Raw genomic sequence first — 257,774 nt, forward strand, 5'->3', positions numbered from 1 at the left:
CTACTTATCTCCAGGATGCTGGCGCCGGGATTCTGATAGGTGTCGGGATTCCAGCATAAACATTCTAAGCGTCAGCATCCCATGTGCCGGGATATTGACCATTTCCCTTTGGAGGAAATAAAGTGCAACTTGAAGCACATAGGCGCTGATTCAAACCTCACCCATATCCATTTTGCAGAGGAGTCCTGATACTTCTTCGCTCTGTGCTCGCTTTGTTGCATACGAACTTTGAGCAACTACAGATAGTTCAGTATCATGCACCTCTCAGCCACATCTCAGTGGGTGTAACTGGGCGGTAATGGGGCTTTTGCATGTTCTATTAGTGTTCCATGAGCGTGACGTGGGTGTGTAGATGGAACTGCGGGCAATTCACAGCATACGCCCAGGTCTGGGTGATTTCAGATGGATCTCTTCCACCAAATGCGCACTGAGAGTAATGACATCTACTTCCACAGGCAGATGGATGGAGGAAGAGCAGCTGCATAGATGCGGCCAACTCTGACTACAGACAGGGAACCACATTTAATTTTAAAGACGCAATGCGGACGAATCTGCGTCTGACTTGCATTGGACTGAATAAGTACCATACTGCAGTATGGACAAAGTTGATTTCAGGTGGTGCCATTGCAGTATTGAACTTGTAAATGACCTTCAGTGAATGAGGGTTATTACCAATGTTGGTGAGCCACAGTGCACCAGACTTAAACATGACTATGTGACTATGTGACTATGTGACTATGTGTGTGACATTAGTTGGTGTTTGAGGGTTATGGCCTCTACTAGTGCAACAAGATGGCTGCTCATATGAGTAAATATTATGCCTGTTGATGGCTGTGGATAGATTGGCATTTCTACTAATTCAGCCAGGTGTACCATATGCCTTAACAAAAGGGATTTGTGTCAAAAAGTTTTGTTTTTTTGTTTTTTGGGGGGGGGAGGGGGCTGGGGTGTTTTGTTACAGGTGAACAATCTGGGGCAAATATAATAGGGTGAGTTAAAATGTGACAGTTTAGCAGTAAATTCTCATACTTTTTAAACTCGGCCAATGTAATTGAGCCCGAGAACATGCAAACTCGCATGTTTTTTAGACTCAAAAACCTCTCACGATTTAAACTCTCATCCAGGTGTTTTCCCATTTTGAATTATAACTCGACCAATGTAATAATGTGAGAGTTACTGCTAAACTCTCACCCTATTACATTTGGACCTCTGTGTCTTTGGAAATGTGTAAAATCCTAAAAGGTCTGCCTCATATAGTCATGTAGGACAATGTAAGAGAAACAAGAAAATCCAAATTTGCAATTAAGGAGCAAATAAGCGGAAATTACCACAGAGATGATATTACACCAATAACGTAAAATAGATGCTGCACATATATTTTTACCCTCACTTTCGCACGTTATATTATTACAAATAGTGGGTGAAATGCAATAAGAAAAAAAAATCTTTAAGCAAAACAGAATACGTTGGGAGTACTATATAAAACTACATTGCGGTCTGTCCTATATGATGATGTTTCCACTTATCCGGGACATAGAAAACTGCATTGCAGTGTGCAGTACCTTCATAATATGGCAAGGGTGAGTACCAGTGCTTGCCTATCTGTGCCCAATCACCAAAATATGACGTGCTGCATAACTTATACTGTTAATGTTCCCCAGTGAATGTTACATCAAAGTATTAAAAAAAAACATGAAATAGTACAATGTGTCCCTGGCTAATTCCTCCATGCTCCCCCTTACCTAGATATTGGGGATGCCTTTCCTGGAAACCTTATCTGCTTATCTGCAGTGTTGAGGTTCCTGTTAATCAGTGCTTAAAGTGGTCTGAGAGAAGTGGTGTAACTCACCGCCCCCCCTCAGAGCAAAGTCAATAAAGGGACAGTGCGTGCCGCGGGCTAGCATGGAAAAAAGGGTCATGGTCTCAAAAGAAAGAGGTGTGGTCATATAATATTATTCCCAATACAAATTACGCCACACAGTAGCACATTCTCACATTACACCACATAGTAGTGTCTCTTATTCATGTATGACACACAGCAGTGCCCCTTTTACACAATGCCCACATTTGTGCCCCTTAAACACAATGCCCACAGTAGTAGTACCCCTTATACAATGCCCACAGTAGTAGTGCTCCTTATACAATGTCCACAGCAGTAGTGCCCCTTATATATAATGCCCACTGTAGTGGTGCTCCTTACACATAATGCCCACAGTAGTGGTACTCCTTATGCAGTGCCCTCAGTAATGGTGCCCCTTATGCAGTGTCCCCAGTAGTGGTAGTGCCCCTTATACAGTGCCCACAGTGGTAGTACCCCTTATGCAAATCCCACAGTAGTTGTAGTGCCCCTTATGAAGTGCCTACAGTAATGGTAGTGCCCCTTATGCAGTGCCCCCAGTAGTGGTAGTGCCCCTTATGCAGTGCCCCCAATGGTAGTGCCCCTTATGCAGAGACCACAGTAGTGGTAGTGCAGTGCCCTCTGTAGTGGTGCCCCTTATGCAGTGCCATCAGTAGTGGTAGTGCCCCTTATGCAGAGTCCACAGTAGTTGTATTACCCCTTATGCAGTGCCCCCAGAAGTGGTAGTGCCCCTTATGCAGTGACCACAGTGGTAGTGCCCCTTATGTAGAGCCCCCAGGAGTCGTGCCCCTTATGCAGTGCCCCCTATTCAATGGCCCATTAGTAATCCCCCGTAATAGTGCCCCCAATAGTTGTGCCCCTAGTAGTAATGCCCCCTGTTATAATGCCCCCAGTAATAGTGCCCCCAGTAGTAGTGCCACCCAAGCAATTCTCCCAATAGTAATGCCCCTAGTAGTAGTGCCCCTAGTAATGCACCCAATAGTAAAGTCCCCTGAGTAATGTCCCCAGTAGTAGTGCCCCCTGAGTAATGCCCCCAGTAGTAGTGCCTCCTGTAGTAGTGTCTCCTATTGTGAAACAACTTACACAAAAAAAAAACAACAACTAATACTTACCTTAAGCCATACTTGCCTACTCTCCCGATTTGGTCGGGAGCCTCCCGAAAATCGGGTGCTGCTCCCAGCCCCTCGGAAAAGTAGGCATGCCTAACGGCCCCTCCAGCCTCCCCCCACAATACCTACCCAAACACCCGCATCGGGGGGGCTGATGACACAATTCTCGCTGATTCACGTCATCATGACCCCGTCCCCTGTTCCACAATGCTGTAAATCTCGACATTGTGTAGCGGGGGCGGGGCCAAAATGGTACGAGTATGTGGTCCCACCCCTAGAACCACTCCTAATGTACCAACCACGCCCTCTTTTGCCGCCCCCGCCCCCCTGCTGAGCCGACCTGGCTGCTCCGTCCCAGAAGGGGAAGGGGCAGCCAGGATATCGGCAAGTATGCCTTAAGCTCCGCTCCCGCATCCGCTGCTGTCTGGTCCGCCTGGCTGCTCCTCAGTCTGAACTATGGGAGAGACGTCATATATATATATATATATATATATATATATTGGTATAGCTGGCACTCTGGTGCTATAAAGGTAAGTACTGTTTATTAGTCTTTATATCCTGTCAAAATAACCCAAAGAAAGAGTTCTGATACGTTGATTCTAGGGATGAGCGGGTTCGGATTTCTGAAATCCGAAAACACCCCCCCGAGCCCCCCTGAGTCGGGAACTGAGTCTGGCTCGGGTTTTCCCGCCTGACTCGGAACTGAAATCGAGGCAAAATGTCATCATCCCGCCTTCCGGATCTCGCGGGTTTTGGATTCTATAAAAGGTCCCCGCGTCGGCGCCATTTCTCACTCCGGCTGTGGACAGTGAAGAGGGAGGGCAGGAGCTAGGGCTGGCTGGGCTGTGTTGTGCTGCTGTCATAGGGGCTGGCTGGGCTGTGTTGTGCAGTCAGTTGTCCATAGGGGCTGTGTCCACTCCAGAGTCTATAGGGGCTGGCTGGACTTTGTTGTGCAGTGTCCCATAAAGGCTGTAGTCCTAAAGGGGTGCTCTAGTGTTGTCCAGGGGGTGATCCAACAAGGGTGCTCCCCCAAAGTGCACTCCAAAAAAAAAAATTTTGTGTTTGTGAATTGTGTGCGCAGTAGCCGCATGTACATCAACAAAGTAGCGCCAAGCGTGCGCCTGTGTCATAAATCAAGGGCCAGCTGGCTTGTCTGTTAAAGGGTGCTGTAACTCCCAAAGTGCACTCCAAAAAATATATATATTTTTTTGTGTGATTGTGAATTGTGTGCGCAGTAGCCGCACGTGCATCAACAAAGTAGCGCCAAGTGTGTGCCTGTGTCATAAGTAAAGGGATGGGTGGCTTGACCATTAAAGGGTGCTGTAACCCCCAAAGTGCACTCCAACAAAAATAAAAAATTATTTTCCGTGTTTGTGAATTGTGTGCACTGTGGCTGCACGTACATTAACAAAGGAGCAGCGCCAAGCGTGCGCCTGTGTCATAAATCAAGGGCCAGCTGGCTTGTCTGTTAAAGGGTGCTGTAACCCCCAAAGAGCACTCCAAAAAAATGATTTATTTTTTTTTGTGTTTGTGAATTGTGTGCGCAGGAGCCACACGTGCATCAACAAAGTAGCGGCAAGCGTGCGCCTGTGTCATAAGTAAAGGGCCGGTTGGCTTGTCCATTAAAGGGTGCTGTAACCCCCAAACTGCACTCCAAAAAAAATACAAAAACATTTTTTTGTGTGTTTGTGAATTGTGTGCGCAGTGGCCGCACCTGCATCAACAAAGTAGCTGGAAGCGTGCCCCTGTGTCATAAGTAAAGGGCTGGCTGGCTTGTCCATTAAAGGGTGCTGTAACCCCCAAAGTGCACTCCAAAAAAAATACAATTTTTTTTTTCTGTGTTTATGAATTGTGTGCACTGTGGCTGCACGTGCATCAACAAAGGAGCAGCGCCAAACATGCGCCTGTGTCCCATAAGTAAAGGGCCGGCTGGCTCATCTCTTAAAGGGTGGTGTAACCCCCAAAGTGCACTCCAACAAAAATAAAAAAATATTTTCTGTGTTTGTGAATTGTGTGCACTGTGGCTGCACATGCATCAACAAAGGAGCAGCGCCAAACGTGCGCCTGTGTCCCATAAGTAAAGGGCTGGCTGGCTCATCTCTTAAAGGGTGGTGTAACCCCCAAAGTGCACTCCAACAAAAATAAAAAAATATTTTCTGTGTTTGTGAATTGTGTGCACTGTGGCTGCACATGCATCAACAAAGGAGCAGCGCCAAACGTGCGCCTGTGTCCCATAAGTAAAGGGCCAGCTGGCTCATCTCTTAAAGGGTGGTGTAACCCCCAAAGTGCACTCCAACAAAAATAAAAAAATATTTTCTGTGTTTGTGAATTGTGTGCACTGTGGCTGCACATGCATCAACAAAGGAGCAGCGCCAAACGTGCGCCTGTGTCCCATAAGTAAAGGGACGGCTAGCTCATCTCTTAAAGGGTGGTGTAACCCCCAAAGTGCACTCCAACAAAAATAAAAAAATATTTTCTGTGTTTGTGAATTGTGTGCACTGTGGCTGCACATGCATCAACAAAGGAGCAGCGCCAAACGTGTGCCTGTGTCCCATAAGTAAAGGGCCGGCTGGCTCATCTCTTAAAGGGTGGTGTAACCCCCAAAAATAAAAAATAAAAATTTTCTGTGTTTGTGTGCGAAATGTATGCGCAGTAGCTGCACGTGCATCAACAAAGGAGCAGCACCAAGTGTGCGCCTGTGTCCCATAAATCTGTTAAATGGTAGTGTAACCCCCAAAGTGCGCTGCACAAAAAATAAACGATTCTTTTTTTTCTGTGTTTGTGTGCGAAATGTATGCGCAGTAGCCGCACATGCATCAACAAAGGAGCAGCGCCAAGCATGCGCCTGTGTCCCATAAATCTGTTGAAGGGTGGTGTAACCCCAAAGTGCTCCAAAAAATAAAAAACAATTTTCTTTCTGTGTTTGTGACTTGTGTGCGCAGTAGCCGCACGTGCATCAACACAGCAGCGCCAAGCGTGCGCCTGTGTCATAAGTCAAGGGCCGGTTTGGACATCTGGTCCGGACTGAAGGATGTGCCAACAATTTCTGACATGTCTACTGTCACTGTATATGATACTGTCACCACTGACAGAATGGTGGAGGATTACATTGGTGACAGCATCAAGGTGGGAATGTCAGACAGTCCGTACCTGTACTGGCAGGAAAAAGAGGCAATTTGGAGGCTCCTGTACAAACTGGCTCTATTTTTACGTGAGTTGCCCCCCCTCCAGTGTGTACTCCGAAAGAGTGTTTAGTGCAGCCGGGAACCTTGTCAGCGAAAGGCGTAGGAGGTTGTTTCCACAAAATGTGGAGAAGATGATGTTCATAAAAATTAATTATCAACTATTCCAGGGAGACCAGCCTCCAGAACGTACAGAGGGACCTGTGGTGGTGGATTCCAGCGGGGACGTATTAATACTCTGTGAGGATGAGGATGTACACAACACTGAAGAGGGTGAGGAATCGGTGGATGAGGACGACATCTTGCCTCCGTAGAGCCAGTTTGTGCAGGGACAGATTACTTGCCAGCTTGTTTTGTGGGGGCCCAAACGAACCAATCATTTCAGCCACAGTCGTGTGGCAGACCCTGGCGCTGCAATGATTGGTTTGTTAAAGTGTGCATGTCCTGCTTATACAACATATGGGTGGGTGGGAGGGCCCAAGGACAATTCCATCTTGCACCTCTTTTTTTTCTTTGCATTATGTACTGTTTGGGGCCTAGTTTTTCAAACTGCCATCCTGTCTGCCACTGCAGTGTCACTCCTAAATGGGCCACGTGTTTGTGTCGCTTAGCACAGTCATCCAGCTACCTCGGTGCAACCTTTTGGACTAAAAACAATATTGTGAGGTGTTCAGACTAGGCTGGAAATGAGTGGAAATTAATGTTATTGAGGTTAATAATAGCATAGGAGCAGAAATATCCACAAATTCTGTGATTTTAGCTGTTTTTATGCTTTTAAAAAAAAATAAAAAATACAGATCTAAAACACAAAACCCAGAACCCAAAACACGGAAGGGTGGTTTTGGCAAAACCAATCCAGATCCAAAGCACGAAGAAGGATCCAGATCCAAAACACGAAAATTGGCCGGTGCACACCCCTAGTTGATTCATGAATGGGTCCTGTGTGATCTCTGAAACTGGCATCTGGAGTGCCGCCTATTTGTCTTTTTTTGTATATATATATATATATATATATATATATTATATATATATATATATATATATATATATATATTCATAGGGAATAAAGAGGGCAGAGGGCGATGCTCCCTAGAGTTTACAATCTAGTGCAATCTAGCAATATAATGCAGTCAGCATAAAGTTAAACTTGTTTGACAAAAAATTCTTTGATGATAAATGTTCCTTAGTGAACACTAAACTATTTCTTTAAAACTATTCCTTACAACCAAACCTAGAATGAGATAAATAGCAGCCAAGTCATATGGATAATGGTCCCCTCTCTACTGCATAGGAAAATAGTACAAAAGAACCCAAGAATGTCCAGTATTTTCTGTTTAGTAATTGGAGGATATGAGAGGACTTTAGGAAAAAGCAGGACTCTCCCTGCATTCTTTCTGCTTCTTTCCCACACTGAACTCATGAGCCCAAAAAGAGAGAGAAGAATTTGCTGTGAATTATGTGGTTTTTCTGGGTCTCTGCAAGATATTCTTACAGTTCCAGAAATTAATTTGTGGCTAATCAGAAGAATCTGCATGCCAAGTAGAGAGAAACCTCAAATATGCTCTAATTGGGATGGGGAAGGTAGCGATAGAGAGAGAGAGAGAGAGGGGGGGATAGGCTATAATATGAATAACACTGTGTTCTACGAATAGAGGAGGTCATTCAGACCCGCTCGCTAGATGCGTTCGCTCACAGCCTGCGTATGCAAATCCACCGCACGCCCAGCAAGGCAGGCGTTCGCACGGCAAGGCATTAGCACTCCCACTATGTCTTGGCATGCGATCACTTTGTGTATGCAGACGCCCACCAGCCATTCTTAAGACGCCCACTTGTGCATGTCATCTCCTGGAAGTGTATTGGTACATCAAGCACCATCGGATGCGATCGCAGCGCTTAAGGTTGGCAATACCCTGCCCAAGCACTGTGATCACTTCAGAGTGAAATCCCACCAAGTGACGCACTCTGATCTTTCGCAGTGGTTTGCGCACGCGCATTGCGATGCATATGCATGTGCAGATTGCAACTATCGGTCAGCTATGAGCGATCGCATCCTAGCGAGCAGGTCTGAATCAGCTCCAGAGTTTGGTAAGTCATTACTGTTTAACTAATTTTGTTATGTTTGACTTTTACTGCTAATCTTGTTCCATGTTGATATAAAATGACCAGTTCCTGCTGCATCATCCAGTTTTGTTGCTGCTGCAGTCACCTATTCAGGGTCATTTGGAAACTGTCAATCAATGTGGACCCACGCTGCCTGCCGACACATCAACCATGAGGGACAAAAATTGGACTTTGCGCTTGGTGCCTATTAGTAATCTTTAATGGCAGAATTAAATGGACACAACTCGATCACATATGTGTAAATATACAATTTTAATCATAAAATACTTAAAGTGTCTATTATATACCTATAAAACTAATATCAATTAACTTGCATATATATTAATGTTAATACATCCAGTTAGCATATTACAAAGATAAAAAACCTTGTAATATATATAGCTACAATAATATAGACAGCATCACACATGCAAATTATACTAAACGGCCACTTAAAAATCAGAATATGTCCATGCGGAAATTCTTTCTGAAATTAATTCCTGTATTGAGACGGGTTTTGTGTGTCTGGAAAAATAAATAAACAGTCACATACAGGTAATTTGTTCCTTATCCAAGATGAATAGTATTGTATCACCTTAAATAAACAGATATGCCAGACTTAAAATCCAAATCCACACTATGGGGGTCATTCAGACACGCTCGCGAGCGCAGGACGCTCGCAAGCGGGTCGATGGTGCCCTACTGCGCATGCGCACGACGGAGGGAGCTCCGTCGTGTGCATGCGCGAGACCCGGCTAGCGACGGGATAGCCGTCGCTCCGGGTCTCGCACCAAAGGGGGCATGCTGTCGATGTTGATTGACAGCACGCCCCTTGGTGGGCGTGCCGGGGTCGTGGCTGCCAGACGGAGGCGGTCCCATGAAGCCTCTGAAGCCGGCCCCACTGACATCAGTAGTGATGTCAGTGGGAGTGATTTTGGCTCTGATAGAGCCAAAATCACTCCAGGGCTTGCGGCAGCGAGACCCTACCGCAGGGTCTCCGTCGCAAGCCCGATGGTCGCGATGGTCTTGACCATCGCGACCATCATCATGGACGCTCGCTATAGCTGTGGGTGGTCACCCACAGCTATGCAAGCGTCCAAGAGGCCGCTCCATTTTCATGGAGGAGGGCCCTGATTCAGAGCGAGCGCTCTGGTCAGAGCGTCCGGCTCTGAATCAGGCCCAGTGAGCACTGAATAATATCAGATAATTGTATCACACAACTGTATCAATCATTCCTTGATTAGAGGGATACTTGTCTGGTTTAGAATGTAAGAAGCGTGATTTATGTATTTAAAAAACCACGGCTGCAATAGTTCTGTGCACTGCTCGGGATACTAACGGCACAGCTCATGTGTGACAATCTCTCTCTTTAGAGAGTACAACTGGACAGCCGAAAGGTTGACTTACATCGAAGTTGCGTCACTTGTCCAGGTAAAGGGTAAAGCCGTAGTGATCTCTCGTCACCAGGCACGGGTGCACAAGGTTTGCCGGAAAGTTGTGTACAAGGATGCCGGTGCTTCGTAGCTGATTTGGTTGGTGCGAGCTGAAGGCTGGTGTTAGGCTAGATATCATGGTCAAAAACTGGGGATCCTCTGATGCGCTTCGCCCCTCTTTCCGCTATAGGAGCTTTATCAAACGCACTAATAGCACTATAGCCATTTTTTTAGTTTTTAAACGCATTAATAGCGCTATAGCCATTTTTTTAGTTTTTGTTGACACAACAACCATGTCAACATTCTCATATCCATCAAATGCATATCGACATGATAACTGTCGACCTAACACATCACATCCCTAATTCTAAACTGGCCATCTAGTACATGTCTCATCAGAATCCCTCCCACTCTGCCTCTCAGCTCTCTCTCATGATACTCTGGACGACTATGCCACAAGGTCAAGGCTTTCCTTATTGGACTCAGGATAGCTAATCGGCTCCCTGGGTAGATGGTTCATCTTAGATCTTTTTATATCTCTTACTCCATTAGTTAGGATAAATTAGCACACCTATAGCTCTTGGGCTGATCACTAACTACTTTATTGTTTTTATGTCACTTAAATGCATATGCAATGAAATTTATATCGCATTTTTGATCATAAATAGGTGCATTCACAGTCTGCAAGATACGACCTCAATCCGCACAGCTGGTCAGAATGTCAACACCAGAATGTTGACAGATTCTCAATGTCAACAGTCAGAAGGTTGACATGGTTAAAATTAGGGGTGAGCGGGTTCGGATTTCTGAAATCCGAACCCCCCCGAGCCCCCCCGATCCGAGGCCGATCCGAGTCAGACTCGACTTTTCCCGCCTGACTCGGATCTGAAATCGAGGCAAAACGTCATCATATCGCGGGTTTTGGATGTTATATAAGGTACCCGCGTTGGCGCCATTTTCTCACTCGGCTGTGGACAGTGAAGAGGAAGGGTGGGAGTTAGGGCTGGCTGGGCTGTGTAGTGTAGTGCAGTGTAGTGTTGTGCTGTGCTGCGCTGTGCTGCTGTTGTCCATAGGGGCTGTGTCCACTCCTCCAAAGTCCATAGGGGCTGGCTGTGTTGTGCTGTGCTGCTGTTGTCCATAGGGTCTGTGTCCACTCCTCCAAAGTCCATAGGGGCTGGCTGTGTTGTGCTGTGCTGCTGTTGTCCATAAGGGCTGTGTCCACTCCTCCAAAGTCCATAGGGGCTGGCTGTGTTGTGCTGTGCTGCTGTTGTCCATAGGGGCTGTGTCCACTCCTCCAAAGTCCATAGGGGCTGGCTGTGTTGTGCTGTGCTGCTGTTGTCCATAGGGGCTGTGTCCACTCCTCCAAAGTCCATAGGGGCTGGCTGTGTTGTGCTGTGCTGCTGTTGTCCATAGGGGCTGTGTCCACTCCTCCAAAGTCCATAGGGGCTGGCTGTGTTGTGCTGTGCTGCTGTTATCCATAGGGTCTGTGTCCACTCCTCCAAAGTCCATAGGGGCTGGCTGTGTTGTGCTGTGCTGCTGTTGTCCATAGGGGCTGTGTCCACTCCTCCAAAGTCCATAGGGGCTGGTTGTGCTGTGCTGCTGTTGTCCATAGGGGCTGTGTCCACTCCTCCAAAGTCCATAGGGGTTGGCTGTGTTGTGCTGTGCTGCTGTTGTCCATAGGGACTGTGTCCACTCCTCCAAAGTCCATAGGGGCTGGCTGTGTTGTGCTATGCTGCTGTTGTCCATGGGGCTGTGTCCACTCCTCCAAAGTCCTTAGTGGCTGGCTGGACTGTGTTGTGCAGTCAGTTGTCCTTAGGGGCTGTGTCCACTCCAAAGTCCTGTGCAGTGTCCCAGTCCTAAAGGGGTGCTGTAGTGTTGTCCAGGGGGTGCTCTGTCCATTAGGGGTGCTCCCCCCAAGTGCAAAAAAAATAAATATTTTTTCTGTGTTTGTGAATTGTGTGCACAGTAGCCGCACGTGCATCCACAATGTAGCGCCAAGCGTGCACCTGTGTCATAAGTAAAGGGCCGGCGGGCTCGTCCGTTAAAGGGTGCTGTAACCCCCAAAGTGCACTCCAAATAATTATAATTTTTTTTTTTTCTGTGTTTGTGAAATGTGTACGCAGTAGCCGCACGTGCATCAACAAAGTAGCGCCAAGCGTGCGCCTGTGTCATAAGTAAAGGGCCGGCTGGCTTGACCGTTAAAAGGTGCTGTAACCCCCAAAGTGCGCTCCAAACAAAATAAAAAAATATTTTCTGTGTTTGTGAATTGTGTGCACTGTGGCTGCACATGCATCAACAAAGGAGCAGTGCCAAGCGTGCGCCTGTGTCCCATAAGTAAAGGGCCGGCTAGCTTGTCCGTTAAAGAGTGCTGTAACCCCCAAAGTGCACTCAGAAAAAAATAAAAAAAAATATTTGTTTGTGTTTGTGAATTGTGTGCGCAGTAGCCGCACGTGCATCAACAAAGTAGCGCCAAGCATGCGCCTGTGTCATAAGTAAAGGGCCAGCTGGCTCGTCTGTTAAAGGGAGGTTTAACTCCCAAAGTGCACTCCAACAAAAATAAAATATTTTCTTCTGTGTTTGTGAATTGTGTGCACTGTATGTGCATCCTCAAAGCAGCAGCGCCAAGCGTGCATCTGTGTGTTAAAGGGTGGTGTAACTCCACAAAAAATAAAAAAATATTTTTCTTCTGTCTTTGTGAATTGTGTGCACTGTAGCTGCAAGTGCATCAACAAAGGAGCAGCGCCAAGCGTGCGCCTGTGTCCCATAAGTAAAGAGCCGGCTGGCTCATTTCTTAAAGGGTGGTGTAACCCAAAAAGTGCACTAGTCTCCAACAAAAATAAAAAATAATTTTCTGTGTTTGTGTGCGCCTTAGCCACACGTATATATCAATATAACATAAATGGAAGACCAAACTTTCTCCGATAAAAATAAAATAGGGAAAGATCAAGAACCACCTCCTCCTAGTGTTGAAGCTGCTGCCACTAGTCATGACATAGACGTCGTCTGCCAAGGCTGATGCCCAATGTCATAGTAGAGGGCACATACAATCCCAAATGACAAAGTTCAGGAAAATGACCTAAAAAAAAAACATTTAAATCATCTGAGGAGAAATGTAAACTTGCCAATATGCCATTTACGACACGGAGTGGCAAGGAACGGCTAAGGTCTTCCCCTATGTTCATGACTAGTGGTTCAGCTTCACATGATGATGGAAGCCCTCCTCCCGCTAAAGCACAGCGAAGAACTGTGCGTTCTAAGAAAATATCACAAATCCCCAAGGAGAGTCCAAGTGAGGTGGCGGTTGCGATGCCTGACCTTCCCAGCACTGGATGGGAAGAGGTGGCTCTTTCCACCATTTGCATGCCCCCTGCAAGTGCTGAAAGGAGCACCCACAGTCCACTTGCTGATATACAAATTGAAGATGTCACTGTTGAAGTACAACAGGATGAGGATACTGGTGTAGCTGGCGCTGAGGAGGAAGTTGGCGAGGAGGTTTCTGATGGTGATGTGGTTTGTTTAAATCAGGCTCCGGGGGAGACAGTTGTTGTTCGTGGGATGAAAAAGCCCATCACGGTCATGCCTGGGCAGAAGACCAAACATTCCACCTCTTTGGTCTGGCAATATTTCTATCCAAATCCGGACAACAACTGTCTTGCCATATGTACCATATGTAAAGGTGAAATAAGTAGGGGTAGGGACGTTAACCACCTAGGAACATCCTCCCTTATACGGCACCTGCAGCGCGTTCATAAAAAGTTACTGTCAAGTTCAGAAACTTTGGCTAAGACTGTAAGCAGTCCAGGGACACCTAAAATCCCGTTGTCCTGTTGTATCCAAGCGCCTGCAAACCACACCGTCAACTCCCTCCTCGCCAATTTCCTCCTTAGTCAGGATCGGAAGTAGTCCTGCAGGCCATGTCACTGGCATGACTGACTCTCCAATCCGGGATTCCTCCGGAGGATCCTGCATTGCTACGCCTACTGCTGCCGCTGCTGCTGTTGCTGCTGCTGGGAGTCGTTCATCATCCCAGAGAGGAAGTAGGAACACCACTACTTTTACTAAACAAATGACCCTCCAACAGTCCTTAGCAAGGAGGATGAAGTACGACAGCAGTCATCCTGAAGCAAAACGTATAACTGAGGCCTTGACTGCTATATTGGTGTTAGATGTGCGTCCGGTATCCGCCATTAGTGCAGTGGGATTTAGACAATTGATGGAGGTAGTGTGTCCCCGGTTCCAAATCCCGTCTAGATTCCACTTCACTAGCAGGCGATACCGAGACTGTACAGAAACGTCAGAAAAAGTGTCCTCAGTGTCCTGAAAAATGCGGTTGTACCCAATGTCCACTTAACCACGGACATGTGGACAAGTGGAACAGGGCAGACTAAGGACTATATGACTGTGACAGCCCACTGGGTAGATGTATCACCTTACGCAGCAACAACAGCAGCGTCACCAGTAGCAGCATCTCAGAAATGCCAGCTCGTTCCAAGGCAGGCTACGCTGTGTATCACCGGTTTCAGTAAGGGGCACACCGCCGACAACCTCTTAGAGAAACTGAGGGAAATCATCGCCCAGTGGCTTACCCCACTTAGACTCTCCTGGGGATTTGTGATATCTGACAACGTCACCAATATTGTGCGGGCATTACATCTGGGCAAATTCCAGCATGTCCCATGTTTTGCTCACACAATAAACTTGGTGGTGCAGAATTTTCTGAAAAGCGACAGGGGCGTGCAGGAGACGCTTTGGGTGGCCCGAAAAATTTCTGGCCACTTTCGCCATTCAGCGACTGCGTGCCGAAGACTGGAGCGACAGCAAACACTCTTGAACCTTCCCCGCCATCACCTGAAGCAAGAGGTTGTGACGCGGTGGGACTCAACCCTCTATATGCTTCAGAGGATGGAGGAGCAGCAAAAGGCCATTCAAGCCTATATATCCACCTATGACATAGGCAAAGGAGGGGGTATGCACCTGACTCAAGCGCAGTGGAGAATGATTTCCGTGTTGTGCAAGGTTCTCCAGCCCTTCGAACTTGCCACACATGAAGTCAGTTCAGACACTGCCAGCTTGAGTCAGGTCATTCCCCTCATTAGGCTTTTGCAGAAGCAGCTGGAGAAAGTGAAGGAGGAGCTAAGACGGAGCGATTCCGCTCAGTATGTGGGACTTGTGGATGAAGCCCTTCATTCGCTTTGCCAGGATTCCAGGGTGGTCAAGCTGTTGAAATCAGACCACTACATTTTGGCCACCATGCTCGATCCTAGGTTTAAAGCCTATGTGGTGTCTCTCGTTCCGGCCGACACAAGCCTGCAGAGGTGCAAAGACCTGCTGGTGAAAACACTGTCAGTTGAAGTGGAACGTGACATGTCAACAGCTCCTTCTTCATTTTCTCCTGCAACTGGGGCTGCTAGGAAAAAACTTAGATACCCTAAGCAACCCGCTGGTGGTGATGCAGGGCAGGCAGGGCCAAGTTTGGACATCTGGTCCAGATTTCTGACATGTCTACTGTCACTGCATATGATACTGTCACCATTGACAGAATGGTGGAGTATTACATCGGTGACAGCATCCAAGTAGGCATGTCAGACAGTCCGTACCTGTACTGGCAGGAAAAAGAGGCAATTTGGAGGCCCCTGTACAAGCTGGCTCTATTTTACCTGAGTTGCCCCCCCTTCCAGTGTGTACTCCGAAAGAGTGTTTAGTGCAGCCGGGAACCTTGTCAGCGAAAGGCATAGGAGGTAGCTTCCACAAAATGTGGAGAAGATGATGTTCATAAAAATGAATTATCAACTCTTCCAGGGAGACCAGCCTCCAGAACGTACAGAGGGACCTGTGGTGGTGGATTCCAGCGGGGACAAATTAATACTCTGTGAGGATGAGGATGTACACAACACTGAAGAGGGTCAGGAATCGGTGGATGAGGAGGATGAGGACGACATCTTGCCTCCGTAGTCAGTTTGTGCAGGTACAGATTAATTGCCAGCTTGTTTTGGGGGCCCAAACGAACCAATCATTTCAGCCACAGTCGTATGGCAGACCCTGGCGTTGAAATGATTGGTTTGTTAAAGTGTGCATGTCCTGTTTATACAACATAAGGGTGGGTGGGAGGGCCCAAGGACAATTCCATCTTGCACCTCTTTTTTTTCTTTGCATTATGTACTGTTTAGGGCCTAGTTTTTCAAACTTCCATCCTGTCTGCCACTGCAGTGTCACTCCAAGTTGGGCCACGTGTTTGTGCCGCCCACTCGTATCTCTTAGCATAGTCATCCAGCTACCTCGGTGCAACCTCTTGGACATAAAAACACTATTGTGAGGTGAGAGGTGTTCAGAATAGACTGGAAATTAGTGGAAATTAAGGTTATTGAGGTTAATAATAGCATAGGAGCAGAAAAACCCACAAATTCTGTGATTTTAGCTGTTTTTATGCTTTTTTTTTAAAAAATACAGATCCAAAACACAAAACCCAGAACCCAAAACACGGAAGGGTGGTTTTGGCAAAACCAATCCAGATCCAAAACACGAAGAAATATCCAGATCCAAAACCAAAACACAAAACACGAAAAGTGGCCGGTGCACAACCCTAGTTAAAATGTAGACACACTCAGAATGTCGACATTTGACATGTTGACACCAGAATGTTGATATATTGATTTTTGTTTATTTTAGCCTAACACTAACAAAAAAACTAACCATAACTCTAAAACTCAACAAAAAAACATATTTCGACACTCTGGTGTCAACATGTTAAATTTTGACATTCTGTAAGGGGGGGGCAATTCATTTGTTTTTTGGGGCACATTAATTAATGGTGCTTGACAGAGCAATTCAGTTGCTGCTCCGTTTGGACATGAAAGCCATATGCGCCGACATTTCTGCTCGCAGTCTCCTGAGGTGGTGAACAGAAATTTGTGAAAATAAAAAATAAGTTGTGTTCTTTGCGCCCACACTGTGCAGCTCATTTCTTTATGTGGAAACCCAATCTTTTGTTGCCACTCTGAGTATGAATATGTACACATTCAGAATCTTCGTCCAACCATCAGCTGACCTCTAAAAAGAAGACATTTTTCATGTGTAGATAAATGGGAGCTATAGAATACATTTTCTACACCTACTCACATCAAAGCTATTTGTAGGTCAGCAGCATGTCAGCTCCAGGTCCCGTTATGTCCAATATACTGAGACACGTAACCTCCAGGGAAGATTAAAAACAGAAACCTCCCATAGTGTAAAACAGTAACATTTAAGTCACCCATTGTTTGAATCTTCGACTATGCTAATTCACTCATTTAACTACTAACTACAAATAACCACACGGACACCTATATGGAATTAAAAGAGGACACCACATAATTTATTGATCAATTTGTAATTAGAAAGATGGTGGAAGTAAAAAAGCAGTGCTCCAAGGCCACAGCCCAGAAAATATATTTGACTAGATAATAAGAGGCGGATCCCCGCCCGGCGCAAACTGGCCTGAGGCAGACCCATTCTCCCTTAATTGGCACAGCATTTACCCCCCCTAAGGTGAATGACCAACTGGGCGCTATCAAAAGGCAAATGCTACCCAGGCACTCTTAGACTATAATAGGCCGCCTAGGAGCACTGCTTCCCGCCAAAAGCTCGGCTCACAGAGCCAAGCCCCGTCACCCATCAGGAAATAATTGCACTCCAAAAACTGTAATGTTTCGAATAGAAAATTCTAGACCTGTGCCCGTGAGGTGTACCCCACCGGGCCTATAAAAACTCCTTTCCCTGTAAGGCAATTGTAGGTGCCAATATAACACATCCGTCCATTAGTGACCGGACTAGACATTACCGCCAGATTACCCTACTGCTGGCCATCTCTAGTAGGCTATTTGCAGGTCCCACCTAATAGCAAGTATAAGGTCAATGCATTCGCAAGCACCCAGACCATAGCCCCCCCGATGCACGACCAATCGGGGTCCCAAATCTGCCTTCCGCTGTCCATAAACATCTAATAAAGGCCACCCCAGGGCATGTCCCTAAAACCGAACCACTGATTCTTATTATTACCTAATAAATGCGGGGCCTGAAATGCTAAAGGATGCTCATTAGCCCAATAGATACATGAATGTGCCTCAAACCAAACCCTACAGCATTCCTATAAACCTGCAAAATGGGGTTAATCACGTCCGGATAGGCTGATACAATTTATAGAAAAACAGCCTAGCCAAGAGAAGGAAAACAATAGTTGGGTGACCCATCTGAAGGTGAAAAACAGCAAACTTGTTTGAGGATACATCTGAAAAGCCCCTCAAATTCCATAGTGGGAGTAGGCATAAGGCCCCTGGGTTTCCCAAAAAACTTGCAAGAAGCGCTGCTAACTATGCAACTTATCGCCACGCAACTAATTCTCGTAGGCTGATGACTACCATCGACCTAAATGTTTTAAGGCGTCAACGAAAGCAGGTGCCATGCAGGTTGCCGCCCTAATCCAGAAAAATGTGTGCCAAACTGATCTAGCAGCAAATCTAAAGCAATTAAACAGTTGTGAAAGACCCTTGTAAAGCAAACCTTGATAATGTTATCTGAGTGGCGTGGAGAAGCCAGCGTGCGCTACCCGCGGCCATTACCTATTAAACGGATGGCCAAACCTACTGGATTGTAGAAAGGGTGTGCTTGAGCCGGGATAGAGGTTCATTGCCCTTTAGCAAGCTGGTCAGTTTATTAATCTATGTATACGACACAATTATAGGTTATACTGAAAAATTTCATTCTCAAACAACAACCTGTTGATGTCTAACTGATCTTATTTGACAACAAGCCGCCAAATATAAAGGTTCTTAAATAATCTAACTAAAATGCTAAATTAAAAGAGTTTTGCCTTTTAAATAACCGACGCGATCCCCGACACTGTAACATCTCCTGTAAAATTGATAGCTCAATAGATCTTCACGAAATCATCTAGCGTGAGGCGCTCCGCCCCTGACCTCTCCCTACCCTAGCTAATAAAAAAACATCCGGTCACGACCGACATACCAGGAAACTTTGGGAAATAAGAAAACGATAGACCAAGCCGCCGACATGGACGCTCCGGAACGACTTAGCTCATGCCCTTTCCAAAATAACATAATCCTACTACTGCCTAGTCTGGTAGCCCAGATCTCGGCTACAACCATTATTGGAAAAAACTCTAAAAACAGCATACTGGCAGTTAGATCTTACCGCATCCATGAATCCGGCCAAATTCTCGCACACAGTCGCCCTCTGATAACTCCCAGAAAACTACGGAACTAGACGCATCCTTAGACAACTGAAGCAGGTAATTGTCCACCTGAGCAGGTAGTCAATTCTAACTCAGTTGAACTCCCGAAACATTACCAACTAAACGTGCAGATCCGCCCACAAGTCCTGAGACAAGCGAATATGGTGTGCTTTTGACTCCTGGCTATGGAGCGGTCCAAACGACACCAATTTCCTGCCCATGGTTATTATTCTACAATCAAAATTCACAGCCTAGAAGCGATTGCAATTGCTTTAGTGACGCTTCCCCAATAATTCCTCAATTCACCAACTTTAACCAAAGGCAATCAGCAAAGATCTAGCAAAGTGTCCATATCTATCCCCAGAGAGGACAAACGTGTAAACAGAGACCTCAGTTTCGTTGTGAGAAACCGGTATGTAAAGAAAAAGTAAATCCTTGCGAACTAGAAACCACCGAGTGGCCCTACTACCAATAAAGCAATCAAAGAATTGGTCTGCCCCCCGTGACGTGTACATGCTTGCACGGACCATTGCAAATGTGAGCTGCAACACTCGACAAAGGAAAGTAAACCGAACAACCTGTTGGGAAGAACTTATCCACGGAATAATTTCCAGCGACTCAAAATTCCCGAACACAGAAAAGATACGGAGAGAAAGCGGCATTAAACGGAAAGTGCACTCGATATCCCCTTTTGCCAGGTGAGCTCGTTCACCAAAACTTTGCACCCTCTCCAGTGCCTGCTCGATGGATTGATACACCTCACGGCAAACTGCAGAATATAACACGTCGTTGACAGATCACCGGTCTATATAGGAAAATGCAGAATAAATCTAAATTTGTCCGTTACCCTCCTAGGTACAAACTCCAAAGACAAAGCACAAAATTCTTTCCCAGGTAAAGACAAGAAAGGGCCACACATGTGCCCAAATCTAACCTCCGCTACCAAATTACGCCTAACGAATTCCGGGTTATTGCGTATGGACTGAAGGTTCCGTTTGGAATATAACGTATATATTGTGCGTTAAGAGCAAACGAAAACCAAATTGAAACCCTCTAACACTTTGTAATGCCCCCTTGCTGCTCGTTTCGTTATCCCCTCGACCCGCTCCTGCACCGCCAACACGGCTATATTACTGGCCGATGGCCTTCACCACATAGCATGCAGTTATTCAATGCACCTACGCCCGACTCCTTGTTGCATTATAATAATGCCCGACTCCCTGGGCATTATTCAACGCATAGCCTTCACCGCGCCCGGCAGTTGAGGTACTTGGACAGGCTGGACAGTGCTGCTTCCAGGCTATCACCGAACCCATAGGTAAGCAGAACTGCCGAGTAACCTTCAACCAAAAAACTCCACATCCTTGAATCACGAACTAAAACACTGCCTAACCTTCCTGCTTCTTCCTGAAAACTGCATGTACTGCAGCATATCCATGTACAGGCCCGCCAAGAGCCGCGGCGGGCCTGGGTAACAAGGGGCATGGCCTAATCGCGGGAGGCGTGGCCACGCCCCTTCCCAGGAAAAAAAAGTTTTGCAGCACCACTGCGCACTAGGGGGGAATCTCTGAGCCCGGCTCAAAGCCAGGGGGCGTGATCTGGGTGATCGCTCCCCCCCCCCACAGACATAGGAGACTGCTGTGGCTGCTGCTCAGCAGCTGCAAGCAGTCTCCCACTGCAACTCAGCACATGCTGTGTGCTGGGCTGCTGTGAGGGAGGGGCCTGGCTAATCTGTACCCGCTTCCCTCCCCTCTCGGCGCCCCTGTCCATGCATTCCCCGCCGGGTGTTCCAGTAAAACTCACCGCGAATACGAACAAGCCAATTAACCAAATCAGGTATGAACGACGGTAACCGACCGCAAAAAGCCAACGAGGCCTTCGCCTTGGGTGGCTGACTGGATTTGAGGAGATGGGGGGTTGATACCCTGGCGGCGGGTAAAGCATCCTAGGGATGAAGAAGCCATGTAAAGAGCGTCAGGGCTTGGTGCCCTCGGGCTGAATAGTAATGGGGTATTAAAGGCACTGGGGAGGGTTCCCCCCCATGCATAATGCGGTGGGGAGGGTGGGTGGACAGCAGGGGCCCTCATGGCTATATCCTGCTGCTGGCTGGGGGCTTAAAATGGGCGCCGGGATGGCGGGGCCAGCTGGTGTAGTGGAGCGTGGGGAGGACTGGGATGGGGGGGACCCGCGGCCTGTCGGGGGGTGGCCAGGTGACTTGCGAAACCCCCGAGGCCCGGCGTCAGTGAAGGGGGTGCCCGAGCACCAGCGCCGGAGTTCCCGGCGCGCATACAGGGGGAGGAGGCAGGCACGGCATAGCGTCCTGTTGCTTGCCGCGTGACGTGCATGGAGGAAGTGGCGGCTGCTTGGTAAGGGGTCCGAACTACTGCATAGCGGGGGGGAGGGGGGGTGGCGGGGGGGGACATAGAAAGGTCGGGAACGCCGTGGTAGGAAGAAGGGGGGGTTGGGCATGCTAAAATAAAGCAACTGGTGTAAGGAAATAGGTGGGAGAAGTTAGCTGCTAATGGAAGGAGGACAGTGAAGCAGATGTTGTAAAATACAGTGGGGCAATGACAATGCGCTATAAAACTGATACTCAGCCAGCCTGGTTCCAGAACTGGAAAAGAGGAAGATGGCTCCACTTCCAGACTATTTATAATGAATAGTAGGGTCCCTGCCCTTTATTGCTGCCATAGGCTATTATTTTGATGGACACAGTCCTGGCTACGCCCCCTCTCCTTTAACCCCTGGTGAACTAGCAATATTAGATCCTAAACAGGGTGCTTATCTTTCCTCAAACTTATTCAAGTATTCAGATCTATTAATCATAAATACCACAAACACATAAAAAGGCTTAAAAACTGCATACCGACTAAGGCCTTAAAGAAGTGAAGAGTCCCAGGCACAAACACCTTCCTCCAGTGCAGATGATAAAACTTCTCCAAGTCCCAGGTAGGCAGCAGTAGTAGAAACATACCAACATGATTCGAACCAAGGGACTGATTCACTACAGATTGCTGTTGCGATCGCAGCTGCGATTACGTACATAGGTCTTCTGCAAAAAAGCTAATGAATGCCATCGCAAAGCCAGCATAGAGACGCCCACTACCGCTATCTCAGAACCGTAATACCTTGCAGTCCTGCATATACATTGCAACAGACAAAAAATAGAGACTCTTCCTACACAGATGGCGCTATGTTGGCAGATAATACAATATAAACATACAATACGTCCCTTTTTAAAGCAAGAAGTGTCTTCAAATCATTCTTCTTTTCCTATTGCTCGGGGAATCTCTCCATTCCAAGTGTAGTTCACATAAAGAGATAATATGAACAAAAAAAGGAAATCCAATGTGTAGTAAATTCTTAATGCATTAACAGTAGGTCAAGCAAGGTGTGATTTGATGGACTGGTACTCAATATGTGCGTACCCCACTCACAATAACACACCAGTGATATATGAATATAACGGTATCTTTAACAGGTAATATGATGAATCCCGTGCTTTATGCCATCACCTGGTCTTTACAGATGAATTTTGTGTAGTGTAGGTTTAGAATAAGTGTATAAAGGTTTCTTTAAAGATATGAAATACACTCCAAGTTTCAACTGATATGGCACAGTTAATCAGGGGTATTCTTTCATATCAAGGTATCTTTCACCATCGTAGTATGACATTCACCAATATTTCCTCAATATTCAGAATATAATATTCTCCCCCCAAAAATATTGAAAGTATGTTCCAATATGTACCTATGATAGTCAATAGTCAGTATCCACAGCTTCCAACGGAAAAATGTCAACGCGTTTCAGCCCAATCCTGGGCCTTTATCAAGACATATGGTAGCTGTGTTAAGTTGTGGTATTTAACTGGGAGACCACCAATCAAGGTGTACCTCACAGTGACATCATATACTCAAAAAGACATCTTAGGTAGCTCAAAATATATATACAGAAAAGATCCTATATATAAGGTGATGTTTCCGAGTATCCAGTATTCACCTGGAATTAATATAATCCTATAACAACGGAAGGATATTTAGAGTCCTGGATAAGTGGATCTCCCATGCTAAATAAAAGGGTGTCCACAAAGAATTGGAAGAAATCACATTTTAGACCTCAACTAAGATCTTATTCAAGAAAATACCCCGACAATAGAGTAAGGAAAAATGATAAGGAGAGAAATTTTAATTATGAGAGAAGTCCCAAAAGAATGAATCCAGCAGAAAACTGGAGAGAACACCGATAGAGTAAAGATAAACAATACGAGTGGAAAAATATACACAAAAGATCGCAGATTAATTATGAGGATCAGGCATTTGAGGAAGATAACCTCCGGATAGATAATAGATTTTCATCATTAAGCGATGTAGAGAGTGGGTCTCATTTTTTGGAAGGGAGGAGACATCAAGTCAAATACAGATAATACATAAAAAAAACAGTAAGAGGTACTAGAGGAGGAAAAATTAAACCCAAATTGAAACATAAAAAAATGAAATACATTAATAGTAAACTGAAACAGAAAAATATTAGAAAATTGAAAAAAGTGAATAATTTGGTTAAGGGGGATAATAAGACGGAATTATCAATGGTGAAAATATTCAACTTGAGTACCCATGTATTGTCAAAAGACCAATCATCTCTTTTACAGAAAGGCCTGAAGTATGCGCCCACCAACTATATTAGGCCTTTCGATCTTTTTATTAACGTTCAAAAATTCATTAGGAAATTGACATTGAGAATTTGTTTTGCTAAAGATGGAATTATTGATGAACAGGAAAATGAAAATGTTACTCCTTTCCGTCCAAAATCAATGTTCTTCCCCCAACATGTAAAAGGACCGTATATAGAAACATTTAATACACTAGTAATGGAAGATTTAGAAAAATTATAGAGTAAACCCTCCAAAAAACTTAATCCCAACTTGACATTTGGTGAGAGAAAAGCATTGAAAGAATTAAGAGCTATGGATAACCTAATAGTTAAACCTGCCGATATGGGAGGAGGTATTGTGGTTATGGACGGTAGTAAATATGAAAATGAGGTATACAGACAATTAAATGATTCTAAAACATATAAAAAATTACGAGGAAATCCTTTTCTATTGTCAGATAAATTAAAAGGGATCGTGACAGAGTATGTACAAAATAATACCATAACTAATATGGAGGCAGATTTTATAATTGGAGAAGATCCAGTAGTGCCAGTTATTTATTTTTTACCAAAGATACATAAGTGCTTGATTGACGCCCCAGGAAGACCAATTATTTCTGGGGTAGGGTCAATTACAGCAAATTTATTGCAATTCATTGATTTTTACCTACAACCACTTGTTAATATGAATAAATCACATCTCAAAGACACAAAAGATTTTATTTTCTCTCTAGAAGAAGTAAAATGGGAAGAAGGCTTAACTATGGTGACTGCTGATGTTAAATCATTGTACACTATTATCGATCACCAGCTCGGTGTGCGAGCTACGAAACACTTTTTACATAATTCAAATATTGCAAAAAATATGCAAAGTTTTTTATTAGAGGACATTGAATTTATTTTAAAGAACAATGTTTTCCTTTTTAAGGAGGATTTTTATATTCAACTAATGGGTACCGCAATGGGCACTAGTAGGTTCGCTCCAAGTTATGCTAATTTGTTTATGGGTTACTGAGAATTAGAAGCAGTATGGGCCCAGAACCCATTTGGAGCGAACCTAGTGTCCTACGTGAGATATATAGATGATATATTTTTTATTTGGAAAGGGGACAAAGAACTTTTAGCAACATTTTTTAACCATCTGAATTCCAATTGTTATAATATACAATTAATTTACGAGTCTAGTGAAGTCAATATTAATTTTTTGGACATCACAGTTTATATTGAAAATAATAAGATCTTTACTAAAAATTATACAAAACCAACGGATTCCGGAACATTATTCAGACTACCAGCTGCCATCATGATAGCTGGATTAATACCATTCCAAACGGTCAGATCATGAGACTTAAACGAAATTGCACAGACACTAAAGTATTTGATACACAGGTTCCGGACATGAAGAAGAGGTTTGCAGCCTGTAGTTATCAAGATACGTTACTTGAGAATACTATTAAAAAAGTAGAAATAATAGAAAGAAAGGAACTATTGAAACCCAAAATAAAAAGAATCCGGAATGAAAAATACCAGTGGGCCTTTATCACATAATTTACAAGTCAATATAAAAATATTGACAAAATAATAAAAAACATTGGTCACTTTTAAAAAAGGACCCAGTGATTGGTCCTAAGATTCCGGTAAAACCAATACATATCTATCGGAGGGCTCCGAGCCTAAGAGCTAAACTTGTGTCTAGTGCCCTACAAATTGTACCTGTTACTACTAGAACCACATCAAAAGGGTTTTTTAGATGTGGGAGTTGTACAGGATGTAAAAGTATAAATTATAATGGCATTAGAAAGTTTGAGAAGATTAATATTAATAACAACGAAGTGTGTATAATGGACTTTATTACATGTAACACAAAAAATTATATTTATGGGATACAATGTTCTTGTAATAAATTCTATAAAGGTAGAACCTCAAGACAATTACGGATACATATCGATGAGCACGTTAGAAATATAAAAAAAGGTGTAGAAACACATGCACTATCAATGCACTTTAAGGAAACCCACAACTGTTCTGTTGTACATATTAAGAATTTTGTGGGTTTAAAGGCTATAAGAGGTAACAAAATGATGTCCTAATACAGCAAAAAGATTAGTAAAGGCGGAGATGAATTGTATTTATGATTTTAAGACTCTCATTCCAAATGGCCTTAACAAGGATTTTGAATTAAAATGGTTCCTCTAACTACAGTAACTTAGGGGGTCATTCAGACCCGCTCGCGAGCCCAGGACGCTCGCAAGCGAGTCGATGTTCCCCCACTGCGCATGCGCACGACGGAGGGAGCTCCGTCGTGTGAATGCGCGAGACCCGGCGAGCGACGGGCTCTCCATCGCTCCGGGTCTCGCACCAAAGGGGGCGTGCTGTCGATGTTGATTGACAGCACGCCCCCTTTGGTGTGCGTGCCGGGGGCGTGCCTGCCAGACAGAGGCGTTCCCATGGGAACGCCTACCGTCTGAAGCCGGCCCCACTGACATCACTAGTGATATCAGTGGGAGTGATTTTGGCTCTGATAGAGCCAAAATCACTCCAGGGCTTGCGGCAGCGAGACCCTACCGCAGGGTCTCCATCGCAAGCCCGATGGTCGCGATGGTCTTGACCATCGCGATCATCATCATGGACGCTCGCATATGCTGTGGATGGTCACCCACAGCTATGCGAGCGGCCAGGAGGTCGCTCCATTTTCATGGAGGAGGGCCCTGATTCAGAGCGAGCGCTCTGGTCAGAGCGTTCGGCTCTGAATCAGGCCCTTAGTCCTTAGGTTTGACCTTGTTCTATACATTTCTCATTTTTTATTATATGTCCAGTAATTCGCTACTATTTAGTCTCTTGTAGTTTGTCACCATCCTGTTCTTTTAAGAAGACTGTATGTGGATTCCAGAACCAAAGGAACTACAACTACAATCTGGATAAACAGATTGGAAGATTTTGTATTTGATCCATGATATTTTGAATAGATTATTTATTTGAAGAAAGTGTATTTTTAACATGTATTTTTCTTATACGTTTTATGTTTGCTGTTTTTTATGATATGCCCTAATATTGTGTTATTATATTTATGATTGACCTTGTAAAATATAAGATATGTTTTCAGGATATACAGTTTTGTAGAATGGCAACATCATGAATATCTTCGTTGCCATTGTCATCTTCCTAGACACCTATAGTGTCCTTATAGTGTTTTCTCACCGGAATTTATATCTCCTGTTTATCTGGTGATCCTGGGGTAATTGAGCGGTCCCGCTCGTTACCCAAGTACCCCAGTATTTATCTCCATTATTAGCTTTGTAACCTGCGTTACCATAGTAATATGGGCGGTGCAAACCGGAGGTTAATTCTTCCGACAACACCCAGACAACATGGAGTCAGTCTCCATGGACATGGTGGAACGTACGTTGGACGCTACAAATAGTAACGTCATTTCCGTATGGGCCCGCGTTGCTGCTATGCGTTGAGGGCGGTCTGGAAGTTATTTCTTTCTGATGACGTCCGAACCGCTTCCCGTGTTGGGGACCATGTGAAGGACGGGTTCCTTGAGAGATGGTGGAACGCACGCGCGCATGTCACTTCTCAGTAAACAGGAAGTGTGGCTCCACCGCGATCATATTCGGGATTTTATTCCATTTAAAAGGATTATATTAATTCCATATGTATACTGGATACTCGGAAACATCACCTTATATATTGGATCTTTTCTGTATATATATTTTGAGCTACCTAAGATGTCTTTTTGAGTATATGACTCACAATTATGATGTCACTGTGAGGTGCACCTTGATTGGTGGTCTCCAAGTTAAATACCACAACTTAACACAGCTACCATATGTCTTGATAAAGGCCCAGGATTGGGCTGAAACGCGTTGACATTTTTTCCTTTGGAGGCTGTGGATACTGACTATTGACTATCATAGGTAAACTAGGCTGGATTTCTTGCATTTTTTATATGATTATTGTATATTTGTATGTCCACATCCTATATGTTGGATGTTATGTATGTGAATAAATGTATCTTTTTTATACACATATTGGAACATACTTTCAATTTTTTTTTTTGGGGGGGGGGAATATTATATTCTGAATATTGAGGAAATATTGCTGAATGTCATACTACGATGGTGAAAGATACCTTGATGTGAAAGAATACGCCTGATTAACTGTGAGTGGGGTACGCCATATCAGTTGAAATTTGGAGTGTTTTTCATATCTTTAAAGAAACCTTTATACACTTATTCTAAACCTCCTTACATGTGAGTAAGGGACACAAAATTCATCTGCAAAGACCAGGTAACGGCATAAAGCACGGGATTCATCATATTACCTGTTAAAGATACCGTTATATGCATATATCGCTGCTGTCTTATTGTGAGTGGGGTACGCACATATAGAGTACCAGTCCATCAAATCACACCTTGCTTGACCTACTGTTAATGCATTAAGAATTTACTACACATTGGATTTCCTTTTTTTGTTCAGATTATATCGTTATGTGAACTACACTTGGAATGGAGAGATTCCCCGAGCAATAGGAAAAGAAGAATGATTTGAAGGCACTTCTTGCTTTAAAAAGGGACGTATTGTATGTTTATATTGTATTATCTGCCAACATAGCGTCATCTGTGTAGGAAGGGTCTCTATTTTTTGTCTGTTGTGAGTTATTGTTGTAGGCAAAGTGAAGCCGTATTGAGACCTAATTTTCCCAAATTGGCAGCTTATGCGCACAGATCAGCACCCTCCACCACTTCCTTCTGCATATACATTGGTAACATCGGCCCCTCACGCAGAATTACAGCAGGTCTGACTGTACTCAGAAATTGCTAAACTCATCGCATGCAGTAATGACATCACGCCCATACAATGCCGTTCAATCGGACAAGCACGCCTGCATTTCTCCCCGACCACTCCCTCGTCACCACCCCTGCGATGGCTTTCTTTCTGCTTGAGTGATCACACTGTTAACTCACGCACGTGCACTGCAATGTATATATATGCGCACTCGCACCATCGACTGATCTGCATACGCTGTTGCAGTTGCGATCCGTGATGAAACACAATTCTTTAATAGGCTCTACTCCCCTCTGACTTCATAGTCAGGTTAGGTTTAAAAAAAAAAAATCAATGTGTGGTATCTTTTTCATGTCCAAAAAATAACATATATAGTATCCCATTAAACAGAGGAAACATCATATCTATATAGATTTGCATACAATACCTTTAAGAAACCTTTGAAAATGATGCCAAACACACACGCACGTTCCAGACTGGAGCGCACTTCACTTCCGCCGGAAGTGAGGTAGCGTTTATTGATCACTTTCAGCCGCTCGCCATGCTGATCCCCGAAAAGCACACTTCTTCGTAAATTCACACTTCTTTGTAAACAGAAAGCGGGGAACTGCGCATGTTTTTCCCGGCTCTACTTGATACAACGTGCTGCGCTTTCTTACAGTCTTAGAGAGGGATAACTATGTGCAGAAATGTTTGAAAAGTCTGTGCTTGGGCACTCTAACCAGGACTTTAGCTGGGTTTAGCTGCAACGTTTTTGGCCGCGTCAAGTTAATAGGTGCCCTAAATAATTGAATTGCTCCGTTGAGTGTCAACATTTTAACTATCTCAACCTATTTAGATGTTGATATATTGGCTGTCGGACTAACGTCCATGTCAACATTCTGACTGTCGACATACAGAACCTGCATACATTATGGTGTCGACTAGCTGACCAGATACCCGCTCAGCACCTATCTTATGCTGCAACCTTTTGCACTCACCTTGACCTGCACATTTCCTAAACAAACTGGTGCATTGACACAAAATTAGATGCTTAGGTCACAAAATATAATTTGTGTTCCTATTAGAGCCATTATGTGGTGCATTTGTTAGCACAGAAACTAGAACATTTCATAATTCCAGGAGGCAATTTATTTTTTACTTATTCCTTATAACATTCATCAATGACACAATAAGGACAAAGAGTCACCAGGGAGAGCCGCCGGGTAAATCGAGGATGCGTCACTCAGGCCGTGCTCTAAGGCGTTTCGTCAGAGGGCCCTCTGATTAAGTCATCTGACGAAAAGTGTTAGCAAGTGGCCTGAGAGATGCATCCTCAATCTGCCCAGGGTGTCCCCCCGCCACTTTGGCTCCCCGTGGATCCGGCACGCTGTAGTTTCCCGCGCCAGCTTTCAACGTGAGACGTGTGTCCCGGAGGTACCCCTGGAGGACAGTTGGTGATTGCCTTGGGTACATATGTTTATGTCATGTGGTAACCAGCCAGGGGCAGAACTATGGGAGACAATGGAGGCGTCTGCTGCCGGGCTCCAGCTCTGAAGGGGCACCTACTCCATTGTCCACAACATATTCACCCCACTTAGGGCTGTAACTATGTACCCGGAGTGTACTGTCACGGCCGACCAGTACATGGCACCCCTTCCCGACACCTGAGAAGCCATCATACACTAGTGGAGAGCTCCATGTCACACCATCAGCTGCCGTCTCCATCTGTCTATAGCCTGTCTGAATGAGAATTGCTACATTACAGTGTCTGTGACGGGGGGGCACCAAATTATAACTTGCCACCAGGCGTCTGGGATGAACTTACGCCGCTGTAACCAGCCCGCAGAGTTTTTATGCTGGGTACGAGAATACATGTCGAGCAGCGTTCACTACTTTTAATTGAGAGTGTTTGATAAACTTTTAATGCACTATGGAGCGCCCTTTTCTGCTTTGTTTCCAATAGATGTTTTGACCCAAGGGATCCGGGATTTCTGATTGCAGAAGGGAGCAGCGATCTGCTATAGATATATAAACATTGGTGCTTTCACACCTTTGCACAAGTTGTAAGGTGCTGGTGAGCAGAACTGTGCACTGTGTGTAACAGCTATAAATGTTGCTCCTGCCAATATATTCCCTGGCTGAACTACATTGTTATTACCACCAACCGTGTTTTGATCAAAAGGAATTTTGTTTCATATGCATTGCCTATTATAGCTTACTATACCGCCATCAGGGGGGGACTGCCGGGCCTGGAGTTCCGGGCCCGCACACTCAGACAAATAGGGAGGGCCCTGCTGCTTCTACAACTTACTCTCTGGGCTGGCAGCAGAGCGCCGTTCAGGCAGTGTTTAGCCTCTTCGCAGGGCTGTAGCTAGGGTAGTGCGGCCGGTGCCATCGCTCAGTGCACCACAGGTCAGGGGGTGCTGTTTGGGCCTGTCAAATTTCTGTTTATTATCATTCTTACTTGTAGCTTCCTCTTATTTCATCCCCAGCATCTCCTGGCCTCTCCTATCTCTTCCCTTCCCCTTCCACATGAAGCCATGGTCCTTTTTTGGGTGCATTATGTCCCTTTAAAAATGAGGGGGACGCCAATGCTCTTTCTGGCACAGGGCACCAAAAAGTCTAGTTACTGCTCTGCCTCTTCGGAGCGTCTGTGATCGCTGTCCCGATCACAATGGCTAGTTTGCGTGCTGTGATACATAAGCATGTGCAGTACGCGACAATCGACGGATTGCATGCATATTGGCAACTGCGTTCCTTACTGAATCAGACCCTTACGGCTGCCCGTTATTCCTGCTTCCAACATATCAACTTCAAGAACTGACTGTTCACTTACTGCCTAATATATCCCACCCCTTGACAGGTGCCATTATAACAATAAAATCAATGTTATTCACATCACTTGACAGTGGTTTTAATGTTATAGCTGATGGGTGTATATATAATAGATAAAAAGCCTGGATCTATAGTTAATTATACAATAATGCCTTAATAGGCCAAGGATAATACCTTAGGTATAAACTATTCCAGACTAGGAGCGCTTATTCAAAAAGTATAACAATTTATTACATATAGTAGTTTAAAGATAAAAACAATAAAATAAATAAAATTACAATTGAAAAACACATACTTATAAATATATAATGCAAACTGAATCCTGGTATTGATGAAAATTCTCTTATAAGAACCTTAGGGGTCCACCTCTGCGGAAGGTGTCTCCTATTATAATAAATGGCATAAAACCATTTGATTCTTGGTATCAAAAAGCAGTCTCTAGTATCCGGGTAGGAAATGAAGTTAGATCAACAATATTGCTACAGCTAGCAATCATGCATCTCAAGATGTGGATGTAATGCTTTAAATTTACTACTTAATATCCATTGATTGACTTGTATCAATCCTTTATTTATAACAAGTGATTAGTTCAGTGTGTCCTAGTGGATCATGACACTGATTCAGAAATGTGAAATTAACCTCCGATGTATTATGTTAGAGTTCATGCAGCAAAGATTTATAACTGGCTCTCACTTAGTGATTTAGAGGTAATTGCTTACCGCCGGCCGGCTAGTATGAAGAATGTATCAACCTGCCTGACTGCAGCAGACGGAGCTCCGCACTTGTCACTGACGAGCCTTGGTGTAACTTTCTCCATGTTTGTTGTGATCACACACATGGACCCCGGTATTCTGCATGAGCGCTCTTTTCTGCCAGGATTTTAAGGATCAGCTTGTAGCATATACAGGAAGCCCTTACACGTTTCTCTGCTGATAGTGATGGTGGTTTCGTCATGCGCCATCACTATCAGTTATCAAATATATTGTACACATCGTATAGTATGCAGTGTGAACAGTCAAAATGCGCCTCCCTCAAGCAAGCAGAAAATAGTATGTTTGCACGCACCAGAAAGGGGGCGTGGTCTCGAAGTAAGGGGGTGGCCTCACAATAAGGCCTGTGGCCTCAAATGACAAGACTACCTTATGAATAAATTAAATTAACTTAACCATAGGTTTATGGACAGCAAAAACAACTACTGTTTTCCTGTTAAAATTTCCATCAGCTCCCCCACACCCCCCACAGGAAAAAAAAAACACATTGCTCCCTATATAAGAAATAACATTGCTTCCAAAAGATGAAATAACTTTGCTCCCCACAGAGGAAATAACATTGCTCCCCACATAGATAAATAACATTGCTCCCCACAGAGATAAATATCATTGCTCCCCACAGAGATAAATAAAATTGCTCCCCACAGAGATAAATAACATTGCTCCCCACAGAGGAAATAACATTGCTCCCCACAGAGATAAATAACATTGCTCCCCACAGAGGAAATAACATTGCTCCCCACAGAGATAAATAACATTGCTCCCCACAGAGATAAATATCATTGCTCCCCACAGAGATAAATAACATTGCTCCCCACAGTGATAAATAACATTGCTCCCCACAGAGATAAATAACATTGCCCCCCACATAGATAAATTACAATCCTCACAGATACAAATAGCATTGCTCCCCACAGAGATAAATAACATTGCTCCCCACAGAGATAAATAACATTGCTCCCCACAGATATAAATAGCATTGCTCCCCACAGAGATAAATAACATTGCTCACCACAGAGGAAATAACTTTGCTCCGCTCATAAAAAAATAAAACTACACTTACCTGCTGTCGATAGCTGTTGAGCTGTACCTCATCGGCTGGGCAGTCAGCACACTCAGGACCAGTGCAGAGCTGCAGTGTGTGGGCAGACGGGAGGCAGGGCATGCAGGTGCGGCGTGACATCATAGGTCATGTATGTCATGTCTCCATAGGTCACAGTGCTACTGAGCTTCCAAGAAGAGCCCAGCACTGCCCAGCCCCTGGTCTACTGGCCGCAGCACCACCTAACATCTCTGGTATATGATTGGGTGAAAGGGAGTTTTAATTCTGTGAGTTTTGTATGGAGGGTTTAAATATCGCGATGATAGATGAGTGTGCTGCTGTCTGTTCAGAATAAAATGGGATAAGGCAGGTGTGAGGAATGGATAGGATAAATATCTCCCTCAGGGGTATATCTAGGGATTCGAGCACTGCTGGCAAAGTAAGGCACTGACCCCCCTGTGTCACTCCAGGCCCGCCATGTGTCACTCTGAGCTCCCCCTTAGTTACTCCAGGCCTCATCTGTGTATTTCCATACTCCCACTTTGTCACTCCAGGCCCCCCGTTATCTCTCCAGGTCCCCGTGCATCTCTAGTCTCCTCCTGTGTAACCACTGTGTCTCTCCAGGCTTCCCCTGTAGTGACTCAGGCTCTCCCTGAGTCACTCAGGCCTTCTCTGTGTCTATCCAGACTCTCCTTGTGTCATTTCTGACCCACACTGTGTCACTGCAGGCCCAACTTGTGTCACTCCTGGCCTCCTCTGTTTCTCAAGGCCACCCCTCCGTGTCTTTCAAGGCTCCTCTGTGTCTCTGCAGGCTCCCCTTTGTCACTTTATGTTCCTGCTGTGTCACTCCAGGCCACATCTGTGTCTTTCCAGACTCCCCCTGTATCACTCCACACCCACCATGTGTCACGCCTAGCTCACCCTGTCATTCCAGCTCACACTGTGCTACCCCAGGCCTCCTCTGTGTCTCTCTAGGCTCCCTCTGTGTCTCTATGCTCCCCTGTGTCACTCCAGGCTGTCCATAGATTTATTGAACTGAGCTGCTATTTTTTTGTGCTTACAGTATAAGATATTAGCAATAAAAACATTTGCTTTTTATTTCTAATTGGACTTCACTATGTCAGATCCGTTATGTATACCATGTATTTATGTGTTGATTATATATTGCTATTAGCATAGGCATGCACACATGGTGTACGTCCACACATCCCTTAGGCAGCCTCAACCCTTACCTAAAGCATCCCCGCCCCACTGTGGTTTGCTTTCATGGAAGAGACAACGTTTCTTTGAACTCAGGATGGCCGACATGAAACTTCTGCATCCTACAGAGCAGTTTCACATCAGCCATCTTGGTTTGTTAATTAAGCTGCCTCTTCTCTAGGAGCCAGCAACAGTGGGTAGGTGACAACAGCAGTGACAGTTGAGTTGTGTATGTCCATTGAAAGGTGGGGTTGGTATGGTGTGTAGTGTATTTTTGAGGAGGTAGTGCAAGTGTATGTCCCAGAGTGGGGTGGTGGAGGGGTGTTAGGCAGGTGCTGTATGTCCTGGGTGGGGGTGTAGGGGTGGTTAGGACAGGTAATGTTTGTTGGGGGGTGGCAGGTTGCAGAACCTTTCTTTTAGTTTAAATATACTAAATAGGATGAGCCAGGTGTAGCCTGATAGATTTCTATTTTTGATTGGACAATCATCCTATAAAGATTGTGAAAAGCTGACACAACACAATCCTCTTGAGCAAAGTACATACTAGTACATAAATGCATTAATGACTATTTGTCTGCTCAAACTTCAGCCAATTGCTTCTCCGTTCCTCAAATGAGGACATTAAGATAAATAATGAGGGAGTTTCAATCAGTGAGGTAACAAGACCTCTGACATATGTAATGTTCTTTATTTCATTCTAATTTCCCACCAGGCCAGAGCAGGTACCACTGCTTCCTCTCACGGCCATTAGACTGCGCCTCATATCAGTCATATTGTCCCAACATCAGTTGTAAGATAGCAGGCCTGGCGGAAACTTGGTCAAACATTGAGGTGCGTAGTGTAATCAGATTTCTTCGTCTAAAGAGCACATCAGCAGCTGAAAGTCATCGCCAACTTGTTGAGGTGTATGGTGATAACATCATGTCACAGAAATAGGTTTGGGTTTGGTGCATTACCTTTGATAACAGCAGGACAGACGTTCAAGATGATCAACGATTTGGCTTCCAAGCACGTCCACCACAGAGAATAATTTGTGCCGCATTAGTGATATTGCTGACGAATTGATTATTTCATTGGGTACTGTGCACAACATTGTTCATGAGCAACTGGGGTTCAGGAAAAAGTGTTCACGCTGGGTACCAAAGTAATTAATAGAAGTTCACAAAACCAATAGGGATTGTCTCTCGTGCACCTAACGCAGTACCATGTGGAGGGAGTGCAGTTCCTGCACTGTATTGTTATACAGACGATGAAACATGCGTACATCATGTGACAGCGGAGACAAAGCAAGCATCCATGACATGGAAACAGGCATTGTCTCCAAAACAACCCCGTCAGCAAATAAGGTCATGGCGACCATGGTTTGGGACCACAAGGATGTTTATTGACTTTCTCACCAAGGGAGAGTGAGAGTTTTTAGAAGTGGAGATGTTGCCCATAGCAACCAAGCAGATTCTAGCTATTATCTTCTAGAAGGTGCTAAATAAGTGTGAAGTAGAATCTGATTGGTTGCTATGGGCAACATATCCACTACTAAAAACTCAGACTTTAGTAAATATACCCCTTAGACAAGTATGGGGAATATGTGGAAAAATAATCTGTACCAAGGCCATACTATTGATTATACATATACAGTATGTACGAGTTGAATACATTTGCGCAATGTGAGGTTTTGTTACCTTATTTATTGAACCACCCTTGTATGTTATCTCCGCTGACTTCTTATGATCACATATGGTGCAGCTCAATGATTACAGCAAGTGCAAGCAAGATTACAGACTGCCAGAGCCACCTTCATGCAGATTACTCATACCCCTTTCAGACAGAAAAACAAATTACCGGGTCAAACATTTCAACCCGGTAATCTGATGATCAACACAGGCCCTTTTTCTGTCTGAAAGGGTCAACCTGGGTCGAAAATCCCAGGACTTCGACCAGGGCCGAAACTAGGATTTTTGTCACCCGAGTCAAGACAGTAATTTGGCGCCCCCCCATAGTAATGCTCCCTGCAGCAGTGTCCCTATAGTAATGCCCCCCTGAGGTAATGCCCCTGTAGTAGTGCCATATGGTAATTCCCCTGTAGTAGTGCCCATATAGTAATGCCCCTGTAGTAGTGCCCATATAGTAATGCCTCATTGTAATGCCCCTGTAGTAGTGCCCATATAGTAATGCCACTGTAGTAGAGCCCATATAGTAATGCCCCTATAGTAGTGCCAATATGGTATGCCCCAGAGTAATGCCCCTGTAGTAGTGCCCCCATAGTAATACCCCTGTAGTGCTAATTACACACAAAAAACCCCATTACTTACCTTAAATTCTGCTCCTATGTCCGCCTCCATCCGGTCCGCCCGGCCGCTCCTCGAAACTATGGGAGAGACGTCATGCATCTCTCCCATAGTGCCCGTAGGGAAAGCCGGAAGCTGAAGTTCAGGAGAGAACTCCATCCTCCGGCTACCACGGTGCTGCAGTGAAGGAGCCGGGCACCCGCTGGTAACAAAATCTCAGCGGGCGTCCGGCTTGGAGCCCACCTGCGGCGCCAGGCTAGAGGACACTGGTGGCCTCCAGCCCCCCCCAGTTGCGGCCCTGCTTCGACCCAGGAATTTACCAGGGTTGGGGACCCAGGAATTTCGACCCGGGTTGACTCTTTCAGAAACAAGAAATACAGTGTTAATAAGCAAATTACCGGGTTGAAATGTTTGACCCGGTAATTTGCTCTTCTGTCTGAAGGGGGTTACAGGCAGGGACCGGCAAAACAACCCAGTATGCAAATGCCGGGTAAAAGCCGGGATTTCAACTTTTTCCTGTCTGAAAGTGGTATCAGAGAGAGGAGCGATTGTGCAGAGCCAAGCTGGTGACATACTGAAACTTGGTTCCACATTTATATAACATAGACTGTGCCTGCCATCCCCTGAATATAAAATAACTTTTCTATACTAACTTTGGTTTACGACAACTAATTGCGGAGCTTTCATTAAACTTTTTTGGGGGAATATGATTACATTCTCTGTTGCTGTTATTGGCCAACACGATACAAATGCTTTTGATGTAGTATATGATATTGTCTATTTTACTGTATAAATACTATTGTTAAAAGGTTCATTTATTTATAAAACATACTTTTTATGATTCTTTTTGTAAGCATTGCTGTCAATTCTCTTACGTTACGACCCATCTGACATAATACTGTACGTATAGATGTATTCTTTCCATGTGGACATTGTGACATCTCATCTTTGTATCACATAAATCTTTTCCCTTCTATGGATGATGGATCCCTGCTCTAAAGAGCACTTATGTCTTTTATGTGACCTCCCCAGTTTGCTGCCATTGTGGAACTGTTCATTGCCCCACAATAAAAACTTTTTTAGAATAGATCTCTAAAACTATTAGGGTCTGGCATATGGGTCCCAAATTCCCTCCTACACCAATATCTCCAAAACATATTTGCTGACTTACTGGCCAGGATGGCTCAGGAGGGGGTGTTGCGGCAAAGTGGGTGGGTCAGTCAGTGTGATGACACGGTTGTGTAACCATGGCTCCGCCCCTGATATACCATGGCTCGATTACTGGCATTGTGAAGCGGGGGAAAGGGCCACAATGATGGCTGCACAGATTGCCCACTTCAGTAGGTAATTAGGCTGGGCAGTTGACACTTGACCGCCCTTCTGGGCACATGAGCACCACCCGATTTACAGGACTCTCCCAGGCATTCTCAGAGAGTAAGAAAGTGAATGCACCAAAGTGATCAATTTTCAGGCTGTCCTCCATTATCATTAAAATAATCATGATGATTACAGTCCCCAACCAAAGCTTGTCTCCGTTCATTGGTTTGTGGAATATAAGAGGAACTAGTGTTCTATGCGAGACCTCTGCTTCTATATTGAAGTATTGTCTGAATCATTTTAAAGCCTTGCCGTTATTTTCTATAGGCAATGTATCTTCCATCTGGGCCATTCGCTTCGATTTTGGGTCAGTTTACATGCTAGTTTATTTTATTTGAGACATGTATCCTCGCGGCCCCTGCCTTTCTCCCTCCCCCGCCACTTCCCCTCATTTCTGTCCTAAACCTCCATATCCTAGCCTCACTTTGTAGCCTCTTTACCAATTGCTAAATAATGTGACATCATGCTGTTTGTGTTAACTGTCATATAATACTTCTGGCAATGTATGTTGTGTTATGTAATGACATGTGGCTTTAATAAAAAAAAGATTTATGAAAGAAAATATTATCATCATCATCATTTACTTATAAGGCGCCACAAAACTGCAATGTCGGATAGTTGGTATAATAAATCGTACTGAAAAAAAAATTATGCATAGAAACAGAACAAGGACATACAAGGCTGATGGCGAAGACACAGAACTGAGACACAGGGTAGAGGTCACTTGAGCAACCATTACAGGTGTTTCTTCTCCTGGACTCACTTGTATTGCTGGCCTGGCCACATGCTGACCCCTACTGGCTGTGTGTGTTCAATATACCATGCTAGGTCTGCCTTTTTTTTCGGAGAGCCATATTATAAAAAAATGACTTAGGATGAAGGGGCCACAACATTTTTCTTATTGGCGGCTCTGCCATACTCTAACACGCACCATAAAGGTACTGCACCTCCTTACTATGGCCATGCCCCTTATAGGCTTTCTGTCTGGCTACTCTTGTCCTTCATGTCACAATAGGGCATAGGTTCACTCAATTGCTCCGGAGGTTGCATCACATATAAGGATACTGTATAATAGAATCTCGCTTTTCATTAAAACATGATATCTGATTGATACTGCTGTCTCAGAAGGGGGCTAGTTCAAGCAGGATTAACAGTTGCTATTAAATAACAAATAGAGTAAGGACAAGGGAGGGCAGGAAAATGCCGGGACAGGTAGAGAATGTAATTATCATGTCTGCTAGGCTGTCCTGAAGACAGTGTGGGCAGCAGCTTCATTTTATCCGCTCTGGTATTCAGTGCAGAGAGAAGAGTCCACAGTGCTTCTCTCTGCAGTAGAAACAGGAAGGAGGTGATTTTGGGCCACCAAGGGTCTTTTTGGGCTGCTGGTCAGTGGGACAGAGTACAGCAGGTGGTGGGCTGCATTTGTTTGGCCTGCAGGCTGTTATTTGGACTCCCTTGGTCTACAGGATAGTTCCACCTACTAAATGCATTTATTACTTATCAGCCCTTTCCCCCCCATAGCAGAGCTGGGGAAGGCCCATGCCACGAACATTTGCAGAAGATTCGACAACCAAATGATACTGTGTTTTTGAACAGTGCCACCCACATCACTGTGCGTAGTCAGTGCCTCTATTAGTTACCCATAAACACAGAGCTATGTGCACCTCTTTTTCCTACGGTACAAACACAGCAAGAAGACCAATGCACTATATTCCCAGATATCCTAGCTATCGGACACACACAGTTCTGTTAGTTGGGGTAAGAGGGTTGATAACTAAAATAAAAATACTTCGTGGGTAGAAATATCTTTTAAGACAACAATACTTATCAGAGGTGCTCATCTGTCCCCCAAAATCCTGGCACACTGAATCTTGGATCCCAGCTAAAAATATGTTGAGCACACATTAGATGGCAATCTATATTTACTGTAGTAATATTGTAGCTCAGTGATATCAGTCACATTGGCTCCTTGTGTCACATTTGGTGGACTTGTCCGTTAATTTTGTACCATTTTGGGTGGTGGTTCAATCGCTTATTGTCCCAGTCTGCCAGACGACTAAGCATGTCAATAAATAAATTGTATACATTTCCTGTGCAGCAACTTCACTTGCTCAAGCTTGGAAACAACCTGAACCTCTGCCTTGTCAGGAGATTGTAAACAGGATCTGGATTTGTGTCCAAAATGGAATATATAACCAGTCTCCAAAACAACCCAGTAGATAAGTTTAACGCAGTCTGGTCTCCATGGTACATATTCCACAATGTGACCCTTCCTGGACTTGTATGATTGTATGCTCTCCTTTTTTCTCCTACCTCCCTTTATTTATTTATTTATATTGTCCCTCCCCTTCCTGTTCCCCTCCTCTCTTTTAACTTTCTCTCTTCTACTTTCTTTCTCCACTGGCTCGTTACCCTCTCATTATATGTCTATTCCCTTCAATGTCTGCTTCTATTCTTTCTACCACACTCCCTTCCTCCCAACCCCACTGCCCCCCTTGTATCCACCAAGTTTCTGCCTACCTTGTACATTCTCACTCTGCGCCTCCTGACATTTGTTTAGACTAATCGGCAGCTAATTTATTTCTGTTTAGGATCCCCTTTGCTATCCTTTATTACCTTTGCCAGCTTCCACCGATTTGTGGGCTCTCTCAGCACACAACCTGGTCTTCTTTTGTAATTTTTTTTTCTTCCTTTTCATCGGCGGGTTCCGTTTGTCTTTCTAGTGCCTTTGTTGACTTTTATGATATTAACAAATGTTATCTTATGCGTTTCTTATTGTTCTATTTTGTAATGTAGTATTTATATTGCTATATTATTGAAATCCTAATAAAACCATACGATTCTGAAAAAAATAAAAAACATATATATTAACAAAATACTCACTATAATAAATTGTTTCAGTTTTTTTCATTTTTACTTTGTGATTGAATACATACATAATTGTTGGAATCAAAATGTTATTTCATGAACACACACATAAAAGTATAGAATTCTCCGAGTGGTTTTGGCAAGGAATAGTTTTGATGAAATTGTGGTACAGCTCTTTTCAAGTATTATAAATAGATTTTGGTTTATAGGGCGGATTACTACAATTATACTTCCCTGCTAGTCATGGGTCGTCAAATTCCATTCACATCAGTGACATCAGAATCTGACTTGTTTATCTTTAATTTACTGCTGATTGTACTGATGGCCTGGTCCAGCCAGTGGGATTAAATGGAACATTAACACCAATTTTTCAGGGATTTTTTTCATTTTTTTTTTATAAATCTTCTCCCTTGTCCTTGAAAATATATACATTACTGAACCTTCTGCATCCATTTTGAGCTTTTAAACAAAGACCTAAGAAGGTATAAGGGACTAGAAACAAAGATAGTGGACATTTGTAAGGGGCAGAAAAGGGAATACAGGAGGGGAGGGTCAACTTGGAGACTCAGGGGTGTGGTACCGGAGATTGCATCACCATCGTCCTGAGATCGGGGCCTTGTTGATGATATTTGCAGCAAATTGCCTTATAGAGAAGTAGATGTATCAAACCTTGAAGAGAGATAAAGTACCAACCAACCAATCAGCTTCTGTCATTTCACTGGCTGTATTGAAAAAATGTCTGTTAGTAGCTGATTGGTTGGTATGTTATCTCTCTCCACTTTATCTCTCTCCAAGGTTTGATACATCTCCCCTAAAAAACACTGTCCCTCTCATTTCACAGAAGCTACCAGAAATGTAAGCAACTAGAATCATATATCAACTGCAAAAGTGCAGATGCACAGCAGAAATGTTATTGTTTCCTCTTTAGTGATGCCATGTGTGCATGTTTACAGTTCTGTTTTCAAAAATAGGTGCAAGTGCAGATTTGTGGAAAGGGCACAGTAGAAGTACAGTAGAAGTACAGCAATGGAAAAAGTACAGGACAGCAGGAGTATAGGGATGGCAGAAGAACATGCATGGATGGAATATGAGATGGCAGGAGTATAGGGATGGCAGGAAAACATGGATGTCATGACTATAGGGATGGCAAGAGAATATGGATAGCAGGAGTTTAGGGATGGCAGAAGAACAAGGATGGCAGGAGAACATGGATGACAGGAGAACATGGATAGCAGGAGTATAGAGATGACAGGAGTATGGGGATGGCAAGAGAACATGGATGGCACGAATATAGGGTAACAGGTGAACATGGATGGCAGAAGTATAGAAATGGCAGGAGTATAGGGATGGCAGGAGAACATGGATGGCAGGAGTATAGGGATGGCAAGAGTATAGAGATGGAAGGAGTATAGAGATGGAAGGAGTATAGGGATGTAAGGAGTATATGGATGAAAGGAGTATAGGGATGGCAGGAGTATAGGGATGGCAGGAGTATAGAGATGGCAGGAGTATAGGGATGGCAGGATAACATGGATGGCTAGAGTATGGGATGGTAGGAGAACATGTATAGTATAGAGATGTCAGGAGTATAGAGATGGCAGAAGGTTGGGATGGCAGGAGAACATGGATGGCATGAGTATATAGATGGCAGGCGTATAGGGGAGGCAGGAGTATAGAGATGGCAGGAGAACATGGTTGGCAGGAGTATAGAGATGGCAGAAGAACATGGATGACAGGAGTATAGGGATATCAGGAGAACATGGATGGCAGGGGTATAGAGATGGTAGGAGTATAGGGATAGCATAAGAACATGAAAGGCAATAATATAGAGATTGCAGGAAAACATGGATGGCAGGAGTATAGAGTTGGCAGGAGTATAGAGAAGGCGGAGTATAGAGATGGCAGGAGAGCATGGATGGCAGGAGTATAGAGTTGGCAGGAGTATAGGGAAGGCAGGAGTACAGAGATGGCAGGACAACATGGATGGCAGGAGTATAGAGATGGCAGGAGTATAGGGATGCAGGAGAACATGGATGGCTAGAGTATGGGATGGCAGGAGAACATGGATGGCAGGAGTATTGAGATGGCAGAAGAACATGAATGGCAGGAGAACATGGATGGCAGGAGTATAGAGATGGTAGGAGTATAGGGCTAGCATAAGAACATGAAAGGCAATAATATAGAGATGGCAGGAGAAAATGGATAGCAGGAGTATAGAGATGGCAGTAGTATAGGGATGGCAGGATAGCAAGGATGGCAAGAGTATGGGATGGCAGGAGAACATGTATAGTATATGTCATGACCAGGGTCTCTCGGCATGGTAGTCGATGATTAATACCTGTGAGGACGCTATGGCGAGGGGTGTCTGGCGGTGGCGGTGGTGCCTGGCGAAGAGCATTGGCTGTGCGTGGTTCTGTGGGGGCATACTGTCACTCTGGTCTGGTTAGGCCTGGGGGTGCTTCCGTTCCGTTCTGGCATGGGCGCCGCCATCTTGTCTCCGGTCAGGTGACCTAGGTGCCCTATCCTGTTGTGTCACATGCTCCTCTCTGACCATTCACGGCTGAGCACTGGGGATTTAAGGGAGTTCAGAGCTCCCTTGCATTGCCAGTGCAACGTGTATCTCAGCCTAGCTGAGAGGGAGTTCTCTGTGCTTATCCTATTCCTGTGAATTCGCTGTCTGCCAGTCTGCCTGTCAGCTCCTAGCTTCCGCTGGACTACCCCGCTTCCTCCATCATCCTTGCCCATACCTGAGTGCCTGAGCCTGCTGACATCCTGCTCATTTGCCTTAGTTCACTACCTGCAAACCTGGCTTATTATTTCCTGCATCACTACCTGCATACCTGCTTGATCATTTTCAGTCTCACTACCTGTACACCTGGACAGCTCTAATTGTTTCTACTTGGTCATTAACCCATTACTCCCACCACAGAACTTTAGTGCACGTTTATATATATCTGGACTTTTATTTACTGCCATAGTTTATGTCAGTTTCTTCATTATACCCAAGCACATATTAAAAAACCTAGGGCCTGATTCAGACCCACTCGCGAGCGGCTGTCCGCTCGCAAGTGGGTCGATGTTATGGACTGAGCATGCGCACGACGGAGGGAGCTCCGTCGTGCGCATGCGCCAGACGCGACGAGCGAAGGAAAGTCCTTCGCTCGTTGTGTCCGATCAAAGGGGGCGTGCTGTCAATGTTGATTGACAGCACGCCCCCTTTGGTGGGCGTGCCGGGGGCGTGCCTCCCTGACGGGGGCGTTCCCATGGGAACGCCTCCCGTCAGAAGCCGGCCCACTGACATCACTAGTGATGTCAGTGGGAGTGATTTTGGCTCTGATAGAGCCAAAATCACTCCGGAGCTTGCGGTTGAAAACCTCAACCGCAGGCTCCGGCTCGCAAATTCGATGGTCGCGATGGTCACGACCATCGCGGCCATCACAATGCACGCTCGTATAGCCTGTGGGTGGTGACCCACAGCTATACGAGCGTCCAGGAGGACGCTCCATGAAAATGGAGCCCGGCCCTCATTCAGAGTGTGCGCTCTGCTCAGAGCGTACGGCTCTGAATGAGGGCCCTAGTTTTTTATTCAAACCCGCTTCTGTGATCGCTCCTGCTACCACCCCGGGTCCACAAACAACCCAGAACATAACAGTTTGCACTGGCCAGATGGATCCGGCCACGGAACAGGAGTCTGGAGCGGATTTTATCCGAAGTATTGCTGGCCGTTTGGAAGGCCTGGAGGCTATGCAGCACCAAGTGGCTCGGTTCCTGCAAGAGATTACTAAACAACAGGATTTAATTCAGAGCATAGCAACTCGCTTGGAGAGTGTGGAGACTATACAGCGACAGATGGCACAGTTTGTGCAAGACATTGCACGCCGCCTGGATACTGTACAAGCTACTTCAACGGCTCCTAGTGTGCTTGCAGCTACTCCTGCCCCCACTCCTGTGATTTCTTCATCAGTATCTACTCCTCTTTTGCATCTTCCCAGACCTGATAAGTTTGATGGTACTCCAAAACTGTGTCGTGGATTTCTCAATCAGTGCGATGTGCACTTTACTTTGCAACCCTCTAATTTTCCTGCTCCTAGAACCAAAGTGGCTTACATTGTGTCCTTGTTATCCGGCTCCGCCCTAGAATGGGTTTTTCTGCTCTGGGAGCGTTCAGATCCGCTTCTGGACAATTACCCAGAGTTCCTAGCAACATTCAGGAGGATTTTCGACGAGCCTGGAAGAACTTCCTCTGCTTCCTCCAGTATTATGAAGTTAAAACAAGGGACCCGTCCTGTCAGCCAGTACGTCATTCAGTTTCAGACTTTGGCATCTGAACTCAAGTGGAACGAAGAAGCCTTGACATTGGCCTTTTGGCAAGGTCTATCAGATCGTTTAAAGGATGATCTAGTGACTCGTGAATTACCCTCTAGTCTTAGTGATCTCATTTCCCTTTGTAATAAAGTTGATATACGCTTTAGAAAGCGCCAAGATGAAAAACATAGAGCTAAGCGTTTCCCTTCCCCTACCCGTCCCACTCCCTCCCTTTCTGAGGAAGAGCCCATGCAGGTAAATCATACCCGTCTCTCTAATGAAGAATGACAGAGACGCTTTAAAGAGAACCTTTGTCTATACTGTGGAGACTCGGGTCACCTGGTGGCTTCCTGTACCCGCAAGCCGGGGAGCGTCCCGTTTCTAGCTAGTTCTGGGTGCACTCAGCTAGGAGCAATTCTTCCGTCCTCTAAACATATTGACTCTGTGTTGTCCATAGCCTTAGACATTAATTCTAGCCCTGTGCTTGTGTCTGCCCTTTTGGACTCCGGGGCAGCGGGGAATTTCATGTCGTCTCGGTTGGCAGATAAATTACAAATACCCTGCAGCACCTTGGATCATTCTGTCTCCTGGACCTACATTGATGGTAAATCTCTTTGTAATGGAACTGTGTCTAAGAAAACTCAACCTGTTTTAGTTCGTGTTGGAGACCTCCATGTTGAACATATCAGTTTCTTCATTATACCCAAGACTTCCCATGAAGTTATACTCGGATACCCGTGGCTGTGTAAGCACAACCCCAGAATTTATTGGAACACTATGCAGGTTCAGTCATGGAGTGTGGAATGTCAAGTGTCTTGCCTTCCGAAGACCGATGCCTTGTCACGGTCATTATCCCCTGATAGTGGTCTAGAAACACTACGGAATACAGCCATGCTTGGGGCAAAAGTTTTGACAGCTATACATCTACAACCGCCTGTTGGGAAGCCCTTTGTTGCCCCAGGAGGGGTGACTCCAAAGCCTCAACCCCAGAGAATGTCTCTAAGGTCTCAACATCAAAGGAGGTCTCCAGAGCCTCAGCCCCTTAAGGGATTTCTGAGTGTCCAGCCCCAGGATGGGGTTTTCAGCCCCATACCTCGAGAGGATGTTTCAAGTTTTGTTCCCCAGGAGGGGATTTCAAATCTAGCACCCCAGGAAGGGGCCTCAAGTCTCGTACCCCAGGAGGGGTTTTCAGTTTCCAGTTCCTGTTGGGCCCAAGCTGAGGATATCCACGTTTCCAGTCCTGTCAACAAAATCCACTTGGCTCATCCCGAAAAGCCTAGAAGGTGTCCTGAGGCCACCCATAAAGGGGGGGATACTGTCACAACCAGGGTCTCTCGGCATGGTAGTCGACAGTTAATACCTGTGAGGACGCTATGGCGAGGGGCGTCTGGCGGTGGCGGTGGTGCCTGGTGAAGAGCATTGGCTGTGCGTGGTTCTGTGGGGGCATACTGTCATTCTGGTCTGGTTAGGCCTGGGGGTGCTTCCGTTCCGTTCTGGCATGGGTGCCGCCATCTTGTCTCCGGTCAGGTGACCTAGGTGCCCTATCCTGTTGCGTCACATGCTCCTCTCTGATCATTCACGGCTGAGCACTGGGGATTTAAGGGAGTTCAGAGCTCCCTTGCATTGCCAGTGCAACGTGTATCTCAGCCTAGCTGAGAGGGAGTTCTCTGTGCTTATCCTATTCCTGTGAATTCGCTGTCTGCCAGTCTGCCTGTCAGCTCCTAGCTTCCGCTGGACTACCCCGCTTCCTCCATCACCCTTGCCCATACCTGAGTGCCTGGGCCTGCTGACATCCTGCTCATTTGCCTTAGTTCACTACCTGCAAACCTGGCTTATTATTTCCTGCATCACTACCTGCATACCTGCTTGATCATTTTCAGTCTCACTACCTGTACACCTGGACAGCTCTAATTGTTTCTACTTGGACATTAACCCATTACTCCCACCACAGAACTTTAGTGCACGTTTATATATATCTAGACTTTTATTTACTGCCATAGTTTATGTCTTCTCAAGCACATATTAAAAAACCTAGTTTTTTATTCAAACCCGCTTCTGTGATCGCTCCTGCTACCACCCCGGGTCCACAAACAACCCAGAACATAACAGTATAGAGATGTCAGGAGTATAGAAATGGCAGAAGGTTGGGGATGGCAGAAGAACATGGATGGCATGAGTATAGAGAGGGCAGGAATATAGGGAAGGCAGGAATATAGAGATGACAGGAGAACATGGATGGCAGGAGTATAGAGATGGCAGAAGAATATGGATGACAGGAGTATAGGGATGTCAGGAGAACATGGATGGCAGGAGTATAGAGATGGCAGAAGAATATGGATGACAGGAGTATAGGGATGTCAGGAGAACATGGATGGCAGGGGTATAGAGATGGTTGGAGTATAGGGATAGAATAAGAACATGAAAGGCAATAATATAGAGATTGCAGGAAAACATGGATGGCTGGAGTATAGAGTTGGCAGGAGTATAGGGAAGGCAGGAGTATAGAGATGGCAGGAGAGCATGGATGGCAGGAGTATAGGGAAGGCAGGAGTATAGAGATGGAAGGAGAACATTGATGGCAGGAGTATAGAGATGGGAGGAGTATAGGGATGCAGGAGAACATGGATGGCTAGAGTATGGGATGGCAGAAGAACATGGATGGCAGGAGTATAGAGATGACAGAAGGTTGGGGATGGCAGGAAAACATGGATGGCAGGAGTATAGAATTGGCAGGAGTATAGGGAAGGCAGGAGTATAGAGACGGCAGGAGAACATGGATGGCAGTGGTATAGAGATGGCAGAAGAACATGGATGACAGGAGTATAGGGATGGCAGGAGAACATGGATGGCAGGAGTATAGAAATGGCAGATTTCCCCATGGTTCAGAATTTGACGACATTTATTTTTTTCATGAGTACCAGTATAAAAAAACAATAACATACATTTATTTATTGTATACAGGCATATAATTGTACAGACTGGTGTCATGAAGCTTTACACTGACAGGATGGGAGATGTGGGCCAGTAATACATTGAAAAACACTCAGGGGCATATTCAAATAGGTGCGAAAATTCAAAAACTTTTCGCCTGGCGAGGTTTTCGCCATCATTTCTGGTTTTCCATGCCGAAAAGTATCGCGCGCATCCCCACTTATCCCCGTATTCAAATAGAAATCGTCGAAAACGTTACCCGGCGAATTCGGAGCTAGCGAAAAGTACTGTCAAAAATGGGGAAAACATCCTGTACCCCCCGAAAAGCTGCACTAACATAGGGGATCACTATAGTGATGTACTAGTACCCCTAATAAAGCTAATCTGGGTACTTACTGTAAGTTTTCTCAATTGCTTGCTATTAGGGTTTTTGCATAAGTAGTGAAGAATACTTTAAGCAATATTTTTTCATCAAAATAACTAGACCCAGCAAATTTAGGGTACATGAAAATGGGTGCTAGCATATTTTAAAGTTGTTAAAGTAAAGTTTTAAAAAACATAAAAAATCCACCTTCCGCAAGCACCTGCAATCTTAAAAACACCTGGCAGATACTTGGGGACCCCCTTGGAGTCTATTTCGCTAGTTTTTATGTTTGTCTCCCAACTTTGGTCTTTTTCGACCCCAATTTGAAAGTTCTTTTTTGTGGTGTTCTTAAGTATTTTTTTTTTACACAGTTTAGCTTTGGGGGACTGTCCCAAGGGTGCAGGGTGGTTCCCGCAAATTTGCACCCCTAAACCCCAATTCTGCACTTTTATCCACCTGCTTTCATAGGCGAATCTTTTTTGCCGAATCCAATGCATTGACTTTCCGCTCCGGCGAAAAGTCTTTGCAATTGAATACGGGGATAAGTTATTGCCTGCCAAAATGACATCACCAGCGATACTTCTTCACCGAAAATGGCTTTTCGCACCTAATTGAAATTGCCCCTCAGTCTTGGCTTATTAGGTGCTTAACTTAGGGCCTGATTCAGACCCGCTCGCAAGCGCAAATCGCTCACAAGCGGGTCGATGGTCCCCCACTGCGCATGCGCCGGCTACTTGTATAACTGGTCCAGATGGTATAAAGAAATAGTCCAGGATGTGGCTCAATAGGTGGGCTCTGTAGATGGATAAGTCCAATAAGCAACTTGGTATGTAGCTCCACCCTAACACCCTCCTTCTAACAGCTGCTAATTGACGAGCGCCACTACTGTTTTTTAGTTGGTTTTTATACCTATTATGCTGGGACTGGAGAATGGAAGTACCGCTGAACCCCAGCATTCAATACCCCTAGCCATGAGGGCATGGTATACAGAAGGGAAAACCCCCTATGCCAACAAGGGGATCCCTGACAGTAAGCTCTTGTGGCACAGACAGGAGAGGGAGTTGCCCCCATGATGATAAATAGAGGGTCAGCCTCACTAAGGAGCTATGTTGTATAACTCCTCACATAGAAAAGAATGGGAAACCTGTATGTTAAAGGGCCCCTGTGAAAAAGTCTGGCAAGAGTATATGGGGAGGGTAGAAAGAATACTACCCAGTGCAGCAGATAAGTGGTCTGCAGTGAGAGAGAGAAAACCGCCCCTGCAGAAGACAAGAGGTGGAGTGCTATTTGGTGTGCCTGCAGTGAGGATGGAGCGTGCAGTGGAATGAGCTCCTGTACAGTGTGACCCTGGCAGCAGACCAGTGGAGGAACCCTGGTACCATAGTAAAAGACCAATGAGGGATCACCTGTGGAAACACACCTGTGTGTGGGAGGGTGAGTGTCTCTGTGTGATGAATAATGCTAGATCCCTATTCAATTGCCCTGGGAAGTGCCCCATAGTCAGGAAGGGGGAGGAAGGTGGGAGGTCTTTGCAAGATGGCAGTTTGGCTAGAAGGGAATCCTGAGTAACCATATGCTAAAGTAGAAGGGTCCAGCGGTGGAAGAGTTAAAGGTCTGCATAAAGTTGCTAGCACGTCAGCTGAAAGGTCCCTGGATAGTGGAATGTGTAATAGCGACCCTGGTGTTAGAGGATGTTAGTATGCCTGAAAAAGGTGTAAGCAGGTTGATGGAAGGAGAGAGGGTCCCTCTTTGAGGGTATGTGCCAAACCTTAGGAGTCTCTCATCAGGGTTGAAACAAAGTGCAATGACCTTCGAACCTGGAGTCCCCTGTATGATGTATGGTGTATTTTATGGACTCACATGCTGTAGAACCACTGTTCCCAGTAAGAACGGGTATGTCCTGCCATACACTGCTGTGTCATATGCTTAAGACTGTTCTGGAGGTGTTTGTGTAGAGTAGAAAGTGTAACTAATCTTTTGCAACCATCAAGCATAAAATATACAGCATTTACCATCTGCTACAAGTATTGTGCTGGAGGAAGTTGGCGAAGTAGAGCTTGTAACTATTACGCTTACTGTGCCGGAGGATATAAAGGAGTGTGAGTAAAGTTTTCTTGTTCTTTCATCACGAGAAGGTCTTGCGCCCAACATCTGTTTATTACACTGCACCTGTTGTCCATGTACCTCCGCCATCAGGTATTTTGTGCTATGGAAACGTGTATTCAGGGGCCCTGGTGGTTATGAATGCCATACCCATGCTATAGCTGGAGCACAGGAGAGCCACCATGAGGGAGAGTCACATTACATTTGGATACTCCAAGTAAGTGTACCACAGCAACAGTAGGATTTCACAATGACATTAATGAGACTCCAATAAGCAGTATACTTGGAGAAATATTATACACATTGTAATTAATGCAGGGGGTTGTCCACAAGTGGTTAGTAGACAGGACTATGAAGTTGTGTTTTTGCTTTGGCATGTGTGCACAGTCTTAATGGGCTGCAATCTGCATATTTTCATACTATGGGGCCTATTCATCATCATTTAATTTATACAAAAGCAGGTGAAAAATAAAATTTTCCCCTAATTTTGTATAATTTAAAGTGTTAGCCCTATTCATTATTCATGTAACACAGGATATATCACAGATACAATTGTGCCTCGATCATTTCCACAATCCCCATACTATAGTATGGGGATGTGGAAATTGTGTCATTCTTCAAGTTGCGAGTCCGACAAAGCATTTTTTTTGGAACTTGTGAATGATACTGTAAAACAATGTGAGATGGCGTACAGTATCCGATACCATGCATAAGCAGCCGTTTACACAGCAGGATGTGAAATAAAATCATTAGAAACCTGTTTCGCTCCTGACATATATCTTATATAACCTGGCATATTGGTTACGTGAAAAGAGGTGAATAAGGAGAACAGGTGAAAGAAGAGGGATTACGGGAATTACCAAAAAGATACCTTGATGCGTCTTCAACAGCACGTCTCACTGTGAGTTGGGGTACGCCCATCATCTTATTATTTCTATATACTATTGCACAGGTTCTCAAACTCAGTCCTCAGGACCCCAAACAGTGTATGTTTTCCATGCACTTATTGTCCTTCTTCTGTCCTATTATGTATTAGGATACAATCTATATACAGTGGTGGCCAAAATTGCGGACACTTTTTGAAATTTGTATGTTTTTCAACTTCGAATGCTTATAAAAACTGTTACACTTCATGCAGTGCAATGATTCATATATCAAATGGAAGGAAATTTAATGCTGAATTCAACACAATAACAGAGGTCAAATATTTGCATTACAAGGGAAGTTATGCTACTTTCAGTCAGAAAAATATTAGGTAGGAGCTGATTGGTTACTATGGGCAACTTCTCCGTTTTTCACTGCTTGATTCATAAACCCTAAAGTATTTATATTGTGGCATAAAGTGGATGGCACCTGTGTGCAGAGGGCAAAAATCCCCAGGTAAATGTGTCAATCTGGGAGATCTGGTTCTTTCGTAATCAGACCGGATCCAAAAGTAAGAAAGCCATTTTCTTGTAAAATTATGACCCCACTACTATTATTATTATTATTATTACTACTATTATTATTATTATTATTACTATTATTATTATTATTATTATTATTATTATTTTCATTCATAAGATAAAGCTGCATCATAGAGGATAGAGGTAAAATGGGAGAATCGCAAGAGAGGATAACCAGAGAGTAGAAGGTTACAATACTCCAAGTACAGTGATGCACCCAACGTAGGTAGAAAAATGCACAATGCAAGCTTGCATTGCAGAGATATCATTAATATGGGTTGTGATGGAGAGTAAGGAGTCAGGATGATCCCTAGGTAGCACACTTGTATAGCTGCCATTTTGTGACATATGGGTTCATCTTTCCCAATTTAGAACATTTGCTCACTCTATCCTGGGTAATCAGTTTAAAGCAGTGGTTCTCAAACTTGGTCCTCAGGACCCCACACAGGTCACGTTTTCCAGTCACCCACTACAGGTGGAGCTAATTATTTCACTTGTGATTCTGTGAGGAGACCTGGAAAACATGCACTGTTTGGGGTCCTGAGAACTGAGGAGCTCATTCAGATCCGCTCACTAAGAAGTATACTCTCGCTGCTGCCGATGGTATGCATTGTGTATGCATTGTGCGTATGCGCATACCTTAGTGAAAGTTCACAATGCATTCGCTTGCTGCACATAGACCGCCCAGCAGAGTGAGTGACAGGAGAAGCCGTTTGTGGGTGGTAACAGGGGCTGGCCATTAAAAACAGGGGAGTGGAGGTGCAAACACAGGCGTGCCTGAGCATCTCAACCGCGTTTTAGAGGTGTGCATAATTATAAGACAGCATCATAGTACACATCACCTGCCTTGTTTTTACACTGAAGTGTTCGCAGTGCTTGCGGCAGGGTATGGTCAACCTCAAGCGCTGCGATAGCATCCGATGTTACCCGATGTGCCGATGGTTGCATACACTTCCTGGACATGATGTGCACAAGTGGGCAGCTTAAAACAGGCTGGTGGGTGTCTGCATACACTATGTGATCGCTCTCTAAAGCTGCATACACACACAACGATTGAGTTAATGAACGATTTTAGTAAACGATTTTCTACCTTGAAAAAATGAACTAAAATCGTTTACTAAAGTTGTTCATTTACTATGTTCATTTAAATGTAATGAACGATTTTTATGAACTACAAACGATTTTTGCATATTAACTTAATGAAAATCGTTGAGTTGACAAGTCTGACTAAACTACAAACTACAAATGTGAACGCGCATGAACAATAATCGTTCATCGTTTGACTCAGAAAGTGAACGATTTTTTCAAACGATTATCGTTAAACGATAATTGTTAAAAAAATCGTTGTGTGTGTATGCACTTTAAGAAATACCTGGCGTGCTAATACATTGCTGTGTGTTAGCACTGCCTACGCAATTTGCATACACATCGTGCGAACGAGCGGCTCTGAATCAGGCCCCGAGTTTGAGAATCTGTGGTTTGAAGGAATTAAAAAAAAATGTTTTATAGTGGAGTATAAAGAGTTAAAATAAAACACAAACTTTTACTTAGGTGAAACCCATTTAGGGGGCAACAGGTCAGAACGTTTGTGAAAGTTTTGTTTTATTTTATCTCCTTAGGCAGAATTATACTTTAATTGACATGATTGCCAAATCATTTACCACAATGGATCAGATAGAAAGAAATGTTTTGCTTATATTCGTAGAGAAAGTGGTAAATTACTGAAGAATGCAAGGAAATTGCCAAAATCTTCAGGGACTTTTTGATGTAATAGATTTGGAGGTAGTTTGGAAATGCTTTGCAAATTACTTGAAGTTTAAGATGTCTTCAAGGAGAGGGATTTAAATGAATAACAAACAAGTTACTTTGTGGTAGAGATTAATTAGAGACTAGGGGGTATATTTACTAAAGCAAGAGTTTTTAGAAATGGAGATATTGCCCATAGCAAGTTGCAACCAATCAGATTCTACTTAACACCTTCTAGAAGATAATCGCTAGAGTCTGATTGGTTATTATGGACAACATCTCCATTTCTAAAACCTCTCACTTTAGTAAATATACCCCTTTTAATGCAAAACATCGCTGAGGGTCATATCTCATAGATATTACGCATTTTAATTATTTAAACAGTTTCGGACACCAACGTTTTCTTTTTGAACCTTGTCTGACAAACTACTGTAGTCCAATTAGTGCAGTTCAATTGAAAATAATTGTGTAAAAAATATTAATATTGTTTCTCCACATTTTTTGATCAAACGAAATGTTGGTACAGTACAGCATAAAAATGTAACACTCACAGTGGCCATTTTGTGGGATGAGACAATTGTGGTATATTTACTAAAGTTTGATTTTATATTCCATTTTATGTTCGATTTAACCTGAAATCAAATCGAATTAAGATTTTACTGTCAAAATCCCATATTTACTAAAATTCAATTTTGAGTTCGAATTTGATGTTGCTCGATTTTGACTAGTGATTGCTTGTTCGGTTTTGGATTTCCGTTTTAAAATCGAACATAAAATCACCTACAAGATCCAATATAAAATCTAACACAAAATCCCCAAAATAATATACCTGCGTCCTGCTGGTGGTTTTAGCAGGCTTCTTGTGTGTTATGTTATGAAAGGCAACCTGGTGTTACCTTTGTTAGGGGGTCCCTACTTCCCCAGAACTTGCGGGTCTGGGCTGACTAGTGTGGGGTAATTAATACTATGGCCAGGGGACCCTGTCAAGCGTGTTCCCCGGCTGTTGCATTCCACCCGCCTATTAGGAGCCCGGTGCTGGTTGTTGAAAATACGTGGGACCCCTACGTCTTTTTCCCATATTTTCATATCCAGGACTGGCTCACACAGCATGAAGCAGGTCTATTATTTTGGGATTGTTGTATTCGATTTTCAATTTGAGTATTAGGGGAATCCTATGTTGGTCTATGTAAGAGCACAGATGTTTTGACAATAATCGATTTGTAGGGGATTCAGTTTTATATTCAATTTCACATTCGATTTTGACTTTAGTAAATCTCTGATGATCAAAATCGAATGCAAATTGAATGCAAAATCACCCAAAATATAAAATCTAATAATATCAAACTTTTGTAAATGTGTTTGAGAATCCAGCCTATCAATCCACTATGAATCTGTGACATAACTGAGGTATGAGAAACACAAAAAAGAATCACAATGTACTGAATTGTTAATTGCCTAATAAAATAAAAAATTAAAAGAATGCCAATAGGAGTCTTTACTTAATGGACTAATTGAAAAGGTGGACATTTTTCAAAGCCTAGAATTTTCTGAATATTGATGTTATGTAATAAACTGCAATATACTTGTCTTTTACTGATTTACCAAGTATAATTCTGTTGCTATATGTGAATGCTGCATCCAATAATGACAAAAGAGATGCTTAATTTTTTTTTATTGAACCAAAATGGAAACTGGTAAAATGTCTGGAAACAAACTATTAATATTACAGTTTTGAGGCAAAATGTACTAACTGGCGGTTCTCCTGCATTTTGAAACAACTGGACATCGGCAGTGCTTTGGAGCTCCAAACCACTGTATTTAAAAATTGTATCAAATCAACGATAATTGTCCCAGCCCCTAACAATGGGATTGGTATGATTTACCGCCTGTGCCTAACCCTAACCTCCCCCCGGGGGTGCCTAACCCTAACCTCTCCCTTCCCCTAGCCTAACCCTAACCGTCCCGGGGGGCTGCCTAACCCTAAGACCCCCCCAGGAGCTCCTAACTTAACCTACCTTAACCGCACGCCCTTACCTTCGATCGGGATGCCGGGCGTCGGGCTCCCAGCGTAGGTAAAATGACAGGCGTCGGGATTTCAAAGCCTGTCATTAGACCCTTGCCGGGATTAGACTGTCGGGATGCCGACGGTCGGGATTTAGACCATCGGCATCCCGAATGCATACCCTAACAATAGCACAGCCTACGAGCCTTATGACTATAGCCCAATTGCACTGACGTCTCTTATAACTAAGTGTTTTGAGCTACTGGTGTTAAGTCATAATAAATTTAGTGCATCTGCTGCTTTTGACCCTTTACAGTTTGCGTACAGAGCAAACAGATCCACAGATGCGGCTTCTCTTACCGTATTACATCAGGTATTGACTCATTTGGAGACAAAAGATTATTTTGTAAGGATTCTTTTTGTGGATGACAGTTCAGTTTTTTAAACACTGTTATCCTGATTACAATAGTATCCGAATTGTTAGATTTGGGTATAAACAGTTTTATATATGAATGGATTTTAGACTTTTTGACAAATAGGTCATAGTCTGACAAAATAGGTAAATTCTGTCCGGGTGAAGTGTGATTGGCTTAAAGTTGTGAAGTAATCAAGAGATCTATGAAAAGAGAATTTTAAGGAAAGCACGGGATTAATTGCTGATACATCATATCCAAGCTATATTTAGGGGTCTTTGGGGCCAAACAAACACACAAATAAACAAACAAGCAAACATACCAATTAATTTTATATCTAAGATTGAATTGGACTGTTTACAATGTGGGACAGTGATCTTTAGCAGACAGGGGATGGGATGTACTTAAGCATCAATGCGGTACATCCCGCCTATGTACCTAGAATATCGCAAAGGTCAGCTCTTTCGTTAAGAGCTGTCCTTTGCGATGGCTTCGGTCAGAGGGACTTCGGGGATTAAGTCCCTCTGCATTCTGATGCTTCATCACAGAGGGTAACGTACGCCACCTTACCCAATAGAAGCCTATGGGCTTCTTTCCGAGACGATCAACCTGAGAGGGATCTGATCGGATCCCTCCCATCATTTCCCCCATGGGCTGGCGGCCTTCTGAGCATGTGCAGAAGGACACCAGAGGTACTTCTGGGTGTTAAACCTGGAAGTCCCTCTGTCTGGAGGCATCGCAAAGGACAGATCTTAACGGGAGAGCTGTCCTTTGCAATATTCTAGGTACATACCGCGGTAATGAATCGCGGTATGTACCCGAAGAGAAGCGGGATGTACTGCATCGCGTATGCGATACTTAGTACATCCCATCCTTGTTCTCTATCAGTGTTTCTCAAATCTGAACTGCAGGGAACACCCACCAAGCATGTTTTCTAGGTATGGGGAAACTAGATATTTCCTGAGGTAAGGTAAAAGTACATATTAGAATTGCATAGTGGGGGGCAGTAAAGGAAAAGTTTTTCTTTACTTTACAGAATCTGCTACTGGAACCCTACGTCGTGGCTTGTAGCGCAGTATAAATGTGACTTGTACATAGAGAACCTGATCTGGCTGGCGAAGCTGTGAGGTTTTTCTTACCACTGCCAACCACCTTTTTGGTAGATTGTCCTGAAAGAGATTTTCAATCACTGCATAAGCGACAATAGAAACACTTTATTTTGAGGCTATATTGATGAATAGGTTTCTGGAGTCCTAGCATAGAAAGAAGGTGGAGCTTCACTGGCCAATTTTTTGCGCTGAACCAGTATTCATAAGGCTCCACTAGAAACTAGTGACATCACTGAAAAATGAGGCCATAAGTGTCTTTGTTCAGGCCGCAAAATGGCTGCCTCCGCCATGCCACAGCCTATAGGCAACAGATAAATCCTTCACTCCTCTCTGATTAACCTACCATGTGAGTTGTACAAACTATGAAGAGCTTACATAACAGACGCTATGTCTTTGCTCGGTAATAAACACAGAAAATGCTTAGTGCTACATCAGGGGGTTTCTACATCTTGACATGGTTATTAATGAGGCAAAGTTGCACCAAGTTTTGACGATAGATTTTCCGCTCTGGGAAATAATGACCCTGAAACTGACACATTCTACACCGAAGCCAACAAAAACATCTTTAAATAAAGAATCCCCCCCCCAACCCCCAGAATGTGAGCTCAGCCCTCCTCCCTCCTCCCACACACACACTAAATAGAAGGGTATAGAAAACAATTCTGATTCAATGAGGAACTGTTCTCCCTAATCCATAGCACATTCTATCATCTTAACCCCCTGGCCACTACAGTGTGGAGCAGAACCCATCATTATGCTAAAGACCCCAGGATTCCATGGTGCTGACACACGTAGCTTGGATCATAAGGGTTAAGTGTCATAAAACAGAACAGAAATAACTACAGCGCTAATGGCGATGTAATGAAAAACAAATGCTGAAACATAGAAATATTTTAGTAAAACATTGGATGACAGAAAGCAGAGAGCTCAGTGAGAAAGAGCGCTGAGGTACATGGGAGAGTGCAGAGAATAATACTCTTATTGGGATGTGTGAGGGCGGATAACAAGAAAAGAGAAATCATTTATTGGATATATAAGTATATTGATATGTGTGAAATTCTAAATATGCTTTATATTTAAGATGCATAAAACCTTTCCAATGCAGTGTTCTTTGGGGGGGAATTTAGTTCAACACGATGGCTACATAGTGACTCGGGTCAGTCAGCTGAAAGGACTACGCACCCAGCAGCTTTGCTAGTTTACCACCAAATCCCATAGAGGTGCACAGGAGAATGAGCAAAGTTTTTCTACTGTACGCTATGCCGATTTTTTCGCAATTGAGCAATTATCGGTGAACTACGCATCTGTTGGCATCGCTTTGTGCATGTGCCAAACCCGATTAGTGATCCCGCATGCTATGCTCACCTTCTTGCAGGATGATTGACAGGCAGTTATTGTTTGGTGTAGGTAACAGGAAAGTGGTGGTCAAAATGCAGGCGTGTCGTGGCCGTTTTCTGGGCGTATTGCTGGGTGCATCTGCAATACCATACACATACAATGTGGCTCTGCCACCTCTATTCAGGCGGGCAAGCCTCTTGGCTTTAGACTAACTTGAGTGGTTGATTATCGAAGGATCTGAGTGTGCGCTGCGAATGTGTTCGCAGTTGCGGTGCTCTTGCATTGTTCGGGTAAGTGTCTCTGTACTTTTAGGGGAGGTTGCGTCTCTTCTATACTTTCTCAAATCGGCAGCTTGCAAAATGGCAGCTGTGATGGAAATAGTATACAAGTGAATCAGGCCCTAAGACAGTGCACATTGCCCTGATCTGATCTTTCCTTTGAGTCTTAGGGGGAGATGTATCAAACCTAAACAGGACAAGTTGAGAAGTTGCTCTTTGCTTCTAGCTATTACTTACATTTTATAAAATGATCGCTATAATTTGATTGGTTGCTGTGGGCCACTTCCCCACCTGCTCTAATTAGAAGGTTGATTTTGTACCCCTTGGTGAAGTCTGTACTAGGTCTAAGGACCTCATTCAGAGTCTCTTGCTAGGGCACGCTCGCTCGCTGGGAGCGATATTCGCACATCTGCGCATGTGTATAAGTCACAGTGCGCGTACGCAAGTCATTTGTTGCAATCTGATTTTGGTAGCTCGCAAGCCACTTTTAGGTCGCTGCTTTGAGTGACAGATAGTGCCGTTTGGGGGTGATAACAGGGGAAGGTGCTTGTGAACGGGGGTGTGGATGTGCTATCGCAGGCGTGTCAGGCCACCAAAACGCCGTTTAAAGGGCGTGCATAATTTACAAAGTAGTTTCATGGTACACGTCACCTGAATGTATTTCAACCAGCACTGATCGCAGTGCTTGCGGAAGGCTAAGGCAACCCCAAGGGCTGCGAGCAGCTCCGATGGCTCTCGATGATCCCGATTAATCCATCATTTCCCGGAGATGACGTCTGTTGCGAGTAGCAAAGGGGGCGTCTTTATACACTTGCGAGCGCACTTTGCCGTAGCTCACTAAAACATAGTGGGCGTCCTTACGAGACGCAGTGCGAGCACTTCATTACAATATCCGGCCCCTTTTTGCGAGTGATCACATCTTGCGAGAGACTCTGAATGAGGTTCTAAATCCATACAATGGGCTGCCCCAAAATCCTCACCATGCCAGAAAGACCCCTATCAATGCTACGTGCCCCAACAAAAGGCAGAGACATCTGAGCCCATCTCCCAACTGTCCTGATCAGCGTGATGGCAGTGCTGTCCCCTCAGATTGGGAGTGTCCTGCCTAAATGGGGACAGTTCGGGGCAATGTGCAAATGATCAAATAATAGCTGTAGATTTATATGTAATATTAACCTAACATATAAACAGTACATATGCCATGAAGTATATAATGTGTATAGGCCATTGAGGAAAGAGGCTGGTGGAAACGATTGTCAGGTCCCTGCTGTGATGTCCTGATCCATGCTTGTTCTTCAATAAACATATCTTCATGCTAAACGATATTGTCAGGTTGCTGCATGTTGGGGAATGGGAGAGCGAGCCCGGCGCTGAACGATATTGTTAATGATATCGTTCAGCGGGTGTGCTCAATGTCATGAACGACATTGAGCACACCCTTTCAGGGACACACTAGACGATATCGCTCAGGGAACATATCGTCTAGTGTGTATGCTCCTTTACGGTGTGCAGGTGAGCTTCAAACCAAGAAGCATTTCTTGTGTATAACACTAATGTGATAGCAATTAGCATGTTTATAATTCTACGTAGGACTGACCAGATGGGGAAGACTTTGGTGCAATTGGTTATCTTAACAAATGTTACAACAACTGAAATTAACATTCCCTGTTTATAAAATATAGAGAATTCTGCTTAGAGCAGTGATTCTCAACCTTTTTCAACTCGCGGCACACTGAACAAGAATTTAAAATTGCCAAGGCACACCATCAGTCCCCCACAGGGAAAAAAAGCACACAATACTGTACATTGGCCTCCACAGGAATAAATCAAACATACATTGGTCTCCACATAAAAAAAAGTCAATCAATCAATCACATGGCACCCCACAGAAAAAAACAATCATATTTCTCCCCACTGAAAAAACAAGATTGGCTTGCCCCACACAGAGAAAAGCAAACAATCACATTGCTCCCTACATAAAAAAAAATCCCATTGGCTCCCACAGAAAAAAAATAAATCACAGTCAATGGATCCTACTGGTTGTCCCTGTCCTGTCCCTCATCGGCTGGGTTTGCTGATGTCACACTCAGTTTGGCACTGTGTGTTCAGTCACTGTGTGACCAGCTTGCATGACCTATGATGTCACGTATCTGCGTCTCTCTAGGTCACAGCCCAGATGTGTCTGAGCCTCCCAGAAGAGGCCAGCGCTACCTGGGCCCACAGTACAAATGAAAGCAGCTCTGACTGCGCTGGCTCAAGTGTGCGCGGCACACTTGACAACTGCTCGAGGCACACTAGTGTGCTATGGCACAGTGCTTGAAAAACGCTGGCTTAGAGTTTAGAGTGTCTAATATCTATGGCGAGTCCTGAATTAAAGGGATGACATGGCAAGCCCATAATAAAAAATAATAATAAATATATATATATATATATATATATATATGTATATACTTCAACAAATAAAGCGGCACTCAAGACACTGTAGTTTTCTTGAAACACGTGAAAAATTTATGTCATCTTCGTCAACGTTTCGGGGACGTGCTCCCCTTCCTCAGGACAATAACACAATAAGTGCAATGTGTAACAAACATATTTATACTAGGGGTGAGCGGGTTCGGATTTCTGAAATCCGAACCCCCCCGAGCCCCCCCGATCCGAGGCCGATCCGAGTCAGGCTCGACTTTTCCCGCCTGACTCGGATCTGAAATCGAGGTAAAACATCATCATCCCGCCTTCCGGGTCTCGCGGGTTTTGGATTCTATATAAGGTACCCGCGTTGGTGCCATTTTCTCACTCGGTTGTGGACAGTGAAGAGGGAGGGTGGGAGTTAGGGCTGGCTGGGCTGTGTACTGTAGTGAAGTGTAGTGCAGTGTAGTGTTGCGCTGTGCTGTGCTGCGCTGTGCTGCTGTTGTCCATAGGGGCTGTGTCCACTCCTCCAAAGTCCATAGGGGCTGGCTGGACTGTGTTGTGCAGTCAGTTGCCCATAGGGGCTGTATCCACTCCAGTCCTGTGCAGTGTCCCAGTCCTAAAGGGGTGCTGTAGTGTTGTCCAGGGGGTGCTCTGTCCATCAGGGGTGCTCCCCCAAGTGCAAAAAAATAAATATTTTTTTGTGTTTGTGAATTGTGTGCGCAGTAGCCGCACGTGCATCAACAAAGTAGTGCCAAGCGTGCGCATGTGTCATAAGTAAAGGACCGTTAAAGGGTGCTGTAACCCCCAAAGTACACTCCAAACAAAACAAAAAAATATTTTCTGTGTTTGTGAATTGTGTGCACTGTGGCTGCATGTGCATCAACAAAGGAGCAGCGCCAAGCGTGCGCCTGTGTCCCATAAGTAAAGGGCCGGCTGGCTTGTCTGTTAAAGGGTGCTGTAACCCCCAAAGGGCACTCCAAACAAAATAAAAAAATATATTTTTTTGTGTTTGTGAATTGTGTGCGCAGTAGCCGCACGTGCATCAACAAAGTAGTGCCAAGCGTGCGCCTGTGTCATAAGTAAAGGGCCGGCTGGCTTGATCGTTAAAGGGTGCTGTAACCCCCAAAGTGCACTCCAAACAAAATAAAAAAATATTTTCTGTGTTTGTGAATTGTGTGCACTGTGTCTGCACGTGCATAAACAAAGGAGCAGCGCCAAGCGTGCGCCTGTGTCCCATAAGTAAAGGGCCGGCTGGCTTGTCTGTTAAAGGGTGCTGTAACCCCCAAAGGGCACTCCAAACAAAATAAAAAAATATTTTCTGTGTTTGTGAATTGTGTGCACTGTGGCTGCACATGCATCAACAAAGGAGCAGCGCCAAGCGTGCGCCTGTGTCCCATAAGTAAAGGGCCAGCTGGCTTGTCTGTTAAAGGGTGCTGTAACCCCCAAAGGGCACTCCAAACAAAATAAAAAAAATATTTTTTTTGTGTTTGTGAATTGTGTGCGCAGTAGCCGCACATGCATTAACAAAGTAGTGCCAAGCGTGCGCCTGTGTCATAAGTAAAGGGCCGGCTGGTTTGACCGTTAAAGGGTGCTGTAACTCCCAAAGTGCACTCCAAACAAAATAAAAAACTATTTTCTGTGTTTGTGAATTGTGTGCACTGTGGCTGCACGTGCATCAACAAAGGAGCAGCGCCAAGCGTGCGTCTGTCTGTTAAAGGGTGGTGTAACCCCCAAAGTGCACTGCAACAAAAATAAAACATTTTCTTCTGTGTTTGTGAATTGTCTGCACTGTACATTGTGCTCTCCATGCGCCTGTGTGCCATAAGTAAAGGGCCGGCTGGCTCATTTCTTAAAGGGTGATGTAACCCACAAAGTGCACTAGTCTTCAACAAAAATAAAAAATAAGTTTCTGTGTTTGTGTGCGCCTTAGCTGCACGTATATATCAATATAACATAAATGGAGGACCAAACTTTCTCCGATAAAAATAAAATAGGGAAAGATCAAGAACCACTTCCTCCTAGTGCTGAAGCTGCTGCCACTAGTCATGACATAGACGATAACATGCCATCAACATCATCTGCCAAGGCCGATGCCCAATGTCATAGTAGAGGGCACATACAATCCCAAATGATAAAGTTCAGGAAAATGACCTTGAAAAAAACATTTAAATCATCTGAAGAGAAACGTAAACTTGCCAATATGCCATTTACGAAACGGAGTGGCAAGGAACGGCTAAGGTCTTTCCCTATGTTCATGACTAGTGGTTCAGCTTCACATGACGATGGAAGCCCTCGTCCCACTAAAAAAATCAAACGAGTTAAGCTGGCAAAAGCACAGCGAAGAACTGTGCATTCTAGGAAGATATCACATATCCCCAAGGAGAGTCCAAGTGTGGTGGCGGTTGCGATGCCTGACCTTCCCAGCACTGGACGGGAAGAGGTGGCTCTTTCCACCATTTGCACGCCCCCTGCAAGTGCTGAAAGGAGCACCCACAGTCCACTTGCTGATATGCAAATTGAAGATGTCACTGTTGAAGTACAACAGGATGAGGATACTGGTGTAGCTGGCGCTGAGGAGGAAGTTGGCGAGGAGGATTCTGATAGGGATGTGGTTTGTTTAAATCAGGCTCCGGGGGAGACAGTTGTTGTCCGTGGGATGAAAAAGCCCATCACGGTCATGCCTGGGCAGAAGACCAAACATTCCACCTCTTTGGTCTGGCAATATTTCTATCCAAATCCGGACAACAACTGTCTTGCCATATGTACCATATGTAAAGGTGAAATAAGTAGGGGTAGGGACGTTAACCACCTAGGAACATCCTCCCTTATGCGGCACCTGCAGCACGTTCATAAAAAGTTACTGTCAAGTTCAGAAATTTTGGCTAGAACCGTAAGCAGTCCAGGGACACCTAAATCCCGTTGTCCTGTTGTATCCAAGCACCTGCAAACCACACCGTCAACTCCCTCCTCGTCAATTTCCTCCTTAGTTAGGATCGGAAGTAGTCCTGCAGGCCATGTCACTGGCATGACTGACTCTCCAATCCGGGATTCCTCCGGAGGCTCCTGCATTGCTACGCCTCCTGCTGCCGCTGCTGCTGTTGCTGCTGCTGGGAGTTGTTCATCATCCCAGAGAGGAAGTAGGAACACCACTACTCTTACTAAACAATTGACCCTCCAACAGTCCTTAGCGAGGAGGATGAATTACGACAGCAGTCATCCTGAAGCAAAACGTATAACTGAGGCCTTGACTGCTATGTTGGTGATAGACGTGCATCCGGTATCCGCCATTAGTGCAGTGGGATTTAGATAATTGATTGCGGTAGTGTGTCCCCGGTTCCAAATCCCGTCTAGATTCCACTTCACTAGGCAGGCGATACCGAGACTGAACAGAAACGTCAGAAAAAGTGTCCTCAGTGTCCTGAAAAATGCGGTTGTACCCAATGTCCACTTAGCCACAGACATGTGGACAAGTGGAACAGGGCAGACTAAGGACTATATGACTGTGACAGCCCACTGGGTAGATGTATCACCTTACGCAGCAACAACAGCAGCGTCACCAGTAGCAGCATCTCAGAAACGCCAGCTCGTTCCAAGGCAGGCTACGCTGTGTATCACCGGTTTCAGTAAGAGGCACACCACCGACAACCTCTTAGAGAAACTGAGGGAAATCATCGCCCAGTGGCTTACCCCACTTAGACTCTCCTGGGGATTTGTGATATCTGACAACGCCACCAATATTATGCGGGCATTACATCTGGGCAAATTCCAGCACATCCCATGTTTTGCTCACACAATAAACTTGGTGGTGCAGAATTTTCTGAAAAGCGACAGGGGCGTGCAGGAGACGCTTTGGGTGGCCCGAAAAATTTCTGTCCACTTTCGCCATTCAGCGACTGCGTGCCAAAGACTGGAGCACCTGCAAACACTCTTGAACCTGCCCCGCCATCATCTGAAGCAAGAGGTTGTGACGCATTGGAACTCAACCCTCTATATGCTTCAGAGGATGGAGGAGCAGCAAAAGGCCATTCAAGCCTATACATCCACCTATGACATAGGCAAAGGAGGGGGTATGTACCTGACTCAAGCACAGTGGAGAATGATTTCCGTGTTGTGCAAGGTTCTCCAGCCCTTCGAACTTGCCACACGTGAAGTCAGTTCAGACACTGCCAGCTTGAGTCAGGTCATTCCACTCATCAGGCTTTTGCAGAAGCAGCTGGAGAAAGTGAAGGAGGAGCTAAGACGGAGCGATTCCGCTCGGCATGTGAGACTTGTGGATGAAGCCCTTCATTCGCTTTGCCAGGATTCCAGGGTGATCAATCTGTTGAAATCAGACCACTACATTTGGCCACCATACTCGATCCTAGGTTTAAAGCCTATGTGGTGTCTCTCTTTCTGGCCGACACAAGCCTGCAGAGGTGCAAAGACCTGCTGGTGAAAACACTGTCAGCTGAAGCGGAACGTGACACGTCAACAGGTCCTTCTTCATTTTCTCCCGCAACTGGGGCTGCCAGGAAAAAACTTAGGTATCCTAAGCAACCTGCTGGCGGTGATGCAGGGCAGGCAGGACCAAGTTTGGACATCTGGTCCGGACTGAAGGACCTGGCAACAATTTCTGACATGTCTACTGTCACTGCATATGATACTGTCACCATTGACAGAATGGTGGAGGATTACATCGGTGACAGCATCCAAGTAGGCATGTCAGACAGTCCTGTCAAAGCTGAATAATTGGCTGAGACAAGTTCAGTTTAAAATGTAATCACGACAACGCCATCTTGTGACTGGCCGCAAGACAACATCTTGAAAATGAGATTGCAAGGCACCATTTTGCGAATGGCCGCCTAAGCGCCATTTTAGATAAACTCACATTTTAGTACATGTGGCTATGATACTATTAGCACCATGCGATTGCATTTTTCACCATTTCTCATACACACATTAATACGCACAATTGCGCTGTTAACTAGTCGCATATTAGTGAATGCATAGGACTTTGTATGAAACTGCTGTTTTATTAGTTTTATGCGCACGCATCTGCCCCAAGTTAACTAGCGTCCTTATATCAAACCCTGAATACCCACACATTACATATTCACACATAAGGTTCAATAATCTTTAAAGTGTATGATTTAAGTTGGTTCAGTTAGTTTAAATGCTGAGAAATAAAGGTATTTGATAACTAAGGTATTTTACATGCTAAACAAGTCATGTTTGATCTTGTACTGATGCGTACTCTTTTTACAGTATTCCGGTGTTATCAGTGGGAAGGTCGCATCATGCAAACTCAAGTTATGGATCGCAGAGCCTACAAGCAACAAAATGTATATTTCATGAACAACTGTTAGAATGTTGCAGGGGGCGTGAAGAGGAAGATCCCCAGCTGTTAGAGGCAGGGAGAGTTTATTTGAACCAGCCTGTTAAATGTGCTCTAACAGATGCTTCTCCCCTGGGAACCAATGACATCAGCAACAAACTTCCCTATTGTCCTGTTTATTCTGGGGGGGTATAAATATGTGTGCACGAATGCTGGTTCTCAGTCTTCGTGCTGAACACTGTATGACTAGGGGTCTCTTGCTGATGCCTATCTCCGGGTCCGGAAGCGCCTGCGTATGTATACTGTACTTTGGTCTGTATAATTTTCCTTTTGCGTCTAAATTGTGTCTAGATAAATTGCGTGTAACTGTCTTAACTTTTACCTGAATAACACGTGTGCTTTAGAACCACAGATTCCACGTCTAAGTCTTTATTTATGGTATGACTGCATATGCAAATTAGCACCATCCTTAGAAGGTATAGGCAGGACATTAGAAGGTATAGGAAGGTGTATATAGAGGTTCTGGTCCAGTATCGTTAGTTGGGGGCTCGTAGTGAAGTCACTTACCTGCTCACACGGTACATACGTCTATCGATATTTCAGCAAAGGGTGGAGTGGCCACATGCAGGTTCTGCCTGCAACCGCTTTGTGCTGAATGATCGCTATCCGTCTCCGTGTGAATCAAGGAAGCTGACTAGAATCCAGGGACAAGAGAGCAAAAAGTTTGTTTTCCTCTGTTGATAGAACCTTACATTTAAAAAGGTGTCGCAGTACTGAGTACGTGGCTAAGTTGCAGGTTTGCGCATAGCAAAGATGCACTTTTGCGTACGTGGTTAAAAGGCCATTATACGGTTGTGTGGTAGTTGCATTATTGTGTATGCGACTGGTCGCACAGTAGCGTATACGTACTTCCGGTTGTGCTGCCACGTGTTTGAACAAAGCCATTGAGGTTTACATTTTTTTTATATTACCAATATCTGGGTTAACGTGTATTTTTCTGCGCAGGAAATAAGTGTGTAACAGTGAATATTAGTTGAACAAAGTTAAGGGTAGCGTATGATCCTTAAGGGTTAGGTGCAAGGGTTAGTCTAGCTGCTCGGTAAGCAGCTTTACCGTTCTATACACAGTAGCAGGTGTACATGTTGTCTTTGTTGTAGAGAGGTGCGTGAGAGCAACCGACATATAAACTCTCATAGGTGTGGAAGTTGCCTTACTAAATCTTATCCGGGTGTGGAAGTTGCCTTTTTCAAATCTTATCCAGGTGTGGAAGTTGCCTTACTAAATCTTATCCAGGTGTGTGGGCGCCGCCGACTTAAATCGTCCACAGGTAAGTGAAAGTGTCGTGATTGTCTTTCACCGGTTTAAATCTTTATTGAAAAGCGTAGGATTTTGTCTCAGAATGGGAGCCACGCAAACAGTAGAGATGTTAGGCAATGATGTGCTGCTAATGGAGGCGCCGATCGGATTGGCCCGTCGTATCATGCATACCAAGTACGGTACTTATGCATTAAGGTATTGTGATTTATGGTTTAATATGACGAGGAAGAGTGTTAGACCGTTTCCCAGAATTGGTAGTTTTGATAAAAATGTGTAAGATAATGTCCAGGATCACATCAGTTTGATGCGCTCCCGAGAGAAAAAGGTTAAATATTTTGAATGTTTAAAACTGTGGCAGTGTGAAGGGGATGCGTGGCTTAAAAATGCGCAAACGACACAAACTAGCGTCGTGAGCACATTGCCAGAAAATACATCCGTGACGCTAAATTGCAATACGGGCGAGCCGCAAAATGGTGCGCACGTGCGGCAAGGTAGCGTCGTGGAGAGTATTGCCAGCAGTTCACACTCTCCTCCCCCACCTTATGTGGATGGAGGTGCAAGTACAGTTACCAAAAATAACCATAAAAATGTAACAAGCAACTTGTACCGTCTCTTAAGCAACTATAAAGAAAATGTTCATGATACGGATGATGAGCCTATTGTAATGTCTGCCATTTCCCATGCTGTGCAGATGATAGATGCTGCATCACCACAATCACGAGTGGTGCCTCCATCTCCATCGGTAACAGCAAGGGAAGTGTTAATGCCCTCTGCAACCGTAGAGGAAGTTGTTCATACCATACGTAGCAGCAGCAGACTAAACCCCCAGCCAGGTAATCAGGTCAAAGGTAGCAGTGCTACCGGTCTGCATCCCATTCGGACAATAACTGTTCCAAATGGAAATGCAGACGCAAACGGTATAGTGCCCACGAGGGAAGTTGTCCTTGGACAAGAGCAGAACTAAATTCCACCATAAATTATTTCCCCGATCCCAAAAAGGAATTAGCCAAAAGTCAAAGGCTTTTGAGAAATTTGGGTAGTTCACATGAACCCACTAATAAAGATTGGCGAGTGGTGTTAAGGGCCTGTCTGCCACGCAATACCGACGTGACAAAATTTATCACGGATTGTGTATTGGATGGTGACGTTCCCTTAACAGACCAAGTAAACCAAAGTAACATTTCCCGCATTGTAACTCAATTGGGTATATATTTTCCAGTAGTAGCTAACTGGAACAAAATTTTCACCATTAAGCAGAAAGAGAGTGAGACTGCAGATTATTGCGATCGGGCTCTGCAGGCTATCACCCAGTACACTGGGATAGAGGATATTAAAGATAGCACTCACCACCGGGGGATGATAGTCACAGTACTTGTGGACGATCTGAAAGAGAGTTTAAAAACTCGGGTTCAGACCTCACAGCCTGGCTGGCGGGGACTCACAATAGATACCCTCATAGAAACCGCCATTGAACATGATAAAAACATCTCCAAAAAGAGAGAAGCCCAGAGCGAAAAACTAACGGCTGTCAGTATACAAGCTCTGTAGGGAATGACGGTAACATCACAGCCAACAGACACACTTGCACTTGCACACACACTAAAGTCTGAACAAGTATGTGCTCTCACTGACCCCACTCAACAACAAACACCACTCTATCCCACTAATCCGATGCAACCACAGGTCCCAGGCTATCCATCAACTTCTTATCCCCCACAATACCCTTACCCTCCCTATCCTTACACATATCCACCACCTTTACCCTCTGCGCAAACCTCACAACACCACATGTCTTCACCCGAAACACGAACATGTTTTAACTGTAAACAAACAGGACACTTAAGTAGAAACTGTACACTAAAAGGAGTAGGGATCCCACGTCAGGGAAGACCTAGATATCCCCATAAGGGATATGCACAGAGGCCAGCAAATGTTCAGCAGGCACCAGCTCCAATTGTAGCCGTAAATGCTTTACTGGAGAATGGTAGCCAACGCTAGGGGTCAGGTCATACCTGTAGTCTACAGATGGTCAGGTTAACGGGAAGTACTAGGGAAGAACCGGTCATGATGGTTGATGTAGCTGGTACTGAATATCCTTTTCTTGTAGACACAGGGGCGACCAGATCGGTGATAAAATCTCCCATTAATTTGCAGGTGACCAACGAGACAGTACCAACAATGGGTGTAACAGGTAAAGTGGAACATTATCCTTTAACAAAGTCCACAGAGATTACTATTGAGCTATTGCATACCAGGCATTCTTTTCTCCTGGCTGCTGCGGCTCCTACTAACCTACTGGGCAGAGACTTGTTATGTAAGATGGGATGTGTAATATATTGCACCCCTGATGGTGTATTTTTAGATATCCCAGAGAGAATGGTATACGAGGTGCAGGATATGTTAGACACTTCTCAAAGGATAATGTATCACTCTACCGTTTTAAATGAAACTCCATCACAGGTAGATGAAATGTTGTCCCGAATTCTAGATTCCCTTTGGACTAAAGATGGACAGGACACTGGATTAATGGCAAATGTAAGCCCAGTAATGGTAAATGTAAAAAGCGGAAGGCAAGCTCCAAAAATTCCCCAGTACCCACTAAAGAAGGAGGTAGAATTAGGGTTTTTTCCAATAATTGAGCGATTATTGCAACAGGGAATTTTAGTTCGTACAGCTAGTGTAGCCAACAGTCCCATCTTTCCAGTGAAGAAGAGTGGTGGGAGGGGTTATAGGCTGGTACAAGACCTTAGAGGTGTTAATAAGGTAGTAGAGAGCCAATTCCCTGTAGTGCCAAATCCAGCTGTCATTTTGATGCAGATCCCACCAAAAGCAAACCATTTCACTGTCATTGACCTCTGTTCTGCTTTCTTCTCTGTGCCTCTCCATCCTGACTGTCAGTATCTATTCGCATTTACATACAGAGGTTTACAATACACATGGACACGATTACCCCAAGGTTTCATAGACAGCCCCAGTATCTTCTCCCAGGCATTGCATGACTGTTTACAATCTTTTCAACCTGCCAATGGATCTGTTCTAATTCAATATGTGGACGATTTATTGCTATGTTCTGACTCGTTTATGTCATGTTTGAATGATACTAAACTTTTGTTACTTCGTCTCTCACAAACAGGACACAAGGTGGCTAAGGACAAACTACAACCGTGCCAATCCAGAGTAAAATATTTGGGACACTGCCTAACCCAAGGGTTACGACACCTCACAACAGATAGAATCCAGGCCATACAAAACATGATACTGCCGCAGAATCAACAGCAAATTCGTACCTTCTTGGGAATGTGTGGATATTGTAGAATGTGGATACCAGGTTTTTCTATTTTGGCCTTACCTTTACAGGAATTAGTCTCTTCCTCAAAGCCCGATCGTGTCATACACACAGAGGAATCAGAACAGGCTTTCCTTAATCTTAAGGATAGTCTGACAAGAGCTCCAGCATTGGGAATACCTGATTATGAAAAGCCTTTTGATTTGTATTGTACGGAAGCCGATGGTTGTGCTGCAGTTGTCCTTACACAAAAACATGGTGATGCCAGTAGGCCCGTAGCATACTATAGTGCCCAATTGGACATGGTAGCAAGATCACTCCCCACCTGTTTGAGAAGTGTAGCAGCTACCGCTCTATTGGTGAGTAAAAGTGAGGATGTAGTATTGGGCTATGATATGATTGTCTACACTCCCCATGCTGTATCTGCTCTGTTGAACTCAGCTCAAACCAGACACGTCTCCTCGGCTAGGTTCACCAAATGGGAACTAGCTCTAATCGCTCCTGCAAATATTACTGTTAAACGTTGCAGTACGCTGAATCCAGCAACATACCTACCATATGTACAACATGATGTACAAAGGGTGGAAGGAGAGGAGTTGCTGGCGGGAGGTGAGTTCGGCAGACATAATGATACGCACGATTGTATGACATATCTGAATCAGACCTTTACTGCTAGACCTGACATACATGACACACCTTTAGAGAATGTGGTTGTAACTTTTTATACGGATGGGAGTTGTCATAGACAAACAGACACAGGTGAATTATGTACAGGTTATGCTGTTGTAGATGACACAGACATCATAGAAGCTAAACCTCTCGGTCCTCCTCACTCAGTGACTATGCAGACCCATCGCAGCGTGATTGACAGGAAGTGCCGTTTGTGGGTGGTAATGGGGGGGGTGATCGGCAAAACATAGGCGTGCCAGCGCGTATGAATGCCGTTGCATGACTGTGGATAAATTATGCACTACAATGCCATACGCAGCCTTAGGCCTGATAGCTTGCGATGAAGTTAGCAATTCCTGAGTAAGGTCAGGGCTTGTGCAAGTGTGTGTGAGGCTGCGATGGTACTCAATTGTAGCGATGTTTTCGCAGTCTTGCTAAACATTACGGATGTGTTTAAGGTAAAGGTGGGCGTCCTTATGTAGTGCTGCGGCGGCATTGCGATCGCAATGGGTTAGCATACTGTTGCAGTTTAACTGCGTGCGTAATCGCTATTGCATTCACAGTTGCGTTCCGTAGTGAATGAGGCAATGAGTGACTTTAACAAGCTCCATACTATGAAGGCCAGATGACTGGGTCAGAGCATCTCCAAAACGGCAGGTGTTGTGGGGTGGTTAGTACCAGGGACGTGCAGTCAGGGTAGTCAGGGTCTCCCCTGTCATACTCCTGAGATTTGATATAAAAATTAGAATAAAAAGAAGATATTTATAACTTATAACATCTTCTTTATTTGTAATCATTTTTATAGTTAACACTCACCAGCTTTGTGGAGCTCCCTGGGACTGCAGGGAGACAAGAGATGAGGCAGCAACAGCTCAGCATCGCTTCTATATAGTCAGACACTGCTTTCAGAGTGGGCTAATAGAGGCATGCCTCTGAGTATAGGGGGCGTGCCTTGAGCACTCATGGACACCTTGGATGTGTCATGTGACCAGGAAGTGCACTGCAGTGTTAAGAGATCGGAGCTTTATCAGCAGAAGAAAGAGAAGAGTGATGCAGGTAGGAGAATCAATGGACACTGAAGCTTAGTGTAGTGAGGGGAGAATTATAGTGAGTAGGGGGTGAGACAGGCTCCTAGCGCTCAGACCCATCTCCATGTGTGCCTCCCCAGCCATTGACCTCACCACACGTCACTGGCTAGTACTTACCAAAAGTGGTCCAAGGAACAACATCCGAGGTACTGGTGACAGGATCATGGGTGTCCGAGGTTTATTAATGCGTGTGGGGAGCAAGGCCCTGAATAAGAGAGGTAATGCTCTGAAAACACATTGGCAAGCTGACAACCTGGAATCTCAACCAAGAAGGTCTTTCCTGAATGAGTGTAAACACCATGGCGATGAGAGGGTTCAGAACCTCTAACCACGTATGTTGATTGCATTGCTCTGGTAATAGCCAACATCTTGGATGATTCTTTACCATTTTCCTTCATTAGACTTACTTAAATATTTTGTTGTTTTATCTTATTATTACATTTGGATTTTATAATAAATATATGAGATTGTTACTCAATTGAGGTTCCAGAATTGTACTAAAGTGGACACTGTTTATTTACATCTCATATCGGTTTTGTTGCACTATGATATTTTGTTTCTTTATTGTTTCATAGACCTGATTTTGTCAAGGAAGTACTCCACATGTCATAAGGAAAGTGTTATTCAGTTTTTATCTTTGTCATGTGCACTTTCCTTCATTTCTCCCCTCCCTCACCTTGACTGGCACCACTTCTGGAACACTTTATCTTTTATATATCTCATTGTTATTTGGTTCATTGTGTTTCAATTTTGTGTGTGTTTCAATGCTAACTATATGACCCCTAGAAGCGCTAGAAAGGTTTGACAACACATAGTGCATCTCAGCTTGTTGCATATGGGGCTCTGTAGCTGCAGACCGGTCAGAGTGCCCATGCTGACTCTATTCCACTGCATAAAGCACCTACAGTGGGCACGTGAACTGGACCATGGAGCAATGGAAGAAGGTGGCCTGGTCTGATGAATTAGGTTACTTTTTACATTATGTGGACAGCCGGGTGTGTGTGTCGTTTACCTGGGGAAGAGATGGCTATAGGATGCACTATGGGAAGAAGGCAAGTCGGCAGTGGCAGTATGATGCTCTGGCCAAAGCTCTGTTGGGAAACCTTGGGTCCTGTCATTCATGTGGATGTTACTTTGACACACACCACCTATCTAAATATTGCTGCAGACCAAGCATGCCCCTTCATGGCAACGGTATTCCCTGGTGGCTGTGGCCTCTTCAGCAGGATACTGTGCCCTGCCACACTGCAAAAATTGTTCAGGAATGGTTTGAGGAACATGATAAGGAGTTCAAGGAGTTGTCATGGCCTCCAAATTCTCCAGATCTCAATCCGATTGAGCATCTGTGGGATTTGCTGGAAAAACAAGTCCGAGCCATGGAGGCCCCACCTCGCAACTTTCAGGACTGAGGATCGCCAATCTCAACTGCTGCTGTGCTGCCTGGGAGAGGGGGAGGCGCATCTGTGTGGTAGCGGTGGAGCCTGGTGCAGACTGTGAGCAATCCATTAGGATTGCCAATCAGTCTGGGTGGCCGCAGAGAGCTGCCCGTGGATGCACTGAGCTCCTAGAGCTCAGGCTGCAGGAAGATTGCCCTCCAGCAGCCGCGGGTGGGTAATCCTTTTAGATTTGTACCCCTCCTCTAGCCTGGCAGGCATGAGGAGTCTGGTGAAAGGTTGCTGTGGCAACAGAGGTGGGTGGGCTGAGCCCGTCAACTGTTGGATGATTAGCTTCCAGCAGCTGCTGGCAGCATCTCTGACACAGTCGCATCAGATGTGACCATGTCAGGGGAAGACCAGCCTGGTGTTGTCACATCTCATTAATTAATAATCTATATCACCAGCTCCATAATAGCCAGTGGGTGCCGTTTTCAGTGATTTACCTGCAGCACATTTGTCTAATTGCAAAACTTGGGCCTCATTTAGGGGCCTATTCATCATGACATAATTATCATTAGTAATAATTATGTTTTAAACTCGCTCCGAAAAGTATCACTATCGAAAAGCTGCTCTTTTTGTGGAGTTATCCTCAAGGATTTCCTCACTGCTACATGGCTCTCCCCCCCTCTATTCCCCCGCTTTCTTACCTCCTCCCACTGCAGCTTTTCCAGTGTCCGATCCGGCCCCCCTCCCTCTCACCCAGGTGTCCATTGCACCTCCCCGCGTGTGTCCGATGCCCCTCCCCGCGTGTCTTGTACCCCCCCACCCTTGCCACATCCCCTCTCACCTCTTCCGTTGGTGTCTTCGGCCAGTGAGCAGGGGCGCCGGGAGGGGAAGGCGGATACTAATTACCGAGGCCCAGGCTTGCTGGAGGGACCCAGCGGGGGCCCGGGTCCAGCACTGCTCCCCCTTCTTCTAACGTCACAGCAGCCCAGCACACACTGCTGTTCTGCACTGGGAGACTACTCGCGGCTGCTAAAGCAGCAGCTGGAGCAGTCTACTATGCCTACGGGGGGAGCTATCATGCTGATTGCGCCCCCCATTGGCTGTGCGCCAGTCTGAGGGGCACACAGCGTCCCCCTCCCCAGCGCTTTGTGGTGCTGAAAAAATTATTACAAAAAAAAACTTCTAAGTGGGTGTGGCCACACCTCCCGCAATTAGGCCACGCCCCCGGTTACTTGGGCCAGCCGCAGCTGTTGGTGGCCCTGCCAGTGAGTGTGGCTACATGTCTGTAGAGCTGTGACTGGCAGGTATTTCTTCACAGGCTGCCTTCTAAACAGCAGCCTGTGAATGTTATCTCAGAATGGCGTTCAGTAACACCATCAAATTCCGAAAAAAAAATGCTTTTTTCGGAACTTAATGAATAGCCCTGAAACTTTTTTTTACAAAAGTATGTGAAAATGTTAATTTTCACATGCTTTTGTGAAAAATAAGTGATGATGAATAGGCCCCTAAAAGTTAGAAGCAAATCCAGTTAAAGAGCCAAATTTGCACCTGGATAAACACAATTATATTTTGCAGGTATGAACAGTACTGGCTGCTTTTCCATCTGGCAGCTTTATTTTTACATTGCTATTTAGAGAAATGATAAGTGCACCCCCCTCACAATTCTAAATCTGTCTGCACATTTTATATTTGCCCCCCGCAGCGCAACATAGTATTGCCAAGGTGAAATGTTACGCCTTCTAACCGGATTTACCCATAAAGTGGCTGATTCTGAATTGCACATAAGTTGCAATGTGCATGGATCTTGTGGATCTCAGCATACTGTGCTAGATCAGGTATCCGATCATGAACGAAGATTGGCAGTTTGTACGGATTTATCCTGCTGACGATGACTGCACTACCTGTGCAATTAGTGCTTCTGGGCGGTAACGTTGAAATGAATGTTTCATGCAATCGTGGGGACCTCTTCCATCTCGTGGGCATGTCATTGGTGGACGGAGATGGGAAATATGTTTCAGCTGAATCTTTTGCACCCAGCATAGGGCTAGTATGAAGCTGGCCACACATGTAAAGATTATCTGTCCAACCAGCCAACCAAGTTGATTGATTGGAATGAAAATCTGGTAATGTATGGGAGTAAATGATGATCAGCAATTTGCTCCTAAATGCCAGAAAACAGATGGAAATGGTCGTTCAGACAAGTTTGTTAAATGTTTGATCTAAACAATTTGTTTAAACAACAGTTTTTGTCCATTTTCTCGCGTTTGGGAGCATATTGCTGATTGTCATTTGCTTTCATACCTTACCAGATTTTCATTCCAACCAATCAACTAGTTAAGTATGGATACTAATGATGTTGGCTACGGAAGCAGAGGTAAGAACAGTGGGCAGGATAGACTTGCAGTTTCAGGGATTTTGACAAAGGCAGATCTCACAGTACCATAATGTAGTAAGCAGCCATCCAAAATCAGACAGAAAAGTGGGCAAGATGCTTCAGACTCAGACCCAACTCCTTCATGCAGTAGGAACAAGCTCACACACAGGCATTTCTATCTTTACATTTTCCTTTAAGCTCTTTACTTTACATTTAGTTATTTTGATCAACCTAAGTTTTACAGAGCATTAGAACCTTTTATTAAACACGGCTTTCTGGAATCCTAGCCTCTCGGAAGATCTAGACGGCTTGTTGTCCAAGCTTTAGCCCAGTCTAGAAGTATAGTGTTGGGGATCCTGGGAATTTTGATCATGTGCTATCCATTCAGCACCTTTCTCTATATCCTCTTCTGTCCTGTGTGACCTTTTTTCCCACGGGAGGAAGAGACCCATCTGACAACTTAAGTGCTATGACTTGTCACACTGGATTTGATCAGAAATGTGCCTCTCACTCACGGCCTGTGTTGTAGCATCAGTCCCTCTAAGGGAAGCTGCATGTCAGCACTAGACATGTTTAGATGGGAATGTAACTGAAAATCAGTCTGTTAGATTTCTCCATGGCCTGTCTCATCTGCCAAAGGGGCTGTGACAACACTTTTACTCACATGACGAAACAGCGAATACAGGGGCTTTTAGAGAGAGTGTATCTCATGCTGTCAGATAGATTCAGGTGGCCGGGCTCCCAGTAAGTCAGTGATAAGCATTGTCAAAAATCTGGGTCATGTTTTCATACTTTACACAATGACCCTTGGGGGAATGGAAGGACATAAGTAGCAAAATATTGCAAATAGCATTTATAGCATGAGTATATACTTATCTGGGGTTTTGAAGCAACATTTACCAATTAATATTTGTTTTTCCATAGAATTGAGAGTTTCCTAATCATATAAAAGCAAAGGGCTGCAGGCTTTTACGTTTCCTTTAGCCACTTGCCTGGCGTGGTTGCAGCTGATGTGACCACGCCAGACTGGGCTTTCCCTGACATGGTTGCATCTGATGCGACCAGTCGGAAACACCCACTGGGCGGCTGCTGGAAGATAATCTTCCAGCTGCCGCCAGTCTCAGAGGGACCTCCTTAGCCCACTGTAACCTCTCACAGTGGCTGCCCTGCAGCCGATTATTGCTAATCGGGTAGCCCACCGGGTGAGAGGAGCAGCCGCTGGGGTAATGTAGGTCAAGCAGCCCTCAGCCCCACAGTGTATACATGGCGGCTGTAGAGAGGCGCAGCTGTCAAGGCGATGTTGTTATGTTCTGGTTATCGATGTTCTAATATATTTGGTCAATCTATAAATCAATATTAATTTTGATGTTTTTTTTGTTTTTTTTTAAATCATGTCTGATAAGTTTGTAAATGTTTTAGGTGTTCTTGATCTAATTCAATTATTAAAAAAAAAGAAGAAAAAAAAAGACCCTGACAATTTCTGAGCTTTTATTTTTTTTTTCTCCTCAAAAGGTCATCACAATTGTCATATTTTAAGTTATTAATTAAATGAAGCCCTTCTTTTTAAAAATGTATTTAAGAATTTATAAAACACAAATACTGTGGGTGGACTCCATGTCCAAACAGTGAAACTTTGTGGTGGCTGTCAGACATCCCTCCACCAATCAGTTGCTTACCAAATCTCAAGATATTGTGACTCAATTTCAAGCTTACTATGGAAGCTTATTCTGGGCCTCCCCTATGGACTCCAGCCTGCAGGTCCAATTACACAGTGAAAATCATTTGCCAAAACTGACAGCCCGGAAGCCCCTGGCAGGAGATATGGAAGAGACCAACATTATTTCGACCCTCGCTTATCACATATCTCCAGGACCAGTTGGCTTCTCTGGCGATTACTACCCTATTTGCACCCCTACATTGCCTCTGCTTTACAAGAATTATATAGAAATATACATAAGACAAGCCCTTTTAACCCTTCTTTTAATGAAGCCTACAGATGCCTGATACAAGTGAGCTGCGCCGAGTGGTGTAGTGTTTTTTTTCATCCTATTCGCAAGAATGTGTGTCTTAGTCGTAACTCGATACAAGGGCTGTGTGGCGTGACTGCGGCATTAGTGTATGAGGACACATCTGTACACAACCTTGATTCCCAAGCCTGACAAAGACCCACAACAGTTGGCTTTATATAGACCTATACATTTGATTGCAAAATGCTAGCCAAAGTGATGGCCAACAGGCTACAACTGATTTTGCAGTCCCTCCTTACTGACCATCAGCTGGGATTTGTAAAAATGGCGTCATCCGGTGAAAGTGTTCCGCACAGCTACTGTGGCAGCAGTCGCATTTTCATGTACTCCTGCCCATCAAAACAAGTTGTTAACCTTGAACGCTCAAAAAGAGTTAGTTATTGTCTTATGGCCTCATTTATTTCAGGTGCTGGAGATGAGGGAGCTTGGCCATGATTTCATCCAGTTGATTCTGTATTTTTATAGCAACCCATCCACCTCTCTGCTTGTAAATAGGGGTATAGACTCTAGAGCAGTGGTTCTCAAACTCAGGGCATGGATCAGACCCGCTCGTGAGCGCTGACCGCTCGCAAGCGGGTCGATGGTGTCCTAGTGCGCATGCGCACGATGGAGGGAGCACCGTCGTGCGCATGTGCGAGACCCGAATAACGACAGGGTAGCCGTCGTTATGGGTCTCGCACCAAATCGGGCGTGCTGTCGATGGTGAGTGACAGCACGCCCCCTTCGGTGGGCGTGCCAGGGGCGTGGCTGCCAGACGGAGGCGTTCCCATGGGAACGCCTACCGTCTGGGTCCGGCCCCACTGACATCACTAGTGATTTTGGCTCTGATAGAGCCAAAATCACTCCAGGGCTTGCGGTCACCGAGACCCTACCGCAGGGTCTCGTCGCAAGCTCGATGGTCGCGATGGTTTTGACCATCGCGACCATCATCATGGACGCTCGCATAAGCTGTGGGTGGTAACCCACAGCTATGCGAGCGTCCAAAAGGCCGGACGGAAAAAAAAAAACACGCCCTAATTCAGAGCGGGCGCTCGTTCAGAGCGTCCGGCTCTGAATCAGGCCCTCAGTCCACAGGTCACGTTTTCCAGGTCACCGAGCAGGTGCACAGGTGTATTCATTACTCACTGACACATTTTAAAAGAGCCACAGGTGGAGCTAATTATTTCACTTGTGATTCTGTGAGGAGACCTGGAAAACATGCACTGTTTGGGGTTCCCGAGGACTGAGTTTGAGAACCTGTGCTCTAGAGATTATCACTGGAATGGGGAACCCACCAAGGCTGCCCACTCTCTCTTTTCCTGTTCAACCAAGCCTTAGACCCCCCTATTGAGACTGCTTCAAGAAAGGCATTATGGTGGGATGGTATGATATTAAACTGACAGCTTTTGCTGATTACATACTTTTGTACATTGGAAACCCAAACCCCTCCCTTCCACTGAATTTGGACAAGATCGATCTATTCGGTTCTATATCGGGGTTCACAAAAAATATAGACAAGTCTATGGCCATGTTGCTCCCTGGTGAGATCTCCTGCTCACATTGGGGAAGTCATCTTTCTCTAATAAGGGCTGGAACTAGTATCCGCTATCTGGGCATTAGATTACCTAAACACCCATCTGAATTATATAAACTAAATATTGTAGCGGCTATCTAAGATCTAATTAACAATTTGAAAAGTTGGGACCATTTTCTCTCCTACTTGAGTCAGGCAAATCTGATCAAGATGATATTTTTTCTCATTTAATGTACCTTCTCCACTCATTACCAATTCTCCTCACCAGGGCAGATATACAAAAAAATAAATACTCTGTAAGTTTATTTGGAAATGTGGCAGATCGTGTATAGGCCAACGAAAGTTGTGTCAACCTAAATCAAATGGTGGAATTATTTTCCTGACTTTGCGGTGCATAATTATGCAGCCCTACTATGATACCTTTATGATTGGCTACACAACAGAAGTATGCAAATACACCCCTTTGAGCAAAGCTTTTTGGAAGTTGTTGCCTTAACCTGTTTTCTCCACCAGCATGACAAGGAGATTCCAAAACACATTAAAAATAACTCACTGTTATGGACCACCTGAAAACTCTAGCATAAGGCATCACAAGACGGGTCTTAATGCTTTTCACTCTTTGCACATACCTCTGATCCATGAAACTATCAGGTCTTACCCTTTAGCCTTCTTACTGTCCCAATTCTATGTCAGCCATGGCATTCAAAACCTTTATGACACAGTGGTGTAACCCACTGGATGGATTACTAACCCAGACCCCCTCTAGAGAAGTCCACCCACAATACATTCCACAGAGACATCCTAGATCACTCAGCAATCCTTAGCAGAATGGCTAAAAGGCTCACTTACATGCTACACTTAACTATACTGGAGCAGGCTCTATTTTCTCCCGGAGGTCCCTCCCAGCCAGTATGTATACAGAACTGTTTCACAATGAATATCTATCCCCCATCAGACGATACCATGTGGGAATGTCTACAACCCACAACTGTCCAAGATGCAACAGATTGCAGGCTGATATATTTCATAGCCTATGGCAGTGGTTCCCATACTGTGTGCTGTGGCACCCTGAGGTACCTCAGCGCACTTGCAGGGGTGCTTTGAGTTGGTGGTCCACTACCAAATAAAAATAATTTTGTTCAGTGTGATAGGCAAAACCAGTGCTAATGGCTGCCAATCAAATAATGTGTGGACAGAAAGAAGCGCAACCCTGTCACCCACCACATAACTGACCCTAAGGGTGACATAGAAGCACAATTTACTTCATTTAATTTTTTTTCTGAATTTCTCAATAAGAAACGTTTAGCTTAGGGGTGTTGATACTCTAGGGCGCCGTGATTCAAAAAAGTTTGGGAACCACTGGTCTATGGGACTGCCACATAATTATATATTTCTGGCATCTCATCAGGCAATATGCAGAACACCTGCATAGGCAAACGCAGGGGGGGTTTCCGTCTGCCTGGATACCCCCCTCCCCAGCACACACAATGACCACAATAAAAATAGTAATATAATAGAATGTTACTAGTGCTGCATGTTCTTCTCAGTATCACAAATGAAATGATTAGCAACACCTGTGGATCTTTTAAAATGTGTCAGCCAGTAATAAATACACCGCTGCACCAACTAGGAGTTGTGGAAAACATGCACTGTTAGGGGTGCACTGCTATAGACCATCTATAGGGTTAATTATTAATAATACTGTATAATCATACACTATCCAGTACATAAGGAGACCAATATGTACATGTATGTCCAGGGCAGTTCTATGTTCTTCTTCTGCTCCCACAGACTCCCGCACTTGCTCCAATACTTTGGAATGGAGCCCACGTCTGCAAAAAAAAACATTTATCTCAGACAGGATGGCCCTACTGCCGCATCTAATGGCATACTGTGATCGCTGGTCCTGTATATGCTGGAATTATGCAACACAATGTATTAAAGCTGGATAAGTGCTAATTATGCCCTCTTCATGGACTGGCCACACTCACTCTAAAATCAAGCATTTGGAAACCCCCCCTATAGAAATCCTGCATTTTCCACTGACCTGCTTAATTATATTCCCTTCCCTCATGAGTGGACTATTTTGGGCGTCTTTAACCACAGAAGGTAATCAATTGCTAATGGCATTAAGTGCCACTGGAAATAAGACAATCCTGCAGAATTGGATACAGAGAACCAGCCCCTCCCTTCCCTCAGCTGTTTTTTTTAAGTTATAGTTTCTATTACAAATGGCGTGGAATGAAGAGACGCAGGCAGCTGAGTTCTTTGCTGTGTTGGAGCCCTACAATGATACGCTTCCACCTGTAATTAAAGCCCAAATCCACAGGAGCCTGCACATAAATATTTTTTTTTAATGCAAGATCCGCCTATAACTATGACCTTTAGCTTTCATGGCTTATGGACCATCTTTTAACTGACTCTTCCTCTCTGGGCTACCAATCACATCTCCCACCTGTTCCCTTTTTGAAGTCTATTTCTTTCTTTACATATGAGCTTTCTGCCTGTGAAAGTCCTGGATTACTGATTGTACCTAAATTACATCCTTTGATCTACGTTATGTGAAGATGCCATTTTTGTTTGAATCATTTAATTTGCTATTTCAATGCTTCTATATCTTCATTGTTGTTCACCATTGCTTTTTCTTTTCTTAAGATATTGGAAAAAATATATATTTGAATATTTTAGTAGGGGATGACAAGTAGGCAGTAAAGCACCTCACAAGTCATGTCACAAGAAGGGCACATGTGCTTTGGCCAATTCTGCTTCCAGCCTAAAGAGGTGCAACCAGAATCTGCCTACTATAAAAGGTATAACGTGCAACACGAGCAGCTGCCAACATCAGATTGCGTTGATTTGAATCTGCACTCAATATACATATATATAATATATATATATATATATATATACGGTGAGTTCTGATGTTATTGCTTCTATACGATAAGGTCTGCTCTGATGTAATATGATGAATTATGCACCCACATTTTTAAGTTATTATGGATGTTAGAAAGTCAGTTTGGGGTCCTGAGAAGTTGAGAACTGTATACAGGTACTTGTTCTTGCTCCTTTATTTGGTCGTGGAATTCTGCAGCGATTGCCAGCATCTTTATAATTTACAGGAAACTACATATTATCCAATTTCTAGATTAAACAATAAAATATATGCTAAAAACAAATAAAGAGTGACCATTTGATTTAACGTGTAAGTAACATTCCTGCGTAAAAGTACATTGCTATATGGGAAATCTAAGAATGTAACTTTTAAAATTGTTATCATAATAACCTGGTGTCCCTTGTTGCTCTAGGAGCACTGGGCCTGATTCAGAGCCGGACGCTATTTGCTCTTGCTCGTTCAGAAAAAGGGGCCGGCTATTTAAATTGAGTGCTCGCTCTTTGCGGTCTGTTGACGCCTCTATGTCTGAGCGAGCGAACGAAACATGCGCTCGCTATTTTGTAAAGACACCCCCTGGCCGCTCGCATCCTACGTCATCTCCGCTAGTTATTAGATTAATCGAGTACATCGAAAGGCGTCTGAACTGCTCGCAGTGCTTGTGGTAGGATTTTCCTACCGCAATCATGCGAACAGTTCAGGCTAAGAGACAACCAAGTGACGTGGCCGATGACGCTGCTTTGTTAATTATGCACACCCTTAAAACGCCCGTTTTGACTGTTTGTCACGCCTGCGTTCGGATCACCACTCCCCATTTTCAAGCACCTTCCCCTGTTACCACCCACAAACGCCTCATCCTGTCACTCAAATTAGCAGGCACTCGCTATTTTGCGAGCACACTATTTCCGACCGCAATGACTGGTTGGCACATGCGCATTACGACCCATATGCATGTGCAGATGTGCGAACATCGCTCGGAGCGAACGAGCGGCCGCTTGCGAGCGGCTCTGAATCAGGCCCACTGTACCTGTTCAACAGCTTGTGCCAGAAGCCAGGTAGCTGACTGCGATTTCTGTGATGTCATAGTAGTGACAGCCAATCACATATATAATATATGCCAATCACATAATCCATCCTATGGAAGAATAGACAGACTGGAGTACAGGATGAATAATTCAGATGTATTGAAAAAAATACAATTGAACTTTAAAATCAAAACTCAAGTGTTAATAGACTAAGATTCTGTAAAAAGGTATGGAGTATTAACAGTTAATTGCATAAGTCTCTACAGATATGAGTTAATGTTCAATTTAAGAATTTGTGGTTTACTTTAGAAAAAAAATCTGCAAAGTGACCTTTACATTATAAACAAATGAAAAATGTAAATAATAACATTTTTACTGGGGGATGTCTTGTGTTCCTAATTCTAAATCTGATGCCTGTAGTACCGTGCATATTACAGAAGAGGGAGCTCTGTGCAGCAGAGTCTAATAGCAATGAAAGGCCAATAAATGATAATACCACAGACTAGGTTTGTCAGAAATCAAACCCTAGAGCAGTGGTTCTCAAACTCGGTCCTCAGGACCCCACACAGGTCACGTTTTCCAGGTCACCCAGCAGGTGCACAGGTGTAGTCATTACTCACTGACACATTTTAAAAGATTCACAGGTGGAGTTACTGTAATTATTTCACTTGCGATTCTGTGAGGAGACCTGGAAAACATGCACAGTGGGGTCCTGAGGACCAATTTGAGAACCTGTGCCCTAGAGTCATCGAGCCAAATATTCATGTATAAATAATAAAACAAATGAAATATCTTGTCATATGTCCAGTAGCAGTTATACATATCTGATTGCTGACAAAATTCAATGCTGAACATTTACCTTATACACAGATATATACTGGAATTTTTTTCCTCACTTTAGTTACAATTCATGGTGCCCATTTTACTTTGCATCTTACAGGACATTAAAGCATATCACACACATAACTTTGGACATAGAAGGAATGATAATGGCACAGAATAGGTTTTTCATGATTGAATAGTAAAAGACAAATAAAAGAAAAATTCCTAAAACATTGTGTCAAATGCCAAATAGCAGTTATATAGATTTAGTTATTTAGCAAAACAATAAAGGGGTGTATTTGTTAAGCTATACATAGCTAGGACAGGCCCGTGCACATGCACAAAATTAGGGATATAACCACAGTATATACATACTCGCCTACTCTCCCGAAATGGTCGGGAGCCTCTCAAAAGTGGGTGTCGGTCCCGGCTCCCCGAAACAGTAGGCAAGTCTCCCGCCCAGGGCCGCCTGTCCTCACCCTCCTGCAACCCCCGCCAGCGTCAGTATGCACCTTCCATAAATGGCCGGTCCAGGGGCAGCTGATGATGTGATTTGCGCTGAATCGCGTCATCATGATGCGATCGCACGGTCAAGCCCCCTGCCCTCAAAATGGTGTCACGTCCCCCCCCCCAGCTGAGCCAAGCTGGCTGCCTCTCCCGGAAGAGGCAGCCAGATTGTCAGCAAGCCTAGGTATATATATTGTTCTGCAAAATGGAAATCTTGCAGCTTAATTTATATACAGTGTCTTGTCTACGTTTTTTTTAAGCAATAAAGGATTACACATTTCTTATGTGGTGCAACTTTCTCTCTCTCATGTCTAAAGCTAGGTACACACTGACAGATATATATCTGGTGCCCGTCGGCCAGTGTTTACCAGTGATATGTCTGTGAACGATGTGCTGTACAGCCGATGGACAGATATATCTGCAGACATATCTGTCCATCGGCAAGTGTATGTACACACATGCAGCGACGGCCAGCGGGACCCATGGCTGCCTGTAAGATGATGGTCGTTCAGTGTATATGAACGACCATCTACAGATATATCTGCAGATCACTCGATCTGCAGATATGTGTTCAGTGTGTACCCACCTTAAGACTGAGCTGTGTTCTCCCCAGCAACAACTGCAAGAGTCTTATATCAACAATTTTCATTATTGCCAAGTACTACACTGCCCCCACCCGGCTGGCAACATTTCTTTGTCTTATCCTCCTCCTGGGTCTCATCTTCTTTCCACTTCTCTGCTGTAACCACTGACCTCTCTCTTGTCCCACAAGTCCACTAGACTAGTCTAGACTCTTCCCTCTCCTTCATGCCTACAATCATGCTATCTCCCAATCCTGCCGTTTCCACCTTCACAACTTGTCGAGTATCAGAACCATCATCACTCTGGCGGCCACCAAATCTGTTATTTATACCCTTGTCACCTCCCACCTCGACTACTGAACCTCCTATTTTATGGTCATTTTGTCTCCTGCCTCTCCCCTCGTAAATCTATCCGCAATGTTGCTACTCATCTCGTCTTACTAAATCCTGCTATGATTCAATTTGCTTCACTGGCTCCCCTTCTTCTACAGACTTCATTTTAAGATTCTAACCATCACATTCAAATGACTAAAATGCTACTTCCTCTCCTATATCTCTGATCTAATTTCGGACCACACTCCCTATAGCTGTCTGCACTCTATCTATGATTGTTGCATTGCCTCCTCGATAATTACTCCGCCCTCCACCCGATCAGACTGTCTACCGACCTCCTTTGTTTCAATCATACCCTCGAAAAAGCACCTGTTCATTAAAGCCTGCTCTACTAACACTCTTAACTTATATCCACTGTCCTCACCTCCCGTATAACCCCCCTAAGCCTCTAGCCTTTATGTTCTTAAGAGTAGGGCCTTCCACCCTCTTAGTTATCACTCTACACTATCCTTTACTCCAGTGCACTCTGACTCCCAATTATTGACTCTGAGCCTTTCTAGGTCATAGGGCCATTTTCAGAGTAGTACTCTAATGCCACCGCAGCTGCAAAGCTACCGTGCGAAAATATGCAAATGTTGCTGAAGCCAGGATTTGTATTGAGACGCCCACTGGCGGCTTTTCCAAACCAAACAGCTGCACAGTGATACAACATTGCCTTGAGGCTAGGAGGCTCTCTGAGTATGGGCTAGTTTAAGGGCAAGACAATTTAGGCCACTACTTTATACTCCATTGTACTGAAAAGCCCAGTTATCATATAGGCTGTGTGATTTACAAATATATTATAGTATGTGATAGCTCTGTGCTCCTTAATTATACCTCTGTGCTACTTAATTATAGCTCTGTGCTACTTACTGTATAACTTATTTCCACCCATCACAAAATAATGGTAGAATGACAGAACCCTGGAACTTTCTGCAGCATGATATAAAATAAATAACAATTTGTGTAATTCGGTTCTTATACATTTTTCACATATGTGTTCTTTAGGTCTTACATCCCTCTATGACGGGACATTTAACCTCTTTATGACCAGAAGCATTTCACACATTGGAGACAAGATGAATTTTAGTGTTGTTTCATTGAAGTTACATGAAGAACAACGTTTTCATTGGTATAGGTATCAAAGTCAATTTTATATTTGTCTCCATGACCAATCCAATGCCTTACTATGGGTATGCCTAATATGTGTAAGTGGCAAAAGGGGGTAAGCTTTATGGCCTACTTGGTGTTACATACTGAGCTGGTGTTCTCTCTGCCTGGCTGACGTGCTGCTCCTCGCTCTGACATGCAGGGGTGGCCACACAGCTGATTCGCTCTGTTCCAGGTTACAGTCATGTGACTGCTGATGTTGAAGAGCATCAAATTAAAACCAGGTCGGCACAAGTAAACAGAAATCTAAGCACTTCTCAGTGCCAGAGTTTAAGGCTCTTGCTTGTTCCACCATTCTTCTTTTCATACCTTCATGTATCCTGTGCTTTATAGTAATTTTAGAAGATGTTGATTTGTTAGGTTAGCCTTCTCTTTGCTGTACTGATACCACAAAGTGCTTTCCAGTGCTCCAGGCCTTGTCTTACTAGACTATCCTTCTGTTTGCTGTACTGATGATACCACAAAGTGCTTCCCAGTGCTCCAGGCCTTGTCTTACTAGACTATCCTTCTGTTTGCTGTACTGATACCACAAAGTGCTTTCCAGTGCTCCAGGCCTTGTCTTACTAGACTATCCTTCTGTTTGTTGTACTGATGATACCACAAAGTGCTTCCCAGTGCTCCAGGCCTTGTCTTACTAGACTATCCTTCTGTTTGCTGTACTGATACCACAAAGTGCTTCCAATTGCTCCAGGCCTTGGCTTACTAAACTATCCTTCTGTTTGCTGATTTGGTTCCATGCTTTCTTTGTCAATCAGATTCCCACAACAAGGGGCAGATCTGAAGCCTGCAACTGGTGGACTTCCACGCGGGGGTCCATGGTGCATACCATGGAGTCCAATTGTACTACATGTCTCTATTCTGTGAGCGCAAATTTTGTTTGGTAACAGGGAATCCACTGCAACCAGACCTCTGTCTGTGACACTGCAAGAGAGGCGTTCTCTAAAGGAGCAAATTCTGTGATGATCAATAGGCTGTAAGCAGTTTCGATGCAGCAATAGCTGGGGTCCTATATATATATATATATATAATATATATATATATATATATATATATATATATACAAAAAATTATTTTAGGTCGCACACAAAACTTGAACAAGGGTGCCAGGATCAAAATAATTGATAGCAGCAAGTCCTATGTGGACAATATCCAGCACACCTCTTTGAGAATGATCCAAAAAACTGTTTTTAATAGTTAAAATATTACCATCAGGGTATATTGACAAGCCATAATGCCATTGAAAAAAACTTTTTGGTATACTCAGCACTTGTTTTTGATAAGCAGCCTTCACAGGGCCCGGGGAGCCAAGCTCTGAACCCGGATGGTGCTAGATTGTGATTTACTGCATTGTGACATATTATCTTATGTGCGTATTTATTCTATATCTATTATTGATAATCGTTGTATAGTGATGGTCGGATACACATTTTTCGATAGGGCCAAATTAGTGTCGTCTGATTGATAAAATATTGATATACGTCAGCTAGGGTTTAAGTGCATTAAGCATATTGCTTATGATCATTTATCATTGCAGGTTGTACTGGGATGTGTTATTATCGTTGTACTCTACAGCCATGGGAATCCTCAGGCTCGCAGTATGTTTTTATTTTAGTTGTTGTAGGGTTGCTTGGCAACCATGTGTAGTGCTCACGTGACGGGCCGGGGCCGGTGATGTCATACATTAGCGACGCGCCGTTTGGGTGCGCTGTTGATGGATGCCGCTCTTTGGCTGACGCTCTGCAGGTGAGTTGCATTATCAGTGCTAATTATGTGGGGGGATATGGGTATATAAGTGTTTGTGTTATTTTTGTACATTGATTGCCCCTGACGACGGGGTAACTCCAGAAACGTGCGTAGGATAAAGGACTTTTTTACTATCTAAGGAAAGACTCGTGAGTGCCTCCTTTCGTGGACTGTATATTGGGTTGTGACATATAACCTGGGAGAGCACCGGAGCGTTTGCAGTTGCTCAACTACAGGAGTGCCGGGATTGCGAATTTATATATATATATATATATATATATATATATATATATATGTACCATAGACATAAAAACTTACAGTTTCACATGTCCCATTAAGGCTGCTTAGATATGATCTGAAAATTCACAAAACCTTTTGATTTTCTGCCACTCAAACTTCAAAAAGCAATGAAATTACAATCATTAAGGCTGACGCCTTAATGGATGTATTCCTTTGCGCAATACACATATGGTATGCCATCACACCCTGTGGTTAACTGCAGATTCAGCACTCTCACAGAATGAGATTGCTGTCACTCACAAAATGGTGGAGCTGCTAATTCATAGAATTGTGTGCTCATTGGAATACACACATGCAGTCTATGCAACTGAGGTTTGAGCAGTTACGTGGCTCCGACATCCCACTCAGTGCCCACAATCTTCCCATTTGATCACCAAAACAGTCTCACTGGCTTCCAACATCCTTCTCACTGCATACGTTTATCTCATTTAGAATACACGTTCAGCTCCGTTATTTTTAAAAATATCATACTCTGTCTATGCATGTACACTTTCTTCCCCTATATGCCTCCATGCTGCTATATATTCCCCAATCCCTACTCCTGTGTGGTCTCCCAACTGTGATAGTCTGTGTTCCCTCATCCACACCAATGTTTTTCCCCAGCCGCACAGCCCTGCATCCGTACCTTCTCCACAGCCACGTTGATGTCTTTCTCTCATCTGTGGAACTCTTTCTTCCTCCATCTGTACTACTCTGGTCCCCCAACCGCGTAACTCTGTCTCCCACCACCACCCGCACCACTCTGTCTTCCTCCCCATCCACACCAATCTGTCTTCCCCAATCCCTACTGCTGTGTGGTTTCCGAACTATGGTAGTCTGTGTTCTCTCATCCGCACCAATCTGTCTTTCTCCATCTGCACCACCCTGCATCTTAATGCTTCATTATTCCACTTAAGTTCTGCCGCTATAGTTTGAAAACGAACCACATACTGACCAACTGGAGATGTTCCCTGTTTCAATCGCAAAATGTCCACAGACACGGCCACTGATCTTCCAGGTTCGTCAAATATCCTCTTAAAAGTAGAAATGAAATCTGGGTAAGTAGACATTAAAGCATCATTTCTCTCCCATAAAGGAGAGGCCCATTCGAGAGCAGTACCAGACAATAATTACATTATATAAGCCACTTTAATACAAGGGGTGGAAAAATTTTGCGGTAATAACTCAAAATGAATCCTCTGCAGGTTTTTGGATTACCGTCATAAGAGGTTGGAGTCGGTAGACGTAAATGAGAAGCAGAAACCACTGATGCATTCGTAGCAGGTATCTTAAATTTAACCAAACATGTGCATACTGTCACGGCTACAGACACTTGAGACTCCTGGGAAGAGTCAGGCTTACTAGATAGTATGAACTGAGGTGGTTTTAGGAATGACCTTTTCATGAACTATCACTAGCATGAAATAAAAGTAAATAGAATTTATTCAAGAACAAAAACTGTATGGCAAAGTTCCACATTAAATCTCAATAACACAAAGTTCATGACATGCACTAACAGGTGCAGGGGTATGCCCCTGTAAGAAACAAAATTCGAAGTACACACTGAACTGGTGTGGGATGAAACCCCAAGTCCGACACGAGGCTAGAGCCTTCAGGATATAATGGAGGTCAATAACAGGGTTGAGCCCTGTATCGTGATGGAGATCCGGAACAGGGTTGAGCCCTGAGATGTAACAAGATCCGGAACGAGGTTAAGCCCTGAACGTAATGAAGATCCAGAACAGGGTTGAGCCCTGAGACGTGATGAGGGTCCAGAACAGGGTTGAGCCCTGAGACGTGATGAGGATCCGGAACATGGTTGAGCCCTGAGACGTGATGAGGGTCCGGACCCGGGTTGAGCCCTGCGATGTGATGAAGGTCCAGAGCAGGGTTGAGCCCTGCAGCATAATGAAGGTCCGGAGCAGGGTTGAGCCCTGCGGCATAATGAAGGTAGGGAGCAGGGTTGAGCCCTGCGGCAGGATGAAGGTCCGGAGCAGGATTGAGCCCTGTGGCAGGATGAAGGTCCGGAGCAGGGTTGAGCCCTGCGGCAGGATGAAGGTCCGGAGCAGGGTTGAGCCCTGCGATGTGATGGGGTTCTGATGAGGATAGACTGTAACGGTGCAGTTGACAACTGTAGAAGAAGTAACCCCAATGTCCGTATGAGTCAATTATAACAAGTAAATCCAATCGTGTAGCGTAGAATGGAATAGCATTAATAGAGCATGATAACAACGGAAAGACAATGGCAATGCTGAGCTCTGTGGTGGAGCTGATAACCTGTATCAGAACTTGAACAGGAACATGAACAGGAACGTAGCAAGGTCCACAGCATACACCAGGCACAGCGGGGATCTGGCAGGAGTCCAAGGAAGACCTGAAAGTAATGTTGCACAGACAATGAGGCATAGTTAGTAATAGGCTTTATACTAGAGGTCTGTGATCCATAGGAAGTTCAGAACATGTGACCCAAATAGAATCAGGTTTGGAATAATAAGCAATCACTGAATCCAACAACCTGACGACACCTAAGAAACATATGATCACTATAACTCTTTGCACATTGCATGAGATGAACGCCAGCAACCAGGATAGATCCTCCAATGACCACAATGGAACTTTGGCAAGTGTAGTTTATCTTTATGTACTGAAATAGTCGAAGTCCTGACAATAGGTTAGAAGAGACTCGGGTCCAGTGGTTGGCGGCTCAGTCTGCTTTGACTACACATCTTACTGATAGGACTATCCATAGGATGTTGTTCCAGTCTCATTCCCAATATATGTATGTTGATAAGACTGGTAGTTATTTGGCTCACTTAGTCCATACACCGTCCCTCCACCGCTGTTCCTGAAATTTTTACTATAGATGGATTACTGGTTTCCAACACCCCAGATATTGCTGACACCTTTCTCAATTTTTATAAAAATATCTATAGCTCTAGACTGTCGTGCACTTCAGCTGAACTGATGTCTATGTAGCAGCAATTGGTCTCCCACATTTAGCTCCAGAGGAGGTCTTTTTTAGATGTGCCTTTTACCTTAGAAATTGCTATTAACTCCTTGCCAGGTGGTAAGGCTCCCGGCTCTGATGGTATCCCACTGGAGGTTTACAAGAAACATGCTGGTCTATTTATTCCGCAACTTTTAGAACTTTTTAATAACTTATATGATAAGGGTGTGTTTCCAGCTTCCATGTCAGAGGCCATCATTGTTGTGACACCTAAGCCCGGGAAGGACCCCAAATTACCGTCCTACTTCGTTAATACCCACGGATGCTAAAATCCTCGCTAAAATTTTATCAATTCTCCTTAATCAGGTTATTTCTAAGATTGTACATCCAGATCAGACTGGCTTTTAAGGATACTGCCTTTGAATCTCTATATACCCCTGCCTATACCGTCTAATATCCTTCCTATAAACCTCTAAGGATGACGCTAATTTGCGTACGCAGTCATCCAGTAAATAAAGACTCCAGACCTAGAACATGTGGTTCCAAAGCACAAAGTATTATTCAAGTAAAAGTACAGTCAGTTACACGCTATGATCCTCATATAATCTTAGCGCAAAGAGATTATACAGACCCAAGTACAATTATACATACGCATCGCTCTCTGGTCCAGATGTTAGGCATCAGCAAGAAACCCCTCGTCAATCTGCATTCAGCACAAAGACTAGGAACCCAGGGTCAGAGCACACATATTTATACCCCCCAGAAATAAACAACACAATAGAGAAGTTTGTTGCTAATACCATTGCTCATAAAGGAGAGGGCATATGTTACAAGGCTTTTAACAGGTTGATTCAAATAGACACAACCCAGCCTCTAACAACTGGGGGTCTCTGGTTTCCTGCATCATGCAGCATCCTAACAGTTGTTCATATTATGCACATTTTGTTGCTTGAAGTCTCTGCGGTCCATAAGTTGAGAATGCATGATGCAATCTCCACACCGATGGTACCGGAATACTGTTGAAAGAGTACGCATCAGTACAATACCAATCACGGCTTACTTATCATGTATAAAACCTTAGTTACCAAATAATCTTTATTTCACAGAATGGACAAACTTAAATCTTATACTTTAAAGCTTATTAAACCTTTTATGTGAATATGTAATGTGTAAGTATGCGGGGTGTGATGTAAAGACGCTAGTTAACTTGGGGCAGATGCGTGTGCATGAAGTTAATAAACAGCGTTTTCATACAGGATCTTATGCATTTGCTAATATGCGATTAGTTAACAGTGCAATTGTGCGTATTAATGTGTGTATGAGAAATGGTGCACTTAAATCTCACTTAAACTAAGTGAACACCTAGCAGTGTGGAATGCTGAGCCTTATAGTTCCACACGTCCTCCTCTCTCAGCAGCCCCCTTCCTTCCCAGGCTCAAAAGTACAGTCCTTTGTTCTCCCAGGTTCTTGTGTAAATGCAAATTAGCACAGCTACAAGACCCAAACCTCAGATAACACTCTTGGCTTTGAAGGTATTTTATTGTAGGAAGCCTGCTAATGTAAGGTGCTACAAACAACCCTCTTGCTGTATTCGAGCAGGGCCACCTGGAGTGAGAGCAGACATTATGTCCATGAAGCTTGTCTACACAGGCTAGTCGTCATGTGGCCATTTGCTCTGTTTAGCTAATGCAATCCAATTTTGACATACTGTACAGCCATATCTGAAATATATCCTTTAGGGGAATTATAATAATATACACTTTATCCAGAGCACCCAAACTACGTAAAGTCATGAAATGGGCTTTTGGTGAATCGCCATAACTTATGGCGATGGTCACAGATGCAATCGCATGATGCTAATAGTAATATCGCCACATGTACTAAAGTGTGAGTTTATCTAAAATGGCGCTTAGGCGGCCATTCGCAAAATGGCGTCTTGCGATCTCATTTCCAAGATGGCGTCTTGCGGCCAGTCGCAAAATGGTGTTGCTGCGATTCAATTTTAAACTGATCTTGTCTCAGCCAATAATCCAGCTTCGACACTCTATGCCAGGATAGTCCACATCAGTTAATATCAGGGGTCTTTATTCTCATCTTCAGACCTCTCATGGGGAGGAGTCCTCCTCTGTGATAGTCTCTTTAGATGCGGCAAAGGCATTTGACTGTGGAGTGGACCTTCCTATGGGAGGTCATGAGGTGTATGGGACCAGTATTTCTGAGATGGGTTCAGCTGCTATACTACAAGCCTACTTCTCGTATCTCTGTAAATGGTTTTATTTTGCCCTTTGTACCGTCTAGAGGTACTAGGCAGGGTTGCCCCTTGTCCCGAGTCTCTTTGCTTTAGCTATTGAACTGCTGGCATGTCTTCTGCGCACACATCCTGATATTGTTGGCCTTACCTTGGGTAACAGGATGGATATGATAGCTTTAATGCAGACGACATGCTGCTGTTCCTCCGGAACTATGCGACTGCTATGCTCCTGGTTTTGCAGGTTTGGTAACTATTTTGGTCTTGCCATTAATTGGGACAAATCCTCCATTCTCCCCCTTAGGGGACGCCCTCCTGTTAGCCCATTAATTTCCCTACCTCTATGTTGGGTCGACTCCTTTAAATATTTAGGTATTTGGGTGTCTAAAATTATGGAGGATTATTCCTCTCTGAATATATTACCTCTGTTTTCTTATTTACAAGATAGGACTAAAATTTGGCGTAAACTTCCTCCAGTAACAGGACGGGTCAATTTAATTAAAATGATAGTGCAGCCTAAATTTTTATATATTTTTCAACAAGCTCCAATTTATCTCCCTAATCGATATTTCGGAAAGCTAAATAGTATAATTACTTCCTTGATTTGGTTAAATAAACGGCCTCGAATAAGGCTGGACGTACTTACTAGGTCTACAGACTCTGGAGGATTAGTACTTCCACCTTTTTCAATACTACTATTATTCGGCGCAATTGGCTCATCTGCAAGGACAGTTCAACTGACTCCCTTCCAGCTCTTTCTTAGTTTCTCAGGTATCAGAGGGACATACACTTCTGCAGGCTATACTCAGTGATTTTGTTTCTCGTAATGATCCCCCTCTAATTTTATATGCTTTAAAAATTTGGCGCGCTATTCGTGCATTTTACAATTCAGCGAGATTCACCCAGATACTTCTCTTTGGGGTTCCTGTCAGCTGACCGAGCTCTCCTCCACTAGGGGTCTATTTACTAAGCAGTGTTAGGAGACAGAGGGCCTAATTCAGACCCGCTCACGAGCGCTGAGCACTCGCAAGCGGGGCCAGGGGCAGAACTATGGGAGACAATGAAGGCACTTGCCACCGGGCTCCAGCTCTGAAGGGGCACCTCCTCCAATGTGCACAACATATTTACCCCACTTAGGGATGTAACTATGTACCTGGAGTGTACCGTCACAGCTGCCCAATACATGGCACTCCTTCCTGGCATAGATAGATAGATAGATAGATAGATAGATAGATAGATAGATAGATAGATAGATAGATATGCACCATATTTATTTTCCTTTTGGGGGGGCATCAAATTATAACTTGCCTCCGGGTGCCTGAGATGAACTTACACCACTGAGAGGGTCGATGGTGCCCTAATGCGCATGCGCACGATGGAGGGAGCTCCGTCGTGCGCATGCGCGAGACCCGCATAGCGACAGCCAAGCTGTCACTATGGGTCTCGCACTAAAGGGGGCGTGCTGTCGATGGTGAGTGACAGCACGCCCCCTTTGGTGGGCATGCCGGGGGGGTTGCTGCCAAATGGAGGCGTTCCCATGGGAACGCCTACCGTCTGGGTCCGGCCACACTGACATCACTAGTGATGTCAGTGGGAGTGCTTTTGGCTCTGATAGAGCCAAAAGTACTCCTGGGCTTGCGGCAGCGAGACCCTACTGCAGGGTCTCATCGCAAGCCCGATGGTAGCGATGGTCTTGACCATCGCGACCATCTTTTTGGCCGCTCGCATAAGCTGTGGGTGGTCACCCATAGCTATGCGAGCGGCCAGGAGGCCGCTCCATTTTTAGGTAGGAGGGCCCTGATTCAGAGCGAGCGCTCTGGTCAGAGCGTCCGGCTCTGAATCAGGCCCAGAGTGAAAAGTGATAAAAAAGTGATAAGGTGCCAGCCAATCAGCTCCCACCTGTCTTCACACAGGCTGTGTTTGAAAAATGACAGTTGGGAGCTGATTGGCTGTCTCACACTGTCTCCTAACACTGTTTAAGATTAATCAGTTATACCAAGATGGGATTCTTAAATCTTTTATTCAGATAGCGGACAAATTTAAACTCCCATCTACTTATTTTTTTTTTAGGTATTTTGCAGCTCCGCCACGCACTGAATACTCAATTTGCTAGTAAGCCTCTCTCGATGCAGCATTCCCCTTTAAAATCTTTTCTTTCACATCTAGGCCCTAGGTGGACACTTTCCGGTCTATATTCGTTTTTGTTATCATACCATCATGCTTCTAATTTGCCTGTTTAAAACAGAGCTGGGAATCGGAGATGGGTGATCTCACGGATGACGAATGGAGTGGAGCACTTGCTTGCCCCCGTCTATCTACTGCTTCTGTTAGTTTTCGCCAGATTCAGCTATTTCTGCTTCATAGAACTTATTTGACACAAGTTCGATTAGTGAAGTTTGGAGGAAGGGCTTCGGATGGTTGCCCAAAGTGTAATTTAGCCTCTGGAACCTTTTGGCATTTGTTATGGGAATGTCCAAGGGTGCAATTCTTTTGGAGCAGGGCCCTTCGGGCGATATCTGATACCGGTATTTCTCATTCTATTCTTACTCCACGATTCTGTTGCCTTGGGATTATAGTTGATGATATTCTAGATAAATACAAATTACAATATGCGATAAATTTATGTGTGTTAGCCGAGGTTTGTATAGCAAGACTTTGGATGGCCCCTATAGGCCTGACTTTCAGGCCTGGGTATCCTTGGTTGCCCTGACAGTGCAGTAGGAACGCTATTTGTATATAATGCGTAGAGCGGAATCTAAATATGTTAAGATTTGGTCTAGTTGGCTTGACTCGAAGTATGCTTCATCAGATCAATCTGACTGAGGATCATATAATAGTTTTGAGATGGGATATTGGTTCTGTTATATCAATAATATGCAGACTTCCATATATTTTATTTATTTGATATTTTGTGTGATTTTTACAAATCTGTTCTATATATAGATTTTTTTCTTTCGCTGCTGTTTATATGCTCTATGTTTATATAATAATGTATTATTTTTTGTCAATAATATTTGGATACGGTGATGATGTTTTCATTGTGTTAGCAGCTAATAAGTATGCATTTTATTTTCTGTTATTTGTTTTTTATTTTGTATATGCAAAATCATTTAATAAAAAATACTCAATTCAAGAAAAAAACTTGGAAAAAGCGGAAATGAAACTCATGACATGTTACGGCAAGCATATGGTGGAGAAACAATTAGCTGTGCTACAGTATTTTGGTGGTGGAAGCAGTTCAAAGAGGGTGTACAGGTGTGGTGAAAGCACTTCTCGAGTGACTGACGAAGCAATCCTGGGAGACCATCCACCGCAGTTACAGATGTTAACATTGTCAAAGCTGCGGAGATGTTGCAAAACGACAGGTCAACTTTTCGTGAACCTTCGGCTTCACTTGGCATCTCATTCGAACTGGTTCAGCATATTGTGACAAAGGAACTGAAAATGCATCGCGTGTGTCCCAGGTGGGAACCCAGAAATCTCAGAGGAGCAGATGCGACGACGAGTTGAATCGAATGTCGGAGAGGACACCTGATTTCCTGACATCATCTGTGCTGTGCGACAAATCGTGGATCCCTCATTATGATCCGGAGTCCAAACATCAGTCCATTGTATGGAAACATTTCCGCGTTATCCAAGTTTAACACAAAATTCAATCCCACATCTCTGACGTAATCTCACAGACATGTCTTCCTCATCCGCCATGACGAAACGTACGAAGATCCTCCCATCACTGTGACCAATCAAAAAAGACTACAGCAGTCCAACCGCAGGTTCAGGCACACAGATGTACAGTATGAGCTTCACAATAACCAGCACAGAAGTGCCACGTCTACCTATGGGACAGAAAAACAGAGGCAGTCTCATTACTTTTCAATCAGCCCTTGCACATATACTATACATATAAATAAAACAAGCTCTTGTATGCGTCCCAGGTGGATTATTCAGCACACCAATTGTTAGCATATATTAGCAACAGATTGAATCGCCAGTGGTGCCCAATGACTCCAGGGAACACCTTGATATTCCCATTACAGTGGAAGAGATAGATGAGGCTATTATATCCTCCCTAATGTTAAGGCACAATGGTTGGATGGCATACCAATTGAGTTATATAAAAAGTTATATAAGAAGCAAATGGCATTCAAGCTCTTTGAAACTTCTGAACAGTCGCTGTGCGGTAAGGTTTTGCTATGTCAGAGGCACTATTTATTGTCATTACAAAGCTTGTCAGAAATTCTGGCCTGAGTCATATAGTCCCATTTCACAATTGGCTACATGTGTTAAAATCTTTGCAAAATTGTAGCCATTCAGCCAAATAAAGTTACAGCTCAATCTATCAACCCAGACCAGACAGGATTAGTACCACAATGTCTAATCTTCAGCTGGGTACTCACTATACAATGTATCGTTACGAAGTGATCAGAACGATATGTCGTACACATCATAGTGTGTATGTCCAAGCGGTCGTTCAGGATGGTCATTCATCGCACCTCCCCATCTGGTGTTCTGCACGGCAGATGGAATGATGCAATGGACGACGCAGTGCTGTGTCATGCAGCATGTAACAACACTTCGCGCTGTTGTACATTGGATCGTGCAGTTTGTACGGTGCACAAGATGCATGGCTACATCGCATTGCACCATCGCTAGGTCTTGCATCATATAGTGTATGCCCAGCTTTAGGCCTATGTATATTCATCAACAGATGTTGTATGACATAGGGACACTTGTGGGAAAACATGCAGCATTTCGATATAGCCCACAAGTTTCAGTGGATGAGGTGGTTGTAGTCTGATGATGTCATCTCCAAGCACTGGCACTGCAGTGTAAACGACAAATAACATGGGTTGAAGTCGCGGTCTGAAAGGGGTCTGTACTGGGTTTGACCCATTTTAGAACTGTGGGCTCAATTCAGACCCGCTAGCTAGATGCGTTCGCATACACCAAGCGTATGCAAATCCGGCACACTCCCAGCAAGACAGACGATCGCATGGTAAGGCATTAGCATGCCCACTATGTCTTGGCGTGCGATCGCTTTGTGTATGCAGACGTCCACCAGCCTGTCTTAAGATGCCCACTTGCGCACGTCATCTCCAGGAAGTGTATGCAACCATCGGTACCATCGGACCCATACGCAGCACTTGTGGCTGACCATACCCTACCGCAAGCACTGCGAGCACTTCAGTGTATAATTCAACCAAGTGATGTGTACAATGACGCTGCCTTTTAAATATGTACGCCTCTGAAACGGCGTTGAGACGCTCAGGCACGCCTGCATTTGCACCTCCACTCCCCCAATTTAATGGCCAGCCCGTCACCACCCACACACGGCTTCTCCTGTCACTCATTCAGCCGGGCTGTCTATGCACGGCGAGCGAATGCTTCCCTATCGCTCTGACTGGTTTGCGCACTGCGATGCATACACATGCGCAGATTGCAAAAATCGTCTGTCTTCATGTGAACGCTTCCTAGCAAGCGGGTCTGAATCAGGTCCTGTGTTCTAAGTCACGGGTCAAACCCGGGATTTTGGTGTTAAAGGGGTATGCCTCAATGTGAAAGTCAAATACAAGCAGGTTGTACTATCAGCGTTAGGCCAGCAAAGCTGTGCAGTGTAGAGCAGTGCCAGTGATGATTGAGCCATTGTAGAAATTGACAAACCACATGTAGCTGGAACAGCAGGACTGCAAGTAATGACCAGCAAAGCAGGAGTGAGCTACTTGGCCGATGACAGGACAGCAGAATACTAAGCATGGAGAGAAGTGACAATTTGTTGCAGTGGTGTGTGAAATAATGTCCTGCACAATCAGGAAATTTGAACAAATGCTGGTGCTGTGGTTAAGGGTCACAGGCTTAAGTCCAAGAAGCTAACAATATTGTCAGGGTCACAGACAATGGTCTGGTCCAGGTGGCAAACAGGATAGAGATCCAGATAACAGGGAGCATACATGAGTTTCAATGTAGCACAAAAGCAGAAGCATGGAATTGTTGGATTGTGAGCACTAAAGCTGATTCTGAGTTGGGAGCAAAGCAAAAAAAAAAAATTAACTTTGCACCGGGACAAACCATATTGTAATGCAATATTGAAGAGTACATACATACCTATGCAGTGTTCTCCCCAGAACCAACAGTAAAGCATCCTGAGACCATTCACATGTGGGGTTGCTTCTCGGCCAAGGGAGTGGGCTCACTCACAATTTTACCTAAGAACATAACCATGAATAAAGAATGGTACCAAAACATCCTCCAAGAGCAACTTCTCCCAACCATCCAAGAACAGTTTGGTGATGAACAATGGGCCTGATTCAGACCCGCTCGCGAGCGCTTAGCGCTCGCAAGTGGGTCGATGGCTGGGCAGTGCGCAACTGCGCGTGCGCGAGCCCCGAAGTGAGCGCGAAATCACTCGCTCGGCGCTCGCATCCAAAAGGGGTGGCTGTCGATGTTGATCGACAGCTCATCCCGTTTGCTAGGCGGGTCAGGGGGGTGGCTAGCCAATAGGAGGTGTTCCCAAAGGAACGCCTGCCGTTTGGGGGCGGCCCCACTGACATCACGAGTGATGTCAGTGGTGAGCTTCTGGCTCTATTAGAGCCAGAAACTCACTGGGGCTTGCGGCAGACGAGACCCTACCACAAGGGTCTCGTCGCAAGCCCCGATGGTCGCGACCATCAGCTGGCCGCTCGCTAAAGCTGTGGGTGGTCGCCCACAGCTTAGCGAGCGGCCAGGAGGCCAGTCACAAAAAAAAAACTCCCTTCAGACCTGCGAGGTCGGAATAAGGGCCAATGTCTTTTCCAGCATGATGGAGCACCTTGTGGTAACTAAGTAGCTCGGGGGACAAAACATCTAAATTTTGGGTCCATGGCCAAGAACTCCATAGACCTTAATCCCATTGAGAACTTGTGGTCAATCCTCAAGAGGCGGATGGACAAACAAAACCCCACAAATTCTGACAAACTCCAAGCACTGATTAGGCAAGAATGGGCGGCCATCAGTCAGTATGTGGCCCAGAGGTTGATTGACAGCATGCCAGGGCGAATTGCAGAGGTCTTGAAAAAGAAGGGTCAACATTGCAAATATTGACTATTTGCATAAACCTTATGTAATTGTCAATAAAAGCCTTTGACACTTCTGAAATGCTTGTAATTTTACTTCAGTATACCATAGTAACATGTAACAAAAAGGTCTAAAAACACTAAAGCAGCAAACTTTGTGAAAACCAATACTTGTGTCATTCTCAAAACTTTTGCCTATGGCTGTACAGTACCCCCAGTATGCAGTGCCCCCATTAGTGGCCCCTCATATGCAAGCCCTCAGTAGTGCCCTTTATGCAGTACCCCCAGTAGTGCCCCTTATATAGTGCCACCAGTAGTGATCCCCCTATGATGTGCCCCTTATACAGTGTCCCCAATAGAGGTCCCCTTTATGAGGGCCCCCAGTAGTCATCCTCCTTATTAGTTGCCCCTTATACAGTGCCTTCCATACTGCATAAAATACACAGACAGACATACTGTACATGCATACACACACACACACATAACACTAGCTTGACTTACCTGAATCCCCACTCCTGCCACGCCCGCCGCTGTCTGCTCCTCCATCCTCCCGCTCGGCACTCCACTGCAGCATCCGAAAGGCGGAGCTCTGGAGTGAGCTCCAGCTTGGCTCCGGCAGTGGTACCATAGTCAGCGGCGAACCCCCCCCCCCGCGCTGCCGGTCCCGCAGTGCCCAGGCGGCCCTGCCCTAGTTACGTCACTGCCGACAGAGGAGGTAGGGGCTGGACGTGCACTTCTGTCTGTGTGCCTGCTCCTTATGTGTGCAGTGCCCTCAAGGTGGGCAGGCGGAAGAGGAACGCGTTCTGCCTCCAAATACAACTGATGGAACGTAATCCTGCACTGTTCCAGCCCACTTTAACCCCTGCTGGGACCGATGGATGACTGGCTAGCTTGGTGGCAGCCGCCAATCGCCAGCAGCACGGCAACCTCTACAGTGAGGGAACTAACTTTTCACTGGCCCGGGCCATGACCTAAAACAGCGATGCAACGGGCGCGTGATGTCACAGGCCATGCAGCCAAATACCGCCCCGCTCAGTGTGCACTGTAGTGACTGAGGGTCTGATTTACAGTTGTACGATTTTGCGGCTTTTTCAGATGAGGATTTACAAAATTATGCTAATGAAACAGCTGCTGGGACTTGTACTGAGACGCCCAAAGGAGCCATTGCTGCCGTCCACAACTGCGTACACAGGATCAGCATCAGACGCAGATCATGCAAACATCGACTCCTTGAGTCTATGGTCACTCAGAATGGTCACCATAAAGGAGACATAGGAGCCCTGTTTCTTGCATAAGGGATCGCCAATGCAGGATGTGACACGCCCCAAAAATGGGTGATACATCCCTGCGTTTTTAGCCGACACTCCAATGCCTCACCCAAACATTCCCTGCTTGTCAATCATACTGCTTATAAAGACTCACAGCGTGCGACTACTGTAATGTACCTCAAAACATGCGCAGTGCAACTTAGACGCACATGCAGTGGCAAAAATATCTCCATTAGCAAAAACATCGGCATTGTGTACAACTCTGAATCAGGCCCCAAGTCACTGAGGCTGCTGCCTGTGGCAAGCAGCAGCTGAGGAGGAGGGAGGGACTGCAAGCTCTTCTACTGCAAGTCTGCAACTCAGCACCAGTATCTTCCTTCCACAACAACTAGTCTGTCTTCATATCAGGTCAGTCTTCTGTGGGGACCAATGTGTGTGTGTAGTTTTCCCTGTAGGGACCAATGTGTTTTTGTTTTGTTTTTCCCCTTTGGACAATGGGCCTGATTCAGAGCCGGACGCTATTTGCGCTCGCTCGTTTAGAAATAGGGGCCGGCTATTTAAATTGAGCGCTCGCTCTTTGCGGTCTGTTGATGCCTCTATGTCTGAGCGAGCGAACGAAATATGCGCTCGCTATTTTGTAAAGACGCCCCCTGGCCGCTCGCATCCTACGTCATCTCCGCTATTTATTTGATTAATCGAGTACATAGAAAGGCGTCTGAACTGCTCGCAGTGTGGTAGGATTTTCCTACTGCAATCATGCGAATAGTTCAGGCTAAGAAACAACCAAGTAACGTGGTCGATGACGCTGCTTTATTAATTATGCACACCCTTAAAACGCCCGTTTTGACCGTTTGGCACGCCTGCGTTCAGATCACCACTCCCCGTTTTCAAGCACCTTCCCCTGTTACCACCCACAAACGCCTCATCCTGTCACTCAAATTAGCAGGCATTCGCTATTTTGCGAGCACACAATTTCCGACCACACTGACTGGTTCCCGCATGCGTATTACAACCCATACGCATGCGCAGTTGTGCGAACATCGCTCGGAGCGAACGAGCGGCCGCTTACGAGCGGCCGCTTACGAGCGGCTCTGAATCAGGCCCAATGTGTTTTGTTTAGTTTTCCCTGTGGGGACCAATGTTTGTTTTATTTTTTTTCCTGTGGGGGGCCAATGTATTTTATTTTTTTCTTGTGGGGTCCAATGTGTGTGTGTTTTTTTTCCCTGTGGGGGCCAATATGTGTTTTATTTTTTTTCCTGTGGTGGGCAATGTGTTTGTTTTTTTCCTGTGGGGGTCAATGTCTGTGTTTTCTTTCCTGTGGGGACCAAGGTGTGTTTTTCCTGTGGAAGCCAATGTGGGGGGACTTTGTTTCTCTTCTGTGGAATAATTTGTTTAATGAAAAACTATGATATTTTTTTTGGTTAATAAAAGTATTAACTACGGATATAGGGCCTGATTCAAAGACGGACGCAATGGCGATATTTACGTAGATCGAGCGATTGTTTGCCATAGCGCATGCATATAAGCCGCACTACGCACACACTGCTATTGTATTTGCGATTACGTTCGCACAGAGAATTCACTTGCATAGTGAGTGGCAGGTAGTCAGCGTTTGGGGGTGGTAACAGGGAATACATATGATTTACGCCGGCGGTTCTAATCCTGACAGCAACATCCCGGCAGAGGAGGAAATCCCGATCGTCAAATGTAAATATTTACTAACCTAATTCTACCCCCTAACCCTCCCTTAGAGGTGCCTAACCTCCCCCCAGTGGTGCCTAACCCTAAACCCCCCGGTGGTGCCTTACCCTAACCCCCTTTCCCCTAGCCTAAACCTAACCTCCCGGGGGGGGGATGTCTAACCCTAAGTCCCCCTGGGAACCCTAAACCTAACCCGAACCCCCCCCTCCCACGGCTGTCCGCATCCAGCTTACCTTCGATCGGTAAGGCGGGTGTTGGGTTCCCGGCGTAAGTAAAATGACAGGCGGCGGGATATCGACACCTGTCATTTAACCCATTGCCGAGATTAGACAGTCGGGAAGCCGGCGGTCGGGATTCCGTCCATCGGCTTCCCAACTGCTTCCCGATAACGGGGAGTGGTTAGGGAAATGCAGGCATGTCTGACCGTTCAAACGCTGTTTCATGGCCATGCATAAATAGCCACTGCGATCGCTTTCGCAGCATGAGAGCTTTCTGCGCGCGAGAAGAGCTGCAGAGTTTGTGGCCGGTCAGACTTGCCGTACATGCTGTATGACTGCGTATTGTGCGCCAATGGTATCGTATGTTTACACAGGAGTGCGACATTGGACATATATGAGAAGGCAGTGGTGGGCACCCCTATACTCGGTTAAGCTTTGGATGCATTACCATATAATTGCTGCTGCGTTCCGTGTGGAATGGAAGCTGTGATTGCATTACTGTCCATCTCTGAATCAGGCCCATAGTTGGAATGGGAGGAGTAGCTTCAAAGTTTCTTCACAAGGTGCTAATAGACCTGCATAGGCAAACGCAGGGGGGGTTTCCGTCTGCCTGGAAACCCCCCTGCCCAGCACACACCATGACCACAATAGAAATAGTAATATAATAGAATGTTACTAGTGCTGCATGTTCTTCTCAGTATCACAAATGAAATGATTAGCACCAACTGTAGATCTTTTAAAATGTGTCAGCCAGTAATACATATACCTGTGCACCAACTAGGAGATGTGGAAAACATGCACTGTTAGGGGTGCACTGCTATAGACCATCAATAGGGTTAATAATTAATACTGTATAATAATACACTGTCCAGTACTTAAGGAGACCGATATGTACATATATGTCCAGGGCAGTGCTAAGTTCTGCTGCTCCCTCATACTCCCCTGACTTGCTCCAATGCTCAGGAATGGAGCCCATATGGACCTACTGCCGCATCTAATGTCATACTGTGATCGCTGGTCCTGAATATGCTGGAATTATGCAACACAATATACTTTCTATGTATCATATTAAAGCTGGATAAGTGCTAATTATGCCCTCTTCATGGACAGGCCACACTCACTCTAAAATCAAGCATTTGGAAACCCCCCCCCCTCTAGAAATCCTGCATTTGCCACTGACCTGGGTCCAGCCGTGCCCATCGATTCCTATCCATGGGCTTTATAATCCCTTGTTGAAAGCTTGCAACTGTGTTTGGCTAATAGTTGACCGTTTCAGTAAATAGGCTAATTTTTACCAACTCATTTTATAGAGGCTGATTAAGGGGTAAATTTACTAAGAAACGTGTCGGGCCGTGTTTGTCCGAGATTAAACACGGGTAGGAACGATCATACACGGGGGGTATTTTAAAAAGCAAATTGGAAATTTACTTAGCTCCTGTGTTTGACAGGATCGTGTTTTCCACTGGTGTATGTGATAATTTCCTCCATGTGTTCCCCTAGCCCAACACTCCCGAACAAGATGCCTGCACATATCAGTGAGATACAAGCAGCCTGCTCATGAGTATATTTGTGTTAAAAGAGCGTATATTTAAGAAAATAAAATGGCATGGGGCTCCCCCCCAAAAGCATAACCAGCCCCGGGCTCCAAGTAAAAATATGGAAAAAACGTGTAGGGGTCCCCCGTTTTTTATGAACCAGCACTGGGCTCTGTGAGTCAGTACTGATTTTAAAACAAAAAAAACAGTAACGCGACCCACGGACTTTGAAGCTGTCGCTGACTGGCTCAGTGCTGGTTTATAAATACGGGGGACCCCTACACGTTTGTCCCCCTGTATTTTTAGAACCAGGACTAACTCCTGGAGCTCGGGGCTAGTTATGCTTTTGGGGGGTTAATTTACAAATTAACCCTTTATTTTATTAATTACTGGCAGAAACATACACGGATCACACTGATCAATTACACCCATGATTATAATCACGATTCTTGGTAAATTCCAGTGTTGTATTCCTGTCTATGGAAAGTACTACCATGTTCAGACAATGGTGTATCCGTTTCTAGTTGAATTTACAGGTGCATTTTAACTTCTGATTCGGCCGTGTTCACCTCTGAAAATACAGAAAATACACCAGTTTTTGGCATAGTAAATTCCTGTGTTTGTAAAAATAGCAAAATACTCCCGTGATTGCAAAATCGGACAAACACGTAGCTTAGTAAATTTACCCCTAAGAGTTGGGAGAAAAACAAAAAAGCAAGTAACTTTGGGCCTGATTCAGACCCGGACGCAAGTGGCCGTTCGCTCGTTCGGCGTACGAGCGGAAAAATGTAAATTCAAGCGCACGCTCGTATGTTCGCTCACAGCTAATCTTCCGCCCCATAGTCTCCCAACCCCTCCTCTTTGCAGGGAACGCTCGCTCAAGTCAAATCCGGAAGTGGCCCTGTCAGTTTCCGATTGCCTGCTATTTCATTCAGGAAACATACTTGAATCGATTAATAGCAATCACTATATTAGCTTAATTGTTATTCACATGTTTGTAATCCTTTTTTTTTTCAATGTCAATAAACTTTATTATTGTTAGTGTGTCATTGCTTCCGCAGAATACGTACGGTTGGACCAAGGGGATGGTTTTTCAAAATTAAAAGTTTGTTTGAATGCTACTCTTGCTTAGCGTTTTTTTTCTTGCCCGATTTTTCATTTTTTTTTAAATTAATATTTAAATTAGCTTACGCATGTCACTACATCAAGCCTATCATAACTCACATTATATTTGTGAGGGTGTAGGTCACATGACTCATACAATAACCAATAGAATGCTTTTTGTTAATTTACAAAGTACATTAGCCAATCAAATTTTTCTAGGCCCTTTATTAAAACTGTTTTGTGTAAAAAAAATCATTGCCATCATGAGAGCCGCAGCATTTTGTAGACGTGAGCTCCTGGTCCTCACTGATGTGATGGACCGGAGAATCACACACCAGCCGCACCCCATCACTAACCTCCGCAAGCGGCTGGCCTACGCGGAGGTGCGGCGCCGCCTGCGTAGGATCGGCTACCGCAGTAATATCGGCCAACTGGAGAGGAGGTGGTCCGATCTGGGGCGCAGATCCCCACGCCAGTTGGCCAATTTGCGTCAGCAAATCGAGGAAAGTAAGTCTTTTTTTTAATTATATTTAAAATGTAAGCATACCTGCGTGTGCATGTTTCCCGTATAGCCCTGTTTCTTTATTTTAGACATACCTGCGTGTGCATGTTTCCTGTATAGCCCTGTTTCTTTATTTTGGATATACCTGCATGTGCATGTTTCCCGTATAGCCCTGTTTCTTTATTTTGGACATACCTGCGTGTGCATGTTTCCCGTATAGCCCTGTTTCTTTATTTTGGACATACCTGCGTGTGCATGTTTCCCGTATAGCCCTGTTTTTTTTGTTTGTTTTTTGGTGTGTAAATTTTGGATTCTAAATATTAAATATGTAATAATATTATTTTTTCGACATCATTTAGGGGCTGAGTGCAGACTACGACGTCTCCAACGTCGGGCTCGTCCCCTATCCCCCACTCCCACCCAAACATCCTCTCCCCACTCTTCCCCAAATTCCCCCTTCACCCCAGACCTGGCAGACCGTGAGGCCCCTCCCTCTCCTCACATTCCCATCCCTCCAACTTCACCCCCCCTCTCTTTTCCTCACCCTCCCCTCCACCCCCCCTCTCTTTTCCTCACCCTCCACTTCCTCACAAATCACCCCTCCTCCATCCGTGCAGCACTGACCCACCTCTGAGGAGGACGATTTCGGGGCTCCTGGCCCAGTCAGCATTATGCCCGGTATGTTTCCCTTTTAAACTATGGTTGCTTTTGCATTTTTTGGTGATGTTGTCCTTTTGCCTGTGCAGTTCCAAATTGTAAAGTAGTTCTAATGTTTTGGATATATATCTTTGTGAAACAATGTCTAGGATGTTTTCCCCTTACACATATGACACATGTCCAAACACTCATACTTGTGTCTTTCTTGTTTACGGTACCAACAAATGTAGTATTTTTGCGTAGTTGTCCCTATTTTTTGTTGAATTTTGTTGTAAAATGTGTTTTTTTTTAACAACAATCTTTGCGTTTGGCGTTACTTTTGTTTTGTTGATGTTTTTTTTTTTCGTTTTTTGTTTAGTCTGATTTTTAAGTTGTTTGTTAACATATAAATTAAGGTGTCATTTTAGTAATCCCCACATTTTTTAAACCCACAGAGGACCAGAGGCGTAACGAACAACTGTATGCAGGCTTGCAGAGCTTGAGGGGCTATGTAGTTGGCATGCTAGTGGTCTTGGATCATCTGTTGGCGCTCCTGCGCCACTAATTTTTGCTTTTGCACCCAAAAAATGTTAAAAAAAATAAAAGATATTTTGATTTATTTAAGTCTTATTCCTTGTCTGTAAATCTTAGATTGTTGAACCTTACATAAGTCTACTATTTTACCATGAGGTTTGAAGTAATGTAAATTGGATTGTAGAAAGCTCAAGTAAGTATGTAAGCTGGCACATTAAACACCTAACTATACCAATAGGTTTGTAGAATTAACGGCAACAATAGTTTGTTCTTTTTTGGGGGTAACGTAAAAATTAAACCAAACCTGCTTAGGCCTACATTGGCAAACAGACTGATTCACCATAATACCTTTGGTGTTTGTTTTTAGCCACAAAGCAGGGTCAAAAAGATTAAAATTTAACACATTACAGGATTAGCCATTAAGCAAGTTTGCCTTTTTTGGACCAGGTTACACTTGCTTGTAATTTACCCAGGAAATGTTTGTTTAACGGTAAAAAAAAGTTTAATGCACACAAAAAAAAACACCAAGTTTTTTTTTGTGATTTGTCACAATCAATTCACACAATGAAAACACACAAAAAATTCCAAAACACACCCAAAACAACAAAAGTAAAACAACAATCAGGAACTGTTTGAAGAAGTAGCATGCCAACATGATTCCACAAATGAGGCGAAGAAATCATTGGGCCTGATTCAGAGCCGGACGCTATTTGCGGACGCTCATTCATAAAAAGGGGCTGGCTATTTAAATTAAGCGCTCGCTCTTTGCGGTCTGTTCACGCCTCTATGTCTGAACGAGCGAACAAAACATGCGCTCTCTATTTAGGAAAAAATGCCCCCTGGCCACTCGCATCCTACGTCATCTCCGCTATTTATTTAATTAATTGAGTACATCGAAAGGCGTATGAACTGCTCGCAGTGCTTGTGGTTGGATTTTCCTACCGCAATCATGCATACAGTTCAGGCTAAAAGACAACCAAGTGACGTGGTCAATGACGCTGCTTTGTTAATTAACACCCTTAAAACGCCCGTTTTGACTGTTGGCACGCCTGCGTTCGGATCTCCACTCCCCGTTTTCAAGCACCTTCCCCTGTTACCACCCACAAACGCCTCATTCTGTCACTCAAATTAGTAGGCATTTGCTATTTTGCGAGCACACGATTTTCGACCGCACTGACTGGTTCGCACATGCGTACTAAAACCCATATGCATGCGCAGATGTGCGAACATCGCTCGGAGCGAATGAGCGGCCGCTTACGAGCGGCTCTGAATCAGGACCATTGTTCCCGAAGTTATATCCAATGTGTCAACATGAAGTCATTTTTTGGGATCAGGTAGTAGGCATCGTTTTTTATGGTAATTTTATGGAATAAAAGAAAAAAAAAAAAAATTTAAATTGTACATTAAAATCTTACATGTCTACACTGTGTCAATTAACTTAATTTTGGAAAATAATTACCTAAAAAATCTGGCCACAATGTCATCGCGTATGGCCCCCCCACATACTGACCTCCGACCAACCTCGGGGGGGCCATCCTCAGGCAAGGCATCCTCTGGCTGCATTGGGACACCACTCCTTATGGCGATGTTGTGAAATATCCCACACAGGACCACAATTTTCGAAACCATAGCCGGCAAATACATGAGCTCGCCACCAGAGCGGTGGAGGCATCTGAATCGGCCTTTTAAAAGGCCGATACAGCGCTCCACCACCTGTCTGGTGGCTGTAAGTGTGGAATTATACTCACTTTGTGGCCTTGGTGTGGGAACCAAATAAGTAGTGAGCAGCCAGGGCGTGCAAGGGTAACCACTGTCTCCTGTGAAAATATAAAAAAAAACATCAGAACCATTGTGTAACAAGCTTTGCATTGGTTTCAACAGAAGGTTTCAACTTACCCAGAAGCCACGCATCACCAGCTTGTAGGTTGTTTAATTTGTGCCAAATCCCTGATTGCCAGATGACGAAGGAATCATGTGCACTGCTGGGGAATTTGGCATTCAGGGACAGGATCTGGAAGGAGGCATCACATACCACCATTACATTCAGTGAATGAAAGTGCTTGCGGTTCCTAAAAATAGCCTCCAGCCTTGCTGGAGGCTGAAGTGGTATGTGAGTGCCATCCACAACCCCTATTATGTGTGGGAAGCCAGCTATTTGGTAAAAATTCGTCTTCGCCACATTAAGGGGACCCATATCCAATGGCATTTTAATAAAATGATGGAGGTGTTTAAAAAGGGTCTCCATCACTGCCCTCAGGATCCTTGAAAAGGAGGATTGGGATATTCCCGCAACTATTCCCACAATGGTTTGAAAGGATCCTAAGGCACAAAAATGGAACACCGACATTAATTGAGCAAGTGGTGGTATTGCTGTAGGACTGTCAATTTGCCGTTCAAGATCACTCTCTATTAATGAGAGAGTGTCTATGATGATTTGGGGCAGCAGACGGTATCGCCTTAACACCTCATCATCTGGCATTCCAAAAAGGGTGACACGTGTTCTATATATCTGGGGCCTTGCACGCCTACGAGGCCTACGCCTGGGACGAAGTTGAAGTCGGTCGGGTTCTGGAACCATGGCCAATATAATACGACCAACATCAACCTGAAATGGTAAGCCAGGTAGTTATTGTTTTAGACAAATGTGTAAAGAAAAATATACTTATCTTTTCTCAGAAATCCAAAGATGCTTATAGGCCTGGGACGTGTCATGTGCAGAACAACCTACATTTCAAAAGTAGAAAATATGTTTAAGATTAATTAAATAAAATATGATTGGAAACAAATTGTTTTCGTGAAAAAATAGAGAAGGGAGCACACATTAGTTCAGAAAATAGTACGCTACATTTAGTGTTAAGACATGATTTTACACTGAAAATTTCTAAAAACATTAGTTCGCAAAATAGTACGCTACTTTTACAGTTAAATCAAGACACATTAGTTCGCAAGATAGTACGCTACTTTTACAGTTAAATCAAGACACATTAGTTCGCAAAATAGTACGCTACTTTTACAGTTAAATCAAGACACATTAGTTCGCAAAATAGTACGCTACTTTTACAGTTAAATCAAGACACATTAGTTCGCAAAATAGTACGCTACTTTTACAGTTAAATCAAGACACATTAGTTCGCAAAATAGTATGCTACTTTTACAGTTAAATCAAGACACATTAGTTCGCAAAATAGTACGCTACTTTTACAGTTAATCAAGACACATTAGTTCGCAAAATAGTACGCTACTTTTACAGTTAAATCAAGACACATTAGTTTGCAAAATAGTACGCTACTTTTACATTTAAATCAAGACACATTAGTTCGCAAAATAGTAAACAAATTTTACAATTAAAACCACTCAAACATTAGTTCGCAAAATAGTACGCTACATTTAGTGGTAAGACATGATTGTTCCCAGAAAATAAACAACATTACTTAGCGAAACATGCTAAGACCAACACATCGAATTTGTAAATTCATGAAACCAAAAACACTTACCAAAAACAGACAAATATCCCAAAGTTCAAAAACATCACTGGGGCAATGCCAAACTAACTGTAAAACAAAAACAAAAAAAATTACAAACATTTGTAAACTATTTACTATTATTTTTTACGGTGGTTTTTTAAAATACTTACTCAAAAATTAAAAAAAAAATAGCCAAACAATAAAAAAATAGCAAACGGAAAAGAAAGAAGTTAGAATAAAACCAAAATATCGCACCAAAAAAGTCCTCCTTCTACTCAATAAGCCAACAATCCACTCCAACGCAAAACCTCCAACAATCAACATGCCACATCGACTCGAGTCACACCAAGCCATAAATAGTATTTATTTTCCCGCTCAAATTAAGGATGGACAATAGGAGCGCACAGTCAATGATGCGGCCGAATAATGCTGACGCATGTATAAAAACGTCACTGAAAACCCAAATCGGTCTGCTGTAGTGAGACCTGAAAGTCCAAAATGACTACAGAGCAGCAAAGCACTGGCCAAGAGGCGCCAGGTAAGTATTTCTCTTTTTTGGGCTAAAGGATTATGTTTAACAATAATTTTGGGAACATTTTACATTATAAATTTTAATCCCATTTTAAAAAAAGGTGTTGAGGATGCCATGGAAGAGGCTGCTGGGCCTAGTAGGCCAACTAAACAAAAAAAAAAAAGGCAGCCACAATTCACAAGAAAGGAGATGGAGGTTTTGGTGCAAATGTGCAATGACAACCTGCCACAGGCAACAAGGAATATGGGTGCAAGCCAGAAATGGAAAATGTGGGATGACATAGCCAGTGGTGTCAATATTGTGGGTGATTTTGAATGTTCAACCCGGGAGGTCAAACGCCGGTATGTAAAAACTACATTTTAGTAAAAAGTGTTTACAGGTCCAAATACTGCAGGAATAATGCCAACTTTTTAGCCCACAGATGGAGCGACTTCAAATATCGGCATAAGCAAAAACTGGCTGATAGGGCTAGGCATGCAGGGGGGACAGGTGGGGGTCCCACCCGTGTCACTGGAGCTCACAGATTTGGAGGAGATGGCCCAGGGGTGTGTGCAGGATGAGGTGTTTGGCGTGTCGAACATGGATACCGACATGCCAGACTTTGCGGCTCCTCATGTTGCCCCAGGTAAATGTTATAATGTTAACAACTCAGAAATGTGTTTGGGACAATATCTAGATTATAATGTTACTCTTTTCTCTTTTTTCTCACAGAGACACAGGCGGATGAGTCTGCTCCAGCGGGGAGCTTTGGCCGCAGAATTTCTTCTGGCTCTGCAGGGGAGGAAGCATTAGATCTGGCTGGGGACCCTGTGGAAGACAGTCCAGGGCATTCCCCCTCGCAGGCAGTGGGCCTCCTCACTGATCTCAATATTAAAACGGATCAGCAGACCGAGATTCTGCAGAGACTGGACGCCAGTCTGCTACGGGTGGCGGACGTCCTGGAGCAAAGTGCTGTGGCCAACGTGACCATTGCTAAGGCCCTGGTGGAAAATACTGGGGCCAACGTGCGAATAGCAAATGCCCTGGAGCAGCTCGTTCGCCAGCACATGTTGGAGCCGGCCTCCCTTCCTGCCGGAACATCAGGACCCTCCACCTCTGGCACAACAGCCATCCCTCCAAATGTGCCTAGCCCTATGCCTAGTCCAGAGGCCACAACATCTGCCTCTGGCCAGGCCAGCAGAAGGACATCCCGGACACGTTCAGGCTCCCTCCCTACCCCGGCCAAACGAGCCAAAAGGCGATGACAGCACTGGCTAATTTTCCCACAATCCTTCTCTGTGTTTGCCCCATATTCCTTAATGCCCAAAACCTCCCTCCCCTTTCTTGTGAATTTTTTAATAATTTTGTTTGTTTGTGGATTTCAAATGCCACTTATTTTGTTTGTGTGTTTCTAAAATCATTTGTTATTTGTTTTTACGTTATCAAGTTTTTATTATTTCCTAAAAAATGTAAAAAAAAAAACAACAAAAAATTAAATACTGTTGAAAATCTGAACAATTCTATTGTTAATTTATTCAGAAACTGGTTAAAAGGTAATCCCGCAAACAAAATTACAAACGATACAACGGAAAACTAAACATTATTTTTGAATAAAAAAACCAAGGGTTAAAAACAATTTATGAGTTTTAATTAACACTTAGCAAAAAACAAAAAGACGATTGTTTTCTTGGCCCCTAAAAAATTAAGAAAAAAAACAAACATGCTTACAATATTGTTGCCCTAAAAAAAGAAAAAATCTAATTTGGAAAAAACACGCAAATTTAAAATAAATTTGTAAGTTAATTGATTGTCTAACCCAGAAATTAGCAGCTGAGTAGTTCACCTGCGTACGTTTTTTTGCTACAAAATAAAGGCTATTTGCTAAACACCTTACAAGCATTTTTGCAATTCAAAACTGATAGTTTTTGAGGCCTCAATTGATAAATCGGAATACCATCGATGTGCCTCGGAAAGGACGAAGAGACCATCGTCATTGCGGTAGAGTATACAAGACCACAAGCTGAGCAAGCAGTTTTAATGGAAAGTGGATCAGACAGTGACGTAACACTTGTTCCGTTCACATTGGCCGTTCGCATCAGATAATTTATGTATGCCCATAAAACGCCTCGACACACCTGCGTTTTCCCATCTCCACCCCCGTCACCGCCCCAAAATGGACAGTTCTGTCAATCACATCTGACATGTCACTTCCTGTTCGCTATTCGACGGACTGAAAAAATTATCGCAATCAGCCGTACGCGCATGTGCACTGTTACACCGACGCATGCGTGGTTTTACAACATCGGATGACTACGAGCGTACGGCCGCTTACGAGCGGCTCTGAATGAGGGCCTTTGCACGATTTTAATGCAGGAATTTAGCTAAGAGCCCAAGAGCTATTCAATTATTTCCCACAACGTCCACTATTTTCAGCAATTATGCCTGTGGTTAGCAGCATTAAGCTGCAGTTCCAGGGCTAGGTGCCGAGTGCGATACAGCTGTCAGGTCACAACTAGCCCCAAAGCCCTCCTGAGCTGCAAGCAGAAATCTGCGATAAGTGAAGCCTCGGGGTTAGTCACAGGAAGTACTTGAATAGCTCCCGAGTATTTAGCCAGGGATCTAAATTCCTGCGTAAGAGCTGAATCACATCCCATGTTGTAAATGCTTTTTTTTTTTATTGGATGCTGGGTAAATACTGTGTTTTTACATGTAGCCCACAAATGCTGGACAGCATTGTTTTTACACTGCAATTTAGATTTGAGTTTGGACATGCCCTTACGTACGCACATGGCGTGCGCCTGCATACCAGTTAGGTCAGCCACAATCTCGTCTCCTCCCCTCATCTCAGCCGGCTCCCAGGGAAGATGTAGCCTCTTTTTTAAATACACTTTCTCATTGGCCTTCTTGGATTCAAAATCAGCAGGTACGTATCCTATATCCTGGATGGTGCGGGCAGTCTATGTTCCCGGGAAGGGCGAGGATTATCCTTGTCCCGGCCAGAGGTACATTTATCTACGGAGGGGGAAGAGGGAGTCAGACACCCATTCCCCCAAACCTGGACACGCCTGTGGATACGCCCCTCTCAAATCTAAATCTCTCCGCACATTTTACATCTGCTCTGCCTGCGGTGTTGCAGAGCTACTTGCTCTTCTGTTTTGCTCCCAACTGTGAATCAGTCCCAATAAAATGAGTTGAATAAAATTAACCATTTTACTGAAATGGTGACACCTAAATACAGTCCCAGGCATTCTGGGGCGTGATTGCGGCAGTGATGTTGGCGGTCACAGACCGCTCCATCATTGCCAGGGGGCTAGATCAGGTTGAAATTTGTTCTGCACATGTGCAGAATGGATTTCCTCATTACCAGCCCCGGGAACGCAGTGGACAGCATGGTCGTAAATGGACATAACCGTGTCAGGTAAAGCCCAGCAGGCTGCAGTCGTATCCCATAGGACCATACCAGGTAAGTGGTTAAGTGGCTCAAAATCTTGTAATACCTCAGGTGACCTCAAAGCTTTGTGAGCTCCCTCTTTGGTTAATACTGTAATCGGAGCTATCATCACTGACAATTTTCAAATAAATCTTCTATAACAGTTATCAAAACCCAGAGGACAGCTTTTAAGTTAGCTGGAAGTTTCCATTCAATGACTGCTCCATAATTGGCAGTGTCCATGGAAAAACTGTCGGAAGAAATTATATATACAAGAAATGCCACAGTTAAGACTTAAAACTCATATTTCTATATCTTGGCATATAATTGATATCCTCAAATGTTTTCAACACCAAATGAGGTAGAGAAGTAGAGTATTTGAGAATGTCATTAAAACAGACTATAACAGATGCACGCAAATAAACTCTTCTTCAGTGATGAGGAGCAAGACTGCATGGCCTCAGAATTCTTCGCCTCAGGGTGCTTAAACGATGAGTACATTGGGGCACAAAATTTCTTTCTTGTATTCTTTTTTTTTTCTAAACATTTTTCAAAAAGAAGGAACTGAAGACTCTAGTGAAACAGGAGCAGAATACTGATTCAGGGCACGAAACCGAAATTGGGTGGGTTGTAGGATGCAGATTTCCTGCCCTCGCAAGCGGCGATGGTTATCTGAGTCAGCATCTACAGACACTGCACTCAGGGCCTGATTCAGAGCCGGACGCTATTTGCGCTTGCTCGTTCAGAAAAAGGGGCAGGCTATTTAAATTGAGCGCTCGCTCTTTGCGGTCTGTTGACGCCTCTATGTCTGAGCGAGCGAATGAAAGATGCGCTCGCTATTTTGTAAAGACGCCCCCTGGCCGCTCGCATCCTACGTCATCTCCGCTAGTTATTAGATTAATCGAGTACATCGAAAGGCGTCTGAACTGCTCGCAGTGCTTGTGGTAGGATTTTCCTACCGCAATCATGCGAACAGTTCAGGCTAAGAGACAACCAAGTGACGTGGCCGATGACGCTGCTTTGTTAATTATGCACACCCTTAAAACGCCCGTTTTGACTGTTTGGCACGCCTGCATTTGGATCACCACTCCCCATTTTCAAGCACCTTCCCCTGTTACCACCCACAAACGCCTCATCCTGTCATTCAAATTAGCAGGCACTCGCTATTTTGCGAGCGCTCGATTTCTGACCGCACTGACTGGTTGGCGCATGCACATTACGACCCATACGCATGCGCAGTTGTGCGAACATCGCTCGGAGCGAACGAGCGGCTCTGAATCAGGCCCTCAGCTCACAGATGCATGCAGGAGGCAACTATTTCCTACAGACACCTTTGGCTGCATTTGCATTTTAGTTTGAAGGTATTGCACAGGAGCTTCTGTGTGGCTGTACAATACCGTCCATCTCAGGATCAGACCGATTGTTGGCAGAATATAAATGGCAATGACACTCACATTGTGGATGTAATATATACACTTTGGGCACACTCACACTCTTGCCCAACAGTGGCTGTGAATACGGTACTAAAAAGTATTGGGTATAACGTCAACCACCAGTCTTCCAGATCATTAGTTTTTTCTGTTGTCCATAGTCATCCCAAAAAGAGAAAGATGAAAAATATTGCAACCTAAGATGACCAAATGGGGTGATCTTTAAGTGCTGATAATAATTACACTCACCTTATTAAGTGCTCATGCTAGGCCATTTTTATAGGGTCACGCGCTCTGCCCATTTTATAAACTTACAAAATGCACCCTGTCCTTTTCCAAAAGACATATAGATGCAGGTGGTCACTGCCATTGTATGAAATATGCAAGTGTATCCTGTACATGATGTGGATCATCCTGATTCGCTCCTCCTCTCTGTGTGTGGCCAACCATAACTCCCCTACAGCAGACAGAGGCGGCCCATTGGCTACTAAGGCCTAGGATAGACTCCCACACCAGAGTCATGCTGCAGTCAGCGATAACCCAGTTTACAAGAGCAGGTATCTCAGGCCAACTGGCTCCCCCAGCAAGTGCCAGGACAGTCTACTGCACCACAGGCTCTGGCTCCAGTGATGACACCCTTCCTCCAGCTCCAAAAGCTATTACAGTGAACAGTTGTGTGTGTGTGGGGGGGTGGTGACATCTACCTGTACCGCTCCTACTACATAGGCACAATCATAGAACAGGTAGATCACTCACAACATATTTAAAATAAGAACTTGTGGCATTCACTTCATTGCACACCAGGAGCATACTCAGAGAGGGACCTGTGTGCAGCTTCTTTACACATGGAAGAACAGTAAATAACTGTTCATTTTTATAAAAATTTTTTTATTGAATTTAAATATTCCTTTTAAAGAACAAGATATGCTTTAGTGAAGAATACAACAAGGATTAAATAATAAGCAGTTGATCAATTTAAACTTTAAAATACATAAGCATAAACTTCAGCTTTAGCAATGTGTTGCGTCCAAAATTATGAGAGATCCCAAAAAGAGTTCCCAAAAAATACCTAGAGCGAACACAATTATATTGATATTCAATGAGCCTTGGACATTCATTTGTCAATCCAGATTCCTATTTTGCAGTAAGATATCTACAGCGGGTATGAGAATGAAAAATGGGTATCAAGAAAATTAGGAGTAAATGTTAGAATGTGAGATAAGTGCAAATTTCAAAGCATTAAGCCCTGTATGCCTCACATATGAAAGCTACATTAGTGGCGCCTTGGGCTTCAGTGGCAGAGAAACAGGATCAAAAATGATCAACCCTAGAGGCATTTACCATTTTACCTCTGTGTGGAGGCGTGACTCAGCAAGTCAAACAGGTAAGGGGCCAGGGCAACACACACCACGCCAGGGGCCGAGCTATATGGCCGGTTCTAGACCAAATGGAGCCCAGGGTGACAATTTCCTTTGGCACCAAACCCCTCCCACCCCGAAAAAAAAGAAAGAAAATGAACATATCTCAGGTTAAAGCATAACGATATGTGGTCCAATATTAAATGTAAATATACATTACTGCTAGACAGATTGCTCTTTACTGTACATGTCATTTAATAAGATCATTTCATTCAAGTCCTCAACATTTCTGATGGTTACACTGTCAAAAGGGAAGAGAGAGAGGAAGATTTTAATTTTATTAATTATGTGATAGATAAGGTCAGTGGAAGCCATTTAGAAGGCAGGATTCACAAATGCGTAAATTATTTTTAGGGTTAGCTGCTTGCTTACACCACCATCTTCTAAAAGCACCGACCATCACGCTACAGGAGTTTACTTTATATATATATATACACAAAAAATAGTAGGCAGCTTTTTGTATAGGATAAATGGTGTTTAAATTAGTAAAGATAAAGTAGGAAAAAAAAAGGTTTTATCTCTCTCCCTTTTTTTATTGCCTACTGTACATGCTGCAGTGTTCTATTTTCCTCTTCCTCTTTTGTATTTTCTTCGGTTTTAGGCCCTCATTCAGAGCCGTACGCTCTGAGCAGAGCGCACGCTCTGAATGAGGGCCGGGCTCCATTTTCATGGAGCGTCCTCCTGGACGCTCGTATAGCTGTGGGTCACCACCCACAGGCTATACGAGCGTGCTTTGTGATGGCCGCAATGGTCGAGACCATCGCGACCATCGAGATTGCGAGTCGGAGCCTGCGGTTGAGGTTTTCAACCGCAAGCTCCGGAGTGATTTTGGCTCTATCAGAGCCAAAATCACTCCCACTGACATCACTAGTGATGTCAGTGGGCCGGCTTCTGACGGGAGGCGTTCCCGTGGGAACGCCCCCGTCAGGGAGGCACGCCCACCAAAGGGGGCGTGCTGTCAATCAACATTGACAGCACGCCCCCTTTGATCGGACACAACGAGCGAAGGACTTTCCTTCGCTCGTTGCGTCTGGCGCATGCGCACGACGGAGCTCCCTCCGTCGTGCGCATGCTCAGTGCATAACATCGACCCACTTGCGAGCGGACAGCCGCTCGCGAGTGGGTCTGAATCAGGCCCTTAGACTTCTACTCCCTTTTCTCCTTTTCTTCTCCAGGCAGCTTGTAGGCTGGGCAGCAGATTCCTCTTTGTTCTTGCTCATCTCTCTTTAATCATGTACTCTTTTGGGGAGAAGACGTAGTGACCCTGTGATATCATGTCTCAGTTCCCCTATAAACATGTGCCTGGCACCTAATGCCAAAGTAAGAGGGGGGAGTAGGACACGAAATGGTGCACTGCACGCTTATGATCTATAGTGGTGGGCACACTAGCACTATCCTGGCCTGGAGCAGCACTAGTGCCGGCGCCAGGGAATCGCACCCTGAGAAACAGCACACCTCCCTTCCTACAGCCCTGCCTAGGCAGCATCTGAATCTAGCGCGGCCCAGGCCAAAGGTACAGCCGGCAGCTGGGAGCAAAGCAGCGCCCAGGGCAGGCAACAGAAATTTTGGGGCACTGCACATTCATGTTCTTGGGGCTTCCTATCCCCTCCCAGTAGGTACATGCAGGTTGGCCATTGGCTCATCCCCAACTGTCTCTCCAGGCTCATCAACACCTGGGTCTCTCAACCCCCCCATGTCTCTCAAGCCTCATCCTCGCCTGTGTTGCACCAGCCTCAACCCTTGTCTCTCCAACACCATCCAAGTGTCTCCAGCCTCTTCTCTCCATCTCCAGACATCTACTCATCTCCTCTGTGTCTCTCAGCTTCATTCTCCACCTGTCTCTCAGCTTCATTCCCCGACGTCTCTCAACTAGATCCCCCCACCCTGTGTCTCTCAGCTTCATCCACTCCATTGTGTCTCGCAGCCTCATCCCCTCCCTGTGTCTCTCAGATTCATTCCCAGACAGTGTCTCTCAGCTTCATTTCCCAGACCCTGTGTCCCTCAGAAGTAAACCCAGACCATGTCTCTCGGCCTCCAACCCAGACCTTGTGTCTCTCAGCTCCAGACCCTGTGTTTCTCAGCTCCAAACCCAGCCCGTGTTTCTCAGCTCCAAAACCAGCCCGTGTCACACAACCCCCAGCACTGTGTCTCACAACCTCCAGCAACTGTGTCTCTACTCCACTGTGTTTCTCAGCCTCATCCCCTCCATGTGTCTTTCAGCTTCATTCCCCAGACCCTGTGTCTCTCATTTAATGATGTGTACCCAGCACAATCTTGTTAGTAGAATTAAAGACACACCAGCGCAAAAACTAGAGTATGGGAATAAATTAATAAAAATTGTCCAATAAAAATAATTCAAAAAAATTGTTCATATTAAAAAGTCCTTAATGGAGGAAGGTATAATAAAATTCCCAGGTATAATTGTTCCGTGGATCAATCTACAGATTTCCCTTACGACAAATGTGGAAACATGGAAGATAGAAAGAGAAGATCCACTATAGTGTATTACCATTTATTATGGATAAAATTTCACATAAAACAATCTATAAAAACACCAGACATTTAATAAAATAAATGGCGTACCAGATGGTGTGGGTGTAAACGTACTACACCTACAAACACTTTGTTGGAAGTCCGATACTTCCTGGGATCAGGAGTCCACCGTCCTTCCACTGTTCAGAGGTGCCTGGTCACACTCCCACCCTTCAGGGTCTCTGCCTTATTCCAACACCAAAGCATTTCAACTGCTACTGAGTCTTTTTCAAGGTGTATTGTACTGGTGACCTGCATACCTATTTATACCCTCCTTGTGATCCTCATTGGTTGCAGAAAAAGGATATGTACTCCCCTCTTTCATACATAAATCCTTACACAGATAGACATAACATCCTATTATACATAAAATAACATACACAGCAAGAGTTACATTTTAAAATTATATTTCAACGGAGTTCCTCGTTGTAGTGGAACGCAAAAACGTCCTTACTTCCGGTCCGGTGGTGACACGCAAGCGTCACTTCCGGCCGGACCTGAGTATAGGCATCAGATAGTGTGGACTGGAGCAATAACTCTCCTCAGCACGAAGAGTCAATGCCCCCGGAGTGCTAATCGGAGGACACTGCACTCCTTGTTGTCCCTGGAGAATACTTAGAGACAGAAGCGGGAGATCGCTTCCGCGTCCTGGCTTCACTTCCGGTCTGGTGGTGACACGCAAACGTCACTTCCGTCCAGACCGGAGTTAGCTAAAAGTATAAACATTTATTTAAACATACCTCCCAGGTTGATGATTAATGCCACCCTACCCTCAGGTGTTATTGACTTTCATACGAACACCAGTCTTGTGATTGTGATGATTTTAACCAATTAGTGACAGAACGCCACCCGATAGAAAGGAGAAATTCTAATAGAAATCACTTTGATAACTATAAACCAAGAAGAGTGAGCTTGATAGGGAATTCCCGAAAAAAGCCTGGACTAGGTATAATGGACAAAATAGAACATATAGAGATAGAAAGTTTTCTAGACCACAGAAGTATAATAGACGTAGTTAGAGAAGTCCTTCTAGGGAATCCCTTTATATTAAGGATGAATGGCACATCAATGATGAAAGAAGAGGAAGCCCCCTGCCCATCAGAAACAGATTCCAAACAATGAATGAGGACATTTTTAGGTATGAGCAGGAGGAGAAACAATTGGAACTAAAGAAGGGACCTCGCACCAATAGATCCACACGGGGGTGTCGAGGGGGGGAAAACACACAAAAATTGCTAACAAATAAACCTGCAATAGAAGCAAATAAAAGGGATGATGTAGATTCAGAACATCTAAAGGATACCAAAATATTCAATTTGAGCAAACATGAACTTACAAAAGAAGAACATTCCATCTTAACCAAAAGAATTGAGAAGAACCTAAAAACCCTTTTATTTAAGTATAAAGCTCTTGGAACCCTTTCAGATAATGAGACAAAATACATGATTAATCCCTCACTTGCAATACCAGTTTTTTATATCCTTCCCAAGATACACAAGTATATTAAAAACCCGCCAATTGTAGCTGGAACAGACTCCATTACAGCTAATCTTTCACATTTTGTAGATCATTATCTACAACCAGAAGTTCACAAATTGAAATCATATATAAAAGTCACCTCGGATATTTTACATAAAATTAATGGGCTAAAATGGGAAGATGATTATATATTAGTCACTGCTGACGTTAAAAGTTTGTATACGATTATAGAACATACTAAAGGCCTAGAAGCAATCAATCATTTCTTGAGAGAGGGAGGAATACAGGAAGACAAGATTCAATTTCTTGCGGAGAGTATAGAATGTATTCTCCATAATAATTTTTTCTGGTATGCAGAGAAATATTATATGCAGATCAGAGGGACTGCTATGGGCACCCGTTTTGCGCCCTCGTACGCTAATTTGTTCATGGGTTTCTGGGAGGAAACTGTTTTTTGGAATAATAATCATTCTGGACAATATCATTCAATGGTATAGATTCATTGATGATATCTGGTTTATATGGAAAGGGGTGGAAACCCAACTAGAGGAATTTAAAACCACTTTAAATAATAACACATTCAATATAGAACTTACTTATTATTCAAGTAATATTGAAGTTCATTTTTTAGATCTGACTTTCTACATAGAAATGAACACGTTACAAACATGTAATTTTTGCAAACCAACAGACTGCAATGCCTATATAGACATGAAAAGCAACCACCATCCTACTTGGTTGAAAAACATTCCTAAGGGACAAGTTAAGCATATACGAAGAAATTGTTCAGATCTAAAAGTATTTAAAGAACAAGTGAAAACATATGAGAGATTTGTTTCAAAAGGATATTCACAGAAAGAAATAGATGATCAGATTCATTATATGACGGTTCAAAATAGAGAAGACCTTCTAAAACCAAGGGTTGATCAGGACTGTGGGGGTCATTCAGACCAGCTCGCGAGCGCAGGACGCTTGCAAGTGGGTCGATGGTTCCGAATTGCGCATGACGGAGGGAGCTCCGTCGTGCGCATGCGCGAGACCCGAATAACGACGGCCAAGCCGTCGTTATGGGTCTCGCACCAAAGGGGGCGTGCTGTCGATGGTGAGTGACAGCACGCCCCCTTTGGTGGGCGTGCCGGGGGCGTGGCTGCCAGACGGAGGTGTTCCCATGGGAACGCCTACCGTCTGAGTCCGGCCCCACTGACATCACTAGTGATGTCAGTGGGAGTGATTTTGGCTCTGATAGAGCCAAAATCACTCCAGGGCTTGCGGTCACCGAGACCCTACCGCAGGGTCTCGTCGCAAGCCCGATGGTCGCGATGGTCTTGACCATCGCGACCATCATGGACGCTCGCTATAGCTGTGGGTGGTAACCCACAGCTATGTGAGCGTCCATGAGGCCGCTCCAAGTTGAGGGAGGAGGGCCCTGATTCAGAGCGAGCGCTCTGGTCAGAGCGCCGGCTCTGAATCAGGCCCAGTGTTCCTGAAGATTTCTCACTACCCTTTATTACTTCCTTCAATGTACAACATAGAGAAGTAGAAAAAATCGTCAGAAAACACTGGAATCTCCTAACTAGAGGCCCTGTCCTAAACTGGTCCTACCTTCCAGACCAAAATTTATTTATAGGAAAGCTCCCACTAATCAGGAATATGGTTGTCAAAAGTGCTATTCCATCAAAAAGAACAGGCAGAATTAAGACTAAAGGTTTCCCCCGATGTGGAACATGCCTAGTATGTAGAACGTTTACGAGACAAATTGCAAAAATAGAAGCTTTTAAATCTATTAAAACTTGGCAAACATATCCAATATCAGATTTTATTACATGTAACAGTAAAAACTGTGTGTATTTAATTGAATGTATGTGCAACCTTCAATATATTGGACGTACCACCCGATCCCTGAAGGATAAATAGGCGGAGCATAAAAGGAATGTAAAGAAAGGTTTTGATGAACATTCCTTATCGTCTCACTTCAAAGAAAAGCATAATTGCTCTGTAAATAGTATAACACAAATTATTGGGCTAAAACAAGTGGGTGGTCATTGGAGAAAAAATAGAGATTTAGAAACATGTTTAGCTCGTTCAGAGATGAAGTATATTTTTGATTTACAGACCCTCACACCTAATGATCTTAACGTTGACTTTGAGTTGAAAAGGTTTTTTATAAGGTATCAATTCTTAAGGGTTTTATATATTTTTATATTCAGACTCTGTTATATGGAATATTTATTCTCTTTTAGACTGGAAGATGTATTATATATGTTGTTTTTTTACTGGGTTCTATATGTTTATTTTTCCATTATGATATTCCTTATTAAGTTCTTTCCCTTATCCAATATGGTGTTAAAACTGTCTCACCTAACCGGAAGTGATGTGTGCAAACTTCCTTTTAAATATCCAATATCACGGGGTTAATACTAAAGAATAGGAACTGAAACATGATGTCAATAACACCTGAGGGTAGGGTGGCATTAATCATCAACCCGGGAGGTATGTTTAAATAAATGTTTATACTTTTAGCTAATTCCGGTCTGGACGGAAGTGACGTTTGCGTGTCACCGCCAGACTGGAAGTGAAGCCAGGACGCGGAAGCGATCTCCCGCTTCTATCTCTAAGTATTCTCCAGGGACAACAAGGAGTGCAGTGTCCTCCGATTAGCACTCCGGGGGCAATGACTCTTCGTGCTGAGGAGAGTTATTGCTCCAGTCCACACTATCTGATGCCTATACTCAGGTCCAGCCAGAAGTGACGCTTGCGTGTCACCACCGGACCGGAAGTAAGGACGTTTTTGCGTTCCACCACAACGAGGAACTCCGTTGAAATATGATTTTAAAATGTAACTCTTGCTGTGTATGTTATTTTTATGTATATTAGGATGTTATGTCTATCTGTGAAAGGATTTATGTATGAAAGAGGGGAGTACATATCCTTTTTCTGCAACCAATGAGGATCACAAGGAGGGTATAAATAGGTATACAGGTCACCAGTACAATACACCTTGAAAAAGACTCAGTAGCAGTTGAAATGCGTTGGTGTTGGAATAAGGCAGAGACCCAGAAGGGTGGGAGTGTGACCAGGCACCTCTGAACAGTGGAAGGACAGTGGACTCCTGATCCCAGGAAGTATCGGACTTCCAACAAAGTGTTTGTAGGTGTAGTACGTTTACACCCACACCATCTGGTATGCCTTTTATTTTATCAAATGTCTGGTGTTTTTATAGATTGTTTTATGTGAAATTTTATCCATAATAAATGGTAATACACTATAGTGGATCTTCTCTTTCTATCTTCCATGTTTCCACTATTTATCATAAGAGAAATCTGAAGATTGATCCATGATCAATAACCTGGGAATTTTATTATACCCTCCTCCATTAAGGACTTTTTAATATGAACTATTTTTTTAAATTATTTTTATTGTAGAATTTTTATTAATTTATTCCCATACTATTTTGCGCTGGTGTGCCTTCTCTTTTAATTCTACATTTCCTATTGGGGTCTATATAGAGAAAACCCCTAGACACGTATAGCTGCATACAGTGAAGCGCAGGTTTCTAAAAACCTTTTTTCCACATACGATCTTGTTAGTGATGCATCCCGATGGATGCATTTGGCAGCATGGCCCTCACTAATGCTGTCGCCCGTCAGACCTGCATGCAGGTCCGATGGGTGATGTAGCTGAAGATGCGCGGAAGCGCGCATCGTCAGTGACCTTGAGGGTATACACTAGACAATGTGCCCTATATGTCGTCCGATCCGGCCCGTGTTTCACAACCTCCAGCGAGTCTCACAACCTCCAGCCCCTTTGTCTCACAACCTCCAGGCCATGTCTCACAACCCCCAGGCCCTGTGTCTCACAACCGCCAGGCCCTGTGTCTAACAACCCTCAGCCCGTGTCTCACAACCCCAGGCCCCCCCAACAAGCACCCGAACTGTGTCTCCCCAGCATCACCTGAACCCTGGCTCTCCTCCTCAGCCAACACTTACCTGCTGCCTGCTGTGCTGTTCATCTTCTCTGGCAGTTCTGGCCTGGCGCGTCTCTGACCCAGCGGCAGAAAACCTTTATGGCTGTTGGCCTCGCTCCGACTCACTCTGACTGTCTGTGTCTCTGTGCCCTGCAGATTATTGATTCCTGAGGGGCTGGGGCCCAGTACAAGTGTCGCCTTTGTACCCCCGTTGCCGGGCCTGGCAGTGCCCTCAAAGCTACGGCGCTCCAGGCGACGGCCCTGTCAACCTGTGCCTTGAGCTGTCCCTGTCAGCCTGTGCCTTGAGCCGTCCTTGCCGACTTAAGCTCAGATTCTCCTGCTCCGGGGAATAATAATAATAATAATAATAAAGGAAAACCATGTCAAACCATTGATGGCTGCTAACCATCCCTATGTCTCATTCACATGAAGGTATGCATTTCTCAGACACTCTGCTTAATTTATTCAGTACACTATTGTTACACTATAAGGAGCCAGCAAGTAAGAAGGGACAACAAACCAAACTATTAAATATTTGAAAAGGGTATATATACTAATATAATAAGAATGTTGTGTCTGTCTGTTTGTTCCAAGTTAGCACAAAACCTACTGGACCGATTTCCATGCTTCATTATGTAGTGGAAGCTCCTAGAAATAACCTGCACTTTGTTTCATCTTGATCCGTCAAGGTAAAGCTGACCAATAATAAAAAAAAAATTATCGACATCATCAATGCATGATAGGTGTGGCACCATGCAAGCGGCCGGTGAGGGAGAGGGGGAAAGGTGCTTTGAGCCTGCGTTCACTTGAATAGGATAGGCTACATAGCAGCCTGCGCAGGGCACACAGTGACATTGGTGTAAGCGCTGCTGCCACCAGTCTAAATAGCACTGCTGGTCACGTTGGCCACTACCACGACAGGTTGTGACATCATCAAAGGTCCTTTAGCCCACTTGGATCTAGCATCTACCCTATATAAAGCAATACAATAAGAACACCTCAAATAAGAAATATTTTGGCAGAAGCAATTTTATCATGGGTGTAGCCGCAGGCAACAGCTAGTGTATATCATACTTGCCAACCCTCCCTGAATGTCAGGGAGACTCCCTAAAATAGTAGCAATCTCCCTGACTCCCTGAAGAGTCTATGAATCTCCATGATTGTGCCTTATCCCCAATTATGTAGCCGTCATATACTTTGAAGAAAAAAAATTCTGAGATATATACATTCTGCATTAGTTATAAGGAACAATGATCCCTATGGCTACATGCATTTTCAAATAACGTTTCTCTTGCCCACTTAGGAGCATATTCAATTAGGTGCGAAAAGTCAGTTTCTGCGGAAAAGTATCGCCGGTGACGTCATTTCGTCAGGTGAAAAGTTATCCCTGTATTCAATTCCAAAGTCTTTTCGCCGATGTAGAAAGTCAATGCATTGGAATGGGCAAAAAAGTTTTGCCTATGAATAGGTGTCGAAAAAAAGTGCAAAATTGGGGTTTTGGGGTGCAAACGACCGGAAACCACCCTGCACCCTTGGGACAGTCCCCCAAAGGTAAACTGTGTCAAAAAAAAGTTTAAAAAAATACTTAAGAACACCCCAAAAGAGCACTTTCATTTTGGGGGTGAAAAATAGCAAAGTTGGGGGACAAACTTAAAAACTACCGAAATAGACTGCAGGGGGGTCCCCAAGGATGCCCCAGGTTTTTTTAAGTTTGCAGGTACTTGCGGCAGGTGGATTTTTTACGTTTTTTAAAACTTCACTTTAGCAACTTTAAAATATGCTAGCACCCATTTTCATGTACCCCAAATTTGCTGGGACTACTTATTTTCTGAAAAAAAACCTGCTAAATGCTATTCTTCACCACTTGTGCAAAGACCCTAATTAGCAGCTATTGAGACCATTTAAGTACTCCAAATACCTTCAGCATGCTTATTCGGGGGTATCTATAGTGATCCCCAATGTCAGTGCATCTTTTGGGGGGTGTCAGGTTGATTTCCCCAAATCTGACAGGACTTTTCGCCAGGTCCGAATTCGCTAGGCCCCATTTTCGACAATTTGTAATTGAATACGGGGAAAAGCAGGGACGAGCGCGATACTTTTTCGCATGGAAATCCAGCGATGTCGACGAAAAGTCCTTGACTTTTTGCACCTAATTGACTATGGCCCTTATATGGAACCACTTGTAAGTAAAACACAATACATAACCAAGCCCTGAAAAGTATCACTGTACTGTCATCTGCAAGCAGGTCTTACTGAGCAATGGCAACATATATATATATATATATATATATATATATACATATATACACAGTCAGGTGCATAAATATTGGGACATTGACAGAATTTTCATATTTTGGCCTCTATTCACCACCACAATGGCTTTGAAATGAAACAACAAGATGTGCTTTAACTGCAGACTTTCAGATTTAATTTGAGGGTAATTACATCCAGATCAGATGAACGGTGTAGGAATTACAATGGTTTCTATATGTGCCTCCCACTTTTTAAGGGGCCAAAAGTAATGGGACAAACTAAACAATCCTAAATCTAACTTTCACTTTTTAATACTTTGTTGCAAATCCTTTGCAGGCAATTACAGTCTGAAGTCTGGAACGCATAGACATCACCAGACGCTGGGTTTCATCCCTGGTGATGCTCTGCCAGGCCCCTACTGCAAATGTCTTCAGTTCCTGCTTGTTCTTGGAGAATTTTCCCTTCAGTTTTGTCTTCATCAAGAGAAATGCATGCTCAATCGGATTCAGGTCAGGAGATTGACTTGGCCATTGCATAACATTCCACTTTTTAGCCTTAAAAAACTCTTTGGTTGCTTTTGCAGTATGCTTCAGGTCATTGTCCATCTGCACTGTGAAGCGCCGTCCAATGAGTTCTGAAGCATTTGACTGAATATGAGCATATAATATTGCCTGAAACACTTCAGAATTCATTCTGCTGCTTTTGTCAGCAGTCACATCATCAATAAATACAAGGGAACCAGTTCCATTGGCAGCCATACATGTACACGCCATGACACTACCACCACCATGCTTCACTGATGAGGTTTTATGTTTTGGATCATGAGCAGTTCTTTTCCTTCTCCATACTCTTCTCTTCCCATCACTCTGGTACAAGTTGATCTTTGTCTCATCTGTCCATAGGATGTTGTTCCAGAACTGTAATGGCTTTTTTAGATGTTGTTTGGCAAACTCTAATCTGGTCTTCCTGTTTTTGTGGCTCACCAATGGTTTGCATCTTGTGGTGAACCCTCTATATTCACTGTTGTGAAGTCTTCTCTTGATTGTTGACTTTGACACATATACACCTACCTCCTGGAGAGTGTTCTTGATTTGGCCAACTGTTGTGAAGGGGTTTTTCTTCACCAGGGAAATAATTCTTCTGTCATCCACCACAGTTGTTTTCCGTGGTCTTCCAGGTCTTTTGGTGTTGCTGAGCTCCCCAGTACGTTCTTTCTTTTTAAGAAAGTTCCAAACAGTTGATTTGGCCACACCTAATGTTTTTGCTACCTCTCTGATGGGTTTGTTTTGATTTTTCAGCCTAATGATGGCTTGCTTCACTGATAGTGACAGCTCTTTGGATCTCATATTGAGAGTCGACAGCAACTGATTCCAAATGCAAATGTCACGCCTAGAATCAACTCCAGACCTTTTACCTGCTTAATTGGTAATGAAATAATGAGGGAATAGCCCACACCTGTCCATGAAATAACTTTTGAGTTGATAGTCCCATTACTTTTGGCCCCTTAAAAAGTGGGAGGCACATACACAAACCGCTGTAATTCCTACACCATTCACCTGATTTGGATGTAATTACCCTCAAATTAAATCTGAAAGTCTGCAGTTAAAGCACATCTTGTTTGTTTCATTTCAAAGCCATTGTGGTGGTGAATAGAGGCCAAAATATGAAAATTCTGTCAATGTCCCAATATTTATGCACCTGACTGTATGTATATATATATATATATATATATATATATATATATACACTGCTTTGGGGCTCATTTACATGTAGATGCAAGTCAATTTTATGATGCGTCAATTTTACTACACGTCCACTTTAATGCTGTTTTCACAATCTCCTTGAAATCCTTTTTCAACAGTAGGAAAGTATGGTGTGTATATATACAGTCATTGCCTTTTGAAAAAACCCCTATAAGAGGGGAGAAACGCGTCAATGTGCAATTATTCCACCTTTGCACTTTATTTGTGGAGCCGTCATTGGCGAATTTGTGACACCAGAATCCGCATACCTAATACTGCGGAGATCCACTGACGGCTATTGCCGAGACTGTCTGTGCGGACTATCACCCCTGCCACCGCTGGACCTCATACAGAGGTAGACTGCCCAGCTATCACTCCCTGTGCTCCGGTAGGAGTTGCTGAGGTGCGGACAGCTCACCGCCTGTATGACTCCCTTGCTTGCGAGTTTTCGGAGCTACACCTCGTCCCACAGTTAGCCTCCGGAGCGGCGCTGGTACAGGGACAAATACCACACTTACATTCTTGATCTGCCTGGGAGCCGTAGGAGCGGCTGGTTACAGGGAAGACTTTTTATCATTGAACCCACCGGGACAGGTGAGATATTGCATTGCGGATTTGGTCTGGAGACCCTCCGCCATTATATTCACCTTATCAAGTTTTTCTACTCCCAACGGGGTGCTGCCGCACCTTTTATACAGGTTCTTCTAGAGTGACTATATCTAACAAGATCGTTATCGCTCAAGTTGCTATTGTGAATGCATGCTGAGCACCATCAAGCCTCTATAGAGAGGACACAATATCTACTCTTTTTTCCTACATTACATTAGAGACAGTATGTGTTTTAGACCATTAGTGCAAGCACCTACTTAAAACCTTTTTTCCACATGTGCAATGTTTATATATGTTTTTAGAGTTGAACTGCAGTTAATTTTTTCATGTGTTTAATAAAACATTATATATTTCATATTTCACAGCCTATGTTTTATATATATATATATATATATATATATATATATATATATATATATATATATATGGATTAGCGCAGACACCGAATTTGTATTTTTGTTTCTTTTTGAGGGTAATTTGCAGATATCCCTCTGGTTGTCAGCAGCAAGTCTCTATATTAGACAGCACCCGAGCGAGCAGCGCACCATTTTTTTCTTTTCATATATATCATACTTACCTACTTTTGAAAAAGCATTGCAGGGAGATTGTGAAACCCCTATGTGCGCACAGCGCACGTTAAAGTGGGCGTGTACTGCTACATCTGAGAGGCGCGTCACGAGTCCCAAAGCAGTAAGATCTACTTGTTGATGAAAACACACTGATACTTTTCAGAAAATGCATTGTAGCCATAGGGATCATTGTGCCTTATAACCAGGAGCATATCAATAATGGGTGCAGGGTGTGAGGTACACACAGGCTCCCGAGTCCAGGGGGAGTCCGCACTGCACCCATATTATCTAAAACTCACCTCTCCGAAGTCCCGCGTTGGTTGTCTCAGCGCTGCTCAAAACGCCGGAAATGGCAGCCACGGCCATATTTTTCGTCGTTTTGCGCATGCGCAGTGTAGAAATTGCTATCTGCGCATGCGCAGTAGACTCTGGGCACACTCTAGTGCCCAGAGTCTACTGATGCTGTGGAGGCCGGCCATCCACGTCAGTCAGCTGCCAGGGATAGAAGAGGGGGCTCTCGGACCAGGAATGCACACAGGCTCCCTCCTGGGATGTAGTCCAGAAGCCGATGGTCTAAATCCCGACCGCCGGCTTCCAGACACTGTAATCCCGGCGTGGTAGTAATGACAGACGTTGAAAACTCGACGCCTGTCATTAACCAGATGCCGGAAGACCGACACCCGGCATACCGAACGAAGGTAAGGGGGGGGGAGGGTTAGGTTTAGGGCTCCCGGGGGAACTTAGGGTTAGGCACCCCCCCGGGAGGGTTAGTCTAGGGGAAGGGGGGGTTAGGCACCCCTGGGGGGAGGTTAGGGTTAGGCACCCCCTGGGAGACTTAGGCTTAGGCAGCGAGGAAAGGGGGGTTAGGTTTAGGCACTTACAAGGGGGATTAGGGTTAGGCACTTGGGGGGGAGGTTAGGGTTAGGCACCCTTAAGGGAGGGTTAGGGCAGGGAATTAGGTTAGCGATACTTACCTTAGGACGATCGGGATTTTCACCCTTGCCGGGCAGCCGCTGTCGGGATTTGAACTGCCGCCCATGCGTCCGGCGGTAATAATTACCGCACCCCCCCTCCTCTCTTAAGAAATCCCTGCTTATAACCAATGCAGGGAAATTATACTAATGATCCCATTTGAAAAAAAAAAACAACATATATATATATATGTTTTTGTTTATATAACAGCTTCATAATGGGAGTGAGAGTAGAGACAGATCATATCACTACAATCATGTTCTTCACCTCTGACACGTCACAAACTGCTGCTGTCTGTATGGGAACTTAGTAGGAACCTCCCCCTCCCCGTGACGCACGCAGTCACCCTCCTGTTACTATGAAGCGCCTCAGTCACTAGTTACCTGCCTGTGACGTCATTACAAGGTGGAGGAGCACGCCTGCTGCCTGCGTGGAGCATGAACTGGAACGAGTTGAACGACCTCAGAATCTCGCATGCGCACTGAGCGACCGCCGCGAGCATTCTGTCCGGGCGCGCGCACGTAGACAGGGCCCCATTGGCTCAAACTCCTGAGTACGCCGGCGTGTCCTGGTTGGCAAGTCCCCGCATGGTGCGACTGCGCATGCGCGAAGTGGTTGGCAGCTGACCTGGTGGTTGCCAGCGCGCATGGGCACGGTGACGCGATCGGTAGAGACTGAGAGCACAGTACAGCGGTTGCGCAGAGTGACAGCGGCCGGTCTCCGGTGAGCGACTTGGGGCAGAGCGGTAGAGAGGAGCGCGAGTCCTCAGGGCCGGAGGAACGGATCGGGAGCGAAGATGCTCAACATGTGGAAAGTGCGGGAGCTGGTGGACAAGGCGTAAGTTATACCAGGGTTAGAGGGTGCTCCTGGGCACTGCCAGCGGCTGCACCGCTCCTGCTACATGCTGGGCCTTGCAGGTGTCATTCACTGGCACCCAGAGTATCGTTATCCTTCTTTATTTCCTATCTGTGCCCATTATTACACCTGCACCTCTCCTATAGGCCAGTAAGTATATGTGTGTGTATGTGTATATATATATATATATATATATATATATATATATATATATATATATAGTGTGCTCTCTTTTCATTTTAATTCTGTTTATAGTTTCAAATTTGCCTTTTACCCCAGCTACCAGTAAAGGGCGAGCTGGCGCTCAGATGGAGGGCAAATATACTATACTATACACACACTGTACTAGGCCACCCACTGCACTAATGATGGTTAATTTCTTGAATCATGGTATCATCCAGTGACCTATTTGAATCATGTGTATGGCTAATAGGTTCTTCCACTACAGGTTTTTCTATTAATTTCTCTGTCACAAGTCTTGTGGCTTTAGTCACTTATTTCCCTTTACCCAGACAAATCTGCTTAATCACCATGGAATGTGCTTCATTAATCCCTGTGAAGGTGAAGTACCTTTGAAATAACAAAACAAGTGTTTGGCCTTTATCGGCTAAATTTCTCAGATATTACTCTAATACCAATTGCTGTTTTGTTTTCTAGTTTCAGAAGCAATTGACCTCACCTATGTAACATGAACATACATGCCCCTTTTTATCACTAAATTCAGTGGCTTTGTCTGTATTGTATAACTGTGGGAGACAGTGGTCTGTACCTGATTGGCGACCATGTTCTGCGGGCCAGTAAAGGAAAGCATTGTATTCAGTTATAGGTGGGCTTGTATTGCATTGTAGAACCTGTTTGGCAGGTTGGTAAGGAGGGAAGATCATTTGTTTTTGTGTAAAGTTACAGACTGCTGGTGTTTTGAATCTTTTACTTTAGAAAACTGACCAAACTACTGATGTGTCCATATACACTTATGGTGCCTACACACAAAGCGATGTGCTCATGTTCCCACGATGTGTACTATTTCCCCCTAAACTCTCCCCGGGAGCTCCCTGGCAGTCTTGGGCACAATTTGGTCTGAAAAAGTTGCCAATTTAACACCCGATCTATCGTGCCTCCTAAACTATCCAGTGCATCGTGACTTGAGATTATCAGATCTGCCCTACAGCACGGCAGATCTGAAGATGCGATGTGCGACCTACGGGGACTTTCATCGCATCGTGATTTGGGCATATTCAACACGATCTGTCATTCCGATGCATCGGAATCGGTCAGATCTGGTAAAATATCGCCATGTGTGTAGGCACCTTTATTCTCAAGTCACACCAAATAGACCCATTTGGTGCTCCAAGAAAAGTGTGACAAAGCTGCACCATGCATCTTCTTCGCTCAATAAATTGAATCAATTTGCCTTTTTTCACACTGCTAATGTGACAGGAGCAAGAGGTGCCTTATACACTACTAGTGCATTTGTGTGCTAAATCTGTGCGAAAAAATATGCTTACATACATAGTGAACCATAAGGTCACTTTAAGAAAATAAATCTGAGTCACACGCTAACCGTATGCAGTGCCGATGCTATAAGTACTGGGCACGTGTCTGAGTTGCTCTGCACATGCATCCCAATTGTTACCGCACAGAGGTGCAGAACGAATTTGGGAGGAAGGAGTGTGACTCTTAGTGGGAGGTAATGGGGGTGGTTAGGCAGACACAGGCGTATAGCTGACTGTGGCTACGTCCAAAGCCTCTCACTCAGGAGTTCGTGTTCAGATTGAAAAACTGCACCTGCCATAAAGACGCACCGAGATTGATTTCCACAGAGGCAAGGTGCTGAAGTGGGCATCTCAGTATTGAAGCGATAGGGCCATGGCATAAGCATGTAGACCTGTAAGCCCTGGGTGTGTGACTTTCGATGGGACTTAGTAACATTTACAAACATGAATATTTTAGTTTGCTGGGACAGAAGGCATTTGGATTTGTTTTGTGCACAAACCTTTTCTGGAGCTTTTAAATCCTCTTCTGCCTGATTGCATAAAACCACACGTTTCACTTACTAAACAGATTACATGTAAGTCATGTGTAGATAGAGGAGAAAGAACTGTAAACACCATATATAGGGGGCAGTGGCTGTGACATTGGCATCAGAATGGCAGCATTTTGCCAACACCAAAATCACCAATTCTCCTTCACACCCTAAAGAGGTGCGTTGGAACATTGGTGATGTTGGGGATCTGTTTTTACAGTAAAATGTTCAGCCAAACATTGCAGGGAATGGGATATGGACCATAAAATCACCATGTCACTTTACCAAATTGTACTTCCTGTATGGGTTGTCATTGTCTGTGCCTGGAATATTGCTGGATAGGTGCCACACCACTCTTCCACAAAAAGGTACTGACACTTCATTCATTGTGGTTGGAAACCCTGTCCGAGGCCTTGTTACAGAGTATCCCATAAATCCTTGCCATAAATCCTTGATTGGGTTCAGATCTAGTGACTGAGTAGGGTGTGATGTAGTGTTCATTCTAACACCCTGCACCTGTCACAACCCGTGCAGTTCCACTTTCCTGCCTGGGGTGTCGCTCTGTGCGCTGGTGCCTCTAGCACACAATGGTCTGTATCTCAAGACTTTTGTTGCATCAGCTGAGTGTGCTAGAAACAACAGAGCAGAGAGCGACACCCCAGGCGGGAGAGCGGAACTGCATGTGGTGTGACAGGTGCAGGGTGATAGAATGAACACTGGTGATGTATGTATAATGTCAGACCACTGGGTGACCAAACGTGTTCTGTAGGCATCCAGGGTTGCACTCCTCTATTAGGAAATAAATGCTTTACCATAGTGTAAAGATGAGTACTTTGTACCATTTAACAGCATTTACTATTGGCTTTGCTATTAAATGGTATTAATGGCCGCACCAAAACAATGCCAGGAAAATGATCAAACTACATAAAAATATCCAGAACCCTTTCATACCCCTTTCACATCGCAAATGCCGGGTCGCACACAGGATTTGTATATGCGTCCATCCCGAGTGTGACCCGGCTGAGACTCCTTTCAGACCGGCGGCCCGACCCAGCATCACTGCTGAGCTGGTGCTTGGAGATGAGAGAATCTCCAAGCGCTGGCTCTTCCTATGCAGTGAACGGGACCTCACAATGTTTATTTTAAACTTTTTCTTCACTTTTTTGATTTTTTTTTTACTTTTTTTCACTTGCTTGAGTGCATACATTTAATCATTTTAATAGATTTAAATAAATATTACATTTTAAACTTTTGTTAGTCAGTGTGTATGTGCACTAATACCGACTTCTTTTTTAAAACTTCTTTGAAAACTGTGCTTGATGTGTATTTCCGTGGTTGCACCTCCTTATGAAATATAATAGCAAAGATATTTGAATTATTATCATATATTAGATACTAGGAGGAGTTATACTGACTGATTTTGGATTATAGATACATGAAATTCCAGTGCAGTGAGATACTTGCTTATCCTTCCCTTTTTATTTTCTAACCCTAATCTTCACCCTAACCCTCCCTCCTGTTGCCGACTGTCAGGGTAAGTGCCTAACCCTAACTGTCCCTCCTAGTGCCTGCCTTTAGCATTCCGGTAAGTCCTTAACCATCCCTCCTAGTGCCTAACCCTAACTGTCCCTCCTAGTGCCTGCCTTTAGCATTCCGCTAAGTCCTTAACCATCCCTCCTAGTGCCTAACCCTAACTGTCCCTCCTAGTGCCTGCCTTTAGCATTCCGCTAAGTCCTTAACCATCCCTCCTAGTGCCTAACCCTAACTGTCCCTCCTAGTGCCTGCCTTTAGCATTCCGCTAAGTCCTTAACCATCCCTCCTAGTGCCTAACCCTAACTGTCCCTCCTAGTGCCTGCCTTTAGCATTCCGCTAAGTCCTTAACCATCCCTCCTAGTGCCTAACCCTAACTGTCCCTCCTAGTGCCTGCCTTTAGCATTCCGCTAAGTCCTTAACCATCCCTCCTAGTGCCTAACCCTAACTGTCCCTCCTAGTGCCTGCCTTTAGCATTCCGCTAAGTCCTTAACCATCCCTCCTAGTGCCTAACCCTAACTGTCCCTCCTAGTGCCTGCCTTTAACATTCCGCTAAGTCCTTAACCATCCCTCCTAGTGCCTAACCCTAACTTTCCCTCCTAGTGTCTGCCTTTAACCCTCCGCTAAGTCCCTAACCATCCCTCCTAGTGCCTAACCCTAACTTTCCCTCCTAGTGTCTGCCTTTAACCCTCCGCTAAGTCCCTAACCATCCCTCCTAGTGCCTAACCCTAACCGTCCCTCCTAGTGCCTAACCCTAACTGTCCCTCCTAGAGCCTAACCCCAACTCTCCGGTAAGATCCTAACAACAAAAGACATGTTTGACCATTTTATTGTCGACCTTTTGTTCCTGTATATCTTCATCCATGTCAATCTTTTGTCCCGGTCGACCTATTGACTGTCTACCATGTGTTTATCTAGACATTGTCGACCTTTTTAATGTAAATCTATTGACTGGAACCCTACGCTGATAGCTTAGACACCAATGCTGGCGAACTATGAGCAAACTCAGCTGCTTTTGTCACTGAAGCAACTGGCAAATGCCTTAATTCCTATTCGACGGTCTACTCTTGCAGACATTCTTTCCACAATTGTAGGCAGCCAGGACATTCCAACCTTTTTCTACGTGACCTTGACCATGCTGCTATGTGTTATGCTTTATTAGCACATAACTGTCAGTATGTTTGGTGTCCCTCATTTATTAAGGTCTTTCCTATTTTATTTGTCTTGTACACTTAAAATCCACATTGGGGTTGACCATCGTCGATTAGCAACCATTGATGGTCTTATGGCGTTGGCAACTAGGTTTACCATTGATGAGAGATCACTTATGGTGTACATCAGTGGCGCAGCCTTGATGGCTAGTGCCAACCGCACACTGTGTAAACAATCAATGGCTCAAACATTTATAGTTTAAAATCATCAACCATCGATGGCAGGTCCATAAATGGACAACCCTCATACACGTGTTTATGCAGAAGAGCTGGTCATAGCATTCATAAATATGAAAGATTGAGAAGTTTTGCTTATGGAAAAGTTTCTCTCTCCTATGCACTTCAGATTACCTGTTTGTGTGGGGGGAACAGTGTGGGCGTAGATTTATATAAACTCTATTTATCAAAGCTGATGATGTTCAGCAGCTCTCACCAATAGATTTAAAACGGCAATAGGAATGAATGTTACACCAAGCTTGCTTATCATTCATTCCTATTGCCACTTTAAAACGGTTGACTGTTTTGACAAACCAGCATAGTAAATATACCCCTTGGTGTCTACAGATCCTCAGCATTGTGTGTCAGATTGTCTATTGACTTGAAAGTGGTAGAAGAGTTTGTGTATCCAGTGTCCATTGTGAGCCAAGCATTCATCATGGCTACCAAACAATTAGATCTGAGCATATCGGCCCTGCACAAATGATCTAATTACTCTGAACAATTGATAACAGATAAAACAGGTTGTGTTGGGATACATCACAACACAGGGTTACCTTGTATGTCAGACATATTTGTGCTCTTCAGTTTTGATGAGTAATTTTGAAAATTCAAATCCACGGACCCAAAATGATTACTCATTCGGGTTATTTATTGCTTGGGCTATGTGATAAATCCTGCTAGCTGATAAGAACTTATATGCTATATAAGTTCTTTACGTATACATTTCTGAGTGCCTTCTAAAGGGCAATTGTAAAGTGGACTTATTACATCTGTGATAATGTCCTCTGTCTATATAATCTGCATTCACCCTTTGCCTGGGAAAAAGTATTTGGGTCAGATGGTTGGCCTGTTCGTGCCTACAGCTGTACCCGAGCTCTGTCTACTAAACCTACTAATAACATTCATAAATATACAGTATGTAAAAGTTTAAGACATGCACACAATGTCAACATGCTATGTTGTATTATATGATCAAACTTTTCATGTCACTGCACCCTATAGTATCAGCATTTTTTTTCACGGCACCCCTACACCAAAAGTTTCTAATACCGCTTTTATACCTAAATTCCGGGTCTGACCCAGAAGTTGGAATAGGGTTCCAAACCGGATCAGACCCGGAATTTAGTCGGCGATGACCCAGGATATTCCCGTGTCGGCGCCGTTTACATCGGAGCCGGGTCCGGTGTGGAAGTGGATGCTTGGAGATCATCTCCAAGCGCCACTGAAGCAGGCCAATCATGCCGGCAAGCCACGCTCTCCAGGTCATCATGACCCGGATTGCGCCATTTACACTGCATGGTTTCCGGGACATTCCCGTGTTAAACTCTGCAAGTTACCTAGGTTGGATTGCCGAGTCACTTGACCTGGGAATCCAACCCTGTCCCCTTTTACAAGCTACCCGGGTTAACCCTGCAATAACCCGGGTTTTAGCTCTGGTGTAAAGGGGGTATTATTGAGAATTCAGCAAATCTAGTTAAATTAGGCAAATTGTGATACCTGTCATCCAGTTCTGTGATGGTAGACAGACGTGCGCTTCTGTTTGTCCACATTTTGTAATAGGCAAAACCATTGCTGGCAGTAGCCAATCACATTGGCCATAACTTTGATCTGGTCCTGGACCACCAATCCGTAACACTTATGCAATTGCCCCGCAACACCCAGTTTGGGAACCATGGTCTTATCTGTTCGTTAATGAAACATTGTTTGATATTGGATAAAGCCTGGTACACACTATACGATTTCTTGGACGATATTCCCGATTCCTACGGATCAGAACGACAGAGTCCAAATCGTGTAGTGTGTACCCATTATGTCGGCTGTTTGGCGCTCCCGTGGGGTCGTCAGCTACATCGTCGGGTCGTCCCTACATGCATCTCAACCTGACTATGTGACTGATGACCCAATGCAGGGGCTGACATATTGGGCGGTTGGGCACTGGATCGTCTAGTGCAGTGGTTCTCAAACTCGGTCCTCGGGACCCCACATAGGTCATGTTTTGCAGGTCACCCAGCAGGAGCATAGGTGTATTCATTACTCACTGACATGTTTTAAAAGATCCACAGGTGGAGCTAATTATTTCACTTGTGTTCCTGTGCGGAGACCTGGAAAACATGCAATGTTTGGGGTCCTGAGGACAGAGTTTGAGAACTTGTGGTCTAGTGTGTACCAGCCGCCTAATATGTCGGACCGTCAGCAGGGGAGGGGTTGACAGTCGAATTGCTGGGTACACATATCGTATAGTGTGCACCCAGCTTTAGTCTATATTATATATGAAACCTTCTTTTATCTTAATTCAGTTCCTTTTTTTTTAATTTTTACAGCATCCACTGTAAAAATAAATATTAATTGTAGTTGAATGGCTGAGATTGTCTTTGTAATGAGTTTTAGAAGCAGATTCTGACCATTTGGTAATCCTGCACTGTATTGCTCATATCTTTCTTGTCTGTCAGGATATTGGTATATGGTTATGTTTTGAAATAAAGTATCAATTTCACATTGACTATGAAACCTACTTTGCATACTATCTTCTGTCTGTGAAATGCACATATTGCTCTACGTTTGCACAGTTAGGAGTAGCACCCTGTCTTGCCACCTGTGACAATATCGATGAAGGGAGCAAACATTGTGATAACATCTCTCCAACCCGCTGTTGCAGTTGACCTTATGCCAACTTGCAGCAAGACCTGGCAGTATTTGTATTTATCCTTCAAATTGAGACAGGAAAAAAAAAATATTTGTAATAGTTGGTCAATTTTCAAATGTTCTTATGCTAAATTTTGTGTTGCTTAGATTTTGTTTTATCTGAATTGGTTACTACACTAATCTGGTAGTGTGTATTTTAAGTCTCTTGCCATTTTTAATAGCATTTAGTACTGAACGCCTACCTATTGTAAGAACTGTAGCCATATATTGTACATTTCTAGACACTGCGCAAAATAAGGATCCAGAGAAATATGTATTCTATTTTCTATTCATGTAGAATAACTTGAACCCTCAAGCTGAGTACACACCTGATCGATGGACAGATGCAATTAGTGATATATTGTTTGTTGCCTGTATGATATCACATAGTGTGTACCCTAGACTGCAATTCTATCACTGCTGCTTGTTCCCAGTGTACATGGGGGAATCTGAATTTCTGCCAGCATCACTGCCTTTTTGACACAAAACATGTGTTCTCATACATATAGCCTTTATCTGCCACGCAGCGCGACTTGCCTGGCGTGAGTGAGCCGCCAGGGTCATGTGCTACTCTGCTATAATTGGGCGTCTGTTTTTGGCCGAAAATGCGTCTAAGTCACAATTCAATGCAACTAAGATGCACCAGCAGACTGCACAGATTAATTTGATATGCAACACTTGTATGTATGTATATGAACCATGATGGGACTTGGAATGAAAAAAGCTGCAGCTGCTATATTTTAGCACTTCATATACAGATTTAAAATCTTGGGCACACAGATATAGAAGTATCTCATATCAAATTACTCAGCACAGTCTGCTGGTGTCCTAGGTGCATTGCGACTCACTTTCAGCAAAAAATACGCTCAGCGCTAGTACAGTCTCTCAGGACCTGGGGCGCTGAGAGGGGCTTTTTAGCGTGACTGCAGCAAAGATATTTAAGGACACATCTGTACATGTTTGTAGTGTGACATTCATATCCATCACATTGTAGTGTGACATTCATATCCATCACAATGTAGTGTGACATTCATATCCCATCACATTGTAGTGTGACATTCATATCCATCACATTGTAGTGTGACATTCATATCCATCACATTGTAGTGTGACATTCATATCCCATCACATTGTAGTGTGACATTCACATCCATCACATTGTAGTGTGACATTCACATCCATCACAATGTAGTGTGACTTTCATATCCATCACATTGTAGTGTGCATTCATATCCATCACATTGTAGTGTGCATTCATATCCATCACAATGTAGTGTGACACTCATATCCATCACATTGTAGTGTGACACTCATATCCATCACATTGTAGTGTGACACTCATATCCATCACATTGTAGTGTGACACTCATATCCATCACATTGTAGTGTGACACTCATATCCATCACATTGTAGTGTGACACTCATATCCATCACATTGTAGTGTGACACTCATATCCATCACATTGTAGTGTGACACTCATATCCATCACATTGTAGTGTGACACTCATATCCATCACATTGTAGTGTGACACTCATATCCATCACATTGTAGTGTGACACTCATATCCATCACATTGTAGTGTGACACTCATATCCATCACATTGTAGTGTGACACTCATATCCATCACATTGTAGTGTGACACTCATATCCATCACATTGTAGTGTGACACTCATATCCATCACATTGTAGTGTGACACTCATATCCACCACAATGTAGTGTGACATTCATATCCACCACAATGTAGTGTGACATTCATATCCACCACAATGTAGTGTGACATTCATATCCACCACAATGTAGTGTGACACTCATATCCACCACATTGTAGTGTGACACTCATATCCACCACATTGTAGTGTGACACTCACATCCACCACAATGTAGTGTGACACTCACATCCACCACAATGTAGTGTGACACTCATATCCACCACAATGTAGTGTGACACTCATATCCATCACCTTTCGCCCATTTGAGCTTGCAACCTCCTGTAGATGCGAGCTGAAATGCTGCGCCGGCAGCTGTTCGCGCCCAACAGGAGCAACAATTGAATAGCTCCTGTCGGGCGCGTAGGGGGGCATACAGTTGAATACCGCCCATAGTATAGTAAGGGGAACAGCCATTGACCTCACAGCACGTCACTGTTTCCTACATTGCATATCTTGTCTTTTGTTCACGTTGACCAGATCCTAAACTTATCACCCTACACATTACACAAAATATTAATTTGATGCACATCTCGCCTCTACATTACACACTGCCACATGTAATGCTGGCTGACTTACAGGATTCTGATGCCACATCTGTAACCTGCCGGATCATAAAACCACTTCTATTACACCGAGTTTTACAACTGGCATTAGCACTACTAAACTAACGTCCTTCTTAGTTTCATGATGAAGAGGAAATAATCGGTAATAAATCAACAATATTGCATTCTTGTGAGTGTATAGTGAAATACTTAATTTTTTTAAGTGATAAAAGCATCCAATTACCACCACTTTATCCACTCAGAATAGCAGGTTATGCTATATTTGCTTTTCTAGCTAATGATGCTATTTCCCATCATTAACCTGTTATAGACTCTGCGAGTTCTCTGTACTCGCTCATCAGAATCTGTAGAAAGACTACCAAATAGTGGAAATGAATTTGGACAGCAAAACCACATATGACTTAGGGCCATATTCAATTTGGAGTGAAAAGCCGTTCTCGGCGAAACTTTTTCGCTTATGACATAATTTTCGACTATTTCACTTATCCCCGTATTCAATTGTAGCGTGTTTTCGCCGGTGCGACAAAATGCAATGTAATAGGTGAAAAAGTTTCGCCTATGAATACCCAGCGGAAAAAAAGAGCAGAATTGCATTTTTTTGGTGCAGAGGTGCGGAAACCACTTTGTACACCCCCCTTGACGCTAACTGCGTAAAAAAACTCTTTAAAAAAAAAAAAACCCACAAAGGACACCCCAAAAAAGCACTTTAAAAATGTGGGTGAAAAAGTTGAAAGTGGGGGTACAAATTCAAAAACTAGCGAAATAGCCTTTGGGGGGGTCTGCAAGTATGGGGAGGTGAATTGTGGATTGCAGGTGTTTGCTGAAGGTGCGGTTTTTTTTGGCGAATTTTAATGCTTGACTTTAGCGATTTTTAAATATGCTCACACCCATATTCATGTACCCCAAATTTGATGGGACTGCTTATTTTTCCAAAAAAACAGTGCTAAATACTATTCTTAGCCACTTGCTGAAAGATGCTAAATAGCACCTATTGAGACCATTTAAAGACCCCAAATACCTTTAGCAGGGCTATTCGGGCGAACCCATAGTGAACCCCCATGTAAGAGCATCTTTAGAGGCGTGTTAGGCTGATTTCCCAAAAAAAAGACTGGACTTTCCGCCGATTTCGTTTTCGCCGGGTCCCGCTTTCGCAGATTTGGAATTGAATGCGGGGACGAGCGTGATATTTTATCGCAGCCAAAACCTCCGATGACGGCGCAAAGTCCGGCCACGGACTCTTCGCTTCAAATTGAATATGGCCCTTAATGGTAAAAAATTGCCCATTATTGAATTACAGGGATTAGTACTCCCTATTATTACAGCCAATTTCAATCAGTGGAAAACCGTGGTATAGAGAATCTTTTTTGGAATCCTTGCTACGTGGAAAACAGTGTTTACTGCTGAATGATGGACTCGTGGCCACTTACCAATATGTATATGTCCTAATCACAGACAAGCGTTGGTGCACTTTACGTTGGGCATTTTGTTTTTTGTACTTTCTGGGATTTGGATTAACACAATTTATTAATGCGAGACATTTACACACCAGAATGGAATAAGTGTCTGTCATTTTACTTGTTAGACTCTGAACATAAATAAGGAAATCACTTTTGTATGAATGACAGAGGTGCAACAAACAACAGAACTGTGATTGTCCCATGTGCATCTGCTCTGGTCTCTTGGCACTTACAATGCAGATTCCTCTCTCCAGTGACACATTAGACATTGTTCATATGCTGTGACTTCAATACACATAGGCAGCTTGAACTTCCTGAGTTTTTATATAATCACAACCAAAATACCCAATTGTACTGCTCCGTGTGCCAACAACGCTTCTATTACCAGGGGTTTAATACATGAAGGAAGACTTAATTGAACTTGCTCTTGTATGAAACCTGTCACAATCTGCATATTGTTAATGGTCATGTAGGCAAGACACTTTAGTCCTGCATACTGTTGCATGACGGGATATAAAACAGAACTGCACAGTCCAGTGTGAAGGTGCCCACACACACAGCGATATTTTACCCGATGATATACCCGATTCCGACGCATGGAACGACAGATCGTGTAAAATATGGGCAAATCGAGAGTCCCCACTAACGATCACGATGCGATGCGCGTCCCCGCAGGTCGCACATCACATCTCCAGATCTGCCGTGCTGTAGGGCAGATCTGACAATCTCAAGCCAGGATGCACTGGAGTAGTTAGGAGGCACAATAGATCGTGCGTCCAATTGGCAGCATTTTCAGACCACATCGTGTGCAGGACTGCCAGGGAGCTCCCGGGGAGAGTTCAGGGGGAAATCGTACACATCGTGTGATTGAGATCACATCGGTATGTGTGTGGGCACCTTTACTCGGCACTCTTGCTAACAGAACCCCAGACTGCTTGAACCCTTCTCGTCAAAGCTTGCACCCCCCTGGAATGGATCAATTTACTACCTTTGTTAGAACTGAGGGTTAGAAATCCTGTTCTGACAATGTACTGAGCTTTGGTTTCCAGCACTCAGGCTCTGGGAACCCAAAGGGGTGATGTCATGCAGGAGGTTTTGCCATAATGGACAATTGTGAGCAGATAATGCATTTACTTGAGGCAAAGTTGCTTCTTATGCACTTTGATCAACGCTGAACGCTCCACGTTAAAAGGCTCTGCTCTCGCAGTAGCCGGATCAATGTGCTCTGTCTCGGTAATATCACCATTTCTGAGTAATTATATACTATCATTTCAGCACACAAAAATGGTTGCCTTTGTACAGGCGACAGGTTCACCTTGATACGTCAGAAAGAGACCCCAAGCGAATCTGCGGTAGGTATGTAGTACCGCTTGTGCCGTACATTGCTGCTGTTAATGAATTGGGAAGGGCTAGCCCTGGTCAGATGCCTGCGATGAAGCAGCTCACCATTCACCCAGTTAGAGTAGCAATATTTATTTTCCCTATGTAGAAGAACTTTATTACAGTAAGCTGCACCTGTAACAGTACGTTGTGTAACTTATAGTGTCACCCCTGTAATTGCTGCCTGTTGCATCACTCACAAGAAAGTGCTGAAACATTGTTGAGCTTGCTGCATCGCATGTCACAAGGCAGTAAATGGTTTGGTGTAAAGAAATACAATGATTTTAAGTCTGCTTCCTCTGCATTGTGTCCTTTACTGACCTGGTGACCTTGGTGGGACAACCGTGTGTTTTTTTGTTTTTTTTCCTAGTGTGCCGGTGACCCAAATTGCCATATCGGCATAAAATACAAAGCATTGTGACAATGTCCCTTTGTGCTGGAGCTATGGCGTTACTGGGTGTTGCATTTAGTATACTGCAAAACATTATTTTTGTATTCTTTCAAAATGGTTGGTAATGTTCTCTATAGCTCAGTGTTTAGAGGGGACCCTTTCAGTGGGGTAAAGTAAGATTGCGAGATCTGCATGTAAGTGATGTCTGTTTCAGTGCTGCCATGGTTTGTCTCTGATTATTACATTACAGCACAGGTTCTCAAACTCTGTCCTCAGGACCCCAAACAGTGCATGTTTTCCAGGTCTCCTCACAGAATCACAAGTGAAATAATTATCTCCACCTGTGGATCTTTTAAAATGTGTCAGTGAGTAATGAGTACACCTGTGCACCTGCTTCGTGATGTGGAAAATGTGACCTGTGTGGGGTCCTGAGGACTGAGTTTGAAAACCACTGCTCAAATGCATAGACTCACTATATCATAGGTTCCCAAACAGTGCTTGTTTTCCAGGTCTCCTCACAGCCTCACAAGTGAAATAATTATCTTCACCTATGGATCTTTTAAAATGTGTCAGAGAGTAATGAGTACACCTGTGCACCTGCTGGGTGACATGGAAAGCATGCACTGTTTGGGGTCCTGAAGACCGCGTTTGAGAGCCACTGCATTACAGTATAGGTGCAGACTGTACATCTAATCTATCGGCAAGCATCTCCTTTTTCTGTTTCCTATACTCGGCACTCCCTGTATCTAGTTACAGTATCCCGTGGCACTTTGTCATTGTGCCACGGTCATACAGAAAGCCCTGCAATTTTTTGTCCAGAAATGTTTTTATTATGAGGCCTAGCTAATGAGCCAGAGACCCATGCTGGACAGATGCTTTTTATTCAGTGTTCTCCACAGACAAATTTGCCGCCCGGGTGACGTTAAGGAGTAGCTTGGGTGGGAGCAGTGTAATACTTTGCAATAATGCTGCAATCCTTATATTGATTTGAACTTGCGATTCAATATGTGAAATGAATGTAATAATTGTTAGACTCTTGCAGATATTGCTCACTTGCTGGATACAGATAGAATTGCGTCCAGCAATGCATGGTGAGAGACACGGCTGTGCTCCATCTACCCTTTCTGCAGTGTTTCCCCTATGTAAAGACGTTCCTGTCACAGGAACATAAGTGCAGGGTAACTCTGATTTTGCCCGTCAGAGCCCTGGAGCAGGATAGTGTCGGGTGGCATGTAATAAAAAGCCTGATGGAAAATTGATCCTGGGCAGAACACTGGGCTAGGATCTTTCTTTTGTCTAATGAATCCTATACTTTCAGGATTTTATTCACTAAACTGAATGTTAAGCAGCTTTTATATTGTCAATATGGGTTTATTTACATCGCAGGTGCTAGAGTTTTGATTTTATGGGAGGAGGGTGGGGATTCAATTAAGTGTCGTTTGTGGTTGTGATGTTCGGCCGTGCGCATCACTTGTATATAGCGGTAGCCAAACCGCTAATTTTCCTGCAGGATGTAAGGGAAAACTAATGATGTTACTAGTAGTAACGTCCTTCGCCTGACCATGCCAGAGGCATATTGTGCCCACAGGTCTGAATTCACTCCTAAACGTCAGTGCAGTCACTCTTATTGGTACTTTATTAATTCAAAATGTTGTCTAACATAAGGGTACTTGTAAATATGTCATTTTGCCTGGTACATAAAATTTGCATTTTTTGATCGTGTTATTTTATGTACAGAACCTATTACAGACTAAGAGACAATTGACTAAAGCAGGCACCATTATTAATACACACATTCTGTAGTAGTAGGTAGAAATGGATCATGTTATATCTCCATCAGTCTAGATAATCTTATATATCTATTATGTTGCCTGGGTTACAAGATATCAGTCTGCTGCTTTTATATTATCCTTTATTTAACTCATTCGTAGCTATAGTAAATGTGTCAAAATCACCAGTTTGCTACTATTTGGATTAGCCCTGATAATTACAGTATTTTCTCTATTAAGCCTTTAACCCTTTTTAACGTTGTGAAATATGCATTGTGTCATTAAAGGTTAGGTTGCAGCAGGGCCTAAACTTGGCTATCACAATGGAAAAATGCATGACAAAGAGAACAAACATGCTTTACCTGTCTCAGTATTCCTCTAAAGTGGATCCATCTACTACATGCAGACATTTTGTTGGCTACATAACCACCATGGCACAGTAAATGTGTATACACACAAAATGGCTGCCTTCGGTGTTCAGAGGTTAAATCCAATTTAACTACAAGTCCTGTATGTTAGCTTGGAAGTACATACACTAGGCCTAATTCAGCAGCGATAGCTAGTAGAACTACGTACGCAGATTGAGCGATTTGTTAGTCATTGCGCATGCTATAAGCCCGCACTGCGCTGTAGTCACACTGCGATTACGTACACACAGAGGAACCCATCGCAGAGTGAGTGGCCGGCTATGAGCATTTGGGGTTGGTGACAGGGGAGTGGTCAGAAAAACGCAAGCATGCCTGTCCATTTGAACGCCGTTGCTTGGTTGTGCACAAATTAGACACTGTGATTGCATACGTAGCTTGAGAGCCCACTGCGTGCGAGGAGACATGCCGTTTCTGCGGCTGGTCAGACCTGGTGTAAATGCTGCGTACCTGTGCAATGTGCATCGATGGTACCAATATTTACAGAGAAGAGCGAGATTGGACGCATGTGGGAAAGCGGTAGTGGCCGTCTTTATGCCAGCCGAGCTTTGGAAAGCGTTAGCATATTTTCGCCACTGCGTTCCATGCAAATTTCATATTAAGGGGGCCATTTAATTGTTCTTGCACGCCCAATCTCCCGTAGGCGATATTCAATTGTTGTGCCGATGAGGCGCAAGTAATTCGGCGCCCATTACTTTTCACTCATGTTGTGCCCAAATGCACCGGGTTATTAACTTTTGCTTATATGGCGCCACAAGTGTTCCGCAGCGCCTTACATAGCACATAAACAAATAAGTGAACAAGTAACTAGTGACTTAAAATACAGTGCAGGACAAGGACATGGTTTACATACATTGCTGCACTCCAATAAGCAGCTGGGCATAAGCAACCTAGTGTTAGGTGCCCTAGTGGGGAGTAAGGAGAAGCACAAGAGGATAGAGGGCCCTGCTCATGAGACAGGGAGGAAGGAGCATGTAGCAGCCAATCAGCTTCTAGCTGTAATTTTTCTGACACAACCTGTAAAATGACAGAAGCTGATTGGTTGGTACTTTATCTCTCTCCAAGATTTGATAAATGACCCCCAGGGTCTGATGAAATAGAAGTTTGAATTTCTATATAAGAAAATAGATTTTTTTATTGTGCACTTTGGACACTTGCCCCCAAACATTGCTGCCAGTATTTTAAAAACCACTCCATGATTAAAGCGCTCATTAGACTTCTCCATTTTAGTCACTATAATGAATGATCTCATTTTGAAGCGATTAGAAGCTATGCTTTAAACATGGAGTGAAAAATGCCTGTAAGACTTTGCCCTTTGGGGAACGCTGGCCAAGGAGTTACTGACTGAAACTGACCATATAGAGTCTATTTATCAAGCAAAAACAGCTTAACCTTATGAAGCTCATGGTTAAAAACATATCATTTTAGGATGGTGTTAGTCGTAACAGTCATTGGGGGTTCTGAGACGCTGTACTGGGCCTCCCCTCCTAGATCAAATCACTATATGCTGGCAGCGTTTGGCTGCCGGGAACAGGGAGGTATCCTCGCAGATGATAACCAATGATCACAGCTGCAAACAGCAAGACCATAAAATAACTACTGTTGGGGTTTCGCTAAATATCTAATTAGTTTGTTCCTCCTGCCCGGGGGCCTTATAAAGCCCTTGGAATCATTTGGTCTGGCCCTCTGAGCTTTTTTCTGCTAGGCTCATTTGGCTAGCAGGGTGCCTAGAATGGCACCCTGCAGCCAGAAACTATGCAGCAGTGCCGCCTGGAGCGTCCTTAGGACGCTTCAGACGGTCACACCGCTGCCCTTACAGCTCCCCGGAGCATCCTCAAGATGCTCCGGACATTGTTGTAATCATTGGCAATTGTGGACCCACTCCCGTGTGATGTCCCGTGTGGGGGGCATGGCCTGAGCCAGGCTCGCAAATAATGTTATATATAACAAAATGGCCCTCGGCAGAAAAAAGGTTCCCCACCCCTGGTCTAGACCTATACAAGCATAATACCCCTCAAATTGACATTATGTCCCTTGTTGTACCTAAAACAAAAGCATATGATCATATTTGAGTTTGTTCATGGTATATGGCTTTTGTATGTATTCGCTTGTGGAAGATACGCAATACCAATTATGGCTTATGCAACATGGAAATACACAGATAGTGTAAATAACACATCATGTTAACTGTGGACTAAAAAAGGTCTGTAAAGTAGAACTTTTTAGGCACAATTTCCTAAGATGACCAATGGGACTGTCCTATAATTTCGGGGACATCTACAGTAAGGCTCTTGGGATAGGGACAAAGGGCCTGATTCAGAGCCGCTCGTAAGCGGCCGCTCATTCGTTCCGAGCGATGTTTGCCCAACTGCGCATGCGTACGGATTTTAATACGCATGCGCGAACCAGTCAGTGAGGCCGAAAATCGTTTGTTCGCTAAATAGCGAATGCCTGCTATTTTGAGTGACAGGAGGAGGCGTATGTGGGTGGTAACAGGGGAAGATGCTTCAAAACGGGGAGTGGAGATCCGAACGCAGGCGTGCTTAAAGGTCAAAATGGGCGTTTTATGGGTGTGCATAATTAATACAGCAGCGTCATTAACCCCATGTCACTGGGTTATTTTATAGTCAGAACTGCTCGCAAGATTGTGGTAGGAAAAACCAACCACAAGAATAGCGAGCAGTTCATACGCTGGTCGATGTACTCGATTAATCTAATAAATAGCGGACATGACGTAGGATGCGAGCGGCCAGGGGGCGTAGTTATCCAAAAAACGACCGCAAGTTTTGTTCGCTCGTTCAGACATGGAGGCGTCAACAGACCGCAAAGAGCGAACGGTTCATTTGACTAGCCACCCCCTTTTCCTGAACGACCGTCCGCAAATAGCGTCCGGCTCTGAATCAGGCCCAAAGAACACAACATAAGATGTATGACTAAAGACAGCAATTTGATGTAAGATTTTTTTACACACTTAAAATGACAATATTTACTACATATTTGTTACTGTAACCTTAAGTGGCACCTACATTAGACTGTAGTATATAGATCTGTATGTTTCAGTTAGTGAGCCATTGGTAATAGTGTAAATTGGTAAAAGAGAAGTTCTCTAAGAGTACACAGCTATTTTGGACAATATAGGAAGAAGGGGGAGAATGAAAATCTGTAATGGATTTGGTCTTTGTAAAAAAATAAAGCAGAAACACCTCTTTCCCGGTTAGCTCCCTAGTCAACCAAGGCCCGTATTCAATTTGAGGCGAAAAGCCGGAATCGGCGAAAAAGTTTCGCTGATGATGTCATTTCGCCAGGCAGAAAAGTATCGCTGTATTCAATTTGAAAGACTTTCCGCCTAGGCGGAAAGTCAATGCAATGTAATAGGCGGAAAAAAAGTGCAGAATTGGGGTTTTGGGGTGCAACAGTGCAGGAATTCCCGTGCAGCCTTCAGACAGTCCCCCAAAGGTAAACCGCGTCAATTTTTTTTAAAAAAAACTTAACACCTCAAAAAATCACTTTGAATTTGGGGGAGAAAAAAAAAGTTGGGGGACAAATTTAAAAACTAGCAAACTAGACTCTAGGGGGGCCCCTAAGTATGCCCCAGGTGTTTTTTTTTTCATTGCAGGTACTTGCGGCAGGTGGATTTTTCACGATTTTTTAAACTTAACTTTAGCAACTTTAAAATATGCTGACCCCCATTTTCAAGTACCCCAAATTTGCTGGGATAAGTTATTTTCTGCAAAAAAACCTCCTGAAAACTATTCTGCACCACTTATACAAAAAACGCTATTTAGCAGCTATTGAGCCCGTTTAAAAACAACAAATACCTTCAGCAAGCCAAATCAGGGGGTACCATAGCTAACCCCCCTGTCAGAGCATTTTTTGGGGGGGTGTCAGGCTGATTTCCCCAAATCTGACAGGACTTTCCACTTGTTTAAGTTTCGCCAGGTCCCGGTTTCGCATACTTTCAAATTGAATACGGGATAGTCGGGCGCGCGCGATATTATTCCGCCTGCAAAACACACCATGTAGGCGAAAAGTCTGGGAGGCGGAAAAGTATCACTGGTCCGCACAAATTGAATACGTCGCCAAGTGTTACAATTCGGCCATGGGTTTTAGTCTCCCCTAAAGGTGCCTACACACTTACCGATCTGCACACGATCCGACATCGTGTACGATTTCCCTTGAAACTCCTACCCGACAGCTCTGCACGCGATTTGGTGTTTAAAGTGTCCAATTTATAAACGATTTCTCCTGCATCCAGACTTTTTCCAGTGCATTGTTTCCCAGATTGGCAGATCTGCCCTACAGCACGGTAGATCTGACGATGCGATGTGCGACCAGCGGGGACGCGCATCATGATTGAGAGTGGGGACTCACGATTTGGGCATTTTGTACACGATCTGTCGTTCCAATGAGTCGGAATCGGCCAGATCGTGTAAAAAATCGCCAAGTGTGTAGAGCTATACCGGGGGTACAATGTGAAACCTTTAATTAACATGTTGACTTTTTAAGAGACCCCATGCATTTATTCTGTAATAGTCATTGTACAGTAACCTATCTAGTGCAGGAAATACAGGGGTATTTCATTCTAATTACTACGGGCCTGATTCAGAGTTGTATGCAAACACGATGGTTTATGTACAACTCCAACACTTACCGATCGGCGCATGTACAGGATCTATATTGCACGTGCTGATCTGTGTCTGAGATGATGATTGACATGCTGTGGCCATTTGGGGACTGGGAAGAGGCGGCAACTAGCTGCTTTTTTTAGCACAGGTGTGCTGAGGCCAGGGTCTGTGTCTTCCAGCGTAGATTTCCTGGCTTCTGCAGTGTGATTACCAGATGGTCACGCAAACGATCCGATGCTCCACCTCCAGACTCAGCATCGGATCTCAGAAACTGGAAGGAGGCGTCTATTTACACAAGACCCTTTCTGCGGCATTTGCATATTGTAACACAGCCGCCGCGTACAATGACACAGTAGCTATGCTAGTGTGTACAATGCTGAATCAGGCCCTATGTTTACCAAGCAATTCCCAGCCATAAGGCACATTTTAGCTCAATGTTCTAATTGGTAAAATTAAGGTTCTTATTTTTAAGAAGGTGATATTGTGGCCCAACAATCCCAAGCCAATACAGTTTTCCAACTAACCTTGCTAAGCATAGAAAGGCAAATTACATTGTGCTGATAACCATCATACCGATCATTAAACAATTGCTACACCTAAAATACATAACCATAACAAAGTAGATGATAACACTAGCAGTGGGACATCACCTAGGAGAAAGATTAAAAGGGTGTTATTCTGCAGCCATCCCATTGGGCAGCTAAACCCTCCCATATAATGTGTGTGAGGTCTGTTTTCATCGGACCTTATTTTGCAGAATGGAGGGTCATGCAAAGCTATTCTTCACATTTGCAGTGGCTCAGATACTCTTCTTTCAAGGGAGTTTAGCAGTAAATATCCTTCACTTAGTCAGTCAGCCCAAATGCTCAGTGGTGGACTAAGAGCACTTTGGACCCTAGTTAGTAATCATCGCATAAGGCCTACTCTCTGCCAACTACAGACTTGTCCAATTTTAACTAAACTAAAAGATCAGTACCACATACCTACAAATATTTCAGAAGGCCAAAATGGTCCACTTATACATAAATGATCCAAAATCCACAATGACTTTAAAAGTCCCCATAGCTTGACACAACAGAACACATTTGAGGATTACACATAAAACGCATCTGACTGCAATTCATTTTTCGGTTTCCATTTCAGAATCCGAACAAGGCAATTCATGTGGTTTAAAGGAGTTGTATTTTCCCCTTGCATTAAATACCAATCATTGCTTTCAACAGTGAATGGCTGAGAGAAATTGGGGGCGCAGAGCCATAAAGGTGGGTTCTGACAATACGCCACTCTCTAAGATTTGTTCTTTCTCTTTCATCCACTAGGGGACACTGGAGGTGCTTACGCTGGGGTATAGAGGCGTGGATAGCTGGAGCTGGCACTTTAAAATTTAGAAGTGTGGATCTCCCCCTCTATGCCCCACCAGCCTTCAGTTTAGAAAATGTGCCTAAGGAGCTGGTCACAACCTGCTGTGCTCCAGCAAGTCAATGATTTTCTTTCTTTTATTTAACATATTTATTTATTTTTATTTTATTATTTTATAACATCTTTTACATTGTTTTTGAGGTACCCTTCGCCACCTCTCTAAAGGTGGGGTCCGGGTACCTGGCGACCTGTTAACCTCCTGGGTTAATATGGAAGGAGTGTGCAGTGCTTACTGTAAACTAAAAGCTACTGACAGCTCCTTAACGCCAGCACACACAGCACAGACTGCCTCCAGGAGAAGCTGTGAGGAGAGTGCTGTGAATACAGAGGAGCCGTCCAGAGGGGAGCGCAGTGAGTATGATCACATGCACTTTCCCCGACTCCTGCCAGCGCTGACTTCAGAGAGCGCTATAAGCACTGCTAAATGATTTATGCTTCTCCCCGCTGATGAGTGTGACTAGCGGCTCCTTCTCAGCGTGGCTAGCGCAGGGGGAGGTGATAACAGCCTGGTGGCCATTTTACAGTCCCTCGGACTTGAGAAGAAAGGGGGCGGAGCCTAATAGCGCAGACTCCCTGGTCTAATTAACGCGGCAGTAGATGTTAGAGCAGCTTGGAGCCGCGTTTTAACCTGTTGTTTGCCTGCATCTCTCCACCACAGGTAGTGTGCAGGCACATGCAGAAGGTTGATTCTCCTGTCTACATCCCTGGCAAGAGGCTGTAAGTACACTGGGGTGTCAGTGCAGGGAATCTAATCTGTGGGAGGGGGTACCTCTTCCTCTGTGTCCCAACCAGCCTTCTGTTTTATTTCTCATCACTGCTGTGTGTCTGGGTGACTGTTGTTTATCCATGTCAAACAAAACAAAAGCGGCTCAAAAAATGTTTGTCTGTTCTAAGTGTAACAACAAACTATCTAAGCCGCATGCCACTGGGTCCACGTTATGTGATGCTTGTATAACACTTGATCCACCAATGGCTATTCCTGACTCAGTTGCTCCGCCATGGGCCGCTGACATGTTAGGAGTTATGTCAGACTTAACGTCAGAGTTAGCTGAGGCACGCAAGTCTCAACCTCCCTGGGTGGCGGGGCTAACTAAGTCTCTAGACACCTTGGTACAGGTTATGGGCACAGCGGCATCCGCACCCTCCACTTCCTACCAGAGACCGAAGTGTACTCTGTTCTCCAGTCAGAGGAGTCGGAGGAAGAATTCCTTACTATGGAGGATACCGAAGAAGGGGAATTGGAGGTTGCATTACAGGACGACAACCCTCAGGAATTAGAGTCCACCTCTACCGGGGTGGAATCTTTAATTTTGGCGGTCAGAAAGACTCTGAATTTACCTGAGGATATAATTCCTCCATCACAGGAGTTTGAATTATTTAACGAACAACCGAAGAGCTCTGCAGTTTTTCCGTTCTCGCAGCAACTTCAGCAACAGCTCTCGGTGGCTTGGAAACAGCCGGATAAGAGGTTCCAGATTCCGCGCCGGTTTTCATCTAGTTACCCTTTTCCTTCATCCATGATGGAGAAGTGGGAAAACCCTCCTCCAGTAGATGCGTCTGTCTCCCGTCTCTCAAAGAAAACAGCACTCCCAGTACCGGGAGCTACAGTATTAAAAGATCCGTCGGATCGTAAGTTGGAGACAACGTTAAGATCTATTTATACAGCAGCGGGTGCTCAACTCAGGCCCACACTTGTTACCGCTTGGGTTAACAAGGCGATGGTTTCCTGGGCCGATCAATTGATTACAGGATTGGACTCAGGTAATTCCAGAGCAGAGTTACGTCTACTAGCAGACCACATCCGTGAATCTGCAGTTTACATGGGAGAAGCTTCAAAGGATATCAGTCAGATTAGTGCTCTCATATCTGCTTCGGCGATTTTGGCCCGCAGAGCCCTCTGGCTACGCGCTTGGCAAGCTGACGCAGAATCCAAGCGTGCGGTGGAAAGTCTACCATTCACTGGCGACATGCTGTTCGGGCCGGAATTAGACAAATGGATATCCCAAGCCACAGGGGGTAAATATTCTTTCCCCCCGTCAGCTGCACCGGCTCCCAGAAGAAATTACATGGGACCTTCGTTTAATTCCTTTTGGGCGACACATTCCTTTCGTGGTAGGACAGAGGTGCGCCCACGCAACCAAGAGGTGGTAGAGGTCGTCCACACACGGTTGCTCGTAGACCAGAGCCTAAACCAGCTGAGAAACAAGTGGCATGACGGTCTTCCGTCCCACCTGGGACCATCTGCAGTGGGAGGCCGCCTGCAAAGATTTCAGCGAGTTTGGAACCAGACTTCCATAGAACCATGGATCCGAAGACTAATTACCCTGGGGTACCGAATAGATTTCGAGACCTCCCCTCCACCTCGCTTCTTCACTACAAGTCTGCCAATACAGGCAGAAAGAGCCAAGGTTCTACAGGAGGCTATCCAGTCTCTAGTAGTATCTTCTGTGATAGTTCCAGTTCCGGAACTTCAACGAGGTATGGGGTTTTACTCAAACCTGTTTGTAGTACCCAAGCCGGATGGCTCAGTCAGGCCCATCTTAAACCTAAAGTCCTTGAACCGGTATCTGAAGATGTATCGTTTCAAGATGGAGTCTCTAAAGTCAGTAATAGCGAGCTTGGAACCAGGGGAGTTCCTATTATCCCTGGATATCAAGGACGCATATCTCCATGTTCCCATTTGGGAACCACACCAGGCCTTTCTGCGTTTCGCCATTTTGAAGGATCATTATTAATTTCGGGCATTGCCGTTCGGGTTATCCTCGGCTACCCGCATCTTCACCAAACTCATGTCAGTCATGATCGCTCTCCTTCGGTCATCAGGAATGAACATAATACCTTATTTGGACGATCTGTTACTCAAGGCTCCATCGGTGCCTCTTCTATCAGATCATGCCTTACTGACACATCACTTTCTAATCCAACATGGTTGGATAATCAACTTCAAGAAGTTGAATCTCAGTCCATCCCAGAAACTTTTATTTCTGGGCATGATATTGGATACGAAATCTCAGAGGATTTTTCTTCCAACAAACAAGGCCAAGGATATCTGACTGTTAGTTCAGCTGGTCCTCAAAACAAAGACTGTGTCAATGCTGCTTTGTCTGCGTCTCTTGGGGAAAATGGTAGCTGCTTTCGAGGCACTACAGTTCGGCCGGTTCCACTCCATGGTGTTTCAGCCGGACCTGTTAGCACAGGGGTTAGGGTCTCATCTGTTCCTACATCGACAGATCCGTCTGAGCAATCTAGCAATCTGTTAGTGGGAAAACGGTTCAGCATGTGGGACTGGATCATCATAACCACGGATGCCAGCCTTCGAGGATGGGGTGCAGTAGTCCTCGATTATCACTTTCAGGGTCGATGGTCCCCTCTAGAACAGAAGTGGCCCATAAATGTGTTGGAACTCAGAGCAATTTACAATGCTCTGTTAGAGGCAACAGTTGCTAAAGGCTCATCCGGTAAGAGTTCAGTCCGACAACGCGACGGCTGTCGCTTACATCAACCGCCAAGGAGGGACTCGGAGTGGCATGGCTATGCGAGAGGTAACTCGGATCCTCCGGTGGGCCGAGAATCAGTCGATAATCCTGTCAGCGGTATTCATTCCGGGTGTGGACAGCTGGGAAGCAGATTACCTAAATCGACAGGATGTCCATCTCGGGGAATGGAAGCTTCATCCAGACGTGTTCAACGCGCTGATACGTCGATGGGGATGTCCTTAGGTGGATCTCTTGGCGTCACGATTGAATCGTCAGCTTCCAGTATACGTGTCAAGAACTCGAGATCCACAGGCGGAAGCAGTAGACGCTCTGACAAGTCTGTGGACCTACGACTTTGTTTACCTTTTCCTTCCGATTCCACTTCTTCCTCGTCTTCTAAAAAGAATAAAACAGGAGTCAGCCTCGGTAATTCTCGTGGCCCCGAACTGGCCTCGGAGAAGTTGGTTCTCGGACCTTCGGTCCCTATTATCAGACGATCCGTGGCCCCTTCCTCTGCGCCCAGATCTTCTACAGCAGGGCCCATTCATACACCCCAACTTAGCGCAGCTGCGTTTAACGGAGTGGCTCTTGAAACCGATATCCTAAGACGTAGGGTTATCCCAGACGCGGTTATTCCCACCATGCTATGCACCAGGAAGCCAGTTTCGGCTGCGCATTATCATCGCATCTGGCACGCTTATATCTCATGGTGTTCCAGTCGGGATCTTCCGTCTAGGACCTTTTGCTTATCTCGGTTTCTGCTTTTCCTTCAGACGGGTCTGGATTCTGGCCTTCGTTTGGGAACCTTAATGGTGCAGGTTTCTGCCCTTTCCATTTTCTTTCAAAGGAAATTGGCCCTCATTCCTGAGGTGCAGACGTTTCTTCAAGGGGTCTTGCGCGTGCAACCTCCTTTTGTACATCCAATTGATCCTTGGGATCTTAATCTAGTTCTTCTGTTCCTTCAGTCGGCCATTTTGAACCTTTGGAGGAGGTTGATCTTAAGTACCTATCTTGGAAGACGGTCATCCTCCTGGCTCTCACTTCGGCTCCTAGGGTTTCGGAATTGGGGGCTCTTTCCTATAAACCTCCTTACCTAGTGTTTCATGCGGATAGAGCGGAACTCTGGACGATAGCCGCTTTCCTTCCTAAGGTCGTGTTGGCTTTCCATATCAGTCAGCCTATTGTGGTACCATCGTTGGTGGAGGACTCTAGTTCTACCTTGGATGTAGTTAGGGCTCTCCGCATCTATGTTGACAGGACTGCTTCCCTTCGTAAGTCTGAGTGGCTTTTTGTCCTGTATGATGCGGTTCGAAGGGGTTGGCCAGCGTCTAAGCAGACTTTAGCACGTTGGATCCGGCTGACTATTCATCAAGCTTATGTTAGTGCTAACCGTCGGCCTCCTTCGTCAATTTCGGCTCATTCCACACGTTCTGTGGGTGCGTCATGGGCGGCCGGTAGAGGAGCATCTACGTCACAATTGTGCCAGGTGGCCACTTGGTCTTCAGTTCACATGTTTGTCAAGTTTTACAAATTTGATACGTTTGCTTCTTCGGCGTCTCATTTTGGCCGCCTTGTTCTACAGGTGCCACAGAGCACTCCCGCCCGTGGGGATAACTTTGGGACGTCCCCAGTGTAAGCACCTCCAGTGTCCCCTAGTGGATGAAAGAGAAAATGGCATTTTGGTACCTACCGGTAAATCCTTTTCTCTGATTCAACAGGGGACACTGGACGCCCACCTCTGTGCTCTATGCCTGCCTGTTTGGTTTTGTTCTGTATGTTGTATGATTCAGTTATTGTGTGTTCTTCTCTCCCTTTCACTCCGCTTGTTCTCCACCTCCTCTCGGTCTTCATTTTCTAAACTGAGGGATGGTGGGGCATAGAGGGGGAGGAGCTCCACACTTCTAAATTTTAAAGGGTCAGCTCCAGCTATCCATGCTTCTATACCCCAGCGTAATCACCTCCAGTGTCCCCTGTGGAATCAGAGAAAAGGATTTACCGGTAGGTACCAAAATCCCATTTTAACGAAGCAGCAGTTTACACGTGAAGCAGATAAACACGTCTAAACTATTTGGCGCACTGCCGAAAGTGCACTTTGGACGCAAAAAACCTTACTTGTGGCACATTTATACCCTTTTCTTGGCACCTGATGGAGCTATTCAATGTTTGTGCCCATTATTTCTGTTCTCACCCTCTTGGGTGACCCAATGATGCTTCTGGGTAAAAATTATGTAGTTATCCAATAGGATGCTTCTTTTCCCAGGACACCTCTGTTTCCAATTTTTTCCCCTCCAATTTTTTACCCGATTTTTACTCCTCCAATTTTAAAAAAAGCAGCCCGTTGCCACCCCTTCCCAGTCCCCAAACAGCCACAGCATGTCAGTCATCTCAGTGAGTGTCTCCCTCTCCCAGAAGTGGAGTTTGTATGCTAGGGATACTTCCTGAGGACTTAATTAATTCGGGAGGATTCACAATGAGGGTTTTCACTTTGTGTGGATAGTCTGTAAAATTTTCAAAAGGAGCAGTATGTGAATTGAGATAACATTGGTATTATAGTGAATTATTTGTCCATATAGTTTTGAAGCTATATAGAATGTATAGGTATGGGATCTTTTTATCTAGAATACTAGACAGTTGCTTTGCTTTTCCTAGAATTTGTAGCTGTTTGCCTAAAATATGTGATGATCCATCCATCAATCCTCAATAATAATAATAAATTGTCATCAAAAGTAAATTGGTGCCCAAGTGTGGCCTCCATGGCTCTCCTATAAAGGCACCCCTCACCCTTGACCCTATACTTCCTCCATTGGACCCATGTGTGGCGGAGAGGACCACCCTCCTCACTTCATCCTTCCTTACTGTATTACCTTGGGTAGGTGCTATTCATCATCTGTATAATAATATCTTCGGCACATGATATGATATGATGCTCTGTCTTCTCAAGAAGTCCAGGCTCCCCCTCCCGCATACCCCCTACACATTGTTTTCTATTGGTTCTATTTATATGTTCTGATTTCTATTGCATTTTTTACATTGGAAAATGTGGCCCATTGTTAATGCTATGTGCAGTCACATGTCCGTTCACATGTTCAGTCTGTCTGCTCTCATTATCTCTTTAAATAAAGAAGAATAATAAAAAAAAGTAATTAGGTGATCGTATCTGTGCATATGGCATAATCATTGCTTATTTTTCTCTCTAACTGAACACTGAGGATACAGGGTATCTGGCTACAATATCCAACACTTGTATTATGTCCATATGACATGCTACCTTGCTTCATTACTGTTACGCTTTCCTAATCCATCTTGGAAAACATCACCATAGCCCAGGACCAAGTGGCAAATGTTGGTTCTATGGGTATTTTTACCATTACTTTTTTTCTTTAAGGTAAATGCACACGAGGAGTTGTTTTATGCTAGACATACTGTACATTCAGATCTCTATAGTGAATATATTGAATGGCGTCAGCACACCCTGATTTCCTAAATGTTTGATGGTCTTAGAACACAACAAGTCGTGCCTATGGTCCATACAGTGTTCAGGAAACTGTTCATGTCTACTGGTGGTATGTTCTCTATGGAGATCTAGACTACCTGATAGCTGTTAAAGCTCCAGTGATTGCTAAGGTTAAAGATACTGTTGCAGTTCAGTCAATGCAAATGAACCTCCATTCTGACCAATCAGGTTTGGGAAATAAGGCAAATCCCTGTCCACGCCCATAAAAAAACAAACCATAATTGGACAGGATACAAGTATTGATTTGCAAAGATGTGAACAGTTGGTGCATGAGGTTTGCATGTAGAAGAGGGTGCTGTGTACCCTACAGTACAGACTGGGAGAGCTGCTGCATAAAAGGGAAAGTATACTCTATTCATAGGGCACGACAGCCTGGGAGTTAAGTTCCCGCAAATGAATGGATTGCCCCCATAGTGAGTGATGTGTATCACAGAATAGAATGTATGCCAGCATAGATTTCCTTCTTACATACTCCAGGATATGATTGTGTCCTACCACTTTGGTAGTGTTAATGCTGCCAAACATTAACTGGCCTGAGACCTACTTTGCGCCTTTCCCCTACTTTCAAATTATTCTTTTCCTTATCTGTGTAATTGTTTAATGGGCTGTTTGTCTTTTATGGGCTGTTAGTCTTTTACTGTAAATTATTACCTTAAATTGTCCCTGTGATCACAATGTGTCTGTATTGATTTGACACCTATTATACAATGGTGGTAAAAAATAGAAACCGTGATATAAAGTCACTTAATAGGTTATAGGTCACCATGTTCTGCCGCTATGTCCCGAACCTGTTGTGCCATTTACATGGGTGGATCCAATAGTCTGTGTTCTGACTATTAATAAAAGAGAAATGTAAGTTCAAATGGCATTTATTTTTCAACAGTCTCCATTTACATTTACTTTAATACACTTCTCCCATCGCTGCTCCAACCTCTTGATTCCGTCCATGAAAAAGTCCGGTGATTGGCCCTCAAACCAGTCCTGTACAGCAGTCATCACATCGTCACCAGACGGAGAAAGGTCCGGAGAAAGGGCACATCTGTCTTTAAGACGCGTCCGCATTTCGTCACTCTTGGGGGCGTGCCCGGCACTTACGGACATGCCGGGCTGCCTCGAAGCACTGCTGTCAGTGTGAACGGATGCTGGGCGACTGCTTCCGGCATCCATTCACCGGCTTTGACCGCTATACCGCAATTTTCCCCACCCTTGGGTGGGGACGGCACCCGCGCACTGTTTCAGTGGGGCGCCGTGCCGGAGGGCAGGTTGCTTTTTGCCCTTTAGAAGTAGGGCAGGGCGTGGCGCCCCGCTAAAACGGCCTAGCGGAAATTCTAATGTTGTTCCCAACTTCTAATGATGGTGTGCCATTTATTATTCAATATCTGCAAAATTAAAAGAATTGTGCTGTAATTTTCCACAGGGTTCTAAGACACCTTCAACTGGTTGGTGACTGTAGAGAATGCTGTCCCAGGCATTATTCCAAAGTGCCCCATAAATGCCCGATTGGTGGCTGAGAAAGCTGTGTAGTGACATCAGTGCCCTGCTCATTGAACCATTGGCACACGTGCTTTGTGGTCATCCAGAAATGAAATCCCTCCTGCCAGGGAAGTAGTGCATATATAATTTGAGATGCTCTCTTTGTATCATTAAGTAGCCATTTGCATTGATTCTGAGTGTACCCGTGCTAGGCCAAAAACATGCGTGGGCCATAACATTACGGAACCACAAAACTCTTCGTATTTGGAAAGAATTATTTGGGGATGTAGAGTTCTTTAGATAATGCCACATGTGCACTTGTCTGTCCACAACATGGTGAAAGATGATTCACCTGACTGTATCTCCTTTCTCTACTGCGCATCGCTATTTGCACCACTAAACCCACGAATGTGCATTGCCGGTTGTGTTGAACTGTTTATGTACTACAGCCTGACTGTGCTTTCCTGCTCTGATCCCTTGGTATGATTGTCTGCTCATACTCATGGCAGCATCGTGTCAGCTTACAGAGAGTCAGTGATTGTCCAATAAAGTGCCCTCCTTGCAGACACTTACTTCATCCTATGGGGTCTATTCAAGTAGATGGTGTGGTACAGAATTGCTACTTTTCACTATAGATCGCATCAGTTTGATAGCTTTGCTAAGTAGCAAATCATGTACCCTGACCTATTTCTGCGAATCGATGCAGTATTGCTTGGTGCATTGGTCTGGTGTTCTCATTTGTTTTTTTTTCTCTGTTCAAGTTTTTTTTTTTTTTTTTTTTAATTCATTATATTTTGATGCATGCGCCTTTGTAATGTGCTTATTATTTTCTGCACATGCGCCGGATCATCGCGGTGGGGGTTGGTTAGATAGGGGCATAGTGAGGGAGCATTGGCCACGGCAGTAATTAGGAGGTGACTCACCATATGCCGGGTCAGCTTAAAATAGTGGCGGCAGGTGCTGGTTGGCTCACTGGGGCAGAGTGGGTGCTGGGCAGTCAGGAGTAGGTGACCTGGTATATGCCCTGGGCTGTCTATACTGCTCTTATCCCCTAACAAGCTTCTTTACTCCATCCTGAGATGGCAAATGGATTTTGCGGAGCAAAACGGAAAGCAGAGTTTTCTGTTCTACATATAGTGTATGGGGAAGTATTAGCTGCACTAACCAGGGGAACCGCTGCAGAAATATGAGATTTCTGCACGGTAACCCCTTCTATGAATGGGAAAAAGCATGAAAATCCCTGTTATCACTGATAAAGGGCTTTTCACTTCTACATGAATAGACCCCTATATCACTTCATCTTATATCACTATACTGGCTACTTTAGGGGAAATCATCCTGACAGCTCTCAGTCACCATAGATTATCTATGATGATGATTAAACCTAATCTCTCTGTAAAAACTCAGTGGTTCCCAAACAGTGCACAGTGGCACCCTGGGGTGCCTCAGGACACTTGCAGGGGTGCATCAGGTTGGTGGTCCAGCACCAAATCAAATTATTTACAGCCAATGTAATATAAATATGTGGACAAACAGAAGCGCAAACCTGTCCACTACTACATAAATGAACCCAAGGATGACAGGTCAGCACAATTTCCTTCACTACATTTTTTTTCTGAATAACAAACTTTTGGCTCAGGGGTGCAGTGAAAACAATGCTGATGCACTAGGGCGCCGCGAGTCAAAAAAGTTTGGGAACCACTGGCCTAAGTACATTTAATACCATCCTTTCCGTAAATGCTGATCCTTGGTGTTTCACAAGCCTTGGCAGCAGAACGCCTGTAAGTGACTGCGAGCAGCTAAAGTAAGGATCTGCGTTTACAGGAGGGAGTGTGTACAACGTTTTAAAATGTTTTGACTGCAGTGTAATGTAGACTAGAAAACTTGCGATGTCGGCCCTATCGTATATGGCCGACTTGTCCCTCCCTCGGAGCATCGCATTGAATTCCTCCCCTCCATAGTAGTCCAAGGGACAGAATTTATTATCCAGTAAGTTTATTGTTAAATAATTTCTTAATTCACTCACTAATAAGAAGTTACTTTATCTTTTCAAATGCCATAACCTTTAAATAACTGGGTTAATGTGGCCGGCAGTTCTATTCCTGGCAGCGTCAGGCCGACAGTGGAACAGATCCCGGCAGCGGCAGCACGACAGCGCTGGAAATCCCGACCGTCCCCAGGTAAGTGTGAACTAACCTAACCTACCTTCCTAACTCTCCCTTAGGGGTGCCTAACCCTGACCTCCCCCCCAAGTGCCTAACCCTAATCCCACCCTTCCCCGCTATCTAAACCTAAGTCCCCCCGGGGCTGCCTAACCCTCCCTCCCCCTAGACTAATCCTAACACCCCCGCCCCCCCCCCCCCCCCCCCTCCCGGTCATTTCACCCTCGCCTGGATATGACAGTCGGGAAGCCGGCTGTCGGTATAATGTCAGCCGGCTTCCCGATTGCATCCCATGTGGCCAGCCTCTTTGTATTGCATGGCCATGGGGATTGTACTTTGTTTGTATTGTGCCCTTTACATTGTCTCTTAATAATACTTTTTTTTTTTTTTTTTATTCGCCTTTTGTCATTATCAATGTGAGAATAGTACGACCAATGTGGTGTTTTGAACAGATGCTTATAATGTTTGTGCTGCAATTCAAGAATATGTATTATAAATGTTTTATTTTTATCCAGCGTTTAGATGTAAAATATATATATTTGGTATTTTGACCATGTCAACATTTTATAGTTACCATGGGGGGTTTACGCGTTACGTTATAGTTGGATGAGTTACGTGATAAAAATATATACGTGTAAGCAATGTTCTACAATGGCTCGTTCACAAAACCCAATCGTGATGGTTATCTGAGTTATGTGAGCCGGCAGAGTGTCTTATTTCTCAGAAAAGGGGAAATAGGAGCATGATTGCGAGCAATAAAAATGACGCCGTTCATACAGTAACAGCAAATGTTTTTATTGTTTGCAGTGGTGTCAGAATTCCTCATTGCTGAGGAATCTTTACATAGCTGCTTCTGATTTAGTAGTAGTTACCGGACAGGGGTGTGGGGTATTTTATGGCCTATAAAGCGATGACCATCCTACTGCAGTCACTGTGGGGAGCTTTTCATTAAATATAAGGGATCCCTGTACACCTACTACAGTCACTGTGATGAGATAACAGATACGTTTAATATGCAAGCGGACGGGATCCCGGGTGTCAATATATACCGACGCTGGAATCCTGACGCCCTGCATAATGATGGGGAGGTTAGGTTTAGGGACCCCCATGGGGAAATTGGAGTTAGACACCTCCTGGGGAGGGTAAGGGTTAGGCTGCAGGGAGGGAGGTGGGGGGGCTTAGGGTTAGGCACCATCGGGGGGAGGTATGGAGTAGTCACTGAGGAACCCTTTTATGGAAGTTAATAAGATTATACACATATATCACTGTGTACCTTATACTGCAATCACTGTGAGGAGCACTGTTGCAGAATAGGAGATCAATGAGCACATCCTACAGTTGTTGAGGGATGCTGCCAGGCAAGGTAATGAGGAGTGACATAACCATTATACTCCTGCTGCCTGGTAACTGTGAGGAGCACTGCCACAATGGGTAATGAGTGACCTGATCATTACACTCCTGCTGCCCTGGTAACTGTGAGGAGCACTGCCACAATGGGAATGAGTGACCTGATCATTACACTCCTGCTGCCCTGGTAACTGTGAGGAGCACTGCCACACAAGGTAATGAGGAGAGACCTGATAACTACACCCGGGATCAGTATGAAATACCGCCAGACGCATGTCCAGCGGTTCAAATACCGACAGTGGAAGACCGGCAGTGAAGATCCCAACATGTAAATATTTTTACTATTTACTAACCTAACCCTCCCTTAGGGGTGCCTAACCCTAATCTCCCCCCCAAGTGCCTAACCCTAACCCCCAATGTAAGTGCCTAAACCCAACCCCTCCCCTTCCCCGCAGCCTAACCCTAAATCTCCCAGGGGGTGCCTACCCCTAACCTCCCCCCCAGGGGTGCCTAACCCTCCCGGGGGGAAGAGGGTGTCTAACCCTCCAACCTTCACAGGATTTCGACGCCTGTCATTAGATCCCTGCCGGGATGCCGACGATCGGCATTTAGACTGTCAGCATCCCGACTGCCACCCCTACACCCCTCTAGCTCTGGTAACTGAGGAGCACTGCTGTTGTAAAGTACAAAGAAGAGGGCAAAGGTGAGTGCATAAGGCGCACTAGAGGAACTCACAATAAAGTTATCTTCAATGACACAGATAGTTGTTGTTAAATGTCATGTTATTTGAGAAACCCATATTGAAACATAACTTTTATTTGTATATCCAATATAAATATTGACACAGAATAAAATTATTTATAATCAGCTAAATATTATATATATATATATATATATATATATATGTGTATATATGTCAAATAAGGGCATTAAAAACAAGTTTGCTCCAGGTGTGTTGTGTATAAAGGGTAATTATATACTATAATGGTATTTATTAGTGTGTTTGTTACTGTGAATTAGGAATACTTGAGTAAAACTGCGGTATATTGTACATTGAAAAGTCTTCCTGAGAGAGCTTACAGCGAAACGGTGTCGACCTGTTCCCTGCGGGGTGCTGGATGTTTGTGTAATGTCAGCAATAGAATAGCATTATATCTACTATTGATTGTAACCTTAAAATATATCTTTTCCCTACCATCTCTCAGTCTCGGGGATGAGCGAACGGAAAAATGCGCGTTCACTTTCATTATTTTCCAGCGAGTTAATTGGATTGCAAAATTAATTCACAATGCGAATTTGCAGAGAAAGCTGCAACAAGCACCTTATTAGATTGACCCCAATATTAAAATTTAGAACCAATATAACAATAACAACAATGTTGCAACATGGAGCAACTACATGTATCTCTGCATAATTTACAGCAAGGGGAATTGAGAACTGTATGGCCAGATACGGCGATTTGATTTACTGTACACAGTCCTATCCCAGTTCTGTGTCTTAGGGAATACTAATTAAGATACTTATAAATACCATTTTAAAAATACTGCTAATAAACTGTCTCCCGACATTATATCAATATGCCTCCTAGGGGGATCATAGCGATATAAGCAAACTAAATCACTTTCTCCCAAAATAATATTGGTGAACACTCTTTGGGGAGAAACATCTAATACTGCTTTTATGCCTAAATTCTGGGTCTGACCCAGAGGTTTCAACAGGGTTCCAAACCGGATCAGAACCGGAATTTAGCAGGCGCCAACCCAGGAAATTCCAGAGTCGGCGCCGTTTACACTGGAGCCGGGTCTGCAGTGACCCGGCTCTTCTGGCGTGGAAGTGGACACTTGGAGATGACGTCCAAACGCCACTGAAGCCAGCCAATCGGACGGGATGCGTTGCGCTCCAGGTCATCGTGACCCGGATCGCGCAGTTTACACTGCAGTGTTTCATGGGTTATTCCCGTGTTAAACCCTGCAAATTACCTGGGTTGGATTGCTTGGTCACTCAACCCGGAAATCCAGCCCTATACCCTTTAACACCAAGGAGAAACTCGGGTTAACCCTGCAATAACCCGGGTTTTAGCTCTGGTGTAAAAGGGGTATAAGTTGCAACAATAAAGCCATTAATTGCTCTCCGTATTTTTACAAACAAGTGTGTTCACGTCGATCCTCCACAGTGGCGATTCCTACCTTTACCAGACCGAGGGACTGCCTGGGCTGCAGCTTAGGTCAGCGCTGACCTGGACTCCAGACACCCTATTATTGCACATGTGCAGAAGCCGGGCTCGGGGAAGAAATAGAGGGGAATGAAAAAAAAAAAAGAGCGCATGCGCAGCTGGAGTATAACTGCTTCTAGGGCTGCACAGTGTGCAGCCCTAGAAGCACATTACAGCCAGCGATGAGCACAGAGCAGGTTTCCTGCGGGAAGCTCTTAAGCTGGCCACAGACATAGCGATCTGCACACGATGAGCCGATGTGTACGATTTCCCTTGAAACTCTCCCTGGCAGCTCTGCACACGATCTCCACAAGATTTGGTTTCCAATCTTCAAACGATCTCTCCTGCATCCGGACTTTTACAGTGCATTGTGTCCCAGATTGTCAGATCTGCCCTATTTTACGGCAGATCTGACGATGCGGTGTGCGACCAGCGGGGCCGCGCATCACATCGTGATCGGGAGTGGGGACTCACAAATTACTCAGGATTTGGCCATATTTTACACGATCTGTCGTTCCAATGTGTCGGAATCGGCCAGATCGGGTAAAATATCGCTGTGTGTGTGGCCAGCATAACGGAATGGCAGTCCCACAGGGGGTGGAGTTTCCTCCCCTGACACTGCCACCCTGTGTGAGATTAGCAGGTAGGGTTTCCAATAGGAAGCAACTACACTGCCAACACATACATGGCAGGTCTACACAGGGGGACTGTCTCCTGCTCCCTGCTGCGACTGCCCTGCTAAGGATGATTGCGCTAATGCTGGTGAGTGCCTGAATGGGGGTTTCAAAACTCAGTGCGGCCCCCAGGAATGGAGCTCACTGGGGACTCGTAGTGGCAGATTTTTACTGGAGGGCTGCAGTCCAGCAGCCCCTAGGTAGAATCTGCCACTAATCCTTCATAAGATCTAATATTTTCTGTGCAGGACTTCCACTATTTTTTCTCATACAGGAGCACTGCTACGCATGGTAATGAGAAGTGACATGACCATTAAGCCGGGTACACACTAGACGACATTGTAAATGAATTTGCCGATAACGAGCAATCCTTACCACAAATTCTTTTAAGTCGTCCAGTGTGTACCTGCTAGGTCATCCCCGGTGTACCCGGCTTAACACTCGAGCAGCGTAGTTAACTGTGCGGAGCACTGCCATGCAAGTTAATGAGTGACTTGACCATTACACTTGCTGCTCTGGTAACTGATGAGCACTGCCAAACATAGTAATGAGTGACCTGTAGATAAGCCAGGTTGGGGAACACTGGAGTAATTTTAAATGTTTTAGTTGGATTTAGTCATAGTTCTCCATTACAGATACCTTACCCAGCCAAATCCCCAGCAGTCCAGCTAAAATGTCCCATTCCTTTTAATATTGCATCCTGCTTTTTTCCTTTCCTCTGTCTTAGGTTATGTAACGTAAAGCAGCTTAACTTCACCAAAATGCTGCTCCAAACAGGTTTAGGGATTGTGGAGTATTTGCTCTGCAGAAGTCTATTGATTACGTAAAAGGGTGCAGTGGAGCCCCCACTTCCTCCCTTGTGACTTTCATAAACTAGGGGTACAAATGTTTTGGCAGCGATCGCTACGTACTAGTCTTCCGGTAACCTTAGCTATACTTTTCCATGAACAATTAGAGGTGCCATCCTATAAAAACAAATATTGTGCTGGAAAAGCGTCCCAGTACTACAAAGCTGAGCCTTTATGTTGCAGGTTGTATGAAGCCTAGGTATTGCCAATATCATTCTTCATCATCTTTCTCCTTTGTTTCGTCACCGTGGCATTCATTATTGGCAGCACCATGCCACCGTCCATGCCAGCATAAACAGAACTTGGATAGGCCCCCAGTCTTTCACTGATGTGTTGAATTGCGGTATTTGTGTTGTGATATAGTAGGCTGTTGTAGTGGAATGTGTTAAAACAGGCCTGTGCAAATATCTTCCCAATGTAGTAGCTAATGTTAGGAACAAACAATTTAACACACAATGTACAAGGCGCGTATAAAGAGATTTCAGCAATACATATTAGCATGAGGAATAAGTCTGATTTCTGTAGCATCTTTATACAGCCAATCCCCCTCTGGTCTGTCACAAACTCGGCGTATGAGTAGCATGAAGTGGTTAAAGATGGAGTAGTACAGGCAAGTGTATATGTCTGTGTGGATACTGATGGGGGGATTTAATTCTATGTGATGGACGCGATATGCCGTTCCGGAACAGCACATCTCGTCCGCCAGCATCGCAAGTTTTCCCACGCTGCCCATGGAGGTGTGAGGCAAAACTTGTGTTGTCCGCATTACCATGAATGGCCGACATATGCGCAACCCAGCTGCATATCGCGTGGAATTATTTTTTTGATGAATAGGGATTTTTTTTGGCCTTAAATTTTGCTAATTATGTTCACTGGAAATGTATCATGCTGCCTGCCTCTGATAAATATCAAGTGATTACTATATAGCACTTGTCCATGTACTAGATATCATTATTGTATAACTTGCACATTACTTTGTAAAGGTGGGTACACACTGTACGATGTGAACCAGGACGATATGTTGCCCAGTTGGGCCGACATTTGGTAATGCGTGTACACCTCTAAACGATGTAATGAACAACGGAACAATCACTCGTTCCGTCCTTCGTTAACATGAATGGGGCCGCATGTGATGTTGTCAGGTTTGATGTGCAGAACATGAAACATGACGACATCACATGCGACCGTGGGAGCGCGCATATCGTAACGACATCGTCCCAGTGTGTACCCGGCATTAGAATTGCAGGTATATAACATTAATGGGTTTACAATAATTTGCATTGCAAATAGAAGTGGACAGGTGCCATTGATCCTAATGAAACACCTTGGCACTTTTTTGCTTCTAGGACAGAGGTTCCCAAACTCAGTCCTCATGGCACTCTAACGGTCCAGGTTTTAAGGATAACCATGCTTGGGCACTTGTGACTTAATTAGTACCTCAGTCTTTTGATTTAACCGTATGTGCTCAACCATGGATATCCTTAAAACCTGGAGCGTTAGGGTGCCTTGAGGACCGAGTTTGGGAACCTCTATTCCGTGTCTTGTATAATCTCCTCCTAGAACAAACACATTAGAAGTGTATGTGTGAATGGTGCAGGCAGCACAAAGACCATTTGTATCGCTGAGACTGAACATGGAATCGTTTCCTGTTGACTATGGCCAGGTTACAGGTCTCCTAAGGACAAAGCAGATGTTTGCACGATAATGGATACCGTTTCTCTGCCAAACGCAATTCCAGAAATGAGTTTAAAACAATTTTTTTTTTTTTTTTACATTTTGGGAGAGCGGCATCATACCAGTTTTCAGGTAATGTCTGCTAGTATTGATGTGCGTGGTAGTTTGAAAAATGTATGCTGCCCATCCACTAGACGATTAAACCTAACGGTTGAGCAATAATGACCGTCTTTATCGCTCAATCGCTTGGTAATCGCCCGCAAATCAGGCAGTAAAATGTTAAAAACGACCAGCGATGCGCGCGCCCACTGGACGTTTTTAACATCCATCATCCCCCGAACATGACGGTCAACCTGACGACCTCCGTCATGTTGCCATGTTCGGGGATGATTGATCTGCATACACTGAACGTTCAGTGTATGCACTTCACACCGCGGGAGACGACTGCGTCGTAATCGTGCTGTCGTCCCCGCATCTAGCAGTGGATGGGCAGCTTAAAGCTGACACACAGGAGTATTATATATATGGGATAATACACTCCCAGCATAAGTGTATAGGTACAGTCGAGGTTATTTGAATATTAGAATGAGGTCCGCGACCATATAATAGGTCAGTGTGCTTTTATCTAGTGACGCGTTTCACAGTCAGGGAATTCTAGTCTTCCAGACCTTCTGGGAAAGTAAGCAAATATTTACTTACCATCAGAATGCAGATATGTAGTAATACGTAGCAACCCATCCACAATCCTTGTTGACCATTTGAGTGCAAGTTGCACAATTCAAGCAAATAAGTGATAAGACAATAGCACAGGTTGGATCATCTTGTATTCTGTCGCGATCTAGGAGGCAGAATAGGCTAGTTAGGATTTAATAACCAACATTAAACAACTGAGCTGGGAAATATCAGACTTGAATGCACAAATTTCAGGAGAAAGACTCTGACTGCTGTTTGTTGTGCCAAGTGATAATGTATTTGTTTTATCTTTTTTCTTCCTATTTGCTGGTACCACAATTAGCTTCAATGATCACCCTGGTCTGTCACATGTTTCCTGGTCACACAGCTTCCATGAGTGATAGCATGCTGCTAAGCTGACTCGTGTGAGCTCAGGATCGCGTAGTCTGATTAAAGGCTTATTTTCCTGCTGAACAGAAGGCCCGGTTTACACAGCGTTGCCCTTTTAAGCATTCCAGAAATTTAGATGGTGGGGGCAAGTCATAACATTTCTGAAATGTTTCTCCTGTGTTAAAGGAACCTACTTACAGTTCCACAGGTTCCATATTCTTGCAGCTGAATGTGATCATTATTAATAGGTTTTAGATCAGAAGCCAGTAATGGCCTTTTTGCCAAATTGCTGAAAAAACTCACAGAAGGCAATTAAATAAAACATGTTATTGGATTCCGTGGGACACAAAGCCAGATTTGGGTCACAGTGACCTGATATGTATCGTATGGTGTTCATAGCATTTAATGCTGTTTAATTGCAGACTGGTCCTTTGCCAGTGGTTATAATATTGCAGCCTAATTTTCTTGTTCAGACTGATGTAATTTGAGCTGCTAAAGGGAGGCTATATTCAACTCCCCTCATCCAATTAAAAGAAAAACTGGGTATAGAGGGTCTTGGTTATTTAGGACCCCCTGTCGCCCCCCTGCTCTTACCTTACCTATTCACTTCTGCTAATGTTGAATTGAACTACTATCCTCAGCAAACACCAGGATAGTGGTTCATCACTTGCTGGTAAAGTGCAAATTCCCCAAATTACTTCTGAATGAAATACTTTTGTATTTAAAATACAAGCAGCTATGCAATGATTGGAGAAAGCATATTGCACGCAGAGATTGTCACTTTCCTCCCAGTATTTCTTCTGCATCATCAGACACTTGATCTAGTTTCCAGTAAAGAACATACCAGACTAACCGGTTCTCCACGTCATATCTCCTGCGATAGTGAACTTTTGTCAGCCCAGGTTTCTGTTCAGAAGTTTCAGATTATTTAGGCATCAAGATTGTTATGGAGACAGGAGTGACACAGTGACTTAGCTATGATACGGCATATGCTAGAGGCCCGGCGATATAGTCAAAGTGCATCTCAGAATTCGTACAGCTTTAAGTTATACATTAGATGCATTGTTTCTGCTGTCACTTTGTCCACAGTTCATATTATTACCATAAAATCAAATTATGCAAAGTTAATAGCCCAGGTCCAAATTTAATAGCCAGCATTTTCATAACTAACAATTTGCAAGCTGCTCAAAAATGTTTTGGAATGTGGTCATTGGCAGATAACATGGCATTGGTCGGATTGTGGACAGAATGGTATGTAGTCAGGAAGCTGGCGGTTGAAATGCCGACCGCTGGCTTCCCGACTGACATATCCCGACAAGGGACTAATGATAGGCGTCGAAATCCCGATGCCTATCATCAGTATGTCGGGATCCCGATTCCCGGCATACCGAACAAAGGTAAGCCAGACCGCGGGGTCGGACAGCTGCAGGGCAGGGGGAGGGTTAGGTTACTGGCTCCTGGGGGGGGATTTAGGGTTAGGCACCCCCCCGCGAGGGTTAGGGTCAGGCTAGGGAATACGGGGGTTAGACACCCACTGGGGGAGGTTACGGTTAGGCATTAGAAGGGGGGGTTAGGCACCCCTAGAGGAGGGTTAGGGGGGGGTGGGGGAAAAGGGTTAAAAATAGTACAAATACTTACTCTGTCGGGATCTTCTAGTGCCGGTCCTCTGGCGTCGGGATTTGAATACCGGTTCCGGGCAGAATATCGTTATCCTTCTAAAAAGGAGAATTTGCCCTTAACTAGCAACTTATTGGTTGCTATCATTTAACTAGTACATTCTATAAAAGGAAGATTTAATAAATCTCCCTTCCCCAGTGTATTATATATTAAAAATGTATCCACTCTTGCTGGGAACCATTACACACCAGGGATTGGAGCTTTCAGACACCTCCTGTAACTTGTGCTGTTCCAGCTTTCAGCGCTACAGGCCTATAGTGGAACTTTAGTGATGATATGGGTCATTCCATGTTAAGTGAACCAATTTTGATGATCATCCCAACTTGCTGATTGTGCACTGCGGAGTCGGTGACAGTTGCACTCACCCCCACTTTGAGGGCCATAGTTTTGCTACTATTGCATATTGTGAATTAAAATTTTCCCAACGTTCGTTTGACATATATACCAACGTTCTTTTATCAAAATTGAAGATGGCCTTGTGGGCACCCCTGGTCCACTTGACATGGAATGACCAGTAGGGGGCGATTCAATTGTTAATGCCGACGGCTGTCAGTGCTGGCCGCCCGACAGAGCAATTCAAATGCTACTCCGGGCACAATAGCCGTTGGAATTTCTGCTGGCCCCCTCCTTAGGAGGTGATCAGAAATGTGTGTTAAGTCCTGATTTTTGGTGCCCAAACTGCTGTTTGGGAACTTTAGATGGGCTCAACCGTTAAACCCTGTCTAATTACAACAAATACAATAAGCAAGATAATTAATGGGTGAACAAAAACAGTTGAGTTGCAATATTGGGCCTTGAAGTACAATGGAATCGCCCCCATAGATTGACCCATGGAATGAGGTCTACAGTGTTTTATACTATCATATTGTGCCTGAGAAAGCCAAACAGTGGATTCAGTTCTTACAGTTCCTGGCAGGTAAGTTGCAAAGGATGTCTCATCACCGGACATCTCCAGAAGGGAGATTAATTAACGTTCATAAAAGATGTGTTTCTTAGGAGAGTTTGTAAAACCAAATGCCCGACATACACCTGCCGATCTGGTCACTTGACTAAAGCACCAGGATCGGTGCCCAGTATAGAGACACATGCCCAGTAATAATCTGATCCGTTTCAATTCCGTTATTATCTGCATTTGGGTAATTGTGTAATGCCATACCCCATGATATTCAATAATTGTAGAGCAGCAGTTTCCATACAAAGGCTGGAGAATGATGAAGAATTTTCATCTCTATCTGATAAAACCATCAGTCAACCTGTATTCTTTCTAGCAGCCCAAATGATTGAGATCTTTAGAAAGTGCACCCAAAAAAATGAAACTGCTGTAAAGTTTTAAGTACTGTTGATCCTAGCATTTGTGACTTATCCATAGGCTCTTCTAATCTACATTGGTAGACGTCCAAGACATGAATACACGTAGCACAATTATTATCACAGAACACTGGAAATGTTGCACCTGAGTCTAGTCTTCAGGATTGCGTCCAGCGATTCAGTCGCATGACCATTCCCGGGCCTCATGGCTGTAAGAATGGGATAGGCTAAGCTTTGTGCTATGTCACAAATCTACTTTCGTCATTTGAGAGTAAACGATTCTATGTCAGACTTTGGACATGTTCCATCCTATTACAATATTGTTTTCAATGTTTGATGACTTACTGGAAAGTGCTGTGAGATCTGATCTAGGTGAATTGTCCTATTTGTTAGCTGAAAGTAACACCACCTGCTGCTTCCTGGAGTAATCCGATTCTCGTAAAGGAACTGTGTTTGCATGAACCACTGTTATTAAAGGTCTCTAAGCCTAAAATGCAGGTTCATACAATATTTAAAAAATACAGACGGTAGCATTTAAACTGCACACTATGCCGTAACTGGGCCTTGTACGTGTCATACCTAAAACTTTCCATGTCAGTGGTGTCATTGAACTCTAAGGGCGGTATTCGATTGTTTTAGCGTGCCCGATCTCTCGGCTAAAGTGACAGGAGATCGCGGTGCACTATTCAGTTGATGCCTGTTATCGCACCCATAGAGGTTTGGTTTAGCCACATAAAACGGCTACCCCTCAACCAAAGTGCTGCCCGAGATCGCGAAAAATGCCGTTCGGTCACTTTTCGCCTAATTCAGTTCGCACCACTCCGGAGGGCGCGAGCAGATATGGAGCGCCGGCAGCTGATCGCGCCCGTCAAAAGCAACAATTGATTAGCTCCTGTCCGGCGCATAGGGGGACTAAACAATTGAATTCCGCCCTTAGGCGATTAGATGCTTGTACAAAATAGCAATATAAGTTTATTGATCATGTAGTGCACAGTTTCACATTAAAATCCACAGGTTATAGCTTAACACACATGGGGTTGATCTGTTTCAGTATGGCTACACACGGGATTCCAGTTGGACAGATTGAGCCATGAATTCTTGGCAGGAATCCGGGTCACATGTGGCATATTCTAACCAACGGGTCACTACAGACAGACCAACAGCCATTATTGCTCTGGGACCTTATGGCTCAAAGGATGGGATAAGATCTGTCCCTACGTCGCAATTCTGCTTTTGTCATTTTTGGGTTAACTGTTCTCAATGCCCACAAATGAATCCAATGGATTTGAGTTAATTCTTGGCCATTGCAATTTGTGTTTTGTGGCCAATGATATTGTACCAGTATTGTTCTAGGTGCTTCCTCATAAGACACCAATTGTTTTTCTTGGTAACTATGTCGGAAAGATTTGTGTCATTCAAAGGGAAAAAGTATTAATGTGACAGGACAGGCAATAGTTATTACACAAGAGCGAAGTAGAAAGTTAATTTGTGACAGGCTATATTGTGCTATCTGCCTTCTCTGAGAGAATGTGTATTTTTTCCTGCTAGTGGAACAACTTAGCAGAAATTAGAATTGTTTAGGTAGGTGCATCTGGGTGTGAGCACTCTGCTAGATGGCTTCCTCTCCGGGGTGTGCCTGCTGTGAACATTGACCCCGAGCCGATCCAGCATTCTGTTTTCAGTTCATTTCTTTTTGCCTTACTAAACTCTTTAGTATGTTAAATAGTTTTGCTCCAAGAGGTTACTCTCTAGAACTAACATTTGCAGGTTTCTCTGCAAATAACACACCTGGCACCTAAAGCGGTGATGGGCAACTGAAGGCCTGTGAGCTGTTTGTGCATCTCAAAGCTTCATAATGTATACCTATTTCCTACATCCATTTTGTGGGTCAATTCACTAGAAACTAGTGACCTTATGGAGGCATAAGGCACTCTGTGCCTCAGTAATGTCGTTAGTGTCTGGTAAGTAGGCTGCATTCTCGTGAATTGAGCTCATAAAATGGCTGCCGCCTCTGTGTGAAGACAACACAGGTACACTTTAGTATATGACTAATAATCCTGGATGGCTTTGATTTTATGTAGAAGGTTATATGGATTATATCCTTTATGGAAATGTCACCCTCTATTCTCTGTCAGTCAATAGCCTTTTTCTTGTTAGGGCTGACGTTACCATGGAAAGGATTTCAGCAGAGCATTAAAAGCAATAGAGGTAAATGTTTACTTTGCCTATTAAAGACGTCTGTGCGGTGCGCACCATTTATTTATTTAGCATTGAGCCAAATTGCAAAGATTTGGGTGAGAGAAAGGACATGGGAACAGTTGATATGTAGCCAGTGTGATCAGCGCTTCGCATTGCCCGAAGTATGCGTGTGTCTGACACCACAGGCTGCGCAGTAATGATCTACAATTATTATGCAATTAGAGCTGTAATTATAGATCTGGCAGACTAGACTAAACTTTTATCGCGCTCTGGTTATGTACACGGCTGTATTATCCCGTCGCAGCTGAAGAAATAGAAATTGAATCCTTTTATACAGTTTGCAAGATTTGGGAACTAAAAAAGTAAATGTTCATAATTATGAAAACACATAACCTCCCTACATTTGTGCTGTCTAGGATTAATGTTTGTCAAGTTCCAGCGTTTGGATTATCCCGGCCTCCCAGAGGAATTTCCCACTCTGACACATGGCAGGTCCATATTTTATGGAAGATTTACAGAACCACGTTTTTTACTGTTTCACAGAAATGAAGTTTCCCTTTGCAGCAGCGTTCGGTCCTGACGTTCCATTACAGTGCTCTCTTTCTGTCACAGTGTTCCATCCCCAATCCATCACACAGCGGAACTTCCTGACACATTTATAGCACAGTGTCCTGATGCAGGTCAAAAAGCTGAAACTGCAGTCACTTCACAGACATCACTGACTCCGCCCCTGTTTCTTCCAATCCACACTGTGCATTTCTTTCAACGAAGTCTCTGCCAAGCAGTGTTTGCCATATTAGAAAAGCACATACATAGCAGAGAACATGATGGACAATATTAAGTATGGACAGTCCAGCTATTTCAAATACATTTTCCAGCACAGTAATACCCAGCATCAGATATGTATTACTGTCATGTGGGTTTACTTGTCCTGTAACATGTAAACCCTGTAATCTGATAATGAAGTCTTTTAGCATATATACTCTTTTGACTAATAATTTCCCAAAGTTTGTTGTTGAGCAGATCTATAATGTCTCCCAAATTAGTTCTCTGATCTGGCAGACAAACACTCTGAGCAGAATGTCACCTTTTATAGTAACCGTGCTATCTTCAGCATACAGATGTGTCCTCATACTTATAGCCTCAGTACACCACCCTGCGCCACTTGCCTGCTGTGAGTGAGCTGTCCGGTCGTGTGCTACTCTGCTAGCGTCAGGCGTTTTTGTTTTTTTTCCAAAATGTGTCTAAGGCCCGTATTCGATTAGACGCGAAAAGCCGAGATCCGTGAAAAAGTTTCGTGGATTGCGGCTTTTCGCCTGTCGGAAAATTATCGCTGTATTCAATTTCAGCCGCCTTTCACGTACGCAGAAAGTCAATGCAATGTAATAAGGGAAAAAGATTTGCCTCTGAATAGCAGGAGAAAAGAAGTGCAAATTTCTGTTTGGGGGTGCAAAGGTGGGGAAACCTCTCAGAACCCTTTGGACGATTGCGTCTAAAAATTCCTGAAAAAACTTAAGAGCACCCCAAAAAAGTACTTTGAATTTGAGGGTGAAAAATCACAAAGTTCGCAAACTAGAGAAATAAGGTTCTGGGGGTGCTCTAAGAAGGGGTCAAGTGTTTTGGGGATTGCAGGTGCTTTTTGGGGGATGAATTTCACTGTTTTTAAAAGTTAACTTTAAGACATGAAAACATGCTAGCACCCATTTTCAGGTACCCCAAATTTGCCAGGACTGCATATTTTCGCTAAAAAATACTGCTTTATGTCATTCTTCACCACTTGTGCAAATATGCTAATTCGTGGCAATTGTACCAATTTAAGTACCCCAAACAGTTTTATTAGGGCTAATCGGGCACTACTACATTCATCCCCAATGTCAGTGCATCTATTTGGGGGGGTACAGGCTGATTTCCCTGATTCTGACACCACTTTCTGCCTGTTCTGAATTTGCTTGTCGCTGTTTTCGCGTCTTTTGGAATTGAATACGGCGAATAGCAGGGGCGTGCACGATACGTTTCCGCGGCTAAAATACGCGGTGTAGGCGAAAAGTACGGCATGCAAAACTTTATCGCAAGTGCGAAGCTAATTGAATACGGCCCTAAGTCGCAATCCTTGTGGCTAGCACGCACCAGCAGACTGTGCTAATTAATTTGATGCACGTGTCCACATACTGTACATCTATCCTCTGTGCACTTCAAGTCGCGTTACACGTAACGTATGAGAGCCATGTGACTTGGTAGCACCGAGCATCTTTTCGTGTGACTTTTTATCTCGAAATGCGGCTTATTCACACAGAGATGCGAATGGGACACACAGGCAGCTTCTGGTTAAAATAATATGCAGCATGCCTATATTCTATGTGCGACTGCGGGTGTATCTGCATGCAATATGCTGCGTTACAGTATCAGCGGCTGTGACTGTAACGTAGTGTTTCTCATGCATATGCACTCGCACACAGAATATAGGCATGCTGCATATCATTTTTATCAACAGAAGCTGTTTGTGCGTCCCATTCGCATCTCTGTGCGAATAAGACGCTCTGCGCTATCTACTCATAGCATGGCGTGACTAGAAGGACTGTTTAATATGCAAGAGGCTAGTTGTATGAGGACACATCTGTATGTGACACTTGTATATTGAGTCTGTATATTAACCACCAGAGAACTTGGAATGAGAAAAGCCGCTGCATTGTAGCACATCGTATACAGATTCAGAGACTCACTCGCACACAGATATTCAAGTGTCGCAGATCAAAATCATCAGCACAGTCTGCTGGTGCGACTTGGACGCATTTTCAGCAAAAAAGACGCCCGGCTCCTACAGAGTCTCTCAGGACCTGGCACACCGAGAGGGGCTTTTTAGCGCGACTGCAGCAAATATATATATAGAAGGACACGTCTGTACAGTCGTTTGTTGTTTTTCTTATAGTCCTGAAAATGTAATCAGCTTCTGTGCTTTAATAGTTGTGTTACGTCCTTTACAACAGTAATGCTGGAATGTGGCGACCTCCGTAATATATAACTACTTTTAGTACAAAATGACAATCTGCCATAGAGTTTAGTATAAATATTCTTTATTTAGTGTGGGATTATTATGACCAATAAGTCAACACTTCTTAAGAAATGGTTTTAATAAAGTTTTATAAACTAAAGTGCATCTGACCAGGTCATTGGTGTCAAACATGTGACCCTCCAGCTGCTGTGGAACTACATATCCAATCGTGCCCTGCCACAGTTTTAGCATGCCCTAATAGCAAAACTGTGGCAGTGCATTCTGGGATGTGTAGTTCCACTGCAGCTGGAGGGCTGTATGTTTCACATCACTGGACCAGGTGAAAGGTGGTTTGTGTCAGCTGCCCACGTCTCGTACTTCTATCCACTCTATGCACTAATAATGCTCGTTCATCCAATGGCCCAACGCAGGCTGTAGGGCGCTTGTTAGTCTGTATTATGAAAGGTCATGAACTGCAATTTGTTGTAAACAAGGTTTGCTTTAAAACAATCTTCTCACTTTATTATGTACCTGAGGCAATCATCTTATGGTCTGGGAACAGAGACGTGACACAATCCAGGACTTTCATGCTCCCTGGCACCAATGGACAGTGCTTAGTGGAGCCCTCTTGTGTATGCTTATGTAATTACACAAACTACTGAATCTGAAAAGAGAGTTGGAATTCCAGCACCAGAACTGGCCCAGTTCAATTGTGTGATTTTTGACTGTGGGTGGTTGTTAGGGTTTCCAAATATCATTCTGACTTCGTTATTTTAAATTCAGAGTTAATCATATTCTATGTATAGGCGTACTACTGATAACTCCATATTATCATCATTAAGGGGAAATGAAGTAGAGGGAGTCGTTTTGTCAGTGTACAGTGTATAGGAAGTAATTTCCTTCATACAACATTTGCACTTTCAATAGGAGAGGGAGGAGGATTTGCTCCCATTATTCTATATCTAAAACAAAACTTTCATTATTTATTAATAAACTAAAGATAAGTGCATTCTAAAAAAATAAATGAAACAAATGTCTTCAGACTGCAATAATTGTTTATTTCACCAATAATTTTATGTAAATGTCAATTTTAGTGTAGTGTATAGTCACTTTAGGTTATTAAATAGTTAATAATAATGTTATATAATTAACTGTTTTTCATAATCATTTTCACAGATTATCAAAAACTGGGGGTAAATTTACTAAAGTGAGAGGTTTTAGAAGATGTTGTTACCATTAGCAACCAATCAGATTCTAGCTATTATCTTCTATAAGGTGCTAATTAAATGGTACTTAGAATCTGATTGGTTGCTATGGGCAACCTCTCCACTTCTAAAAACTCACTTTAGTAAATACACTCCTGGTTGTCACGTTCTATTCCATCACAGGTCAGGAGTTGAACATCACATGGTGAAGTGTTCCCATCATCTCAGCAAAGCATCACCCTGTGGTTTACAGCTAGAATTTTCCATTAATATTTCCCATTCTGTCTCTCCTCCATGTAGTGCTAGAATGAAGCAAGTTCCACCAGGTCCTAGGAGTGTCCTATTGTATGTAAATGGATCTTAAACTATATATACTGCCCCTTTGAAAGGACCACGCCATTATAAATGAATGGTTTTAAGAATCCATTAAGTGCACTTTAAAAAAAGTGATACATTGCAAATTGCTTATCTCTACTGCTCGCCAAAGAGCTTCCATCAGCCACGGATTACTCCACAAGTGCCGCAGATGGGAATCATGGATTAGTGGCTGCCAGAATTACCTGCAACTTGTTCTGTGCTTCTTGTGCTGTGATATTACCACAAAACTAATGTACAAATCATCCCGAGAGGTGATACCGGAATATTATATAAAATCCCAGCACTCAGGAGGTGATGTAGCTAATACCCCTTTCAGACTATTGGCAAAATCACATGTACCCGGGATTTTGCTTAGTCTGAAAGGGTCCTTAATAAAAAATTTAAAAAACCCAACCCGACATTTGAACCCAGGTAGTTACAAAGGTTAAATTTGGGATCTACCCGGGTTGTGTTGTGTAAAAGGGTAACCCGAGGCATCTAACCCGGGACCCATTTACAGCATAGGCAGAGCCGGAGCTTGGAGATTATATCATGTGGTGCCGGCACTGCACCCATGTGCAGCGATGTGGCCGACCCGGGAATAAGCTGCCTGCCTGAAGGGACTGAGCCGGGTTGCATCCGGGTTGGACCCCCAGTCAAAATTCCAGGTGCGACCCGGCATTGTAATCTGAAAGGGGTATTAATTAAAAGGTGGCTGATCCACTAGAGGCCACTTCCTCCGGCTAAATTATATATTGCTTTCTCGAAACATCACAAGTACATACATCTTACTTTAACTTGCATCCAAAGTCTGAGAATGACGTCAGTATGGTTTATTTGGTGTCTATCCAATTAGAATATCAGATCCATAACAATTAACGATAGAATATAGGGCGGACTAGTGTCCAAGTAATAGTAACAAGGTGTTTATTTGTTTCGTATCAGCAAATGAGTCCGCATAGTCCCTAGGGTCTCCCAGTTTATTTTTCAGATGATGAATTACATTGTGCCTGTAGCTACATACTTGGAGACAGTGGCATGGGAAAGGACCAATTATTTTGTACCTTTTTACCTTCATAAATGCCTGCACTGATGTGGTGGTGATATGCAGAAGATCCTTCTATGTTTGGACAACTAGATGCTTTTCACCCCCTGGATCGCTTGTTCACTGCTAACCCCCTATTCTAGTGAGATTAAACTCCCTTCTCCAGGCATGACGTGTGTAACAGGCATATTACATACATTTTAAAAACTTTTTGTTTTGGTTTTTAACTTGCATCAGCTTTATCCCAAATAGCAACGGTTGGCTCACGACGTGGCCCCTTAGTTCAAGAGAACTTACCCAAGTTTCATCCAGCGCTGACAACTCATGCAGTGATTGTGTTAGAAAACGCAGAACTAGTTGTAGGAGGTGAGGGTGTTAGTTACAAGTTCATAATTTGGTACAATTAGCCTTTCATCTAATTAGACCTACTTAGTAACTGTGTTTCACACTCTGATATTATCAGACAGTGTTAATATGAAATTGTCCCTTATACCCCTTTCAGGTATACAACCCGGGAAATTTCCTGCTCAGACCCGGGGAATTTCTCCTGTGCAAATTCCCGGGTATTTGGTCGAGACGCTCTGCACTGTCAGCTCAAAGCAGCAGCGCTGAGCGTCCTATAGGACGCTCTGCGCTGTCAGCTCAAAGCAGCAGCGCTGAGCGTCCTATAGGACACTCTGCGCTGTCAGCTCAAAGCAGCGCTGAGACGCTCTGTGCTGTCAGCTACATGCAAAAGCTTCTTGGTGCTGCCCGGGAGTAGTAAATTCCCGGGTAGCACCATTCCATTCAGACAGAAGCAGGGTAATTAAGTCCCGGGAAAAACCCTGGTCGATTGCAGGGGCGGCTACCCGGGAACGTATTCCCGGGTAGGTACCTTTCACACAGACATGAGACCCGGGAATTTTGGCCGAGGCAGGCCAAAATCCCGGGAATCTCAGTATGTCTGAAAGGGTATTATTATTATTATAATGACGTGGACATGAAAAAGTTGCTGCTTTCACATTGTCTTTATCAATGTCCACTGCTGTGCCTGGACCATTAATTGGATCCTGTGTCCTCCGTGGTATCCCACTGCGAGTCACAGTATATTTACTTAGCAGTTTTATGTGTGGCAATGATGAACTGAACTGACAGAAAAGATATTACCTGTGTTCCTAGCTAGTTATTGCCATGTGGTATGGTACATAACGGGCTATACAAATAATTTTCAGTAGGCTTATTGATCATAACATGCTGGAGGGTAAATCGCGGTAGTGTAAAAGATCAGTAAATATGAAATAGTAGTTGCCCTATACAGAAAAGAGGTACCAATGCCTCTTGCCTCACTTATGTCTGCCCTCACTGTGTGTCGGCTACAAATGAAGTGTAATGGTAAAGCTGCTTGTGTCCTCTATATGTAGCATTATGTAATGATGTAAGGTGAAGCTGCAGTGATTGTGGAGGTCTCTGTTCTTGTTGGGATAAGTTGTAATATATTGAACGGATATGGCCCAGTGTAATGAAGCCTGGTGTATTGCTGATAATTTATCATCCTTCCAGTCAGAGTTTTCCCGCAAGGCATTCTTCTCTTCTGGTTCATATACTGAAATGTGCTTACACATTGAAAACCTCCACAGTTTTGTGGGTCTCCCACGGTGTTGGAGGGTTTACTGTTCTCCCAGAACGGGGTCAGAATCCATATGCTCAGGAGCCCGCTTTTTCCAGTATGTAACTTGATTTATTTGCTGTCACACAAACCTAATTCCTTGAGACTTGAAGCTGTAGAGGTGCCAAGGAACTGCCATCACAGGCTGCTCCTTCCTAACCCCCCCAAAAAAATCTCCACATGATTTCCTTCCAAGAGGCCCTAACAAACCCACAAGGACAGCACCTCCCTTCAACTACGCCGTGTATCCTCCAATATCACATCCATATCAATCACAGAAGGTTTTATGCTAACGAGCTGCTCCTGCCTCCTCCCAACCAGTCCTCCACATCTGGATGTAAATTCCTTCTCTGCACTGAGGTCACCGGGACCCTGGGTATGGCACAGAGCGAGGTCTGATCTTTACATGGGAAAGGAAGAGAAGGCCTGGGGTCCCCTCCTTCCAAGATGTGTTTTGTATTTAATTACTTTGGATGGAAGCCACTTATAGTTGAGTTTCCTTAACTCAACGTCTGCTGCTTAACAAAACTGCAGTTTAGTTTAACCCTTTTGTTCCCAAAACGAGTCATACCTGGGACAATCAGAATATGATACAGGCAGGTGGTTGTTACTTGTGCCATTCGCTGTGACAGAACTTAGTGTCTTTTCCACCCTCTAATCAAAGTGCAGTTATTTTGTAACCTGTTATCTCCTCATTACTAAGAGGCAGTAAGAGTAATAGGCAGGTATTGCTCCCCCACGGGCATCCTGCCACCCGAAATCTCTACATTCTCAGTATGATCGGTTTATGTTGACCACAAGCCATTTATGCTGGACTAATTCCAAGGGTTATGTGTGATCCCTGGTCTCATTTGTATTCCAGATCCTAATGGAATACAACCTCCCCCCTCCCTTATTCGTAGATAAGTTAAATGCATTGTAAGGTGTCCTCAGGGTATCCGCAGTACTAGGCACGGTCCATCCCATTCTGTAGAAGCAGCTCATTAAGGAGCCCAGTGTTATTATTAAGTCTCTATGTACGGCTCAGGACAAATGCTAATCACATGTGTTTTCTCTCTTTTGCAGCACCAATGTGGTGATGAATTATTCAGAGATAGAGTCTAAGGTTCGAGAGGCGACCAACGATGACCCCTGGGGACCTTCCGGGCAGCTCATGGGAGAGATAGCTAAGTAAGTAATGGCTGGTTTCCCCGGAGAAGAGAGGCAATTCTTTCCCAGTTATAACTTTCTGTGAAGGTGGAGAGCAGGGGCAGGAAACTTTATTCGCCCTGTCTTCTGTGCTTGGAATAGGAATACATTTCTCGTTTTGTGGTGTATTACGGTTTATTTAAAATAGCTGGAGTGATGCTTATTGCACAGATCCACATCAGCCTTGGGGTATCAACATCGGCTAATGTATCCGATTAACGTGTAGGTAACTCTCATATTCACTAGTGTGCACGCATTCATTGTAAAAAAATCCTGGCTGTAAAACATCATTATAGAAATCGCATTCATTTACTGTAACTCTGATCAGCCAATCATATGTTTGCTTTTCAGCAGTCGTCTGTCGCACTATTTTCTTGCTATATGCTAAGGTGATCTTAGGTGCTACGGTGTTGACAGGCAATTAGGTCCGCTGTAGGCATTATGGCCACAAATGGCAGTCTGTTTAGTCACAAAGTGACAATCTCAACCGGTATCTGATTGGAAACAGTCACTCTAGTTGTAGCACAGGGAATGTGGCCATTTGGGTTGATTGTGGAATGACTAGATCCATCTGATTATTTATGGGGAAATTGGTTGTAGATATTTGGTCTGGAATCTGCCAGTGCACAGATTTCAGTTCCAGAAACTACCTGAGGGGCCCTTCCTGCAAAGCTAAATATACAGTCTATGATACGGACTGGTTGTACCATAGTGGCCCTCACTTGCAAGGTGGGTGTCATGTAATTGCTTTCTTCAGCTCTGGACAGGCAGAAACCTATTATGGATATGAAATGGTCCATTTCCACACTGCAGGTTCTGGCAATGTGGTGAAATGTCAGGCAACTCCTGATTGGATGGCTCAGCACAATTTTATTCTGTGTGTAAGGTATCTCTGTCCTGTGTTCCTGAAATTGTTATAGAAGCTGCCAGCAGAGGTTCCCAGTCACATTATGAGAGACAAAAACTATTGTGTTAATGGACCCGTAGGAGACTTTCAAAAATTAAAATCAGGATCCAACTTCGGGGTACATGTCTTTCTACTTCAGGGTCCATAGGGGGTCCACAGGGTTGACCTTGGGTTATAGCTGGAACAGGATCCATGGGCACCACACAGTTAAGCTTTTAGCTCCCAGGATGCACTTGGGTCCTCCTCTATACCCCGCCCCCGAGCCACAGGCACCCCAGTGTAAGCTGGTGCCCGGCCGGAGTCGGTCACCGCGCAGGGGGGCTGCAGGAGCAGCCCCCAAAAGCTTTTATTTTAAGTTAAATTTTATTTATTTTTAATCTATTTTTACTACAGACGGCAGCGAAGGGCTGTCTGTACAGACGCCCACGCTGCCGCTCTGATCCCCGACTGGCGCCGCGACGCCAGTACTGATCTGGGGATCGCGGCGGGAGGGCAGAGTCCGTACTAGCCGGACTCTGTCTACCTCCCAGGACTGCTGCCGGAGTCGCCGGGGATTCAGGTAAGCCGCGCGTCGCTGGCTAGCGGCGGCGCGCGGAATGCCTTAAATGCAGTCCTTTAGCCTCCGGTCCGGGGGACAGACCGGAGGCTGCTGGCAGTGGCGGCGGGCCCCCCCCATAACCCGTGGGACCACTAGACCACCAGGGATAACCGGCAAGCGGGAAGCCAGCATCCCTGGGGTTAATGGCCAGCCAGGGGAGGAAGCCTTCCCTGTCAGCGGCTCCTCCCCTCAGCTCAGCGCGCCTTTCAGCACGCAGTCTGGCGTCGCTGAGCTGCAGATTCCTCGGCCACTCCTCCTCTGAGGTCTCCAGCGGCCATTTTCCCAGTGGCAGCGCAGATCTCAGGGAGCACGCGGACCGGTCCCCCTGTGTACCTCTCCCCTGATTAAGGACAGCGTACACAGCACTATAGCCCTCCCAGACACTGAATCTGGGCAGGTTGATTGTAGTGTAAAGGTGCAGTGAGTATATCTTCCTGCATGGTATGTGACTTTTTGCTAGTGCTGCCTGTCTGTGCTTATTTTCCGCTTACTGTCAGCTTATACCTATCCCTTTACTTCTCCTACAAGCCCTGCAGGTGTGTGGGGGAGGGGCGTTTCTACTGACCTCACTTATATAGATCACGTATTTGTGAGGTCCGTCACATACAGTTGTGTGCTACTCAGTGCCATATTGTGGGCTGTTGTTCAGCACACCGGTGAGTGCGTTTTACTTCTACCCTGGTGCCAGATATATAATATATTCTGTCATGTCAGACGAGGAGGTTGAGCGCTCAGTGGCTCCGGTGTTGGCCTCCTGCGGACGCTGTTCTGCAGGAGTAGATAGGGAGGATTTGTCACAGGATGGCCTGTGTAGTCGATGCCAGGTGGCTCCTGGCCCATCCAGACCTTCTCTGGCGCAGGAACCACCGTGGGCGATGTTTTCTCAAGTGCTGGTGTCTATTGCGGACCGTCTGTCGGTCCCGACTGCTCTCCCTACTAGGGCGGTGCCCCAGCCGACCATCCCCCATTCCCCGGGTGTCCCGCAGTTATTGCGGAGTCCTCCTGGGTCTCAATCAGTTGGTCCCTTTGGGGGGTTGCCTATGTATATACAGGCTTCCCCTGTGCCGCAGCAGCCTGTGGTACCTTTTCAGGCCCCTATGGCGACGCCTCCACCATGGGTGGATGTGCTCTCCAACTCCGTGCAAAATTTGGCGGCCGCTTCCTCGGCTTTTCAGTCAATGTTGCAGACTGACATGCCTTCTAGGATTTCTAAACGCCCACTCATGGCACGGGCTGCTCAGGTATCGGACTCAGAGGGTTCCTCAGATGATGGGGAGGTCCCTGATGACACTGACTCGGACGCCTCGGTCCAGGAAATGGATACCAAGTCGTCCATTAATGTGCGAGCACTAGTTAGGGCGGTGCGAGCTATTCTTATAGAGGATGAGGCACCGGTTCCTAGGTCGAAGTTTCCTAGTTTAAAAAAAACTAAGGTGGCTTCTGCGGTGTTTCCCCTGTCTGATCAGTTGACGGATCATATGGCGGTAGCTTGGCAGGCGCCCAGTAAGAGATTCCTTCCTCAGAAGCGGTTGGCTTCTAATTACCCCTTCCCTGAGGCACATTGTAAAAAATGGGAAACTCCACCGGCGGTGGATTCCCATGTCACCCGTTTAACTCGGGGCGCCACCTTACCATTACCGTCGATATCCTCGCTGAAGGATCCCACGGACAGGAAAGTTGAGACTTGCTTAAAGTCTATTTACTCCCTCTCCGGGGCGGTGGCCCGACCGTCCATGGCCATTTCCTGGGTGGCCAAGGCCATTGAGGGGTGGGCCAATGCATTGGAAGATACCTTCCCGGACGACGCTCCGGATGTCCAGCGGGCGTTGTTGGGACAAATGAGGGACGCCGCTTCTTACATTGGAGAAGCTTCTTTAGATGCTAGTCTGCTGACCTCGCGGGTATCGGCTGCAGCGGTGTCTGCCCGCCGATCCTTATGGTTGCGGTCCTGGAGAGCGGACTCTGATTCAAAGAAAGGTCTGGAGGCCTTACCTTTCAATGGGGAATTACTATTTGGTCCGGACTTGGACAAAATAGTGGACACCCTGGCTAAATCCAAGTCGGCCTTCCTCCCTTCGGCGGCACTGCCTGCTAAGGTTCGGAGTTCGGCTTTTCGTTCCTTTCGGGTTCAGGGTAAGGCGAAAGGTCAGTCCTTCCCGAGACAGTCTGCGAGTAAGACGGCCTCTAAACCCAAGAAGCAAGCCTGGAGTGCTCGGCGCCCTTCTTCCAAGCAGGAAGATAAACCTGCGGCCTGATGGGACGGGCCTCCCTCTGGGGGACCTCAGAGTGGGAGGCCGACTTCTTCTATTTGCCCAGTGCTGGCACAATACCACCACGGATGCCTGGGTTCGAGAAGTGGTCTCCCAGGGGTACGCCCTGTCTTTTCGGCACAGACCACCCCACCAGTTTTTCTGCACAAGTCCTTCTCAGGACAAGACCAAGGCGTTACAGGTTCAGGAGGCTATAGAGTCCTTGCTGAAAGCAGGGGTCATTGTTCCCGTTCCTCTATCACAACGAGGGACGGGGTATTATTCGTCTCTGTTTCTGGTGCAGAAACCCAATGGTTCTCATCGCCCTATCCTCAACTTGAAGTCTCTGAACAAATTCCTCAGAGTTCCCAAGTTCAGGATGGAAACGTTACGTTCCATCATTCTGGCGATGGAACCGGGGGATTACATGGTGTCCCTGGACATCCAGGACGCCTACCTCCATGTTCCGATAGCATCTTCACACCAGCGGTATCTGAGGTTCGCTATCCTTCAACACCACTATCAGTTCCGGGCGCTACCCTTTGGTCTCTCCACGGCACCGAGGGTGTTCACGAAGATTATGGCGGTCATGGCCGCACATCTTCGGAACCAGAATGTACGGCTGCTGCCGTACCTGGACGACCTCCTGTTGCTGGCGAGCTCCCCGGAGGTACTGCTTCAACATCTCCACCTGACGATCGCTTGCCTGCAAGCACACGGGTGGTTGATAAATTGGAAAAAGTCCTCCCTGATTCCATCACAGCGGATGGTTCATTTGGGAGCCCTGCTGGATTCGCGTCAGCAAAGGATCTTCCTGACTCCGGAGAAGGTCGCCTCACTACAGCTGCGGATACGCAGTTGCCTGAGCCGTTGCCGCCTGTCGGTCCATTCGGCTATGAGAGTTCTGGGGTCCATGGTGTCGACATTCGACATGGTGGAATTTGCCCAGTTCCATTCCCGGCCCCTGCAGGGGCTGATTCTATCAGAATGGAACGGGTTACCTCACCGGATCCGCTCTCAGGTGCTGGTGTTGTCTCCGGACGTTCGGCTATCTTTGGCTTGGTGGCTTCAGACAGCTCATCTGGTCGAGGGGCGCCCATTTTGGGTCCCGGACTGGGTCCTGCTCACGACGGATGCCAGTCTCCGGGGTTGGGGGGCAGTGACCGGCTCTTTGTCGCTTCAGGGTCGTTGGTCAGCGGAAGAAGCACTTCTCCCCATCAACATCCTGGAACTGCGGGCAGTATACAAGGCCCTGCAGTCGTCCGGCCCCGCTCTTCACGGAAGGGCGGTACAGGTGCAGTCCGACAACGCCACCACGGTGGCGTATATCAATCACCAAGGCGGAACTCGCAGTCAGGCAGCGATGTCGGAGGTGTCTCGTATCCTGTCTTGGGCGGAGGGTCACATTCCAGTGATCTCGGCGGTCTTCATCCCCGGAGTCCTCAATTGGGAGGCGGACTTCCTCAGCCGTCACGACGTGCATCCCGGGGAATGGTCGCTTCACCCAGAGGTGTTTCAGCTACTCGTGGACAGGTGGGGACTGCCGGAGCTGGACTTGATGGCCTCCCGTCACAATCACAAGTTGCCCGTTTACGGGTCAAGGACAAGAGACGCAGGTGCAAGTCTGGTGGACGCGCTGTCGCTGACATGGACTTTTCACCTGGCGTATCTGTTTCCTCCGATATCCCTGCTTCCTCGGGTTCTGCGGAAATTCAAGCAGGACGGCGGCATGCTCGTGCTGGTAGCTCCGGCCTGGCCCAGACGTCCTTGGTACTCCGATCTGAGGAGCCTCTCCATCGACGTTCCGTACCTTCTTCCTCAACGTCGGGACCTGTTGTCTCAGGGGCCCTGCCTTTACCCGGATCTGGGTCGGCTGTCTTTGACGGCGTGGCTCTTGAGACAGCCGTCTTGAGGTCTCGGGGCTTCTCCAGTTCGGTTATTGGTACGATGCTCAGGGCACGCAAGCCTGCTTCAGCACGGATTTATCACAGAGTGTGGCACACTTACTTTCAGTGGTGTGAGTCCAGACTTTATGATCCTCAGGTGTTCCGAGTTTCTAGGATCTTGGAATTTCTTCAGTCAGGATTGGATCTCGGCTTACGCCTTGCATCTCTGAAGGTTCATGTGTCCGCCTTGTCCGTGTGGTTTCAACGGCGGATTGCAATACTACCAGACGTTCACACCTTTTTCCAAGGTGTTATCAGGATCCAGCCTCCCTTTGTGCCTCCGGTGGCTCCTTGGGACTTGGCGGTGGTGCTACGGGTCCTGCAGGGTCCTCCGTTTGAGCCTCTTGAGGCGGTGGAGCTCAAGTGGCTGACATTTAAGACGGTTTTTCTCCTGGCAATTGCTTCGGCCAGGAGGGTGTCTGAATTGGGGGCGCTTTCCTGTCGCCCTCCTTTCCTAATTTTTCACCAGGACAGAGCGGTGCTCCGCACTCGTCCTGAGTTTTTGCCCAAAGTGGTCTCGAAGTTCCATATTAATCAGGAACTTGTTGTGCCAGCTTTTCAGTCCCCTGATCTTTCAGCTGGTGAGACTTCCTTAAATGTGGTCCGGGCGCTTAGAATTTATGTAGACCGGACGGCTTCGGTTAGGAAGTCTGATTCCTTGTTTATCCTCTTTGGTTTTCACAAGAGGGGTTGGCCTGCCAACAAACAAACGTTAGCCTGTTGGCTTCGTTCCGTTATTTGTGAGGCTTATGCACAGGAGGGCTTACCTGTGCCAGCCTCTGTTAAGGCTCATTCCACTCGTTCTGTGGGTCCCTCTTGGGCTGCTAGACGTGGCGCTTCTGCTGTTCAGCTGTGTAGGGCGGCCACTTGGTCTTCAATTCAAACGTTTTTGAGGTTCTATGCGTTTGACACCTTTGCCTCTCAGGATGCATCCTTTGGGCGCCGGGTACTCCTTTCAGCACAGGAGCGTCCCTGCCCTTAGTTGTACTACTTTGGGACATCCCCAAGGTCAACCCTGTGGACCCCCTATGGACCCTGAAGTAGAAAACAAGAGATATGGTAAGAACTTACCTTTGTTATCTCTGTTTCTACGAAGTCCATAGGGTCCACAGGGCGCCCGCCCTGACGCACCTGGCTTCAAATGGGCTGTGTGGCTGGTCACCGGTTTTCCGTCTCCTATTGCTGTGAGTATGGTTTCTTGTGTGTTCCAGTCTTCCTTCTCTCTGTTCCATATTCTCCTCCGGCCTAGGCTGCTTACCAACTGGGGTGCCTGTGGCTCGGGGGCGGGGTATAGAGGAGGACCCAAGTGCATCCTGGGAGCTAAAAGCTTAACTGTGTGGTGCCCATGGATCCTGTTCCAGCTATAACCCAAGGTCAACCCTGTGGACCCTATGGACTTCGTAGAAACAGAGATAACAAAGGTAAGTTCTTACCATATCTCTTGTTTTTTATATTTTAGCTGCTGTTGATTTAGTGCTCATCTTCTGATTGTTGACCCAAGGAGTAAATCTAAAACTAGAGAGATTATCAATCTCCAGTTTCTTGCCAACATTAGAAGCAATCAATGTTTGCTAGTCTTACATGCGGGTGGCACTCCTGGTACAAACAGAGACTCCAGGGCAGCAATATAGTACAGTCACTGACCTACTACATGACCTCCCCTAACAACTGCTGGTGAATATTTATAGGTTTATAGCTGACTAAAGTTAGAATGCAAACTATGTGAAACTATGCGTGCTGTTTTGGAGCATTCATTCCTCTGCACACCTCACTTCCTGTCTCTTACAGTGCTGCACACCTCACTTCCTGTCTCATACAGTGCTGCACACCTCACTTCCTGTCTCATACAGTGCTGCACAGGCCAGGAAATCAGTGGGGTGGGCAGTAAATGAATAGTCCTTTTTAATAAGCAATCCAGAACTCTCTCCATTAATAATGTGCTACCACATGATTGAGACTGTAGCAAAACATTTCCCCTTTAATGTGCTGCAGAGTTGACATTCACATACTTTATTACGTCATTTAAGGTAATTTGTACTCGTAACTATAGTTGAAATAAGAACAGGCTATTTATAAGAACTGGCGCACAAATTATATAGTAGCAACCAGTTGAACACTCACTCTGTTAACCTGTACTAGAAAAATGTCAGAATCTGGTCAGTATGGACTACATGCTATGGTCTGATAATTAATCTGTCCCCCGTGCAGCCTAGATTGGACCCTGATCCCGATACTCTGCAGGCTTGGTGCATATGTGGTCAGCGTTGTTCAAACCGTATGCCAATGATATATGGGAGAAGATTTATCAAGCCTTGGAGAGAGCTAATTTACTAACCAATCAGCGTCTGTAGTTTTTTTTCTCTAGCACAGTTTGTAAAATTACAGGACCTTTCTCTCTAAGGCTTGATCCATACCCCCCCAATGAAAAATGTAAAAAAATGATTGTACCTACACAGTATGGGTTTAATTTATCTTGTCGACAATCGGTATGGAACATTATGTCTGCAAGTGTGAAATGCTACTTGAAACAATGTATGCGTGTCGGCAGTACAATTGTAAACATGATAAATGATTGGGCTTACAGTTCTAGTGCCGGCGCTCGTACATTGCTCTAACGCTTGTCGACATAATGGTGTCTGCGGCTTGGCAGCGAAGGCAGCCATTTTGTGACATGAATCAATATTCGTGTTCTGTCAGCCTCTGAACTAGTGACATCCCAATGCCTCATATCTCAGTTATGTCGTTAGTACTTATTGCAGACAAGATGACTACTTCACTTTTCTATGAAAAGTTGAGCAATGAAAGCAGATCTTAGAATGGTGTCTTTGAGATATCAGATGTACAGTATGTAAACATGACATCACGTTAATACATAAGCCCAATAGGTGCTTGTTGCTGGGTATGTAAGCACAAGATTTCCTGCTCACTGTAAGTGAAGTCAGTGGATGCACATCAAGAACTTTCCCTGTGGCTCAGCTATACTTTCTACAATTCACGTTTCTGTATCTGAATGTTAGAAATGTTATATTTCTCCTTCATCCACTAGGTACACTGAAGTCTCAGTACAGTGGGGTATAGCTGTGGGATAACCGGGAGCTGGCACTTTAATAAATTTGAATAGTAGCTAGCTCCTCCCCCTCTATACCCCCCTACAGGTCAGTCTTAATTTTGTGCCAAGGGAGCTGATCACATACAAGAGCTCTCTGCTAAAAAATCAATGGATCCTCGATCAGCATGAGGATTAGACAGGCAGCTCACTGCCCCTGTCTGCTTCATTGGAGCTGCCGAGAGACCTCACCGCCGCTGCTTGCAGCGCACGCTGGGGTCTTCAGCTACAGAGACCACTGTCTCTGGGGGGTAGCCAGACGCGCTGCGTGCTGTGTTCGTCGCGCTCCCCCACTAGCAAGCTTGCCGCCGGCAGTATTTGGCAGCAGAAGGTTAGTGACTCCTGGAACTCTGAGTAGCAAGGTGACCAGGAGGAAATGACATGCAGGCATTAAAAGCACTAAGCAGCAGCGCTGAAAGGCGCCAGAACGGAGGGGGCAGAGCCTAACACGCAGTTCTGCTCCTGCCTCCCAGCAGCCCCAGCGCTTCCAGAAGGAGGCTGGTGGCCATTTTACAAACACAAGGTTGCTGACACACGCAGAGAAAGAGACCTGTCTGCCCAGGTCAGAGTGTGTTAACACAGTGATTACAGCATTATATTGTGTTTATAGTGCTGGTCTCTGAAGCAGCGCTGGTTGGGCGGGGTGGATAGCATAATCACCCTCTATACCCTTATCTCTTCTTCAAATGGTCTCTCCGTGTGTGTTTGTCTTTACTCTGTGTATCGGTGTACAGTGAAGTGGTAGAATGACATCTAAGGCTGCACAAAAACTTTCTCCTGTAAGAATCGTGCAGAGAAGTTTACACAGGGACTATCATCCAGTTCCCTGTTGTGTGAGAAGTGTGTTTCAGAGACACAGACTGCAGCATCCCAACAAAATTCATGGACTGATCAAATTCCATCAGTCATGTCTCAGATGTCTGCAGAGCTAGAAGCTTCTCGCAGGGAGAGAGAGGTTGAAAGATCTCAAAGGTCTGCCTTCTCAACCAGACTAGGCGCGGTCTTTAGCCAGGTCTGTGGAAGGGCTCACAAGGGTTATGTCAGCCCAGGTTCCTCCCGCGGCATCGTCCTCTAGTGTCCCTGCTAGGAGACTAATACCGAATCCTCTTTATGTGGGATGATCTGGAAGATGACAACATTCCTGATACAGAGGAAGGGGCGGTACAGGACCTATAGAGGAACAGGCGCCAGAGGAGGTGGAGCCTGTATATCAGGGGGTAGAGGCGCTGATTGCAGCGATACGCCAGGTGTTACATGTTGAGGACAGGGATCCTGTAGAGGTTAGGCTGTCTATCTTTAATAAAAAGCAAAGACAGGTAACCTCCTTTCCAGTGTCTGAGGAATTGGACGAGATCCTTACCTCAGCGTGGAAACGCCCAGATAAAAAGTTTCAGATTTCAAGAAAGCTTTTATCATACTATCCCTTTTCTGCAGAAAGCAGGCATTTATGCGAAACGCCTCCTTCAGTGCATACTTCAGTGTCATGTCTGTCAAAAAAGACAGTGCTCCCTGTTCCAGGGGCAGTGTCTTTAAAGGAGCCTTCTGACAGGAAGTTAGAAACTACCTTGAAGTCAATGTACACTGTAGCATGGGTGTCTCTTCGACCCGCATTAGTCAGCTGTTGGGTCAACAAGGCGGTGGAAGCATGGGCTACGCAGCTCGCTGAGGGCCTTAAAACTGTGACTCCGGCGGAGTATCTGGTTCCTCTAGCGGAACAAATTGCAGAGTCTGCTGCTTTTCTCGGAGAGGCTTCTAAGGATATTTGTAGTCTTTCCTCTAGATCCTTGGCCTTGGCTGTCTCAGCCCTGTGGCTGCGACAATGGCAGGCGGATGCGGAATCCAAGAGAGCCGTGGAAGCGCTCCCAAACAGAGCTTCTCCTGCGAATGGAACGGAACTGGATAAGTGGATATCTCAAGCCACAGGTGGTATCTTATCTCCCATCTGCTGTTCCTCCCCCCAGGAAGCCCTTTGCCGGACCGTCCTTTCGTATTCAGGAACCGTGGCAGAGATGCTCCCGCTATCTCCCGTGGTTCCAGAGGCAGGGGTAGAGCCACTGCATCATCCTCCTAGCAGGATAAGGCTTCAGTTAAGCGTCCAGCAAGACGCGCTCACTTCTCTCCTGGGGGACCCCAGGGTGGTAACTCACCTTTGCAATTTCAAAGAAGTTTGGATCAAGTCTTGCCAGAACGCATGGGTCCAGGACATCATTATTCAGGGGTTGAAGCTGGATTTTCAGATCCAACCTCTTCCTCGTTTTTTCACAACCGGTTTGCTGGCATCTGCAGACAAACGGGTTGTTATACAGGAGGCAATAGAAAAGCTACTGTCTTCTCGAGTAATTGTGCATGTCCCTATCCACCAGCATGGTCAAGGCTTTTATTCCAGCTTGTTTGTGGTTCCCAAGCCGGATGGCTCGGTGAGACCCATTCTGAACTTGAAACATCTCAATCCTTATTTGCTGACTTTCAAGTTCAAGGTGGAGTCCCTGCAATCCGACATTGCAGGGCTAGAGAAGGGCGAGTTTCTCGTATCCTTAGACATAAAGGATGCTTATCTCCACATACCCATTTGGCCTCCTCATCAGGCATTCCTTCGGTTTGCAGTGCGGGCCTCTCATTTTCAATTCCAGGCCTTACCTTTCAGTCTTTCATCAGCACCAAGAGTGTTCACGAAGGTCATGGCAGTAATGATGGCCCTTCTTCGGATACAAGGGGTTACTATCGTCCCTTACTTGGACGACCTACTCCTCAAGGCTCCGTCAGTCTCTCAATTACTGCAAGACATCCGGGTAACACAGAGTCTTCTGTTGCAACACTGATGGATCCTGAATTACCAAAAATCTCATCTGCAGGTATTTTTTCAGCAGGAAAAAGTCTCCTCCATCCAACACATGGTGCGATTGATACTGCGACATTGCAGGGTATCAGTGCACCTGTGTATTCGCCTTCTGGGAAAGATGGTTGCGTCCTTCGAGTCCATCCAATACGGGAGGTTCCATGCCCATCCATTCCAACTGGACCTCCTCTCTGTGGTCAGGGTCCCACCTCTTCCTTCACCAGCGAGTTCAACTGTCACCCAGGACTCGGGCATCTCACCTTTGGTGGCTGAATTCCTCTCACCTATTGGCAGGCAAGAGGTTTGCATTGTGGGAATGGATTCTCCTCACCACAGACGCCAGTCTGAGAGAATGGGGGGCAGTGACTCAGGGAAGCCACTTTCAGGGCCGCTGGACTCGGCTGGAGGCAGTACTGCCCATAAACATTCTGGAGCTAAGGGCCGTGTTCTATGGTCTTCAGGTGGCACACCCTCTGTTGAAGGGCCAGGCCATCAGAGTGCAATTTTCAAGTGTCAGTCCGCCATGGGGGAGGTAAGCCACATTCTTCTATGGGCAGAGGAATATGCGGTAGCGATATCAGCAATTTTCATACCAGGGTTAGAAAATTGGGAGGCTGATTACCTAAGTCGACAGGACATTCATCCGGGAGAGTGGATGCTGAATCCACAGGTCTTCCAACAACTGATTCAGCGTTGGGGTCTCCCTCAGGTAGATCTTATGGCATCGAGAGTGAACCATCAATTGCCACATTACTGCTCCAGGACAAGAGATCCACAGACAGTGGCGGTGGATGCTCTAACAGGTAGACAAACTGAAACCGACAAGGAGCTGTTTCCACCACTCCCACTCCTTCCTCGTCTGCTGCAAAGAATCAAACGAGAAAGGGTGAAGGTTCTGTTGGTGACTCCAGACTGGCCCAGACGGGCGTGGTATTCCAACCTACGTCTTCTACTGATAGACGACCCGTGGCCTCTTCCTCTGCAAGAAGATCTACTGCAGCAGGGTCCGTTTATTTATCAGGACTTAAAGTGGCTTAGTTTGACGCCGTGGCTGTTGAAAGGGCTAGCTTAAGAAAGAAGGGTATCCCTTCCAGGGTGATTCCTACTATGTTAAGGGCTAGAAAGAAAGTTACCTCTAAGCACTATCATCGTATATGGAAGGCATATGTCGCTTCATGTTTTATACTATATCTGTTAGTTAATCTATAAATAAGGACATGCAAAAATAATCCCACATATAAATAAGTGTCAGCCATGCTATTCATGTATGTAAGTTTTAATGGTATTTATATTACATATGTGCCTCTATATACCGTAAGCCTATGGCATGGATACTCTATCATATAGAATTGATCTATATCCCACATGTACTATCAGTCCAGGATTGTTTTTTCTGTCATTATGTAAGACATGCCCTTTGTGGTAAATATCATGCTTTTTGGACTACTGATAGATTCACATATATAGGATGATGAAACAGTAGGTTTATATTAGTCTATGCTAATTCTATTCTTCTCAATCCATTCTATTAGCTGATGACAAACTCATTTAAAGTAACTCTCTTATTGGGGGTCCAATGCTATATGTAAGACCCTCAACAGCAGAAGCGAAATATTGAGTAACGTTGCGGTTACACTGTTGTTTCTAGGGGTTCACTACTGCTCCTGGATGATCTCTCACTCCTCATTGATGGCTAGTAGCTAAGTGAGGAGAAGTAGAATTATAGGTGGCAGCACTTTTTCCCGACCGTCCTGATATTTCATTCTTATGAGGAGTTAAATCATACAAACTGGTATTTATTTAATTGTGCCATTGAAGCAATATATGGTTTATATCACTGCTTTAGATCTTCGCCGCCTGTATAACCAATTGATTTAAACTATGCCTACATAGGTCACATGTGGAGGTGACAAATCTACCTGCTACCCTGATGGGATATATATATATATATATATATATATATAATTAATTATTTTTTTAGATGGGTTATTGAACTCAACTACTTATGTATGTATAGATTGTAATAAATATATCCGTCAGATTTTTTCCCATTTGGGTTGTCTTATGTTATATGTTTTGTCTTTTGTCCTTTTATACAGAGATTTATATTTTATCTTGACTAGATTAAAAGTTGTTTTAAAATATTTCATCTTTATAACGAGTGCTCACAAAATAGTTTTTCTTTTTTCTTTTCCTTTTTCTTCAATACAGCTATTTACTCTAGTGAGCACCTCCACTGCCCGGCATGTTTTACTGATGCACTATTACATTATATTACATTATGTTCTACTATTAATATTCAGTGCGTCAATTTTTCCAGTTCCCCTTACTCCTAATTTAAATCAGACAAGCCTATCTGGCTGCATCAAAGCAACCACCTACTTCAATCACAGCGCATTCTACGCGCTCGGTGGGGCCTTCGTGGGCGGCTGCCCGCGGGGTTTCCCTGACCCAGCTTTGTGGAGTGGCCACTTGGTCAGGCCGGCATACTTTTACAAAGTTTTACCGTTTTGACACGTTTGCGGCAACTGCTTCACAGTATGACCGTGCTGTTTTGCAGGGTTCTCAGCGCTCTCCCGCCCGGGATGTGAGCTCTGGGACGTCCCTACTGTACTGAGACTCCAGTGCCCCCTAGTGGATGAAGGAGAAAACAGGATTTTGGTACTTACCGTTAAATCCCTTTCTCCAATTCCACAGGGGACACTGGACACCCACCCGGCGCTGTTCCACCTGCATTTGTTATTGTTCTGCCAGGTTTGGACAGTCAGTTTTTTCTTTAAGGTCTGCTTGATTTGTTTGCATATTTGCTGCTTGTTTATGTATGTTCTAGTTCTCTTCTCCTCTGTTACTCTTATTTCCAGCTCTCCTCCAGCACAGTTTATTAAGACTGACCTGTAGGGGGGTATAGAGGGGAAGGAGCTAGCTACTATTCAAATTTATTAAAGTGCCAGCTCCCGGTTATCCCACATCTATACCCCACTGTACTGAGAGTTTAGTGCCCCCTTTGGAATCTGAGAAAGGGATTTAACGGTAAATACCAAAATCCTGTTTTCACTTTCTGTGACATTGAATTTGGGACATTAGATGTGCATGGTCCACTTTCTAAAAAGTGTAGTGATGACCTTGCCACCAACCTGTAGGGAATGAGAAACAGGGTCTGTGTAGCTAGTTTATAGAAATGCACTATGCAAATGCTATGCCTGGCACGTTTGTGAGTGCTGCATAAGTCTATAAGTCCAAAGTTCATGATGCACAGCGCAGGAGTGTGCGACCTATGTATGTACAAGTGTATCTGATTTCAAATGTGAAATTGAATCAAGACCGAAATTTTTGTGTTAATAAGAGAACCTTGTTTTCTGCTGATCTTTGTTATCTACTGCCATCTAGTGTTCATCTTAGTGACAACAGCTTAAAGAAAAAAAAATAATCCTTAATTATCTGAACATCTTTTTTTGTTTCAGGGCAACATTCATGTATGAGCAGTTCCCAGAGCTAATGAACATGTTGTGGACGAGAATGCTGAAAGACAACAAGAAGAATTGGCGCAGAGTTTACAAGGTAATGGGTGATTTGTAACTGTGATGCCCCAAGACTGTATACCTTGTATTGATCTAAATCACAGTGACGGGTAATGTGCTGTAAATCTATATGAGAAACGTGCCTAGTTATTTACAAATGACAATACAATATCATGTATTTTCTGTCTCTCCAGGGATTTAAAAAAAGGGAATTTTAATTGTTCTGTTAATCACATAATTCTTTATCAACAATGCCTCTAATAATTGTCAGCATTAATAATTGCATTTATAAAGCACAAGTTATTATTGGTGTGAGCGCTAGTTCAGCACATCACTGCTCATTAAGATGACTTGTAGTATTAGGACATATCCCCTGTTGCATGTCCTATGGATATGAAGTGAATTTGGATTTCTAAGCCCTGTATAACATTAAAAGTGCAGCCTCATGTCTTAATACATGAAGTCCCCAGTGGCTTTCAGATCGTTAATGTTAGGCTGTGCATCTGTCACTAGGTCCTCTAAGGTTTATCATTTGCTTTACTATACGGTATCTTGTTCTCTATATTAAAATGAAAAAAAAGCACAAAGTTTACCTGGAAGAAACTTTTTATCCAGCGCCATAGGCACTCTCACGGAATGGCTTCCTCCAGTCCGACCAGAAGCAGTGTTGATGTTCAGAGAAAGCTGGCCTGGAAGCTAGCACTCTATTATCTAACGGTCACATCTAGTCTTCAGGCTGTACTATGCTCTCTCCCGAGATGGCTTACCTTATCCATCACAGGCCAGCTTTGTAGTACAATCTAGACTAAGGGCCTGATTCACTACCGATTGCAACTGCGATTACGCACGCAATCGCCCGATTGTTGCATACTGCGCATGCACGCAGTGCGTGAGCTAGCCACTGTGATCGGGACTGCGATCGCAGTGACTACCTGTCAATCACTCTGCGATGGCTCTGCAAAGTGTCATTTGTGGGTGGTGACGGGGGGTGGTCTGCAGAACGCAGGCATGCCAGTGTGTTTGAATGCCATTGCCATTGCATGGGAGTTCCTAAATTATCCACTGCAATACCTTACACAGCCTGAGCACTCAGTGTGCGTTGAAGTCAGCAATTCCTGAGTAAGGTCAGAGCTTGTGCAAGTGTGCGTGAGGCTGCGATGTTACCAATGGTTTTGCAGTCTTGCTAAACATTACTGATGTGTGTAAGGTAAGGTGGTTGTCCCTATGTAGTGCTGCGACTGCATAGTGATCGCAATGGATTAGCATGTTATCGCAGTGAGACTGCGTGCGTAATCGCTATTGCAGTCGCGATCCGTAGTGAATCGGGCCCTAAATTGCAGGTTAAACGGGTACTTGTAACATTCATAAGTCAATTTGGTCTAGAGATAAGTCCAGTGAGACACTTGTACAGCTGAGTGCAAGCCTTTATTCTATACCGGACGTTCCTGCACAGTTCTGGCAAGTTTCTGTATGTGTTACACATCTATATTCCTGCCTGCCATTAGTAGCTCTGCAATAGGCCAACTTTATTGGCGCACATTACTCCAGTGTTGGTAATTGCCCTATAATACCATTCGCCAGTATTGATTCAGTTCATGACTTCTTTCCTTTATACTCCATAGTTACAATGTTAAACCAGAAGCATCTTTTATGCTTTGGTGGGAGACAGAAAAGCGCTTTGCATCCTCTTATTGCGAGAGCAGTATAATTGACATAATGTAGAATATTTTGCTTTTCTCTCTACACATGTATCAAGAGATAAAATACTTCTGCAATGTTTATGTGTACACGTATATCATACACACACCTGCTCTCAGGTTTGATGTATGTTACACAGCAGATGATTTGCTGCTCAGGGTGACTGGAAGCAGGAGGTTCAGTAACGCAGCCTGCAGGGTGCACCGTGCAGTCTCTCCCCACGCTCCCTAGAGAGCTGTTCCCGTTAATATTTAATGCGTTCACACACACTAGTTATACATCCAGCCTCTCTTCTGAGGATTAGCTGCCGGGCTCGTCCAGGCTCTCTACTTTTATTACTAACATTTCCTTCTGGGTTTTTTTGTGCAATGAAATCTCAGTTTCAGTACTCCAGGGAAGGGGGGAGCTGGTGCTGGAAGTAGGATGCTAGTAACTTTGCTCACTTTCTGCAATCTACCACATCCAGTCTTCATCTGACCCGCTCTCTTACATACAGAGCGAAGTTAAGATTATAGTTTTAAGATGGGCAACTTGTGTTTATTTTATGTGATATATATTTTTTTTTATCTATTTGTATCAAAATCATAAAAAAAAAAAAATTTTGGCAATCACCAGCATACCGAAACAGCGAATTGCGCCCACCCGCATCACAAGTTTTACCTAGTCCACCATTGGGATGCACAAGAATGCTTGCCACGCCAGGGCTACTGTAATTGGACGATACGTGATCTCCGGCACCACATCTGCCGAATTGAATTCTCCCCTTCATATTAAATATATAGCAATTTGTGAACGTCCAGATAATTTTAATTTATGACCATATATGTTTTTATAATCAAGGTTCCACTACACTCTGTATGTTTTTAGCTCTACAAAAATAGGCAATATCATGATAAATATAAGACACTTGGACCTGTCTACATGTGGTGGAGTCAGACATGTTGTGGACTGGACAAATATTCAGTCTCATTAAGTCACTAGGCACTAGCGATGTCACTGAGCCATGAGTGACGTTACTAAATCTTACAGAATTAATAGGCAGCCACAAAATGGCTCCCTGAGCTTTATGTAGCGGACGCTTAAAGAGCACCCACAGTGAAGGCAGCCATTTTGTGGCATAAATCAATATTCATGTGATGGCAGCCTCTGAACTAGTGACATCCCAGTGCCTCGTATGTCAGTTATGTCGTTAATTCCCAGTAAATAGTGTGCACTAAATGGCCGCTTCTATTGTATGTAGAAGAAGTGGATACACGTCATTGTCCATATCTGCTACATACACAACATGGCCAAATGTATGTGGACTAATAAGCATGTTTGGCCATTTCAGCCCTACCCATTGCAGATGCATAAAATTAAGCATACAGCCATTGCAATCTCTAGATTCAAATATTTGCAGTAGAATGGCTCCTACCGAGATCCCTTTGACTTTCAATGTGGCACTACCACCTTCCCAACAAATCAGTCATTCAAATTTCTGCTCAAGCTACCCAGTCATCTGCTACTGTGAAGTAGAAACACCTAGAAGCAGCAACACCTTGGCCACAAAGTGATAGGCCACAAACTCACAGAACGGAACCACCGATTACTGAAGTGCAATCATCTGTCCTCAGTGGCAGCACTCACTATCATGTTCCATACTACCTCTGCAAGGCATGAGATCTGATCTTCTGGAGCCTCATTAATTGCGGTGTCCTAGCCGAGCAGCCACATGCACGCCTCAGAATATCGTGTGCTATGTCAAACTCCAGCATAGCAATCACCTGGAGCAGGAGGAACGTCACCATCTGGCTGGGCTGCTCGTGGTTTGGCCAGGGCCACGTATTTACAGTGGAAGAAAATATTCCTGTTACAGCATACAAAGGCATTTTAGAGAATGGAATGCTTTCACCTTTGCGGCAACAGTTTGGGGGAAGCCTTCCCTGGTTCAGCATGACAATGGCCAGCACAAAATGCTGCCCTCATCCCGTTCAAACACCTTTGGCATGTATTGTAACTGTGACCGCGAGCTAGGCCTCATCACCCAACACCAATGCCTGACCTCACTAATGCTCTTGTGGCAGAATGAATGCAATCCTTGTAGCCATGTTCCAAAAATGTAGTGAACACCCTTCCCAGCATATTCTAAATGTGTATGACTGTGATCATGTTAAGACACCGGCAGTGAAACATCTCGGCCACTTGCATAACATAGAAGGTATCCTGTACCTTTTATAATGTGCCGCAGTTTATCATAGCAATATATCCTTTACTGCTTAGCAGAGAGGCCTGGTAAATTGATTACATATGGTGATTTTTTTTTTTTCTCTAAGTATTAAAAATAAACTGAATGAAAAATGACTCTGTATAATTGTGACACTCGTAGTTCTATGACCTTTCCGTTGATGTTACTTTCCTGACCTCCCCCGCACAATGAGTATACTTAGATCTATTTTGCCATCTGTGAAATTTCAGCCATTTTTCATTCCATCTGTATCTTGATTATGAAGCACATCTGAGCACACGCTCCGACTTCCGCCCCACACACTTGTCTCCAGTCATGTGCACTTTCATTCGCTAGAGGAGTCAATTGGAAGCATGACCTGCTCCATAATTCACATTTAATAGCTTCTGTGTCTTTGCCCCATATGCTTAACGCCGGTGAATCCCGCAGAATGTGCAATTACTGTAATGCTCTTGGACGAGTGAAATGAAATCTAGAAAGCGATCGCATGTTATTAGTGTCCTCTACTGACAAAGCTCCAATATAGCTGGCCGTAGTGTACAATAGGGAGACGAAGCAAGCGGGCAATGAGGAGTCTGCAGAAAAAGCAGAACATGACGGCAGTCCTCACGTTAATCATGTCCTTTTGGTAGCAGAGTTATTTATATTACACCTGTCACCTACACACAGCAATGCAGACTTTGTGTGAGGAGACCGCTCTTCATGAAAGGGCAGCTTTTCACTGGAAACCTGGTACCTCATGAATATTTGGTTGGTAAGTCCCCCTACAGATGTGTCCTCAAACACCTAGCGTCTATTCGCCATACGGCGTGAGACGCTCGGCGCAATTAAAACGCTCCGAGTGGGGTAGCGTACCAGATTTTTGCTTTACATTTTGCATCTTATTTGCATCGCAGGCGCAGAAAAACACCACTCTGTGTGCTAGAGACGCTGGGCGCAGATACGTAGGGACGTGCAAAGTCACAGATGAAATGCAATGGAACTTGGCGTGAAAAAAAGCAGCGGCCGCTCGCATCAGAGCCCTTCTTACACAGATGCAGACTCAGAAGCACACAGATATACAAATATCGCACATCAGATTGATCAGTGCGAGCTAGCTTGTTTCTTCTCTTCCAGTTGTTTTGTAAATGAGAATAAGACGCACATTTTGAGCGAGCGAGAGACACGGCGCGGCTGAGTTGCCTGGAACGCCGAGATGGGCTCGACTTGAGCTACAGTGTATTAGATTGATGGGATTAGATTGTCATGGATAAGGTTCAGTGAGGAAATTGTCTGCTTCCAATGTGTGTAGAGGTTACAGATATTTGAGGTAATCTCTGTTGGGGAGGACTTTTATCTACGCACAAAGACTTCCTGTCTGATCGTTATGCACTTTATATGCAGAGCTACAGATGTCTCCTCAATATGCCATGATACGAGATGCCTGGCGTGAGTGAGCAGCATGGTCCCGCGTGACTCTGCTTGCGCTGAACTTCTTTTTTTTGCCCAAAAATGCGTCTGTTGCGATACGACTAATACGCACCAGGAGACACCACTGATTAATGTGATATGCAACACTTGTATTGTATATCTATGTGTGACAAATGAATCATAACAGAACAGTCGCATATCATATTGGAATGGGGTTGAAATGCCAGCGGCTGTTTAGCCGCCAGTTCAAATACCGACAGTGTCTGCCCAAAGGGAGGAAATCCCGACAGCAGCAGGTAAGTAACCTAACCCTCCCCTCTCCCCCTAACCCTCCCTTAGGGGTGCCCTTCCCTAACCTCCCCCTAATGCCTAACTCTAACCTCCCCCCAGGGGTGCCTAAACTTAACCCACCTCCCCGCACCGGTATCTCGATGCCTATCATGAATTCCTAGCTGTCATTCTACCCTCGGGATTGCTGCCAGTCACATAACTACATACCATCATATTAAATCAGTGCAGTCTCCTGGTGCGTTTTCGTCACATCGCCGTGTGGCTAATAATGCATTTTTGGAAGATAAAGGTGCAAAAAAGACGATGGGCGCAAGCAGAGTTGCACAGGACCTGGCGTACCGAGAGGGGCTGTTTGGCGTGACTGCAGGAATAGTGTGTGGGGAACATCTGTATAAGGCCACTCACTCGATATCGCAGTGTGTGTGGCTGGCTTTTGTCTTATAACGCACTAACAATTTTCTGTTCTAAAGGTTTCTAATCTGAAAACTAGGCATCCGGATGAAAATAAGGTGGAACCATTTTATTTGACGCACACTAGCACCAAAAGTGGTTTAGGATTTAAAAGAAATAAATAAATCTGACAAAATCTGACATTTATTTTGGTTCATATATCTCTGCATATTAATAGTGTATATATGTTTAATACGACAAGATCAGTCATTTGTACATAAACAGTCTAATTTGGAATGTGTAAGTCCTAGGGGCTATATTTACTAAAGTGCCCATAGCAACCAATCATATTTTAGCTATTATCTCCTAGAAGGTTCTAGTTAAATGTTAAGTAGAATCTGATTGGTTGCTATGGGCAACATCTCAACTTCTAAAAACTCTCACTTTAGTAAATATAGCCCCTAGTGTTAGGTCAGTTTAGGCTAGAATTTGTGTATTTGCTCTGAGTTCTCATGTAGAGCCGAGGTTAGCAGCGGCCACAGGCCATCACTGCAGCGGAACATTCAAAAGTTATGCGCACATCTGTGAACGTTTTGAGTAGCTGCATCTACCACCTTCTAGCCTGCAAGCGTGGCTGCCATTGACTACGGAGGGTTTCCTATGTATACGGCAGTAGCCACAATGACACCAGCAGGCTGTAAAGTGCACTAACCAACATATCTAGAAGGACAGGCATCCTAACAAGACGACAAGCTTAATTTTCATATGGGAGTTTCTGAGCCCGTCAGTCACAGGCTACAGATGTTGTTTCTGTGATTACGGCAAAATTCACAAAACATGACGTATCTGAGTTATGTAATAGAAATGTGGCTAATATTAGTTAGATCTTACCATATGTCTGACATGTTAAATTTGGGTAAGTAACACTAAATGCCACAAGATATGCTGCCACTATATAAACCTGATCGCTGTTCGTTTAGCCTCATGGGTAACATTGTCCTGGCAGACGAAGGGTTACAGCTCACTATCATTTCACTGTGGCTCCAGCTTCACTTCTACAGAGTGAAATTGCTAATTTGCACATCCCTGTTCTCTCCCCTTCCTCCAGTCCATGCTGCTGCTGGCGTACCTCATACGGAACGGATCGGAGCGAGTCGTCACAAGCGCCAGGGAGCACATTTATGACTTACGATCCATGGAAAATTACCACTTTGTAGGTGAGTATTAGCAAAAAAAAAATGTTGGGAGGGAGCAAATTAAAGCAGTTGTTGGACTTGTCACTCACCCGAACGTCTTCACAGGCTGCAGAGGCCTAATTGGGCCCGAGCCGCTGCAGGCTGTGTGAAGAACAGATTCCAAGACACGGGGCCCTAGAGTATTAATTAGCGAGGAGAAGAACTTTTGCCGAGAGGAGAAACCCAATAACAACACAAGCAGCACAACACAAGCGGCCTAGGTTTATATTAATATATGCACCAGAGGCTGGTCCCCTGTGGCGGCAGAGAGAAAAGGGAGCGCTTTAATTATACACCAGGAAAAAGGTCGGCCCTCCAACACACAAGAACGACTGTTTGAAGCTGGGTTTATTTTACCTCACTATCCCTCTAGCCTACGCCAAATAATATTTACAGTGCAAAGGAAAGCCGGGTGTGTTTTGAATACATTCAAATTAAAGTAAAAAAAAGGGTGGTTTGGTACAGTGCAGGCGACTGGTGTAATATTCTTCTACTCCAAGAAGCGGCTGGGTCTCTCACAGCCAGGTTATCAGCAATTAGAAGCCGGAGTGCACTGTGTGTAGTCTGTCCAGTAAAACGTGTTAATTTGCTAGAAATTGGCTCTTTGTGCGTGCTTTCACGTAGTCTTTAATGGGGACAGGAGTGGAGGTGTATTAATGAGGAGGAGGCATGGGAAGCTGTGATATATAGATATTTCTTTCAGCAGTTTTAACTCTTTCAAAGACCGCATAGTCGCCTTGTTCATTTTTAGGCAATGGAAAAAATGCTTCTACAATACGAATGGTCTCTAAAGGCTCATATACACTTAACGATATCGCTCATGTAATAACTCATAAATAACTGGTAATAAATAAATAAATGTAGCATATCATTAAGTATTTCACCTTCACTGCCGGGCTCAATGTCGTTAACACCATTGAGCCTACACACTAAACGATATCGTTGACGATACAGTTCAGTGACGGCACTCTCCCTCATCCCCGAACCTGACGATATTATCCGGTTGTTCTGCAAGTACGGGCAATGAAAGACATAGTTAATGATCTGCGGAAGCTCACATCCTTAACGATATCTTGCATACACACTGGACGATAATGAACGCGATGAACGATCGTTCACTTTATCTTCTAGTGTGTACGCGGCATAAGTGAGTATTTTGCAGCTTTCACTGCTTTATGTGTAAAAACTTATACACTGTGTTAAGAGTTTTTGATCTTGATAGAAATGTGGTTAGAAGCCATTTTGTCCCCATTTGTCTCTTGACATTGTCTAGTTACAGAGAAACACTTTTTTGCCCTCTTTTAATTGGTTAATTATGATATTTCTAACCAATGGTATTGACCTATTTGCTGTTTACTAGAAAAGCTTTTTAAAGTAATTTTCTTAAAACTGGTCTGTAAGCTACTCTCAAGGGGGCAGCCATTTTGGGGACTCTAATAATAATGAGAAGGCAGTCTTGTTAATTCAATAGGAACCAGACTGTCGTGGTTGTGTCAGTCAGTGGCTCCAAACTTCTGTGACATCACTAATCCTTCCCCTTTGCATCATGAGGAAAAAGATATAGGGGGAGTATCAAACCTTGGAGAGAGAGAAAGTACCAACCAATCAGCTCCCAACTGCCATTTTACAGGCTGTGTTTGAAAAATGACAGTAAGGGATTAGTTATCTCTCTCCAAAGTTTGATGCATCTCACCCCATAGTTAGTGTAGCGTTCCTTTTAGCCTTACACCGTGGAAATATAAGCTTACTGTTTATTAAATTGCTAACTCATAAAGTCCACATAAATAATTGTCAATATAATAAGTGTGCAGAAATACTCCTTTGTATTATATAGGTCAGTGTTTCCCAAACTCTGCCATTGCAGACCAGGTTTTAAGGCTATCCATGCTTGAGTCAAAATAGTAAAATCAAATTGACTGATGTACTAATTTAGACACGTGTTCTCAAGCATAGATATCCTTAAGACCTGGACTATAATGGCGGACTTTGACGAACTGTGATGTATTATAATTACTATTATTAAACGTTATTTATAGGGTGCTGCACATGGTCCGCAGCGCCGTACAGAGGCAAAACAATAAAACAGTACAGTACAATACAGTGGACAGGTAACAATTAGCACTACAAATCTCAACAGAGCCACTGGTGCAATGGAAATATTCAGCGTAAGTTGAAACCTGTAGCTATCGGCATGGGCACATAAAATGGGTCTAGGTTGCAGGAGTGGAGCCCAGTGACAGAGAGCCCAAGGAGGTGTAGAGTGTCGCTGGTGGTGCAAGAGAAGTAAGTAATGAGAACAGGAGGGCGGAGGGCCCTGCTCATGGAACTTACAGTCTAAAGGGAAGGGGGAGACAAACGGAAGACTTGAGGAGTGAGCAAGTGTATGGGGAGCTATAAGGGCAGGAAGCACGAGTGAGAGAATTGGAGAGTGCAAGAGGGTGAGGTAGACTATGTGGTGACACGGCTAAATGTTGGATGGATATGCTTTCATGAACAGGTGTTTTCTACTTCAGGGTCCATAGGGTATCCACAGGATACCTTGGGGTATAGGTGTGACGTCAGTCGCTGGGCACCATAAGCTTTTCAGCCTCCCAGGATGCACTAGGGTCCCCCTCCTATACCCCGCCCCCGAGCCAAGGCACCTCAGTTTAGTTTGGTGCCCGGCCGGCGTCGGGTGCACCTGTCGGAGTGGGGGCTAGAAGAGCCCCTGAAGCTTTCTTCAGTGCAGCTGTGGCTGCACATCTGGATGTACAGCATGGACAGTCAATCCTGACGTCCATGCTGTCTTCCCCACACCCCCGTCGGTACCAGAACGCCGGTACCGATCCGGGGATGCTGGTGAGCATCTGGGGTCACAGCTAGCGGTGATCCCAGATGTTCCGGACCATGACCGGATCCAAGGGGGACAAAGGTAAGCAGCGGGGTCCCGCGGTGGGTCCCCCCTGGTCACATGGTCCTAAGTCCCCAGGCAGGGGGCTCCCTGGGGACTGGCTGCAGCGTGGAGCCAGGCGACCAACCTGCGCTTTCCACTACCCCCTGGGACAGCGGACCGCAGCAGAGCGGTAGCGCTGCGGCGTCCCAGGGGTTAAATGCATGCCAGGGGAGCGCGCCTTCCCTGTCTCACAGCCGGTGCCTCCCCCGCTGCACACAGCCCTCTCTGCATGCTGCCGACTGGTCCTGTGGCAGCGCTCGTCCCCCAGGCCAGCCTCCTCTCTGCTCCTCGGCGGCCATCTTCTCCAGAACGCATGGTGAACGCTGCTGGAAGCGCTGGACGGAAGCATCGTGGTCTTGGTCCCCCCGCATACCTCTCCTCCGCTGTGGTCAGGTCTGTGTATGCAGCGCTGTGTCCTACCAGGCCCTGTGTCTGCGTAGTTGAGTGATCAGCGCTGTTAGTGCAGGAATTGATTTTCTTTGCATTGTATGTGACTGTGCTAGCGCTGCTGCCTGTAACTTTATCTTCTCAAAACTGTCAGCTTTATTACTGTCCCTGTTCTTTCTGCCAAGCCCTTGCGGTGCTGCAGGGTGGTCTCTCGCCTATTTAAGTTATAATTGGTGAGAGAGGTCACATACGTGGTGCCATCATGTCCGAAAGTGATTTTCCCCTCCGGCTACAGTGTACTACGTGTAAAGTACCGTTAGCGGAGGGGGAGGGTAGCGCGGAGGGCCTTTGCCGGCAGTGTTTGTCCATGGCGCGGCCTCTTACGGTTACAGCACCGGTACAGGAGCCGCCCTGGGCTTGTTTCGCTCAGGCGCTTACAGCCTTAGTGGGCCAGTTAGCTCCGCAGCCCGCGTTTACACCGATGGGTTTATCCCAGCAGTCAGTGGTGTCGTCACCCATGCAGGGTTTCCCACGACAATTGGTGGTGCCCCACAGTCTCCCTATTTCCCCGCTCCCGGTTTCTCAGGAGCCAGCGTGGGTTAACTCCCTGACGAGTTCTGTACAGCACTTGTCGGATGTGTTGCAAGGGGAGTCTGTGATGCGGCCGCATAAACGGCCGGTGGCGTCTCTGTCGGCTCCTTATGAGGATGACGAGGGGACGTCTGATGATGGGGAGATTCTGGATCCTTACGATCAGGAACCTCTCCATACTAAGGACGCTGATGCTAAGTCCAAAGTATATATTCCTGGACTTATTTGGGCGGTCCGCACAGCCTTGGTGATTGAGGACGAAGTTCCCCCAGCGGCTAAATCTAAGTATGCCTTTTTCAAGGATGTGAAGGGCGATGCCACAGTCTTTCCTCTTTCGGGTCAGTTGGTGGACCATTTAGAGGAGGCGTGGAAACAGCCTGGCAAAAGATACCAGCCGCAGAGACGCCTGGCGGTGGCTTATCCGTTCGCGGATAATTATTTTGCAAAGTGGGAATCCCCTCCACAGGTGGATTCTCACGTGACCCGTCTTGTTCGTAGTGCCACATTGCCGATGCCATCAATGTCCTCCCTTAAGGATGCTACGGACCGCAAGGTGGAAATCTGCCTGAAGTCCGCTTATTCCCTTGCGGGGGGGGGCAGCACGGCCGGCTATGGCCATTTGCTGGGTTGCCAGAGCGATGGAGCGCTGGGCGGATTCATTAGAGGCTTCTTTTGAATCCGACTGTCTGGCCGAACAGGCGGAGTTGATTGGCAATCTCCGTGATTCGGCCACCTACATCAACGAGGCAGCCCTAGACATTAGTACTCTGGTGTCTAGGATTTCTTCAGCAGCGGTAGCTGCTCGTCGCACCTTGTGGCTGCGATCCTGGAAGGCGGACGCAGATTCCAAAAAGGGTCTGGATGCGTTGCCGTTTACCGGAGAAGTTCTCTTCGGTCCGGATCTGGATAAGATTGTGGCCACGCTGGCGGCAGCCAAATCGGCTTGTCTCCCGTCGGCCGCTGCTCCTTCTGGTTCTGGACCTTCGTCCTTTCGGTCATCTAGGGCCCAGGGCAGGCCCAAACCACAGTCGTTTCCTCGACAGGCTGGTCCTAAGAAATCGGCCAAGCCCCGGAAGCAGGCATGGAGTACCAGACGTCCGGCCCCCAAGCCAGATGACAAGCCTGCGGCCTGACGGTCCGGGCCTCCCTTTGGGGATCCCAGGGTGGGAGGCCGCCTGCTACAGTTCGCCCAGTGTTGGTCGACCACTACGACAGACACTTGGGTTCTGGAGGTGGTTTCCCACGGATACGCCCTCTCCTTCCGGCACAGACCCCTGGCTCGATTCTTCACCACGGGTCTGCCATCAGATCGGAACAAGGCTACGGAGCTGCGGAAGGTATTGCACACTATGCTCCAGGCTGGAGTTATAGTGCCTGTTCCATTCTCCCAGAGGGGCCAGGGTTTCTATTCAAATCTATTTTTGGTACAGAAACCCAATGGGTCATATCGTCCGATTCTCAACCTCAAAGCACTCAACAAGTCTTTGCGTGTCCCGAAGTTTCGGATGGAGACCCTACGGTCCATCATTCTGGCGCTGGAACCTGGGGACTACATGGTGTCATTGGACATACAGGACGCTTACCTGCATGTCCCTATTCTTTTGCGCCATCAACAGTACCTCAGGTTTGCAATCAGCAGGGACCACTTCCAGTTTCGGGCGTTACCTTTTGGCCTGGCGACAGCACCACGTGTTTTCACCAAGGTGATGGCGGTCATGGCGGCTTCTCTGCGGCTGCAGGGAGTCCGCATGTTGCTGTACTTGGACGACCTGTTATTGGTGGCAGGATCTCCAGAGCTCCTGTTACGCCACTTGGACCTGACCATTGCACTGCTGCAACGGCACGGCTGGTTAATCAACTGGCAGAAGTCCACTCTAATCCCGTCTCTGAGGATTCTGCATCTTGGAGCCTTATTGGCCTCGGGACAGCAAAGGATCTTCGTGACGGAGGACAAGATCTCTGCTTTACAGTCAAGGGTGCGCAGTTGTCTGCACAGCCGCCAGGTGTCCTTACACTCGGCGATGAGGTTACTGGGCTCCATGGTGTCGGTGTTCGACATGGTGGAATACGCCCAGTTTCACTCCAGACCTCTGCAGCACCTGATCCTGTCCAAGTGGAACGGGCTGCCTCCGTCTCTGAAGTCCCAGACGATTGTGCTCACCCCGGAGGTTCGCCTGTCCCTTGCGTGGTGGTTAAAGACGACCCACCTCAACAAGGGACGTCCGTTCTGGGTTCCAAATTGGGTCCTGTTGACAACGGACGCCAGTCTTCGGGGCTGGGGAGCAGTTTCGGGTCCACACTTGTTCCAGGGCAGGTGGACGCCGACAGAAGCGGAGCTTCCAATAAATATCTTGGAACTCCGTGCGGTCTTCAATGCTCACCAGCAGGCACAGCGGTTTCTCCAGGGTCACCCGGTGCAGGTCCAGTCAGACAACGCTACCACCGTGGCCTACATAAACAGGCAAGGAGGAACTCGCAGTTGGGCGGCTCTCGTAGAGGTCTTTCGGATCCTGGTTTGGGGTGGAGCGCAATCTTCCGGCCATATCAGCGGTCTTCATCCCGGGAGTGCTAAATTGGGAGGCGGACTTTCTAAGTCGCCAGGACGTTCATCCGGGGGAATGGTCCCTGCACCCGGACGTTTTTCAACTACTGGTGGACAGGTGGGGTCTTCCAGAAATCGACCTCATGGCGTCCCGGCACAACAACAAGTTGCTGGTGTACGGGTCTCGCACAAGAGACGAAGGGGCGTCTCTGGTGGATGCTCTGTCCGTCCGGTGGACGTTCCGGTTCGCATACCTGTTCCCTCCGGTCTCTCTTCTTCCACGGGTAATCCGGAAATTCAAACAGGAAGGAGGGACGCTCCTGTTGATAGCTCCCGCGTGGCCCAGACGGCACTGGTTCTCAGACCTTCAGGGTCTGTCCGTGGACAGTCCTCTGCGGTTGCCGCTACGACCGGACCTTCTGCTCAGGGTCCTTGCCTTCACCCGGATCTGACTTGGCTGTCTTTGACGGCGTGGCTGTTGAGACGGCCATGCTGAGGTCCCGGGGGTTTTCCAGCTCTGTGGTGCATACCATGTTACGAGCTCGGAAACCGTCTTCCGCGAGGATATACCATCGTGTGTGGCATACATTCTTCCAGTGGTGTCGACCGAGAGGTTATGCACCGTGGGAGTTTCGTCTGTCTCGGATTCTCGCCTTCCTGCAAGCGGGACTAGATCATGGGCTTCGCCTTGCTTCTTCGAAGGTACAGGTTTCGGCCCTATCTGTCTGGTTTCACCGTAGGATTGCTACAATCACGGATGTGCGCACCTTTATGCAAGGTGTTCTCCGCATTCAGCCGCCCTTTGTTCCACCTGTGGCGCCTTGGGATTTGGCTGTGGTCCTGAGGGCTCTCCAAGAACCGCCGTTTGAACCACTGGGCTCAGTGGATCTTAAATGTCTAACAGCTAAGACTGTTTTCCTTCTGGCCATTGCTTCCGCCAGACGTGTTTCTGAGTTAGGGGCTCTTTCTTGTAGACCCCCTTTCTTGGTTTTTCATGGGAACAGGGCAGTGCTCCGTACTCGGCCCGAGTTTCTTCCCAAAGTTGTTTCCCAGTTTCATGTTAACGAGGAAATAGTTGTTCCGGCCTTTAACTCACCGGGTCTTTCCGTGGGTGAGGCCTCTTTGGATGTTGTGCGGGCCTTAAGGACTTATGTTGACCGCACTTCTTCGTTTAGGAAGTCGGACGCTTTGTTTGTCCTCTATGGCTTCCGTAAAAAGGGTTGGCCTGCTTCAAAGCAAACTTTGGCAGCCTAGATCCGTATGGCTATTTCTGAAGCTTATCTTCATGAAGGCCTACCGGTCCCTCCTTCTCTGAAGGCTCATTCCACTAGGTCTGTGGGTCCTTCGTGGGCAGCTCGACGTGGTGCCTCGGCAGTTCAGATCTGCAAGGCTGCTACGTGGTCCTCTGTCCATACCTTCGTGAGGTATTACAGGTTTGACACCTTCGCCTCTCAGGATGCTTCCTTCGGGCGGCGGATTCTCCTTTCTGCACAGGAGCGTCCCCACCCTTAAAGGATACTGCTTTGGGACATCCCTATGGACCCTGAAGTAGAAAATATGAGATATGGTAAGAACTTACCCTTGTTATCTCTATTTCTACGAAGTCCATAGGGTTCCACAGGACTCCCGCCCTGTCGCACCTGTGCTGCAGATGGGCTTTGCTCTGGTCACCGGTTTTCCGTCTCCCTCTGGTGAGAATGTGATTCTTGTATGTGTCCAGATCTTTTTTCTCTCTCTTCCTTCTCCTCCTCCGGCCTATGGCTTGATAACTAACTGAAGTGCCTTGGCTCGGGGGCAGGGTATAGGAGGGGGACCCTAGTGCATCCTGGGAGGCTGAAAAGCTTAACTCTATGGTGCCCAGCGACTGACGTCACACCTATACCCCAAGGTATCCTGTGGAACCCTATGGACTTCGTAGAAATAGAGATAACAAGGGTAAGTTCTTACCATATCTCATATTTTTTTTTTTAGTGCCATCTTGAAACAAGGCAGGCTGGGAAATAGTCTGATCTGAGATGTGGTAACCAGAGGGGAAGTAAGGCAGCAGTCATTGGCCGACCGGAGATGGCGGGAGGGAGTGTGTATGGAGATGTAGGGAGCTGTGGAGTTTAAGATGGCTTTGTAGGTGATGGTTAGGAATTTTTAAAAGGATTCTGTAAGGAAAGGGGAGCCAGTGAAGGGATTGGCAGAGAGGAGAGGCAGATGTGGAGCGGTGGGAGAGGAAGATAAGTCTAGCTGCAGCATAAAGTACAGATTGGAGAAGAGCAGTATGGGAGCAGGGGAGTCCAGTGAGGAGAATGTTGCAGTAGTCGATGCAGGAGATGATCTGGTGGCATCCTGGGAGCGGAAGGTTCTGATGTGAGTGACATAGCGGAGATTGAATGTGGGGGGCGAAGGAGAGGGAAAAGTCAAGAGTTACTCCCAGGCAGCGGAGTTGGGGAACAGAGGAGATGGTGGTGGTGTTGACAGTGATAGAGAGGTCGGGAGGTGAGGAGACTCTAGATGGAGGGAAGACAATGATTAATTTTTGGCCATGTTGAGTTTGAGTAAGCACTCTGACATCCAGGAGGAGATGGCAGAGAGGCACCTGGACACCCGGGAGAGGGGAGGAGGCGTGAGATCAGGAGATAAGAGCTAGAGGTGATACTGGAGGCCTAAGGAACCGATGAGTTCACCCAGAGAGGAGGTGTAGGTTGACTGTTTCAGGTGTGCTTCTGCCCCTTTTCAAAGCTTATTACCCAGTTGTCTCCTTTAGCAGAACCCAACCTGCTGAGGGCAATAGATAAGTTTAAGCTATTAGAGCGCTCCAGACAATAGACCAGATATATTGGAATTAAATCAGTGTTATACCATAGTGCTCTTATGGACTTGGCACTACAATATCACTCGGGATAATTAGCGGTTTTCCAATTACTGTTCAATTTTTCCAGATGAAAACGGCAAAGACCAAGGCATCAATATCCGACAGAAGGTGAAAGAAATGGTGGAGTTTGTCCAAGATGACGACCGCCTCCGAGAGGAGAGGAAGAAAGCCAAGAAGAACAAGGACAAATATATTGGGGTGTCATCTGAGAGTGCTGGGGGGTTCAGATACAGTGAGTACTGTGTGTGTGCTGCACAAATCGCCATGGGCAGTGGGAACCAGTGATTTATAGCTTGGCATTGTATGGGCATACTGCAATGAAAGGCACCCTCCACAAGCCATGTGTGACAATGCTTTGTACCTTATCTAATAAATGTTCTGTTGCTATAAACTCCTGCAGGAGAAGGCAATATACTAGTTCAGCTGTATCCATTTAGATGTATATATGATGATATACTAGATATAATGGACAGGTGTGTTAGGTGCTCCCAGCTTGTATATAGGAAGAAAGTGTACATAACATGGGGTCAGAATTATGACCCCTGTTTACCTGATAAGCTAAAAACTTAATTTCTTTACGGCATTGTACAGTCAGAGCTCATAAATGTGCAGCCAAAAACCTGGGACCTCAATCAGACCCGCTCGATGGTTTGCGCACGCTTTGTTCTGCGCGTGTGCGAACTACTCTGTGCGATCGCAGCCCGCTCGCTCGCCCAGCAAAGACAGCCCAGTGAAATGAGTGACAGGAGAGGCCGTTTGTGGGTGGTAACAGGGGCAGGACACTAATAACGGGGGACTGGAGGTGAGAACGCAGGCGTGCCTGAGTGTTGCAACGCCATTTGTTAGGCGTGCGTAATTAACAGGCAGCGTCATAGTACACGTCACATGCCTGTTTTTTACACTGAAGTCCTCGCAGTGCTTGCGGCAGGGTAAGGCAACCACAAGCGCTGTGTTCGCTACCGATGGTGCTCGATGTACCAATGTTGTAATACACTTCCTGGAGATGACGTGCGCTAATGGGTGTCTCAACATACGCTAATGGGTGTCTGCATGCACAGAGCAATCGCTTGCACAGCCAAAGTGGTTGTGCTTATGCCTTGGCGAGCGATCGCTTCCCATGTCGTCACTTTGACAAATTTGCATACGCTGGATGCGAGTGATCGTATCTAGCGAGCGGGTCTGAATGAGGTCCCTGGTCTTATCTGGGAATGAATGAAATATGTATAACAGGCCTACTTAGTAACCATGTCCTGCTGTAAAAACATATAGAAACCTTACATTTATACCTGGATATATAACCCCTTCTAAGGGCCATATTCAATTTGGAGCGAAAAGTCAGTTGACGCCAATGACGTCCTTTTCGCTATTTTCATTTATCCCCATATTCAATTTCAAAGGGGGGGGTCCCCAAGTATGCGGCAGGTGTTTTCTAGAATACGGGTGGATGCGGCAGGTGGATTTTTGAAGAATTTTAAAAAATGACTTTAGGGACTTAAAAATATGCTTGCACCCATTGTCATGTACCCCAAATTTGATGGGACTAGTTATTTTTCCACAAAAAAAAAAAAAAAAAAAAGCTAAGTGCTATTCTTCACCACTTCTTCAAAGATGCATTAATGCACCTGCCGCGGCTGTTTAAAAACCCCATTTACCTTCAGCATGCCAAATCGGGGGTACCCGTAGTGATCCCCCATGTCAGACCATCTTTTGGGGGGGTGACAGGCTGATTTCCCCAAAAGTGACTGGACTTTTCGATACTTACCTTTCTGCTGGGTCCCGTTTTCGCTGATTCTTAATTGAATACTGGGATAAGCGGGCACGCGCCCGATACTTTATCCCAGGAAAAAACGAAGGTCGGACTTTTCGCCTCAAATTGAATATGGCCCTAAATTGCAAAACTAACATACAGTCATGCAATTCCTCAATGACATCTAAGTATAAGAGCATCAGGTCATGAAGACACCAGATAGAGATATAGGGGGGGAATTCAAATGAACGCGATGTTGAATAGCGGCGGGAATGAGTTCCCGGAGCTAGTCACTCGTCCCCATTACGCCTTGCACTTAAACCAGGTGCTTAGACACGGTGACCTGCATTTTCTGACTTAAGTGCTGGTCGCAATTCTGGAAACTATCATTGCGGCACTAGTTTAGTCTGATTTCTGCTGTCACCCCTGGAGCATGCTAGCAGAAGTCCTCTAGTCGGGGGTTAACAATGCGGGAAATTGAATAGCTCCGGGAACTCATTCCCAGCTCTATTCAACATCGCAAATAATTGAATTCCCCCGCAGATAGATATAGAGAGAGATACTGTATGTATGTATGTATGTATATATATATATATATGTATATAGAGAGAGAGAGAGAGATAACATAACTAGGTTTATGTATGGATTCAAACTGTTTCTTTGCATATGTGGTAAAGCTTCTGCATATAACATTTCCTGATTATTAGAAGAATCTTTATATGGCTTTACGCTCTATCTCTGCATATACAAGTTAGAATGATGTTAATCTGGAACACATTGGAAAGATACAGTAATATTGTTTTTATGGAGGCAGAAAAACTTGGCGCACTGTAAAGCAGCTTGTTTACCCCATTACTGTTGTAGCCAGAAGGACTTCTTACCCCACTGATTATTATTTCATGAAGTGTAGTGTACCACCTATGTATAATCTCCCAATACTTTCTTCTTGTGCTGGCTCTGTGTAAGGGACATGCCTCCATTGCAGCGTATAGTTACTGTCTCCTCTCTGACATTGCATTACAGAGCTGTGCATTATAGGTGCTCCCCGAAGGTGAAAGCATATGTGTAAGGACACAATAAGCGTATATATTAGTGGAGGTCACACATTCAGAGACTACACCTCCAGCCAGTAAAAACAGATTGTGGACTATTGCTGGATGACTGGGGTTTGCTTGGCCACTTAATTCATTTCATGTTTTTATTTTCAAACACTTAAATTTGTGTTAGAAAAAAAGAAAGTGGGTGAACTACAATACTATGCGTGCTCATGGATATCTCTGACCTAACGCACCCAAAATCCTTTTATAATTTATTCATATGGCGCCACAAGATTCAACAGCATCGGGCAGGTGTGCTGGGACTTATGGTGCATACACACGGTCAGATTTTTCTTAAGATCTGAACATTAACTATTTAAAAAATCGTTCATATCTGAAGGAAAATCTGACATGTCTGAACGATGTGCATTCCCGATGGTCAGATAACGATATCTGACATCTGATGTGTTTGCAGTCAGACTTGAACGATTCCATTCATTTTAATGCAGTTAAAAATCATTCATAGTTCAAATTGTTAAAATCGTTCATCAAATCGTTCAGATCGTTCAAATCGTTCACTCGTTCATCTGACAAATCTGACCGTGTGTATGCTCCATTACACCACAGCTGTCGAGTGTCAGGTTGCCGGAAGCTGCATACACACACAAGGATTTTGTTACCAACAATTTTATGAACGATTTTCTGTCAGATTTTTTAAAGTGTAATGAACGATTTTTTTTTTTTAACTACAAACGATTTTTGCATATTCCCTTAATGAAAATCGTTGAGTTGGTCAGTCTGACTGAACTACAAACGTGAACGCGCATGAACGATAATCATTCATCATTTTAACTTGGAAAGTGAACGATTTTTTCAACGATTGACCGATAAACGATATCGTTAACGATAATCGTTCAAAAAATCGTTGTGTGTGTATGCACCTTTAGTCTGGCTTACATTACTTAACACACATACACATTTACTTTCCTACTACAATGACTGTCTGTATGTAGAATCTATAATGAGGAGATAGAGGAGAAATTCTATGTGTGCATCTGCATTATTTTTTCCTGTAGTCAGCAACAGCGCCAGCATTAAGAGACTGGTGTATAGTCTCTCATGGCATCAGCCAGCTCTGACTTCCTTTCATTTTGTTTAGAATATGTATTATTTTCTTAACAAGAATATCATTTGTTGTATTTTATAATCACTCGTTACTAATCTTAAATGCTGCTCCAACCAGTCAGCTCCTAACTGTCATGTGTTTGACAGGAGCTGATTGGTGCACCATTTATGATTAGTAACGAGAGATAACAAGAATATCACTCGTTGATGAATCTGGGCCATAGGTTAAAAACCTTGATTGTTGGTTTAGGTATTTTAATAAACCTTTATTGGGCTTCTCCTTGCAGTATGCCTCTCCAGCTTCTGCTATTTCAGTCTGCTGTGTCCAAACTGGACCCGCCGTCTGGGCAGCACAGACACCGGGTCCCTGCATCTGTACCTCGCTAACCTGCTTCCTTCTTCTGGATAAATAAGAATCGCTTGTAGATATTGGCAATGAGCAGCCTGTACCTGATGGGGTGATCCCGGAACCAATCATTTCTGCTCCCTAATGATTTACTCAGTGATGATTTTTCTCTCGTGTAAAGACGCTTAATATTCTCTTATGAACACTGGTGCACAGGTAATCCTTAGCAACCAATTAGGTTTCAGTAGCAAAAGCCAATACCTGGCTGTCCTTTGTTACAGACACATTAATGCACAGTTACCTGTACACCAGTATTAATATATCATCATCATAAGGAATTATGACCTCTGATTCCTGTGTCCTATATAAAAGATGTAACTTGTACTTTGTTACGGTCACAGAGTTTTGAAGTGACGTTTAATTCCTTTCCCTGCTGAATCGTGAGTGTAACCTCTGATGTGTGTGCGCCCTGGCACATTAACCTGTCTGTCCTTGATGTCCTATAGATGAGCGATATGACACGGAGCCTAAATCTAAATGGGATGAGGAGTGGGATAAAAGTAAGACAGGTTTCCCATTCAGTGACAAGCTGGGGGAGCTGAGCGACAAGATCGGGAGCACCATAGACGATACCATCAACAAGTTCAGGAGGAAAGACAGAGAGGACTCTCCCGAGAGAGGCAGGTGAGTGATCTCTATCTGCTACACACGGTAAAGGCGCCATTTTGTGGGCCAAGCTTCATATTCATTAGGATGCAGCTTAGCTGTCTGGATGTAATTACATCATTGAGGTTGGAGGCACTTCATGCCTCTTTGATATCACTTGTACTAGTGAATTGATGGACTGAATATTGGATAAGCATATGAATGTCCGCTTGTCATTATACTATTTTTTTATAATTTTATTGTTGTGGTAACTAATTACAATTACACACCAATAAAAACTTACATGTAACTGATTAGTGGGTCTGTTTCAGACCCGCACAAGGTCCCTGCAAGTGACCAATGTTCTAGGGACCGCTCGTTCGCTGGGGCCACAGTGCGCATATACTGAGTTGTCACTGGAACCCTCTTGGCAGTGCTCTGGATGCTGCAGCTTGGTCGACCAGCTGCGGCTGTTTGGGGGCAGGGGCGGCAACGTTTTACAAGATAGAGCGTGCTGAGGCCAGGAAATCTGTCTTCCGACGCAGATTTCTTGGCCCTGGCAACTTAGGCTTACTCAGGTGCAAAACCCTGTCATGGGGAGGGGGGAAAATTCAGTCATCATAGTGGGGATGTAGCTCTCAGGTTAAGTGCCTGGAGCTAACTGGTTGGCTGCATCACACCTGGCACTTAACCTGGAAGTTGAACCTTACCGCTATTAATGCCCGGGGCTTAGATGCAGCAAACTGCATCTCCCGGGTGCGATGTTGTACCACACGTGGTAACACCGCCACTAGCCCCAAAGCACAGTTAGTGCTGCCTTCTGCTCGCAACCTCAGGAGGATGTGAGCAGAAATCAGTTAATCGCGGGTTTACAGCACGTGCACTTAAGCCAGGAGCTACATCACCCCCAAACAATCCTAAACTTTATTCTGGCTGTTGTATTAGTCTAACAAACACTTCTTATTTACAGACTCTATATTTTGAAATTGTATATAGACTTTATTTGGGGTGTGGGGATCATTTAGTTAATATTTAAAGTGCATAAAAATAAGTTCACTGCTAGGAGACCACAATTCAGAGGAATAAAATCTTTAATGGATCTCTCAACCACTTCATAGTGACAGTGAGGAAGATAAGAAAGCCAACCGAGTAAAACAGACCGGAGAGTTCAAAGACGAGGAGGAGACGGTCACCACCAAGCATGTCCACATTACTCAGGCCACAGAGACTACCACCACCCGCCTCAAACGTACAGGGAACCAGTCCAAAACCATCGACCTCGGAGCAGCGGCACACTACACCGGAGACCAAGCCAGCCCAGAGCTCACCGCTGCCACTAGTCAGCCGCCCTCAGCCAAGGTCAGCCCCTTTCATATTGTACATCCTTTCCCCCCTAGCCGCCTTATTGTACCCTGGCATCTTTGCCACTCAATGCCACTAGCTCCAGGGCTATGGGTGCTGAAATGCTTTGTCTGCCAACATCATTCAGGCTTAGTAAATAAAGTACTTGTATATTATAATGATACGGTTGGTGATCACTCGTGTTTTGTTGTTTTTCTCCCAGACGCTTAGTGGTGAAGGAAATAAGAAGGCCTCTAATGACCTTGTGGATCTACTATTTAATTCAGGACAGAAATCAGGTATGCAGGCGGGTGGGGAGGAGGAATGGAATGTGTAACCTGCACCAAGGACCTGGGCCAGCTCAAGAACCAGTCCTGATTTCTGCAGACTCTCCCGTTTAGTGTACACAGCGTATTCTCTCTTCAGTCCTCATTGTTCATTCATGTTGCTGAGATCATAAAGCTTATTTGTGTGCATCTGAGTTTTGTGCTGTAGTATTAGGCCCCCAGTAATCTCCCATGAAGAACCGTTTTATGTTCCGTCCTGTTGGCAGTGCCAGATGGCTAAAATTTCTTGTAGAGTTGTGGCAGCCTGGGCATTACGCCAGGCGTCAAAAGTGGTCTTTGGGGATGTTTGAGTGCTGGGCAGATGTTATGGCGCCACCTGCCCTGCCAGCTGTGCTGAGAGGACGGTCACAGCGTAGACATCTTTGTCAAGTACAGACCTGGGCACCAGGGCTCCCTTTATTGTATCTTATGTAAAAGGGGAAAGTTTTACGTTTTATATATGGCGATGTGTTCATGCATTTATTTTTATCCTAATGCTTTTCATATAAAGGAGAACTAAAGATAAACAAGTTCGTATGCATTAAAAATAGTGATGGGAAACGCATCCATTATTTAAATAGGGACAAAACCTTTACACATCCACCAGTGATTCGTTACTGTGTGTGTGAGCTGCCATGTGGGCGTATGGGAAAGTGTGAGCAGCAGGGTATAGTGCGGCCAAGGCTGTCGCCATAACAACAGCGCGCTCTCTGTGAGCAGATAACCCACCCAGGTTATTACTGTACGTACAGAAAGCGTGCTTCCACCTTTTATATATGCTTATTTGAATAAGCCATTGGGGATAAATCTGACTTGTAAGGGCCGACATCATTGAAAGCGTTCCATTATCTGGAAGGGGATTCATCAAGTGTAGTTTATTCCCGGTTATTAAAGCATACGTAGCTGTTACCAGTACAATAGGCTGTGTGTCCCCGTACTCTGCCAGTCTCGCTATCCTATAACTCCTGACTACATGGCATTAACCTTCAGACGGATGAAGGGCGCTGAATACATTGAGGGTGATCTACATGGAGAAGGTTACTGAATAATAGGGCTATCTCAGCTGTCACAAAAAGCATCAAGCGGCGTAGCCATGTTCCTGATTACTAAATAACAGAAGTACAGCCGGTGCTTGGATGCTTTCTGTGCAAAGTTTAAACTTATTAAACCAATGTGTTAAACAAGTTTATAACTGCTCAGGCTGCCGTTACTTTTACATTATTTAGCATGTTCTGTCCCTGGATGTGACCTTTGTCAGACTGCATTTCCCATGATGCTTAGCCAGTGAGCAATTGTTGCTGTTGGGTCTATAAGCTACTTTTCTGTAGTCCCCGTCCGTCCCCCCTTTTATTTATATTTGCCCTTGTATTTTGTATATAGGTTCCACATCAGATCCATTTGGTGATTTTGCAGATTTTAATTCAAACGCTGCACAGTCTTCCATCTTTTCAGCAACACAAGGTAAAGAATAGATTTAGCCCATGCTATATACATACTGCCCTTAAGCTTGCAAGAGTGTCTATCATGTGTTACTTTCAGCTTATGTTAGACAATTAGTTTCAGGTTTGTAAGTTTTTTTGTTCTTACATTACAATATATAGCCTACACATTAGTAATATTGGGTTCGGCATGTTCTTCATGTCGACATGCAGCAAGTCGACACTGACGAAATGTCAGCAAAACAGTGTTTCCGTGCGGTGATCACTTACGTCTGTGCAGCTGTGTCTTCTGAGTTCGGCAGTGTCAGGTGATGCAAAGTTCCAGTACACTAACCCCTAACCCTAAGACCCCTAACCCTAATGTCAGCGTTCTGCAGATGTCAAATTTGTGATCATGTCGTCATGGTGACTGCATCCCAGTAATGTTAATGTTTGGTTATACTGTATGTTAGATAATATATCACCTACTGTAAACTCTAAGGCTATAGTCAGAGTGATGTGAGCATATACATTTTTCACCAAAATCTAAGGTGATGTCTAGTATAAGTTAAGGTGCGTACACACTCTGCGATCAGGAAAGACAGTACGATAATGACATTGTAATCGTACCGTCGTTCCTGATCCCCTGCAGTGCCCACACTGAACGATCAGTCGCTCAGTGCAGGCACCCTCCATCATTCCTGAACATGACCAATCTGTCGTTATCGGCAGATTGGCCTGCATGTTCAGGCGATGGACAATGTCGGAAACGACCAGCGGGCGCGCGCATCGCTGGTCGTTTCCTACATTTTGGTGCACGATTTGTGCACTATTAATGAGCGATTGCACGATTTCGATGTCGTAATCGTGCAATCACTCAGTAATATCGTCCAGTGTGTACGCACCTTTACCCTTTAAAGGAGGAGATGTGTTGTCCTTTATCATACACAAGATTTCCTACTGAACACTAAGATGACATTATAAGCTATTACATCAGAACTCCCTGTTTATACATATACTATTTGCACATCAGATTTAAAGGAAATGACTTCTTGCTTTTCCTTCCCTTTGATTGCTTGAGTGCGTTTGTATTTTTGGTGTTACCCTGTACAGATGAGATCAGGAATAACCAGCAGATGTTGTTTAAAAGTATTTTACTAACAAAATATTAGAAGGTGCTGTAAAGATGGTGGAGGTGACGTCACCCGATTCTCACCAGTGGTGACCTGACAACTAGGTGTTTGGAAGTAGCTGTGGTTTATTCTTCTTTCATGTATTCCCAGGTTCAACACCAACAGGCAATGGGGAGTTTGGAGATTGGGGAGCCTTCAACCAACCAGCAACAGAGCCCTCCGGACCCTTACCTGATCTGTTTGTGGGGGGCTCACAGCATAGCACAGACTTATTCGCTGCTGCCCATCCCCAGCCTGTCCCTGCTGCATCTAACACAACAGACATCTTTGATATAATGGGGCCTACACATTCCTCCATAAGCGCGTCCCAGAGCATGAACCTGTCCATGATGAGCTCTAGCACTGTAGGGGTGTCGCTTCCGATGTCCAGATCTCAGGTAGGCCAAGCCTGGTTTCAGGTGACTAGTACCCCATCCTATGTACAGCTGAGCTGATGGCTTGCAATCAATAATGTGTGGGACTTTTATTTCATCAACTGATAATCAGTAGTAAGGTGTTCTCCCTTCAGGGTTTATTTAATTCAATTGTCCAGGCTCTCCTGAAATGTTCCTTTGTCATCAAAGCAGGTTTCTTTATAGCTGCTGATGAGGTTGTTTGGGGCCAAACCCATAAATGGCTGACCTTATTGTGATATATGTAGAACCTAGAAGTGCATGTGTACAAAGGGCTGTGGGAGCAGTGTCTGAGTTCTAGGTCTCACAAGATTCCAGCAGGGTTAGAATTCTGGAGCCAGGTAGTGAAATCTAGATTCCTGCAGGAACTTTTCTGGAGCCAGAGATGATACGTATCCATTTACATCAATAGAAAGAACTCCAAAAAGTTGGTCATCCACAGTACTTTTTTAGGTCCATTGATTCTCTAGCTCCAGGGATTAGCCGACCTCTCACTTTTAGTATAAGTTTCCTGTGAAATGTAACGTACTGTTCTTCAGCCCCTACAGAACATCGGCCTCCAGAAACAAAACACGCTGCCTGCACATGACCTCAAGGCTCAAGGCAAAACTCTCCCATCCACCTGGTCCGATCCAAGTGTCAACATTTCACTGGACAGTCTCATACCAGGAATGCAGACCTGCAAACCTTCCCAGCCCTCTCTAAACGCCATGATGCAGCAACAGAGTAAGTGTTCCCTTCCTACCGTGGATAAACCTGCAGACGGATGGGCTTACTGGGGAGTAACCCACTGGATCAAGGTTCTTGTACAGCTAACATGCTTTACTCCAATGGTTTCTGCGTGCCCTATTTTAGAAAACTGCAATTATCATTATTCCTTCTTATTTTCTTTATTTAAAGGACCAAAATACCTAAAATGTGAATGCTCTACATCTTTTAGCAGGGACGGAACTACCATGGGTGCAGGGGATGCAGCTGTAATGGGGCCTGCAGCTGAGGGGAACCCATCTTACCTGTTAGTTCCCTGTGTTTTATATAGATTTTTCACCCTTGGCTTGTACATAAGGGACCTTAGACAGGTGCTATAGAGCCCACTATAATCTAGTTATGCCTCTGTCTAGTAGCATTCACGGATATGTATATTACTTCCAGAACTACTTGGATATATCAGGTAGCTAGTTTTCTCTACTGCATGGCACCGATCATCAGAGAGGGCACATCTGCTCATGGCCGAAAATGGAACTTGGCCTTCTGTGAAGGGGGTGTGCCCCTCCTTTACCACTCTACGAGGCTTGCCCAGCACTCGCAGAGATGCTGGGTTTAACCCTAAGCTCTCCTGGCACTTTGAACAGATGCCTTGCGCATGTCTCTATACCCCTGTGGTGAGTGTTCATCCACAACTTTTCCCCAGTGGGACAGATAGAGGGACAGCAGCAGTATGAGGGGGTCTGCCGAGGCCAGTGTGTGATTAGCGGGGCTCCGTCATAAGGGCAGGGTGCATTGTAGTACATTAGAATCAGCCAGGGCAGGGCTATAACAGCCTAGTGGGAACGCTAGTTATCTGTAATAAGACTGTTTTTATAATTCCCATGTTTCTTTCTGTAGCTTTTTTCCAGCCTGTAATTGTTAAGAGGCAGCACAGAGAGCAGCGTGTCTACGTATAAGCTAAAAACTGGCAATTAACACCTTCATCCACTCGCCTCTTTAATTGTTATGTTACGTTTAGAAAAAACAAAGATATTTAGAGTTAAAGATAATTATTAGAACTTAAGAACTGGACGTAGCATTTTTATACACAGAGTATATCGGTAAATAGACTACCAACATTAATAACATTGCCAATAACACCTTCATCCATTTAAAAAAGTCATTTCCGGAAAATGATTACATAACACCTTGAATTGCTCTCTGTCTGGTGCAGCTTATTGAACAGCTTCCTTCGGCATGAGTTGGCAACTGGTCTGTTTTAAAAAGCTATCCCTAACCTTAATACATTTCTGTGCTTTATTGTGCCTATCAGAGGGGGCTGTATATGAGAACCATAGTTTGTTATAGTGTTCACGCTAGACTGCGGGCAGGGCGCTGGGGGTGCCGGCAGGGAGTCCCTGTGCGTGTGCTCCCGAAAAGGCGGTGTGACTGACCGGGGGTGGGGCGTGTCCTTTGACACACCTCCAATTTGTCACACTTGGAGGTGTCCCCAGCACTTACGGTGGTGCTGAGTTCCCCCAAGCTCTGACTAGATGCCGCGCGCAAAACCACAACTTTTCCCACCCATGGGACACTGCGGCCTGCGGGTGGGGAAGGCTCAGGGAAGGCTGTTTTAGCGGGTCACTGCTAAAAGGGCCGGGCGCATTTTGCCCTTTTAAAATCAGGCGCGCCGCCCCGCTAAAACGGCCTAGCAGGAACACTATATTATTCCTCTGGCTACGAACTCGGTTGTGTCTGACACATATTTGCCTTACCTTTGCCATATCTGCCCCTGTGTTATTAATTAGTATGCTCACAAATCTCCGAGGGAAGGGGCACAACTTCACTGATACCCAGTGGTTCGTTGGATGAGTATTGGTCCAGCCTGCAGAATGGGCCGCTCCTTTATGTGTAGGTGGCAAATTACTGTAAGGCTCATCTAATACCATGGTGTGTGAATTACAGACTTCGTATCTCTTCTTCTATAGATCTGCAGCAGCCCATGACGATGTTACCGCAGAGCTTTGCCAGTATGAACATCACTGGAAGTCCTGGCATGATGCCCATCCGACCTCAAACCAGCCCAATTATGCCTGGCCCCATCCCAGGAGCTATGGGCATTCCGAACATGATGACTGGCACTATGGGCATGTCTGCAGTAGGAATCCCTCCAATGATGAACCAAGGCATGATGGCAATGCCTAACATGGGAATGCCTATGGGTTTGGCCCCAGGAGCCATGCCACCTAAACAGGATGCCTTCGCAAACTTTGCCAACTTCAGCAAATAGAAGCTTTATGCAAACCTACCCACGCTCTGCTGTGTCATGGAGGATTCTCAGCCGCACACATGCTGGCACAGTAGAAGAGGGTGACGCGGAGGACTGGATGCAGTGCCTGATTCTCCATAGAAAATATCTTTTATAATTAAAAATGAACTTACAGGAGAGCAGTTTGTAGAGGGGAGATGGGGCTACAATCCGAAGAGACACTGCTCTATACTGAGCAATATTGCCTTTATGTACCAGACAGGTGAAAGCGGGTACACACGCTGTCTGACATCAGGATACGAGACAGGGCACTGTTTTTTGTTTGTTTTTTTCCCCTCTTTCTTTAAATTCTGGGGTTCTGAGGTACTTGGCTGTGGTTAATAGACCTACACAACCTGCGTTTAATTTGACACATTCCTGCCCTCCTGGACTTTAGTATTCCATACCTCCAGTCACCCGGGAAAGGGTTTTTTGTTTTTTTAATGTAAAATATATAAGAAAGTATCTATTTTTCTCCAGAGTGACTGGGCTGTACAGTTATCACTGTTCCAAAGTATGTCCTGCAGTGCAGACCTGGTCTGCTGACTGTGCTGTGTGAGAGGTAGGCTGTCTGTCATCTTTACTGGTATTTTGGAGTTAAGCTGGTATCTGTACAAGTAGAGGCAGGCCTCCACCTATTAGGGGGGGGGGGGGGCTCGCAGCCGGGCCTGCACCTATTAGGGGGGGGGGGGGCTCGCAGCCAGGGCTCCACCTATTAGGGGGCGGGGGCTCGCTGCCAGGCCTCCACCTGTTAGGGGGGGGGGGGCTCGCAGCCAGGCCTCCACCTGTTAGGGGGGGGCTCGCAGCCGGGCCTCCGCCTATTGGGGGGGGGCTCGCAGCCAGGCCTCCACCTATTAGGGGGGCTCGCAGCCAGGCCTCCACCTATTAGGGAGGGGCTCACAGTCAGGCCCTCATCTATTAGGGGGGCTCGCAGCCAGGCCTCCGTCTGTCGGGGCGGGCTCGCAGCCAGGCCTCCACCTGTCGCGGTAAACCATTAAGGACAAAGTGCTGTGCTTTGAAGTGGTTTGGAAACCGCCGCTCTACTTCAGTTAACAGATCACAAGTGTGTAGCCTCCATAACCCTAATGTCACAGCAGATTTCTTGTGTTGGTTTTTCTTACTCCCTTATAAATTGGCACTGACAGCACAGCAACAGTATACCAGCCCTTTTACCCCCATTAGACATCGCCATCTTCCGTGTCATTAAAGATCTGATGACTGCAAATATTAAAACTGTTCTGGTCCCCCTAAAAAAAAGTTCTTTTTTTTTAGTTTTTCATCAGTCCTCCTAAATCTGTTAGATCCAACGTTTTGTTCTTCATGACGCTGCCTGCTCCCTACTTTTATAAGTGTCCCTCGTTAGAAGCAGTGCTTGCACCACATTGGTGCACAGCAGACACATTGGCAAGCTCTAGTTGTTAAACTACAACTCCCAGAATCCCTCATTCGGATAGCAATTATGCTAAAAGGTTGAGTGTGGGCTCCTCTCACAGCTGCTGTCCTTCTCTCTGTAGACTGATTTTAGATTTTATATACCATTTCTTAATCTTCCTCCACCCCCCCTAACGTTCCCTTGTAAATAAGGCAGCAGCCGGTGTTGGGAATCAGTTATGAGATGAACACAAATCTATATTATTATTATTACTTAAGGTGAGCTGCCTTGAAATTTATTGGCTTGACATAAATAAAATATGTAAAAAACAAAAACGAAAAGATTTTTTTTTATGTTTTCCTGGTAGAAATTTGTTCCTGATCTTCTTATTTTTTCTTTTTAATGCACAAACAAGCATCTTTTATGGCATCAGGTTTACCATGCAGTATAGGTGTGGGGAGAGAATAGGGGGATCGGCGTCTTCACTGGGTCTGTTCTTTTGTTATCTCCCTGTGTTATCCAGGCAATGATCACTTACCTGTCTCCGTCGTAGTCCAGATGTTTTCCACCATTAAACCTTCTGACCCAGGCTTGCTCCTGCCTGCCTCATTCCTTCCGCCGTCTCACACTAGCATTCACACAGAGAGGAAATAATTACAATTTGGGCAAAGTAATTTTCATAAATAATTTAAGATTGTTTAATGACATCTTCTGACGCTGATGGGCGCAGGGTGCCACGTCCAAACTACGCTTCATCTCCAACCCTTCTAATTAGACCAAAATTCATGGGCTGCAGCTTAATGGTGATGGAACATGATTCACGACCTGAATAAGAGATGAGAACGGAGGGTAATTAGCAGACTGTGGTTTTTAATCTTTCAACAATTCCCTGTGTTTAAATTGGCTTCAAAGAATAGGACCTTTCAAGTATTGTTACATCAACATCTTCTCCACTTACTTTTACATGGTGTATGAATTTGTACTGCGCGCTCCGCCTCGCTGGGGTCCTCAGGGAACGAGGGTTCATTTTATCAGCCTTAAAACACTCGGAATAAAATAAAAATAAAAGAACATCAAATGGTTTTAGAGGCGCCTTCACCTCTATTTTAAATCCACCTACTTCCCACATCTATGCTGGTAAACGCTGAATATTGAGATGTCCAAGTTGTTGAGAATCTGGGTAAATGTTTAATGATTTTCAGAAAACCAAACGACCTACTAAGTTCCGAAGACAAATGAGATGTTTAATGAATAGAGCCTGACAAACTAGCAGCCTCTGTCCAATGTATGTTGTTTGCTGATTAAAAAGAAAACAAACAAAACTGTTTAATTTTTATTTTATAACAATTTTTAAAATTACATATTTACAATCTCTGCACACCTAGCCTGTGTGTACCACATCCCATGTGTACAAAATGTCACTTTGTTTAGTTTAATAATACCCTGCGCTCTATGCAGTCGCGCCCACCCTATATGGTGGAAGTGGATCGGTCAGAGATTCAAAAATGGTATTTAGCGTCCATTGCTAGGAAACGGCTGAGGTGGCCATTTTGAGCATTTTGAGTTGGTTCCTGGTGAGCTTGTATCCATTGTGTGGAGACCTAGATTACCCATAGGTTGAGGTCAAGAATCTTAACCCTTTGTTGGTAAGCCACCTCTCCTTTATGTAAGTGCTATTTATTAAATTAAGGGACACAATTGATGATTGTTAATGGAGGATATCAAAGAAGGGTCCATCTGACAGCCAGCTAAAGAACTTTGCTATAGTCTTCAATCTTATCTATTATTTCGACAAGATTGAATCTTATCTATATTTTAATATTCTCTTCCTCCGAAAAGTTTTTTGACTTGTAGCCCATAGTCTACTATAGGGTAACGCCACCTAGAGATAGCGTTATCCTATTGTGGCAAAGCATTCCAGAGCTTGGTAAATCTGACCGATTCGCCACCATAGAAACCTATGGGGGCTGGGGCTGCTGTCGGAAAAGGAAGGACTGCAGCAGATATCTCCCTCCTTTGTACATTTGGAGGATCCCTAATATTTGTGGGTATCCCACAAAAACGGGTGTTTTCTGGGCATGTACCGCAAATAATATTTGTTAAATAGGCCCCTAAGTAGCGGGGTAAAGGGGAGGTTAGGTTTAGGCACCAGGGAGGGAGGAAGGGTTAGGGGTAGTAGAATGGTTTGGATACCTACCGACAGGTTTAGGCCAAGGTTGCCAGATCCGTCCCTGTAATAAGCAAGACATGAATTACACAGGTTCTGTGGATGGCTGACTCCTAGGATATGCTATAGGCTATAGTTAGTATATCCCTAAAAGTCAGCCATCTACAGAACCTCTAATTCATGTGTTGCTTTTTAAAGGGACGGATCTGGCAACCTCCCAACCTTGTCGGGATGCCAGCGTTGGGATTTTGACCGCCGGGAACCCGAGTGCTGGCATCCCGTACCTAACCCGGAGAAGGGTTTCTAAAAGCAGTCAGTATACAAGATGTGACTATTAAATAACAAGACTGTACTTGTAAAAAATATAATCTATACTGTGTGAGTAAAAGGAGCAGGGGAACATTGACCTTGGGCTATGTAGAGCAATGTGTTATCTCAAAATTTTTTAGTAAAATTGAGCAAAAGGCCCACCGAATCTTTCCACATGCTAATAGAGGCTTACAGAGCACATTGTATGTCCCGTGCACATGTTTATGTGGCACAATAGATTTAGTGACTGTCGTGAGGATGTGGTAGATGAACGTCCCAGAAGGCCTTGCACATCAAAAACAAATTAAAATGTGGATTAAATTGAGAAAATTGTTCGAATTGACAGTCAACTCTGGTCCGAATGATAGCAGAAATGGTAAACATCCACAAAGAAAGTGTTAGGCAAGTTTTGCATCACAATCTTAACATGACAAAGGTTTGTGCTAAGATGGTTCCAAGGCTACTCCGGGCCGAGCAGAGAGAAAATCTAAAGCAAATTTGTACAGACATTTTGGAACAATTGAAGTGGTTTCTCATTGTTTAGATAGTTATTACCTGTGATAAAACATGGATCTTCCAGTTTGATCCTGAGACAAAACACCAGTCCATGCGCTGGAAAACACCATCATCACCAAGAATGAAGAAGGCAAATCCAAATTCAGAGCCATGTTATTTGCTTTCTTTTATATGAAGGGTGTTATTTTGGAAGACTGGGTACCAGAAGGTGCAACAGTGACTCAACATCACTACAGCAGTGTTCTAGCAACTTTGAATCCATACAACGGTGTGTGGATATAGAAGGGGAATGGAGTTAAAATGTACTTGATATAATTAAACATAAATTATAGCATCAGTCTCGTTATTTAATATCCACATCTCTTATGTGTAATAAGATTCTACTTTGAAAATCCTGTTCAAATGATTCTAGTTATAAATAAATAAAATATGACCTCTCTGAAAGTGAAGGATATTTGTAACTAGTATAAAGCCGGGTGACCTCGTCCCTCCCCGGTATATATTCACCGGTCCTCCTCTCCAGCTGATCTGTCCTGTCTCCATCACTGTGGTGGGAGCAGTTGGGAGTATGCGCCCCCGCTCTCACTGAGCATGACTGGGACAAGACAGACCACCCTTGATTATTATATAGTAAGTGTAGTCTATCAGCAAACAAGTCGTAGATTCATTCTTTGCATATTTCAAATAATTAGTTTAGTTAGACCAGGGTATCCCAACCACGGTCCTCAAGGCACACTAACAGTCCACGTTTTAGGGATAACCATACTTGAGCACAGGTGACTTAATTAGTGCCTCAGTTATTTTGATGAAACCATCTGTGCACAATCATGGATATCACTAAAACCAGGACGGTTAGTATGCCTTGAGGACCGAGGTTGGGAATCAGTGAGTTAGACTTTCTCTTGGCTAAATACAACCAGCCCCATTCAAAAAAGAATATTCAAAAATATGCAAACTTCATGATTGCTAATGGTGTGAGATTGCTACAATAGGGCAATAGCTATGGTATTCAGTAGATTATAATCAGTGAAGTACTATTTAGCTATAGCGGTACATGAGATGACTATGCACGGCTCTTGTTTATAAGCAGCTAGCCATATTCAGAGACAGCTCACCTTGCTAGTTAGTGCACCATACTACAAATTAGCATTTTATTTCTGAATGCACAATATGCTGTGACACTTCTACCTGTGCTGGGGCTACAGCAACACCTTCTGGCAGAATTTGGTATAGCAGGCTTATGAACCTTGGCAAGGTTACTAGGTTGTATTATTAAATCCATTCAAATGTTTGTTAAATGTTTTGGAAGATGACTTGTGATACGTTTCTAATGACATATTGTACTTACAATGCAAGAATGCTAATGTCAGCCCAGTAGATGCACCCATATGTGGAACTGATGATCAGTAGATTGTGGTTATTCCACTAACTCTTGAAGCATTTATCATAAGATGCTTTAGTGATGTTACAGGTTCCTAGCAAATGGATAGATTGAGTACATGAACATTAAATCAGCGAATAACATTTAGGATCTAGTTTAATTTTCCTATGTGCCCGTAAAGAGCTTTCAGTTACTTTTATTCTAACATGTTTGTTACAGAAAACACTTTCTGAAAGTTCCCTGTAAGTTCTTGTTTTCAGGCTCTTTTGTTTGGTACAGAACCCATTACCGGTGATGGTGTCAGGTGTGCAATTAACATTTTTTTTCTTCTAATTTGACCACAATTACTTCTGTGTCAGGAGAAAAGAAATAGTTTGCGTTAGCATATCTCTCTTTTGGCATCTGGGATCTACACAACAGCTGGCAAGCTAATGAATATGCATCTGCTTAAGAGCCTGTAGTTCATTAATAAACCAGTAGATGGAAGGGACAAATTCAGCTCATAGGCTCCAGAGGAGATGGAAGTTGGCGAGCTGTGAAGTGTTACTGTCACACGCAATCCTGTTATACCAGCAACTTCTGCAGGGTGACTGAAGCAATGGGTGGGTGGTGGTGGGGGGAATAGACTGTAAAGACTATAGACTTATCTCATCTGACACAGTTAGCAGATGTACTTGCAGTATTTAAAAGTTCAGTCCTAGTTAATCTGTACAATGATGATGCAGGATTCATCATAAACACCTAGATGTGACATTTTGTTCATTTAATTTACACATTTTTGTGTACTTTGTATTTACAGCAATATTATCATTGAACTTAAATAGCGGCCATATAGGTGGTATCGATGGCTCCGGTGCACGCCTGCCGGCCGGCCTCGTGTTCAGAGTGCGCTGCACATATCTTAATTGACTAGAATGCAATCATGCCATATGCATTCCATATTACCTTAAACATGTTTACATCATACACGGGTTAAATGTGAATGTCTATTTTCCATATATTATTTTGACATAAATTTCTACTGTAATGTTTTTCCTTATAATATTGTATAGGCTCTGCCACCTTTGGCTCTTATGTGCCAACTTCCTCACATTCTATTGCTTTGCAGCTCAGACAATTATGGGAAAGGATATATTTTGCATTCCCAGGTCCACACTCCATTTATTCTGCCCTGTTACCAAGGAGGAAGTCTTTGCAGTCCCCACATCCCACACCCTGGGTAATTGCATTTGACGTGCTGTGGTAATGAGCACTTGCTCTAGCACTCAGGTGGAGTGGTCTGTGGAGGACTAGTGGGTATGGGGGTCATAGGTCTGATGGGTTCTATTTCTAATGCTGATGAAAAAATATATATATATTGCCCAAATGTTAATTATAATGCTGTGTTTTTCTTTAGTAGAAGTAGATACATCTGGAGGGGATCTGTTAAAATCCTGACGCTGGAAGACCGGCAGTGAAGATTTCTACTATTACTAACCTAACCTCCTCCCCCCCCTAACCCTCCCTTAGGGGTGGCGAACCCTAACCCCCCCCTGTAAGTGCCTAAACCTCACCTCCCCCCGGGGATGCTTAACCCTAAGTCCCCCCCGGGAGCTCCTAACCCTCCCCCCCCCCCCCCCCGCGTCTGTCTGTGCCCGGCTTACCTTCGATCGATATGCCAGGCGTCGGACTACCGGCGTAGGTAAAATGACAGGTGTCGGGATCTCGACACATGTCATTAGACCTCTGCCAGGATTAGACAGGCGGAGACGCCGGCGGTCGGCATTTCGACCATCTGCTTCCTGAGTGAGTGTGCCCAAGTATGGGTGATGTACAGTTGTAGGCAACTCTGTAGAATCCCCACTTGAGGCTGAAGAGGGGTAAGAGGGTGTTTGTACCTATGAAGGGAGTTGAGGGCATGCTGATGGCAGGGCGGGCTATGCAGAGCTGTGATAATACGCCTGGTCTCAGACTTATCTTTTGCATCTTGGATACGGTTGGTGCGAGTCTGCACTGGTCACGGCTATGCCACCAAGCATATAGCTAGGAGCGGGCCGGCCACAGAGATGTATACAACTGCATAAAGGTGACTATATGAAATTAGTTCTGTGCAGGTAATTTAGGAGCAGTTATGGCTCTGCATCAGGCCCTTAAGTCTTAAATAACAGTATTCCAATATGTCATTCAATTCCTACTGCAATGTTATATGTGCGTATGCCAGCAAGCCTATATTATTTATAAAAAACCAATGTGACCTGGTTGTTGCGTCTGTGGTCCGTCTATACATACAGATTACAGGTTCTGATCAAAACGAAATGGTATATCTGCAAATTGCTGAAGAACTGGACTAATAGAGGCCTTTATGATATCAATTGTCCCCAGTAAACTGATGGGCTGCGTTCATATGTATGCTGGATTGACACATGAAATATATTTGCAAGCAGCAGATGCACTTTACTTTGACATAGAACTTTAAACTTTTTAAAGGGATAACTGGGATAGACAGACTGTGCTACTAAAAGAACACTTGTTGCTGCAGCCATGTTATGGTCTGGACAAATGTCCAAGAGAATATAAAAGTAACCAGGGACAGACGCCTGCAATTCCCGGACACCATTGCAGTTGGGTAAGATGCATATTGCAATATAATCAGGCAACAAAAGTATTAGATGAGCAGTTTTATATGGCTGATTAGGCAAGTATGATAACCCATTGTATCATACTTGCCTACTCTCCCAGGAGTTGTGGGAGGCTCTCGATTTTTTGGGTAGCACCCCACACCCTGAAAGAGTAGGCAGACCTCTCGCATCCCGCCAACTTCACTAGGATTGGGACATTTTAGGAGAAATTGATGCAGCCATAGGGAGGGGGTGGGGCTGATTAATGTGAATAGCCTATTGATGGCTATAGTCTGACCCCGCCCCCTGAAGCTGAGAGCAGCATCTCCTGTCTGGGCTGCTCCCGGATAGGATTGGTGACAAGTCTGTAAGTATACTTTGTATAGTTGTGTAGAAGAGCACTACATCGTAAGTCTCATGAAAGAAGAGCTGCTCCTTTCCTTTAATGCTTGTGGTGTAATATGAAAAATATACTGATTATGTTGACAAAAAAAAATATTCTTTATGGGCCAGATGTACTAAGCCTTGGAGAGTGATAAAGTACCAACCAATCAGCTCCTAACTCATCTTTCAAACAGCCTGTAACGTGACAGAAGCTGATTGGCTGGTACTTTATCTCTCTCCAAGGCTTAGAACATAGACCCCACAGCCTGTAAAGAAGTGACAGGAGCTGATTGGCTGGTACTTTATCTCTCTCCACGGCTTAGTACATCTCCCCTAAACTCTGTCTTCTGAAAAGCATGGCTGGCTAACCGTTTAGCTTCCACTGATATGTGTAACTGCTATATTACTGAATAAATATGGTAGATGAAATACAGAGGTATAGCGATAAGCGTGCTCAACACTGAATGAACCTGCTATGCTACATGAGTTCCAGGAGCCGTATTTGGTCACACATGTAGATCACCCAGATGACTTCTGAGATTGCTAGAGACTATTAGGGGCTGATTCTGAGTTGGGGGCAAAGCAAAAATGAGCAAGTAACTTTGTACCCTTGGTAAAACCATGCTGCAGGTGGGGCAGATTTAAAAGGTGCAGAGAGATTTAGATTTGGGATCTTGCCTGTCCAGCCCTGTCCTCTTCCTCCCTCAGCCCATGGCTTTGCATTCTGATCAGAATAATTTGAAAGGATACAGTATGTCTTCATGTCAGACCCCACCCACCCATTTAATTTTCTGTCTCCACATTCATCTCTCTGTAATGTGGCTTCCAGCCCCCATTATACCTATACCTAATGATGCAGTGTTCACAGACCTGATCATCCATCTACTCTCAACAAAGTCACAGAGTCTCTTCTCCACAATGATGCTCCTGGAACACTCTTCGGCTATTGACGTCATTGGCTTTTCTGCAGAGGTTCACTCCATTGGCCTCTATGACACAGTTCCCTGCTGGTTCACATCTTAAGGTGGGTACACACTGGACAATGGGGTTGATGTATGAAGCAGTGAAAAGAGTGGGGAAGTGTGTAAGTGGAGAAGTTGCCCATGGCAACCAATCAGCTTTGAGGTTGCATTTATCAAGTACATGCTACAAAATGATAGGTAGAAACTGTTTGGTTGCCATGAGTAACTTCTCCACTGACACACTTCTGCACGCTTTTCATACGTCTACCCCAATGTGTACTGGGACGATATGTCTGCCATGCGTATAGTGGGTACACATCAGAACGACGTAATGAATGACGGAATGGTCACTCGTTCCGTCCTTCATTAACATGAATGGGGCAATACGCGATATTGTGCAGCTGCAACACATAAAACCTGACGTCTCAAGCAAGCACAGGAGCACGTATGTCGTGCATACACACTGCACAATATGTTACGATTTGGACATCGTCCCAGTGTGTACCCGGCTTTACTTCTACATGAGCACGTCCTCCCTCCCACACCCAGGGGTCTATTTACTAAGCTTTGTTAGGAGACAGAGTGAAAAGTGATAAGGTGCCAGCCAATCAGTTCCCAACTGTCATCTCACAGGCTGTGTTTGAAAAATGACAGTTGGGAGCTGATTGGCTGGCACCTTATCACGTTTCACTCTGTCTCCTAACACTGCTTAGTAAATAGACCCCCCAGTATCTACAGCTTCACTTTTGCTTGATCTGCTGTAGCCACCCGTCTTTGCTATTTCCACATGGATAGTCTCAAGCTGCCTAATGGTCCACATGTTTTGCCCAGAGTAACCATCCTAACCCGAATCTCCCTCACATGGGGATGCCTTAGCTCCACCCTTTGTGTCACTCCTTAAATTTAGTCTCTCGCTGGGATGTCTGCACTCGCCGCACCTACAACCCCTTCATACTTCAAAGTATATTGAAATCTCCCTTACGCCCCCTGAATCAGTGATGTGATGTGAGGCAGAGCCTTTCCTATCATACTTAAGTATACTCCAAAGTTTTGTCTATAAAATGAAAACATTTAAGAAAATATTACAAATACCTTCTTTGTATTATTCAAATTATTTTTATAGTTAAAACTCTGGAGTAAAAAGTGTATGGGGGGTGAGGCACTGCCTCCCCTGTCTACCTTTCCCGCACATCCCTGATCAAAACTCACCAAATTCCCAGCACTATATACTGCTGCACCTTTGTATAATGCCCACATGTACCCTCGGGTTCATATACTATGTGTAAATCTGGCTCTGATAGTAGCCAGTGCCTCCCCAGCAATTTACCTCACCGCATATCACTGCCCTGAATTTACCTCTGACCTGTGCATTACTCTCCGATATCCACCTGTCACTACTGCCCTACAAGGCCTTTATTGTCCCGCTACCCATCTATGGCTTTGAAATGCTCTCTAAAAACTTCTCTCTTCTATTGCTGACCTGTCTACCACAACCCATACGTGCCTCCTCTCCCAGAATGCCTAGGAGGCTCCCACATTTCATCTTACATCCGCCTGCTTCAACAGAGAAGTGGGTGGTCTGGGGGCATGATGATGTACTTTGTAGAGAATCGGGTCACCGCCCCCCTGCTGTACAAGGCAGGGATTTACAACTGTACAGTGTGTTGGGGGGTGGTACACAATGATGTGATTCATGGCACCTACACACCGCCCACATGGGGGCCCTCCTTTAATATCTTCTGGATAAAAAGTCAGCAAGTATGGTCCTAGTCACAATAAACCCTCGCTGCTGTTTTCTTCAGTCAGTAAGACCTATTGAATATTACATGTATGTTAAGGATTATGGGGGAGATTAATCAAACCTAAAAAGAACAAACTGAAACATTTGCCCATAGCAACAAATTAGGATATAGACTGTACTAAACGGGAATCGGTATGATTTACCGCCGGACCCATGCCCGGCGGTTGGAATCCCAACAGTGGCATCCCGGCAGAGGAGGAAATCTCACCCCAGATGATCCCACAAACTGGAGGTGCATGATTTTATTACCAGTGGGCGCCCGGCTCCTTCCCTGCAGCGCCGCGGTAGCCGGAGTTCTCTCCTGAACTCCAGCTTCCGGCTCTCCCCACAGGCACTATGGGAAAGACGTCATGATGTCTCTCCCATAGTTCCGAGGAGCAGCCGAGCGGACTGGACGTGGGAGCGGGGTTTACGGTAAGTAATTTTTTTTTTTTTTCCCCCGTAAGCGGCACTACAGGGGCATTACCAGGGGGGCGCCAAATTACTGTCTTGCCCCGGGTGACAAAAATCCTAGTTTCGGCCCCGTCTACCGCATCCCACCTACTTCCTAGTAAAGTGGGCAGGATGGGGAGAGAATACTTTAATCAAGGGTCCATATGAATGGGTCGGGGCCAATATGAGATTCATCATTTTGGCCCTGCCCCCTCCCCATGGATCCAAGATTTGCTGCGTTTCGTCAGGCCTAATGGCTACAGAGCACATACCCAACAGTCACTTTTATCAGAAGCCAGTTACACTACCAGTATATTTTTTGGGGGGAGCTATGGGAGGAAGCCCATACAAACATGAGAAGAAATACAAACTACACACCATTACCCTGCCCTTGGCAGAATAGAAACCATGGCCCCAGCAATGCAAGGTAACAATGCTAACCACTATGCCACAATGCATTTTTTCGAAAGTCACATGACAAGTGTAAAATAAATAATATTACCAATCTGTCTCATCAGGCAACAATTACCATCTAGCAAATGAAATATGGCAATTTTAGCAGCCTCCCATTGCCATGTAACCTGCCTAACCCTTTCTTTCTGTTCTAAGACTAGAATATTTCTGCGTATTCATATTAAGTGCTGCAATTATATTCCTACACTCCTATAATGTCTCTCAGCAAGGGAGTGGATCAAATATTGTAGGACGGTTCATTAAATATGGTGCAAAATTAATTAGCGCCACTACAGGAAGTTTAATCATGAAAGTACGTACACCCATTTTGCTACCATTAGTGTCTTGATTGCTGTGCTAGGTTTGATTATTTTGGTCTATTTACAGAGCATTACCACAAATACATCAAGTATGTCAACATGGCTGACCACACAGAAACCAATAAGCCCCAAATTGCGCTGTGGCCTTTTCTTCAGTGCAGAAGTTTCTCTGGTTCTTTAATTAGGAGACAAGACAAGATTAACGGCTTTTTCTGCTGCCGGAATACAGATCACCCTTTGTCTGCAAGTGACCTAATTAGTTAATAAAGTAATTGAATATTAAAAAGGATGTTGCAAGTGATTAAAATGTAAGGGGCACTCAGGACATTATTAAATCCATAAATCATGTATCAGCCTGTTCATTTACATACACACACATCACCATGGAATGTTCCCCGCACTTCTCCAATTAGTCTGTGCATGCACTGAATGTGTGGAAGGGCTTAATAGTCTGATAAAGGAGATGTACGTCTTTCTGGAGCATCTCAGGCAGCTGTTCTGGTGACACAGGTACAGAATCCGCAACATGGGAAACATTTATCGTAATGGAGATGAAACAAGAAGGAAAATGTGGCCAGCTTGTAATGTATATCCTGGGCACACAATAATATGTTACCTAAATCTGTTCTAAAAGAGATTTTATCAGTGTTACCTCACATTTTAATCTTGTTAATGTCATATATCTAGACCTAGGTCATATTCTGAGTATATTCCTGTGATTTTGTTTTCAATAAATGCACCATTCTCTTTTATGTGTAATCTGTACATGTATGTGATTTCTTGACATACCAGGGATCTTTTGATTACGTATACAGGGTAATGGGTTCTGTGTAACTGGTCTACTGAAAGTGCCAATGGATGGGTAATAGGGGGGATTAAAGTGACTATTTGGATTAGTACCTCTGTCTAATCACTTTTCTTTGGAAAAAAAAGTTGTTACGTTTCAAAAGTCTATGAAGCCTAAATACAGTAGTTCAAATTTAAGCACATACTGGATTGCCTCTAATCCTATGCGCAGAACCCTTATATGGCATTGACATGTAATTCAAACAGATGATACCCTTGGTCCTTTTGAAACAGGAGGTTCCATTGTTTTGTTACAAAAGAAGTTGTACCATTAAAGACCTGGGCGTAAACTTACTGAGTGGGTGTGCATCGTTTTGCTACCGATTGGCATCATTGGCATTCACAGTGTTTTCAAAGCCACTGCCCATTGGTTTCAGTAGGAGAACTACAAGTCATTTTAAACCGCTATCCGTCTCACACATGGCTTTACACAGGCGAGTTACAGTATATTTGATTCGGATTTCCCACTCTCTACTTATACAGTGATTTCCCATTGAGTCCATTAGCTCCTGAGAAAAGTGCGATATAGCACAAGGAAACAGCCTTTGAACCAAGTCAGTCTATACGTTCCCCAAATCCCCCCCAATCTGAAATTTTAAGTTGAATCCAACCATAATGTAGCTACATTCTCCTCGCTTTCCATCGTACACAGCCGGACATCACCAAGAGCAGAATCTCTCCATTAGAGACAAAGAGTCTTTTTCCTGGTTTCAAGTTTCTCACTCTGAAAGGTTTAAATAATATTTCCACCAACTGAACTGAGGGTTTTAAAAACTCTGGTATGATGCGGAATGAAGAGGTCAGGGGCCCCTTTAATGGAGGCCATGGGTGGTAATGGCCTCATCCCAGAGCGGTACAGAGGATGTTAGGCTATATAAACTAAAGATTGATTTTTAGGAGCCAGATTTAGGAGCCAAACTTTAGTACATATACACTTTTAGGTATTCTTTGAGTGTTATAGTGGGGGGCAGGTGGATATGGGAAGCGATGTAAGGAGATCTTGTAAGTGAGGTAGGCTGTCCCTGTGCCTTTCCCAGCCGATATCTATTCCACAGCTGAATGCCCTGAGTGAAGTATATAATGGGGTTAGTTGGCTCTATAGATGTGATGCATATTGTAGCGATTCTTTTTCCATTTAAATTCTAATTTAATTTAAAGTTTAGCTCTATGAGCTGGCGTAGATATTTCCAAGAATCAGAGAAAAGGCATGGTGAGCGAGAGTAATGTATTGTCTGCAAAAAAGGAACCTTTATATACGGATATCTGTATTTATTGCAGCAGATCATCTGGGACAATTAGCAACTTTTTTCTCCTTTAAATACGGCGAGCACCGATTCAGTCAGGAGGAAAGGAAGGTAAAAATAAAATGAATCACTGTATGACATATACTGTATCAACGTGACACTTTATTGTGGCAATAACTAAACCACACCCACTTTTTATTCATTGGTATAAAAGGTGTGCAAAATGACAATAACATTATTGTATATGGAGTACAGGAGGGTAATCCTACAGCAAAGGCATAACGTCCATTCTTCCTCGTGTAGGATGTGACCCTACTCTCCCCCTCCATAAGACAACGTGTACTTTAAACTTAAACTGTAAATCTCCCAACATGGGAAATAAAAGTGCCATACAGCACAGTGTATTATATATATTTATACCTTCCCAACATAGAAGAATATTCAAGCAATACCCTCCAGCACAATGCTTAAAAGATAGAGATATACGTAACCTGTCTCTCTCTGGTAGTTGGGGAACTTTGCATGCTGGGACCTTAGTTCCCCATCAGCCATGTTGCATTCATCCCATCTGCACTGTTGGTCTTGTTAGCATTTTGCATGCATGTTTTCTGTTCCTCTAGGTCAGTGGTTCTCAAACTCGGTCCTCAGGACCCCACACAGTTCACGTTTTGCAGGTCACCCAGCAAGTGCACAGGTGTATTCATTACTCAATTGCACATTTTAAAAAGGTCCACAGGTGGTGCTAATTATTTCACTTGATTCAGTGTGGAGACATGGAAAACATGCACTGTTTGGGGTCCTGAGGACCAAGTTTGAGAACCTGTGCTCTAGGTAGTACCACATAGCATAGCACAAAAACACTACATCCTGCTGGAATGCTCATCGGTAACCAAAACCATAAACTTTACATTATACAAGTGATGTTTCTTCTCATTAACAATGAATCTTATGGCTGCAACTGGAGTAATTTGGATTGCAATTAACTCCAGATTAAAAGGGTCTCTCTGCACATTTTATATATTATATCTTCCAACTGATAAGATGATCTGCAAGTACTGTTCTTTATTCTAATACATCATTGTGGAAAGAACTTATGAGCTCCTCTGCAGCACTAAGGGTATGTTGTTCCCAGAGTGCATCACTGCTTGTTAGTAGGGGAATATGGGGATATGAAAGGGCAGCCTACTGTGCATTTAAATTCACTGGCTTTTCCTGTAGACAAGTCAATATTTTAAAACTGCTTTACCATGGGCTGTATTTCCACCATAATGCAGCAGATAAATTACCATCACTGATATGCAAATCATCTTATCAACTGAGGAATATAAATAGCAACAAATTAAGCAAAGATTCCTTTAGCAAAGATAATGGTCTCATAAGACGGTGCACATGATATATAAGCATCCTGTTGCTCGACAGGTCCCTGAGGAGGTGAACAAAACACTGCAGTATTTATCTTGTATTGCGGACTGAGCAAAGCTTCATTCTGGTACATGCACTAGTAGGATGCTCTCTCCACGAATAAAAACCTGATTCATGTGACGTGTGTACACCTGCTGATAATCTATCTTCTCTTTCCGTTGTTTAGTCCGCTGTCTGGGTTTATCACTAGAAACCCCCTTTTTGGTTTGATCGTCTATGGTGAGATTTCTGCCTGGCTTCTGGGCACGTAACTTAGGATCCTTGCTGGGGAGTGTCCTGACTGTGTGGTCTCCATGCTGTGCCCTTGTACATGGAGGAGGTATCGCCGGTCTCTTGGGTACAGCACCTTGTGTTTCTAGAGAGGACTGTAGACCGGATTCCTGAAGCTTCAACCGGTCAAACAGCTAAATGACAAAGCAGACAGGTGAGTTACTGACATGCATAGGAAAGTAAAATGCAACACATTTAATACTACGATAATAAACTAGTCATTCCCTGGGTCGCTAGCTGTGTCTGGATTTTATTTATCCCCCCTTTTGCATCTCCCCTTTTTTTGCCTGTCCCTCTATTTTACCTGTCTCTTTCCCGTTCTGTCAAGGACGCTTCCCTGAATTATCCTGCCACCAGCAGTACATGAGCGCCACAGTCTGTGGGTCTTGGGTGGCAGCATGTTGTCCCCGGAACCTTTTTTACACCCGTCTCAGCCGTATTCAAGAGGTAAATAATTACATTTCTGTGTATCACAAGGTGGGTGGGAAGCCTTCTGAACGTTTATAATAGTGCAAGCAGTATGTCCATGTTCCTGTTGGGGATGTGCACCACCGCCCGGCTCTCACTGCACATTATTTGGTCTTGAATAAATTACCTATGTCAGGTTCACGTTTTAAAAATGTCTGGAGACTGAAACGTTGAACCTGACATAGTTGTTGTTTATTCAAGACCTTGGAGTGCCACCTTTATTCACTTGTATTGGGGTGTTTATTCTGGATGTTACAGGTGGAGATGCTGTGCTGTTATGGTGCAAGTCTTTAACGGCCCAATACCAAAGGGACCGAGCTCGACAGACTTAATGAGTATTCCTACATTGATTTAATCATGATGATGGATTGTTTATGGAAGTTTCTTATCAGCTATGCTGCTATTTGAGCGGCGTTTTACCTACTTGTGCCAGAAATTCCGACTTTCCTACACTGGGTGGTGATGAAGATATTTTCTGCCTTTTTAAGCAATAAATGAGGATTTATGCTTTACAGCATTGCTTTTAAGTATAATATTTTTTGGATAAAGTGTGCCCTCTTTTCCTGGATTTTTTATTAATGGCAGCAGGTTTACTGTGAGCAAATTTTGAGTGAGCACCTTGTTGATGGAAGATTAATAGGACGAGTGCATTCATCCTAAGGACGTGTGTGTGTGTGTGTGTGTGTGTGTGTGTGTGTGTGTGTGTGTATATAAATATATATATATATATATATATATATATATATATATATATATATTCAGGGTGTGCAGCCTAGGGCCCCCCGGAGCATCCTGAGATGCTAAGGGCATTGCTGTGATTACCGGCGATAGTGGCCCCTCCCCTTCCATGTGACATCATGCGGAAGGGGCTTCACCTGCACGGGCGCTGGGAAATGTAGTTACGGTGCTGGTATTTAATAGTAATATACATGTACACCCGATGACCCAATGGCAAAATTGTCATTGACACGCAATCACTGGCACACTGTACTGGGCTCTGTGATCTGTTTCCCTCTGGCCAGCGTAAGCCAGGCAGTGAGTGCCATCAGTTAGTGGCTGTGTGCTTACGACAGAACAAGACACCACTTTTTTCTAAGAAAAACAATTATTTTCAGCATATGGGGGTTGGAATATATCAATAGATCAGAGGTGGCGTCAGAGCAACCAATCAGGTTCATTCATTTTTCATGTGTTTAGAAAATGAAAGCACACGGCTTGGTATGAGACCAGAATATTGTTGGAGGATGAGTATATTCAAGTTAGTCGCTAACTATTGTCTATGCGGGTTTGAGGCTGCCCCCCTTTGGAGGATTGAGTTACCCTCCTCCCTCCCCTCCCTTGCTTTTTTATTACTTTTATTATTATTTGTTGATTTATTTTTATTAAATTGTTATTTGGTCATTTTGTAAGAGTTCAGAGTACAGTTTGTATTGTATATTATATACTAACCTGGTCTACATTTTATACTATATACTTATTGTCTTATGTGGACATTTTCTTTATTATTGCTCATTGTACTCATTGTGAAATTTGTGATGTGTTTAATAAAAACATATTTTAAAAAGAAAAGGAAAGCAAAATTCTGATTGGTTGATATGGTCACCACCACCTGTGTGAGCGTATAAAAAAATATATATATGCGCACATTACCCGTGTCAGAGTTAGCTGGGGCTCATTGTAATATGCTTTGCCTAGGACAGGTTTCCTGTACGTCTCATCCACGTCCACCATTGCCTGAAAAATACGAATCATCAATGCACAAGATGTAATACATAAAGGTGGTTGTGTCTAACCTATGAGACACTGGAGGAAATCTGACATACAGTACCAGTCAAAAGTTTGGACACACCTTCTTATTCAATGGTTTTTGTTTATTTAAATTATTTTCAACATAGTAGATTAATACTGAAGACATCAAAACTATGAACACATATGGAATTATGTTGTAAACCAAGGGTTCCCAACCACGGTTCTCAAGGCACACTAACAGTCCAGGTTTTAAGGATAACCATACTTGAGCACAGGTGTCTTAATTAGTACCTTAGTTATTTTGATTTAACCATCTGTGCTCAATCATGGATATCACTAAAACCAGGACGGTTAGTGTGCCTTGAGGACCAAAGTTTGGAAACACTGTTGTAAACAGAAGTGTTAAACAAGTCAAAATATGTTTTATATTTTAGATTAAAAGTAGCCCCTTTTGCTTGGATGACAGGTTTGCACACTCTTGACATTCTCTCAATCAGCTTCATGAGGTAGTCTCCTGGAATGGTTTTCCAAAAGTCTTTAAGGAGTTCCCAGAGGTGCTGAGCACTTGTTGGCTGCTTTTCCTTCACTCTGCGGTCGAACTCATCCCAAACCAGCTCAATTGGGTTTAGGTCGGGTGATTGTGGAGGCCAGGTCATCTGTCGCAGCACTCAATCACTTTGCTTCTTGGTCAAGTAGCCCTTACATGGCCTGGAGGTGTGTTTGGGGTCATTGTCTTGTTGAAAAACAAATGATGGTGCCAGTAAGCGCAAACCAGATGGGATGGCATGGCGCTGCAGAATGCTGTGGTAGCCATGCTGGTTAAGTGTGCCTTAAATTTTGAATAAATCACCAACAGTGTCACCAGCAAAGCACCCTCACACCATCACACCTCCTCCTCCATGCTTTACAGTGGGAACCACACATGCAGAAACCATCCGCTCACCTTCTCTGCGTCTCACAAAGACACGGCTGTTGGAACCAAATATCTCAAAGTACAGATTTCCACTGGTCTAATGTCCATTCCTTGTGTTTCTTGGCCCAAACAATTCTCTTATTCTTGTTGTTCATCCTCAGTAGTGGATTCCTTGCAGCAATACGACCATGAAGGCCTGATTCACGCAGTCTCCTCTGAACAGTTGATGTTGAGATTTGTCTGCTACTTGAACTCTGAAGACTTTATGTGGTCTCTAATCTGAGGTGCTGTTAAGTAGTGGTTCTGGGGCTGGTAACTCTAATGAACTTTTATCCTCTGCAGCAGAGGTGCTGCAGAGGATAAGTCTTCCTTTTCTGGGTCGGTCCTCATGAGAGCCAGTTTCATCATAGCGTTTGATGGTTTTTGCAACTGCACTTGAGGATACATTCAAAGTTCTTGAAATTTTCCGTATCGACTGACCTTCATGTCTTAAAGTAATGATGAACTGTCATTTCCCTTTACGGAGTTGAGTGGTTGGTGCCATAATATGGATTACAACAGTAGTCAAATAGTGGTGTCCACTGTGTACTAACCCTACATCTGCACAACACAACTAATGGACTCAAACAAATTAAGAAGGCAAGTAATTCCACAGATTGACTCTTGACAAGGCACACCTGTTAATTCAAAACCATTCCAGGAGACTACCTCATGAAGCTGATTGAGAGAATGCCAAGAGTGTGCAAAGCTGTCATCCAAGCAAAAGGGGGCTACTTTGAGGAATCTAAAATATAAAACATATTTTGATTTAACACTTTTTTGTTTACAACATAATTCCATGTGTGTTCTTTCATAGTTTTGATGTCTTCAGTATTAATCTACTATGTTGAAAATAATTTAAATAAACAAAAACCATTGAATGAGAAGATGTGTCCAAACTTTGACTTGTACTGTACTTACACAAACTGACAGGCGAAGCAGCTGTAACACTACTTTTGCACATGCGGAGCGACCGCATTGAGCGCAGCATTCTGTATGTACTGCATGGAGTATGGTTACAGGCTTTTATTTTAAATGTAGCTCTATTGTCACTCCCCACATAACATAGTATATGGAAAAAAATGGATACCTGAAGACTGTGCTCAATGTGACAACCAGTGAAAAAGCAGATACATTACACAATAGAACTAATATGGTATGCCAAGTCATTCTACGGCAAACAAAATGGTTCCAAGGGGGGGTTAGGAGGACCTGCGCTAAGACTTGTAGGGGTTCGTATGTGATTAGTGCTCGCTACAGACCTTATTGGGAATACCCAACCCAATTAAGAACATGAATTGCAAATAGATTGATTGAGGTCAGCGCTACACTGGATGTAGTAAAATGCAATAAATGTCCTACACAGAGTATTTTAAACAAAAAGCTTGATGCTATTTATTGTAAATAAATGTGGTCGCAGTGCCCTAGTAGATTAATACTTGAAATAGGATACGTGGGTATAGGTAAGTATGGATACCTTGAGATACACCAAGGTGTATACGGGACGCCGTCCCACCAGACACATATTTGTAACACCCCGCATACACCACCAATTAGTCCAATACATATAACATTGTCGGATACCTGCTTGTTTAATCAGGACATAGACTCATAGACACTCACCTAATACTGACCTCAATCAATCTATTTGCAAACAAAATGGTTCACCTTATATAAACTATTATAGCTTCATTCATGTAGTTTATGACGTAAAGGGCAGATAATGTCACCGTAAACACTATTACATCCACCAACAAGGAACAAACACTTATTTATATTTTGAAGAAAAAGGAAAAAGTTTTTTTAATTCATTCCCTACATTTTACTCCTGCGTAACCCCTGCTCCCTGATCCCTGAGACAACTGCTAGGTTGTACTCGTTATATCCTCCCCTCAGATTATAAGAGGTGGAATTCATGGTTTGAGAGCAAGTGAGAGAACTACCAAGGCCAATTACCATGTTCCAGCATTTGTCAAAAGCGACAATGAATCCGGAGCACACGCCACGCAGACCTTTAAATGTGCGGATATGAACTTTGACCTTGAGACGGTCCTGTACACAACGATATAGCTCTCCCAGAGGGCTGCCTTCATGCACTGAAAAACATAACAGCGAGTGGAGTTAGATATATCCTATCACATGTTCACATAGCGTTCCCGCTAGGCTGTTTTAGCAGGGCGTGGCACCCTGCCCTCCTTCTGGCGGGCAAAAAGCATCCTGCCCTCCAGAAGGAGGGCAAAAAGCGCCCTGCCCTCACAGCCTGCGGGTGCCGTCTGCATGCGCCCGGCATGTATTCTCCCTGTCTGAGGCGCTTGGGGCCTGCCCGGCGTGTCCGTAAGTGCCGGGCACGCCCCCAAGAGTGACGAAAAGGGGACGCGTCTTATAGACACGCCCCCTTTTCGGACACGCGCACAAAGGTGCCCTCTCTAGCTCCGGCGCCCTGCCTTCCACCGGAGCTACAGTGAACACTATTAACTCATTATATTACAAAACTGTTTGCTATATATATATATCACATATTATACAAGAACTAGTAAATAAGGACCACAAATTCTTTATAATGGTGCATACACACGGTCAGATTTGATGAACGATTTTTACAACGATTTGAACAATTTCATGAATGATTGAACGATTTCTGACAGTATTAAAATGAATGAAATCGTCAAAATCTGACTGCAAAAACATCAGATGTCAGAGATAGTTATCTGACATGCGGGAAACCGCATCGTTCGTCGATGCATGCCCTACATGTCAAAGATAGTTCATATCTGATAAGAAATCTGACCGTGTGTATGCACCATAAGCTGTGCATACATTGTCAGATAGAAAGTCTGTCAGACCGATAGACACTTTATCTGACAGTCTGTAACCCAGGGGTATTGAACATGCAAAAATAACCCCCATAGCTTTCTATGGTGACTGCAAAGTGGGCAATTGACCAAACTCCGAAAAGCTTACATGGCGTTAGCTGCTGTACCCTATAGGCAAATACAGGTTTAATTTCGGATTAGTACCTGGCAGTCTATACTTTCACATGCTTCGCACTATGAGACATGCGTGTTCAGCAGATTAGTCGGGCATACCCCTGGCAGTAAAATGACTGTAAAGGTGCCCATCCACTAGCCGACTACACTGTACAATTGCACGATTATGACATCGTAATAGTACAATCGCTCAGTAATCAGCCACAATTCGAGCAGCATCCAAATGTCGGAGACGACCAGCGATGCGCGCTCCCACTTGTCGTTTCCGACATCAATCATCGACCGAACATGCAGGCCAATCTGCCGATAATGACAGATTGGCCATGTTCGGGGATGATTGATGCGCCTACACTGAACGATCAATCGTGGACGACCTGCGGGAGAGCGAAAACGACATTTCGTGCCCATGTCGTTCTGGTGTGTACCCAGCCTAAGCCATCACTTTCCTGTTTGCTCCTTGCCGAACGGGTTCTAATCGGAGTCACTGTAACTCCAAGATAATTTTGATAAATCGAAAACTGTCATATTGCCGTTATAGAAAGTTATATATTTTATGGGTACATTTAGCAAAATATAAAAAACAGGTTCCCCAAAAATACGTTATTTTTATTTAATACCCCCAAAATATGGGGACAACTGCAGAGACGGGACTCTAAGACCCCTGGCCTGTGCACTGATTATATATTGTTAGTCTGGGCTTACATTGTACTGGCACTAGAGCTCCCACAATAGGCTCTGGAGACTTGCAGGGACTTTTAGTTCTACAACCCCCCGCCCCAGGAACTCACAGGGCATGCGGGTGAGCACATTTTTCGGGGGCCGCCTGTTCCTGCGTGGTCTGACAGGCTCTGCCCCCTCCTCCACGGGCAACATCAACTTTTTAAGCCGCTCCACACGCTCCGGATCCGGCGCTGGTTTCCGTCCCTTTCGTGAGGATGCCTTGGGAGCCCCCGCGGCCCTGGCCCGGCCCCTCCCCCGGCCTCCCCCCCGCAGGAAGCTCTCGTACTCGGCTACGTTGTTAAAGCAGCGGACATCGGGGAAGGGCAGCTGGGTTTTAGGAGAGTAGAGGGCCAGCAGGGGATCAAATAACTCCGAGCTCACATCCAGGCAGCTCGCCGGTACATCGTCCTTCTCCTCGGCCATGAGATCACGAGAGGAGCCGGCCCCGGCCTCCCCCACCGGAGTGGCGGCTTCCATTTGTGCTGCAGTACTCCAAAGTGGACACTAGATGGCAGTCGCACAGCACGGGCTGGCAGAGGCTTCATTTGCCTGGCCAGTCAGTGTACTGCTCTGTTCTGCTTCCGAATTGTAAGGTCCCTCCTTCCTATATAGTATATGAACATTTTTCACCTATACACACACCAGACTTCCTGTTATTAGGATTTCGGAACAATATCTCCGTAAGCTTACTCAAATAGGGGTGACAAGGTTATATACAATATTAAATCTCTACTTTTTATATGTAACTTCTTTCTGTTAAGTGAAGGAAACTTTTATACACTTTTTTTTATATGGATGTATTAGACATCACTGCTCACAGGACAGTATAGCAGGCTATCCAGTATGTCCTTCCATCAGATACAACAGTGCTTCTTATTAAATCCAGTCCTCGGTACACACTATACCAGTGGTTCTCAAACTCGGTCCTCAGGACCCCACACATGTCACATTTTTCAGGTCACCCAGCAGGAGCACGGGTGTACTCATTACTCACTAACACATTTTAGAAGATCCACAGATGGGGCTAATTATTTCACTTTGTGATTCTGTGAGGAGACTTGGAAAACATGCACTGTTTGGAGTCCTGAGGACCGAGTTTAAAAACCTGTGCACTATACGATTGGGCGAACTGCGGTCACATCTTCCCAGTTCCGCATTACCGACAAGGCAGTACAGGTGGACACCTAGGACCCTAGTGGTACCAGGAGGATTCCCGTCCGCCTGCTGCCGCCAGGGCCCGAGATTCCAAGGCCCCGTGACATAGATGGGGTGATGCCACAGACAACGCATTGATGTATCGCATAGTCGTACAGCAGGGCCGGCAGTGTTTACGGTGATGTGATATATAGCTACATCGCATCGCCGCTAGGGCGGCACATTGTTTAGGTGTGTACCCAGATTTTTAGTGCCAGCTGTGGATCTTCTAAAACAGGCCTGGCCAACCAGTGGCTCTCCAGCTGTTGTGAAACTACAATTACCAACTTTCTTTACCAGCTGATTGGTGGGAGGGTATGCTGGGACTTGTAGTTTCACAACAACTGGAAAGCCACAGGTTGGCCAGGCCTGTTCTAAAACGTGTCAGTCAGTAATGAAAACACCTGTGAGATATGGAAAACACGCTCTGTTAGTGGGATTTGAATTTTTTTTTTTAAATATATTACCTAATTATATCAATCTTTACTGTCAATATATCTAAATTTTGGATCGCTCCTGGAGACTTGATGTATCAGCAGGATTGTGTGCCAAAATATTCCAAATACTCTGCAGGGAGCTTACAAACTCATGGTGTAATGGCCAAAAATGGAATCAATAAGCCAGTGCTGTACCAGGGAACATCAGCACCCTACCACCCCCCAACGCATGTGAGGTCATGTGCTGTACCAGGGAACATCAGCACCCTACCACCCCCCAACGCATGTGACGTCATGTGCGGTACCAGGGAACATCAGCACCCTACCACCCCCCAACGCATGTGACGTCATGTGCTGTACCAGGGAACATCAGCACCCTACCACCCCCCAACGCATGTGACGTCATGTGCTGTACCAGGGAACATCAGCACCCTACCACCCCCCAACGCATGTGACGTCATGTGCTGTACCAGGGAACATCAGCACCCTACCACCCCCCAACGCATGTGACGTTATGTGCTGTAGCAGGGAACATCAGCACCCTACCACCTCCCAACGC

At 44.7% G+C, this 257,774-nt stretch overlaps 2 protein-coding genes across 4 annotated transcripts; one reads left to right on the forward strand and one right to left on the reverse strand.

Annotated features, from left to right (window-relative positions):
• The first annotated feature begins 134,208 nt into the window (after positions 1-134,208).
• Positions 134,209-232,875, forward strand: CLINT1 (clathrin interactor 1). 3 transcript variants are annotated; one of them, XM_088478944.1, is made up of 12 exons: positions 134,209-134,462; positions 187,822-187,926; positions 203,048-203,144; positions 210,226-210,334; positions 219,735-219,899; positions 224,429-224,606; positions 225,686-225,926; positions 226,132-226,207; positions 227,615-227,695; positions 228,936-229,222; positions 229,786-229,963; positions 231,913-232,875. In XM_088478944.1, the coding sequence occupies exons 1-12, from the start codon at positions 134,422-134,424 to the stop codon at positions 232,212-232,214; spliced, it is 1,860 nt and encodes a 619-aa protein (XP_088335070.1). In that variant the 5' UTR covers positions 134,209-134,421; the 3' UTR covers positions 232,215-232,875. The 3 variants fall into 3 exon arrangements, with proteins under 3 accessions (XP_088335070.1, XP_088335069.1, XP_088335071.1); XM_088478943.1 differs by having other exon boundaries at positions 134,210-134,462; positions 229,777-229,963; XM_088478945.1 differs by lacking the exon at positions 227,615-227,695 and having other exon boundaries at positions 134,210-134,462; positions 229,777-229,963.
• A 14,283-nt stretch (positions 232,876-247,158) lies between these two features.
• LSM11 (LSM11, U7 small nuclear RNA associated) lies at positions 247,159-256,158 on the reverse strand. Its single transcript, XM_088478946.1, has 4 exons — positions 255,653-256,158; positions 253,834-253,973; positions 250,827-250,910; positions 247,159-248,842 (listed from the first exon to the last, which is right to left on the reverse strand). The coding sequence occupies exons 1-4, from the start codon at positions 256,059-256,061 to the stop codon at positions 248,498-248,500; spliced, it is 978 nt and encodes a 325-aa protein (XP_088335072.1). The 5' UTR covers positions 256,062-256,158; the 3' UTR covers positions 247,159-248,497.
• Positions 256,159-257,774: the final 1,616 nt, after the last annotated feature.

The sequence above is a fragment of the Taudactylus pleione genome, unplaced genomic scaffold (genome assembly GCF_031769625.1).
Source record: "Taudactylus pleione unplaced genomic scaffold, aTauple2 ptg000225l, whole genome shotgun sequence".
Classification (NCBI taxonomy): Eukaryota; Metazoa; Chordata; class Amphibia; order Anura; family Myobatrachidae; genus Taudactylus; species Taudactylus pleione.

Excerpts from the sequence above, each read along its gene's own strand:
- CLINT1 (XM_088478943.1), top strand. The coding sequence starts at position 134,422 with ATGCTCAACATGTGGAAAGTGCGGGAGCTGGTGGACAAGGC. Across the intron at positions 203,145-210,225 it reads ATTGGCGCAGAGTTTACAAG|TCCATGCTGCTGCTGGCGTA; the intron begins GTAATGGGTGAT and ends CCCTTCCTCCAG. Across the intron at positions 219,900-224,428 it reads TGCTGGGGGGTTCAGATACA|ATGAGCGATATGACACGGAG; the intron begins GTGAGTACTGTG and ends GATGTCCTATAG.
- LSM11 (XM_088478946.1), bottom strand. The coding sequence starts at position 256,061 with ATGGAAGCCGCCACTCCGGTGGGGGAGGCCGGGGCCGGCTCCTCTCGT. Across the intron at positions 253,974-255,652 it reads TGTGCTCACCCGCATGCCCT|TGCATGAAGGCAGCCCTCTG; the intron begins GTGAGTTCCTGG and ends TATGTTTTTCAG. Across the intron at positions 248,843-250,826 it reads CCCAGCTAACTCTGACACGG|CTGTTTGACCGGTTGAAGCT; the intron begins GTAATGTGCGCA and ends TTTGTCATTTAG.